The sequence below is a fragment of the Eublepharis macularius genome, chromosome 12, assembly GCF_028583425.1.
Source record: "Eublepharis macularius isolate TG4126 chromosome 12, MPM_Emac_v1.0, whole genome shotgun sequence".
Classification (NCBI taxonomy): Eukaryota; Metazoa; Chordata; class Lepidosauria; order Squamata; family Eublepharidae; genus Eublepharis; species Eublepharis macularius.
The window spans coordinates 10,970,289-11,254,556 of NC_072801.1; the positions used below are offsets into that span (position 1 = coordinate 10,970,289).

Genomic DNA, 284,268 nt, shown 5'->3' on the forward strand with positions numbered 1-284,268 from the left:
CCATTTTGGATATTGGAAAGGGGGGGGCATGAATTGGGATCGGAATTTTTTTTAATTAGAATTTTATTTGCAAAGAAAAATGCAGCAATAGAAAGTGCATAGAAACTTATACAAAATACTGAACACTACATTTAACTTTTACAAAATACCGAATACTAAATTTAAACTACAACATAAATGAATATTCAGGATATGCGGTAACACAGCTAACTTATAGATCCAGATGACTTAGAGAAGGTTTCTCTTCTCTCCCTCTCCTTATTTACTTCTACCTAAAATTTCATATCATCTTCAATCCGTCATTTAATTCATATTTTATGCTCAAAATTTTTAAGGTCTCTCTTTTCTAGTTAATCTGTTTTCATATGAACTGTTCTTAATTCTTCTTAACTTCAAGCTACCTAATCAGAGAAACCTTCCCCCTTTTTTTTTTCTGGGATCGGAAGTGTTGATGGGGGCGCGTGGCTTTTTCCCCTTTGGGCAAAGGGAGACGGGGCACCGCGGAACATAAAGAAGCGAGAGGGCACTCGTCCGCTCTAGCCCCACGAGCCATAGAGTTTTCGGAAGCGTCTTTCCCGTTAAGCCCTCCAGGCTCTCTGAAGCACGTGACCCTCTTTCCGGGCTGGAAGAGGCGAAGCGGCTGAGCGCCACGTGGTCTTCTGCGCGCATCATTCCTTAGGGGAAGGTCTCTTGTTTATGGATATTAGAATAACGTTCGGTGCATCTAATTGTTAGCATTTTCATAAATAACATATTAAAGCACTTTAAAGCATATATATGATTTACTGTATAAATAACAGCTATTAAAATATTATTATTGTCCTTGTTATTATTATATTAGCTTTTTAATCCGCTCTCCCGCAAGTGGGCGCAGAGCACAGCATAATGACATACAAAAGATAAAAACAAGGGTAGCAGTTACATTAAATTAAAACATGGTATTGGATCCCCCTGCTTTTTCTAAACTTCGGGCCCTGCAGGGCAGAGTGACTAATAGGGTTGCCAGCCCCCCCCCTCCCCGCCCCGTGGGAGATGGGAGGCCTGGCACCTACCTGGTGTTTGGGTCACCTGCATGCAAAGTGTTCCCAGCCCACGCGATGACATCACTTCTGCATGGGGCCAAATCGGCTCAATTCAAGTCTGATTCAGGTAAGATCGGGCCGATTTGGGCCAGTTTGGGCCGCTGCGGAGTGTGGGAGCACTCCCTCGTTCTGCAGTAGCCTGATTCAGGCTGATTTGGCTCAGAGAGGGTCACTGCAGATTGCGGGAGCACTCCTGCACTTCACAGCAGCCTGATCCAGGCCGATTCAGCTGCAATTCGGGCCTGGGAGCACACCGCACAGCCTGGAAGTGCGCCCTGGGACGAGCGTTCCCCTTGCTGGCCAGGTAAGCAGGGGCAAGGGGAGAGTGGGGGCAGGGAATCCCCTACCCCAGTGGGGGACTGGCAACCCTAGTGGCCAACCATCCATCTAATGACAACTGGGAGGGTCCATGTTCCCTCCCCAGTTGAAGAACTGCTTGCCTCAACCCCCATAAGCCTGGCGGAACATCTCCGTCTTACAAGTTCAGCGGAATGACAGCAGATCCTGCTGGGTCTGGGTCTCCGAGGACAGAGTTCCACCAGGTGGGTGTCAGGGCCAAAAAAGCCCTGGCCCTGGTTGCGGTAAAGTGAATCTCTTTGGGGCCAGGGATCACCAGTAGCGGTTTTTCTGCTGTTATTAGAATAAATACACTCTGAAGAAGATCGCTCTGACTCTTGAAAGCTTACATTCTGAAAATCTTGCTCTCTAAGGCGCCGCTGGACTCAAATCCTGCTGTTCTATTGCAGCGCGACACGGCTACCCACCTAGAATAAATGCATCTTACTTACACGTTTAAAAGCCTGCCTCTTTTTTCTTCTTGATTCTGCTGCATTTCTATGTATTTAAATGCATTTTTTCTCCCATGCTGAGAGTGAGTGAGTGACCAGCCCAAAGGCACCCAGAAAGCATCAAGGCAGAATGGGAGTTTGGACCTAGGTGTGCCAATCCCTAGTCCAAGCCCACTATGCCAAACTGGTTCTTTAGAACAGGTGACTGTAGCTTTACCTCTTGCAGATGCTCCACTGGCATAGCCAGAGAGGGATGGGGTCCCTCCTGTCTATTTATCAGAGAAGTTGACAGGATCAAACCTGCTACCATTGTACCCTTCCTTTTTAGCTTGATCTGTAGGCAGAACTGCAAAGTATGATTCTCCGCTTTCCCTTGTTTTTGTGCAGTGGAAAGCCACCCCTGTTTGATTTCTGTCATTGAAAGCACAGAACCTCTTTCAGGTAGAAAAGTGGCAAACCCTCTTCCTCCTTGATAACAATGTACACAGATTACTTACAGTGCACCTCAAAAAGCCACACAGTGATTGAATTCAACAGGGTATACTGCTGCCCCTTAGCATACAACTTGAGAAGATGAGGTAATGTTTTATACAGAAATTTTATTCCTCATTATCCATGTGCACAAACTCATACTGTATTTACCTGCAAGGAAGAATCTGAATGTAAGACAATCCCTTAAACAGTTCTGCGCAAAAGGTTTTTTTTTTTAATTGCTGTACAAAACTGTAATTGGTGTGTGAATTTAAGGCTCTTTTCCTTGATGGAACACATGAGAAATAGGTAAATGGGGGGGGGCTTTCCCCCCACCAGCTCTGAACCAACAGTGGCGCAGTCATAAATCTAGCCTGAGGTTACCCAGAGTCTTGCTGAGCTAAAGTTGGCCCCAAGCCTTCAATTGCAGCCCAGCAGACAAGTAGAGGGATCAATGAAATGCAGAAATCCATTGTGACTGACGGGATCAGGCATAGCACTTGACATCAAGGCCAAAATCAGCTGTGCGTTCCAAACCAGTGTTGTGTTGAAAGACGACTGCCAATCAGCCTGCTTGCATGATTTCCATACAGCTCCAAAATCTGATACAAGCCCAGTTAGTACAGCCTTTCTGTAGGCAATCCAAGTGCCTGCTTAGAGCTATACAGGAAGAGGACAGATGCTCTGCAGGGGCTTGGCTTGCTCCCAGCCATCAGTGGCCCAGTAGGAACCAACATCCTCTCTTGGGCTTGCATTGCCACCAGCTGGTCCAAGACATTTGCACCTTGCTTGGAATGACAAATTATCTCGAACAAGCTCTATCTTTTTTGTTTAGCTAAGTACTTTCAGTGGCAGGTGTGAATTGTGTGTAAGCTTACTTTTTGCTGGAAGGATAACACCTTTTTGTTATTGGCAGGAGCCAAACCATTATCGCTGTTAACAAAAAGCAACCCTGGAGTCACACAAGGATTAACCAGCAGCATGAACAGCTTAATTAACTAGCATAAACTGCATGCAGGCTTTTATAGCTGGAAGGACTGCATACCCAAGAAACCTCCAAGAGATAATAGGCTGGAGTCCTCCCTGGGTGCATGGAGAGAACCTCGTAAAGATATCAACAGCAATGCACCATTAATACATGCATTGGTGGGCCAGTGCAGTGTAGTGGTTAGTGAGTCAGATTAGGTTTGGGGAGATCCCCATTTGAATCCCTACTTTGCCATATAAGCTTACTGGCTGACCTTGAGCCAGTCATACCTGTTCTCAGCCTAAACTACCCCACAGAATTGTTGCAATAAAATGGGGAGGACAATGGTATAAGCTGCTTTGCGGTAACAGGCGGGGTGTAAATGAAGTTTACAACATTGCTGGGACTGGCCCTTCTGAAAATCAGACATTTTAGTGCCTAAGAATCCAAATTACACCTTCTCCTCTAGTTAAGATACAGCCCAAGGAGATCAAGATTCTTCCATCCTCCATTTAATGGTCAACAATGGTCAACCAGCCATGTGACCATTTTCAAGAGGTGCCGGAACTCCGTTCCACCGTGTTCCAGCTGAAAAAAAACCCTGTCTATAATTGTATTTTACCTAATTTTTATCTTATTTAATGGGGGTTTTGTAATTTTGTAACAGCCTATGGCTATACACAATAAACTCTGAACTGAACTGAACCCTGCTAAGCACAACTTTGTTCCCACTTTGCAGATAGGAAAATACAAGGATGCCAGAAAGCATCTGCTTGTACAGGTTTTTCCTGTTGTAAAAACTGCAAGGAGGATGAAGGTCACCAAGGGCCCTAGACAAAGATTCCTTGGGGTGGGAGGGGCTCACCTTTCCCAGACCAAAAATGAACACGAGTAAGCCAATAACTTGTCTGGCTTCCTGTTCTTCTCAGGAAAGTTTCACTGCAGGACTGACTTCTTAGGAAACACAAAGGAGCTTCAGGGAACCCCAAAGTTTGCAGATGCCCCTTATTTTGTAATCCCCCCCCCACACACACACATAGCCTTGCAATGTTTGGCCACCAGATGGGGCTGTGTAATAAGAGACGCTTTATGCATATTGACAGGACCAACTAGCGCAGGAAGCAAAAGACTCTATACAGAGGATGATTTACCCATCGTCTGAGATAATCCCCTACCACCCTCACTGGCTACTACTGCTTGACCCCTTCTCTAGGTCATTAAACATAAACCGGCCCCCTCTCAAGCTGGGTCACTGGGCAGGGCTTCCATCTGGTTGGTTGCTTCATTTTATCTCTTTTCTCACTGCCTGTCACTGCAGCTCAATTCAGTCTGGAGCCACAGACTGAACTGAGCCACAGACTGAATCTCACCCTCCAGTTTATAATCCAAAAGGACAAGACCTGCACACCGATTCTGATGCTTGGTCTGAGAAAATCAGTCTTGGCTTCTTGGACAGGCAGCAGCTCTCCCAAGATAAAGAGGGCTTTCATATTATGGTTGAGGTGACATGGAAGACCTCTGCCTGGGACCCTGGGGGAGCCACTGCAATCAGAGAATCTGACCTTGACAGACCATGTGTTCACATATGTTACATGTGTTCAGATGTTACAACACGAGGGAGACCACTGCAAACTGCAAGTGGGAGGAGGAGGAAGGCGAGGGAGTGTGTGAGCTCCAGGCTCATTCGCCTGACATCAAACAACTATTTGGGAGTATACTGGAACCCGCTCTTTCTGACACAAAGGCCACATTTTGGACCACACCAATATGATTGAAGAAGAGGTCCCAAAAAGAGTTCCGCATTTCCTCAGCAGCTACTTAGGAACTTCCAGAGGAACCCCCCAACCCCACCTTTGTGGACAACATCTGGCTGTAACACACTCTGTTTATCAAACATGATCATCCAACCAGAGGATAAAGAGGCAGAGTAAAATTTACTGTTTTTTTTTTTACCAGATCTTTTTTATTTCTGTCAGAACATGCTGCTCCAAAATGGGCAAAGAGTTTCTCAATTTCCTCAAATGAATTAACAGCTAACTAGCTGTTCATTTTTCAGAAAAACATTCAACCTGAATGCCTCATGCATCAAATATCAGGACTGATTTCCATGTTACAATGTCCCCATGTACTCTGCAAGTTTTCCCCAGATACATATCATCATCATCTATTAATTTTATTGTCTGCCTTTCTCACTGAGATCAAAGGCAGATTACATAATGCAAGTGAAAATACACTATAATCAACAGCTAGGCCATTCACTGAGCAAAGTACAATAATGAACAACAGTTAGGACATTCGGTGAAGAGATACAATATGGTATAGTAGCAGAAAATTTGAGAAACAAGCATAAAGCCAAGCACAGCGATGAAATCTTTCTGTAACAAAGCAAATTAATTTACGTGGCATGTTTAGCTATGTGGAAAGCTCCGTAGTTGGTGTCCTTCTATATCAGCAGACAGTACCCAACACAGTAGCTATTGTATAGTCCCTGTCCCCACCAATTCATCCCTCTGAGCTACTTCTTATGATCCAGCCCTATAATCTGGGTAGAAAGCCCTCCTGAATAAATCAGTTTTGCCTAGTTTGTGGGAATCTGGGAGGATGGTATGAAACAAAATACCAGGCATGCTTTTTGTGGATGATACCATAGCAAACTTCTGTGGGTGTCAAATATAAATTGTTTTCATTTGGTATTATAAACCCTCTCTTTCCACAGGGGTCTTGCGCTTTTAGCATGTGGCTCCCATTTTATTCCTTTCATTCCTTTTTTTTTTTTTAATTTTTATTGGAATTAGAAATATTTTGTCATTTATAACAATCAAATTACTTTAATATTCCAGTTCTAACCCCCTCCCTTTCCCCCCCCCGTTTGTTGACTTCCAACAGTTTTCCAACCCTTTGTCTATTCTTCCCCTACTCATTTCAACTTATTTTGTCAATTAAACATATACTTTCACACTCTTCTAAGCTAGTCTATTATAACACAGTGCTAAGTCAATTTCCCTTCACTTATCAACTAACTAATACATTCCTAGCATGTTATTCAATAGTAATAATACTGGTAATATTCTCAATATCCTGTACTCTAACTTATTCATTCTAATGTCATCAATATGGGACAAACAATTTATCCCGGAGTAAAATTTACTGTTGATGGAACGAACATCCATCAGGAGAATGGAGCCTGTGCTGGGAGATGCTCAGTGTAGATCATGGCCTGCAATGCAAGGGAGGAATTGGTGGAAAGTGCCCACCGCCCGCAATCTACACTCTAGCTTACTAGATTCTGTGGTGTTTGACCTAAGAGAAGAAACTATTTAACTACTTGCTACCTATAAAGATACCTCCGTAGAGTAGCTTTAAGAGCCGATGGGTAATTGCAGCAGGAAATCCTTATGTCCTGTGCCTGCTGTTCTTCTGCTCATTTTCACAAATCCCTTAATACTTTTTCTCCTTTTTTTGTAATAAAATCATCTCTGAGACACTACAGCGGAATACAATTGATTTCTCTCTTAAATAAAAACAACACCCCCCCATTATTTATTCTGCACAATTTGTACTTCATATGGAACAGATTTTAATGAGGCTGTCATCACCTAAGTATCTAATGAATATTAACAGTGGGGGTTCACATGTTTACTGAAATTGCCCAGCAGGGAGGCGGTTCTTCATACACGGTAATACAAAACTCAAGAATTCTAGGAAGCACCTCACCCCACGTAAAATAAAAGTATACCCTCCAGAAAGAAAACCCACACACACCCCATACATGCTGTTCTCTGTGTGAGTGTGACCAAACCATGGAAATAATAGGCTACGTGGGAGGGGGAAATAGATACAATGGAAAGAAACAGCACTGGTGTAATGGATGAGGACAAGTCTGATCAAGGTAATTATTTTGCAAATAGGCTTTTAACCAATATTTGGATGACTTTTGGCAGGAAGGCACTGGACTGGAGACACGAAAGGGGAAGCTGGCAGGACTGCAATGGATGTATACGCAGTCTTTGGCCTGAGCACTCCTAAAGTGCCAGGCATCCGTTTTCCTACTCGCAGACAGACTGCTGTCTGCATTACCCGTTTCTCTGGGTTTGATGCTCTCTCGCTCTCAAGCGGTTGTTTGAAGAGAGTGAATAAACGGAGTGAGTAAACAGAGAGTGAATAAACTGGGACATTTCAGTGCTCTTGAGAGGGTTTGGGCCACAACAAAGGAACCCCATGAGGACGAGTGGTTTCCTTCATAACCCCACTCAGAGCTAAGGGAGTCGCAATGTTAGCGGGGAAGTGGAGTTTTAAGACAGATCGGAAGGCTTTGTCAATTTCCCCTCTCTACAGAGCCAGCAAGGAGAGCTCCTCCAAGGGTTTATTCTTCGCTTCCCTAGGGCTCTGTCAGTTTCACTTCCAGTTCTAGGAGACAAAGAGGAAATGAACAAACCCTCTGAGGAGTGGTCTTTGCAGGCTCTGTAGAGAGGGGAAATTGACAAAGCCTTCTGATCTGTCTTTTAAAACTTAACTTCCCAGCTAACATTGCTACTCCCTTCATGTGAGCATCCTTGTGTAATTCGTGTAGTAGTTTAGCTCTCAGCCTCTGGACAAACCTAGCTCTCTTGGGCTTTTTGCCGGCATGAAGAGGGGCTAGGGGAGTGGGAGGGAATTATTACATGAAGCCCTATAGTTCCATAAAATGTGCAAAACAGAATTGTTCAGGGTTTTCTTGTGGAAGCAGCAAAGCTGTGGTGTGACTGTTCAGCAGAGGAGGTGACTTTTATTAGAGATAAAGTATTTCCTGCACTTGCTCTCCTGTTGCCTTAAACTGATATGTTTGCATGTGTTTGTTCTTTACTCCATTCTACAATCATAGCCCAGCTGCATTATTTTGTCTTACTAGGAAGCTTTACAGTTGGATTCAAATGTTGTATCTTGTAATCTGCTTACTGATGGACTGATTTTTTAAATCATATTTGTAATCCACCTTGAGGCCCAGCGAGAAAGGCAAACTATAAATGAAAATAAATAGGAAAGTGACAAAGGGAAGGAGACAATCAGCAGCAGGGCACAGGGAGCAGCCAGTCCGGTCTAAAGTCCTGCAGGTCACAGCCAGAGCAGAAAATCTGAAAAGCCCTGGATCTCACCAAAGTAGATGAGAACAGCAACCAGCTCCTGGACTGCACCATTTTGGATTTGCAGAGGGTTGGAAATCAGACAATCCTTAATCCAAAAAAAAAAACCAAAATCCCCTTCTGGTGGAAAAGTAGCACACCAAAAAAACCAAGCTAGAATCCTCCTAGAGCTTTCGCTGTCCTAATGTAGGGAGGATGCTCATTTTCTGTTGTTGTTTCCTCCCTGGTTTGGCTGTTTTATTGAGCCATTTTTCCTTAAACCCCTGCAAAAATCAAAATGCTGCAAATATTTACATCTTTGTGCTATTTTCAATCTACGATGAAGTGGAATTATTTACATTTTTTTTACTGTAGTTGGATTGAATGTTTTCACGTTAGTGTTGCAGATCGATGGATTAATCGATCAGAACAGTTGACTGTGACAGCTTCATCCTTGAGACACTATTGATTGGATCTTGGGAAACTGATTCTGCTAACAACAGTGCATTGCTCTGGTACAAAGAGACTTCTACTGACCTAAGCGCTAGGAGTATTCTGCGTTTCTTTTTACTTTGCCTGCACCCAATAGGACTCGCAGAAGTGGGAAACACACTCTGATCCTTCCTCCACAAGCTGGGGGTGGGCACAAGCATAAGGGGGTGGCCTGCTTAAGAGGGGGTTCTACCTGCCCAAGGCCCTCCAGAACCTGAAGCCAACCTTTCACTTAAAATAGTTGTCTCCCATAGGGCCCTGAAATGGTTACAGTTAATCTTTGCCCAGCGAGGCTTTTTAGATCTATGGCAGTTCTTTGCACACTGCTTGATTAATGTCAGTCCCTGGCAGTTAGATCCTCAAGTTCTCCACAGTTAATACACAGGTGTTCCAGTTGAAAAAGCTTTATTAGAAATCCATTCAGTACAAGGTGCTCAGACAGTGCAATTGGCAGAAGTGACATATATGGGGCCAACAATGTTAGTTATAGGGAACATTCCCGCCTTTGGGGAAAGGACCGTTAACAAGGAGGGGGGTTGGGGTTGGGGTGAGACATTGTTTTAGACTGGACAGTGAGAAAGATGAACTTATCTTTAGTTCTCAAGAAGGATACATCTCGAGCCAGCTTCAGCTGGCATTCAAGGACACTGGCTCAGTGGAGCGAGAAAGAGAAAGTAAACATTTGCGAGAACCTACTGGCATTACAGCAATAAAGAACTTCCCATACCCTCAGAGACCAGAGTCAGAGGCAACATACATTCATGGCAGATATGCAGGAAGTATATATGACAATTATGCCCCTTTCTGCTGTTTTATTGTTATTGTGTTTCAGTGTGTTATATTTTATTTTTTTTTAACTGATATGATTCCTGTGTTTATTCAGATGTTAAAGCATCTCCTTGAGTGCCCCCCCCCCCCCAAATAGACACATTTTCAGCACAGTGACCTTGGGGGAAAATTACCCCCGTGTTTGCATTTCCTCCCACCCTGCTGTTCATTTTTCCTGTTCCCAAATGAAATGGTTAATCTGCACATCCCCGCTCCCCTAGAAATTATGAAGGGGGGGGGATACATTATTTGAGGACATCTAGTTTCATGCTTTAGTTTAAGGGTTAAAAGAGTGATTGTTGTCAGGTTCCGACAGGTGACCCTTCAGATACCTCACTGCATCAGACCAGGCTTTATGAGTTAAAGCTGCTTTTTATTGAATCATAAGTTCATGACTTGAACAAGGCATTGACAGGAATACCGGTACAAAGCGAAGCATCAATGGTTACATTCCCCTCTTCTCCCCTTCGCCTAGCCAGGGCTGTTAGTTTTGGAAAATACAAAAAACACACTTGGGGAAATGATCCTAATGGTACCTAATAATGCCTAATAAGCAATCAATAATTTCACAATCAGTTTTATAAGAAGTGCTCAGTAAATTACAAAATTCAAATATATACATATATACAATTCAAGAATCCATCATACTGAATCAATACAGGAAACAACATAAAACTCTTTCAAAAGACCATAGCCTCCAAACACACTCTCAACATTAAATATAGTCTCTTGTTAATAATATAGAAATGTCCACAATCTCCAAATAAATCAAATGTTGAGGAGCCCACGTCGCCGTCTATTCAAGGGAAAGGGGGTATCTTGCAAGGTGGGAGAAGTCCATAAAAGGTAGCAACAGCTTATGACTCATTTTCTCTCTCTGTCTCTCTCAGTAAGTGGAAAAAGGTGGATGAAAGGGGGAACTCCACGGAGTCCCCCAAGCGGCCTTACAAGTGGCCAGGCAAAGTTATTCTGCTTGTTTCATTCCACAAGAACTTCTTCAGGAGCCAACAGGGAATCCACCACTCAATATTCAATTACCATAACAGAGAATCTCACGTGCGGTTCATTCTGTGCACAATGAGGTCGGTCGAGAAGACTTCCTCAAGGCCAACCCTTCTTGGACGGCATGTGTAAACAAAACAGCAGGAGACAGATAAGGTGGTAGGAGTTAGGGGGAGGTTCACGCCATCTTCCCCTCCCCCTCATCTAAGTAGTACACAGGGACCCAGGCAGGTAGCTGAGGCATGGTAGACATCTAATAAGCATGTCTGACATTTTTTTACTACCAGGCTGTTCTGGCCTGCAGGTTCCCAGTACTGGGGTGGGGAGGTAGACTGGGCTCCGATGCACAGTCCAAAGCTGGGACTCCAGGGTCTAGGCAAGGCGTGGTAGTTCAGCCCAAGGTCAGGGTTCCTTAATTAAACAACAAGGGCACCGTGGAGACCACAATTAAGTACAGCGAAATGAAACCGCAGAAATAGTAACGTCCTTAAAGTGCACCCCACAAAATTATATTCCAGCACTTTTAATCTTTCATCTAAGTGACCAGAGTTCATTATAAACGCAATACTCACTTCTAAAGTGCACATTGCAATTGGTAGCACGGTGCACTTTAAGGATGTTACTGTTTCCACGGTTTCAAGGTCAGGGTTCCAGCAATTAGGTTAGGCAGAGTCAGGCAGTCCAAGAGCAGAGTTCCAGCAGGCAGGCAGGCTAGGAAGGGTCAGGCAGTCTGAGGTCAGGCTTTCAGGAAACCGGCAAGGCAAGAGAGTGAATGGCTTCACAGCCATTGTGCACATTGCATCCACACCCAGCGGGTTTTATAGCCCCAGGGCTAAGGGCCATGTGTGCAGCCCATTGCTTGGGCAAGGATCCTGCACCTACTCCTTCTCATCATCAGAGAGCAGCTGGCACCAGCTCAGGAGGCGTGCGCTTCGCCTCCTTGCCTGCAGTTCCCTTCTCAGTTTCCGTCTACGGCGCTCTAAGGGTGGAGGTGAAGCTGGAGGGCTGGGGCCAGCTAACTGGGTTTCACCTGCTGGATCAGAGCTACAGAGTGTAGGCTCTGCCCCAGCTGCTGGTTGTGCCTGCTAATCAGCTGGTATCCCCTGCTGGTCAGCTTCTGTTGGCTCCCCTTCTCCTGAGGAGTCCTTAGCTTCTGGCAGTTCAAGGCTGGCTGCACGGAGCTCCTCTTCCCCTGAGGAGTCCTCACTATCACTCAGCCCTGGCTGACTCGTGACGCAAGCCTTTCTGACAAACACCCACCATCAAGTCAATTTTCTCTTATTTCTGCCTGTTTTCAGATCCAGGCATTCAAATACAACAGACAGAGTAGATTTATATGGCACTACCTGAACTGGATCAAGAGAAAAAAACATACACTTGCTACTTCTGGGGAAGCTTCTCTCATTTAACCTTTTTGCTTTGTGCAATGAGTCACACGGTGAAAATAGCCTTACTTGTTCAATAATGTTCGAACTTTAGAGGAGGACGAGCTGCTGACTCATGGCCATTTTCAGATACTTTTCGCAAAGTATCTGCCTGCCAGCAGTCAGCCAAGAGGGTATCCGAAGGTGTGGGGTGTTGTGATTCGGCAGAAATGACTACAGTGCAAAAGGTAATACTGGACATGATATTTCAGTGTGTGAGAATCTTAACTTACTTTTTCTTTCTTTTAAAGAGCAAGTTTCTGGCCCTTATGGATTCATAGATATAAATCTGGGGTCAAGGCATTTAAATTCATTCAAGTTAATGGGGCTAGAAGGATGCAACTCTGTTTGGGTTTACACTAGTCAACCATGCTTTTGGAACCTCTGGATTATAATACTGCTGTGGTATTGACCGGACAAGGGGCTTATGTATCCCCCCAGAAGTGGTCTACAGATCTTGAAGTGCAATTCAGGAGGGTGGCTAATGAAGGGTCCTGTAGCTTTGGGCAGTCTCTTCTCAGTTGCAGTAGTTTCCACCAGCCAGTAGAAAATACTTGTTTAATTTGTCTGGCTGGTTCGGCAGTCTTTTGGGTGCCGTGGCTGGGTTGCCCTCTTTATCTAGGAGTTTGTTTCTGACATTGGCTGAATTTTATCATGATGCTTTTTAGAGCTCTGTATAATTGTAGACTTCCTTGGAATCTCAGCTGTCAAGTGAAACAAAAATGTTGCCAAGCAGTCTGTCCAATTTGTGCAACTACCATGAGAGACGGGATGCGGGACAAGGTGGTACTATTGGTCTGCTTCAGCAGAGTTCATCTCCCGTAATGCTGTCGCTGGAGGTTAACAAGGAAGGATCCTGAAGAGGTGGACACAACTGGGAGCTGAGCACGTGCAGCCTTATGGTGCCAAGTCAGTGCTGAGAATGAGATTCACGACGGGGGGTGCAAGTGGGGACAGCTGCAGACAGTATGAGATGTAACTGGCGGGGGGGGGACCACTATTAATGCAGTTATTTCATTTTTCTTTCCAGACTACGGAGAAAGCCATTTTTGGATCTATTGACAGAGCAGCAGCAGAACAAGGAACTGTTAAATCCAACCCAACTGATCTTTATGGTTTTATTTTTCATAATGCCTGGTTAAAGTGACTACAACTAATGAGATCTGATTGGCAGCCCTATTTTAAGCACAGTCACAACGTTTCATTTTTTAATTCTCATATGATTATAGCAGAGTTACCAACCCACGACTGTAGTAACGACACGAGACAGGATCTGGATGCAAAGTCTGACCCCCCAAAGATGGAGGCGAGAGTTTTATTAGCTCGTATTCAGGAAGTCCCGGATGCCCAAATATGGTTATAGCAACAGTTACAAGTTACACATTCCATTCTCAGCCAACTAAGCAAAATATGCTGTGATCAGACTTTTGTCTTATCTAGGAAGCATAACGGAAAGAAAGGTACATCATGAGCTTCTGAGCATAGAAGAATATTACTTAGAGTGTATGGGAATGTTGTGCTCTGTGAATGATGAGAGAACAAGATGAAACTACTCCCTGATTCCTGTTGTGGTGTGCCAACTGACCAGAAATCAGGGATGTAAAGAGTTGCCAAGGCAAACTGGGTGGTGTGCCAACTCCAGCTAACCTCTACACACGATCGTCCCACATCCATGATCCCTCTTCTGTTTGGGGGGTGCATTTTAAGAAAAAGCACGGTTATCTGAGCAACCAAGGTTCCACTCCCCTATCTTCCACGAAGCTTGTTGGGTGGCACTTGGGACAGTCGCACTCACCCAGGCTTATGAAACTGCAGGAGACCAACATTTATATGCTGAAACAGTCAAAGGGCAGCAAATAAAATGGACTGGCTTATTAAAATCTAACCTTGGTAAAAGGCCCCGTGATAACAAAAGGGCAGGAAGGATGCAATTTATGCACCAAGGCCTGGCCGCTCAGGTAGTGGACAAAAGACTCCCAAGTTGTTTATCCTGCTCTCTTGATTCACATAAAAGATTTCAAGGCAGATATGCATACATTTCTTGGGAGTTCGCTTTTATTATTTTCTCCCCCTAATCTGGTGGCTTGGCCAGAGATAAAAGGCTCCTCTGGAATAATCACAATGTGTTTCAAAACAAGCGACAGGTGGGTGACTCTGCCCTCCTTTAAAACGGCACCCCAGACAACCCTGTTTTCCTGCACAAGCTGCATCTCTCTCCACCTCCCACCTCCTCCCTGTGACAGATGTTGTCACCAGCCAGACAGGCCAGGATCAAAGGAGTTCAAAAAGAGGCTTTCATAATAAAGAGGGGCGAGTGGGTTGCTTGGAATCCCAAGTGACAGATTCTTCTCTGGGGAGCTCAAAAACAGCAGAGCTCACCTCTGTGGTCAATGCCACAATCGATTTAAGCTAGAAAGCTTTCTGTTAACCTCAAAGAGACTTAAATACAGGCAGGGCTTTTTTCAGCAGGAATGCAGTGGAACAGAGTTCCAGAACCTCTTGAAAATGGTCACATGGCCGGTGGCCCCGCCCCCCTGATCTCCAGACAGAGGGGTATTTAGATTGCCCTCCGCGCCGCTCGGCGGTGCGGAGGGCAATCTCAACTCCCCTCTGTCTGGTGATCAGGGGGGCGGGGCCACCGGCCATGTGACCATTTTCTCTGAGGACAACCCACTGAGTTCCGTCACCTCTTTTCCTGGAAAAAAAGCCCTGAATATTTGTGTTCAGGGTTGGCCATGTCACTACTATTCAGTGGAAAATCCGTGAGCGCATTTCCTGGAGGTGGAACATCCACAAGCCGTCACTTGCTACTGGAAACCTCACCAATGTTGGCCTCTGGGTGGAAATAAAAAAGGTGACAAACAGCAGCTTAGACTAAATACTTTTTTCTTCTGTGACCCAGCCTCTCCCTAGACGTAGTTCAATCCCATAGAATCAGAGTTGGAAGGGGACTTACAGATCATCTAGTCCAACCTCCTGCACAATGCAGGAACAGCCTAAAAGCATCCCTTACAAGTATTTATCCAGTTGTTCCTTGAAGACTACCAATGAGGGGGGACCCACCACATCCGCTATTTCACTGCTGGATTACTCTTAATGTGAAGAAGTTCTTCCTAACGTCCAGCTGGTACCTTCCCTCCTGTAGTTTAAACTCATTGTTTCAAGTCCTATCCTCCGTTGCCAACAAGAACAGCTCCCTCCCCTCCCCTCCCCTAAGTGACAGCCTTCTAAATACTTATCATGTCTCCCCTTAGCCTCCCCTTCTCCAAACTGAACATTCCCAGGTCCCTCAGTCTTTCCTTGTAGGGCTTGGCCTCCAGGCCCCTGATCATCTTGGTTGCTCTTCTCTGCGCCCGTTCCAATTTGTCCACATCCTTTTGGAAGTGAAGCCTCCAGAACTGCATACAATACTCCAGGTGGGGCCTGATTAACACAATGACATCCTGTAAGAGCTAATGCTTTTTGCAGCGGTAACAAAACCGACACCCTTTGAGTCATTTATTTACTTCTGTCACTCACCAGCAATGTTATCGCTTTTGCTTTCTAACTAGAGAAGTGTCCCCTCCAAAAATCTGATGGTTCTTGAGAAAATATGAAGGCATTAAATGGGGAAATGAAATGCTGTGATCTGCACCCCTACCCCAAAGTACTTTACTTCCAGCCAGTTCACACCACCTCTCTCTCCCCTCTGCTGCCTCTTCTGTGAATTCAAAGCTTCCTCCCACCAACTTTCTATCTGAAGAGTTGCAGAGAGAGACCCAGCCATCAAGTAGTCCATCTCCCCTCTTCCACTGATCATGGACTTCTAACAAGCCACTATTTTAACAAAAGGATGGTGTCCCTTTGTCAGTATTATTATCCCCTGCTAATGGATTGGATGGGGGACACTTGCAGGGGGAATCACGTGGCAGCAGCAGCTTTCTTACCCTTCCTGCTAACCTTGTTCTCTCCTGCAAATGCCGCTCCTGGTCATGCCCACCCCTACACTCCTTGCGAGATGCTAGTAATTGGGAGGAGGAGACATTTAACTCAGTTCAAGTTTTCAGCCCTACTGATGGCAAGGCATGCTTTAAAGCAGTGGCTCTCAACCAATAATATGCATACCAGCAATAGAAAGCATAGTTTTCATAACAATTACTAAGAACTCAGTCTCCCTCACTCCCCATGTCCACCTGCAAGTGTGACATGCCATGTTCTGCCAATAAATTATCTATCTGTGTCCTTTTGGCACACTAATAGTAACTTTGGTGTTTCTCCTTATGCCTCCATTTCCTCCTTTCCACCTGGCAAGTGTCTGAGGCTCAGCTTCCTGCCAACCCAGGTGGTAGAGAGTGCCCTCAAGTCAGAGTTGTCTTATGGTGACCCCTGGTGGGGTTTTCAAGGCAAGAGGCTAACAGGGATAGTTTCCCATTGCTGGCCTCTGCGACCCTGGTCTTCTTGAAGGTTTCCCATCCAATTACCAACCAAGGCCGACCCTGCTTAGCTTCTGAGATCTGATGAGATCAGGCTCACCTGGGCTATCCAGGTCAGGGCGCTGCCAACCCTACCTGCCAGATATTATCCATAGCGCTCTGGCAACTTTTTTTGGTGGAAGAGAGAGCCACTGCTTTAATGTACTTAAAGGGATTATTAAAGAAAAGAAACAAGTAAAGTGAACATGAGCAGAGCTGGCTTTACAGAGTGGGAGTGTTGGAGGGAGAAGGTTGAGGGGAAAAACCATCGTGAAACGGTTAACGCTTCAGTGTAGAAGATGACCCATGGTCACACAATTTGAGCTGGAACGCGTAAGCAATTTGAAGGAAAAGATCTCAAGCCCATTCTCCTTCAGCTGTATGGAGGAAGGGAGCAGACAAGCTGCATCAGGATACACTGAACGATGCACAGTGAAATTCCACCCCAGTAAGATTGTCAGAATCTCAGATCCCTCCCCCTTCTTGTGGAGAAGTAAAGGGATTTTCTAGCAGCGAGGCGTGCCTGTTGCGACAAATCATTCTGTCTCATTGTTCTGGCGGCAGTATGTGCAAGGAGAACCCACACAAAGATGAAGTCCAAAGCAGCCCAGGAGTTAAAGAAACACGGGTTATCATCTGCATTTTTGCTTGCTTGCATTTCAGCATCCACAAGCCAAGGAAATTGCTTGTCTGCTGGTCAACTGTGAGCCTATGATTCTCTCCAGGACAACACTGGCATCTTGCTGGTGAACACGCTATTGGGCATGGAAAGGAACTTCAAGTAGAAAGGTAGGAAGGTCCGGGAATGCTCGACCCTGAGCCCACACAGCAATTAACAGGTGCGCTTAAAGCACAACAAAGGACAAGGTAGAATGCAATTTGAGCTTATAGAGGATGTTGATATGTGTGTGTGTGTGTGGGGGGGGGTGCCTCTGGAAAAGCATAGTAATGTACAGCCACAAGATGGTTAATTCCAACCAAGACACCACCTTCTCCCTCTCCCTGCTTGCCGGAACGAGATATGTGTATGAGAAATGTGAAAGCTACTATTGGACTTTTATTCTAGTCTGCTTTGTGATAACCTCTTAAGTTCAGCCCCCATCAGTGATTTTTATTTTCTAATTGGCAAAAACTTTGAACAGGTGTAGAGTCAGTGGTTGATGCTGAGCATTTAAGCCAGTAAGAATATTTGTATGTGAAGAGCCTTCAGAAGGAGACAACGTATTTCTGCATCGTGGACAAGAACGTTCCTTACAAGGATTCCTTTTGGGCCAAGCAAGCCTCAGCCTGTTGATCCAGGACAAGGTGCAAGCATAATGGAATCGGGGCATGGTACCACTCTGCCTTGCCATCTGAACTCCACCACGAGCCACCCCAATGACACGGCTGAGGACCTCAGCACTACCGGCAGCCCCCTGGTTACTTCCCTGTTAGGGGGCATATTGGCCATTATGTGCCTCATTGGGACGGCAGGAAACATCTACACACTGGTGGTTGTCAACCTCTCCATGAGACTGACTGGCTCCATGTCTGTGTACATCATCCACCTAGCCTTGGCAGACCTTCTGTATCTCTCCACCATCCCTTTCATAGTCTCCACCTACATGCTGAAGGACTGGTACTTTGGAGATGTGGGATGCCGGATCCTGTTCAGCCTGGATCTCCTCACTATGCACGCCAGCATCTTCATCCTCCTGGCCATGACCACTGAGAGGTACCTGGCAGTTGTCAAGCCTTTGGATACCATAAGGAGGCCGAGGGGTTACAGAAGGATGGTCACCAGCTTCGTGTGGCTGGTATCCTTCCTCCTGACCTTGCCAACCATGGTCCTCATCGACGTACGGACCAGTATCCAAGATGGGGTGATCAAACGCATGTGCTACCCTACATGGCAGATGGAGGCCTACAAGGTGTACCTCACAGTTCTTTTCAACACTTGCATCTTGGCCCCGGGAGTAATAATTTGCTATTTGTACATCCGACTTGCCAGGACTTATTGGAGATCTCAGACAGCCATCTTCAGCACCAAGGAAATGAAGAGATGCCCCAGACAGAAAGTCTTGTACATGATATTTAGCATTATTCTCACCTACTGGACTTGCTTTATCCCGTTCTGGCTCTGGCAGTTGCTTGGCGTCTATCACCACCAGACCAATGACGTCACAGGCAACACGGTGGTCAATTTCCTTGTGACCTGCTTGGCTTACAGCAACAGCTGCATAAACCCTTTCCTGTACACATTGCTGTCCAAGAATTATAAAGAGTACATTAGGAGCCGGCAGAAGAATGGCATCAGCCTGTCCAAAATCAAGCTAAAGAGGGGCTCTTCAAGGAGGTCGATGTTATCTGGAAGCCACAAATACACAGAGACTGTGGCCATTGCTCAGATCAAAGGCATCAACAGCGAGAATGTTATTCCCTTGTGAGTAGAAGAGGGCAGGACAAGGGGTGTAAAGAAGATCAAATGCCATCTCTTCTGCAGGTCCTGTAAAGGTTGCTATCTCATTGTATGGAGCTCACCAGTCCTTCCAGATTGACAACCATTGCGCTGACTCAACCTTCTCTGCCATTTGCAGGATTCCTTATACTAGCTGCTTAGTCGGATGCTGTATGTATAATTTGATTTCCAGAAGTATAGCATGAAAATATATGCAGATCTTTTTAAGGTGTGTAATTTACCATGCTGGCCACAATTGACAAGTGGGAAGGCATTGCATCTTTTTTCACATTTTCAGATCTTTACAGTACCAAAAATAGAAATCATCTTCATAGGTCTTGTGCAGACAGATGGGTTAGCTAACAAATGTGGGCTTTAGTGGGCTTCTTTGCAGGACTGTCCTGAAAATGGCTTGTCTGGTTTGAAATTTGACTTCTTCGATTCATCCTTCCTTCCTCTTGCTGAGCAATGGTTGGAACCAATTGATCCTGCAGGATTTCATTTTCCTGCCTTTGTACTGGTATCTCCTCCAGCACTGCTGTCCACTCAGTGGGAGGCTTCTGAGGACTGAGCATTTGCAGTCTGCTGTGTCTACTTGCTCCTCAAAAATGACATTAGTCCTTGTTGCCCAAGTAAGATTGTATTGCCAGAATACTACAGGAGAGTTTTTCCTTCAAATTTTTGTGGTCAAAACAATGAGCAAATGTTCCCACCCCCCTCTATTGTACATTGTGTGGAAGCAACACTGCCTCTGTTTCCACTAACAGTTGTAATCCAATGTGGTATTTGTTTCAGAATTCCTGCAGAAAATACTGTACCTCAAGCATGCGTTACGTGTGAGTCTGACCCAAGTGGTATGTAATGGGGGCTTTTGCAGGTGGTCTCTCAGCCATCCAATGGACTGCACAGATCTGTTCAGCTGCAGCTATAGACCACCAAGCACTTTGAGACCTTTCTCTGACAGCCAGTTTGGTGTAGTGGTTAAAAGCGCGGGACTCTAATCTGGAGAGCTGGGTTTGATTCCCCACTCCTCCATTTGAAGCCAGCTGGGTGACCCTGGATCAGTCACAGCTCTCTCAGAGTTCTCTCAGCCCCACCCACCTCACAGGGTGTTTTGTTGTGGGGATAATAACAACATACTTTGTAAACCGCTCTGAGTGGGTGTTAAGTCATCCTGAAGGGTGGTATATAAATCTAGTGTTGTTGTTGTTGCTATTATTATTATCTAATTAGATCTCAAAGCCTAAATTGCCTGTGTTTCAATGCATCACAGATTTGCATGGCAAAACTTTAATTCTGCCATCAAATGCAGGTTTGTCACCCAGAGGTCCTTGTAGAGCTCTCCTCATACACTGGCTCCTTAAGGACAGTATCATGCTGCCCAGGGCTTTTTTTCAGCGGGAATGCGGTTGAACAGAGTTCCGGCACCTCTTGAAAATGGTCACATGGCCGGTGGCCCCGCCCCCTGATCTCCAGAAAGAGAGGAGTTTAGATTGCCCTCCGTGCCGCTGGAGTGGCGTGGAGGGCAATCTAAACTCCCCTCTGTCTGGAGATCAGGGGGTGGGGCCACCGGCCATGTGACCATTTTCTCTGAGGACAACCCACTGAGTTCCACCACCTCTTTTCCCAGAAAAAATCCCTGCTGCTGCCCTTTTCCTGGTTGCTTTTTGTTTCAGAAAAATGGGTATCAAAAATTGACTTCTTTGGGGGAATGGGGTGTGTATGGGGGAGGGGTCCACTCTCCCCATTCAGTAGCAGACAGATTTGCCAGCAAGTGTGCACAAGGACTAGCCACTACCTAACCTTGGTGTAAGCTAGTTACTGGCCACACTGCTGCAGCCACCACCACCTCCTCCTCCACAACCAACATTTTTGTTGGTTTGAGATGTGACATGCGTCATGTCAGGTAACAGCTCATGTGGGGGGAGCACCGTGCTTTCCATGCAGAAGGTCCCAGGTTCCCTCTCTGCCATTTACAGTTATAAGAAGCTGAGGCTGCAGCAGTTACTGGGGAAAATCTTTCTCTGCCCGAGGTTCTTGGGAGCTACTGCCAGTCAGAGGATAGGATATTGAACTAGATGAACCAACGGCCAGACTAAATACAAGGCATCCAAGACATATAGCAGAATATCTCTTGTAAAAAATTAACCCCACCCATGGATTTGTAAGAGTGCTTACAATAAAATTATTTGTAGGGGGGGAAATTATTGTACTGTTTGTTCTATCTCAGCTACCTTTTAACCAATGTGTGTGAGGAAAGATTAAATGAATAACCAATCTGATGAACGTTGCATCCCTACTTGGAGTGCCTACGGAGGGTTCCTCAATTAGAAGATCAGTAATGTCTCTAACTGGGCCAGACCCTGGCTGATCTTCTCCTGCAATGTATAACAAGAGGAGACCGGGTGGGTCCAGGGAGCTCTCAGTTTCGTGCAGGGTGAAGATAGAATCCTGGCAATACCATGAACAAGCATTCTCAAACTACTTTCTCAGCTCTCTGCAACATACCAGGGCCCTGGGAACAAGAAGGAGCATCCTTGCTGGGGGTGGGGGTGGGAATCAATCATTCCTGTAGGCAGAAAGTTTGACAAACTGCTGTTTTAAGGGAAAACACAAATGTAGTGTTTTGATAGGGAATCGACCTGAAGTGTTTCAGTTCACTCTAGAAAACATGCACATAGGAGAGTGTGGGGTGGTGGCAGCGGCAGAGAATGGCTGGGAACGAACACCTCAGCCTGACCTCTTTGTCCATACTGGGTTGACGGCACGTGCCTCTGCATTCAGCGGGTGCCATTTGCCAGCTGATGCAAGGGCACTTTTATTCCAGCCAAGGAAGGAAGGAGGAAGGCAGCCTTGCTTGCCAAAAAATAAACGTTTAGGCCTTTTGTTCCTTGAAGCCCAAAGGGGCGCGGGGAGCGGCGCCAGTGCAAAGGCATCAATGGACTCTGCCGTTTCACGTGGTGCATAATAGATGTTCATCCTGTCCCTGCAGAGAAGGCCTTGCATTGCCTTTGGCTCAGCAGCATTTCGATTACTGAATAATTTCACACTCCCCCTTTTCCCTCACAAGAGCAGCAGTTCAGGACAGCCGTGAAATGGTGTTTTCCTTTGGCGAAGAGAGTATTTGAGCTGTGTGGTACCTTTGTGAAAATCTGATACTTTGAACAGGGATTGGGGGCAGAGAAGCAGGCAGGCAGGCACTGCTGATCCCAAAGCAATACCACCAGTGCCAGGGAGAACTAGAAACTGTGGCTTCCGAGAAATCTCCCTGAAACTCTACCCAGTGTCACAATGCTACAATGGAATCTCTCCCATGTTATTCTTTCTATTTGGGGCAAGCTACTGGTGCATGCGCTTAAGCTGCAAGTTTTTACCTATTAATCCATACAACAAATCAGCATTGCAATAGCTGGTTTCAAAAATCCAAAGCTAAACAAAAACATGTCTGGACTCTGCTTTTCACAGTCTGTTCACTATTCTTGAACAAGAGTCATATTCAAGGGCTCACACAATGAAAATGGCAAGTTTTTTAAAATGCAAGGGGCACAAAGAAAGAGGGCTGGTTGAATAGCCAGAATGCAAGATCATGGGAAACTCTTGTTCAAACACTTGCTGTTAGCACTAAGGGGCATCATGTTGGGATTTATTTTCTGGTTATTTCAGATTTAAAATCCTCTGGGGAAAGGGCATGAATCAGGACAGGTATTCAGTGTTGGCAGCACAAACTAGGAACAGCAGGAACAAAACATGGGCTGGGGGAGGCATTCTTCACCGTTCATGAATCAACAGGGGCTTGAATGGAAGTTTTGCCAGCCGCTCTCCTGTGCAGCCAGGACTTGGCTGCATTCCTAGCTTGGAGACTCATGTCTCTGCCTCCTCTGCACCCCACTAGTAAGCTGCCTGGAGCTGCAAATTCCAGTTGGAATTAAGCCCTCTGTCAGAAACAAGGAGATCAAATCTGAAGCCTTTTACACTTGGCTTCCTGGCGGATCTTGAAATTTTTCCTAACTGTCCTCCTGAGTGCTTGATTGCCCCCCCCCCCCATCTTGGGCCCCAGTTATCTTGCAACGTAGCCTGAGGCAAACTGGTTGCTCTTCTGTGACTGTCGTTCCCATTGCTGTGCCATTTCAGCTCTATTAATCTGTACCTTGCCCAGTGGCAGATACATCAATGCTGCAGGCATTCTGTGATTCTGCTCAAGCCCAGACCATTGCACATAGAAAACACAGCTTCTTGAGAACTGCAGCTTCCTTTTAAATTAAATAGAAGCCTAACCCTCATGGTGGTCTAGATTGTTTGGAAAGCACATGGACTCGAGCAGTTGTAAGTTGTTGGAGAAAAACTGTGGGAAGGAAAAACAACCTGTCCAAATCCTTGAGTTTACTGAATTCTGGAGAGGAAGATGGGACAATTGGGTTTCTAAACTGTTTCTCCCTCCACAATTCCTCACACCCCTCCCCATCGTTCTAATATATACATGAGCCTACTTTAACCTACCTTAGCCATAAGATCTTCAGCAAGGGCTCCAATTTCATGCCCCCCAATTTCATGGAGAATTGAGTAGCCGCAAATGACAGGATATTTCTCATCATAGCACACAATCCTCTCAGTTGCACTGATGTGGAAGTTCATACAATTAAATGCTCTTCAAAAAAGAACAAAACTGCAAGCATGCTACCTTTCTTAGGAACTGCCTGCTCTTTTGTGCTTCTGTGATTTATCACTTGACCTACAAAAGGTAAAGGGCACTGCTCTTTAAAATGTTAGGTGATTTAACACTCTGGGAAGTTCCAGCACCATACTGAAACACATACACTAGAGCAGTAAAGCTAAAGCATCGGGAGTTTGGGTTGTGGAAGACCCAGTTCAAATTTTACTTCTGAAAAAAAAGCTCATAGCGTGCCCTTGGTCAATCAACTGTCCTTAGCATTTTGTAGGATGCTGGAGGAAAATCTGAGAAAGTCAAGTTAGCTAGAATTAAATTTTAGCAAGAATTTTGTTTCTAGAGAGAAAGAATCAGCCGCTACCCCATGTTGCCTATCCCTCCATTTTTATCCTAGGGAGCTCGAGGCAGTACAGACTGATTTTCCCCTTCCAGATTTATTCTAGCAACCCTGTGAGACGAGTTTGACTGAAAGCAAGTGGCCTAACATCACCCGGTGAGCTTCATGGCAGAACAGGGATTTGAACTCGTGTCTCCCAGTCCTAGGCTGACACAACTACACTACATTACTTCCCCAGTTGACTTGCTACTGCCACTGAGTCTTTAATTTGATGTTTCTTTTCATTGCCTTTAGTATGCTCATAAATGTTATCACCCTTTATGGCACTGACATTCTTATTCATACCTTCCAAATGTTTTTTAAAAAGAACAGATTTGTTGTATAATTAGTAAATTCATAGTTTTTCTTCCAGACACACCAAAGCCTAGTTTTGTAGCTTACATATTGGCAAAGTAAATGAAGTGGCATAACACATCATACCAAAAGCAAAAAAATGTAGCTGACCCCCCATTACCCCTAATTACCCTTCTTAACCTTGTAGAATCAGATTGCTACAACCTAGTGACAGGCCAAGGGTTTTGTGGAGAACAAAAGGATTCCTCAAAAGTTTACAACGGTTACAGCAGGTAAGTGCCCCAAAAGGCAGCTTGCCTCACCTTCTCAACCAACCCATTTCATGCATCTTTTTGAAGGGCACTCTTAGTGAGGCACAATAAACATGGGCCAGTTCTTCACAAGGTGCCCGCACAGCGAAGAACGTGTCTCGGAACCTTCTGCAACGCCCAGGAATTCTGTGACAGATGCATGCTTCAAGGCAGGGGGGGAATAAGGGGTTGACCAAGACTTTAAAAAAAAACCCCTATAAACGATCATGTAAATTTCATTCTCTTACACTAGATGGTGATTTGGTTTTGGATCCCAGCGATTTGTCAGTATCATTCTGTACTAATACAGTTAATCTTCTCAAAGTAATTGGATGTGTCATTTGAGGAAATACTTTGAGCTAGTCAAAACACCCAATCCTGAGAAGCATGTGTGCTTGCATTCTTGTACCATTTATACTTCAAATCCTGAGCAAGGATTATTCTTTACCTCTTGACTACCTTAACTGGTACTTGCAGTTTCAGGCTTGGTTTGTAATACCATCTACTGCAATATTTTCACATTTAAAATGATATTTTTAAAATGTATTTTCCTCAGAACAGCATCAATACCAGCTGGTCTATATACAGGCGGATTCAACGTTACCCAATTCATACAATGAACTGGACTGGATATACCATTTTGCCCCTGAAGGTTTCCTGTTCCCACGACCCACATAGCAGTGATGAATCTTACAAACAATTTCTGAGCAAACCACTGTGGAGTCAATGTCCCACCTCTTCTTTCCAAAGATGTCTATTAGGGACCCTACTATTAGATTCCTGCATGTCACGTTCAGAATATTCATATTCTGAAACTTGCCAGCTGGAAATAGGGACTTCTCTTAAAAGCATATTCTGATGTGTAATATTAAGTGTTCTTGGATCGTATGAGTTAATATGGGGAGCACATAAGTAATCTGAGATTTTGTTTTAGCAAAGTAAAATAAGTAGTTAAAATTACCACAGACAAGGCTGCTTGGCAAATATACCCACAGAAACTAGCCCTCAAATATTATTAGCTTCCCACCATCACTGCCACCATATTTACATGTGTGGAATACGGACAAATTCTCTCCCAGTTTTCAAGAGGGTCCTTGTCAACTTACCTGCAAGACCACAGGTGAGCAAAGTTATTTCTAAGCCTACTTTACAACCAAACTGAAGTAAGGTTTTATGTGGCGTCTGCCATGATGATGTGTGAATGATCCCACGGAAGGGTACTGATCTTTCGTAGTCACTTCAGAACATTTCAACCCTGGTGTGAACACAACACTAGTGCTGCAAAAATGGTAGAATGTCTGAATTTAAAGTTGTGAGTTTATTGCATATGTAACAAAAAATGAACATGACCTCCTGGGCCCAGCCTACTATACAATCACTGTTTATTCCAGCTGGCTCCATTACCACATTAAATAGAACTAGTATTTCTTTAAATACTTTGATTTAAGACATAAAATGGAAAAAATTAGTGTACAACTTCTCCACAAAATAAAATCTGCAATTAAAAATGGTGAGAAGAATAACAAGGGTAGCAGCAATACTTAAAAAAACAAGACATTACAAAACAATAAGTTAAAAAATACATTATAAAGTGGTTGATGAAAAAAATTAACAGCAAAAAAACACACAAGCACACAAATACATATTGCGTTTCCAAAAAGAAAAAGAAAAACCCTTTCTGTGCTCTACAGTATCAGTTCTTGGTTCTGGCTAAGGGGGGTGGGGGTAGTCAGGGAGAGGGTGGGGCATTTTAATTAGTGGAGATTTTTAACAGCCACACAGCTTTAGCAGGGCACACTCCCTACAAAGAGCAAGCAAAAGCTGGTTCAATATGTTGTTCAGGTTTGTTATACACATTCATGCCTTCCCAGTGAATTAAAAAACACACACACACACACACACACATATAAGAGTGGTGATTTCCTACATCCCTGAGAGCACAAATGCAAGATGATGATGCATTTCAGGGGAAGTAAACGAAGAATTGTCTCACCGAACTAGATCCTAGCTTTGTACTTGATACAGGTGTGAAAGACAGGAAGTGCAAGTGCCTCGGTGCTTCTTCTTGTGTGTCCGCACTGAATTAGATTGGGGGGGGATGCAAAAATTGTAGTTGGGGTGACACCGATGGCATCAATATACGCAGCATAAGCCACTCGTGTTTCTGGCCCCCTCCTCTTTATCAACAATCTTGCTACCTGTGGGCCTGTTCCGGGTGGCAGCAGCGATCAAGAGGCTGCAGAGGCAAATACATAAGCCATCCTCTTCTACTTCAGCTCCATATTTTGTCTGGATGGTTTTAACTGGGGGGGGGGAGGAAGGGGGGGTGTTCGGCGAAGGGCAGATTAGACCTTCACAGCAAGAGAATCCTATTTTTCGACCTGTTTTTCAGGGCTGCATTGATGTGCAAGCAGATGTGGGATTTTGAGCTTGAGGAGAAGCAGGGGCTTCCTATGGCACTGCTGCCAGCCAGCACCTTAGAAGAAGAAAAAAAGCCACTAAATGTCCAAAAGAGTTTTGCCTTGTACTTCTTTCCGAAAATCCCAGTTCATCCTGACTCAAAGCCTAAAGTGTCCAGAAAGACAGCAAACGGGTTCATTTAGGCTCTTGGGTGCTTAAAAAGCAGCGGCACAAAAGCTTCAAGACACAAAACCCAGGGACAGGAAGTCATTTTAGAGAAACTGAGGGGCCATTCCTCCCATCTCCCTCACTACTCTAATTAGAAACCCATCTATGCTGCACAGCCTGAACCGCACATCTCCTTGTGCTACCTTTGGTATATAACTTCCACATAGCACGGTGTTTCCCCATTCTATAGGTCCTCTCTTTTGAACATCACCAATACGGTATATGCTCCAGCTACACAGAAGTCGCTTTATTACAACTGTAGTAGAAGAACTGGCCGGAAGGCATACCAATAACCAGTGGTAGCTCTGCTAATCTTATGAGGCTTGCCCATTTTTCTCTGTACTATACATAAAGTCAACTGCTGTGTGTAAGAATGTCTCACCCTCCTCCCTGTAGAGAATAATCTGGACAGCCTCTTTTTGTAGTGCTTGCATCATTCTACAGTATCTTGCAGGTTCCAGTTCCACTGCCTGGGCTTAATCAAATCCAAGGGACAGCATCTCACCTCCACAGGCATGTGGAAAGCCAGAGTCACCACAATTCTATTATCCAGAGGATTGCAAATTAAGCTTGACCAACTATTTGAATGCTAAACCCAGAAACATCCCCCTATTCCCCCACCCCATAATGCAGTTAACTGGTCCCATAAGTGCAACTGGGTCCCAAAGGCCCTCACCCCCCATTATGTCTTGAATCCGTCAATGAAACCCAGCTCTTCAGTCACATGGTGCAAATTTCACAAAACAATACAATTTCCTCTCTCAATGTAAATCCTCATATTCCCAAAACACCAAATCACAAAAGTTACAGTCAACTGAACAAACAGGAAAAAATTCAGCATTCGGACAAGTATCTAACTTTAGTTTGCCCTATCACAGTTTAAAGCTATTATCAAATTTAAAAAAAAAGATGACCATAGAAATATTTTTATAGATCAGAGAACAAATCTGACCCACAGCTGAAATCCAACACACTACTTGTTCAATACACCATCTGTTAACATGGATCTTTGTGTTTCTTTTTTTAATTAAAAAAAGTATTTTGAAATCAAGTCTAAGACACATTTGATGATTACTGGGCCTTTCTGCAAAGAAATGGTTAAGAATACTGCAATGCCATGCAAACTTTTTTTGTTTTAAGTTTGATACTGTTAACCAGGTTACTTTGGTTCTCCTACTCTGGGAAGTCACATGGAGTAACTTAATATCAGTCTTGAGCGTTTAACTTCAGAAATATGAATATTAAAAAATAAAACCAAGAGACTAAAAGCAGCACCCTGGTTGCTCAGTCTCTGTAGGCTAAAACCATGATGAATCTTTCCAGTAGATTTACATTATGTTAAGACTTTTATTGTCTGAACAGACTCCCTCAACACCACAGCATTAGTCTCCAAACTACACAGAACTTGGTTTCATTTGTTTTTAGCTACTTCCTCTCAAGAGACTTCCACAATTGCAAGTGAAAGAAAGCATCTGAGAAAACCGTAACAGAAGAAAACTTTCCAGGCTGTTGGACCATGTTGCCCAGGCCTTTTCTCTCTGCATTCTGTAATGTATGCTAGGGAAGCAAAAACACAGAACCAAGCCAGTGCTGTGTTCAAAGCATCCAAAATGGAAAGGGCGGGGGGGTGGGGGGAAGCTTACCACTCCATTCAAGGAAGGCTTGGACTCATCAGTCTATTCTTAAGAAGCCAAGCCACTGCACTTGCCCAGAGAGTATTCTGTCAGGGAACAGCCCTAAGTTACATGTGCCTACAGAACTGCATTCTGTTAACCATTCTGATATGGGACTCTGAAATGCGCATTTTGAAATTTCACTGCCAGTCTTCTGGACTCTACAAGGGACTTGGGACTGCCTTAAGACAAAACTTCCAGGTACATATACCAGTGGAAACTCCTCAGCAAACCAATCTCAAGATACTCAACTACAAGTTTGATACTCCTATAAAAAAGAAAGACCACAGGTCACTGACCTTATCACAATATGTGTTACAAGTCTAGCAGAATATCTTGGGTAACCAAAACCAGAATCCTGATCCCTGGCTGTCTTTTGTTTTGTGGGAGTGAGAAGAGGAGAAAGGAATTATTGTAACAAAGGAGAGGAAAGTATGGTTGGGAACCACCAACAAAAGCCCCAACATCACTGCAGCGGGGAAGATGGCCTCATCTCCCCCCCCCAAGTTCTTCTAGCGTCCCAATGCTTTGGACAACAGAAGTTCACAGCAAGCTTCTTCTTACAGCTTTTGGTTTGGTGGTCCATGAGCTAGCATCTGTTTCCTTTGGTTGCCCATTCACTCCACTGCAAACCCACATGTCTCTTCCACAGCAGTCAGTAACTTTTCATAAAGCTTCTCGTAGGACTCATAAGGCGGAATGTCAATTCGGTTAAAGCTAGGGAAGGCAGAAATCTCAGTGTTAGTATGCTGCTGTCGCTCTAAGACTGTATATCACATAGGTATAAAAGATGTTTAAAAAAATAGGAATTATCATGTGTTTAAAAGGTCTGGAAAAACACAGTTAGCCCCCAGCCCAGGAGCCTTGATCACATAGCCAAACACTAAGATAACTTAAAAATTATCATCAACAATGCCATTAGGCAGGTTAGGCTTCTAAAAGCATGTGACTGGCCCAAGGTCACCCAGCAAACTTTCACGGCAGAGTGGGAATCTGAACCTGGGTCTCCCAGATCCTAGTTTGACACTCTAACCTCTATACCATGCTGGCTCTCAAAATATTACACCACTAAATGCAACTGCAGGCACATCACAACAAGAGTTGTCCTAAAGCAGCAGTGTTCACTAGGAAATTGCAGAGGGAAACAGATGAAAACACACACTACTAAAGCAGATGTCAGTTTTTAAAAGCAGCTTCTTTTAAGAAAATTGAGACGGCTTTCTTACAGATGTGGAAGTGTTGGTTAAAACATGAACATTGGTTAGACTAAATGAATGGGCTCTTTACTCATACACTTTACAATATGAATTAATTTTTCCTACTGTGCCATCTAACTGTGGAATTGTTTTTTTTTAATATTTGTAATCTACAGGTAGCCTAGCACTGCAGCCAGTTTGCTTTCTGTAAAGGTTTGCTGTTCCAAGGAAAGATTTTCACTTTATCCAAATATACTTACTGTAAGCGAACACATTCAAAAGGAAGCACATATGAACACTGAAATAGCCTTACCAAGTATGAGCTTTTGGAAGGTTGTCTGTATTTGCATCTATCAAGTGGATAGTGAAGAGTCTGGGTCCTGCAGCGCCTGTAGAACCTTGCAAAGAGACATTCTAGTTAAGGCCCTTCACAAACACAGCTAACAACCGTTGTTCACAGCCATCTGGGCTCTGAGAAGGAGAAGGAAAGGGACCTGCAGCTAGAAGAGTACTCTTGGAATATACTTGGAAGGTGATGATGTCGACAGAAGGCCCCTTTCCAGTCACCTGCATGGAGCGTGCCATGTTTGTTTTCCTCCTGGAAGAGAAGTCGGACTTCACTTGTCAGAAGTGTAAGCAGGTCAGGCTTTTGGAGGAGATAATTCAGAGCCTAGAGGAGAGGATCACCACCCTTCAGGAAATCAAGGAAGGGGAGGATTTCATTGAGAAGAGCCTGGGGACTCTGCCCAAGCATGAAGAACTAAGTCCAAAAGAAGAAGGAAGAGTTGATCTCCCTTCTGAGCCTCCTCTCAGTTCTACAGCACAAACCGGAAGACGTGAGCTAAGGTGACGCTCTGGTCCACTGGAGCTCAGAAATCATTTTGGGGTGCTTGAGATGGTGACGGAGATGAGAGAGGAAGGAGAACCAAAAAAACCTGGAGGAGGGTGCGAAGAGGGCATGAGGCCACACGGAAGTGGAAGAAAACAGAAGGTGGTGGTCATCGGAGACTCTCTGCTCACAGGTATGGAACATCATGTGCCCAGTCCAGATCCCCTACTCCGAGAGATGTGTTGCTTTCCGGGAGCCAGAATTTAGGATATTACAGATTGGCTGCCAAAACTGATCAGACTGACTGATCAGTACCCGTTTGTGCTGGTTCATGTGGGAACTAATGACCGAAGTATGGGTAATAAGAAGGAAGAGCTTGAGCTTCTCTTGCAAACAGAGGGCTACGATATAGTAGGAATTACTGAGACTTGGGGGGATGATTCCCATGAATGGAATGTGGTAGTGGATGGATACAAGTTGTTCAAGAAAAAACGGAAGGGTAGAAGTGGAAGCGGAGTGGCATTGTATGTGAGGAGAGGGCTTGATTGTCAGCAAGTTCTGGAGAATGTGGTTGACAGCCAAGTGGAAAGTATACGGGTAGAAATAAGGGAAGGACAAAGGGTATTGTTGTTGGAGTCTGCTACAGACCCCCTGACCAGGGAGAGGAAATGGACGCTGCCCTCCTTGAACAGATTGGTAGATTATCCAGACATCAGAACCTTATAATTATGGGTGACTTCAACTTCCCCGATGTGTGCTGGGAGACGAGCTCAGCAAAGCGACAAGAATCATGCAACTTCCTGACCTGCCTGGCTGATAACTTTCTTTTTCAAATGGTGGAGGAAGCTACAAGGGGCTCGGCCATACTAGACTTAATATTAACCAACAGGGAAGAATTGGTAGATGGGGTAAAGGTGGTGGGGACCTTAGAGGGAAGGAATTCAAGTCCTTCTTGAATTCTAGTTGCTGTGGGGGGCCAAGAAAGTTTGTAGCCAGACTCATAGGTTAGATTTTCGTAGGGCCAACTTTGATGAACTCAGAGGCTTGATGAGAGTCATTCCATGGGGGAGTGTGCTGGAAGGGAAAGGAGTGAGTGATGGGTGGGCTCTTCTCAAACATGAGCTTTTGCAAGCTCAAGCCCTCACTGTTCCAGCAAGACGGAAACATGGTAAGGGCTCCAAGAAATTGATGTGGATGAACAGAGAGCTCCAGAATAAGCTAAGGGAGAAAAAGGAAATGTTCAGGAAATGGAGAGAAGGACAGACCTCCAAAGAGGAATATATGAGGGTTACTAGGTACTGCAGATCAGCCATCAGAGAGGCCAAAGCTCAGTACGAGCTAGGGCTGGCCAGGGGGGGCTCGCTACAATAAGAAAAACTTCTACAGATATGTGAGAAGCAAATGCAAGGTAAAAGAGGCAATTGGACCGCTGTTGGGTGTGGAAGGAGAAACTCTGATGAAGGACAGAGAAAAAGCAGACAGGCTTAAAGACTTTTTTGCCTCTGTTTTCTCCCTGAAGAACTTGAGCCCATCTAGAGATGGTAGTAGACATGACAGGACACCTGGGGGGCTAGTTGACATTGACAGAGAGGTTGTGGAGAGGCACCTGGCTGCGCTGGACGAATACAAATCCCCTGGGCCGGATGGTGTGCACCCAAGAGTGCTCAAAGAACTTGCTAGAGAACTTGCAGAGCCTCTGTCCATCATCTTCAAGGCCTCCTGGAAGACTGGGGATGTGCCACAAGATTGGAGAAGAGCAAATGTTATCCCAATCTTTAAGAAAGGGAAGAAGGATGACCCGGGACACTACAGGCCAGTCAGTCTGACTTCTGTTGCTGGGAAGATATTAGAGCAGATTTTAAAGGGATCGATCTATAAGCATCTGAAGGACCACTTAGTGATCCAGGGAAGTCAACATGGTTTTGTTCCCAACAGATCTTATCAGACCAACCTGGTTTCCTTCTTTGATTAAGTGACGAGCTTACTGGATCGTGGGAACTCTGTCCATGTGATTTACGTGGATTTTAGTAAAGCTTTTGATAAGGTTCCCCATGACATTCTAATGGGTAAACTGGAAAACTGCGGACTGGACTATAGGACAGTTCGGTGGATAGGGAACTGGTTAGAGGATCGCACCCAAAGAGTGGTGGTCAATGGCATTTCATCAGATTGGAGGGAGGTGTCCAGTGGAGTGCCACAGGGCTTGGTTTTGGTCCTGGTACTTTTCAATATTTTTATCAATGATCTGGATGAAGGAGTGGAAGGGCTGCTCATTAAATTTGCTGATGATACCAAATTGGGAGCGGTACCAAACACCCAAGAAGATAGAATTAAAATTCAACAAGACCTGAATACTCTGGAGAAGTGGGCAGCTGTAAATAGGATGCAATTCAACAAAGACAAGTGCACAGTATTACATCTGGGCCACAAAAATGAGAAGCACAAATACTGGATGGGGGATACACTTCTGAGCAGTAGTATATGTGAAAGGGATCTTGGGGTAAGAGTGGACTGTAAACTGAATATGAGCAGTCAGTGTGATGCGGTGACAAAAAGGGCAAACTCAGTCTTGGGTTGTATCAAAAGGGCCATTGCATCGAAATTGCAGGAGGTCACTCATAGCCCCTCTCTATACTGCCTTGATCAGGCCGCACCTGGAGTACTGTGTGCAGTTCTGGAGGCCTCACTTCAAAAAAGGATGTGGACAAAATTGAGAGGGTGCAGAGGAGAGCGATGAGGATGATCAGGGGTCTGGAGACTGAGCTCTACGAGGAAAGGCTGAGGGCCTTGGGAATGTTTAGTTTGGAGAAGAGGAGGTTGAGGGGGGACATGATTGCTCTCTTTAAATATTTGAAAGGCTGTCATTTGGAGGAGGGCAAGGAGCTGTTCCGGTTGGCAGCAGAGGATAGGACTCGAAGCAATGGGCTTAAATTACACGCAGAAAGGTACGGGCTGGATGTTAGGAAAAACTTTTTCACAGTCAGAGTAGTTCAAAGGTGGAATCAACTGCCTAGGGAGGTGGTGAGCTCCCCTTCACTGGCAGTTTTCAAGAGGAGGCTGGATGAATATTTGTCAGGGATGCTTTAGCTCATCTTGCATTGGGCAGGGGGTTGGATTAGAAGGTCTGTATGGCCCCTTCCAACTCTGTGATTCTGTGATTTATTAGCCCCTCCTCTCTGGCACACCCTGACATCATCAGGGAGTGGGTGGAAAATACCATTATTGTAAAGGGGGAAAACCAAGAGTAAGCACTAGGCTACCCAACTGCCTGGGCCCAGTGAGGAATTCCCTGCCGTCAATATCCAACCCTCAAGAAATTGAGGAACAGGAGGGGGAAATGACCTTTATTGTGCTACACTAGGAATTTCCCCTAGTCTTTATGATATATACTATATAGATTATGGGAAATTTCTAGAGTATCACCTGGAAGTGACATCACATCCTCCCTAAACTCCACCCACCCCAGGCACTTTCCCCCAAATTTCCAGGCATGTGCAAAAGCAGACTTGGGAAATGCAGCAAGTACACTTTAATTTATCACAACAGGGCCCTAAACTCAGTGGCACAGCACATACTTTGTAGGAGGAAGGTCTCAGTCTCAAACCCTGTTATCTTCTGTTAAAAGGATCTCAGGCAGCAGTAATGGTACAGTCCACTGCTTGAGATCCAGAAGAGCTGCAGCTGCTGCAAAGCCAGAGAGCACACAATACTGGGCTAGATGGACCAATGCTCTGAATTGGGATACGGCATCTCCATACATTATGTGAGCTATGCATCTTTCTAACAGTTACAAAATGGAAAACTGTCATGGCTAACTGTAGTGAGGAGCTTCCATCCGACTGTGAAGTCTCCGAACTCCCTCACCAATTAACTAACTCAGCCCCCCTAGCAGTCACCTTGCAAAGCTTTGAAGCCCTGAAGCGGAACCCGCGTGGAACCCGTCACAAACTGCAGCAGCCTTGCCCTTCTCTCTTCGTCGAAGGCTTCCACTGCTTGCCAGAACCACTTGACAATACTGCTGTCTGCCATACAGTGCTTTAGGCGTGTGTTGGACTTCCAGTCATTCAAATCAATCTTATCCAGGCCTCCTATTATGAGCTATCAAAGGACACGTATTTCAGTTTGTAATCACCAGACTAATGAGATGGCATTCACCCCTGTGGCATCTGAAACCCCTTCCAGCTATGATTAGTTGGGCATAAATGTGGTTCTCCTTACCCACCATAAACCAGATTTCCACATCTAGGCTTCATTAAAACCCAATGCTTTGCTTATTGTGAGAACACACATCTTAAGGACTGAGGTTCACATAATCACTCCCCTTCCCTGGCCCTCGCACGCAGCTCAGGCACTGAAGACTTCCTTGTCTCCAAGGAATGAGATCTCTAAAATCAAGAGAAACACTAAGCTACAGTTTGTACTCTTGCTCACAAGTCTGAATTGCGAACCACATCTTAATCCTGGGTTGTATGCAGGAGAACAAACAACAGTTTGTCACTTCGCCCTATCTGGATGTAACAACTGCTGTTTCTCAGGAGCCAAGAGGTCTTCATTATCATGAGGGAGGAAGAATGTGAGCCCCAGAACAAACCATGATCTGTTTGTACAGTTGAACAGAGCCCTAGATTACTTTCATGGTCTAATTACTGAATTGAAGGGACAGTGCACACCTTTTGGCTAATTACATGCTTACTCTTGGGTACACGATACCCTTAGTCATATTCAAGAAATAAAATAAATACAAGGATTCAGATGGTTCACACACACGTTGCGCTTTGGTAGCTGCATGAGGTGGTAATGGTGGAGTTTTCTTATATTTAGCAGAAGATTTAATTCCTCTGGTATTAAAGCTATTTCAAGTCACCAACTCCAGAAATGGGGAACAGAATGCAGCCACCATCCCACTCCATGTGTAAATAGCTGGCATTTATCTTAAAGTCAATGACTCTCTCCATCTTCACCCCCACCCTGAAGAAGCACGCTGAAGAACTGAGACAATATTAATGAAACTCAGATACAGTATATAGAAATACAGGTTGTTTTGCAGCAGGTCTCACTTACTTAAGAGGAAAAGAAAGGCAGACTATAAATAACATAAATAAGTATAAAAATTAAGAGGTACATAATAAGCCAATGGCAAACCTGCTGGGAAAGGCAGACATATCCTTGAACGGTTCACAACTGAATACTACAGAGAGAAAAAGGAACTGAAGGACACAGGATATGGATCTTTCTGTGCAGAGGGGAAGAGTAAAGCTAGCTTAAACACTTTCAAGCAGAAAGGTGAAACTGGTATTTTTTAACTGATTGAGCCCTCTTTCTCTGTTTGCTCACTCACTCTAAAAATATTTGCTCACCAATTCCAAGCCTATGTTCAGTTTGATAGCCATCTACTCAAACTGTTGTTTAAGATCCACTTTCCTTCCTCAGCAGTAAAGAGTCCAGTAGCACCTTTAAGACTAACCAACTTTATTGTAGCATAAGCTTTTGAGAACCACAGCTCTCTTTGTCAGATGCATTGTCAGCTTTCAAGAACCATCTGCCCCGAGCCTGATGATGCGGGGAGGACGGAATATAAATAGAATAAAATAAAAAATCAATCAATCAATAGCTCTCTTTGTCAGGTGCATCTGACAAACACAGCTAACTCCTCTGGCTCTATTCCCTTCCTATTCTAGGGGAGGACCTGTTTGCTCAAAGCAAAGCACTGGTACAAACTGTATTATAGGATCTTGCATTAGCTCACTAAACCGACTCCTCCCACCAAAGTGAACACATCTTTAAACAAAAGCAACATCTCCTTTTGCAAAGGAACACCAAGTTGTGATCAGCTGCACCATTTAGGAAGCAAGGAAGGGACAAGACAGACACCTATTAAATAACTTGACTAACATGTTCCTGTAAGAGGACAGCCCACTAGATGTTGAGATCACTGATCCCTCAACTCCTGCAGAGAGGCATGATGGCCTTTATGCCTATCCATTTCCACTTATAGCCTCTCCATGGCAACTTGGTTTTACACTGCAATCCACACTTTCAAACCGCTACCTGGAGCCATCCTTCAAGTAGATCAACAGATCTTAATCACATGTCACCATGGGCATCTCCTATGTTAAAAATTGAATTACAAAACTCTTTGGGTGTTATCACAACAACTGGGTGGAACCCATTTTTTTCTTGAATGACAGTACTCTAGAGCAAATCTAGGAAGCTAGCTTGACATAAATGGCTTTTGGTGACATGCAATCAAGACTGAAACAAAAGAAAGCCCAGGTTCTATGTTTTCCCCCTATTTTTCTCTCACCCTCCTCTCCTTTTAAGCAGCCATAAAAGACCATCTCTAGAAGTTGCTTTAAGAGAAGATTTCTATGGGCAATAACTGACATTGTCATTCCAACTTTATAGTCAAGCTTACTCCAGATAAAAGGGTCTTTTCAGTGGCAGCACAGATGATGGAATTCGGCCCCACCCCTACCCTGAAGCTCACATCCTGTTCGGTGGCTTACAGGAAACCTGTGAAAAACACTTCTCTTCCATAAAGCATTATGCTGGTTTCAAGACAAGCCTGTTAGATGTCTGAATTTTAATTTTTTTAATCTGTTGGCTGTTATTGGGACTTGCTTCTCACTGTTTTATACTTATACTTTATACTTATACTTTGTATTGATGTTTTATTTATTGTACGTCATCTTTGAGGTTGTCTGTGCTGAAAGACTGGTTAGAGTGTTAACTAAAAATCTGAAAATTAAAAAAGAAAGAAAAACTGTCCCAGCCTTCAGTCCTTAGTAAAAAAAACCCGAAGTATTGTCTCTAAAATAAGACCATGTGCAATAGGAAGGGCAATACTGTGTGGTAACCAGAATACACACAAAAAAGGAACCAACCCACAGTAAGAAGGTCTATAGACCCATACAATAATTATACAGTCACATAAATGTTTGGCTTATTTTGTTACATTTGTGTGACTGTATAATTATTGTTTGGGTCTGTAGAGCTTATTACTGTGGGTTGGTTCCTTTTGTGTGTCTAAAATAAGACCAGCATCTTTAATTGCCCCAATACAGCATATCGACAAGTTTTGTACAAAACTGTACCTCTGCTACCATGTTCAACATGAAAAAGGAAAAGGAAATTTACATGCCAATTTCCACTTCATAGGGTCACACCCTGATCAGAAGAAAAGGGATACATGTGAGTGAGGACATACTGCAGTACCTCAAGCTCTTTCTGGTCAAAAGGCTTCAGTAGGTGCTGAGGAATAAGCTCGTTAAAACCTTTCTGGAGAGCCAGGAACTGTGCTTCAATTCCTCTCATGAACCGCCAATTAACATACAGCCTGGAGGTGGGAGGGGAAAAAAACAAACCAAAATTGAGGACAAGGCACAAAATTGAGAACTGCACACTCTGAAGACATCATAAGCTGCAAGTGAAATGAAACCCACAGACTGGCTTCAAACCATGAAAGGTTTTGTGATGAGTTCCGAATTCTGAAAACAGTGAATCACGATATACCTACGGCAGTGGAGGGAGCAGAGAGAGGTTTAACTAAGGAAGGGAAATGGAACAAAGGGCCACAGGACGAAACAGTCAACAGCATCCAACTGAGTCCCTCAAAACGACTGTGGGAATGATTCAAACCACCTCTGGATTCCCATGAAGCATTAGAAACTTGTGTGGTATATGCTCATGTCTCTCTGGGGCTGCCATAGCCACTGTTACAACCAGAAAATTGTTTATCTATTATAAATTCACGGAGAAACAGTATCATGTGGGAGCTGAAGTGTCAGACTGAGACAGGGGAGGCCTCGGTTCAAATCCCCACTGAGGGCAGTCACCTGCTCTAAGACTAACTCATCCTCACAAGGTTGCTGAGAGCATAAGAATGGGAGAGACAAATGCGTGACAAAACAAAAGATAATTTTTCAGGATTTTTAAAGCTTTGCACAATCCGAGAGTACAATGCCAGAGCCAAGCTGATAGCTGAATTTTTGTCACCGGTTATCTATGTTTTGGTATAGACATATGTGGGATACCTGGACACCATCCAAGTTGCCCATTTGATTATCCATAGTGCATGTCCCACCTTCTCCCACACATGGAGTATGTAACAACACTCTTTTAAAGCGGTTCTGTTCACGGCCTGTTCATCCATAAGGAAATGCCACATACTTAGAGTGCCACTCGCTGCCATGTAAGTGAACAAAACTGATCACTGTAATCCCCACAAACTGTGATCCAGATTCTGGATGTTCCCAACACACATCCAGGTGCCAAAGCCAACAGGAAAGAGCAACAGCCCACTTGAATGTCGAAGAGAGAAAAGAGCTTTTCCAGGGCTACCTGACATATTCCTTCTTGTTCTCCTCTGTGACGGGAATGTTTCTGCCATTTGGTTTAAGCTCGTGCTGTAGGATCCTGCCAAAAGCATTGTGCTCCACGCAGAAAGTGTGGTCCAGAACTGGAGTGATATCGTTTTCTCTGTCAACAAGCCAAAGAAGACACAGTGACTTCTTCGTCTCCCAGTAAGTTCACACGCTTCCTAGTTACATATTTTGACAGTGTGAACCTGAGGAGCCGCCTAACAGTAGCAGGTCTATTATCTGCTTTGGTGGAATTCTGTGTGCAGCATCATTTAAAAGGGTCTTAGGAAGCTTGACCTGTTGTCATTGTTAGTTTTAATGTTATATGATGTTTATAGCTTTATTTGTGTATCTAATAAAACGTTTTGAGTGCTTATCAGAAAAGCAGTATATAATTATTTTAAATAATTAAATAAACTCTAACCCCCCCTCCCTCCCAAATATGCCTGCTTGATTGTTTGCCTGCTGGATTTCCGAAAAGCCTGATGTCTCAGCAATCTTCCCTTTTCATACTAAGAAAAGATTAATTCTGCTGTACCTGCAAAAGGAACAACCTGGCTGCTCTACAAGATCAGATTAATTTAGTATTAGAATAAAACCATACAGTTTTTAATTACAACAGGGGTACTAATTAGAGCACTGCATCCCTGAGCCAAGAAATATCTAGTAATCGCAAACCTGATTTTTTCACCCCAAACAGCTAAAAGTACTTGCCTGATAGCTCTAAGAAGGTCTTATGGGTTAACTTTTGACACGTCAGAGAAACCCACTGAACATATCCGCCCCGCCCCCCTTATCACAGCCCAAAGGTACTTTCTGATTGGCGGGCTTCAGCTTGTGTGGCACTTACAAAATCCAAACAAGGCTCTTGTGTAGTTCTGGATCAACAGATTCCAGGTCAGATAACTGGATGGGTTTGCCCAGCAGCTGTTTGTAGAAAGGAACTGTGAAGCCCCCGTTGATGTAGTGCCCATGGAACACAGCCAGACCCATTATCCGACCAACAAAGTGGAAGTAAGACAGATGATCCTGCAGGAGACACCGACAAGCAAGAATGGTCTCAGGGCAAAGCGGCCCAGTGCTGACACCTTGTGGCGCAATTTATGCTTTAAGCTATTCTTCAGTGCAAAAGACCTTTAATTTAATTAAGTGCCTGAAGTCATCTGGATGAGAAATTCATGATCAACCTTGTACAGAATTCATAACAGATACACAACAGAGCTGGTTACAGTTTGGAAAGGGCTGCAGTGACCTTATACAGCTGACACTCAAACCTGCTGCAGGGTACCTGCAGCCTCCCTGACTAGCAGGTAAGGTCATTTGACGTTGAATTCAGCTGGACCTATTCTTCAAACCCAACTGAAGCATTTCCCAGCAGATCCTTGAGCTCCCCAGCGTACTATAACCTCTCAGCTTACTGCCATTAGGGAGTTTAGCCAGACAGACAGCGGCTTGCTTTAAAACTTGAACTACCCAGGAAGCCGGTGCAGCTAAGATCTCCCTAGCAGCAGGTCAGGAGAAACAAATCCTTAAGGTGAGATAATACTTTATACCAGGATGCTGCACTTCTACAGATGCTTAAGGCATTCCAAACCCACAATCTGCTCTTCTCTAAGACAAACAAGGGATAAAATTGTCATGTATTTCTGCCAAGGCTTACTTGGGCAACGACCCTGACAAAGCTGAACCGTCATTTAGGCTCTGGAACACTGTTATAACAGTCAGATGTATAGAGAATTTTAAAAAAAATAAAGTTGTTAACATGCAGTGGATGTTCTGAGGGGTGAATGTACAGGCAGCTATCTACACCATGATTGTTTAGTGTGAAGTTAAAAAAAGGTAGTTAACAGGAAATAGCTTTAATTATTCCTTAACTGGGAAAGATGAGGGTCTACAAATTAGTCCATTACATGGCTGAAACTGTAACTTCCTTAGCCCAACTTACCTTTGCTGGTATTTTTGGTGTCAACTAGAAAAGTAATAGAAATAGACAGCCTTTCTGTGTGCTGTTGCCAGTCTAAAAAGGGAAGTCTCACATTTATCCAAAGCAATAACCCTTTGCAGACATTTCAACATGGTGCCCAGCAAGAGGGACTGGAATAACACTAGCTCACCTCCATGCCACCCTGGCCGTGCCTTTCATTGGTACATTTTACCTTGGGCGTGTAGGACTCCCTCCCCCAGCCCTTGTGACCGATGTGCCTAGGCCTTATTCTGCTCTATTTGAAAAGTTTATGCCCAGAAAAGCTTTTTGGGACTACACGTTAGATATTTCTGAATGCAGTCAAATGTGTAAATAGCAGATGAAGAAGAGACCCCACCAAACAGTACCTTGTTTTCTGTCCAGGGCTTACAGCTGGGATCCCACAGTCTGCACACTGAAGTGTGATCTTATTTATTTGTGAAACCGCTTCCACAGCCTTGGGCAAAAACTTAAACTACAACTGAAACTCTCCCCCCTCACCAACTCTCACACACACTCTACCCTCAAGGACCATTTCACAAGGCTGCTATTTGAGAAACAAATCTACAAGGAGACTGTGCTCACAAAACCAGGGATGTACTCACTGAAGCCTGGCCTATATTCATCAGCCTGGCCTATATCATCAGCCTTATTTCTCAGAAGATCCTCTTCTGAAAATGCTCCTTCAAGCCACACACAATAAGGCTCTGCATTAGGCTTTACTTACGGGATTGATAGAAGAGTCTGGATTTATTTGCAGCATGTAGATGTTATCAGTGGAGTACTGGAAGAGACCATAATAGGGGTTCAACATTTCATGGCACAGCAGGTACAGCCACTCCCTGCAGGACAAAATTTTTTTTTTTAAAAAAAGGAAGCTTCAGAAGAAGCTTTTACAATGACAGAGCAGGCAGGGGAAGACAGGCCATTCCTAACCCTCTCTCCGAGAAAGCCTGCCCCCATCAGGTAACACATGAATCTTAGTCACTGCACAATTGTGCTGCCTTCAGCAAAAAAAGAAAAAGGGGTGGGGTGGTGGGGAATCCAGACAGTGCAACATTTGGAGACAAAGAAAATATTTTTTTTACTGAATCAGCATCTACCATGAAAAGAAGAGAGCAAGCATGCTGGTTTCACAGAACCTTCTCTTTGGCTTCCACCCAATGTAACAACAGCACAGAGAATCAGGTCACTGCCCATTACAGGCCGTCTAAGACATCAGATACACACAATATACTTTTTTTGTTTAAAGAGCTAATAATTTGGGGCTGTCATTTAAGGCTAAAAATATCCCAGAAGATTTGCAGGACTTGGAAGAGAAGTTTAAAGAGCAAGCAACAACAACAACAAAAAAAAAGCGTCTTGAGCTCTGAGCTGATTCATACTCCTATTATTGGGCATCAGCTTCTTTGGGATTTTCTTGAATTTACTGAGAAGGATGAGCAAGGATCTGGGATAGAGAAGGCATTATAAATTTATTTTTAACACTGTGTTTTCATATCACTCCAACAGGACTGAGCTTCTAAAAAGAGACCGCAAGCTCTGCATGATGGAAACCTTGACTAATTAATGCGTCTCTAAAGTTTTCCATACTATGAACCTGTTCTGAGTAATTATCTACTTCTGCTTATCCATCTCTTTTGTTACTCTAATTCCTACTGTAAAAATCAACAGTCTCCAGACAGTGTCAGGATGACTGGCAAAGAGGAAGTTGCTAAACAAGCTGAATAACAAATACATTTCAGAGGTTACTAGTCATCAAAGGCAGCTCCAGCAACTGGCTGGCTTTCAGGTGCAGACAACTTGTGGAGGATAGGAAGTGATGCAGTGTGAACTACTGCTTGGGATAAGTGACTGGCTTAATTGCACAACACAGAATCCCCCCTGAAGCTGAACAGGCACTTGGATAAGCTATGCTGGAGCACTCAGCAATTGTCTAGACAGATTTAAAGCACAGACAAGATAAAAATTCTTGCAACATGTCAGTAATGACAAGAGAGACGGTCAAAAGGGAAGCACTCTCAGTCAAGAATTTTGTCTACAGAATTTAAGATCAGAGAACATATCGGCCAATTTAAGGCAAAAGAAGTCTTGCTTGGGTAGGTATTAGACACCTAAATGCTCAGCCCTTGGAAGAAGTGCCCAAAGTGATAATTCAGAGGTGAACCAGCAATCAGCATTAAAAATAGGATCCCAGGATGAAAGACAGACTTGTCACTGAGAGGGGTGTGACACAGAACAGAAACCAATCCACAAGAAATGGAACAAGAGAATGTCAAACATCCTCCTGCACTGTTGTAACCAGTTCTAAAGCTCATATAAAAAACCCTTAAACAATCCAAATGGGCAGCTGTGGTTTATTTGTAGCAACATACACAACTGAGCATCCTGCAGCATCATAAAGACCAACACTTATCGTGGAGTAAGGAAACCACTGTGTGACAAAGTGACCTTTGGCCTGTGAAAAGCTTACAGTACAATACATGCATTAGTCTTTGAGGTGCCACAAGACTGGTTATTTTCCAACATTATCTCCTCCTTTCTGCAAGATTTTTAAAGAAAAATTGCACTGAATAAGAGCCAGGGTGTGCGTGTGCGTGTGTAACCCTGCTCCCTATAAAGCACTGAATTCTATTTGCTGAAAGCTTCAGAAACCCTACATGATGTGTCATCATGCTACAAGCCAATGGGCATTTGGTCAAATGCATCAAAGAATTAAAAGGGAGTATACCAAATGAGAAAATTAAATCAGCAAGTATTTAATTCTGTGTCAGAATGAGGAAAGTCTTCCCAAAAGACTTTGGGAGAAAGGAAGCAGTGTAGGGAGGAAAATATTACAGTTCTACAAATCTAACATAGGGTTAGAACAGGTTATTTCCCAAGTACATACAGCATCCATTCTGCCCAATATTTTGTGAAAACGCAAAGGCTCCCTCCCACCCCAATCACTAAGATTAACTGGTTCAATAAAAATTTCACTCTGCACCTAAACGTGCTTAGAACTCTCCATCAAGGCCCCCAGTGTAGTTTCTACCTGGCCACTCCACCATAATCCAAGCCTTCTTCGCCTCGAAACTTCACCATCAGTCTCTTCTTCAGATCTTTTGGCCTCATCTTCATTATCTGACGGTATGACTCCTATTTAAAGAAACAAACAAGTACGGTTATTTTCAGGAGAAGATCATTAATTTTTCAACAGGAGTTAAGTTTCACACACATGTCCCTCTTGATCTTAGAAAAGAGGAGAGCTTTTGGACTCCTGATCATCTAATGGATGTTCCCCTTTAGGTCCTAATGCTTAGGATGGTACCCATTTCTAGGACTGCAAACTTTCCACACGTTTAAGTCATTAACGAAGGCACATCACCAGCCTAGTAAAACTTCTCAGACAGCATTTATCTTTTTTTTGTTTGTAGAAATCCACAGCCATTCCAGCAATGATGCCCTTGTGCTTTCTTCAATGGAAATCTACATACCTCAAATATTTCTTCCCTTGATACTTCAATGCGGCAATGACCAGCTTGGGGCTGCTGAAGGGAGAGCTCATGCCGAAGAATCTTAAGTTTCTGCACCAAGTCTCGCTCATATCTCTGCGCAGGCAACTCCTCGCTGTCTTCCAATGAGCCCTCATTCTGCACTGTCAAAGACTGATTGGGTTCTTTCAGTTGGCACTGGTGGCTTTGGGAATGAGAGAGAAGGAAAACAGGTCAACTCTAAGGAATGGGAGAGCAAAAATGAAGGGCAGCATTGGTTGCCACTTAGTCTCTACAACAACGTTTGAGGGAACATCATGAGACAGGCTTGTCATATCTGTAAAGAATGACTCCTAGAAGTTATAATGGTCAACAGTGAGATCGGGAAGTCGGAATGCCTGGTATTTCAGCAACTGATGAGATCCTCAAAACTCCTCTTGCACATTGTCCCTTTTCTAGCACTTGTACCTGCTGACTGGCCTCCTAATGAAACTGGTTTCTCTGAGAGCAAATTGGAAGTAATGGGAATAGATCTTCTAAGAAGAGATTTTCCCTATCCAGTCAAAAAGGAGGTAACTCTGGAGAGTGAAGAGATCCCTGGTGGTTGGAAACAGCCTGTGGAGACCTTCAGATTCAGTGAGGAGAAGGGGATTTGGGTACTAGAAAGTGGATACCAGCATTCCTAAGTCCAGAAGAGAAAGAAAATACTAAAAGAAAGTATACTAGAGTGCTTGGGGAAAAACAAATGAGCCAAACCCTCAAAATATGAGCCTTTAAGTATCTCTGAAGAGTGTAAGTATTAAAGTCTGTGCATGTTCTGATTTTACCTCAGAGATTAATATGTTGAATTACCTGATTTCACCTGATCTTTCCCCTCTAAAATAAACAACTGAGCTATTTTTGAATTTTAAAAACACCTGTGGTGCCATTTCTGCTATTTAAGGGCGAGGGAATTAACCTTCTACAGACAGTGCATAATCTTGACATGAGACCAGATTCAAGAGAGTTCCTTCTTGTGGAAGCAAAAGGCACTTTGGCTCACACAAAGTATGCCAGTTGACCTTCTCAGCCTTTCACCACCCTATCACCCACCTTAAACTTTCCTTCACAGGTTTGGAGCTTCTCAGGCAGGCAAAGGCTGGGAGTCCACCACACACCCCCTGCCTAGCCTCTGCTACAGCAGGCAGGCAGCCCTGGCCCAACTCCTCACAGGGTCCCCTTTCTCCTCTTCCCAAGGCAGCCCCTTCCCTGCATGTACCTCCCCTCACCCAGCTACAGCCCAGGACTATTGGGGGAAAGAGAGGTTACCTTCCCTCTATATATGCTGCCACCATTTCAACTAGCCCCCATTTAATGTGACCGGAGTGTCTGAGGCCTGCGTGGGGGATGTTTTCCCTCAGCCAACCATTTAAAGTCTGCCAGCGTTGAACAAAACAAAAACAAAACTTTATTTACAAGAGGGAAGAGAGGAGTGAACAGAATTTAAACGAATAAATTAGAATTCAACAGAGAATGGTTCAGTGTAACAGAAGGGGTCTGGAATCAGCCAGCAACATCTCTGCTGCCTCCCCTCAGCAGAGTCCAACCCTTTCCCCTCAGCTGCTCCCCAAAGCCCTCTTTCCCTCCAACCGACACTAGCTCTCACTGGCCCAGCAGTCCTCCCGCTCCCATTGGCTGTCTCTCAGGAGAGGTGGAACTGGAGCCAGTCCTGTCCATCACACAAATTCTGACATGACAGGAGCTGTTTGGTTGGCGATGCTGAATAATGGAAGGAGGCAGGAAGATCTGTCCCTTAAGCACAGCGCCTACTTGCAGCCCACAAGATACAGTCCTTACAGTCACATATTTTGCAGTGATGTAATCTATCTATGTATTCTGAAGTAGTTCAATCCCTACATTTTGTGTAAAATAGTGAAAAAGAATAATGAGAAAAACTTTGAACTATCTTCTGTGTTGATCAACTTCCATTTCTTTCTAAAGATTATAAAGCAGAAAAACGCACGGTGGCGGACAGTGGCTTTCCGTCCTCCCTGCAGGGTTGGCGTCCGCTTTGTGGAATCTCCCGACTGGGGCTGGTCATTGGAATGTGTTTATCATTTGACCACCGTGATTAAGTTAAAGGAGTGACTCTAGAGACAATTTTGGGACGTCCTTCCCATAGGGGAGTGTGGACTTTTTGTTTCTGCAATCCTTGTGTTCATTTTGTATTAGAAAGCAACAGGCTAGTGGCCTTTGTGATTAATATTGTTCATAAAAGTGGTTAGTAATTTTAACCATAAGTGTGTGCTGTACTTTGTGTTAAGTTGCTTGTCCTGACTGTTGTGGGTCCTTTGATTCATTATCTGTGTTACCACACAGTGTTCCCCTCTGTATTTTTTTTTGTCCAAATAAGTGAAACAATGGCTCCTATCAAGTCAACGTTCAACAGGCTGCAAGGAAGCTTTGGATTACATAGACCTCAAGTACACATGTTCAAAGCATAAATCAAATGACACTCGTGCCAAAATATTCTAAAATGTCCATCCCACTACTGCTTCATACTTCAAAATTAGTTTACTAAGTAACACCGAGGTCTGTGGCTTGGCTCAAGAAACTCAACCCCAAAGGCCTCTTGAATATACTTGTACAGTTTTTCAGATCCTACTGTATAATAACTGGATTGTCAACTCTCCCCAAATACATATAAACAATGTTACAACAAAAAGTTGATCACAAGTTCCAGATAGAGCTTTACTTTATTCATTTTTCATTTTATAGGGCCAAATTGGCCACTAAGGTTATGGAACCTCACACGCAAATAATTCTGCATTGGTTTCTTACTTCATAATGTGATGCAATCTTGGGTCCGTGAACTGAGTGGTTCTGTTATTGTGATCTACAAAATATATTCTTCCAGACACTGTACTTCTAACTTCCCAACCTGGCGGCAGAGGTCCAAGTTCATCACAATTCACACTGTTAAGGTCTCTACAAAGAGCAGAACAGTTAATGTGTATTTGTTAATTTAAACCCATGTTACTCCAAATAAGTTATCCCGAGCAAGTTGGAATTGATAAAGAAATGCCAGAGATGGTAACTCTTGGTAGTATTTAAAAAATAAACCCTCCCCTCCACCAACCATGAGGCGTATTACAAGGAACTATTTGGAGGGAGGCATCTTTCAAAATTCACATGCACTTAAAAGTTTAAATACTAGCCAAACCCCAGACAAATTCACATTAACATACATACCTTGGTATCCTGGGGTCATGCCACGTGCTAACACCAGTTTGAGTATGCAAAAAATAAACTTGTCCCTGTACAGTTGTTCTTTGTTCTATAAAAAAGTGAAAGTGGAGAAGAAAAGAATTTACAGGGAGTATTTTAAATTCCAGTAAACTACAACACATCCGGTAAACTCAGCTGGGACTTAAAGAAGCCACATTTGTTTTCTCAGTTGTATGCACTTAAAAAGCATGCTCTATTGATGTCTGAAAAGAATAGCAAGACCAAGAAGAATTTCATCAGGTAATACTATGAAGCTTGTACATTTTTGTGAATAGCATACCTGTTTTTTAAAAAAAAAACTGTCAAATTTAAATATTGGCAATGTTACAGATGCAGAGATTTAATCTGCTCAGTATTCTAGCTTACTTCAACTTGTATTGGTCCCAGTTAGTCCAAAACAGACTTCTCTGCTCTCTGGTTGAATTCCTGCCCCCCTCCCCTTTGGCTGAACCATTATGGTTAAAAACATAATGATGCAGCTTCTTGTACATTGCTTTATTTATAGGTGGCTCTCAGGGAATTATCACTTGTCTTGTGCTACCATTTGCTTTCATGGTGAGGTGCTGAAGAGCTTTGGACTGGATACACTCAGGGAGCTCTTGCTGAGTTATTCAAAGGTGGGGGGAAGCATGTCCTAGTGCCCTTAAAAGGGAAACATACAACTGGCAAATTAGGCCAGGAGTAATCACAGCTAAAAATTCGATGGAAAAGCAACAGCTGGTATTAAAACCCAAAGGAGGTCTAGCAGCTGGAAAAGCAGGTCACACATCAAGTCCAAAGTCTGGGACAGTGCCTTTCCACAGGACACTGTTGCCAATTATTAGCAGCTACTTCCCATACTTCTGCCACCCACCCTGGTATGGTTTTGTCTTCTAGCCAACTAAGAAACAGACAGCAAAACAGGGCAGGGCACAGAGGCAGGAGCATTTTCTAGTCAAGTTCATGGGCTTTCCTGCTCCTGCCTGGGAGCAGGAAATGGCCACTGGAACTTGTGCACCCATGTGACAAATGGGCCAACCATGTTATGAACTGAGAAAGACACACTGTTCACAACATGGCTGGCTGAATTGCTCCTTTATAAGCAAGTCAGAGGCAGCAAAGCACGGTAGAAATAGAGATCTTTTTTTAAAAAGCTATTTATTCTTGTGTCAATAAGACGTATGTCCCAGTAATTAAAAAATCTATGGACTAGTGCAGAATTAAAGGGAACAATCTTGCATTCCACTTCCTCTAGTAAGATGCACATGCAAGTGTGGTATTAAACTACATTCTATCAATGCCCAATTGCAACTCTTTTGCCCTCTGAAATTGCTTATGTAGGCACACTCTGCTCTGTTCAAGAAAGCAGGACGTCATGCACTGGGAAAATGAATTACACAGATTAACAATAATAACAACGGAGCTTATATACTACTCTTCTAGGAAGACTAGTGCCCCACTCAGAGCAGTGAACAAAGTCAGTGTTGTAATTACGGCCTCAACAGAGCTGAGGTTGAAAGGAGAGGCTTACCCAAGGCCACCTATTGAACTCATGGCAGTAGTGGGATTCGAACCAGCCGAGTGCTGATTTGCAGCTCAACCACTTAACTACATTGGCACTTAACTTAAGCATATTGGCAAGTTTTATTCTACACCTGAATAATCTGAACCAGGGACCCGGATCACAGCACATTCTCAGCCATGAGGCAACACCAGCTTGTGTGCTCAATAATTGCACGATGAAATATGCCTTAAGGCCCTGACTATGTTGTAACAAAGATATGCTCTCACCATAGCCTTCAGGCAGGTCAGGGGATGGTGACTGATGACCGTGCGGCCTGTTCTGGGGTGTCTGTACATGGCCTCTCACATCAGGAGCCCGCAACCGCTGTGCCTGCAATGTCTGGTCCTGACTGGGGGACTCCACGAATCGACAGTTCCCTCCACCAGCAGCCCCAGTACTATCCGTGTACGGTGCTGGCTCCTCCATGTAGCAGCTCAGCGGCCTTCCAGGTCCCGAGTCTTCATAAACCGTTCTGAAAGTGGGGAAAAATCATACAAAAAAAATCATGGCAAACAAGGGCAGGAGAACTCAGAATGAAAAAACTGGATAGAAAAGCAACAAGATGATATTAAAACGCAGAGGGTGGCAAGCAGCTGGAAAAGTGGGTCACACATCAAGTCCAAAATCTGTGGCAGCACCTCTCCACAGGTCACTGTTGCTCATATTAGGCGTATTACCTCCCATACCCCTCTTGCCATCCACCTTTACGTGGTATTGCTTTCTAGCTGACTGAGCTAAGAAGCAGGCAGCAAAACAGGACAGGGCACATAGGCAGAGCATACCATCACACAAACCTAAGGAAATATTAGCAGAAGGAGATGGCCTTTAACAGAATGTTTGACGTTCTGAAACATGCACATCATCTCTTTCACAGGAAACAGTCTTGATAAAAATGAAGAATTGCTTGGCAACAAGAGATTCTTTCTGGAACCTGTTCACATCAGCATCTGAGGATCAGTTGGGGAGGAGCGTTTGCTATGCTTTAAAAACAATCCAACCGTTTTCCTCTGTAGAATGAACTGGACTTAGCATACAGATATACCAAATCTAATTTGTCTGTTGTGCTGTAACAGGAAGACATTCAACAGATCTCTACTTTTAAGTGGAGACAGCCCACTGCCTAGACATCACCAAGCAGGGAGGAGCTACAACAACTTCTGTCGGGACATGGAGATGCAGGGGACTGACCAAACCACTAGTGTAAAGCTAATTTCTCCTACAACACAATGGCTAGGCTGAGATCCAAGTTTGTCATCATGGAGAAGATGAAGGAAAGGAGGCTATGATCTTTGAGGGTGACTTGATACTATCCATAAGCAGGTTCCTGAATTTCAGGTCTATGCTGGAATTGCAGGTAGAGGCAGCAGTGCTCAATCAAGCCTCACTGTGAAAGCTGGCAAAGAGCAAACAACACATGAGTGAAGTACTTTTTAAGGCAAGGTTTTAATCATTCAAGATGTGTGGGTCACCATAACCGACAGCATTAAAGAATAATTCTTCTTTATACCATAGACATATACACTGTATTTTCAAGCACAGTGTTTAAGCATGACTACGTTTGCCCACATTTATTCTCAAGAGGTTCACAACGTTACCATAAAATGCGCTACCTACCCTTCATTCTCCAGCAGCCCCCTGCAATCTACAACAGATCCTCCTGTGCCTATCCTGTCCCGCGTCTGTAAGCTGACTGGGAATACAAAGGAAGGAAAGCCAAAATTAAATTTTGAAGAAGGATGGACCTATATTAGACAAAACTAAGGTAAGATGTAAGTAACTAGTTGAAGAAGCTGAACTCAACACAGCAGGAAGTTTTTTAAAGTATTGTCATCATTGCGCATATGTGCAGTTAAGTCTTTCCTTTATGAGAGCAGAAATGGTTGGGGAATTCAGGAAGGGAACACTGTTGATAGTCTTAAATATATACAATTCTATGTTTGTAAATACTCTAATAATTTAATATCCTTTAAAAGCAAATGTGAGTCCACGTAAGGTCAGCAGCTTCAGTTTACACTTGTGCTTAAAAATGAGTTAAAATGTGAATTCACAAATACAAAGAGCAGATAAGATCAGATTTCTTGTTTATCACAGTTATGCAAATTTTATTTAAAAATGTGATGCAGTAGACCATTTAAAATGATTGCTAATCTTTCAAAGCCATTCTGGAAGCCAAACATTTACCACTAGATGGCTCTACATACAATGGACATGAACACTTTTGCCTGCTGCGCATGTCTTACTACAGAGAAAGCGTTCTCACTTCTCCGCTGCTTTCTAAACACATTTCCAAGAAAGCCAGATAAAGCAACACTTTGCTGAAGATTGAATATGCTGGTCCACTTAAGTAGTCACAATTCAGCAGTTTAGTTAACAAGAAAAGCCTTGTAAACACCATATGCACTCTGGATAAAACAAATCTCACCTACTAGCTGGAGCAGTGAAGACTGCCAATCAGCCCTACACTAAATTTTTATCTGCCAGTGTCTGTGAGTGGTAGAACCTTACAAGCTACAGCAGCTGGAAATAACTGCCCGTTAGTTCAGGTAAATGGCTAACAACAAGGCTTCCAAAAGTTATGCCCTATTAAAAGCCATTTCTTTAATAATGCAGTTCTTCGTCCAAAAAAGGCCACAGTCTGAAGATAACACTCTCATTAGCTTGCTACTATTAATGTCCCAAGGTTATCTGGAAGCTGGAAGTTTTTGCTTGCTCTCTAAAACTGCCACAGAATTAGCCCCTTGCTTCTATAGGAGTGAGTTCCAGAATGGTGTTCTCTTCCTCTTTAGAGAAAGCATCCACAGAAGATGCTCTCTGTGATAACATGGATGATCCCAAGCTATCTGGGACCAGTATAACACCAATAATAATAACAACAACATTCAATTTATATACCACCCTTCAGGACAACTTAATGCCCACTCAGAGAGGTTTACAAAGTGTTATTATTACCCCACAACAGTCACCCTGTGAGGTGGGCGGGGCTGAGAGAGCTCTAGAGAACTGTGACTAGCCCAAGGTCACCCAGCTGGCTTCAAGTGGAGGAGTGGGGAATCAAACCCAGCTCTCCAAATTAGTCCCGCGCTCTTAACCACTACACCAAACTGGCTCTTCGTGACTTCTGCTCAGAAACTAACAGATAAACCAGTGACACAGACACTGCATACTCCGAGCACTTGCCTCAATTAGTAAAGGGTAGCCACACTTTGAACCTCTTGAAGATTCCAAATAGCCCTCACTATTGTAATGTAACATTAGTCACCCGATTTGATGCATATACTTCAACTTCTTTCAAAAAAGGCATTCCCACAGCAACTTCAGCTCCTGTCCCCCATCCCCCCTTACCTACTATCTGGCCTCGAACAGCATCAGTATCTGTGGGGTTTAGTTTGCATAGATCCAAACGCTGGTCTGAAAGTGAACAATTAAAAAACAGATTAACTGAAGGATGACCGATCAAACAAATTAGAATTCAACACAGTAAGAAAAAAATCCCTTAATTAACACATGCTTACATCCAGTATCTTTCAGCCTGCTGATAGCATTGGAAAGGAGACGGACACACCCCAGGAAGCCAGCTCCCTGTTTCTTGTGTATTTTCTTGTGGTTCCAGACACTGATGGTGATCGAATCTGACTTCCCAACGTATCTATAAAGAACAATTTGAGAAAGATGTTTAATTGGGGGCTTATCGTTTACTAAGATACAATGTTTACACTCACAGGGGCTGAACTTTCATTTAATAATGCTTTGGTCATGCTACTGCTTTACCAAATACAGGAATGTGTCATTAAATGGGTAGGATCACTGTAATTTCACACAGCGTGTTAAACTGATAACGCAGCAACACTGGTTAATTAATTGCCAACAACCTTGTTACAAATTGTGTAGCACTGAGCTTGTTAGGGCACATGAGACTGCACCTCCCTCCTTGAGCGTTGAATTATTCCATTGACACAGCACTTCAGCCTTAATGGGCAGCACTAATGAGGCTGGCAGCCCACAGACAAGCTCCAAAAGAATGGCACAACTAGTTCTTCATATCCAATGAGGATCTGGGCTTATGCTTTTAAGTAGCAGACCCCATGCCATGTCACAAACCAAGGAGTCTTGGAAAAGTAAACGGTAACATGGTATGGGATTTGCTCTCCAAATTAAGCATTCTCACCCATGCCCTTGGGTGGATCTGAAGTAGTTCTCAGGATCCTGGCCAAAATATTTAGGCTGTAAAGCACAATAGATGCTTTAGATTCACAAACAAAGAAGTGAAGAGTTGCATGGTTACAACTCCCCTACTATAATGGCTAATTGTCATGTATGGGAAATTATTTTCTAGCTGGACTTCCTACAATAATATGGATCCCCTGTTTGTGAATTACCCTTTACAGAACTGTTAACTCACAAGTCATAATGCTGGTTCCATTTGGGATCTAATGTGTTCTTCACAGTGTCGGTTGAGTGACACTGACCAGATCCATCCACTACCACCTTTGCAAATGGGTCAGGAAGCCCTGCAGAGAAGCAATGGAATAGTTAGGGTGAACAGCCATTTGTGAAGAACAGTGTTACTTAAAGTCTGGCCTATTCCCAATCCCACGGGCAGAAGCCAGTAACACCACAAACTACACTGAGACCGTTAAAATTATATAAGCACACAGACTGCCCCTGCCCCACCAACTCTGAAAAAGCAAAAGGAGAACTATACCTTAGATCATCCATTCATGATTTAAAGACATAGGAAATGAAAAGGAACAAAAATTAATGGTTTGCCCGCACCTGTCAAAGTCAGGTTAGGATTTTAAGTATTCAACTGTGTACGGGCAGGAGCCCCGTGCTACAGTCTGCACAGGAGAAATTTCAGTTCATTATGTTAGTGATTGCCAAGAAACTATCCTTAAACAACCCAACAGAAACATGCAAGAAAAAAGCCAGCATCATCAGTATGAAAAAAGCTTAAGTATGCACATGGGGAGGGGAGCAGAGACTTCTGCCAGCTACTTACTGAAGAAATCTTTTTTTGCAAGATTCTTGGCACAAAGTACTACAAAGAGAGAGGGAAAAAAAAGGTTATCAAACTCCAGCCATATTTGGTTACAAACAAATCCAGCAGGGGGCAAGAGAACCAATATATATCCTAAATTAAAAACACTTAAGGGGGAAAAGATGCAAATAGGATTAGCAGCTACAGTGCCATGTATAGGTTCTCCTGCACAGACTCAAGCAAGTACAAAGACGTCACTGCTTCCCCCCTCAAACCTAGGTTCTTATCACCTCAACACTAATTGACTACTAGGAGAAAGTGCACATATACTTCATACTTTTCTAGTTGGCCGCTTCTTCGACCTGAGGGGCAGCAGTTGAGGATTTGGCCAGTTCCCCACTACCAGGTTTTGGTGGCTTATGTAGAAACACACCACTGACATTGCTTCACATTCCTGTTTATTTCTATACTTCATGACAAAGCTGTCATGGAACTGTGTCACTTAAAAACTTAAGTGTGCAGGTCTAGGGCAGGTAAACAAGACAGATTTCAACTGATGCTGCCTTTGTAATGATTTAGACACTAGCCAAGCATCTTTCTGAGAAACAACTTTACTGCTGAGATGCAACCACCAAAAAGGCTATCATTAGGAGACATTTGCCTGCCTTCTGAAGGCAGGGAACCTGGAGAAGGACCTCTGATAATTATCTTATCTAAAAGACACACTTGTAAAGAAGAAGTCAGTCCTTCAGGTACCTTTAAAAACTTAACTGGTCTGGAGTTGGAGTAAGAACCAGCACTTTGAATTGTGTCCAGAAAAGAAAAAACCTGAAAGTCAGCAAAAGCCTTTGAATACCACTCAGCTGTCCTTGAACAACAACAAAAATCCCTGTTCATATAAAACAAATATCAGGACTCAGGAGAATGCTTTTTACCTAGTTTCCGTGGAAAAGATTTTTTGACATTTCACCATACAGCCCTCCACTTGCAGTTGGTCCCATCTCAGGAAAATGAAACCATGTGCTTTTCTTAGAAGGCTGACAGGTTCTTAGGCTAACATAGTGGTTTCTCTTTATGGAACAGAGTTCATACACATTTTGAATGTGTGCAAAGTGCCCCCAAAGCGGCTTTCACCCAGCAGCCTTTGTTCTGAAAACACTCTCCTTTATTTGCTTTCTATAGCCTAAAATAGAAATAAATTCATGGCTCTGTCATTTCTGCTTGACTGGTTTAATTAGATTCTCACACCTTCAACAGAAGTGTTGCTGGAAAGGGAGCCTCCATACTGACTTGTTGAAGACTCAAAAGTAACATAGTCCGCTATGCAACATTAATGCAAGAATCTACAGTGACAACTTTATCATGCAGACAGAGTTAACACAGCGTAAGTAATAGGAGTGTTCAACAGGTGCAGCAGCAATGAGCAACAGAATAGCAATCCTTGGCTTCATCCGCACTAGTGCTTTTTGCTGTATTTTATCTTGTCTGTCACCCTGTCCTTATGCGTTCACCTTTGCACACACCCCAAAGACATGTATTTTGGGATTGTGGGTGTTGATGTTTCTCTCTAACTAAAACAAGGCTTTGTGAAATGGCACTTCAACCATCTTAAATCAGCAGACACATACCCAACAACTGTGATGTGCACTTGTGTCAAATCAGCTTAAACATTCTTTTCCAGCAGGGGGCAGGATGTGAAGCTTGGGGTTGCTATTCACTCCATTTCTATCTTCTCTTCCTTATTCTATCACACTACTCAAGGCAGCTCACAGAAGATTCCCATGAGGCTGCCCCTCCAGATGCTGACCAGACTCAGGAAAACTTCAGCAGGGTGGTCCTATTATCTGCCTTATACCCTGAGATGGAATCAAGTAGGCAGATGTGTAAGATCAGGAATGTCATCCCAAAAGTAATCTTCTATATAGGCAAAACATGCCATCTTATGGGGTGGGTGGGTATGTGTAAACAGCACACATGCACTACTGATTATTGTGCATATTCAACAGATGTGGTGGTGAACACACAGCATGAATAGGGAACTCACATACTGCTCAAATTATATTAATTAATATTAATTAATGACTTCCAAGATTGGTTGAGTTTTGACTGAACAAAAATAAAAGAGCTAAAGACAGTGAAAGAGGTGTCTAGGAGCCAGGGCTGAACCGCCAATAATAGGGTAGAAAGTCACACAAAGAAAAACCAGAATGTGGGGGGGGGGGGCGCTTGAAGTTGTCCCTGACCCAGTAGAAGTTCCGGCACACTACAGAGTCTACTTTTAACCAGCTACTGGGGAGCTTGCCTGCCCAAAGTATGCCAAGGCTCCTGTTACCAGTTCAGAAGACAAATGTGATCAGAAATAATATGGTCACAGCACACAGTGAACCATCGCTGCAAAACAAAAAAACCCCACCTGATTTAGACTAGTTCTTGCTGGTCGCAGCAATCAACAGGTAAGTCCCAGTTCTTTCCTTTTGATAGTCTGAACATTCCTCTCACTATCACATTTTAATCCTGCCTTTCTTCCACAATGCTCAGGGAAGAGTAAATGGTCCTCCCCACTCCTTCATTTCATCCTCACAACTCCCTGCAAGATAGCTTAGGCTGAGAGAATAGCAGTAGCCCATGGCTACCTGCAGAGCTTTATTAATGAGGATCTGGACTTAGTCCTCTCCAGTCCTAGTTTAACACTAGGCTGTCTTTGTGTATCCTTACAATTCAATTCAAAAGATCAAACAATATCTATGGCAACATCAAAACAGGACTTAAAATGCATCTATTAAACCCAAATTTACTTTTCTCTGAAAGAAGATGGAATGGAAGAAGTTAAGTTGGCACTTACAGAGCAGTTTTAGTGTTTGGGGATGTTCATGGACCCAACCTTGCTGTTTGAAAAACAGGTTGATGTAGTAGCCAATAGTGGCCCTGTATCATCTGCATCTGTCTCTTCAGCTCTCACTCTTCGAAGACTCAACTGATCCATGCTCCTGTAGCCTCTTGGTTGGACTACATGAAAAGCTCTATGCTAGACTGCCCTTGAAGACAATCCGGAAAATTCAGCTAGTCAGAATGCAGACACCCAGTTATCATCAGGGACTAGCCAGTGAGAATGTATCTTGCCTATTTTAGAATGGCTATACTAGCTGCCAGTTTGTTTCCAAGTCCAATTCAAGTTTCTGGTTGTGATCTTTAACGACCTTCATGACCTATGACCCACGCATCTAAAGGACCATCTCCCCCCATATATTACCATGTGGCAACTGCAGTCCTCAGGATGCCACCTACAGGCAGTTTCCCCACTAGAGGAAGCTTGCCTTACATCAACCAAAGCCTGTGCCTTTCTTCACTGCCACTTCAATTCTGTGGAGCAGATTCCCTGAGAAGATGAGGGGGCACTATCTTCGGAAGCTTTGTAGTATGCACTGCAAGGCTGATTTATTTGCCAGGGATTTTAATCGAATATAAACTTCAGGTGTCTCTTGGAGAAGTTATCTGGGCGGTTTAGTCTGTTTTTAAATTTTAAGGTTATTTAATTATGATCTATGAATCACCCTGAGCCATTAGGAAAGGCAGGATATAAATACTTTAAATGAACAGGTTAATGTAGAAAAAAATCAATTTCAACCCTTCAGGGCATAAGTTGACATATTGCAAATTTAGGGGACTGAACATTTTAACAGAAGAAACATAAAGGATAATGTGTTTTTTTTCCTGCCAGTTATTCAATCCCAACCCAATTGCACTGTGTTGTTTTAATAGGAATCTTTGCTAGATTCAAATGTTATCATATTTTAATCTGCTTGCTGACTAACTAAATAGGTCTATCATACTTGTAATCTACCTTGAGGCCTGGTGAAAAATGGATTATAAACGACAATAAAATAAGTAAGTCATCATCATCTTATAATGATCCCTATGTTAGAGGGAACGGAAGAGGCTCCATGGAAGACAGCTGGTAGACAAAGGAGGAAAATGTCTGTGTCAATACTCTTGGATGAAGTCAACAAACCATAGTATGGTTTCCACTACTTGCCCCTGTGCCCAAAATCGGAAAGCTTAAAGGAGATGCAAAGCTGTGAGAGGAATCTCCCAAGTTGCAAATGGAGCCCTATGCTTCTAATTAATCGTTTATATCATTGTGCATTTCTGAGTGTTTCTCCTACAGCTGCTTTACTGGTAAACACGCATCTTTGCAATGATGGTCTAGGCTACTAAGCTATTAGAGTGTCTAATCAATATATTCCCCCTGTGCTAATAGCACCAATACATTATAATTATCCAAATATCACTTGTCAAATATCCCATTTTAGACTTAAATATATATGCTTTGTCTACTCTGCAGAGAAACAAAATCTCAGAACAGTTATCCCAGGGAGTATCTTCATTATGGCTTACCAAAAAAACAAATAGGAAAAAGGAAATAGCTACTTACTTGGAGAAGATTATGTCACAGGAAAAAATTAAAAAAAAAACAAGAACAACAGCTTTCCACCTGCCTGAGAAAATAATTGTTTTCACCAAACACCTACAATCCTGAAATCATTCTGAAACCAAGAACTGAACAAATACAGCATCTATTTAATAAAAAAAAGAACATCCATTTCAGAATGGGGAATACAAAATCTGTCTCAGTTGAAATAAACTGAAATGTGCTGTTTGAAAAGCATGGTATAAGTTGAAGCCAGGTATAGTTTCATGTAGTGGTTAAGAGTGGTGGACTCTAATCTGGAGAACCAGGTTTGATTCCCCACTCCTCCACTTGAAGCCATCTGGGTGACCTTGGCTCAGTCACAGCTCTTCCAGAGCTCTCTCAGCCCCATCCACCTCAGGACGTTTGTTGTGGAGATAACAATAAACCGCTCTGAGTGGGTGTTGTCCTGAAGGGCAGTATATCAATCAAATGTTATTATATTATTTGTATTCAGACAAATGGACTAGGGTTCAAAGAGACTGCCCATGCCCAGATGGATTTTTACATTTCCCACCACTGAACAGCAGATTCTGATGCAACTTTAGACAGACGCCTCAGTTTCACAAGTGCTTTGCTTTTGATGGAATGGAAGTTTTAGTTTTAAACATTATTAAATTATGCCAAGAAACAAATGCTAAAACCTCCAAAAGTTCGCCCTCTTCTTGCATCCAAAAGGGGGGCTTCACTCGAAGATATTCCAGTATTGTCTCTGGATAATCTTTGTACTTGCATCTGGTACCATAAACTGCTTTAACATGTGGCATTTCCTCACTGCATTCCAAGAACTGTTTACGTTTAGTTTTCCATATGATTCTCTCTCTAACCTCATTTGAAGCTATCTTGGAGCATCAAGACTTCCTTGAATAACTTTCAAATCTGCCTAACATGCAATTCTTCAAAATCAGAGATCAGATTATTTAGGAGGGTAGATCATCTCTGACTTTAAGAGCAAGACTCTATATTCCCAAAGCTATTTCTGTGTTTCAGGTTAAAAAGCTATTTCTCGAATTAGTACTCTTGTACATTTTGAAAAGGTTTTTGAAAATAAATGTGATTGTTCCTACTTAAACAGAAAGAACAATATACAAAAAAGAGAAACTTCCTTGAAATAGTTAAACATTTTTTAAAAACCTAGAGGTAGAAGCAGTCTGGCATGTGTTTCAGTAAATCCCACAGCATATTATCCTGAAATTAAGCCTTTGCAGAAATCTAATAAACAATTGCTTTGCAACCAAAATAAACTTCGGGTCTTCTATGTGGTATATACTAAATGCTTCAGTACCTGTAGGACAGCAACCTTCTCTAGCACCAATGTCTGTTGTGTTCACCTGCATAAAAGATTCATTACTCAGCAGCAAAGAAAGTTTTAAAAGTTTCCTTCTTTCCTCCAAGGAAAATAGAGCAGAAAAAAGCTCACAACTAGAACAATCTCACTCCACACAGAGCATTTTCAGTTTTCAAGCTTATTCATACAGCAGCACACAACTATTACCACAAAATCCAGCTTGTATAACAGGTCAAGGCATCTTCCCTCAGTCTGTCACGCCACTTCTCCCCGTATAACTTTGTGAAGATCTAGTCCCTTCTCTATCCCCTCAACTAAAGATCTGGTTATCTCCCATTGTGGCACAGTTAAACCTGTTACTTTACAATTAGTTAATATTTACACTTCATCTAATAAGTTCTGGGTCTTTTCTAGCATGGCTAATTGACTTTGCTATAAGAAAGTTATCAAGCAAAGAAATGTATTAGAAACCTCAACTGAACCTCAAAGTTGTATACTTCCTAGGCTTCTTCAGAGGTTTAATGAGACAATAGAGACAAATCCCAATGTAATCTCTCTCATTCATTTACACAAATACACACATGCATGTGTGCGTTAATTATTCACTTATTTCAGTTGGCTGTGAGCAACCCTATATTATTCAATAAACCATGCCAGAGTCTGAGGAAAATATCCATGGTAGAATTTTAAAAATCAAGCTGTTTTAAATGCTCACATAATCTTTTTAAACAACTTGAATTATAAGAATTGTGTTTTCCTCCCACCAGCACACATGGTTCAGATTCCAAGCTGTATTTCACCTGCCAAAAATATTTTGCATGTTTAACACTTCCAAATAACTGAAAGCCGTAATTCAGTGCACTGCAGTACAAACATCCGCACAGAGTGATGAAGCTAAAGACAGGTATGCATTGCCCAAGGCCACAGACAGAATCTAGGCCCAAACCTTAATGCCGTGACTCTTTACTGCACCTCTAATTCCGGAGGAGAACAGTTGGGAATCAACGCCACTTTTACTAGCAATCTATACTACGCACCTTTGGATTTTACCCCTAAGACTCAAAAAGCAAGCAGGTTCCAAGAAATGCATAGGGGGTGCTATTGGTGGTGGTAGTGAGGCTGGGCCAGGCAAGGCTTGGGCAGGGGAGAAACAGAGAAGACAAGGAAGAGTTTTTATGGGGCAGAAGTCTCTGAACCCACCTGTGCTAAGTGACCTTGCCTCCCCTTCCTCCTCCTCCTCTCCACATGTATACTAAGAGGAAGGCACTTTTGCTGTCTGTGCACATGCACTAATAGCAGGTCCTTCAAATAAGCAGCAAAAAAGGGCCATCTCCACAGGGCATCACAACCCAACAGACAAGCCTCCACCACAACTAATCTGATGGTCCTCTTGGCCCATTAGTTGAGACCACTGCCATAAAACAGTAAGCAGTTGAAAAACTGGACTGTTGTTCCACAAAGATATATAGCACAACTGGAAAATTTATTTCTGGAAATGCTGGAGAAGGTTTATTCTTCCAGCCAGGGAAAGATGCAAAGTCAAAGTGTGTAAGACAAGTTACTCAAAGTGAAGAGAAAGTTGATGAGTGACTGCCAAGCATCTCAAGTCAGTGGGTGGCCAATGGTCCTATTTACATTTCTAGTGGCACAGACGTTCAATATGGCAAAACAGGGTTAGCCTGTCACTTCTTAAGGGGTGCCACTGAATTCTGTCTCAGAACTGGCAATTAACACCCCCACCCACAAATCCCTGCTTCCTTACTTATTTTATCTATACAAGAGACATTTCTTTAAAAAAAAAAACCCTGAATCTTAGATAAAAGCAATATTGTAGAATATAAGGTAGCCCAGTTAACAGCCTGTGCCATTATGAAAGAGAGTGTTTTTCTTTCCTTTCCTTTAATGGTGCAGCTTTATTGGACATAGCCTCAAGCCTAACTATACTGATTGGGGGGGGGGGGGCTAAAAGGCCTGGTCTAAAAGAGGTCTTTTTAAAATTCAAAGTCAAGCTGTATCAGCCTATGTGTTGCTCTTTTGTTCTTTAAATATGACAGCATTCACTTCAACAATCCAGTGAATGAATTCGAACTTGAATCAATACTTACTGTTGACACAGACCAACAATGACCGTCACCAGGGCTAACTGATAATACTAACTTAATACCAAAAAAATCTGTCACCAGAAAACAAAAAATCATAGAAGAAATACTAAGTACATACAGATTACAAAAAGCAGGCCAAAGTGTCAAACTAACTGTGTTCAGAATAGTCATGAATGCAAACATCTTTTATTATTACCCCTTTAATTGGCAACTAGGATCACTCAATGCTTGCTTTCTTGCTAGTTTTGACCTCCACATCAACAACATTTGTGCATATTCTTCTGGCTCATAGCTATACTGGGCTAGGGCATTTACACATAACCAAGCAGCATCAATGCAAGTCCAAACTTTATCTTGTATTACCCAGAAACATTAATATTTAAATACATGCTCTGAGTTCATACACTGTGAGACATGACAATTTCCTGCTGTGGAATGCTAACGTAACTTGCAAGCTGTCATTCTTCTCACTGAGACGACTATAAGAGGCCATTTAAGGCTGTAAACTATATCCTGGAATGAAACCTGGAAAGGCTACAGAATCCTCTTAACAGTAGACAGAGATGTGCCATTATCTGAATTTTGTTAACATGTGCTATAAACAACACAAAAGCAGCTCTAGATTACAATACTAGTTTTTAAAGTTTTGCTATAGCTAAATGAAAGAAACCTTGTCATTTTCTCCTGTTTTTGTTGAAACACAGTTCATTCAAATCAATTCCCTATATGAGGCCATATCTCTACATTGATGTTGTGACACATTTGTCTGCCTAGAATATAAACAACTTAAAAAAAATTAATATATTATAATTCAGATACTACAATGCAACATCTGAAGCATTTAAAAATTATGGCTGTTATAATTTTTCTTTATTTAAACCACAAACAGCAACACAAAAACTGCAGACAACAAACATAGAGGACTAAAAAGTTTCTAAAAAGAAAACACACCAGCAACACACAGACAAGTGAAAAAAGAGAAAAAAGGAAACCCTTAAACTAAACTACAGATTGAGTTCCGATTTTCTCCGCCACAAATATAGATCATTTTCAGAATCTCACTTATTCTAAGTTAAACATAAAAGCCCTCTTTTTTCTATTGTTCACGGTTCTTAATCCATAAATCCAGATGTCATCAAGTTCTTACGATCCATTTCATGTAAAAAGTCTATAAACTGTTTCCATTCAGTCAAAAATGTAACTAATGTCTTTTCCCACATTAGTGAAGTAAGTTTTGCCATTCACGTGAACTCCAATACTTTTATCCACCATTTCTCCACTGTAGGCAATGTTGTAGTTTTCCACTTTTGAGAGCAGGGTATTGTTGCCGCCGTAATCAAATATAAAAACAATGTTCCAAAGCTTCTTTCCAACAGGCTGTCCATTATTCCCAACAAAAAAAACTCTAGTTTCAACTGGATTCTAATCTTCAAAATCTTCTGAATCGATGATTGTATCTACAACCAGAAACTCTTTGCTTTCTTACATGTCTACCACATATGAAAAAATGTCCCTTACTGTTTAGCACATTTCCAGGTAGAATCCCCAAGTTCTCCACAGCAAACACACAAGTGTATTGGTTGAAATAACTTTATTAGAGATTCAGCAAGTTCAAGGTGCTCAGACAAGTGCATGGGCAGAAGTGACATAATGGGGGCTGGTGATGTTAGTTACAGGGAACATTCCTGCCATCAGGATAAGGGGCAGTTAAAGTTTTGGGGCGCGAAAGAGCCGGGGGGGGGGGGTCAGGGAGAAGCAAGGTTTAGGCTAGACAGAACAAAGAATGAAATCATCTCAGTTCTAGGGGTGTGCGCTTTGGGTATCCGATTTGGATAAAATACCTGAATCAGGCCCGATTCAGAAAGTTTCATTATTTCTGAATCGGGGCCGATTCGGAAATTCCAAAGCAAAGCTTCCTGAAGCATTCATAATGCTTCAGGAAGCTTCAGGGGTCCCGGGAGTTAAGTTTAAAGGGCCCTTTCACAAGTGGCAGGGCCCTTTAAACTTTACCAATTCCCATCCTTTCCTCCCCATCCCCACTTACCCTGCATCGGCTGGAGGAGGTGGCCCTCCTGCCTCCCTGCTGGCCTCAGGTGGTGACGGCCCTCTCTGCTGGCCAGCTGCACTGGAACGGCGGCAGCAGCAGGGAAGGTCCTGTCTGCCGGCCAGTTGTGCCGGCCATGGAGGCAACAGGGAAGGCCCTGTATGCTGGACAGCCATGGCGGTGTGGCACCGGCAGCAGGGAAGGCTCTGTCTGCGGGACAGCCGCGCCAGCCGTGGCGGCGGCAGGGAAGGCCCTCTCTGCCAGACAGCTGCGGTGGCAGTGGCAGGGAAGGCCAGCTGGAACCTGACCAGATAAGTGGGGTGGGGTGGGGTGATGGGGTTAAAGGGTGGGGGTGGGAGTTTAAGGGTGGGGGTGGCCTCCCCCTCCCCCATCACTTCAGTATGCGCCGAATCTTTACGGAGCATACCAAAGTGACTCAGAAACCCGAATCCAAAGTGGCATGCCGCTTCAGATTTCAGGGTTTATTCCGAAGCGGGAAACCCGAGTATTTTTCGGGTGCACACCCCTACTCAGTTCCCAAGAAAGATACATTTCAAGCTGGCCGCAGCCAGCCTTCAAGGACACTTCTGGAAGCAGAGAGGAAAGAGAAAGTAAATACTTTGGAGATAACCTACTGCCTTAACATCAATAAGAAACTTCTCATGCCCTCAGAGGACCAGTACATAACACAGAATACATTCATGGCAGATATGCAGACAGGCATATGTGACACATAGATTTGAAGCACCCTTATAGATTCTAGCCAATTTTTCAGGAGTCATATACCAACAATACATCATCTTATAAAAATTTTCTTTGATACTAGAGCTTAATGTAAATTTCAACCCCCTTGTCCACATATTTTCCCATTGCTCCATTAATATGTCATGTCCACAATTTTTTGCCTATTTAATCATACAGAGGAAACTAGAAATCCTATTAGTAGTTTTACCCACAGAGCCAGTTCATCAATGAGTCATTGTTGATTTAGTTTAAGAAAGGAAGCAGTAGCAAAAGCAGTATCAATACAGGGAAAATACACCAGTACACTCACCTATCTTCTTTTCCTGCCTAGTTGCTTAATTATGGATCTTGGTTATTTGGGGGGGGGGGAGTTGTATATCACTAGTACACTTGATTGCCCAAAAGACTAACAGAGCATATGTCCAATTCAGCTGAGGGGGGGGGGGAGATCACAAACTGTAACTAATTTTAATATTGCTTCTGTTCCTATGTAAACAAGGAACTAATTGATTATACACACAGAGCTGGCTGTAACAACTCAGTGATCAAAAGTCATACAAATGCTTCAAACAGACTTTCTTAGCCAAAGCTGATCTACCTAGTACTGCTGTATATCTTATTAATCCTAAAACTATTCCCCTCATGCTGCCATCTAAGCACTTCCAAATTAATTCTCATCCATCTACTCTATTTTCCTGTACATTTTATGATGCTTAGCAATGCAAGATGATAAAAGCCAAATTATTTACTTTCTTGGCAACTCCTTTTAATCCATCTTCCTTTTAATCCATCTCCCTTCTACAACCCCAGCCATCTGGGAACAGTTTTCAAATCTGCTCTGGTTCAGTTTGGAAGCAAATCGCTCAGACTTGATCAGAATTCTGTACAGGAAATGCTTGGAATTGCAGACTATTTGGAACATTTTGGTTTCCCTAGCGAGCCTGTATAAATTCAGTTGATGGGCAATTGTGTAGATTTCAGTTTCCAAAGAATACAAAATGAGATGGCTTGACTAGAGAAATCAGAGCAGGAATTTTTCAATGGCTGCCAAAACTCACTAAGTCAGACCAAACCATAGGCTTTAAATTTTATTAAATAAAACAATCAGAGTAAGTTATACAGAAAAGTGGCCAATTGCTGCAGGAAACTATTGAGAAGAAACATTTCTTAACTAAGTGGTCAAGTTTTACAGAAAGTTAATTTCTCAAATGAGCATCTCTCATCAATAGGACACAAGGCACAAACTATATGCAGGCCTTAGAAGCTATGCCGAGTCAAGGTGCAAGACTTAATAGAGCACAGATAGCATTGCCAGTGGGAAAGGAGGTTTTGTGGGGACCCAGACCCCAGACCCCAGACCCAGCCACCTCAGCTCAGAGGCACAGTGAAGCAGGACTGTACTACTAGCCAGCAGGGAAAGAAGTGCCAACAGACACAACAGCAAGGCAAGCAGAGAAAAAGCAGCATGACACTTGGGGGGGTTTCCACACGTTTTTTCCCTCTTGTGCTCCAATTTATCTCCTGATTTCCACATACTTTTTTGTTTTTAGTTTTCAAGTTTTTTGGCTTTCCCCTAGTTTTTTTTCCAGTTCTTTTGAGACCACTTTCACCCCACCCCTATCTGTTTCTGGAAGCCAATTTTGACTCAATGTTTTCCTCATGTTAAATGTTTCTTTCAGTTTTATTTGTCCCACCCACTCCCAATCCATTTTTCAATGACTGGACATCATCATCATCAAACCACTTATCCCTCACACTTCCCCCCTCCTGATTTTTCCTATCTTTTTTATAATCATCATGTTCATAGTGTTACATCAACCTACCATTGTAACAAGACATGCAGTAGATTCTCTGAATGCCCAGTTTTCATTTTTTAAAAGTAAGTATCTAGCCCATTCCATTATGGAGATATGCCTTTTTCCTTATACCTCTTGCAAGGGAAGGGGCTAGAGACTTTAAAAAAAAATAAAAGCTGGAAATTCAGAGAATCTGCTGCATGTATTGCTATGAGAATGATGATTTTTTTTAAAAAAATTACCAAAGCCCTGGGGACCCAGGGTAGGGGAGTGGCCACTTCTGGCACCAGAAAAAGCAGTTCAGTTTGAAAAGCATATAGCCACTGCTGCTCCAGGCTCCATAACAACAAAAGTTGGATTGCTCCACCAGTGCCAGCCTCCCTAGCTCTGGTTCAGCTTGGGAAGGGCTCTCTGGTTTGGACCATGGGGGAGGGGCACACTAAGGTACAAAAGATAAAAAGGAGGTGCAGTGATGTCACCAATGAAGCTACCAATGGCAGCACCTACATTTGAAAATCCTGATTATTTAAAGCACATGCAGAACAAAATAAACCTATTCCACAATTGTAAAAATGCAAACAGAGGGCAGACATGTGGAAGAACTATGTCCAAACCAATTCCAATGCTTGGAGATTGACTGCTAAGAAAATCAAAACTAAGTTGTGTGCGTGGAAAAGCCCTTAGACAGGTACGGTCAGTGAAGCTGCTAGGTTTGAAGGGAAGTAAATTTAACAGGCTCACTATTCACATAACAGACCAGGCATGAAGCCACTTTTACTAGCTATTGGGAAACCCAGACAGAAGAATTCATCTCAATTACATTGCCACAGATGTGTGTCCAAAATTTTGATAACTTTTATCATAAGTCACAGCTGGTCTGTACACCTCTGCAGCTGTATCTCTTCAGCTCCTATTTTGATATAGCAACAAACAGGCTGAAGCTTAAATAATAAACAAAGGTGTCAATGCAATATATTTTCCCACTGTCATATACTTAAATCAGTATTTATCAATGAAATTCATTTCAAATTATTCTGAATCATGAAAATTACACCTCCCTGCCCCATACTTTTTTGTTGACATTATCAAACATTTCATTAGAAACTGGGCTGTGGCTTACAGTTAAACTCACAGATTGTACTGTATACCATCTTTGCAGGAACAGATTGTGATTAACATATGGTTAAAGGTCTTCCTTTATTTTGTAAACTAATACAATGCCAGCATTCAGAAATGCTAATATACATTCTCTAAAAAGTTAGTTCCTAAGAGACTAAAGCAGCTTAAAAATTAAATTAATTCAAGGGCAACCACATTTTGTTCTGTTTTTTGTCTTCCCCAGGACCCACGAGTTCTGGCCAGCAGTAGCAAGACTGAAAAAATTACTGGTGTTTGTGCTTTTAAAGCAAGAGTGACAAAGAATCAATGACTACAGTATGCTTTGTCAGTCTACACTTTTTCAGCCAGGTTCAGAACAAATCCAGTTTGTCTGCAAGAAGTGTTCTGAATTACAATCTTAAGACCATAACATACCGCAAACGAACTCCATGGTAGTCAAAATTGAATTCATTGTTTTGCAATTTTAGTTGGTTTTAATACAGATATTACAATGAAGTTCCCATTTGGATTTTTCCCAACAGAACCAGAACATATGAAGAGTATCATGTACTACACTAATTGATTCTCTCTGCATAAATGCTAACCAAGATATTTACTGCAGTAATTTCCATTTCTGCATATAAAAATAAGCGACTCCCCTATGTAGTTTATATATTACTCCTATATGCACAGAATTCTAATGGAATAACCAGGTAACATTAACATAAGCTCCAACACACTTGCAATTAAAACAGAACTGTTCTATGATAAAATAACTTTAGGCAAGTTGGCACATTCCAAATTGCATTTTGTAGCGAATTTGGAAGGAGGAATACTATCAATTTACGAAGTCACACAAGCTTTACTAAAGTATTAAGCTTTACTAAAACAAAATCCCCACTTGAACGGCCATCACACAAAAGCCAGCAAAAGTTATTTCTTATTCATGACACAAGATGATACAAAGCATGGTTTACCCAGTGAGAATTTCATCTAGCAGCAGAGGTGAACACAGCTGGAAGTATGCACTACCATGCCCTTTGTGTATTATTTCAGTTTCTTGAACAATAATAGATTGTTCTGCTCACAAACAGATGTACGGACATATCAAATATGTATTCCTCTGTATTTGTGAACATGCAGTGACACTGATTTCAATAGATCAGAATAAGTACAAATGATTGCACTGTTATCGACTTAACACCAAAGTGCTTTAAAGTTTGTTAAGGGCTTGCCCAGAGGGAGTTTTTCCTGTTTTAGCAAAAGATCCCTGTGCCATTACCATAAACAGTTTTTTGCAAATTCCCTACCTTCCCAAAACTTTTTGCTACCTGTGGCTGCTGTCCGAGAAGCACAAACCAAGCCCCCTTAAGCAAATGCAACTTGCTGTCTAACTAACTGGGATTCTCAGCCAGTATCTTTCAAACACCAAGAAACTTTAGTGAACCTGGATGAGATATGCATTAGATGGCTTGTGGGATGTGAGTGAGCTGCCCTTCCACTACCCCTAATATAAACCAGTCTGAATGCTCCCCATTACCTTAGTAAAAGCTGCTGAACATACACATCAGCAAATGATTCTACTTCATAATCTAAGAGAGGATCTGCCTCAAAATATATTATAATCCATCCATTTAAACCAGATTTGGGAGCTTAAAAATTTAATTTCTCAATCCCATTCTCTTGTTCTATTATGATCACACAAGCAACATCAGGTTATTTAAACATTTCCTCATTTGTTTTACACAAGGAAATTACTGTTATTTTTCTACCATCCACTACCAAATGCTTTCTTATTCCAAAACTGAGGGTGTCAGACTATTGTGACAAGTCTTTCGAAACCAAGCCATGCATCAGATTAACAGTTCCCACAATTGAAATGTGAAAAACCAAAGCAGCAAACTGACATATTTTACTATCCCCAGAAAGCAAAGTTTAGGAACAGGCAACTGCTTACTCAGGAGACCCTTCTACATAAAGTGAAATACCTAATTTATAATCCTAGTAAAGATGTTAATAATATAAACTAGAATTGGAAAACAAACAGCAGTAAGAAAATTAAAAGCATTAAATATATACTTTCCTCATTCCTTCAGTCCCCTAGAGGAATTTGTCTTTGTGCAATCCGGTAGGAGTATTATTCCCACTTTATGGATGGAATACAGAAATGGAACGACTTGAACAAGCAAGAGTCTGATTGTATGTTCAGAAATTTGTTTTCAACTGTAGCAGACAATAAAGCCATGTATCTGTAGCTATCACAAGAAGGCAAGAAGCAAACGTATTATGCAAAAAACATTTCTGACAAGATAAAGAGCCCCTGTAGTTGCTATTTACAATTTTTTTTAAAAAAAAATGACTTACAAAATTGTCTGGGTAGATCTATATCAGCACCATTGATTTTCTGCAAAGCTAACTGGATGGTCAATCAATGCCACATTCATCACACAAATTAAGCAAGAATGGCAGACCGGAAGTCCTATCTTAAATAAATTTTTATGGCAATTTAAGCGACCAAGGATAGCATTTCATACAATCATAAAGAGGAGAAATCAAGGCAGCTTTAATTACTCAGACATAGAATTATATAATGCAGCCCGCCGACTTTCAAATATTATTCACATCATACAAGATAAAGGCCAATCGGATTGGATCAATATCCTTTCCCCATTACATTACCCAAGGACTATACAGGATATAAGTTGGTCCAGCCAAACCTCACGTCCTCCAACAATCAAGAATAATATCTTTCTCATTGCCATACTTAAAATTTGGGATAAATATAAAAGTAAATTAATGCCAAAGATCTCCCACTTTTCGACATTAACTTCACATCAAGGGTTATCTAGAACTCATACTCCACTTTCTCTTTGGAGCAGAGAATATCAAAAATCTGTAAGACTAATTGATTTTGCTACCAAAGATGGTTTACTAGAGAAATCTGAATTGGAAACTAAACTTTCTTTAGACATTCCTTGTTTTTTTTATTTCCAACTTAAATATTTCCGAAATAACTTAAAAATAAAGGAAATAATGACCAAACCTAAAACAGACCTAGAACAACTCCTCGACTCATCTGACTTTTTCCATAAGGGCCTTATTTCTAAAAATGTTAATATCCTCACACAAATTAAGAAACCACAGAACTTAATAATACAATCAAAGTGGCAACAAGACTGTGAAACAGTTGTAACAGATAAAGAATGAGACCAGATACAGCGATCAAAATTAGTTAACTCTTCAGTCATTAATACTAGGCTTCAAACATATAAAATCATTCACCACTGGTGTCTCACACCAAAACTGGCAATCATCTCTTCAAAGGAATCACCACTATGATGGAAAAACTGTGGTAAGATAGGCAGTGGCATGTTTTCTCGCTGTTGGTGGAAATGTAAACGTATAACAGATTTCTGGGGAAAACATCTACACCAAATCTTTCTTATCACATCATATTCCATACCTCTAAAACCGAAACTAATTTTTTTTGGACTGTTGGAAAATCACTTTACCACAAATCAGGCGTGACTTAATTACAACTTTATTAGTAGCAGCAAAAACTGCAATAGCATCAAGATGGAACTCACAGACGCCCCTCATCTCTCAATCTATGGTATTCAAAGATTTGGGAGCAACTAATAATGGAAAAGATAACAGAAAGCATATCTATGTCTGCAAATCCCTCACTAACATCTGATTTGTTTGTGAAATGGAGCCCTTTCCTAGAATTTCTTTCTAAAAATGAATTACTATTAACAAAATTGCCTTTCCAAACAATTATCAATCTCAAAATATAACATCAATAATTTTAAAAGAACTAAATAGAATACATGATTCTCAATAGGTAGCTGTTAACCAGTAACTTGTATTGTTTTTAATGAATCTACTCTTTGTAATATAATATTCAATGTTACACTATGTCCTACTATTGGAATTTTTATGTATATTTGAATACAGTTTATTGTTATTTGTATATAGTTTAATAATATAATTAAAAAATTAAGCAAGAAATGCCAGTATATTGGTCAAAACCTTGTCTTTGAAGTATCTTTTTCACAGTAGCCTGTTAAGGCACCTTTTTAAACACACAAGAGATATTTTACTTTGAAGATAAATCCAGCTAGTTCCTATAGGATTCCAATTTACTTAGATGAGACGGAATTCTTAGTTTAACTAGCACATATGCATTAAATACCTTACGTACTATAACATTTCTTAACATTTTCCTTAATACTAGATTTTGATGTACTCTAGTTCTGCAGCTAGTAAAGTCCAGTGTCCAACAGGATATTTTAAAAACTTGATCTCATCTTTGAGGATTGTTTAGTTTCTTCATGGCTGGTCCAAAAATCTGTCAACTTTTGTTAAACTAGATCTTCAATATGTGCACCCCAAGTCTTCCAAATTCTCATTAGACATAATTTATTTATTCCAAATTTCTATAAAAGAAAAAATGCAATGCTAACCATCTTGGCAAGACTAACTTGCATGTCATACATCTCTGACTCTGGGCCACAATACGAACACACATTCTGAGGAGCGTATGCGTGTGTAAAGTGCCATAAAGTTCTTTCTGGCCAACTTATGATAACCCCTTAGGGTTTTCAAGGCAAGTAACTAAAAGAGATGGTCTGCCATTGCTTCTCTCTGCATAGCAACACTGGACTTCCTTAGCAGTCTCCTATCTAAGTACTAATCAGGGTCAACCCTGCCTAGCTTCCTAGACTGGACTAGCCTGGGCCATCCAAGTCATGGCATGTTCAGATGTAGAGCCCTTCAAACACAACAAAGTAAGACTGTCAGGATCTGCACTTAGATGCTCACTCTTCCATAAAGCTAATTTATGCAAGCTAAACAATTTCACAGACACAGATGGAGTTCCTCAGCTAAATGAAAGCACCAGTTGACAAGAGCAATCCCATAGCAAAAGAGTTCTGAACCCACTTTGGTACAGACGAATTTATTTTAGCTCTTTTCCTAAAACAAGACTAAACGAGTGAATTAAAGTGTGGTTACAATCCCATCCCAAATTATGCCTGTGTGCATAATTTTTTTTTATTCTCATTCTGTGCCTCTACTCAGTTTTGATCATAAGCTTCTTGAGCCCAGTAGCACCTTTAAGACTAACCAATTTTATTATAGTTTTGATCAGGCATCTGACGAAGAGAACTTGATTCTCGAAAGCTTATGCTATAATAAAATTGGTTAGTCTTAAAGGTGCTACTGGACTCTTTTTGATTTTGCTACTACAGACTAACACGGCTAACTCCTCTGAAGCTTCTTGAGGTAAGACATCTCACTTGTTTTATATAACTCTGGCAAATGCCACAAGGAAAAGGAATGATAAAAAATAAAATTTACCATTACTTCTCTCTAGAGGGATATTCTCAGCTTCACACTTAGTGTATAAGTTTTACATAATCAAGATTCCTATCTGATTTTTGTCTTACTCCACACTGCACACAACGCATCTGTAAAAACAGACTGCTGAGATGTAAATTTTATTTTCTGAAACAGAATTAACACTTTCTGCAATACACGCCTTCCAAAGTTTTGTGCATGCATGCAGCTATAATCAATAATTCATACACCATTGTCATTGTTAGTAAGAAAGAGAAGCAGCAGATCTTCTCACATATACAAGAAAACAATGAAAAATAAATTTCACTAAAATTAATGGAATCCCTTCTATGTACCTCAATTTACAAGCAAGCCAGATTATAACAACACATTAGGACACAAATAAGTGATTATTAGTCTGGTGATATTTTGGCCAGCAACAAACTCATAGTTAATCCTGGACAGTCAATATGCATTGAGACGAAACCCCACACATGCAATATGAAGCTAATACTGACCTACTTTACAGGGCTGCTATAATGCTTACTAGGATGACTACATGAAGCTCTTTAACGCGCTATATTAATGCTAACCAATTATAATTTTGTACTAACTACAGCATGGATCATGGATAAGATGAGAATATGCTTGGCTTTACATAAACTACATGGTCTTCTGAATATAAATAATTAAAAAATGCAATACAACTGTAAAAACTACTAGTGGAAAGCAGCAGAATTTACAGCTTCCATCAATTTTGAAAGTTTTTCTTTCCCTTCTGAGCAGACACTGACATTTGGAACGTGTTTTCAGTTCTGAATATCTGCTTAAAGATTAATTTTTTAAAGACAAAGAAGATAGGAAGACACAAAGAAAGCCCCCACAGCATCAGCAACATGACAGGAAAGAACAAGGAGGCATTCAACGTACTACCATGGCCAGTATCTCCACCATAAGGAATTTTAAAGCTTGCTTGCAATTTACTGAAAGAAAGCAAGTCAAACAAAAAAGAGAGGAATCATCACCAGATATTGAACACTTCTCTTTAGCATGTACACTGGTAAATGAAAACACTAGATTTCTCACTGAACTTAATTTGCTGCTAAATAGCACATATGAGAGCCATGAAGGGATAGGCTAATTTTTGTACTGCTTTTGGCAAAAGTCACAGGGATGCAAGATAGTGTTTTGGACTTAGAGACAGACATTTTCCCACAGGAACAATCTATCAAGGCCTTTGCCAGGCATCTTTTAATGGGATCACTAGACATCCCCCTGGGGGCTTGCAAGTTCCATTCAGAAACAGGAGAGGAACAGGAAGTTAAACATTGTCTGGATTCCAATGGCCTTTTCACACAGTGAATTTCACGTATGAATCACTTCACTGTGCTCTGCAACACATATCATACACAATCTGCCATGCAAAATAAAAATTATACAGTGTGCTGACGTTTAAAGAACTTCACATACCCAACAACTTTACAAGACAGGCCAGTCTTCATGCTACATGTTTTTTGGGAGAGGAAAAATGCTGTTACATAGTAGTTTGCCTAAGACCTTTGTTAACAAATTCAAGTTGAAGAAATATTTTAGCCAGGAATTTACAGGCTCACAGTTTGCATTCTTAGCTATTCCAACAGCTCTCAAAATAGGCACATATGACAAAGCTCCAATTAAGAGGCAATCCCCATGTGGTGAAGAAGACATGCCTGTGATCAAACAGTTGACTGTACATGCAGTTTCGTAGGTAGCAACAGTTTTGTAGGAAAGACCACCATGGGTGAAACCAGACAGGCAGACCATGTTTGAGAAACACAAAAGAAAAATCAATGTTGTACAGTACACTGAAATGACAAAAATACGTGAAGAAGAATTAAAACTGAGAAGATACAAGAGAAGGAGCTTCCAGTTTTCAGCACACTCTAATCAACTTCATTGAATTTCTGTGCATTTTTAATAATTAAGGCTGCTTCCACCCATTACAGTTCTAGTGAGCACATGTTAAGAACCTACAATAAGAGGGAAAATGCACATTTTAGAAGACCTGCATGCGTGCACCTGGGAAGCTGTAATTGGCAGAGGTTTCCCCACCACATACATACCAATTCCAAACCACACATTTGTCTTCTGTAACATGTGAAACAGCCCTCTGTGGCTATTTCTCATGTTACCCACAGCTGGAATCCCTTGCAATTTATAAAGCCACATTAAGAATCACCTCAAAGTAGTCAACCCGCAATCCCCAAACAGCTCATCCCAACTGGTCTGGACTGTAACTCTGTAATCCAACTTCCCTTCAGGCCCCAAAAAGTCTGGCTGGTCAGACCAGATTGCCACACTTCAGGGTCTGCTGGAATGGCTGGATATGGATTTATTTATTAAGAAGACACAATGAAACACTGGACTCCAGTGACATTCCACACTGCTACAATATTATGGAATACAGGCTGTTGTTTAAAGACAAGGAGGGGAATCTGAAAGTCTTTCAGTTTTATTTGAGCATTAGGGAAACAACAACATTCTTAACCAGCAACAGAAAGAAGTCTACACTTCCAGGGGAGGGTGGGGGGCAAGGAACACAGACTCCTGCCTTCTCTTTAACATCCACTGCCTAATGTTCTGGAAGAAAATGAAAGAATGGGACAAAACACACACGCCGCCTTCATATAAAAACGGGATAGGAAGTAGAATGGAGGGAGAGGCTGAACAGCCCCTCCGTATAGACATGCTACTCCTTTCCTGCAAGAGGAAATCACTGGACTGAGGAGGGAGGAGGCCGAAGAGGAAGGGGGAAGCAACATATAAACTACTGCAACAGAGAAAAGGGGTATTTGCAACCCCTTTTCCCGCAAAAAAGCCCCTTAACAGTAAACGGGAAGAGGGAAATGGAGCAGTTGCACCCCTGACCGCTTTCCCCCCCCCAAATAAGGAGGGGGAAGGGTCAAATTCTCCCCCGCCCCAGTAAAACGATGAAGAAAAATACAAAGTGGGGGGAGGCTGCAGCCCTTGACCCTGCTAGGGTTGCCAGCTCCAGGTTGGGAAATTCCTGGAGATTTTGGAGGTGTAGCTTGGAGAGGTCAGAGTCTGGGGGAGAGGCAGACCTCAGCAGGGTATAATGGTCATCCTTCAAAGCAGCCATTTTCTCCAGGGAACTGACCTCTATGGCCTAGAGATCAGTTGTGATTCCGGGAGATCTCCAGCCACCACCTGGAGGCTGGCAACCCAATGACCTGCCCGGAGGCGTGAAAGGCCCCTCGCAGACAGAGGGGCCGAGAGGAGCCCGGCGGCCTACCCGCCTGGGCTGCACGCGAGAGGGGCAGCGAGGCAAGCGAGGGTGAAGGCGACGGGGGCAGGGCAGGGCTGCCCGAAATCTCTCTCCTCCAGGCCGCCCGAGCTCCGGCTTGCCCGCAGCGGGGCGGGGTGGTTCGGCGCCCGCTGTCTCCCTCCCTCCCTCGCCGCCGCCGCCGCCGCCGCCGCCGCCCGCTCCTTCCCCTCCTCTCACCTGTGAGGCGGACTTTGATACTGGAGCCGCTTCTGCGCGTCCCCGCGTTCGACATCGCTTCCCCCCTCAGAGGCACCCCCCGGGACGGAGAGCAGGAGAGGCGGGATCAGCCGCCGGCGACGCGGACCGCCATCCGGGAGTATCACGGCCCCTCTTTCGTCGCCGCCGCTCGGTCGGCCTTCCTCCCCCCCCCCCTCCCCTCAGAGGGCGCCGGTGGCGGGCGGGCGAGGCGGCGCCGCCTCACGAAGCAAGACGCCCGCCCCGCCGGACGCGAACGAGGACTGCGCGCTCGCGCCGCCTCAGCCGCCGCCGGCGCCGCCACCCGCTCCCCCCCTCCCTCGCTGGCACCTCCTTTCCCGTCGTGCCTCAGGAGGAGGACGCCGCGCCGTTACGTATCGGCGTCGCTCGAGCGGCCATGTTGGTGAGGTCGCTTCTTCAGAGCGCTGGGGACACGCCCCGTTTACTGACATGCTTCGTACTGAAGTGGACGAGGGAGACGGGCCAGGAAGCCCCGGAAAGTTCAGGCCTCTGTTCAAAGACCGTTGCCTGCCCCAGGTTGGGAAATTCCTGGAGAATTGGCGGGAGGGCGGGGGGGGACTTCCAAAGGGTATAATTTTATTTATTTATGTCATTTATAGTCCTCTTTTGAGACTCAAGCAAGCAAGCCTTTATTGGCATATATAAAATTTTAAATACAGAAACTCCATACAAAATGAGATTAAAATACAGATAGGAGCAGGGCAACAGTGCAGCAAAACCAGTACAGAATATTACTTGTCAGGGTGTATAGCCCTGGCACTGCAGAGAAACTTGGCTACTATGTCAGTTATTTCCCCATCTGGGTTGTTAAGCAGGAACTGAACTTTAAAATCATCAGAAAAGTGAAAGTTGGGCTAATATAGGATGTAGAAGATCCCGGCGTGGCGCCAGATAAAAAGAGCACTGGAGAAGAACATGGGAGACAGTTTCAACACAGTCCATCAAACAAGGACAACACCTGCTATAATAAGGAATCCCATGAAATAGATAAAATGGCTGAAGGAAGAACATTAAGAGTGCAATCCTATGGAGAGTTACTCCAGTCTAAGCCCACATTGACTTCAATTGACTTAGATTAGAGTAACTCTGCATAGGATTGCACTGTAAATCTGGCCAGAGAAAAGGCTCTACGTAAATTGCGAGCCAGGAGTTGGTAAAGGTATGCTGCTGGGAGACACATTGGGGACAGTCCCCAAGTTTAGGGGAGAACAAGTTCTACTAACAGAACTATAGAGAGTTTGTAACTCTAATCCCAAAAGACTGGATTTTATTTTTGAGAAGGCCTCAGACTCAGATAGCAGGGTTAAAGATTCTATAGATAAGTTCAAGGAACTTGTTTTAGCTTCAATACAGGCCAACCAACTAGAGTTGGCAAATTCAGATGATAAATGATATGTATAACGGGGGGGGGGGGGGATCAGAATTAAAATGGAGTCTCAACCAATATTTGATAGTGTGAAGCCATGCCTTGGTGGCCAACAGATTTTGACCGCACTCTAAGCATAAGAGCATATGGAACACACATAGGAACCCCCATGAGACTCAAGGCTTTTGAGACTCAAGGTGGATTACACAGTGTGAGATTAGATGCAGAGGAGTTAGCCGTGTTAGTCTGTGGTAGCAAAATCAAAAAGAGTCCAGTAGCACCTTTAAGACTAACCAATTTTATTGTAGCATAAGCTTTCGAGAATCAAGTTCTCTTCGTCAGATACATGATACAGAGACTGTCTCTGTACCATGCATCTGACAAAGAGAACTTGATTCTCGAAAGCTTATGCTACAATAAAATTGGTTAGTCTTAAAGGTGCTACTGGACTCTTTTTGACAGTGTGAGATTAAAGCAGTCAGTATTAAGGACATTTCCATAAATAATGCCATAGGTAAATAAACACAAGTTTACAAAGACATGGCATTAGCAAGAATCCAATGGAGTTAAGCAATTCTAGGGCTGACATTAGCCAACATGAAGCACAGGTAGCTCGTAGGGGCACATATTTAAAGCAACATGGTGCGAAGCATCTGAGACCCCCCCCCCCCCTCTACAGACTCTGCCTTCCAAAGCAGCTATTATCTCCAAGCAAACTGATCTCTGTGGCCTGGAGATCAGTTGTAGGAGATCTCCAGCCACCACCTGGAGATTGGCAAACTGTCCACAAGTCAGCTGGACTTGACAGCACTTTGCACACAAGACAAAGAGAGGAGGGCGCCCCTAGTGGGAGGAAGGGCCAGTGCAGTGCTCAGTCTTGCCAACGGTGACCAGTGCAGCTCCTCAAGGCTGCCTGCCTCCAGGGGGGCCTAGAGATCTCCCAGAATCACAACTGAGCTCCAGCTCTCAGCGAGGTCATTGTGCAAGGGTGTTGTGAAGAATTAAAAAATGAGGTCCTCTGCCTCGAGCTCCTTGTCAAAAGGGCAGGACCCCAACAATAGTACATATTGATGCGGAAGGGAAGAATCCTTAATAAAGAGAGCTGAGCGTGTAAGCCACTACCCTGCCATTCACTCCTATGAGACAGAAGGCTAGCTAAGGCTACGCCAATCCAGAGAGCGCTAGTAAGCAGCAGTGTGGGGCACACGGCATTTCAATTTTTCTACAGGCAAAGAACTGACCTAGTTCGCCAATCCCGTTGATTTATTGAACTGGAAGCTGGAATCAAGGTGACGTTTAGCTGGATTATTATTCATTGCTCTAGAAACTACTTCAGTTCAAATCATCAACTGCTGAGCAGAGGTTAAAGCAAGGGAGGGAGAATGACTTCTTGAGACAGACTGTAAACAGGGTCATCGTCCCCCCCCCCGTCCCCCCCCCCCAGTATTCGCTTTCAGGCAAAACTATATCCATGCTTTAAAAAAAATCACAGCCAATGAGGCAGTTATGGCTCCGCGCCTGAGCATCTGTCATGTCCTTTCCCTGCAAAAAAGATTCAAGGAGCGATTCCTGGTATTTGCATTTTGCGATAGCAACTTGTCATTTGTTTATTTATTTCAGTGCGCCCTCTCCAGAGAGTGGCTCGTGGTTGTTCACAAAACAAAATTAAACCATAAAAAATGAGCAGTTTAAAATTTATCAGTAATCAACAACCCATTAAAAATAAGCAAGAACCATAAAAACACCCCCCCCAAAAAACACCACTCATCATCCTGAAAAGATATTCATATCAAGCTAGAAGCTTGGCATAAAAACAGTGGCAAAAAACTATGGAGCCCCTCCTCGCTGTTGTGACAATGTACTTATGTTGTCTCTCACCAGAGTCAGATTGCCAGCAATTAAGAGGACATGGAGAGTCTAGCACCCTCTTGAACATGTGATCATTTGCAGTTCGGCGAAACACTGGTTAGTTTCTGGTCTGCTTTAAATTACAGGACAACACCAGAAAGAAGAAAAGGACTGTTTTTTTCCTTCCAGCTGTTCCCATAGGTTTTTCAACAATACCGCACAGGCTAAATACCTACTTTGTAGTTCTGCTACAATTATATAAGGTCTTTCCTTTACTATAACAAGTCCTTAATATCTCATTTTAGTGACCTCCCAGGATTGCAGGTTAATGGGCAGAGTTGCTGTCTCTTCCTGTCCACTTTATACCGCCAGGGCCCTCAGCTTAACCTGGAAGAGGCAGGAGAGGCACACAAAACTCTTTCCCTGGCTCCTCCAACTTTGTGTGACTGAGAGCCAAGCTACGAGTGACGCCTGACACAGGTTGGACACTTGTCAGCTTCCCTCAAGTTTTGATGGGAAATGTAGGCGTCCTGGTTTTACAGCTTGGCTCTCCATTACAGCTGAAAGACCAGGATCTTGTCTGTGGAAGACAAGATCCAGGACAAAATAGGATCATTGGCTTGATCCAGAAAGGCTCTTCTTAGGGCCTTGCCTTGTCTATTGTTAACAGCTGAGAAAGCCTCTTCTGTATATCAAAGCTAATGATTTTGGGAGCTCTTCCTTCCATAACTCTATCCAGTCCCTCCTAAGCAAGTGGCCACCGACAGTCCCTCATGCCAGCCAGTTCCTTGGGTCAATTCCACATCATATGAAGATGCTGAAAAGCAAACCAGTTCCACTCTATATCACCTGACTTTTAAATGCAGCTATTTTTCTGAGGCTAGGAATCTTAATTTTGCCTTTGCTCTGTAATATAAATCATATGGAGGCCTTACCTCTTATTAGAAGATAATAGTAGACCCATCACTCTTTTCAGTTGCAAAATTTTATGTCCAATTGATTTTCACAACTGCTTAAATGTGGTCTAGCTTTTATATTTTAGTAGTGTGTTTAAAACTATGTAAGTTAAGAAGCAGTATCAGGCAGAGAGAGAGTTCTAACCTTCTGCTACCCACAAATCATATCAATCTAGCACTGGTAGGGAAGGGGTTGCCCATCTGAAAATATTTACATTGCAATGTGACCTGTACTTGTTCAGGAATAGGTTCCGTTGACTAAAATGCCTATCTGTGTTTAGGCTTCTGGGTCATATCAGGGCATTTTGAAAGAATGCCACTTGAATGCTGGGATATCAGATTGCATTGATGTTCTCCTGGGCTGGGACCAAAACTTAAGAGAAACTTCAGCCAGGCCCAGAATATAAGAGCTGAGTGACAGTCTGTCATATTGATCTCACCTTATTTCCCAGCACCATATTTTTCCTCCCAGCGTGTTTTCATCTTCCATATTGTCAGTCTGATCGGCAGGAGCTGCCAACATCTGTTAGCTGAGGAAGGGCTGGGGATGGCTTCAATAAATATAAGATCAGCTGCAGTTCTATCAAAGTCAATTCCGTCAGGGGGAGACAGGGAAACTTTAATAAGTACCGGGGAGACTACAGATTGGAATGCAAAAGGGAGTGGAGAAGGGAATTATACATGCTTGGTTAGCAGACTATAAATAAGGTGGATGGAAATATGTGCAGGTGGAGATCTAATGAATGCAGGAAAGCACCCATTTCAAGACAAATACTGATGATTCCAAACATTTTAAATCAGTCTTCAAATGGAGAAACTGAGGTTCACCACACCAGGAATGCCACCGCATGCTGGAATTTACATTGGAAGGTCGTGGACTGACCACGAAACAACTCTCGACCTCAGATCCCCCTTGGCCAAACAGGACTACCTACATCCCTGCAAAGTAAAAAATTGTAATACACTTTAAAACAGTATAATATTATAATATGCTTTATTAACAGTGTTATAAAATTATAATTTATTGAAGAGACAGGACAAGCTTTTGAGTGCAACAGAGCTCTTCAGACAGAACAAGAAAGCAGCAAACAACGCGCTTACATACAATCCAAGTGTGGCAGCTTCTCTCAAACCACACATGCTTCTATAACAAGACTGAATTTGCTTCTAAGAAAGGTGGAAATCAAAGTTAAACAAACAAAATGACACTGACTATATAATCCCTTTTTGAAAAAGTTTCAGTGCGCATCTTTTCAAATGTTGATTTCTAAAAGGGAGAGGAAAGAGCTGCTGTTACACTGGAAGCGTAGCTCTGTTCCAAGGAGGATTCCCTACATTAGACCGTGATGAATGAAGAAGGCCCCATGCTTTTCAATGCTGACAATCTACAACCAGTAGAGGTGGCACTTCCATTCTTAACCTTACATCCAGTGTAGTGATTACCATCCTGATCAACTGGCATTCCACTTCAAACACCCATCGGCAAGACTAACCCTTTGCCTTCGAGAAGGTGGATCTGGATAGACCCAACATGCTCATAGAAGAACACAGCATCGCAGATGGAACTGGGGTGGTGATGGTGCGAATCAGCTTGGATAATTACAATTGCTAACGAATGGCTGTACAGACACTAAGTCACCACCACGCCCAACACAGCAGGAAAATCCGAAAGGTTCCTTGAAGCTTGTCTTGCCAGAGAAGAGAAACCGATGTGTAGGTTTAGGTTTGGACACAATAAATAAAGGCAAGCAGTGAATATGTCTGGCTCTTGTCTAGGGTTTTCATGTGTATGTGCTTCCTAGTTTTGGTCATTTAGAATGGTGGTTTTCAAACTGTGCTGGGGAAGTTTATTGGGGTTCTTCAAGGAGACAATCTACTTCACATATCCAGTTGCATCTTCCCGTGTAATGTGTAACTAGAAGATGGCACTGGTGGTGTCAGAGAACACACTTCCTGAAAGGCAAAAGCTAGTGTAGTGGTTACAGCATCAGATGAATACACAAGGAACTCCAGGCTTGAATCCCCACTCTGCCATGGAAGCTTGCTGGGTGAACCTCTCTCCCTCTCACACATACACACTCTCACACACACTCTCACACTTTCAGCCTAACCTGTCTCATAACAACAACAATACCTGCACTTATATATCACTCTTCTAGACAGATTAGTGTCCAGTGAACAAAGTCAGTGTTATCATCCCCACAACACAGCTGGAACTGAGAGGCGTGTCTTACCCAAGGCCATCTACCGAGTTTATGGCTGTAGTAAGATTTGACCAACAGCAGGGCTTTTTTTCAGCTGGAACACGGTGGAACGGAGTTCCGGCACCTCTTGAAAATGGTCACATGGCTGGTGGCCCCGCCCCCTGATCTCCAGACAGAAGAGAATTTAGATCGCCCGGCGATCTAAACTCCCCTCTGTCTGGAGATCAGGGGCGGGGCCACCAGCCATGTGACCATTTTCTCTGAGAGTGATTTAAATTTTTAAAAACTCCTCCCCTTGTTCCACCTGACCCAAAATGATGTCATTGCGTAGTCCAGGAAGCGTGCGTGCACTTTGAGCGTGCGCATGTGGTACCAGGGGCACTACCTCCCACCAGGAGTTGCCCCCTGTGCTGGCAACCCACCGAGTTCCACCACCTCTTTTCCCAGAAAAAAACCCCTGACCAACAGAGTGCTGATTTTCTACCCAGCCACTATGCTACAGCAGCTCATAGGGCCTTTGTGTGAGTAAAAACAGAGGAGGGAGACTGATGTGAGGTTTTTTGCACTCTTATAAATTTCTCACAATACCTGAACTAATTCTGCAATCCAGACCTTTTTTTAAAAACCTCCAGTACAGGTAATATGGAGTATCTAAGAACTCTGAAGTTCTCATAGCTTGCTTATCCTGTCATGTGTTCCAAAAGGGGTATATTGAAATCCTTATAATGTAGTTTGGGGGGGGGGGACAAAATTACAGGTCAGGTGACCCCGATTTCCTAGAATCACAGCTTCAAGTTGACCCTGTGCACCTGGCGGCTGATGGCTCAGCACTGGCAACCCATTTCCTTCAAGAGACACAGCCACAGAGGGAAGGAGGTAGAACCAAGAGGTATTTTCTTCCCAAGAGAGATTTCCTTCCTTTGCGCTGCCGCCACAAACCCTTCCAAACAAGTTGAACTGACTAATGCTAAGAATTCTTCAGAAGTCTTGCCTTAGGAAAGATTTCCTGTCTTTCCAAAAGCTCACGCCAGCAGGCTTCAGTGTCTCGTTTTGTTTTTCCCCTTTTCAGGTCTCTTCCTTCCCCCACTCCCTTCGGAGATGGCTTTTATGCTGGAGCCAGCTGACTTGATGCAATTCTGTCGTCATATTGAAGCATCAAGAGCAGCTTGACAGAAGCACCACATTACTGCCTCAAACCCCACATTCCACAGAAAGAGATCGAAGAGGAGACAGTCAAGGCTGCCCTGGAAAGGGGAAGAAATCCAGAGCTCAGAGCATGTCTCTGCCACAGGTCGTCACATACTTAGTCCAGAGATAAGACAGCTGCTCCCGTCAATGAGGCACTGGAACAAATCCCTGCAGCTAAACCACCTCAGAGAACAGAACAACCACTCATTTCCTCATGGAGACAAATATTTAACTACCAGCATCCATTAAAGAAACATCTTGAGCCCATGGCGAAAGAATCCCTTTTTAAAGTGTTAAAATCTCTTTAGTTGACACAATCTAGTTTATATAGGGAGCTGAAGCAATGTTGCTTCTCCTCAGTGTAGAAAAAGAGTCCAGCCTCACAGGAGGGAGAGAGATCGACACTGAAGGCACTAAAGCTTTGGACTTGCTCCTTTTAGACCCAATGACACCGTTGGTGCACAAGGAAGAATGAGAGCGTCTTGCTCCATCCCCTCCAACATAACCAGTTAGGGTGGGAGAAGGAAACAACGGTGGAGAAATCCATGGACACTGTGTGCTCCAGTGTCCATCAGCCCTCACAGCTGGTCACTGCAAGGAAGATGCTTCTAAAAGAGCCCCAGTGCCCTTAAAAATGACTTCTGCCTACAGCTGGCACACTGGTTTATGTGAAAACAGTAGTTCTCTGAGCCTTTTGACTTGGCGAAACAGAGTTCCACGTAAGTAAATGGATATCCTCCAATAACCCAGCTCCTACATGACTATATTGCTGAGCTGAAGAGTTACCTTCTGCAGACACTACCAGCAGTCTTGCTATAATGGCTCTATACTATGCATTCAAGCAAAATGCCCTCCTCCAAAAGAAACTGAGGTGCACAGCAGGGTAGCCAACCAGGGGTCCTTCTATAATTCAGAAGCTCTGGCATTTTAATACTAAAGCTCACCTGAAGGATACCTGTATCTCTTGCATGCTATTAAAAGTCACATTACACCTGGCCAGACAGTATATGCACAGGGTGTCTGCTGCAATAAATATGGCAGTTTGCACAGGGAAGATAAGATAGAATTGATGCTATGCAAAAGCAGTTCTCTTCCTCACACACACAGTTGTTCCCCAATGGAGTAAGGCCTACACATACAGCAAAATGAAGCAGTAAAGTTCTGAGAGAGCTGTACCATTTCAGACTTCAGGTTTTCCACATTCTCTCCTCTACAAGGCTCTAACCAGACGAAGGCCAGCTTAACTGTAACATGTGGTCTCCAAACCATACCCAGAAGTCTCTACCATACACATTTTCTAACAGTATACCCTAGCTCCAAGATCAGAGAAGTAGTCTCTCTGCTAGACAGGCTGTTAGATGGATCTTACATTAGTTTTATATCAGCATTAACTGTTGTGTCATAGCTAGTGTAGCTGTTGGAATGCTGGACAAGGAGCTGGGAGACCCGTGTTCAAATCTCGGCTCTGCCGAAAGCGCACTGGCTAACCTGGGGTCAGTTATTCTCTCTCACAACACAACCTAACTCACAGGGTTGAGAGAATAAAAAATAGAGGAAGGGAGAATGTTAGAGGCAGCTTTGCATCTCCACTGAGGAGAAAAAAAATAGGGATCCCCCAAGGAATGCTGGGTAGAAACGGGGGTACCCTGAGCATTCTTTTGTAGACAGCCAATCTTGCCTGCCAATCTCTCTTCACTAAAGCATCAGGCAGAACTTTTAGCTAAAGCTAAACAGCCACAGTTAACAAAGTGGTTAAGTGGTTGGGTTGTGAATCATCACTTTATTGGTTTGAATCCTGTTACTGCCATGAGCTCAGCAGGTGGCCTGGGGTAAGCCACTCCTCTCAGCCCAGCTCCCCAGCTGTATTGTGGGAATAATAATAACACTGGCTTTGTTCACGCCTCTGAGTGGAGCACTAATCTGTCTAGAAGAGTGGTACACAAGCACAGTTATTAAATCAATAAGGTCATACTGCAGATTTTTCTCTTAGCCCGGTACCTGCAGCCCTGAATGTTTAAAGCAAGCCTGCCAGAACCATAGTATCCTGATGTGCCTTTCAGCAGACACACCAGGCAACAGAGGCCTGTAACATTGACTAGAACCAGAGGTATGCATGAGTTTGACAGCTGAGATCAGAGCTTGTGCTGCCTGCCCATTGATTTTTAGATAAGCACAAGCCCAGCCCCCACCCCCCACAGCAGCTTCTCATCATGAGTCTGCTGCTCAGCTCCCATGAAACCTTGCAGATTAGCAGCAAAGCATGAAGCCCCTATTGACAGTTAGCACCTTCCAATGGCTCTTGGGGCCAAGCTACAAGTGACAAATGACACTTGAATGGCAAGTGAACAGACTCACGTAGTGATCGAATGGAGTGCAAGTAGAGGGCAAGTGAACAGGGAGGGATACACGTGAATCAATCTTGCACTGGCAGCGTGAATTGCTTCGCTCCTTGTGTGAAGCATTCAGTTAAGCAGGAGTATTGGGGTGTGTGCGTGCTCCCTTTTCTTCTTCTCAGGTCTAATGCTTTCTTTCCCAGCCATTCTAATCAAGCCCTTTCCCCCCTGGGTAATAAAAGCACAGGGTGGAGCACTCATTCCTTCCACATCGGGTGCATTTATACTAGCAGCTACCACTCCTAGAACACTTTCATAGCAGCCTTGCAGAGAACTGGTGGTGGTGGATGGGGGGGGGGGGTTACTGCTACCCCCCTCCCAGCCCCCTAGTGTTTCTCTATGCTGGTCCTGCCTGCCCTCTCTGAAAAAACATGGAAAGCCGCAAGAAGACCTGCTTTTACCAGCCCCATCAAAGCAACAGTATGACCAAGCTTGCCTGAAGGAAACAGGAAAAGCAGGCAAGAAAGTCTCTCTACATGAGACTTCTTACACGAGAATGCTTGAGTGAAGGGTGATGCAATGTTACTTGGGAATCATAAGGGAGGTGAAATAAACAAACCCTCTGAGGAGCGATCCCTGCTGCCTCTAAGAAGTGAAACTGACAGAGCCTTTGGCTCTTTCTTGTAAAACTACGACTCCCAGGTAACACTGCATCTCCCTTCACTTGAGCATTCTTGTGTAGAGAGACTCAGAGCCAAGCTACAAGTGACGCCTGACACAGGTTGGACACTTGTCAGCTTCCCTCAAGTTTTGATGGGAAATGTAGGTGTCCTGGTTTTACAGCTGGGCTCTCCATTACAGCTGCAAGACCAGGATGCCTACCTTTCCCATCAAAACTTGAGGGAAGCTGACAAGTGTCCAACCTGTGTCAGGCGTCACTTGTAGCTTGGCTCTCAAAGCCAGAGGCCTTTCTTGTGAACTGGGATTTTCTAGCCTGTTCTCCATTAGGATAGTAGAAGCTGCTCTGTTGGCTGTTTTACTCTTCAGACTGGGGAGATCTGTATCCAGGCCTTGTCCTTTAGACAGGCCTTGCCCCTTGTCTCACTGGAAGAAGGGAACTCTACACAATGGACAATACAAATGCAAAACTTGTGATTTATTAATAAGAATTACAAATAAGATCCTTCCCATCATCATCTCCCCTTTTTTAGTGCTTGAATAGTCACCTTAGGTATGCTTTCCTGCACCTAGCGAAGCTGTAACAGGACAAAACTAGGTCCACCCTTTCAGAAGTCGTAGTGATCCTGCTGCTCCGCTGAGAAAGTGAACGTTTTGCTTTCTTCATTTACTGCAGGATTTAGGTTCCCGTCTTCCTATCATTCAAGGCACGGTAGGAAAAAGACAGTTGAGGAATTGATCTCAAACATGTTATTCATATTCTGTAAAGAAAGCTGGCCAACTGTAGCTCAACTAAGTCATCTTTCAGAGATCCCGAGCCTCCCTTATAGAACTACAATTCCCAGCATCCCCAGGGGAAGGAAATGACAAACTAAACTGATAAGGCCAGGCTGTCCATACTTTGCAAAAAAACAAGCTACCTCCGCAAAAGGGCACCGAGTCAACATGCCAGCAGCTACCTACCTCACCAGAAAAATACTTTTCTATGAGATGTAAAGCAGATTGGTAGATAGCATTGTTGTCATGAGTCTGGAGCGCTTCAATCTTCTCCAGGCCACCAAATTGTTCTACAAGGAGGCACAGTTTTTCCGTCTCTCCAAGTTTCTCAGCCGACTGATTTTGAGAGAAAGAACCAAGCTCAGCAATTCAGGCTCGTACTCCCACAATGCCGAACAGCCACTTCGCCCACTGTCATATAGCCCAAAGGTTATTTCTCCTTCAGGCCCCACTTCAGTGGAGAGCAGGTGCTCGGAAGTCAATCCGTCAGGACATTTAGGTGCCCGTCAAGTTTCTAGAGCGATCAAAGTTTTAGCATCATTCCTCGTGGCCTATCCTTTGTGAAGATGGAACAAAGACTAAGCATGCAAGAAATTGCTCTTGAAGAAGACCAAGCGTGTGGGCACCACTTAAAGCACAACATCCCATTACAACTTGTCTACATCAGTAACTGCATGAAGCTGTCTTATACTGAACCGTTGGCCTATCAAGATCAGTCTAGTCCAGGGCTTTTTTTCAGTTGGAACACGGTGGAATGGAGTTCCAGCACCTCTTGAAAATGGTCATATGGCTGGTGGCCCCGCCCCCTGATCTCCAGACAGAGGGCAATCTAAACTCCCCTCTGTCTGGAGATCAGGGGGCGGGGCCACCAGCCATGCAACCATTTTCACCGAGGGCGATTTAAACTTTTAAAAACTCCCCCTGTGTTCCAACTGACCCAAAGTGACGTCATTGTGTGGTCCTGAGCTCCACCACTGAGTTCCACCACCTCTTTTCCCAGAAAAAAAGCCCTGTTCTAGTCTATTCAAGAAAGAGCCTGTCACCTGGTCCTTTTATAACAGGAGGCAGGAGGGCTTGAACCTGGGTCTTCCTCCATACAAAGCAGATGCTTTAACACTGAGCCACGGACACTGATTAAAAGTGAGAGCTATGCCTGGAAAAGCCCTGACTACACCCAAAAAGTTCAGCAGAGAGTCAAATGCATTCATTCCACAGTGCCCGTACATAAGCGAATCAGCCTGTAGCAGTTTGAATGTCCCTTCTTCACAAGGTGGCAAAACTGGCGCCACATGTTCCTCCGAAAGGGTGCTTGAAACACCCTGGAATTCTGATTAGGGAGCTAGAGCAAGAGGCAGGGCAAATCACTATAAACGGGAGAACAACACTCTTACCAAGAATATGTTGGAGAGGCTATCGAGAATCACTTGGATGGTTTTTCCGTCTTTGACCGTCAGCAAGTTGAGCAGCGGCAAGAGAGTCCCAGCCTGGATCAGATCGACTACCTGCTCCACAGTGCCTCCGGTGGTAAAGTTGGCCACAGCCCAAACAGCCTCTTTCTGGGCTTTGAAGTCTCCCTGCAAATGGCAGTGAAAAGCCAGCAAAGAAGGGCAGAAAGGAACAGTGTCATTCCCTTCTAGTGACATATCACACCGCTAAATAACTACTTAATCAAGTATATACACCTTTCTTTAGGAATTGATTGTCATTTTGGTACTTATGGGGCAGTTCTAGGAACTACAGAGGGTGCTGAAGCCTCATGGGGAGAGGGGCTCTGTTTGCCACCTCACTGATGTGGTTTCAAGAGCATGCCACACCTTTCTTGCAATGCTCCTGACTGTGGCCGCACCAAGCAGTTTTGTCACCTCGAGCAAGGGCTACCCGTCCCCTCCTGGGCCTGCTTTACCGCCAGCCGTACAGTCAATCTCCCATGCTGCTGACTGATGGGAGTAAGCCAAGTTCCTACACTGCATTGGCCCCCATATAGTGCCACCCCAAGCAGCTGCTTGCCCAGATAATCAAGTACTCCAGCAAACAGCCTTTCAATACATATCACAAGCCCTTGACATGTTACCTTATCCAAAAGCTCCACCAGGGGATGCAGGAGCCCGCAGGTGATGAGCTGTTGGATCTGTGAGCAAGGCCCTGCGGCGATATTGCTAAGAGCCCACGCTGCTTCCTTCTGGATGGAGGACTTCGGGTGCCGCAGGAGTCGGGGCAGGACAGACAATAAGCCCGCATCAATGGCCAGCTGGGTCTGCTCGTCTGTCCCAGAGACGATGTTGCCAACAGCACGCAGAGCAGGCGTCTACAACAAAGAGGCATTCAGAAGGCTGCCTGCTGGAGGACATGATCACATTCCTAATGACAACCTAAGGTAGCACAATGTTATGTATTGGGCTAGCTTCGAGGAAAATAGGGCTCCTCAGATAGCCAATCCTATTGGGAATTAGGGTTATCAACAACCAATTGTTTCCCCTGGATATGAGCCAATTGTGGTCATGTAAACAAGTTACCTTTTGTTTAGTGCATGCAAATGAAGGATCCTAGTGCCTATGTTCTTATTGGGGAGTTACTGAAATGGAGTGGAGTTGGAGGTGTATATATCTGGCTCCCGCGGGAGCCACGTTGTTCCTTTTCTGCAATAAAGTTACTATCATGAGCTGAAGTCATTGTCTGGCTGACATCACTTGAGCACTAGGCTCAATATTTAATACTGGCAACGAGGATGGGATTTAAGGCGGGCATGCAGCCCCACAAACAGAGTGCTAAGAGCGAAATCACTACGTGTGGGTAAGCAGACCCACGCCACAGAGCTGAAGCACACACTGGCGAGGAATTGTTGCCTTGGCCGGGTCAGCACTCACTCCTCCACCCAGAACACGTGCGCTATGGCCACCGCGGGCCACTTCACACCATTCAACCCAGCCTCCGAGGACTGAGAGTCCTACATTGCGAGGTTCGAGTTCTACCTCGAGGCAAACAAGCTAGAGGATGCGGAGCTGCAGAGAGCTATGTTCTTCAGCGTCTGTGGGAGTTCCACGTTTGATATCGCCCGAGCACTGGTGGTGCCCGCACAGCTCCAGGCAATGGCATTCAGCGAGATCAAAGACAAGCTCTGAGACCATTTCTCGCCACAACCGTCTGAAATCGCAAGTCGGCATACCATCTACGAGAGAGACCAGGCCCAAGGCGAATCAGCGAACAACTTTGTCACAGCCCTTCAGCAAGCGGCGAGGAAATACAACTTCACAGACCTCAAGACAGCACTCTGAGACTAACTGGTATGTGGTCTGTGAGATGAGAAGCTGCAGCGGCGACTGTTTGCGAAGAAGCAACTCACGTTTAAGGAGGCTCTCGAGGAGGCGCTAGTGGTGGAAGTAGCAGAGCAGCCCACCAAGGAAGTGCGACAAGCGTAAAGCCCGACCCTGCCCCAAAAGGCAGAACAAGTACACTACGAGAGCCTCAAGAGCAACAGCAAGGAAGAGAATGAAGTGCACCGAATGCAAGCCACCTGGTCCAGACGCTTCGAGCAGCAATGATATAGGGGTCCCCCATGTGCTAGTTGTGGGGGAACCCACGAGAGACGGTATTGCACGTTCCGTGATGCCGACTGCCGGGCATGCAAGAAAAAGGGCCACATCGCTCGCGCCTGTAGAGTGTCAAAGAAGGAAAGCACTCCACCACAGTTTCCGTACCTCCCGTCATGCTCCCGGCAGCTGGCGTAGAAGGGCTCACACTGAGCCAACGAGTTAAACACCATGAACGAGTGTTCCAGCAGGACCCTCGTCCTGAGCACCAGAGCGGCAGTCCAGCAAAAGATCCGCATAACAGTGCACATCAAGGGGACGCCATGCGAGATGGAAGTGGACTCCAGGTCAGCGCTCTCCATCATCTCCATGGACACCTTCAACCGAGTGTGCCACAGTGGGAGAAGCCAGCAGCTAGAGCCATGCAACCTCATCCTGACGGACTTCCAGGGACAGAGGGTTCCAGTGGCTGGGGTCGGCAGAGTCGTGGTCAGCTATAAACTGTTTCATGGGCCCCTCTGCTTGGTTGTAGTCAAAGGACGCCTCACTAGTTTACTGGGACTCTATTGGTTTGAGGCGTTGGGCATCCAAGTCACCGGGGTCCAACAAGTCAACCAACCAGACATAAATGCAGTCGGCAAGGAGTTTCCTGCAGTGTTCGATGGGTCCTTAGGCTGTTACATCGAATGTGATGCCGCCCATCACATTCGACCTCAATCCAACAGTATCGCCAATCTGCCTTAAAGCACACCAGATCCCCTTCGCTCTCAAGTCGCGCATAGACGATGGGTTGGAGCGCCTGATCGCCCAAGGAGTCCTCGAGCCCGTGTCGCATGCCCACTGGGAGACGCTGATCATCACGCCCATCAAGGCCAATGGGGATGTGCAAATTTGTGCAGACTACAAGTTCCTGATCAACAAGGAGCTGCAGCAACATGCATATCCAGTGCCAGTCATCGGCCACCTCCTGGCATCCTTAGCGGGAGGGCGCACATGTGCGAAAATCGACCTAGCGCAAGCATACCAGCAGCTCCCCGTGGACAATGCTACTGTGGAAGCTCAAACCATCGTGACACACCCCGGGGCGTTCAAAGTCAACAGGCTCCAGTTTGGGGTTAGTGTGGCCCCAGGCATCTTCCAGGGGCTCATGGAAGGGTTGCTGTGGGGAATCCCGGGCATCATTCCATATTTTGATGATGTCCTGATTGCAGGATCCACCCCCACCAAGCTTGCCGACCACCTCCGGGAAGTGCTGCAATGCCTCCAGGACGCTGGACTCAAGGTGAAGAAGGAGAAGTGCCAGTTTGGTGTTCCGCGAGTGGAGTTCCTCGGGTTCCTCATCGATGCGGAGGGCATCCATCCGACGGACAGCAAGGTGCGAGCTATTTCTAACGCCCCGCCACCTCGATCCAAGAAGGAGTTACAAGCATTTTTGGGGCTCCTGAACTTTTATCATGCTTTCCTACCGCACAAGGCATCGCTTGTGGAGCCCTTACATCACCTCCTAGAGAAGAATGCCAAATGGACACGGGATCAGAAGCACGCCCATGCCTTCACGGCGGTCAAAGAGCTACTGTCATCCGACGCCACGTTAACGCATTTCAATGAAAGCAAGCTGCTCATCCTCGCCAGCGACGCTTCACTGTATGGAATCGGCGCAGTACTGAGCCACCGGTTGCCAGACGGGCAGGAAGCCCCTTTCACTTACTTTTCATGATCCCTGTTGCGAGCTGAGAGGAACTACATGCAGATCGACAAGGAGGCTCTGGCACTAGTCGCAGGAGTCAAGAAATTCCATGACTATGTCTACGGGCGCCCGTTCGAGATCGCTACAGACCACAAACCTCTCTCTTCGGCCTCTTCGCGGCAGACCAACAGACGCCGCAGGTTATATCGCCACAAATGCTGCACTGGTCGGTGGTCCTGTCAGCCTATGTCAGCTGTCCTACAGGCCGGGGAAGGCTATTGGCCATGCTGATGCCCTCAGCCACCTGCCATTGCTGGAGTCCGCTGCCGATCCCTCCCCCACGCACGGGGTCATGCAGATAGAAGACCTGCCACGGCCGCCCCTCCTGGCGTCGGAAATAGCGGCGCTCTCTGCCAAGGACCCCACCATTTCCCGGGTCCTCAACTGGGTGTGGAGGGGATGGCCAGCCGGCAGAGCAGAATCAGAGTTCCGGCTGTACAGCTCCCGCCAACATGAGCTGTCGGTGCACAAAGGGTACTTATCTTGGGGAAGCAGAGACGTTGTTCCCCCGATGCTGCGCCAGTTTGTACTCGAGGCGCTGCATGTTGGGCACCCAGGAATTGTGAAGATGAAGGCCCTGGCTCACAGCTATGTGTGGTGGCCAGGGATGGATGCTGAGGTGGAAAGATGGGTCCGGACTTGCCAGCCTTGCCAGGAAGCCCATTCCCCGACATGCCACAGGCACCGATACAAGCCTGGGAGACAACGCAAATACCATGGTCACGACTCCACATAGACTTTGCCAGTCCCTTCCAAGGCCACACATTCCTGGTTGTTGTGGACTCATACTCCAAGTGGCTGGAAGTAGTCCCCGTGTCGGCCATGACATCGACTGTCATCCGAGCCCTTCAGTGCTTAATCGCCACACATGAACTACCGGACACAATTGTGTTGGACAACGCTGCCCAGTTCACTTCGTGAGAGTTCCAGACATTCCTGGAGAACAACGCCATCCGGCATATCACATCAGCGCCTTTCCACCCCTCCACTAATGGGCAAGTGGAACGCATGGTGAGATCTGCGAAGGACTTGCTGCGCAAGCTCGGGCGCGGGGACTTCAGCCAGCGGCTGACGGAGCTCCTTCTGCACCAACATATCACTCCGCAGGCCGTGACAGCCCAGAGCCCGGCAGAACTGCTCATGGGGTGAAGGCTGACCACCCTCTTGGATCGACTTCACCCGGACTTCGCACCCTCTTGGATCGACTTCACCCAGTAAGACTTACCGCCAGCACATTGACCAACTGTGGCAATGATGGCCGCTGCGGGAGCAAGAACACGACAGGGACATGCCCCCTTGCACTAAGGATGCGAGATCGGAACCAGCTACAGCAGCCGAGATCCACAGGGACTGGCCACCCGAGGACCACAGAAGCCTGCTGGCAGCATCAAACAGCACAGGTGCTGCTGAGACAGACCCATCCACCCCCACAGCAGAGCCGGCAATGTACAGTGGGGCTCCGGTCGCGGGGACCCCAAGCACAGAAGGTTTGCACAGATCCCAGCAGGTTCGCCAGCCACCGGCTTTTCTTGGGGACTGTGTGTGGAGCAGGGTGCCCCAATCTCAGGGGGGAGGGGTGTTATGTATTGGGCTAGCTTTGAGGAAAATAGGGCTCCTCAGGAGCCAATCCTATTGGGAATTAGGGTTATCAACAACCAATTGTTTCCCCTGGATATGAGCCAATTGTGGTCATGTAAACAAGTTGCCTTTTGTTTAGTGCATGCAAATGAAGGATCCTAGTGCCTATGTTCTTATTGGGGAGTTACTGAAATGGAGTGGAGTTGGAGGTGTGTATATCTGGCTCCCGCAGGAGCGTTCCTTTTCTGCAATAAAGTTACTATCATGAGCTGAAGTCATTGTCTGGCTGACATCACTTGAGCACTAGGCTCAGTAATTAATACACAGCATTTTATGTACGTAGCAAGCCAGCAAGGGCAATTCACGGGGTAAAGGTTCCAGAAGCTGGTATAGCGCTTCAAAATACACTCTGTGCTGTGTATGTGAAGCATTGTCAAGTCACAACCATCAACTTATGGTGACCTCATAGGGTTTTCAAGGCAAGAATCAATCAGAGGTGGTTTGCCATTGCCTGCCTCTGCGTAATGGCCTTGGACTTCCTTGTTAGTTTCCAAGTTTGGGTTCGCTTAGACCATCCAGATCAGGGATAAAGGTTCACTGCACTGCTTTTTAGGCCACAGAACTATATAGGTTTAGATTTGTGTTTGGTTTTTTAAATTAATGGCCTGCTTTCTTCACTGGGAAGGACTACCACAGCCATTTCGTAACAGACAGTACTAGTGTCTAGTGCAGTGTTCATTGTGTGTACCACCTTCCCTGCACTCTGTTGTATTCTACCTTCACAGCCCACTCTCTGCATTATGGCATCTCATGCCTAGGCAGTTTTCTCCATCTTTGTATTATTGTTGTTTGCAATGCCTTCCGGTTCTGTAATCTTAGCCCTACTGCATTGTTTATTAAAGGTCCTTGCTGTCTGGGAGCCAGTTTGGTGTAGTAGTTAAGAGCAGCAGGGCTCTAATCTGGAGAACCAGATTTAATTCCCCACTCCTCCGCTTGAAGCCAGCTGGGTGACCTTGGGTCAGTCACAGTTCTCTCAGAGCTCTCTCAGCTCTACCCACCTCACAGGGGGATTGTTGTGGGGAATAACACACTTTACAAACCGCTCTGAGTGTGGCATTAAGCTATCAGGAAGGGCAGTATATAAATTGAATGTTATTTTAGTCTGATTGAACCATTTTTTATTCATTTTGAGCCACTTTTAGTCACTGAGTAAGGCAAGCTCTAAAGGAATAAAAAAGGCAAGTAAGGTCCACTAAACAGAAGTTAATGCAAAACTACCACCAAGCTCAAGCAAATACATTTTTGCATCTACAAGTTTCCCATGTCAGAAAGCTGCATGTTCGATAAGAATGGCATGTTTTTAAATAGCATTTTACCTTTTTAAATACTAAGGGTGCTAGGACCAAGAGAACCATACAGAAATCTTTTGACAGGGGAGCTATCACTTGAGTATAAAAGGTCTTTGATCTCTTAAAAACACTGTGATCCAGGGAGAAGCTTGGGTGGAATGTTTGCTGCCATTGATCTTTTAGAGCTAGAAGTCCTTCCTGGCCTAAGCTCAAGCTCTAGATATTTAACCAAAAGTTATCAGATCGAATTTTAAAAGCATTTATAAGGAATAGATGGGATAGTGCTTCTATTGCCCCACATTAGCTATAGTCCTAAATATCAGATTTCAGAGTTCAAGTTCGGACAGCTGAAAAAAGAATGCATTACCTGGTGCCCTTCCGAATGTGGCAGCAGCACTGCTATCTAGCATTAGCAGTTAGGGGCCAAACAATCTCTCCTCCTGCCTCCAATTTTAGACAGTAGTGAAGAAGCCACTTTAAGTTGGAGGAAAGCTTCATTGAGCCGAGTAGAACAGTAGCACACTGTCTTAACAGGAGGAAGAACCTAGTCCCTCTATTGTTTAGACTGTAGCTAGACCTTACTGCAGATGCCCAGGCCTTTTGGAATCTTGGGAAATGTAGTTCCTTTCTGCTAAGCAGCACACCAGACTGCAGTCTGAATGGCAGTGATAAGGCTCTCCCTGAAGAGTCATCAGGCAAGATTCAGTCTCCTTCACACTGTTTAGACTGCAGCCCTTGCTGGGTCTCAGGATGACCCTTGGCCCCAAATGAACTACATCCCCCATGATGCAGAGGTTCAGGTATGTTTTGTGAGCCTGAAGCCCCATCCTATCAACCTACTGTGTTTTTGCTTGGGTGATGTGGAATAAGGGTGCGATATCTAATTTATGCAATTTATTTTTATTGCATTTATTACTGCCTGTGATCTGCTCAGAACTCGCTTGCGGGGAGAGTGTTATATACATTGAATAAAATAAATAAATACTCAGAGAGGCTGAGAGCCAAGCTACAAGTGATGCCTGACACAGGTTGAACACTTGTCAGCTTCCCTCAAGTTTTGATGGGAAATGTAGGCATCCTGGTCTTGCAGCTGTAATGGCAAGCCAAGCTGTAAAACCAGGACGCCTACATTTCCCATCGAAACTTGAGGTGAGCTGACAAGTGTCCAACCTGTGTAAGGTGTCACTTGTAGCTTGGCTCTAAGAGGTCTTCCATGGCAAGGTGAAGCCAGCATTACTCTCCCTAATCCCTCCTTCACCTACCAAAATGGTCAGTTCCAGGCAGGACAGGAGCTGCACCAGCCTTGGAAGTATCCCTGTCTCCAGCACAACATGAATACGATCGTTGGTTCCATCGGTCAGGTAGGAGATAGCCCAGCAGGTGTCAGAGACGATATCCTTGTCCTCATGTTGCAAGAGAGAGATCAGCGTGGGAAGAATCTGCCTCACAGCATCTAGAGGCGGCCATGGGTTTTTGTTCCTGCAGAGGTTGGACAGCGTCCATGTGATGTTCCTCAGGAACCCGACCTGAAATCAGAATGTGGCAGGACTCTTCAGAGAAATTTCATCCCATTAGTTGGGAAGCCAGGTGGTGTGCCCTTTAATTATTCAATGCTAGGGGTTTAACCTGGGTTAAATGAACTCTTTCCTCAAGATTCAGGGGAAAGAAAACATTAGCAGTGCTCAGGGTCCCATTTCCAGATGTCAGTTGAAAGGCTTGAAGGCTCTCAAGTTGTTTTAGTTCTTAGACTAGAGCCAAGTTTGCATTGCTTCCCCTGTTGGCTTAGTGCGGCCTACAATTTAGAACAGGGGAAAATAAAATACAGTTCAGAGGAGATTCATAATTAAGACAAGACTTCTGCTCTGCAAAAGGAGAGCATACCGGGCTAACAAGCACGCTTCTTCCAAGCAAGAAGTCTTTAGAGGCTGGTTCATGCAGACCAGGGGAACGTCATCTTGTCCGGCCTATTTGTGTTTTGTTTACTTATAACGTAGGAGTGTACACTTCAAATCTCTCAACTAACCTGTGTTTGTGACCTTCAGTTTGGAATCTGGATCCAAACACAGCCCTCCTAGTCTGGGATTCTTCTCAGTAACCCTAAGAGTCAGCTAAGACTAGGCAATTGACTAAAAGGTGACCACTTGTGGACCATGACCTCTTGCCCAGCGATGACCACCACTGGTATGGCAGGTTATGGAGACCAGCAACACCATGTGCCTTTGTACGCCTGGCAGGTTTGGAAGGCAAGAGGTGTTCTAGCAGTAGGCAATCTACTGGATTCAACTTTGGAGAACGGGACAAATGGAGCCAGTGACAGAGGCTGCTGTAGCCTAGGGGAAAAAGAAGTTGCTGTAGCCTAGTGGAAAGAAGTTGCAATAGTACGATACACAACCAATGGTTTATTTTGTACTCAGCTCAAAGGCTTGTGTACCCCTCATCTGGTGCTGGGCTATCCCATTTATACATTCACAAGTGATAGTGTTGGGGGAGGAAATGGAGATCACAGTTCAAGATGTAAACATTGTTCTATTCTCCTTACAAGACCAAAAGGATGCTTACTGGAGTAGGTGGCTCCACCAGAGCCAGAAGAGGTGGGATCACTTGCAGCTGTATCAGAGAATCTCTGTACATGGGGCCATCACCTACAGACAATAGAACGGTTTTGATCAGCAGTCGAATCGAATACCATTATTGGCATAACAGGACATACTTATGCACAGTCAGCAAAGAGACAAAAAAAATCCCTTGCCCCATCACTTAAACCATTCTTCTCCTCTTCGATGCACAACAAAGAAATTTAGCCACAGACTCAATGATCCCAGGGTTATGTGTGGATAGTAAAAGGCGTGTCTTACTGTCATCTGATTCCACCCTGAAGTGGGTGGAAACTGAATTGAGTTAGGAAGCTTCAACTTGTACAGATTTTTCATCATTTCCTCCCCAACGTCTTTGAAAATTCTCCATGAGCCCTTTGGGTAAATCTATCCCTGCACTAGATACTAGAGGATCAAGCTCCACCTGTACTTTATATAGACCTCCTGCAGCTTGAACCCTGTTGAACACTCTCTGCCATCCCATTGCTGGAACACAAGATGTGCCTGTTCCCAGCTGGAGCTCGTGAACCCATTTACTGGCCCAATTCTTACACCATACTGATTATAGCCAAGTGCTTGAGTACAACTCCGCTACCCACCAAGCAAGTCATCCATGTCTAGTTTGTATGAGACCCCCTTACCACACCGTTGCTCCATCTCGCCCACTATTCTGAACCTTGAAAATCAGCTCTGCAAGGTCCCAGGTAGGTGCCCTTCCCCACTGCCACCTAAGATCCATTATGCAAAAGGATGAAACTATGGTTTCTCCCTAGCTCTCTTGTAAATGCAACTGGGGGTGCCTCTGCTAAGCTTTCTGTGACCTTGGCAGACAAGCAGACATTTCTACATAAAGCTGGGCAGCTATGCCAGAAAACTGTGGGACAGTTACTCTGCATGGGGAGCCAGCCATTTTAAGACCACCGCCACAACAATCTGCTTTCAACTTAAGTACTTCTTGAATTGTGCAACTCTGTCTAGCGCATTGTTTTTATTTGCAGCATATACATTTCCTGAACAAATAAACCTGCTTCTATGGCTCCATCTGCTAAGAGCTCTATACAGTGGAACCAAAGATCTTGCTGCTCAGTAGGTCTTTTAGAAAACCGACAATGTCTCTGCTTACCTGCTATGTTACCAAGTGCCCACACGGATTGCTCACAAATGTGCATATGTGGAGATGCCAAGAGGGCTATGAAAGCTGGTATGGCATTTGCCTCCACAACTGCTCTGGTTTGGTCCGACGTCCCAGAAGCAATGTTAGTGAGTGCCCAGGCTGCCTCGAATTGCAAGTTTGGGGCATCATGGTGAAGCAAGAAGGACACCAATTTAGGAACAATCCCAGCTTTGATGACTTCATTGATGGGTGGATTCTTCTGCCTGGAAAGCAGTTTCCTGAAGGGAGAGAGGGACAGCATAACCTCGACAAGATGCCCAAGCCATATGCAACACAAACTAAACTAGACCTCGGTTTCTTACCAAGAATAACTGAAGAGTTTCCTAATCCCTCTATGCCATCAACCTGATGCAATCAATTCATCTTGGTACTCCCTGCCAGCAACATGTCCAGTAGCTCCAGTAACCCATATTCAACAAGGCTCTCTTAGTGACCTCCTGCTTGGGTTTTCCAGCATGCTTTACAGGAGGCTGTCTCTGAACGGTGTTTGTTTCCTTTAAAAAGGGTTCTGAATACAGCATCCAGTTATAGGAATCGGGTCTCAGTGTACAAAGTCCAGTAGCACCTTTAAGACTAACCAACTTTATTGAGGCATAAGCCTTCGAGAACCACAGCTCTCTTTGTCAGATGACTACTGGACTTTTTACTATTTTGCAACTACAGACTAACACAGCTAACTCCTCTGGGTCTCATTGTGATATTTTAGCCAATGTGTTTCAATAACTTAATTGGCCTCAAGCTGTTTCTGGGGATGTGTGAAGGGCACGTGTGGACCTACAAGATTCTACACTCTGAGTATCCTAGAAATCTATACGAACCTGGTCATTTAGCAATCAGAGGTCCTGCTCAGGACATACCAGTCTTTGGAGTTTAGGTGGGTATCTACCCAAGTCAGGACCTTTTCTGTGATTGCACCCAGTTTGAATGATCCCTGGCAACACTAACTTGGCACCCACTCTGATCAGCACCATGTTAAAGGCTTCATTTATACAAATGAGTAAGCTAGAAGGTGCTTTGATTTTTCTACTATTTAATTCACTGTTAATTTACTGTTTTTGCTTAGTTTTAGAAATATTTTAATTGTTACGTTCTATTTAAGGTGTGATGTTGACTGCCTTGAAGACTGTTCTTTAAAAGGGTTAGGGTAAATACACCTGGAATGCATAATATGCTAATGCTACAAAGTTCCATCTATTCCATATGTACCCTTAACTCAGCTCCATCCCCCAGTAATCAACTAAACCTGTAGCTTGAACAGTCCACAAATTGAAGCTTGAACCCCAAATGGTGCATTTTCCAGAACTGTGTGCCCCTTTGTAGCCCACCCATGGATGTCCGCAGTCTTCTTCTACCCTCCTACTCTTGCTTCATCTGTTTAAGAGACAATCCCAAGTTTTCTAACAGCGGCTTCTGAGCTCATACCAAGCCAAGGTCCTTTGGCTTCACATACCTGGCTGACTGAGCTGCTGTCAAATGCAGGTGAAAGTCTTCTGAGTTTACAGCCTTGACTATTTCTTCTAAAGAAAGATCAGCAGTCTGAATTGGGGGAGAAAAGGGATCAAGAGTTAGGCACTAAAGGGGGAAACTCAGTATATAGATGCCCACCTCTCCACTTACCAGCTACGACTGCTATCTTGGAATGGATCTAGAAAGTTCAGGCAAGCTATGTCAAGTATTTCCCACAACTAGCAAGACAGACCAGTCATGGCCATTGCTGTCAGTTCTGCCTGGCTGTTGCAGCTAGCCTCATTCTTGTAAGCTTTTAAGATCTCTTTAAGATTCAAATGTGAAATTAACACTTAAGTGGCAAATCTTCACATAGCAAAGTTGACCCGAAGGGTGGCATCATGCAGGCCATGGATCACAGCACATACACATGTGAAGCTGCCTTATACAGACCATCAGTCCATCAAGGTCCGTATTGTCTCTTCAGGACAGCAGTAGCTTTTCAGGGTCTCACATGGAGGCCTTCCACATCAGCTACTTTTTACAGGAGATGCCTGGAATTGAACCTGGGGCCTTCTGCATGCAAACCAGAAGGTCTACCACTGAGCCACAGCCCCTTTTGGCTCAGCCTGGTGAAGATTGCTTGGTTCAACCATTGGCATCTCCGGTTAAGAACATTTTGGGTGGAAAGCTCTTTTCTGCCCAAGACCACAGAGAGTCATTGCCAATTAAAGTAGACAATACTGTAATAGTGTTCCTGACTGGAACTGATCAGCTTTCCAGAGCTATAGAAATGGTACAAGTCTCTTTTCAAGTTCAAGAGTGAAGTGTTTTTTTCCCAGTTTAATCTAGAAGGCAAGAAAAGATGTGCTCCCATAATCAAGAGTCTGATAAAATACATGGGTTTAAGTGCTTGGGAGATGCATTTCTCTCTGCCACATCCATACCGGGCTCTTGTCTTCTTTCTCTGGAGACAGGGTGTCTTCCCTGGCAAAAGAGATGTTCCTTCGCTTCAAGATCTGTTCATCTTTCTTAGCCTTACGAAGTTCAACTGCAGCTTCTATTCTTTGCTTCCTCATTGCCTGCAGATTAGTGGGTGTAGAGAATAATGAAGCACAATGCAGTCTTGCCAGTAGCCCACAACCCCACACAATAAAACCCTTATTTCCTACCAAAGGCGCAGAGCCAACAGCTCCAATTTATTATGCTAGATTTCACAGGCACGCAATTTTGCAATGCCAAAGAAGGTACCAAGTCAGGGGACTAAATTGTCCAGCAAGAACAAGTTTTACAGTGAGAAAAGCCAAGCGTGGAGTTAACCATGAAGTATGAACAGATCACAGACATTGAAGCCAGGACTGAGTCTACTCAGGCCACAGCGCAGAATTTGGTACTGGACACCTGTGGAGAAACAGCTACAAATCCTGCACTGAAAGTTTATCAGTACACATATATTCCAAAGATCTTACTTGCATACTGTAAATTTTTAACCATCCCCAAATACAGGATACTTTTTCCTAAGGCCAGATTAAATGTTTTGCCAGTAGGGGAGTTAGCAGGCAGGTTTTTAGGGATTCCCTTTTCTGACCGACTTTGTGATTGTAAATCAGGGAATCTAGATACTATTTGGCACCTTTTTTACTGACGGTTAAGAAGCATATACTCGTCAGAGAGAAACGGATCTCAGTACACATCCAGAAGTGGGGATTTGTTTCAAAACAAGAATAAGTTACAAAGCTTTTAGCTGATACTGACCCGAGTGTAACTCTTGCTATGGCAAAAATTGTATCTATGGTTTTTAATGATTTTTTTTTCTCCTACTGACATATTTTATACTTTGTATTTAGCATTTTTGGTTATTTGGTTAACCATTATTATTGAATTGTATCATTCTGTACTTTGAATTACTGAACCTGTCTGCTTATGACCTATTGGTCTGTGAGCATGAAATAAAGGACTCGACTGGACTACATGTATAATTCGCTAGCTTTATTTAATACTAGCTTGATATCTATGCTTTGCTACGGTATTTAACTACTTTAAATCCAGTTATAATACTTATGGATATGTAATATTTTTTGGGGTGTGTGTGTGTGTTTTTAGTTGGCAACCCTAGTGAACTTTTAGGGGAAGACTGGGGCATGCATTTTACCTCAGGACACATTCAATGACTCCCAATAGCAATTGCATACTGTTTAGAAGGTGGGGGGTGAGGACCAATCAGGCTGCATATGCAAATAACTTCTGTGTTCCAACTGTCTCTGGGGGGGGGATGAGGTGTGGAATGTTGAGAGCCCCAATCAGCAAATGACCTTGAAAGGCTAGCTCAATCAGGGATGAGTGGCCAAGCTGGCAGTTGATAAGGGCGCAAGCAGGCAGCAGCCTGCCAGCCACACAGGGAAGCTGAATCCCTTTGGGAAAATATATTTTACCCCTTTTTACCCCCTTAGGGGACGAATTTCTTAAAATCCCTTCTTAGTGAGTGTTTACATCATGAAAGGAATGTTCTCCCCAATTTTCATGTTTCTAGGTCCAGGGGTTTGGGCTGGGTGTTGATGAGCCAGTCAGGACACTTGCCTTTATATATATAGATATAAGAGGAAAGAAATTGTTCCATATAAGAGAGGTAATGTTCAATATTAAGACATTGTGATGTTATGAGGTAAATGCAAGGTGATCTCTTCTGCAGCAAAAGTAAAGCTAACAAAGTGCATAGGCCTCTGCCCAGCCTGCCAAGCAGTAGAGCTGTTCCCTAGCAACTGTTGCCAAGGGAGTAGGCTCCTCTGACCTTTCCAAAAGTGCATCTTTCACATTGGACCAAAGTGGTGAAATGCATTCGTTCTGATGGGTCTGTTCGTGAGTTGACGGTTGAACTACGTTCCTTGGCCGTTATCTCAGAACCAGCGAGGGTTTGAGATTGAGACATAGTGAGCTTTAATCAGCTGAGATCTCTAGCTTCACACATGCATGAGCGCCTTCAAGATGCAGAAGCAGTCACTGAAGAGCCAGCCTGAAGGAGAACTTCAGAGCAACACCTCCAGGGCCAGCTTAGGTCAGTGGACATAAAGAGGGAAGCTGGCCATTTCCATTTGTTAAGGAAGAAAACGGACTGCTTCCTCTCTTAGTGCAATAGCACTAAATGAGACTATCAGAAGGCATATCTGAATGGCAAGTAGCCAGTGAGATATTTCCAGGGCTTTTTTTCAGCCGGAACACGGTGGAATGGAGTTCCGGAACCTCTTGAAAATGGTCACATGGCTGGTGGCCCCGCCCCCTGATCTCCAGACAGAGGGGAGTTTAGATTGCCCTACGTGCTGCTTGGCGGTGTGGAGGGCAATCTCAACTCCCCTCTGCCTGGAGATCAGGGGGCGGGGCCACCAGCCATGTGACCATTTTCTCTGAGAGCAACCCACTGAGTTCCACCACCTCTTTTCCCAGAAAAAAAGCCCTGGATATTTCTATTGTCTTTTAAATACTCCGTTCTTTTACAAGCAATTCCATACCTTGCTGTTGTTCTACTCAGGCCTCAGTGTCTGACTGTCTGCTCCTACTAGTGGCAATCATATATCATAAATATACTCTAAAATAAAATACTTTTTGCTTTATGGGTAAGGCAATGGGAAATACACAAAATATCCGGCTCCTTTAGTGGGTGTGGCAGAGAATGGGGTGAGAAAGTCAACAACCCCCACAGCTCCTATTTCTCATCACAACACCAAACAAGTACACCCAGCATCCATACACACAACATATATGGGTGTTTCCCCACCCTCTTTTTAGATTTGTGTTTGTAGAGTCATTTGGATTTTTATGCTTCCCAATACTTTTAGATTGCAAACCTGGGGCAGAATGGAGAGGAGGAACAGGGCTGGTCTAAACTACTCTGAGCCTGTGGGATACAGCAGGAGAACAATCAAAACCTTCAGCATTCATGGTTGTGGATGTTTCAGTGTTGTCCCTTTAAAAGGGATTTAACCCCAACCACAGTGGGCTATAGTAAACCATCTCCTCACACTTGTTGTGTACTAATCCTTGCTCGCTATTGGTATAATCTTAAACTTAATTGTATTTTCTCCATCGTTTCCCAGCACCTGGCATTCAGAGGTATACTTCCTCTATACATGGAGGCTCCCAATCATGAACAAGAAGTTCCATGCTTTTGTGGTACTTGTGAGGTTGCAAAACAGAGCTCTACCAACAGGGAATCCAAAGACTCCACTCCCCTCCATACTTACATCTGCATCTTTGCCTTTGTTTTTAAACTTCTTCATCCGTTCACTTTGCTCATTTGTGGTGGGCATTGTAGAGCTAGCAAGGGAACACACAGCTGTGAAGGCAGGGCGTTTCCACATACTTAAGCAATTAAAATAATTTTTAGTTGGGAATCCAGTTTCTTTTCAGTTATCCACTCAAACTAAACATGGTTGACTCCTAAGGGCAATACTGCAGCTCAAAAAGCACCAGCTTGTTAAAACATGTTATTTGATTTTCTGTCTTTTTTAAAAAATGCTGGTTTACAGCCCCAGACAGCTGCTTTCAAGATTATGGAAGAGTCACTAGAAAGAAGATATTTAACCCTTTTGGGTGTCAGAAGCAATGCCTCCCCCACCAGAGCTGACTGCAGCTTTAGAAAGGACTTTTAAACTGAAGGACAGCATTCCCATGTCTGTGCAAGTGGGTCCCAAACTTGTGCTATTTTATTGATTTGTGCTGTTTGTTTGGAAGTGAGTCAGCATACCAAGTAAATAGGGACTCTGGAGTCCCTCTATGACAAAGGATGGGAGCCACTGTTGTAAAGGAGGCCCAGAAAGAAATGCCTCCCCAACCGAAGTTACCAGTTATGGCCTACCAGATTGAGTAGCCCCTGAATAAGGAGTCAGTCACACTTTCCAGTTACACATGAAATTGCCATATACTGAGTCAAACAGCTTATTGTAGACAAGTAATCTTCTAACTATCAAGTAACTTCTCTTGCCTACTCCAACTGACAATAACTCTCTACAGTCTTTTCATATCACTTACAATAAGAGTCCCCAACAAAAACATCCCCCAACACTGTTCCTAGTGCCCACCAATAATAATAATAATAATAATAATAATAATAATAATAATAAATTTATATACCGCCCTTCAGGATGTCTTAACACCCACTTAGAGCGGTTTACAAAGTATGCCATTATTATCCCCACAACAAAACACCTTGTGAGGTGGGAGGGCTGAGAGAGCTAAGAAGCTGTGACTGACCCAAGGTCACCCAGCTGGCTTCAAGTGGAGGAGTGAGGAATCAAACACGGCTCTCCAGGTTAGAGTCCTGCACTCTTAACCACAACACCAAACTGGCACCAAATGATTTGGGAGGGGCACACGACTGGGCAGCCCAACAGGGCTTCTGAGTGGCCACTGGAGATCTCATTGGCTGTGCAGATTCCCCCCCCCCCAACATTGCTTTGCCACCACAACACAAGACCCTGAAGGTGAACTGTGTGGATGCAAAAAGATATTTTAAACAATATGTTCATTGTAAAAGGTATCCTGTTAAACAGATCTTCTACCTGAAATGTTGAAGAGTCACTATTAAATTTATGCATAACCTCATTCCCTGACATTCTGAGGTTGGCTCTGCCTCCTCTGGCAGCCATTTTGGGGTTGTACCCAGGGCTTTTTTTCAGCTGGAACCTGGGCCGATTCCAGACGGCCCCCTGCCTCGCGAAACGTCGCGCGTCATCGCGCGTCGTTGCGCAGAAAACACGAAATATCGCATTTTCTCGCGCGAGTTTTGCACGACATCGCACAAAACTCGCGTGAGAAAACGCGATATTTCGCGTTTTCTGCGCAATGATGCATGACGACGCGCGACGTTTCGCGAGGCAGGGGGCCGTCTGGAATCGGCCCTGGTGGAACGGAGTTCCGGCACCTCTTGAAAATGACCACATGGCCGGTGGCCCTGCCCCCTGATCTCCAGACAGAGGGGAGTTTAGATTGCCCTCGTGGAGGGCAATCTCAACTCCCCTCTGTCTGGAGATCAGGGGGTGGGGCCACCGGCCATGTGACCATTTTTGCCGAGGGCGATTTAAACTTTAAAAAACTCCCCCTCTTGTTCCAGCTGACCCAAAGTGATGTCATTGTGCAGTCCTGAGTTCCACCACCTCTTTTCCCAGAAAAAAAGCCCTGGTTGTACCCTTCAACCTGTATCAGAATTCCAAAGGTGCCTGCAGACTTTAAAAGTTGGCAGCCCTTAGCCTGCCATGTGACTTCTTTTAAGACTGGTGATGCCAGGGATTGAACCTAAGACATTCTCTATGCAAAGCAGAAGTCTGGCGACACCAGGCTGTGGCTTCCACCTCTCACTTGCATCAAACTATGAATTATCAAATACAAAACAAAAACACTTTCTTCACCCCACCCTTAATCACCTTTTGTCTTTCATGACCAATTAATAATTGAATGGCAGTTAGAAGCTGCCTCAAAAGTAGATATAGTTGTCTTTATTGATCAGTTACCAGGTTATTAGTTGTTAAAAACCACAGCAACAGTAGATATAATAAACAGCATAGATATAACAAGAGCATGGCTCTTTAGTGACCAATTAATAGTTGAATGGCAGTTAGAAGCTGCCTCAGAAGTAGATATAGTTGTCTTTATTGACCAGTTACCAGATTATTGGCTGTTATATATACCAATAGTAGATATAATAAGCAGCCTGGATATAAGAGCATGGATCTTTAAATTAGAGGGGAGGGGAATTGTCTCTCCAAGGCTTGCAGCCTAGCTTGACTTTCAGCTCCCACGCTTTACGACGCCATGGAGCCTTAGATATAAAGTAAGGAAAACCACCACAGTCCATAGACAGCAGATAGGAAGAAAATCACACCCAACAAAGGAAAAGGGCAGATAAAATGGGCTTTTTCTGTTGCCCTAGCTTGGAGAACAAGAGAAAGTCTTTCTTCTTTCTCCATACAGCAGCTATTAATTGTTTTTCAAAATAAAATTTAAAAGAACAGAAAATAGTAACGCTCCTTTTCCCCAGGGCGCCTACCGCTTTGCTATTCCCTTCTTGCAATCCGCTTCTCATCAAGCAAGCCCAGGAGCGCGTGGCACTTAAATCTCCCGGCAAAGTGGGTCCCCGCCCCTCTTCGCCCTCCATTGGCTTGGCCTCCAGGCGGCCCCGCCCCTTTAATGACGAAAGGTCCGATTCGCTTTCCTTGGTGGGAGAAGCGTCCCGGCTGAGTGTAGGCAAAGGCGTCTGCGCGGGGCGAAGCGTGATTCTGCGGGCGTGTATAGAAGGTTCGGTAGAAAAGAATCTTTCCCATTATTTGTCTTGAAGCGTTACCTGTTTGGGTTTTGCTCGTTACCATTGCATACCAAATATTCTTGGATCTTCTCTTTACAACTGGAATCATAGGGTTGGAAGGGATCTCCAGGGTCATTTAGTCCAGCCCCTTGCTCAGTGCAGGAAATTCACAGCCACACATGGAAAATACGTCTAATAAAATGATCAATGTGGAACACACTCCAGTCAGCTGACAAAAAAATAATCATATAAAAACAGAAGTATTTTCAAAAAGAGTCCAGTAGCACCTTTAAGACTAACCAATTTTATTGTAGCATAAGCTTTCGAGAATCACGTTCTCTTCGTCAGATGAACGTGATTCTCGAAAGCTTATTAAAGGTGCTACTGGACTCTTTTTGATTTTGCTACTACAGACTAACACGGCTAACTCCTCTGGATCTAGAAGTATTTTCGTATTTACTTGGGGAATAACAGTGCAGTCCTAAACAGAGTTACACTGCTCTAAGCCCATTGGCTTCAGCGGATTTTTAAAGGGTGTAGCACATCTAGAAACCCCTCTGATTTCAGTGAGGCTTACTGCCAAGCAGAGTACGTAGAACTACAGATGCCTTAGATAATAAAATGTACAGAGCAATCCTAGGCAGGTCTACTTGGAAGTAAGTCCTGTTTTATACAATGGGGCTTACTCCCACATAAGCGTTCTTAGGATTGCAGCCCTCGACACTATTAAGATCCAACCCGTACTATGGTTCTCTCTGTGTGCATTCTCTGTGTAGTGGTTAAAGTGTAGGGCTAGGATCTCCTACAAGGAAGCTTGCTGGGTGAACTTGGGCCAGCCACACACTCTAAGCCTAAGCTATCTTACAGGGTTGTTGTGAGGATAAAATAGAGGAGAAGGCGTATGCTGTAAGCCCTTTTGGGTCCCCACTGGGGAGAAAGGCAGATTAGGTAGGTCGGTAGGAAGGTGGATGGATGGATATCAGCAGGGCTTTTTTTCCTGGGAAAAGAGGTGGTGGAACTCAGTGGGTTGCCCTCAGAGAAAATGGTCACATGGGTGGTGGCCCCACCCCCTGATCTCCAGACAGAGGGGAGTTGAGCGGAGGGCAATCTCAGCTCCCCTCTGTCTGGAGAGCAGGGGGCGGGGCCACCACCCATGTGACCATTTTCAAGAGGTTCCGGAACTCCGTTCCCCCGCGTTCCCCGTGAAAAAAAGCCCTGGATATCAGCATCTTTTCCACTTCACAATGAACTTGAATCTATCAGGTCTAGGTCCCACCCTGTGCATAACACAATCACATGTACGTTGAAGGTTTCTTCTCAATTCCCCCGTGTAGTGCCCAACTGGAATTGGAATGGAGTGCATGTGGAGAAAGGGCTTCGTCCTTGTGCCCTGTGCCATTTTTCCAACCTGAAACATTCACTAGGGGTGTTATTTGATGCCCCATTTCTATGTGCACCTCATTCCTGATCCTAGGAAATAAGGAGACCCCATCACTCGCATAAGATTGTACTCCATCTAACACCGAATGTTCTCAGTAACATGTGATGTATGTAGCACAATTGCTACATGCATGAGAGCTCATGCATGCACACCAGTGTTTAGAAAGGTACGATTTATGTTCACTTATGAACAGAATACTAAAAAGTACCCCCCAGCACAACCCACCTGATAGATCCCTCCTATTTTTTGATACTGCAAAAGATCCACATAATTTCTGCTTCTTAGAAACTGAGAAGGGGGAGGTGATATGTTTGCTGAATTGGAAAAGGGGGACAGAGAAAGACAGTTTGTCCCTCAGCTGAATAAGAAAGGCATCAAGATTAATGGAGTTTTGAAAAGATTCATGCCTTAAATCTGGATGACAAGTGTCCCTTTCATTCAGTCACATATATTCTTTTGAAAAAACTCAGCTTTGACAGCCGCAGAAAAGCTGCAGTTGTGGATTAGGGTTTTTTTTGCTCTCGTCGTTCAGAACAAGAAAGTTCTGGTAATATGGAATAACAAATACAGATGTTTCTAGAAATTCTGATCACTGAGGTATACATTTGTATAAGTTAAGACTGAGGTTGAACTTCACTTACACCACCCCGAATTTAGAGCATGGAAATGTCAGAAGCACTTTTCTTCAGAGAACAACACCTTGAGAATGAAAGGAGGCATACTTTGAGCAATGGATCGTACAGAGACACAACAGTCAGATTCCTTGGAAGCAGACCATTCTACTGCCCTTCTGCATCAGGAATGGCTGAAGGATCCAATCACATTAGATACAGAAATGCAGCTGAAATATCCACTCGAAGCTGATTGGATGGAGGCAAGGCCAAAACACTGGATCATACAGAGTTGTAGCGGACAGCCTTTTTTTTTTTTTGAGAACCTTTAATGATTTGTTCAGTTTGTTTCTCATGGACTGGTAGTACACAGTCCGGGAATCGCCAATCTTATTAAGCCCATTGAGGAGTGTTGTAAAAATAATATTTTGCATCAAAAAGGCATGGGACCCTAGCTCTTCTTCTCTGGGTGAGAAAGCAGAAAACTCTGCTTGAAAACCAGTGGAAAAATATGTGGGTAAAGGGGCTCAAATTTACTTTGAGTTCCACACTTAAAGAAAATTTTTACAAAATGATGTACCAGTGGTATAGGTCTCCTGATAAATTAACAAAAATGAGTAAAGGTATAAGTCAAATAAATGTTGGAAATGTGAGCAACATGAAGGAACATTCTACCATCTTTGGTGGACTTGTCCCAAAGCAAAAAAAATTTGGTCACCAATTCGTATGATAATACAGAACATTTTGAAGATCAATATACAATTTAAATCAGAAGCCTTTTTGTTGGGACTAATGGACAAACAGTTGGAAAATAAACATGGTATCCTATTTCTATACATGGCAATGGCAGCTAGGCTTTTATATGCGCAAAAATGGAAAAGTACTGTATTGCCTTCAATGGATGACTATATTGTGAAAATGGAGGTAGCAGAGATGGCTAAACTTACAGCTTTGATCAGAGACAAAACATTATCTACTTTTATGGTTAAGTGGAAACCCCTTATTGATTTTCTGTGCGAGATAAAAAAACAAACTGATGATCTGTGGATTTGATTTCTAAGAAGTTAATCTTGAAAAAAATAAATAGAAGGGGGGCAATAACGAAAAGGTAAATTCTGGAGGTAACTATATTGTTTGTGAAGATAGATGTTGCGGAAAAGGAAAATGGAAAATGAAGTATGTATTATTTTTCTTTGGTTTTTTATTTTCATTCATTTCTTCTTTCTCCCTGCCCTTTTATTGGGCTTTTATTCTTATTAAAACAATAAAGCACTACTAAAAAAAAAGGAAAGCTGACGACTCTGCCAAGGAGGAGGCTGAGGTCCTGGACTATCCCAGGAGGCGGCATCTTCCAGGGCACCTCTGGCCTTTCTCCTTCCACTGAAGGCACATGCATGTGTGCAAAACAGAAAGGCAGTTTGCAACATGCTTGTACTGTGCTTCGGATATGCAAGAGAGAAAGTTGTCGTGTCCAGGAGAAGATTGCATGCAAGAGGCAGAAGTGGGTTACCAGTTTGTGCCAGGCCTCCAGAAATTATGCTTGGGGCCTGGGCCCACGTAGGTGTCCTGGGCAGGAGTGACGTGACTAGGAGTCTTTTCTTCCTAGTATTCCCAATCCCACCTTTCTCTCCAATACAGAAGCATTTTCTGTAAATAGAATACGGGAAGAATACTCTCTCCTTCTTTGGGCCAATACCAGACTGCTACGGAGACTAAGACACCATTGGGAATACACCAGTCCTTCCCAGGATCAGACGGTGTGCGACAGCTGGGAATGAGTGCTGAACCAGGAAACTGATGCATCAGCATTTCTATATATTTTTTTGGTAGCGGTTAATAAAAGCCCATGAAGGAGGGGTTAAAAAAAGAAAAGAAAAAGGCAATCCTCTCTTCTTGAGTCCAGAGCTTAATATAACTGTGACACACACAAAACTCCTTGCCAGGTTTCCTCGCTTTATTCTTTCTGGAAAGCGAGGAGAGCCTTTTGCTGTCAATTCTGTTGCTAATTAGCTGCCACTTCTCCACCAGACTAAATAGCTGTGTCAGAGAGCTTTGGAAGCGAGTGATAGAGACAGCTGCTGCCCCGCAACATGAGGCTAGCAGCACAAATCAAATTATCTAAAGGGTCCTCCGGGCCAGCAGAATCGATGTCAAAGTGATTTCCTGAGCTGTATGACTCTCTTCACGTGTATATTAGATGTTCCTTCAGAGAGGAAAAAATCCTACTTGATTAGACAAGAAGAGCATAACACAAGAAAGACTATCTTAAAATCTACTTACTGACAAGCTAATTTTCTATGAGCGAGGAGGGTTAAAAAACTACGAGGAGGAGGATTCAAACGCACAACCCCCTTCCCCACAACCTGAAGTGGCATAGTCTGAGTAAGAATTATTGACATTTGGGGACTATGAACCAAAGTGTTCCATTAGTGGGTGCAGAGAGGGAAGCTGTTATAGGAACACCAGAGCAGAATCAGAACTTGCCTTGAGGTAAAAGTGAAAGCCTGCATTGGGTGTGGAAATGAGGAGTTTCAGCCCTGGTTGCACATAGCTTCCAACTGGCTGCTTTCCAGACTCTCCGCTTCTCTGGGTTTTGGTTGAAGAGAGGTGGTAGCACTGGGCTGGGTTGCATGGAAGGTACTACCAGTTGCCTGTCTGTACAGCTGCGGGCATCCTGCAATAAGCTTTTCAGTGGCTACCAACCTGTCTGATTCCACCCTGACTCTAGCACCAATTGCTCCTGTTGGCAAACCCCTTTGCTATCACCTGCTGTTAACTGAGCCTCGCTCAAAATGGCTCCTTTAGAAGAGAAATCTGCAAGGCGGAGATTCTATTTTGGCCTCCTTTGGTCCCTTGAGCCATGTGGCTGAATTTATGAGATGCCCTATAAGGCCAAGAAAAGGGAAAAGAAATCCCCAAGAAACTGGGCAAGACTCAGTCTCTCCTGAGGGATATGGTCTTAGGCCAATCAGCTTCCCTTCCACAAAGACCATGGAGGTTGTGACATACATGTTTCCTTCCCCCACCCACAAGGCAAGTGATATCTCAGACACACTGAACAGGTATAAAAGACTTGAGCCAGTGCCTTATAAACAAGAGGTGTCTTCCGGTCTTGTCTCTCTGGTAGGTACTCCATGTTTCTCAGTACCTTGTTGGAGGAGATTTTAGGGGGTATGCTGTGTTCAGTGGGCAAAAATTAAAGCAGTGGTTGGGGAGGGAAGCAGTGGGTGGTAATAACAATGGGTGGCCTCACAAAGAAATGCAACACTCTCTTGTTTACCTTGCCTCCGTCGTCCACTTTCTCTCCTTCTCTCAGCAGCAGCTTTGAGCGTAACGCTGTAGCCAACTCCTTTCTGGTTCTGCCCTGTGCCTAAACTAAAACCAACATGCCTGGTGGATACAAAGGAGAGTGTGGGGACGATGTGGACCCTATGCCATTCCTGGCTCCCTCCGAGAAAGAAAAGATTGAGGCCATGAGCAAGCCGTATGATATCAAGAAGTCATGTTGGGTCAAGGACGACAAAGAAGGTTTCGTTGCTGGAGAGATCCAGTCTGAAGCTGATAACCAAGTTACCGTGAAGACTGTGACGAACCAGGTGACTTGGTGTGGAATATCGAGGGGGAAATGCTGTGTCTTGATTGATTTTCTTTACTACAAAAGAGGGGTTTTCAAACTGGGGAGGGGGTCTGCAACAGGGAAGGGTGGTATAACCAAGATGGCACACCTTTGTTGGGAATACAGGTGCCATAAACAGACAGTGCCCTGGGATTCCCAAAGCTAAACCACAGTACAAGTGGGATTGTTGAAATGAAAGTGGGGGGAAACAAATATGATATAATGACAAAAATTTCAACAACATGTGTCATGTTAGTTATGTGCTTTCAGTGTAATCTCCATTGAGTTCTGCTTTGCCTGTGAAATGGTTCTCCCAGCTCTACTGTAGTGTCCTACAGTGTCCTGTCCTGTAGTGTCCTACAGACAAGCATAAGCTACTATTAAGAACAGTCCAATGTATTGTTTAGAAGTGGGAAGCTCCGAACCATGCAGATGATGCTGATGCTATAGCTAGGCTGTCACTAAATGATAATTTAACCACACAGACCGTCACCATGAAGAAAGATGATGTCCAGCAGATGAACCCACCCAAGTTCTACCAGGTCAATGACATGGCCAACATGACCTTCCTGAACGAAGCCAGTGTCTTAGACAACCTGCGGCAACGTTACATCCTCATGAGGATCTATGTGAGTTGAGTGAGAACACCATATGATGTATCTGACTCGTACGAAGGACACAAGGGTGTTCCAGAGATAATGGACAGCTCTCCTTCCTAGAGTCTGAGCGGCTTTGGGAAGAATTATAGGGCCTGTTTGTTTCGGCTGTGCTTTAGAGCTCGGCATTATGTAGGGAAGGGATGGGGAGAATGAACACATCCCAGTTAGAGCGGATTAAAACAGTGGGGTCATTGATCCACTACCACCCACTCAGTACGCAGCATTATTATTTGATACTCTCCAAGACACAAATGAAAAATCAAGACAGGAAAACAGCACTTCTGACAAGGCAGCTTTATTGATGTAGATATATTTTATGATTTATGCATATGATATACAGGCAGAATCTCAGGCATGGGGTCGATCAGCCATATGCTAAATGATAGGTTTCATTGCTGGTTTTGGTGTGCCACTTTTTAAGGGTCTGGGGGAGACATATGGGATTATATCCTCAGGGTGCGGTGAGCACAATAAAACAACTCTCCTCCTTTGGCTGCCTGAAACCAAATAAAGTGAGGAGATGGCTGCTTAAAATCCCAAATGCCCCCCTTCTCCCCTCCCTCCAGGCTTGTAGATTGATCCCTAGGGAGGGTGTGTTTTGGCATCTTTTAAAAATAAATCTTTTAGTAATACACATCCTTGGCTTCTAGTTTGATTTGGGAAATTCAGAGATCCCTGCCTGATTTGCTCGCTGGGCAGGGCCAACCCACAATGTGATGGCTACAAAGCTCCATGCAAAGGTTGTCTGAATAAGCAATGGTTATATATTTCACATCCAGTGCCTTGTCTTTCCCAATGATAAAACTTGGTCACAGCACTTACCTGCAGGTGTTGTGAGAATAAATCTGTACAGCTGAGATGCTTTGAGCGGATGACATATTGCAGAAGGGTCAAGAAATACTGTGAGTTTTTAGATAGAGCCAACTAAACATTGGAGGGAGAGAAGCAAAAATAAAAGACGCCCCATCAGTTCCACCCTTTATAAGAGATAGGAAGTGGGCATTGATTTTTTTTTTGCATTAGTAATGGATTGCTGGAGTCCTTTTTTTGTATATTTGAGAAGAATCAAGTGAATAGAAAAACCAAATTTTTAAAAAAGACCACAGCATCTTGACATGTTCTGTTCTTTGTATTTTCCAAAAAAGGGCAAACTACTCAAAGGTCCCTAATTGGCTGACAGCAGACTCCTTACAGTAGAGTTAATATTAGTAGACAACTTCAGCCTCAAGTCTGTGCTACCTAAAACCCAGAGTGCCTTCCATCCCCCGCCCCATTTTGAATGCCCTTTAAAACTGGTAGATCACCCTGTGCGGGGGTACATATGGCCAGGGCTTTTTTTCTGGGAAAAGAGGTGGTGGAACTCAGTAGGTTGACCTCGGAGAAAATGGTCACATGGCTGGTGGCCCCGCCCCCTGATCTCCAGGGCACGGCGCAGAGGGCAATCTCAACTCCCCTCTGTCTGGAGATCAGGGGGCGGGGCCACCAGCCATGTGACCATTTTCAAGAGGTTCCAGAACTCCGTTCCCCCACGTTCCCGCTGAAAAAAGCCCTGGAAATGGCTCTGTTAAGAATATGTAGATCACCCTGGTGGGGGAGCATGTGGCTGCTGTTAAGAAGCACTACTGCTTCTTGGCCCACAGGCTGAGCAAGTGTCAACAGGATCCAAGCTTCCACAGGTGTCCCTGACAGAGCAAAGGCCTGAGCGTATGTCTCTCAGCTCTAATGTTGAATCCCTAAGTCCTGATGAGACATCTTATACTGGTTCCTTTCTACTCCCTCCAGACCTACTCCGGCCTGTTCTGTGTTACCATCAACCCATACAAGTGGCTGCCCATCTATGGCGCTCGTGTGGCCCAGTTGTACAAAGGCAGGAAGCGCACAGAAGTGCCTCCTCATCTCTTCTCCATCTCTGACAACGCCTACCACGACATGCTCATGGGTGAGAGCTATAAAGGACTGAACTTGTGATTTTCATTTCCCCAGTTTCAATGGCCAGGGAGATTATAGAGGTCAGAGGCAGAGGAGACTGCAGTAGCAGAGACAGGTGTTAGGTTCTGTCTTGGGCATCACCCTGTGAGGTGCCAGCCCACCTGACCTTGACACAGGGATGCCATCAGAGAATATGCAGGTTCCCACTCTGTGGATGGAGGTCTACATCACCATCGCTCCTTCTCATTCCCCTCACAGTCCTGCTCCACCTGACAGAGTCCTGGCTGCCTCCCCTTGCCCCTTGCCCCTTGCCCCTTGCCCCTTGCCCCTTGCCCTCACCTTCTGCAGCCCCCAGACTCCTGTCCCTTCCTCTCCTTCACCTTCCATCCTCATCTCAGCTTCTCTTTCCCTCAACTCCACCATCCTCCTACACAACCCACCATACCCTGTGGGTGGATTCTCCTTATATCCTTTCCTGCACTCTAGCCACAGCCTTCGATGTCTCAGGCAGCCACACCTGGGGTTTCTCTGCTGGCTGCCTTGATCAGCCACAGCTGTGCTTTCCTGGCTGGCTGCCAAGCTTTCTCTGCTGAGTGCCTCAAGTCGCCACACCTGGGATGGCTTTGCTCCCAGCTTTTCCTGGTCCTGGCTAATCCCCTCTAGCTTGCCTGGAGGCTGGGGTGTGGTCCTGAGCTGTCTTTGCTGCTGCTTTTCCTCCCCTGCCAGTAAGGTAGCTGGCTGGCTTGCTGGCTGACTGCCCTTGTTTTCTGAGCCTTCTCCCTTGGGGCTGTTCCATCCCTGGTGGTCCTCACTCTCCTGGCCTGTCCCTTGGGCCTTCCAACTGGAGGGTGGGGCTAGCTGGCTTCCACCTGTCCCGCCTGACTCTCTGGAGCTTGGGTGCTGCTCTGCCCTCCTGAGACTGGGGCGTCTCTCTCCCTCCTTCTGTTGTCAGCCTGGTCTGGTCCTGGGCATCCATTGGTGTGTCTGGGCAGTTGTCCCCCAGCTGCCTCCCATCCCCTGCTTCTGGCAAGTCCAGGGGCTTGGCCCTAGACTCCAGAAAACAGGAAGCCAGAAAGTCAGTGCCTTGGTTCTTAGTGTTACGGGGCCTAGCCACACTCAGTAGGGCAGTGGACATGCCTGAAAGATTAGGAGCAGGGCTGCCAGTCCCCTGGTGGGGGCAGGGGTGGCAGGCATGCTCCCACCCTTCACCGGGGCCAAAATTTGTCCCTGTGAGGGGTGGGAGCATGCCCGCCGGCAGGCACAATGATACCACTTCCAGAAGTGATGTTACCACACTTGTTGTTGGCATGCATGCATGCGTAGATTGCGCTAGGAAGTGCCAGGTCCGTCCCCCCCCCCCCCCAGTAAAGAAGTTAAGAGGACCTGGCAACCCTCAAGGAGGCTGGTTGGAAAGGCTACAACTGGCAAGAAGCTTGGTGTGGTCTTATCTTCAGGGACAACCTAGCGGAAACAGGTTGCCTAGGCTGAGGGAAAGCGTTAGGCCTTGGGCCTTCAAAGTAGACAGTGTCTTTTGATTGGCTCTTCTGGATCACCTGACTTCCAAGACCAGGGGATTTTCTGGCCTGTGGCAGTAGGGTTGCCAAGTCCCTCTACCCTCCCGGTGGGAAGGGGGGACCTGGCACTTATCTTGTGCTGGAAGTATGTTTCTTTGAGTGCACTAAGTGTGTGTGCGTACTCTCGGCGCATGTGCAGTGACGTCATTTCCAGGGTGTGACGTTATCGCACCATCTCCCAGCAGAAACTGAGAATGTATCCTAAAATCCTCTGCTGCAGGATCTGTCTGTGCTGCAGGATCCGTCTCACTTCATGTAGGATGCCAGCTGTGCCAAAGTCTTTGCTTGTGCAGTGTTTCTGCCCCAGCTGGCATACCACATGAAGCAAGGGATCCTCCATATTATTCCAAGAGGTGTTGGAGAGTGTTTGTCCCATCCCAGATGCCTAGGGTGGCAAAAAAGCTTTATTTCTGCATTGCTGTGCCTCCCTCCACTTCCTTGCCACCTTCCAAAAATCTGTGTTTTTAGGTCTGCAGCCAGACAAAGAAAAGAATCTCCAGTTGGGATGGGAAAGGGGAGATTAGGGTGAGCTGCTGCAGAGTTGTAAATTAGCTCAGCAGGAAGATGAAGACCCCTTATTAACACCTGCTGTTTGTTGTCTTCTTGTGCTCCACACAGAACGCGAAAACCAGTCTATGCTGATCACGTAAGTATAAATTTGCAATCTTCTTTGCTCAGCCACTGCAGACAGGTACTGTTTAGCTAAGAGAGATAAAATTGTAAGAAAACAATGTGAACGGCAGAGAAGCAAGATTTCAGCTTTGAACGTTGTCTGTGTCTAAGGGTGCTCTTCTGGTCTGCTTTCAGACACTTGCACTCAAGATTCAGTGGGGTTGCCATCTCTGATCTTAGAAACTAAACATCTGTCGTATCTGATATTTGAACCCTCTTTTTGTGGGTGGGGTGGATAGCTTTTGATAGCTGTTCAACTTTATGGTCCTGTCTGTCTGTCTGTCTTTTATCCTGCCCTCCCTCCCTACAAGGAGATCAGTGGTGTACATATTATCTCCTCCTTTCCATTTTATCCTCACTACAGCCCTGCTAGGTAGGCTTGGCTGAAAGTGATTGGCTCAAGGTCACCCAGTGGGCATCTGAACCTAGACCTGCCTAGTTCTGGTCTGACATTTCTAGACAACGCCATATATCTGCCGATTATCTCCATCTCCTCTTTCATCCATAGCGGAGAATCCGGAGCTGGCAAGACTGAGAACACAAAGAAAGTCATCCAGTATTTTGCCAACATTGGCGGCACAGGCAAAGCCTCTGCTGATGGGAAGGTAGGATGAACCGGAAATTGTTGTCCTGTGGCAACTACAGTTGTCCCCCTTTGGAGGTCCTAGATGAAAATGTTTATCTTTTGCCGTTGAGAAATGTCCCTGATTAATGAAGTATCATATTTATAAGCATCTGCTCACGTGTCTTACACAGGGGTCCTTGGAAGATCAAATCATCCAAGCTAACCCAGTCCTAGAAGCCTTTGGAAATGCCAAAACTACCAGGAACAACAATTCCTCTCGCTTTGTACGTACTTGAATGCTTGTACTCCGCCATTCCATATATCTGCTGAGTTCCGTATTTAAATTTAACTCCCAGGCATACAGGATCTTGATTTGACCTGGGATCATGGGGTGAGGGGACTTAAGCTTTCACCCCTATGCTGTTTTCCTGACCTGAAATGGCCGCAGGGAGTCACTATATGTGCTGCTGGGGAAACTGCTATTACTTAGTGCAATAAGTTCCAGTCGCATGATTTCTGTTGGCAGAATTTACCTCTCATTATTGCAGATACTGGATTTACATCACAGAATAGTTTCCGAGAGCAAATTTTGTTCATAAATGTAGACAAGTCTGCTGTTTTAGTTCCCAGTTGACATTTTCCCCCCTGAAGATACATCCCTGTCCCATGTGGTGTTTTCAGATCTTCTGCCTATTTACTCCTCTCTGTGTGACCATATTTTTCTCTTGCTCCTATTCTTATTGCCTAGGGTAAGTTCATCCGAATTCACTTTGGCAGCACAGGCAAACTGGCTGGGGCTGACATTGAGAGTTGTAAGTATCCGAGTCAGTTCAATCTCTGCAATAACAGAACCCCAAATCTTAGATCTGTTTTAGAAGGATGTCAACAGTAACATTATGGAAAATAGTTATGTGCAACACTATCCTGCCTCTCTGTCTATCTACATGCCTATGGGGAGGTGGCATAGAAATGTTTTCACTAAATTAATAGTACACCCAGCTCTTGAAAAGCAGAAAAGCTGCCTTCGTAAATACAATTTTAGCTCTAGATTGTGTCTGCGTTTTCACCGTGAGCCTGGGTTTCTTTCCTGTTCCAGATCTCTTAGAGAAATCGCGTGTCATCTCCCAGCAACCTGCTGAACGAGGCTATCACATCTTCTACCAGATTCTTTCAAAAAAGAAACCTGAACTTATTGGTATGGCACTATGAGTGTGTGTGCTTTAAATATGTGTGTGTGGGTGTGAGAGAGAGATCTCTCAACGATGTCGGGATGAGGGGGGAAATGCAGACCTCTATGCATTCTTGTGCATGCTGAAAACACCTTTCTCTCTCTCTCTCTTTGTACATATCAGGAAATGTTGTTAATGTGGGGCAGAATGTAGAAGAGACTTTTCAATCCAACAGGCATCCCCAGACACAGGCAATTAATAAACCATTTTTAGCATTTTAGGGAGAAAATGCCTTGCTAGTATTTTCTCATAATATATCAGCTGATAATTTTTAACAATTTTTTCTGATTTTTTTGTATAATAATAACATAACAATAACAATAATACAATGGTAACAAGATTCCAGACATTTTAAACTAGGTTCATAAGTAAAGTAAAGAACATTTTTACAGGTGTTAACAATCAATAAAGACAAATGTCTACGTATTTCTTAGGTACAGCATAATCTTTGATCGGATGCTACATGATATAGTTTAAGAAAGGAAGCCATCTTTCCATAAAGAATGAATGGTAATTAGAATTCTCAGAAGAAGCTATTTGGTCTGTTATTTTATCAGAAATTAAAAGATCCCAGACCTTTGATATCCATTGATATCACTTTTCCATTTTTGAGCTATACTCATCTTAGCTGCTGTTAGCATTGAGATGAGATCTTTCCTATAGACAGGTACCGGGTTAGTTTTGCGCCATAAGTTCAGTAGTATAGCTTCTGGTTTGCAATGTATTATATAGCCTATAATTTTTTCAATGATGTTAATAACTGAATCCCAATACATTTGAATATTTGGGCACGTCCACCAGCAGTGTAAAAATGTGCCAGTTTGCCCATATAGTTTCCAGCATCTGAGATCTTTATTAATTCTACAGTAAAAAAAGCGTTAATGGAGTTAGGTTCCATTTTGTTTAGATCTTAAAGGTTTGAAGTTTAATGTTTGCAGATTTGGAAGTGAATACTTGGGATGACCAGATTTGTTTCCATTGTTTTCTTTTATATTGCCTTCACAGTCTTTTTGCCATGCGTTTTGAGAGACTATTATGATTGCCCACCAGCGGATAATTTTAACAGCCTGATCAGAGCTGGTTTGGACAAGGAGAGCTGCTCTGTGAAATAAAGGCACACTAAGAAATTTAATCTCCATAGAGAACCCTCAAGAAGCCTGACTCTGGCTGGCACTTTTACCATCAGATTGGATGCAAATGTCATTCAAATGGCCAGAGCCTCTAAACAGGGTTTGCTCCACAGAGGTGCTCCTGCAACATCACAGTCCTGCTACTCAAATGTGGTTCCAAAGTGACCAAGTGCCAGAGTTCAGGTGTTTTTTATATTTATGTGAAACATTTTTTCACTACTTTTCCAAGCATAAAAAACATGAATCACGTTTTCCCAGAAAAACAACACGAGTATAGAATAAAACCTATGCCTGATCAGTATAAATGGGACACAGTCTCAAGTTGTCAAGCAAAATCAGGCCAATGCAGGCCAAAACTTTAACAAGACTTTAAAACTTTTATGAAAAGTAGGCAGATATTTTCCAGCTGATTATTCTGAAGGTCAAGGTTGACTCAGCCTTCCATCCTTCTAAGGTCGGTAAAATGAGTACCCAGTTTCCTGGGGGTAAAGTGTAGATGACTGGGGAAGGCAATGGCAAACCACCCCGAAAAAAGTCTGCCAAGAAAACGTCATGATGCGACGTCCCCCCATGGGTCAGTAATGACTTGGTGCTTGCACCCTATTCTGAAGCCACTGCTGATCTCTTGACCTTCAAAGCAGCACTTTATCATAGGCCTGAGAGCTGCTTTAAAGTTCACCTGCCCCATCATTGCTCAGGCTCTAAGGGTGCCAGTTTTCTCAAAAGCCTAGTCCCCGCAACTGTGAGAGGTAGCACCTCCTGGAAAGATGAAGTGTTGCTTTGGGAGAAATCTGCTGCGAGAGGAAAGAGAAAATGAGAGAAAATTCTCGGCCAGAAATGGGAGGTTGACCCATTTCCCTTGCTGTGGCTGGGGGTGGGGGGAACTTGGATGCAGGAAACTTGGCATTTCCTCAGAGCATGATAGTCAGACTGGGATGCTATCATGGAGGGGACGGGCCAGTATGCAAAGAGTGTGTTTTTACGTAAAGCAAATGAAATTGCTCGTTGCTTGGACCGGTAGCACAGCTTGGTCATGTGGCTGAAAGGCCATGCTCCCCCCCATTCAGACATCCCTTTTCTCTCACAGAAACCTTGCTTCTTGTGTCTGACCCCAAGGAATATCATTGGATAAGCCAGGGAGTCACGGTGGTTGACAACATGGACGATGGAGAAGAGCTGCTTCTCACTGATGTAAGCCTACTAATACGGATGCACTTTAGCGGGGGGGGGGGGGGGCGGCCCTCTGGCTCATTGGAAGCGCATCTGCTTTGCATGCCGAAGGCCCCAGGTTCAGTCTCCAGCATTTCCAGCTGCAAAGGCTCAGATGATGCGAATGACCTCCACCTGAGAACCCCGAGAGCTGCTGCCAGTAGATGGTTCGGATCAACCAAGGATCTGACTTAGTCTAAGGCAGCTTCATGTGTCTCCATCCATGGGTGCTGTGACATTCCAGAGTCCTTGGAATGCTTTGCCTTCCAAGGAACATTCCTAGCTGTAGGCCTGGTGATTCACTACAGCACACACATTTGTACATTTCTGGTTCCAGCCCCAGCTGCTAGGGGTGCAAAGGAAGCAAACTACGTTGGGGGCTCATAGGGCTGACGCTTCCACCCCTTATTGGTTGATATTGTCTAAAGGGTGGTGCCTGTCTGACCTTTGACCTCACAAGACAGTGGCTTGCGGAATCACTTGGAAGCCAATCTGTTGAATCAGCATTCATGGTTATTAATTAATTTCATTATGAAATACCACATAGTAAACTGTAGAATGGGATGGACAGTAGCATAGTATAGCCTGATCTCATCAGATCTTAGAAGCTAAGCAGGGTCAGTCCTTGGATGGGGGATCACCAGGGTTGGCTCTGCAGAGAAAGGCACTGGCAAACCACCTCTGCTTCTCTCTTGCCAGCCCTTTGCTGGGTTCACTTTAAGTCAGTTGCAACTTGACACTACAGGCGTTTGTATGTAAACTATAGAATACATCCATTTCTGATGACAGATCAAGATGGATAGCCGTGTTAGTCTGTCTGTAGCAGTGGAAAAGAGCAAGAGTCCGGTGGCACCTATAAGACTAACAAAATTTGTGATAGGGTATGAGCTTTCATGAGCCACAGCTCACTTCTTCAGATAGCTCATGCCCTACCACAAATGTTGTTAGTCTTATAGGTGCCACCGGACTCTTGCATTTATGATGACCAGGGCTTTTTTTCAGCGGGAACGCGGTGGAATGGAGTTCCAGAACCTCTTGAAAATGGTCACATGACTGGTGGCCCTGCCCCCTGATCTCCAGGCAGAGGGGAGTTTAGGTTGCCCTCCGCGCCGCCGAGCAGCGCGGAGGGCAATCTCAACTCCCCTCTGCCTGGAGATCAGGGGGCAGGGCCACCAGCCATGTGACCATTTTCTCCGAGGGCAATCCACTGAGTTCCACCACCTCTTTTCCCAGAAAAAAAGCCCTGATGAGGCATTTATGATGACAGTATTCCTACGTTTTGCCCCCAACCTCAGGTTCCTTCTCTGCAGCTCTACTAGCAGCTCCTGCTGGTGTGCTGAAACATTCAGTCTCTGGGCTGGTGACGGACATTTAGTCTGGTTCTTATTGCGTCGTTTCCCCCCACCCCCCACCCCCGCTATGACAGGTGGCCTTTGATGTCCTTGGCTTCACTCTAGAAGAGAAGATGGGTGTTTATAAGCTCACTGGTGGCATCATGCACTTTGGCAACATGAAGTTCAAGCAGAAGCCAAGAGAGGAGCAAGCAGAAGTGGACACCACAGAGGGTAACAAGTTGTTTTGGTGTTTTTTTTTTGTGGTGCCAAAGGGCTGAAGCAATGCAAGTGACCATCTCAATAACAAAATATTGTGATTCTTAGTTGGGCTGAACTAGTTCAAAATATGCAACAGAAGAATTCATCATCATTGCCTTTTCCCTAATGTTGGTAGCACATTATTTATGCCCTGACCTGGATAGCCCAGGTGAGCCTGATATTGTCAGATCTCAGAAGCTAAGCGGGGTCAGCCTTGGTTAGTAATTGGATGGGAGACCTCCAGCAAAGGGTTGCAGAGGCAGGCAATGGCAAACCACCTTTGTTAGTCCCTTACCATGAAAACCCCACCAGAGGTTGCCATAAGTCAGCTATGACTTGAGGGCACTCTCTGCCACATTATTTACTGGGCGTTTTCACATGCCCAAAGCCTCCAGAAGATCGCACGAAGTTCACGGCATGAAGCGTCTTCCTAGCGCAATTTCCCGGCACGATCCCATTTAATGGTGTGATTTCTGATGTCATCACACCATTAAAAGGGATCGTGCTGGGAAATCGTGCTGGAAAGACGCTTCATGCCGTGAGTTCCGCATGATCTTCCGGATGCTTACGGGTGGTGTGAAAACTGCAATCATCTACCTTTCTCATTGAACCTCAAGGAAGATTACATAGCATCAGTCAATATGATCAATGGCTAAGACAAACAATAAGCAATGCAATAGGGTAAGGATTGCAGGAATTTGAAAACAATACACAGCTGAAAAAATGATGCTGAAACAAAGCGTTATGGTTATTGAGGGCCTGATTATAGGTTATGTTTTCCTTGTATCCTCCCCAGGTTGGCTCCCAGTCCCTTTCTGATCACACGTTACCTGTGATTTCCATGTTGGGAACTCAGCTCTCAAGTGGGACCGTGGCATGTGGGGAGCTTCAGGGAAGGCTTAAGTGCCTTTCTTCCTGTGTACCTGGGCTCTGCTTTGAATTGCTTCCCCCATATGCCTGAGAATGGAGTTCCCAGCTGAGAACTCAGAAAGTACATTTGATCGAAAAGACCCTGGGGCCAAAAAGTAATGTCTAGTTAGGCCTTCTGAGTTTTACCATATGGCTTAGTTTAGGTACTTTATTTTTGTGGATTATTCCGCGCCCCCCTTCCTGTAAGCTGCCTTGCCTATCCTGGAGGCAGGAGGTATGTTTTTGTAAACAAAGCATAACATTATGAACATTTGTTAATGGTAACATTGATATTGAAGAAAGCGTGGCTGCCACCATACCAGTATTAATTATGTAAGCTCGTTAAACTGATGACAACAGAGCTTTGCATGAATGGTCATTAATTAATGTAATAATTTTAATTTATGTCTAGGAAGATAATTTACTTATTAGTCACTTTTCTTTTTCTTTTTTTTTTTTTTTTGAAAATTTTTTATTGGGTTAGAATCCATTATTTCCACATTTACATTCAATTTTCCCCAATTTTTTCATCTCTAACCCCCTCCCTTTCCCCCCCCTTTTTGTTGACTTCCAACAGCTTTCCAACCCTTTATCCCCTTTCCCTTACTTTTATTAGCTTCCTCTATCTAAAACAAATATATATTCTCCATTATTCTAAGCAGTACATCCTTAACTATTTTTAACATTATATGCCCAAACTGTAAGCCTTTGTTTCCATCTTAGATAAACAATTTATCCCAATTTTTCAATTTCAGGTATTTCTATATATCATAAACCATATAGATCATACATTCGTTTATATCAAACAATTTGACTTATTCTCTATATATATTACTCATTCTATCTTTTTATAATAGTTCTATATATCTCTCCTCACGTAGTCAATCAATTTGACCCATCTATATCTTCTTATTAGTCACTTTTCTAAGTGGTCGGAAGGACAAGACGGGCATGGGGTTTAGAAACAGAGGGGAGAAATGGGGGAATTGGGGATGAATAGCAAGGGGAGAGATGTGGGGAACCATACTCAAGTCAATACCAAAAGTCCCTGTGTGTATCCAGGCGTTATATTTTGTGATATTCATCAATATAATTCTATTGCCCATTCCCAATAGGAAAGAAGATGGTGGTGGGCTGGAGCGATATGTGTCCCCGAGACATTTAGAAATAGCTTTCAGTAAAGGTTATCCAGATGACATGGGAGACTTCTATTCTGTGATGAAGGAAGTTTGATCTCCCAAGCTTATACCCTGGAAAGCCTTGATGGTCTTGAAAGTGCTACAGGATTCAAATCTTAGTCTTCTACTGCAGACCAACATGGTCACCCACCTAAAACCATCTTCTATTCTCTCCCATTTTTTTTAAATGGTGAATTTGAAAGTAAAAATTCAAAAGCTGATCCATTAAGCGATTGGAGCAGACTGATGAGTCAATGGGCTGTAGGAGTTAGAACGTTGGACTAGGGCCAGGGAGACTGCTTCAAATTTGTTCTGTCTCACCAAGGGTTAAGTGCCAGATTAGTGGGATGTATCCCATTAAGTGTGTCCTTCACTGTTAATGTCAGCAAAGTTTCCAATACTGGGTTCATCTCTCCCATTGAACTTGATTCCTTCTTGTTTTCGGACAGTGGCTGACAAAGTTGCCCACCTCATGGGGCTCAACTCCGGGGATCTCCAAAAGGGCATCACCCGCCCCCGAGTGAAAGTGGGCAATGAATTTGTCCAGAAAGGTCAAAACATGGACCAGTGCCACAACTCAGTTGGCGCCCTGGGCAAAGCCGTCTATGACAAGATGTTCAAGTGGATGGTGGTCAGGATCAACAAGACCTTGGATACCAAGATGCAGAGGCAGTTCTTCATTGGGGTGCTGGATATCGCCGGCTTTGAGATCTTTGAGGTACTGGAGACCAAAAATGGCCTCTTGAATTTCCTGACTTTTATTTGTATTCTTCAAGTAGATCCAGAACCAGGAATTCTGAGGTGATAGCAGCCAAGATGGGGGAGTTAATGCCAGACAGCAAAACCCAAAACACACACAATGAAAATCTTTTCTTAAAAAGTAATTTTCATGATTTACCATTAGATTCCCCCTGCAATCAGCATGTAGTATTCAGACTTATATGCAGGGCTTTTTTTCAGCTGGAACGCAGTGGAACGGAGTTCCGGAACCTCTTGAAAATGGTCACATGGGTGGTGGCCCCGCCCCCTGATCTCCAGACAGAGGGGAGCTGAGATTGAGGGCCATCTCAACTCCCCTCTGTCTGGAGATCAGGGGGCGGGGCCACCACCCATGTGACCATTTTCTCTGAGGGCAATCCTGTGTAGAGTGAGTTACAGTAATCCAATCTGGAGGGGACCACTGCATGGATCACTGCATGGATCACTGCATGGATCACTGTCACTAGATTTCAGGTGGAGAGATAGGAGGCAAGTTACTGGACCTGATGGAGATAACAACTATAACAACAACAACAACAACATTCAATTTATATACCGCCCACTCAGAGCGGTTTACAAAGCATGTCATTATTATTATCCCCAAAACAAAACACCCTGTGAGGTGGGTGGGGCTGAGAGAGCTAGAAGAGCTATTTCTTCGTTCTAAGTGCCAAACTACATATTTCATATATAATTATTTCCTGAAGATTTTATTATTATTTTGAAGAAAAATGCACTGCAGTTGGGCAAAGTGAGGGGGAAGATTTTTAACTCTTTGACTGAAAACAAATTAGTACATTCAAAGTAAACCCAGGCCATTTTCACACTACTAACCTGCTTCCATAACGTTGTAAAACATCGCGCAAAACCCACGGAAGATAGCGTCTTCTTGCGCGAGTTTTGCGCGACATCGCGCAAAACTCTCGCGAGATGACGCTATCTTCCACGGGTTTTGCGCAATGTTTCGCAACGTTATGGAAGCAGGTTAGTAGTGTGAAAACGGCCCCAATGTCTATTTTCACAGCAGAAACTTGACCCACAACAAGGCTGCTGAATTCTATGGAACAAATCCGATCCAGAGATCAAAATGCAGCTCGACAGCTTCATGGAAGCCCTGCAGTGTTGGCGGGATTGTGTTTCTGAGGAAGGCAAGTCCAACATAATAACCCACCTTTTCTTCTCCCCTTCGGCAGTTTAACAGCTTTGAGCAGCTGTGCATCAACTTCACCAACGAGAAGCTGCAGCAGTTCTTCAACCACCACATGTTTGTGCTGGAACAGGAGGAATATAAGAGAGAGGGCATCGACTGGGTGTTCATCGACTTTGGCCTGGACCTGCAGGCTTGCATTGAACTCCTAGAAAAGGTGAGCCTTCCTTGGCGGCCTGCAGATAGAATGCCCTCTTGGAGGCAAAGGGATCCCGTTCCTTGGCCGATTCCAGACGGCCCTCCCCGTCCCGAAACGTCATGCGTCGTTGCGCGGAAAACGCGAAATATCATGTTTTCTCGCGTGAGAAAACGCGATATTTCACGTTTTACGCGTGACATTTCGGGATGGGGAGGGCCGTCTGGAATCGGCCCTTATCTGGGGCAGTGGAAGATGGGTGGTCCCAATTTCCCATTGCTCTGTCAACGTTGCAGGGAACCCCTGGGATGGTTATTGCAGACTGTTGTGCAAGAACATAAGAGCAATCCCTGTTGGTTCAAACCAAAGGTCCTTCTAGTCCAGGGCCTATTCCAGACGGCCCTCCCCATCCCGAAATGTTGCGCGTCGTCGTGCGGAAAACGGGAAATATCGTGTTTTCTTGCATGTTTTCCGCACAATGACGCGCGACGTTTCGGGATGGGGAGGGCCGTCTGGAATCGGCCCAGGGCTGTTTCCACACGGCTTACCTGAAGCCGGGCCTTGGCGCAATGTTGCGGATCATGCCGGGGAAAACGCGAGATGCGACATCACGTGAGAAAACATGATATTTCACGTTTTCCCCGGCGTGATCCACACCGTTGCGCCATGGCCCAGCTTCAGGTAAGCCGCGTGGAAACGGCCCAGCATCCCCTTTCCCACAGTAGCCAACCAAGAAGCTCACCAGGAAGTCCTCGTGGCCCCAACTGGGCAGACGTGGAATATAAAATAAATAATACCCAACCAGGGCCAGTGATTTGGCAGTACACACCCACTGGATGTTAAGGTGTGGTACAAGCCTTTTAAACCAAGGAACACATCTACAGAAACTAATTTCAGAGGGGTAGCCGTGTTACTTTGCTGCTCCCAACAATCTTGCGGCCAGAGACTAAACATACGTATTGGGGCGTAAGCTTTTGTGAACCAGGACCCAATTGGTCTTGTGGCCACTGTCTCATAAAAGATGTTTTTGTCCCTAAATTGGCAGTGGCTCTTTTTTGGCCTGCCCCCCCCCCTTCTTCCCTGTTTGACCTCATTTCAAATTTCAGGGGAGGACGCCAGCAAGGCCAACTTGGATATATTTGGATATAGTCAAGCTCAAATTGCACAAAAAGTTTGTATCAAGTACGTTTTTATCCTGCCCTTATGAGAGTGTAGGTTATCAGAATAGAGCCCTAATCCAGCTTTAGAGCACAGGAGCCAAAGTACATGAGACACCTGACTCATGTTCTTCTTGTGTTGGGTCCCGCAAGATACCCTGGGAGGGGTAGTCTTACAAAGAATAGCTGGTCTATGAGATTCTCCACTGGGGAATCTCTCTCTTTCAAAAAGCCACTTGCTTGGGTTTTCCTCTAGGATGTGGAGGGGGGGGGACGACATAACAGACAGCAGAAAAAAAGCCAAGGCTTTTTGCAAAAGAGAGAGAGAGAAAATCCCTCCGATTGTGATTCTCACTTCATTGTGATTGTCTGTCCAGCTGCTCTTTCTCTCCTCCTTTCCACTCCCCTCTTTCCTCTTTTTTTTTAATGTTAAGTCCATCTCAGGATCGATGAATGGCTGGTTTGAAAGCACCAAGGGGAAGTTCCCTTTTTATTCTTTTTGCAGAGAGCATCTGCAAGTGAAATTGACCAATGTTAGTCACTTTCACCTCTTAGCTAATAGGAGGCCAGTCAATTTAATCCTCTAGCTAGGAGGTGAAATTGATGAAGGTCGGTCAATTTCACTTGCACAAGGCTCTCTGCAAAAAGAATAAAAAGGGAACTTCCCCCTTGGTGCTTTCAAACCAGCCATTCGTTGAACTGCTGGTCTTTGTAAGACTACACTTCCCAGGAAACCTTGCAGGACCCAACATGCGCCTATGCATATCATGCAATTTCTTTCCAGGATGGAACGTATGGGTGGAAGGGGTCCTTTGAAAACATGCCATTAAAGGTTTTTTTATATTCTCCCATTTTACTGATTTAATCTATCAGTTACTGATTTTATAACTTGATTGTTTCCTTATAAGCTGCTTCAAGCATATTTTCTTGGAGGATGGGGTTAGTAAATAAATAAATGGAACATTTTTAATAAAATGTGCTACTGTATGAATGTCTTTCTCACCCGCTCTTCTGTTTCTGCTTCGCCAGCCCATGGGCATCTTTTCCATCCTTGAAGAGCAGTGCGTGTTTCCTAAGGCGACTGATGCTACCTTCAAGGCTGCCCTCTATGATAACCATCTGGGCAAATCCCCCAACTTCCAGAAGCCCAAGGGAGGAAAAGGCAAAGGGCCTGAAGCTCACTTTGAGCTGATCCATTACGCTGGCACAGTGAGTACAAACAAGGCTTGAGATACGTTTGGGGGGTTGTGCCGCTGCAGATGAATTCTTTTGGAATTTTGAAAACGGGGAATGGGCCCCATCACTAAAAGGTTGCCCAAGAAAAGTGGGGCCAGTCACAAAATGGCTGCCATTAGGGGTGGTTACAAAAGGTAGGGCGGTTCCAAGTCAAGCATCCTCCTATGATAGAGGCAACCGCTTCTGAATGGGTACTTCCTGCAGAGGCAAGGGTCTTTTGAAGTTCCTTCTGGGAGATGGAGGAAAGCCAAGATTGACTCTTGAGTTCTAGGCATCCCATCACGGGACACGTCGCGGGTGATTGCTGGTGTGTAGGATTGCTCTTCTGTGTGGCAGGTGTGGCTCTTGAAACTCTCTGTCCTTCTCCCTTTCTCACCTAGGTGGGCTACAATATCACCGGGTGGCTAGAGAAGAACAAGGACCCCCTGAATGAAACAGTCGTGGGCTTGTTTCAGAAGTCCAGCATGGCTTTGCTCTGTACTCTCTTCAAAGAAGAGGAAGGAGCAGGTCAGCAAAGATTTATCGATCCTGTTTGAGTCTGGCCCGTGCACCCAGTAGCTCAGGGCAACAGACATGGGGATGTCCCATTTCATACTCACAATGGCCCTGCAGGAAACGGCATGTGCAGGAAGACGTAAACTGTTCCTTGTCGCAGCCCTGATCCATATCAGCATCCCTCTCCCTGGCATCTTTTTTTTCTTCAGCCTCCTTATACACTGGGAGATCCAGTTGTGGGTTGCTAAGTCATTTGGCCCTTAGAGTGGGCAGCTTTTGCAGGCAATACAGACTTACCCATATTTCCCTGCAGCAAGCAAACAGTGTCTCTTTGGCGTTTCTTGTGCTGAGCCAGCAACCTATCTCGGGGCTACGAGGGGCCTTTTTGCCCACGATGAAGAGTCCAGACGTGTGCCCTTCAAAAGTCTCCTGTTTCCTGCTCGTTCAGTCTCTCAGTAATGCCAGGAGCAGTGGATGCCCCCTGATGCCCAACACTGGCCTTGTTTAAATAACAGCATTTTTAGATCACCATTCTGGGAAAGCCTTCGTCAGAGAGAAAAAATGGGCAGAGGATGCATCTAGTACAGCAGCTGGGCCAGAGAGAGAGAGAGACGAGAATTCCCTTGTGGCAGTGAGCAGATAAATGTCAGGCTTATGTCAACTAGAAAATGTTCCTTGCTTGCCTATACCTTATTGCCGAAGCCTCAGCAGATAGAGCGGGAGACAATTACAGAGGAACGGTGCTTTGGATTGCCAGAATTACCAAATCTTCTGGCGATTGCAACTTACATTGATTCCACTGCATGAAAATTGGTGGCCTGGCTTGCCCTTCCTAGTTCTTCAGTAGTGATATGAAGAAAAATAGCTATGATTGTTTAAAAACACGTGCATGTGTGTGTTGATACATTTATTTCCATATATCCTGTACTCATTCCAATATTGTCCTCAGCTTCAGGAACCAAGAAGCAGAAAAGAGGATCTTCCTTTATGACTGTCTCTAACTTCTATAGGGTAAGACCATTCACCTTGTGAAGCCACTTAAAGCTGTCTTAAACTAAGTCAGACCTTGAGTCTATCAGGGTCAGTTTGGTTTGCTTTGACTGGCCAGGGCTGTCCCCAGTGTCAGGTAAAGGTCTTCCACGTTACCTATGTCTTACATGATCCTTTTAAGTGGCGGTGATGGGGATTGAACCTGGGACTTGTGCATACAAGGCAGATGCTTGACTACTGTGTCATGGTCTCTGCATACCTTGATGTGCAGTAACTAAGGGCCACAACACAGGGCCTCCACCCACAGCCACTGAGGGCCACAAGAAAGAGCATCCATCTCCAGCCAATAAGCACTGAGTTAGGGAAAGCAGTGGTCTAATGTCGTATCATATATCCATAAAGTTTCTCTGTGGAGCAGTGTACATGTGCTGGGAAGTGGACATTGGCTGTGACTTCCCCGCACATGTGCACCTAATAAAGCATACTGTGCAGCTGTCACATAGGCAGATGTGCAAGCAGCTTGTATGTGATTTGTTGTATGGAAGTGCTTTGAGTCTAAGCAATGTGTAAGATGTCGGATCAACCTTAATAATAATAATATTGCAGACATCTGTATTATAAAAGTGAATGCCGCCGCCTCCTCAGGTGCCATTCAATTCCTCTTTTCCCATTTCAGGAGCAGCTGAACAAGCTGATGGCCACCTTGCACAGCACAGCCCCACATTTTGTGCGCTGCATCGTCCCCAATGAGTTCAAGCAGTCTGGTATGTACTTGAGAATAGGAAGAGAGTAATTCTACACACCTCTTTAAAAGGCAGCGTCACACTCAGATGTCAGCAGTGGCCAGTGCACCTTCCTCCAGTTTCTTTTGGCCCACCATATCCTGGTAGAAAATCCATGCCTTAATGATGTCTAGACTAGACTACTGTGGTACATACTATGTGGGGCTGCCCTTGAAGATAATTCAGAAACTTCAAAATGCCACATCCAAACTTATGTGGCTCAGCAAGAAATATCCCCCTGGTACTGAAGAATTGCACTGCTTACCTATACTTTTCTCCGAAAAATTCTACATGCTAGCTTTAGCCTATAAAACTCTAAACAATCTGAGTGCTAGGCACCTCAAGAGCATCTACTTGGACACAGATCTCCTCCAATTTAAGATCACCCAGAGAGGCAGCTGTGCTTCAGATCACAGCCTATGGGGATCCAAACTGGCCTCTGCATATAGCAGGGTCTTCTCATTGGCTGTACTAGAGTTCATGTAACCACTGGGTGGGAGCCCAACTCTGTAGAATATTTAGTTCCCAAGTGAACTGCTCATTCTGGTTCTGGTTACCCGTTCTACAAATTGATTAGATTAGATTAGAACAATACCCGCTGTCTTCACATAGAGGACAGCCAGTATAATATGACTTTCAGGAAAACATAAAAGACTGCAGTCCTAAGAATAATTTCCTGGGAATAAGTCCATGGAATAAAAGAACAAGAGTCCAGTAGCACCTATAAGACTAGTAACAACATTTGTGGTAGGGTAGGAGCTTTCGTGAGTTATAGCTCACCGAAGTGCTACTGGACTCTTGCTCTTTTCTACTGCTACAGACAGACTATCACGGCGACCCATCTTGCTGTATCTCCATGGAATAAGTCTGAGTAGCCGCTTAGGATTGTTCCAAAGAGACCCAATGCAGCAAGCAGCAGCATAATCTTCTTTGGTGGGGGAACAGCTCTTTTAAATTCCCTCATAGTAGAGGACACTCTTTGTCTGGGACCACGTAACTATAGTTTACATCGCATTCCGGTTAATCTAGCCCTAAATGGGTTATGTTGGATGAGTCCATTGCAGTCAAGAAAGAGTCCTAAAGATCCTTGGCTATTGCTGTCCCGATACGGAAATGCTGACAGGTGTCTTCTGGTTTTGTAGGCGTGGTTGATGCTCACCTGATCCTGCACCAGCTGGCCTGTAACGGCGTACTTGAAGGCATCCGTATTTGCAGGAAAGGCTTCCCCAACAGACTGCAGTACCCTGAGTTCAAGCAGAGGTGACGGTCGCTTAAAAAAGAATGCTTCCATTTCTTCCAGTATCCTAGATAGAAGTTGACAGGCAGGAGATTCAAGACAGATAAAAAGAAGTATCATGTCATACAACGCCCGGTGCAGTGAGTTGCAGAACTCACTGCCACTAGATATAGTGATGGACACTAATATAAGTAGCTTTAAAAGGCCAGGCATGTTCACAGAGGATGGGTTGATTAACGGCTTAAAGAATGAGTGTTCAGAACTGCAACTGGCCTGCATTTGTTCATTTGTACTGTTTGATTATATTAAAAATGGAAAATAAAGTTAAAAAAAAAGAACTGCAACTGGATGATATCCTCGAAGAAATGAGGGGGTGGAACAGCTGTGAGTTCTTTGCCACCAAAAAGATTTCTTGGGGGCACAGGTAGGGGGCGATAGCTAGCATCCCCCTCCCAGGAAGAAGGGCTGTGCTGGATGTCGCCACTTTCTGGGTCCTACTAACAATTGTCTCTTGGTTGCTGAAGTATCCCAATCCTTGTTTGTGTCTTCCTCGCATCAGGTACCAGGTCCTAAATCCCAATGTCATCCCTCAGGGATTTGTGGACAATAAGAAGGCCTCAGAACTTCTGCTGGCATCTGTTGATCTGGGAGAGAATGAGTACAAAATTGGACATACCAAGGTAATATAGGTTCCAACTCCTGGCTGTGCTCTCCCTGTACATACTGCTCCTTGTTTTAAGCCAGAATCATTCGGGGTACGAGTGGAGGAGAGAATGCAAGGAAAGTGTCACCCTCTACGAGCCTGGGGGCAAATGTTACTCCTCCTGTCATCTCCAGGTGCCCTCACAGAGAAGTTTCAACTGTGGCAGCCTTTGCCAGGAGGGGGGGTCACGACAGATATGTTCCCGGCTGGCCTCAACCAAAGCCAGGGCTTTTTCAGTCCTCCTGACCCCAACCTGGTGGAACTCTCCGTCAGAGGACACCCAGGCCCGCCAAGACCTCATATCTTTTCGGTGGGCCTGTAAGACAGAGATGTTCCACCAGCTATATGGTTGAGGCCAGTCTTTGATTGTTTTATGAGCCTCCCTACCGGTCTCCTGCCCCCCTACAATCTGCCCCCCTATTAACTGTGACCCCTACCCTCCTCTCTCGTTTACATTATGACAGGAGAAATTGGAGAGGGGCCACCATCTGAGGTGTTGTTCCATATGTATTTTGTGGTTTTGGGATTTTAAATGTATTTATGTTTTAATGTGTACTGAGCATCTTATTGTACCTCGCCCTGAGCCCATTCACTGGGAGGGCAGGCTAAAAATTGAATAAATAAATAAAGATAAATTGGTCTCCAGGAACTGTCAAGACACTGAGTGGTTAAGAAGGAATTTGCTTTTCCCCAACAAAGGTCCATGACTCCTCCTTACGGAGGTCCATTCTGGAAATCAGCGTGTGTGTGGTTTAGCCTGGGAGAGGAGATTATGAGGGCATTGCCCTGTTGCTGAGCTGACGGGTGTATGGATCCCTGCTTCTTTCCAAGGTGTTCTTCCGTGCTGGGGTCTTAGCCAAGCTGGAAGACCTGCGAGATGAACGGCTGGCAAAGATCATGACTATGTTGCAGTGCCGTGGGCGAGGCTTCCTGATGAGGATTGAATTCAAAAAGATGCTGGAGAGAAGGTAAGGATTCTCTGCCCTCTCCTCTGCCATATCCGGCCTTCGCATAAACACATGCGGCTGCCTTCTACTGAACTAGATCTCTGGCCCACCCAGGTCAGTACTGTCTACTCAGAATGGCAGCAGCTCTCCAGGGATTCATGCAGAGGTCTGACACATCACCTGCGATCTGATCCTTTGAGATGCCATAGATCCAGAGGAGTCAGCCGTGTTAGTCTGTAGTTGCAAAATAGTAAAGTGTCCAGTAGTACCTTTAAGACTAACCAACTTTATTGTAGCATAAACTTTTGAGAACCACAGCTCTCTTCATCAGATGCAACTTTATGGTAGCATAAAGTTGGTAGTCGTAGGTGCTACTGGACTCTTTACTATTTTGAGATGCCAGGGATTGAACCTGGGAACTTCTGCATGCCAAGCAGATGCTCTACCCCTTAGCTACCCACAGCCCTGTTCCCTTAAAGCCTTATAGCTTGTAGGACCATCGTAGTTTAGTAGGGTGGAAAGGGGTAAAGATAGACAGAGCTGTGAACATGAATATGTGCAGGTGTTTTTTCTGTTGAGTAAGCCATGAGCTCTTACGCTTTCTCTCCTATAAGGTTGCATGTATTTTTCGTTTCCATTATCTATAGTCCATTATCTATAGTCCACCTTTCTCCTGAGATTGATCCTGTGGATCAAATCCTGATCACCTCGTTGTAATTGACCTTTCTCCCCCATGGATCAGGCAGGCTGTCACCTTGTTTTGCTCCAGCACCTGGCACACTTCTCCAACCAAATGTTTCTTCTAAGCTTTTAAAAAGATTTTTGGAAGGCGTTAATACTGTTTACAAAATCTGTATGGAGAAAAAGTTGGCTTTGCCAACGTTATAGGTGTACTAGCAATGAAGCCCGTTTTTTAAAAAAAACAGGCTCTAGAAAACGGAGCGCCATCCGGAGGGATGGGCCACCTCGCCTGGCCTTCCCACCGCAGCAGCGCCCTCTGGAGGCGCACCAGGATAAAAAGTGAGTCACCAACAATACAGCTTGCCTTTTATATAATAGGATGCCAATCAGTCTTGTGTACAGCAGAAAGGGTGGGGGTGGTAGTGTTATGAGATCTGACTAGTCAGCACTGTAAAAATGCAATTTTGACTGAAAACCAGAACAGGTTTCCTAAGTTCTAACTGTGAGAAAAGGTTGAAAATTAAGGTTGAAATATCCTTAAGGATATTTGTTATTCCTTATGGCCCAAACACTTTCTTTTTCATTCCAGGTTAGGCCTGATGCTGATCCAGAGGAACGTTCGCAAGTTCTTGCAGATGCGGTACTGGGGTTGGTGGAAACTATACAATAAGGTGAGAAAAGTGGGGGAGAGCAGGAGGAATACAGTGGCTGAAGTCTGCAGCTTTGGAGGAAACAAAAGAGGAAAAAAGCCACCTTTGTTGTCCTTGTTTGGGTGGGCTCCTTGGCTTTTAAAGATAAGCGGAGGGGAAAACCAGAGTTCTTGACATTTGTTCTTTGATAAGTAAATCCCATTGTGAGATTCAGTTAATAATTGATGAAGCAAAAAGGAAGTGTGATTTCCAATGGAAACAAATTAGGTAAATGGAACAAGAAATACAAAGTTGGAGTACTGTTAAATGGGGGTGGGTGGGTTAAAACACGTCTGTTGCTAACAGGCAGCTCTTTCTAAAGGTATGTCCGTACCAAGGTTACCACCTCTCAGATGTAGTCCACTCCATTAGATCTCCTGCTAGTGCTAGAAGCCAGGAATCGGGCGCTTCTCCCATCCCTTCCCTCTTGGGCCCTGCTGCCTTGACTTCCCCCTTGGAATCCAGCTTGGCACAGCAGGCGCAACACAGCTAAGCAAATGTCTGAGAGAAGCTGCCAGAGCTTTGTCTCCACTTAAAAGGGCAATTTCTGCTGCGTGGAATCAGTGCTAGCTTTTTCTCTAGGAAAAACTGGTGCCATTGGAAGTGTAGTTGCAGGTGTAGTCTATGAGCCAAAGTTGACAAGACTCCTGACACGTGGAGGAAACGTGTCAGTTTCCTGCATGTTTCCACTTCGCACTGAACTCCCTCTGGCCATTGAGTGCATTTAGGGGAGCAAGAGGAGCGTGCTGGGAGTGGCGAGAGGGAGCCAAGCACACCAGCGGCAGTCAGAGGGAGCTGAGCATGTTGGCAGAGGTGAGAGGAAGCGCACTCCCCTTGCTTCCATAAATGCACTCAGCCTAGATGAGACACCTTCTCCCTGGCAGAGGTTCTTTCTCACTACACTTCCCGTGGATTGCGGGAAACCGACACGTGGCCTCCACGTGTCAGGCGTCTCGTCTGCTTCGGCTCTACGTGATTTGTGGCCTGGGGGAAAATGAGTTCTTTGTTAAAGAGGGATCCACTCACCTATGATTCTCAGACATCATGGGATCTGCTGGACTTGCTGGCACAGTGCTTCAGTCAGAATCTTGGAGGCAGAATCGGATCACTGGCTGCCCTTGGGCCAGTCACTCTTTTTATTTATCCACTTCATTTATACCTTTCTTTTTGACCTGAAGTGGCTTATGTCATTCTCCTCTCCCCCATTTTATCCTCCCAACGACTCTATGAGATAAGGTTAGGCTAAGAGTGTGTGACTGGCTCAGGGTCACCCAGCAAATCTTCCATGACAAAGTGGGGACTGGGACCTGGGTCTCCCAGATCCTAGTCTAGCACTCTAACCACTACACAACACTGGCTTTTCTAGAACCGAACCTACTTGACAGGGTTGGTATGAGGGTAAAATTGAGGGCAGGATGCCCATGTACACTGGTGCTGATAGGGTGGGATAAAATGTAATGGTCAGAGCTACTCGTTTATTTTTATTTATTTATGTCATTTATAGTCCGCCTTTCTCACTGAGACTCAAGGCAGATTACACAGTGTGAGATTATTACAGTCAATATCAAAGACATTTACATGAATAATGCCATAGAGTAATAAATGCAAGTTTACAGAGATATAACATTAGCAAAAATCTGATACAGTGTTGAAGAAATGCTGAAACAAAGCTTAAGCAATTCTAGAACTGACGTCAGACAATATAGAACTACCCAGTAGGATCATGCTTAAAGCAACAGGTAGTGGGTCCTTCAGGAAGGCAGGGCTTCAGCCTACTTCTTGAAATCAAGCCCTTCATAGCCAGCCAGTCTAAAATATATCCCTTCCTTGGGTGTAGACCCTGCATTAGACCCTGGAGAACTGCTGTCCATCAAAGTAGAGAGTACTGATTTAGGTGGGCTGCAAAGTTTGGATGCAATATAAGTCTCGTTCGTGTGTTGGATTCAGAATTTGAAAACAACCCTTTCCTTGAGAGCAGGGATAGCCAGCTCCTGCAAACCAGACCGTGTTGCTTGAGAAGCATCACAGAAGCAGGGCTTGAGAAGCAGGGCTGGTTCTCTACTCCCACCCCCAGACAACCAGCCCTCTGAGATGCTGCCAGTGCAGTTTGAGCTGGTGGTGTGGGAGAAGGCAACAGGTGGTGTGGGAGAAGGCAACAACGTGGTGTGGGAGAAGCTGGTGTGGGAGAAGGCAACAATGGCTTATGCAGGCCGTTGTCTCCTGGCACTGTGCAGCTGTCAACCATGTCCAAAATGAACCCACGAGGTTCTGGCAGCTTCATTGGGACACAGTCTGCCGGCACACCAGCATCTTCACAGATTTTTTTTTTTAGCTCTTGGGCCTCTGTTCCTAGAGGTGGCCCAACTACTGAGAATTCCTTACTGTGCATAGATGGTAATCTGAGGATAGTCCTCAGCAGGGCTTTTTTTCTGGGAAAAGAGGTGATGGAACTCAGTGGGTTGCCCTCTGAGAAAATGGTCACATGGCCGGTGGCCCCGCCCCCTGATCTCCAGACAGAGGGGAGTTGAGATTGCCCTCCGCGGCGCGGAGGGCAATCTCAACTCCCCTCTGTCTGGAGATCAGGGGGCGGGGCCACCGGCCATGTGACCATTTCCAAGAGGTTCCACCGCGTTCCTGCTGAAAAAAAGCCCTCATCCTCAGTAGATTCTAGAGACAGAACATGGAGGTGTAGATAGTTTCTCAGATATGTTTGGGGCTCAGGGCTTTCTGGCCTCGGATGGCTCTCTCTTTCACAAGCTCTTCCTGCAAACTCCTTGCCTGCCTCTGTGGGTGAAAAATAATTGAGCAGGGGAGAGAGCAGGTCTTGCTTAGCAGCATTTTTAACGATGATGAAACCTAGAAATATCCCTCCTGATCACCTGGAGTCCGGTTTCTCCACCTGTAGGTGAAGCCTCTGTTAAATGTGGCCCGTCAAGAGGAGGAGATGAAGGAGAAGGAGGAAGAGTTGAGGAATGCAATGTCGAAGACCCAGGAGCTGATGGATCGTGTCAAAGAACTGGAGGAGAAAAATGCCACCCTCAGCCAAGAGAAGAATGACTTGACCATCCAGTTGCAGGCTGTAAGTTACTGAGTACATTCTAGAGCTCTGTCCCTTTTTTCGCTTGACTCTTTTTCACGCATGCATGAATTTCAGTTCTGGGTATGCCATGAAACTATGGTGGACCACAGTCCCACAACATATGTTCACCACGCATAGATCCCTATGAATGGTAATCAGATGTGAATGTTGTTTCCAGAGGTAACCAAGATAGAGGATGTGGGGCTCCTTTCCTGGGGATGCAACCCACAGCAGTGGATAATGGTGGGGAAGAGATCACAGCGTATTTCAAGGCGATGCTGGGATGTTCTCTTGCTCAGAGGCTCAGCTTTCAGGAGGGGAGCCCATATTTGCATCTTTGCTGTCCTCCTTCTTCAGGATCAAGAGAACCTTGCTGATGCTGAGGAGCGTCTGACTCAGCTGATGAAGTCCAAGATTGACCTGGAGGGCCAGATTTCAGACATGAAGGAACGCTTGGAGGAGGAAGAGAGCTCTGCTGCATCTCTGAGCTCCAACAAGCGCAAGCTGGAGGGGGAGCTGAGTGACCTCAAGCGGGACCTGGAGGGGCTGGAAACCACCTTGGCCAAGACGGAGAAGGAGAAACAGGTACACTCTGATTTCAGTACAGCCACAGGTACATGCACGTTTCACACCAAAGCTGATCACAGCTCCTCCATGCTGTTGTGGGACACAAAAATGATGTGTGTGTGTGTGAGGGGGAGCTGAAGCTGTTTCTCCTCATGCTCCATGATCACAACCAGGGCTTTTTTTCAGCGGGAACACGGTGGAACGGTGTTCCGGAACCTCTTGAAAATGGTCACATGGCTGGTGGCCCCGCCCCCTGATCTCCAGACAGAGGGGAGTTTAGATTGCCCTCCGCGCCAATGGCGCGGAGGGCAATCTAAACCCCCCTCTGTCTGGAGATCAGGGGGCGGGGCCACCAGCCATGTGACCATTTTCTCCAAGGACAACCTACTGAGTTCCACCACCTCTTTTCCCAGAGAAAAAGCCCTGATCACATCCAGAATTTAGGCTTAGAACTCCCCTCCTCACACATCTGATTCAGCATTCTTGTAGTGATGAAGAGGGCATCATTTCATGTGCACGAGCCCACAGAATGAAGCCTCATGCTGAAATGTTCCGCATCCTAAGAAAATGACTCGATTGAACTTGTCCAGGATGGCATGGCTTAGACTGCACGAATCCCTCTTCCTCTTTTCAGGCTCTGGATCACAGAGTGCGGACCCTGACTAGCGACCTCTCGGCCCGGGACGATAGCCTTGCCAAACTCCAGAAGGAGAAACGGGCTCTAGAGGAGCTTCACCAGGTAAGAAAGAAGAGGTCCAGTTTTTAGTTGGTCCTTGCAACGCAAGGCTTAAGAAGGTGGGATAGGCCACATCTCTGCCATTGTGATTTCTTCATTAGAGAACACTTTGGATAACGGAGCAGTAGCCCCACTTCCAAAGGCATCTTCCTTTAGCAGGACACCTCTGTGTTGTCATTGTACCACCAGACCTTAGGAAATATCTGTAACTCACAGGCTGAACAGATGCAGATGCTCCAATCAAAAGATCTCAGGTTGCAGATGTTGGGAAAGACCTTTCTGTGCCTTTCTCTGAAATTCTGGGAGAGTCTCTGCCAGTCAGAGAAGGCTGTACCAGACTAGGCGGGCCACTGGTTTGTCTTGACATAGAGCTACTTCATGTGATCCTCCTTTCCTTGTTCAGACAAAAAAACCCTGCTCAACATTCTATAGTAGCATTGATTAATATTAAAACACTCTCTATTAAACCAAATTTTAAAGTAGGAAGTTCTATAATTTAGAAGCTTGTTTAACCCAAGGGAACCTCTCGGAGAGGAAGTCTTGCTGCAGGTTAGCTAGTATATATTTCCCCCCACTCTGATAAGGTGGGAAGAGCTTCTTCAGTTTCCTTTGGCTGTGACAAGTTTCTTTTCTTATGCATGACTGACTCTTTAGAAAACTCTGGATGACCTTCAAGCCGAGGAAGACAAAGTGAATCACCTCACCAAAAACAACAGCAAACTTAGCACCCAGATACACGAGGTCAGTATCAGCTGGTCGGAAACAGGTCTGGCACACGTGGGCTGGTGGGCATGGGCTGTGGGTCTCAAAGATGTGATGATTTTTAATGCACCAGGTCAGGGTTCTCCTGATGTGCAGACCCCCCTATGGGGAAAAATAATGACCCTGGGTCCATTTCAGGTCGGGGAAACGGCACAGGGTAAGGCTAATCCCCAAGTCGTGGTACTGGCCCATGTGGCATCTTAGAACTTAGTTCCCATCAGCTGCCACTTGTTGGAGTGGAACGAGAATAAATCCCAGCAGGACTCATTAAAAATCATCATGTTTTGTGTGAGTCTTAACTGCAACTAACGTTTGGGAGATTTTTCAGTGCTCAGTTGGATATACGGCTGGCAACCGGTGCTAGTAAAAACATGTGTCATTATTATTTTTATTTTATTTTATTATGATGGGTGGTTTGTGCTGTGAGGATGTGTGTGTGAAATGTGCTGTCTACACAAAGATATATGTGACAGCCTCATCAATGAGGACTGGGCTCACCCAGGAAAGCAGGTATGCCCCTCCTTTCATTACAACATTGTCTCTAAGCACAGCATTTTACCACCACCTCCTGTAATAGGTGGCAGCAGGGCTTTTTTTCAGCTGGAACGTGGTGGAATGGAGTTCCGGCACCTCTTGAAAATGGTCACATGGCTGGGGGCCCCGCCCCCTGATCTCCAGGCAGAGGGGGGGTGGGTTTAGATTGCCCTCCGCGCTGCAGCGCGGAGGGCAATCTAAACCCACCCCCCCTCTGCCTGGAGATCAGGGGGCGGGGCCCCCAGCCATGTGACCATTTTCATCAAGGGCAATTTAAACTTTAAAAAACTCCCCCCTTGTTCCAGCTGACCCAAAGTGACGTCATCATGCAGTCCTGAGTTCCACCACCTCTTTTCCCAGAAAAAAAGCCCTGGGTGGCAGCAATGACTTGATAGAAGGTAAAGGGTTAAATTATGGACAATGTTAGACTACACCAAGGAGGGGAGAATTTTTGCACTGGTGTTTAAGTGTTTTATTGCCTCTTGCTTTTTATGGCGTTTGGCCAGCAGCAAACTGAAACCTGGATTTTCTTTTTTTTTCTTTTAGTTTTTAGTTCCAGCTTATTCTGATAGCAGAGTTAATCAAAAATCTTACATTTTTTGGTTACATGATATATACCATGCATTTCATTTCGTCTCTACAAATTCCATGCTCCTACTAAATATAATGCCGGAGGAGATAAATAGGGAAAATAGATATTTGATAATCCATATAATAGCAGCAAGAATAGTATATGCCAGATATTGGAAAAATACAGATATACTAACAAAAGAAGAATTGAAAGAGAAAATCTTAGAGACGGCAGAAATGGACACACTGACAGAATTAATAAAAGAAAAAAACAAACATGATGGGAAACAAAAATGGACCCCGCTCTATAGAAGGGTTGAACGGAAGTATAACATAGGGACATAACTGCATGTTAGCAAAACACAATTAAATGAATGAGGAAAGAAAAAAAAGTACTAGAATTAAAAAAGTAGACTTACAGTGATAATAGCTTAGTGTCAGAAGTTACACCATATCCTGTCCTGAGAGGGTCACAATGATGTGAAAGGATCTGCTTTTCCTCTCTTTTTTATTTTGTAACCTCTGCACCTGATGGAAAATTCTGGGGAACTAAAATTCCTATACACTAGTATGTGTCATTGGATTGCTCCTAATAAAGGTATTAAATGGGTGGTATTTTGGCTTTTCCCTGCATTTTTATTTCCATCACTGCATTCTGGAGTCTGACAGAATCACAGTCCTCCCCCTCTGACACCAGTGCCCACATTCTCCTCTTCCTCCAACTGCCCCCCCCGCCACACCCCATTCTGGCTCCAACTAAGCCATTCACAATAATTAGAGACCAAACCCATAACTGAAGGCAGCACGCGCATGCGCACTCACATGTACTCACATAGATATTCACATGCAAGCTCAATTAGAACATCCTTTTGATTCTCATTGGTTACAGCATGGGCCAAGACCGCCTCTTCTGTTGTATATACCATGCCATGTCTCCCCCAAATGCCTGTTTTGTTACCCTCTTTGTTGTATTTTTTTGGGATGGAGTGGGAGACTGATGGTTTTTTTTGTTTCTCTTGGTCCTTCTGAACAGCTGGAGGACAACTGGGAGCAAGAGAAGAAGATCCGTGCTGAGGTGGAGAAAGCTCGTCGGAAGGCAGAGGGTGACCTGAAAATGACCATTGAGAATCTCAACGAAATGGAAAGGGCAAAGCTGGACCTGGAGGAAGTGGTGAAAAAGTGAGTGTGTGCCAAGACACACAGTAGAGTGAAGGAAAGACAGTTAGAAATGCAAAAAAGAAAGCACAGCCGTGAACTGGCCAGCAGTAAAACTGGTTGAACGTTGCTAGTGCCAAGGGTCGATTCCATGGGGGTTGTGTTGATACAGTGATAGTGGTGGTGCCCTCCAGTCATAGCTGATTTATGGCAACCTCTGGTGGGGTTTTTATGACAAGAGACTATCAGAGGTGGTTTGCCACCACCTGTCTCTGCAATGCTGGTCTTTGTTGGAGGTCTCCCATCCAATTACTAACCAAGGCCAACCCTGCTTAGCTTCTGAGATCTGACAAGATCAGACTCACCTGGACTATCCAGGTCAGGGCATGATGATACCGTACCCCGCATATAACTTTGAGTATCATTACAATATTTGAATGTATGCATTTGTACGATGAATTCTGAAAAAAACAATTCAACATTTCCTGAAAAAGATGCCTTTGGTCCAGTACAGGTTTTATTTTGACTTGTGGTTTTGTTTAGATTTCCTTGTGGTAACACTCAGAATTGTTGTAGCTTACCGTCTGTGTGGCAAACCTGTTGCATGTTTTTCTTGAAGGAGAGACATGGAAATCAATTCTGTCAACTCCAAAGTGGAGGATGAACAGTCACTGAACTCCACGCTGCAAAGGAAACTGAAGGAGCATCAGGTTGGTAGGAAAAGAGGGGTTGAGGACAATCTAAACGGCGTTCTTTGATTGTGCTTGCTTGAACGGACTGTTCTCCCTCTGCCACACACAATATGTTGTGTTGGCAACGTAAGGTCAGCCTCCTTCTTGTGGGATCTGGCTTTCCCTCATTACTGCTTGCCGTTGTGAGGCTGGGTCTGTCCCCTTACTGGTTAGCTAGGTGCCAGCTATCCCAGACCTCAATATTGTCAAACATTGCTTCAGATCTCACCGTCTTGTGTGTTTCTGACAGGCCCGGATTGAAGAACTGGAGGAGGAACTCGAAGCTGAACGTTCTATACGAGCAAAGGTAAACTGGTTCTCCAGTCAACAGGATTCCCCCAGATTTGCAGAACTGTACGTTGTAGCTGGGGATGGATCCTTTGATTTTTTTAAGGCTGCATGTGGGCCAGTTCTTGGCAACTATCTATAAGGATGGGTAATTTTACAACTGCTCGAAATCGACAGATGACTACCACTGCTGTAAGGAGGTTCCTGGTCTTGAATCTTCAAACTTTCCAGTCTCAGGAACCACCTTTCAGTGGCATGTGAGGAGGCGCCAGAGAATCTGGACAATGCCCATATGAAAAAGGAACTCTCCTCACCAGTGAGCGACCTCACATTGCGATCCGTCTGCTCCTCTTAGCATGTGTGCAAAAACAGACTGGAGGCACGGTGCCTTCACTATTTGTGCTTGGGCACTGGCAGCAAGTCCTTTCAAAAAGCAACAAAATGAAGGCTTTGGAGGAGCTCTTGACCCAGCAAGTATGGCTCTGTGACCCATGTGAGTGAACCGAGCTATGGGGTCGGACCACCTGTCTAGAAGACCCATTCTTCAGAACCATGTGCTCAGTGTCCCAGATGGGCAGATTCTCCCATCAGTCACTTCCAGCATCAGGATGGTATGGGAACACTCACACCCAAATTCCCTGCAGTTTTGCATTGTTCAGTCCCCAGGTTATCGCACAATGCCTCTTCCACTTTGTGACCCAACGTGTCTTTCTCAGTGTCTGTGTTTCTGGTGCTGTTTAAGAAGATGCTGTTGGAGAATTTAAACTAGGATGAAGCAATGCTAAGATTTTGCTCTCCTGGCTTTCTACAGATTGAGAAACAGCGCAGCGATCTCTCCCGGGAACTGGAAGAACTCAGTGACCGCTTAGAAGAGGCTGGAGGGGCGACCACTTCTCAGGTGAGCACTATCAAAGGAAGAGAGAGACTGAACACAGAACTCTCCTTTGCAGGTGGGAGAGAGGAGGACTGGAACTTGCATTATTAGGTACTCCACACCAAGCAGAAAAACAGTAGGGCTGGAGATGGAGAATTATTTTTTAAGAGAGCTGAAAAACTGGTTTGAGAGCGGCTTCAATTCCTGCTGTGTGAACACCTAATTCAGAGGCAGATGTGGGATATGTTTTAGACCATGAGATTCAACGCCTCTTTTGCATCAACTCTGATGCGCTGAAAAACTATTCTCAAAGGAAAAAGAGTTTGCAGGTGGCTGCGCTGAGCCAAAGCAAAAAAACCCAAATCAAAAGCTGTGTCGTACCTTTCATTAGGCCCACCCTGGTTCACCCAAAACAGCTCCCCAGTTCTTCAGAGCACATCAACAGGCTAGATCCAGCCTGATTGTGATCCCTGGAGAACTTGGAAGTTTGCATACCTTTTTTGGGTTGGTCCTAATAAATGACATTATATGGATTTTGTTTAGGAAAGAAAACTAAAGCGAAGACTCCATATGAATAAATGTAGTTACAGGTTGTTGGGCTTTGTTTACGGTCCACTCTTCCCATCCCCAGATTGAGCAAAACCGCAAACGGGAAGCAGAACTGCTGAAGCTGCGCCGCGAGTTGGAAGAGGCTGCCTTGCAGAGCGAGGCCACGGCTTCTACCCTGCGGAAGAAGCACACGGACGCCATGGCTGAAATGACCGAGCACCTGGAGAATCTGCAGAGGGTGAAGTCCAAGCTGGAGAAAGACAAGCAGGTCATGAAGGCGGAGATTGAAGACCTCAGCGCCAGCATGGAGACAGTCCAGAAATCCAAGGTATAAATAAAGGAAAGCCAAATAAAGTCTTCTAAGTCAGCAGGACAAAAATGACTCTTGGGGGTTGGTGAGGCTGTCAGCTTCCAGAAGAGTCGGGGCCAAGCTAGAAGTGACGAATGACACTTGAATGGCAAGTGCAAGTGAACAGGGAGGGATACACGTGAGTCTGTTCACTTCCCATTCAAGTGTCATTCGTCACTTCTAGCTTGGCCCTCAGTCTCTGTTCCTAGAGGCTTGCTCCTTGTTCCTTGCTTTGGCAATCCTATCCACACTACAGTTCTTGGGAAAGCAACAGATAAAACGGGCCTGTGTATGAGAACCTCTCTGCTGTGTTTTCCTTCCAGATGAATGCCGAGGCTCATGTCCGCAAACTGGAAGACAACCTGTCTGAAGCCAATTCCAGGCTGGCTGAGATGGAGAAGAACCAAGCTGAAATCAATGCAATTCGGACCCGGCTCCAAGGTAGGATGCCCATCTCTTTCTTGGTGCCAAAGGCATATAGCTTTCAGGTGTTTTCCCATCATGGAACCTTTTCCACAAGGACTTGACTTCCTGGGAAACCCTGCACATTTGCCACTGAATCCTTGTGCATTGCAGAGGATTCTGAGTTATGGTTCTTAAGAAGCATCCGCTGGGCCTGTTGAGCCTCACCATCACTGACATGCCTGGGCCGTTCCCACATGGCTTACCCGAACCCGGAACACTGCGCAGCATGCCGAAAAAACTGCGGAAGATCGCGTTTTCTCTCGTGAGTTTTGCGCGATGTTGCGCAACTCATGAGAGAAAACGCGATCTTCCGCTTTTTTTTCGGCATGCTGTGCAGCGTTCCGGGTTCAGGTAAGCTGTGTGGGAATGGCCCCAGTCTCCCCTGTGGAATGTAGGGAAAGACTGGCAGTTTAAGGCAAGCTTGTTCGCCATTACTGATATTCTCCCGGAGGGAACCCTAGTACCACTTCCAAGCAACCACAGGGGAGAGGCTGTGGCTCTGTGGCAGAGCATCTGCTTTAGATGCAGAAGGCCCTAGGTTCAGTTTTCAGCATCTCCATGCAGAAGGACCAGGTACTGTGAAAGAACTCGGGTGGGGAACTACTACCAGTTAGAAAAGACAGAACTGACCTTGATGGACCAGAGACCTGATTCAGTATAAGGCAGCATCATATATTCAAACATGGTAGAGCGTTGTAGAGGTCGCTTAGCTCAGCGGTGGCACACACAAAGGCTCCTGGGTACAATCCACTTAAAAAGAACAGGTGGGAGGTGATGGGAAAGGTTTCCATTTGAGAGCAACTAGCAGTGAGTGTAAACAAGACTGAACTTGATAGACGAATGGTCTGACTCGGTATAAGAGAGCTTCACATGTTTAAGGGTTCTCGTGCCCCTTTGAAAATCAGCGGCCTGTGGTTTCCTTGCTTGATAAGGTGGGTCCCTTTTTGATCCCTTCCCACCCCTTTTCTCATCATCGTCAAGTCTTTCAGTGCCCAGAAGGTAAAGGCTCAAAACTTCTGTTTCCCTTAAGAAGGAAGCAAGAAATCACATCCCCACAGTAGTCCTCCTTTCCTTAAATTCTTCCACCTCCCAATGGTGGTGGAGAGTGCCCTCAAGTCACAGTTGAATTATGGCGAGCCCTGGTGGGGTTTTCACGGCAAGAGACTAACAAGAGATGGTTTGCCATTGCCTGCCTCTGCAACCTTGGTCTTCGTTGGAGGTCTCCCATCCAATTGCTAACAAAGGCTAGCCCTGCTTAGCTTCTGAGATCTGACGAGATCAGGCTCACCTGGGCTATCCAGGTCAAGGCCCTCCCTCCATTAATGTTCCCCTCTAATGTCCCACAGCTGAGAACAGCGAGTTGAGCCGAGAGCATGAGGAAAGTCAGACTAGACTGAACCAGATTATCCGGGTCAAGACAACCCTCACTTCTCAGGTGGATGACTTCAAGAGGCAGCTGGACGAAGAGTCAAAGGTATGGAGGAATGGCAGCATTTAGGGGTACGAGCGAACTGATAACAAAACTTTCTCTGTTGTTTTCATACCGGGTGGCCCCTCCCTCCAAATATTGCTTCTATTCATGGTTAGCATGTATCCAGGGCTTTTTTTCTGAGAAAAGAGGTGGTGGAACTCAGTGGGTTGCCCTCGGAGAAAATGGTCACGTGGCTGGTGGCCCCGCCCCCTGATCTCCAGACAGAGGGGAGTTGAGATTGCCCTCCGCGCTGCTTGGCGGCGCGGAGGGCAATCTCAACTCCCCTCTGCCTGGAGATCAGGGGGCGGGGCCACCAGCCATGTGACCATTTTCAAGAGGTTCCGGAACTCCGTCCCACTGCGTTCCTGCTGAAAAAAAGCCCTGCGTGTATCTGTTTCCAGTTGTTTCTGGAGTTGCGTTTTTATGCTTTTTATTACTGGGACCAGTATTACAGTCTGGAGAGGGTTGCGTTGGGCCGAAGGGTGGTACTGAGGTTTGTAAATAAACAGGGAACCCCATTGGTGTCTCTAGGCCCGAAGCACAGCGGTTGTGAGCCTAGCTAACACCAAGCATGACTTGGACCTGATGAAAGAACAGCTGGAAGAGGAGCAGGAGGGCAAAGCCGAACTGCAGCGCCTGGTCTCCAAGCTCAACACTGAAGTCACAACGTGGAGGACCAAATATGAAACGGACGCCATTCAGAGGACGGAGGAGCTGGAAGAGACCAAGTGAGCAGGATTCTAGGAGGGACACTTCTGTGGAGGGGGCTCCCAATCCACCCAGGAGCTCTGCGTTGATTGGATGCAGGCCAGGGTCCCCCGAAGGGAAGTGGCTTGTTACCACAATGTCTGTCCCAAGGGTGCTACCATGCATCCCCACAGGAGGAGGTCTGCGTTCGGCAGCCTGCCTGGTGAACATTTGGTGGCCAAAAGTTTCAGTGGGGCCCTACCCAATGGTAGTTTTTGGCTTTGAGTAAGCCCTGAAAGTTGAAACTGGAGATCTCCTCCTACGTACATCTGTGTCTGAGGGCCTAACTACGTTCTACGTTGCTGCCAGGTCTGCCTCCAGGTCCTATCAAACCAGATATTCTGAACACAGGAGTCTCAGAACATGTATGAAATTTAATGTTCAGGCATGTAGGGACTATTCTGATATGTACATGGGGGCTTAAACCTCCCCCACTCGTGCCATTTTCCTGACAAAGCCCCAGGAGCTGTTGTTGAGGAAATGCTGTGAGGTAATTTCCACACACAAGTTTCCTCAGTGGAGGAATTAGCAGCTCCTCAGGGCAGTTTCTGGCTGGGAAACCAGCATAGAAGGAAAAACCCTCTCCCTGGGTGCCATGGTCTTGATCCGATTTAGGCCCCATCAGGGCTTTTTTTTCCAGCTAGAACGCAGTGGAATGGAGTTCCGGCACCTCTTGAAAATGGTCACATGGCTGGTGGCCCCGCCCCCTGATCTCCAGACAGAGGGGAGTTAAGATTGCCCTGCCAGCGCAGAGAGCAATCTAAACTCCCTTCTGTCTGGAGATCAGGGGGTGGGGCCACCGGCCATGTGACCATTTTCACCAGGGGCAATTTAAGCTTTAAAAAACTCCCCCCTTGATCCAGCTGAGCCAAAGTGATGTCATTGTGCAGTCCTGAGTTCCACCACTGAGTTCCACCACCTCTTTTCCCAGAAAAAAAGCCCTGGGCCCCATGCACTGGAAAATTAATCCCTTGTGCAAGGTTTGAGTCCAAAGTGATCTTCCCTGGTAACGTCTGCAGTCCCAACCCCATAACTACCCTCCTCTGCAAGGCTAACAGTATTGTCCTGCCTCCTCCTTACAGGAGAAAGTTGGCTGCTCGTCTCCAGGAGGCAGAGGAGACGGCTGAAGCGGCACAAGCCCGGGCTGCCAGCATGGAGAAAACTAAACAGCGGCTTCAGATGGAAGTGGAAGACCTCACTTTAGATCTTGAGAAGGTGAGGGGGGGGGGATCCGCTGTGGCATAACTCAACCAGTTATGGAGTATTTTATTGGCTGACCAGAGAGAGAGCTCAAACTTCCCCGGCCTGCCCCAAATCTAGTGATTTGAACACCCTCCTAATCTGAAGTTGTTGCCGTTACAAACTAATTAATAATGATTGTTTCAACAGCATTGTCAGGGTTCCTGTGTATGGCATAAACAAAAAAGATGGAGAGGGAGGTCTCTGGCCCAGAGAATTTACAAGATATTTCACAAGAGGCAAAGCCAAGGGATTAACATAATTTGTTAAGTCTTAACAAAGTTGCTCCCATGAGGCTTCGGACCCTTAGTACAAATGCTAGTTAGAATAACTGCTTAGGAAACATACTTCATCAGAATAAAATAAATTTCCCCCCTTTCAGAAGATCAGCTGTCCATGCGGAATCTTGAGGGAAAGGGAGATTTTTCCGCAAGGCGACAAGGGATTGTATTTTAACCCTCCATTTGTGGAAGAGCCGCGGGAAACCATGCTGGCCTTTTCTATGACAGCCAAGTGAGCTGCAAAGAACTGGCAGCATGCCGGGCAGAAGTGATCTGTAAGCAGCAGATGGGGTGCTGTGCAATGCACTACTGCTTGGGTCCCTTTCTCCAGGCCAATGCTGCCTGCGCAGCCCTCGACAAGAAGCAGAGGGCCTTCGACAAGATGCTCGCCGAGTGGCAGCAAAAATGTGAAGAAGTGCAAGTGGAGCTCGATAACTCCCAGAAGGAGTGCCGCATGTACATGACGGAGAACTTCAAGCTCAAGACGGCTTACGAGGAAGCCCTGGAGCACCTGGAATCTGTCAAGAAAGAGAACAAAACCCTCCAGGGCAAGTATATCCAGGAGGGAGGAGGTTGCAGATACTCTGTTCTTGAACAAAGTTCTCTACTGAAATAATTCTGTGCTGAAATAATTGAAGATTTTGCACATTAACATTATTGGACTTACTAAAGGGAAAGGAGTTATACCAGCACTGCAGCTCCACCTCCTGCCTGCTAGTAGTTTCGGGAACAGCATCCATGCATTTTTGTTCATAGATTCGCAGCCATGAGGTCTAGAAACCTGTTTATTTTAATGAAATATCAGCTGCTCAGAATGCTCAATTTTGCATCCAATACCAACAGGGCAGTCCTATGCAGAGTTGCACCCTTTTAAGTCTATTGAAATCAATGGGTATAAATCTACATAGGACTGCACTTTAGGTTCTGTACTTTTTCTGTGTTCCTGTGGAGTTCACCCATCCCGAAGTACTACTGAAGCACAGAGACCTTGCTGAGAACTTCACAGAAGTTTTCTGCTCTTTGTTTTCCTATTTCCTCAGGTTGTCACTGATTCTTAGGCCCATTAAGCCTACTCAAAGTCCACAGTGTTTACCAGGCAAGTTTGCCAGAGAAATCAGCCGAGGGTTTTCAATGATAAATCACTATTTCTCAGACCTATCTCAAATCCACTGAGGACAGAGCAGAGCAAGGGGGGACCTCAACAAGGCAGTCAATAGCCAGCAATGAGAGCATGATCTCCTGGTTGCTTAGACCACTGAGCAAGACTGGCCTTTTGTAGCAGTCTGGGAGAACCACCTGACCTGCTCCAGCCTATTGGTGAGAAGAGGCTTCCTTGAAACTCCTCCTTCAGGCCACATGTCAGTGGGAACGCACAAGCTTGAATCCCTTCCTAAATCTAGGCAGTCAAATCAACATTCCCTACAGACGGAAACCCTGCCTTACCAGAAGTTATCACATGGCGACTTTTCTTTCTCTAAAACCAGGGCTTTTTTTCAGCTGGAACGCGGGGGAATGGAGTTCTAGAACCTCTTGAAAATGGTCACATGGCTGGTGGCCCTGCCCCCTGATCTCCAGACAGAGGGGAGTTTAGATTGCCCTTTGCGCCGCTCAGCGGCGCGGAGGGCACTCTAAACTCCCCTCTGTCTGGAGATCAGGGGGCGGGGCCACCAGCCATGGGACCATTTTCACCGAGGGCAACCCACTGAGTTCCACCACCTCTTCTTCCATAAAAAAAGCCCTGCCTAAAACCATCAGTGCATTTTGGGCCTTCATATTCTCCAGATACAGGTTAAATTTTGGAGCAAGTCACATAAGCTTCCTGAGGGCATCCATGGGAAAAGCTGTAATGAATTCAGTTGGGCTGGGTCTGGAAGATATAGCTGTGCTCAGTCTGTTAGCTGCCGTCTTCGTCTTTTGCGACGGATTTTGTGCGGCTAGCACATGGCTCATTTGTATGGAATGGAGCGTGGGATATTTTCTGGTCGACATCCGGGAGAAGAAAGCGTGATGCAAAAGGGACTAGGGAAGCCGAGAAGCACATTCCTTTCCCTTCCGCATCCCAGCGTGCACACCACACTCAGGGTTCATTTGCAAAAGGTCTTTGGGAAACAAAAGCCCGGGGTTGATTGATAAGCAGTGGCTAAAACCTTCTTCCACAGTCACTTTTTGGAAGGTTGGCTGGAGCGCTGAGGCAAATGTTCCCCAATCTGGTATTTAACTGTCCAATTCAATATCTTTGTGTGTTCCTTTCTTCAGAGGAGATTAAAGATCTGATTGACCAACTGGGCGAGGGAGGGAGAAGTGTGCACGAGCTGCAGAAGATGAAAAGGAAACTGGAGGTTGAGAAGGATGAGCTGCAGGTGGCACTGGAGGAGGCCGAGTCTTCCCTGGAGGTAAGCTTTTTCTGTTTGATCAGAACTGATTTATTTAGTACTTCTGAATCTGCTAAGGATGTGGCCACCTGTCTGACAGAGAGGCCGTTTTCACACTGCTTACCAGCCATAAGCGTTCGAGAACTATAAGCATAAGCTTTCAAGAACCATAAAGTTGGTTAGTCTTAAAAGTGTTACTGGGTTCTTTATTTAAACTTGGGTTGCTTTTTATTCTGGAGCTCTAGCCTTCTGTTTCATTTGAGAATGGCTTCTGATTTTAGCTCGGTTGATAATCTGTTGGTTATTGCAAATTTTGGAGACTATAAAGCTTGGGCGGGGGAGGGTGGTGGTTCTGTATTTTACCTTAAGCCGTGCATTTAACTATTTTTGCATTTTATATCATTTTGTCTCAGAGCCTATGAGCTGTATAGATGTACCTGTTCATAAATAGAACAAAATGAAAATAAAAAACTGATTCTATCACATGAGCCCCCACTTGCTGTCTGAGGGCCAACTCACACATTGCAGAATACTGATAATCCCCCACATGTCTGTCTGGTAGGGTTGCCAACCTCCAGGTGGGGCCTGGAGATCTCCCAGAATTACAACTGAGCTCCAGATTACAGAGATCAGTTCCTCTGGAGAAAATGGGTGCTTTGGAGAGTGGACTGTGTGGCATTATACCCTGCTGAAGCCCTGCCCCTCTCCAAAACCCACTCTCTCTATATCCCACCCCCCAAATCCCCAGGAGTTGCCAAACCCGAAGTAAGCAAGCCTGCTACATGGGATTCTGTCCACCAGACTGCTCTGGGAGTTCCCCGCCTGGAACATAATTCCCATCTGTGCATGGGGCCCGATTTGGATAAGGACTGTGAGGAGAGGGGACATGCCTTCCTCCTTTAAGCCCCCCTCTCTCCGTGCACCATAGTCTTGGTTGGGGGTTGGACTAGATGACCCTGGAGGCACCCCTGGAGGTCCCGTCCAACCCTGTGATTCTGTGATTCATTGCCTCTCCTCTTGGGCATGCAGGAGGTTCCAAGCCCTCCGTTTTACGTGGCTCTCTCACCTTGGCACACTGCAAGCACCACGTAAACAGGATGCATGATCCCCTCCTTCAAAAGCCCGCCCCATCCAAACCTCTGCTTGCCCATTTGCCGACAGGTGGAAGAGAGCAAACTCATCCGCATCCAGCTGGAGCTGGCCCAAGTCAAAGCGGACATCGACAGGAGGATCCACGAGAAGGAAGAAGAGTTTGAAGCCACCCGGTAGGGAAGGCGGGAGGTGGAGCTTCGGGCTTGGGGAGACCCCCTTCCAGCAAAAGAAGCCAAGTTATACCAGGGAAAGCTTTTGTGTGTGCGTTTTAAAGGGAAACTTCAGGGCTACTCTGGATGCAAATCAGGTAGTTTTAGGGAAAAAACAGATCTAGAAAACAGCTGGGTTGATGGGGTTGAAGAAGGAAAGCATATGGACATAAGGGTTAATTAAGCACACCTCCTCCCCCCGCCTGCTGCTCCTCTGCAGCAAACTGCACCCTCACTTGGCCTCCCTGATAAATAAATCCTATGTTGGCCCCAGAAACCTAATTAAAGTATTACATAGTTCAAAAGTGGAATCAGCTGCCTAGGGAGGTGGTGAGCTCCCCTTCACTGGCAGTTTTCAAGAAGAGGCTGGATGAATATTTGTCAGCTGATCCTGCACTGGGCAGGGGGTTGGACTAGATGGTCTGTATGGCCCCTTCCAACTCTATGATTCTATTATTCATAGTTGGGCCGTTAGCAGAGTCTATCGTTTGCAGTGAAAGGAAATAAGAGTTCTTCATTGTAGGAACTCCATACTCAGATAGGAAAGGCAGAGAGATAGATCCTATCTACCTATCTAAGGATGGACATGGATGGCAGGGCAAGTCCTGCATCCATGGATGCAAGATGGAGAGAGGGGAGAAGGAGATAGTGGTTGTGATGCGGTTGTGACAAAGCCAGGAAGAGAAGGAGGTCATGAGGAGGAAGTCCTGAGAATAGTAATCTACACCTCAAAGGATAGTCAGAGCAGTAAACAGTAAAGAGATGCTCTGACCTCTCTATCTTTCTAACTCTTTGGTTTGTCCCCCTCTGAAACCTGAGGAAAGGGACAGCAGTCAGTGCTCCTTTTCTAACACTCCCAGCCTCATATCCGCTGCTCTGAGGTTCCACACCTTATGACCCAACCCTTGCAACTCAACGGCTTTTGCTATCCTCTGCAGGAAGAACCACCAGCGCGCCATCGAGTCCCTGCAGTCCAGCCTGGAGATGGAGGCGAAAGGACGGGCTGAGGCCCTCCGCCTGAAAAAGAAGATGGAGACGGACCTGAACGAAATGGAGATCCAGCTGGACCATGCCAACAAGAACAACAGTGAGCTGGTCAAGACGCTGAAGAAAATGCAGCAGCAGATCAAGGTGGGGTGAATCGGAGGGAAAGGGTGGGAGGCCACCAAAGAGAAATTGGCACCTGAAAGACACTCGTGCTGTCCGGGGTGAGGCAGGCAGATGGGACCCGGTGGTTGTTCTCCAACAGTCAGGGCGGACTTTGGAAGATGGCGAGGCCAGGCAAGGCTGGTTTGGGGGCCATTGTGCTTGTGGTGGCACAATGAGGGGGGCACTGATCATGCCTCACTGCCAGAGACAGTTGAGGGGATGGAGCCAGTCGGTGGCCTGACAAGTATCCGATGCCTCAATCTCCACTGGTCCAGGCCCCACCGTACGCCACTGTCACCCTTCATATCTGCAGGACCTTCAGACGCAGATGGACGAGGATGCCCGTCAGCATGAAGAGCTCCGCGAGCAGTACAACCTCCAGGAGCGCCGTCTCAGCCTTCTCCAGACTGAACTGGAGGAAGTTCGCACCGGTTTGGAGGGTAGCGAGCGCTCGCGCAAACTCATTGAGCAGGAACTGATCGATGTTACCGAGAGGCAAAACGAACTCAGCGTTCAGGTGATAATGGGTGGTCATCCTCCCCGGGGAGGTGGATCGATGAGATGGGTGTAGCATGTTGAACGCAGCACCAAAGCTAAATAAACCTCGGCTGCATCAGTATTGGGACCTTAGCTGACAAATTATGGTTTATGTGACCCATAAATCCCCCCACTGTGTCCATTCCCCGCAGGAACGTCTCTGCTGTATGTTTACTCTGAAGTTAAATCCCATTCTGTAGAAGTTCCTCCTCCCTCTGCAATTTTCCCTTTAACATTTTGCCCGTTTTGCAGAACCAAAGCCTGCTGGTGATCAAGCGCAAACTGGAGTCCGACCTTCAGCGCATCACCAATGAACACGAGGAGATCATCAGCGAGTTCCGAGCAGCCGACGAGAAAGCAAAGAAAGCCATGGCTGATGTGAGTTCTGTCCTGGGTTCAGCCTGGGCATCAGGATGTGCTGGAGACCCTTTCCAGGCAGAAGTGTATGTGGGGCGGGGGCATGGCTCAGTGGTAGAACATCTACTAGGCATGCAGTAACTCCCAGGTTCAATCCCCAGCATCTCCCATTAAAAGGACCTCTGACCTGTGACCATGGAAAGGCGCTGCCAGTCTGAGTAGACAATACTAACCTTGACAGATGAATGGTCTGACTTGGGAGAAGACATCTTTATGTGTTCCAAGTGATAATCTTCCAAACGAGCTGCCCCTTATAATAATAAATTGCTGATGTTACAGGAAATCCTTTCTCCCCAAAGGGATACAAACAGGTCAGAACCTTTTGTACCCCCCAATACTGTGAAATTAAAGGTTGAGGAATCTCCTCCTCAAATTCCACACATTACCATCAGGGTTGCGAATACTCCAGGTAAAACAAAACGAAACGGTGCTGACGTAACCCAGAGCCTGCAATGCCATCCACAAATCCTGTGGCTCACATGGGTTATGGACCCTCTCTTATTTTGCATCATGTTAACAAATGTTCAGAATTCATTTTGTATAATTTAGCAAAGGAGCTATAGAAGTCAGTAAAGACTCTCCCCTGATCATCAGCAATCTTGCTTTACTACCATTCTGGCTCTTGAGATTTTACCAGTTATTCTCTGTAGATTTTCAAGTCTACTGTTAGAGCCCTAGAGGCTAGAAACTCGTTTGTAAAATGAATGCTTAGATTCTTGGGAAGATGAGTGCTGTGCCCTGTACCCCATTTCTGCACTTTTCCTGTAGGCTACAAGTCCGCATGCTTTGAAACAAAGTCTTGACACTTCTTGTCAGGGCTTTTTTTCAGCGGGAACGTGGTGGAACGGAGTTCCGGAACCTCTTGAAAATGGTCACATGGCTGGTGGCCCCACCCCCTGATCTCCAGACAGAGGGGAGTTTAGAATGCCTGGCGCGGAGGGCAATCTCAACTCCCCTCTGTCTGGAGATCAGGGGGCGGGGCCACCAGCCATATGATCATTTTCTCCGAGGGCACTGAGTTCCACCACCTCTTTTCCCAGAAAAAAAGCCCTGCTTCTTGTGAATAATCTTGATGGTCTTGTTTCCCCCCCCCCTTCCCCCAATTTTAGGCATCACGTATGGCAGAAGAACTGCGTCAAGAACAGGATCACTCCATGCACCTGGAGAAGATTAAGAAGAACTACGAGGTCACCATTAAGGACTTGCAAGTGAAGATAGAGGAAGCTGAGCAACTGGCCCTGAAAGGAGGGAAACGCACCATCATGAAGCTGGAAACCAAAGTGAGAACATCTTTCCCTTATTCTTTTCTCCAGTAGATAGGTTGGGCACTTCCATCTCTTTGACTGGAGGTGGGTTGGAGATTTGTGACGAGGGAACCTGGTCTCAGGACAGGGTTTGTCTGTCAGATGGGCAGTTCTCCCTCTCTGCTGCCAAACCACCTGTGAGCTGTGCCCTGCGACCTGCCTCTTTGCTCACTCATCTGCCCAGGGTATTTGCCCAGAATATTTGTCCACATTGGGTGCGAGCTCCTGATAATGGGCTGTATCTAGCCAGCTTCTCTACCCCATCTTGACTGGTTTCCCATCTCATTATGGCTCCTAACTCACATGGTGTTTGTCTGTGGAGAGCCTCCCTTTTTAATCAAAAGAAATGCTGGTTGGATCCATCCCAAGTCCGTGCCTTAGTCCCATTTAACTCATTCATCAAACCAGGTATTAGCAGAAAGAAATCCCATATTATCAAGTAGGAAGTGTAGTCGTGGAAAGTGCTGTCAAATCATAGCTGACTTACAGTGACCCCTGGTGGGGGTTTTATGGCAAGAGACTATCAGAGGTGGTTTGCCATTACCTGCCTGTACAGCCCTGCTCTTCTTCGGAGGTCTCCCTTCCAATTACTAATCAAGGCCAACCCTGCTTAGCTTCTGAGATCTGATGTGATTGGGCTTGCCTGGGAAAGGGCAGTAGAAAGTATAGAACCAAGAATTCTTAGTAATAAAACAAGCCACAAAAACAAACTAGGAGCATTAAAAAAGCATTCAGCAGTCCATTAAACAGCCCCTAGGCTAGAAACAGACCATAAAAATACCTGTAAAAGCTAGAAACTCTCAGTCAAAAGCCTGAGTAAACAGAAATGTTTTGGCCTGGTATCCAAAGGCCAATAAAGCACCAGGCAAATCTCAAGGGGGAGGCCATTCCAAAGGTATGGGGCTACCACTAAAAATGCCCTGTCTCTGTTTATCACCCACCTCACCTCTGCAGGTAGGGGCAGAGAGTGCAGGACTTGGGAAGAGGATCTTAACTAGTGGGTTTGGAAAGTGTGGGAGGAACTGTTACAAGCACCCCAGCCCCAACCTGTTTAGGGCCTTAAACGTAATGGCTGTTTTCACGTCTTACCGGTTGTGCAAAATCACGCAAAACTCCCAGAATGACGGCGTCTTCCTGGCGAGATTTCCCGTCATGACTCCAGTTTGTGGCTCAATTTGCACCACAAACCGGAGTCATGACAGGAAATTGCACCAGGAAGATGCCGTCATTCCGGGAGTTTTGCGCGATTTTGCGTGATCAGTAAGATGTGTGAAAACAGCCAATGTACCTGGAAATGAGTTCTCTTTGTGCGGGGAAAAAAGGCAGCACAGCTTTTCATACTTGGGTATCCTTATCTTCATATCTTGCATGATGACGAGAGGGTTGAACACTTTCTTAAACTCTTTAGGAAATATTCCCATTTTTAAACCCTCCTTTCTTTCTGTCACATCGACCATCAATAATTAACTCCTTCTCCGCTCACCTCCTGTCTGTCTTACTTCCCAGTGCCTGGCCCTCTCAACCTCCATTTTTGCTTTCAGATTAAGGAATTGGAGTCAGAGCTGGACTCCGAACAGAAACGCCACGTGGAGACGGTGAAGGTCCTGCACAAAAACGAACGGCGCCTGAAGGAGCTGGTCTTCCAGACGGAGGAGGACCACAAGACCAACCAACGCATGCAGGAGCTGGTGGAGAAGCTGCAGAACAAACTGAAGACTTACAAGAGGCAAATCGAGGAGGCCGTGAGTGTTTTTGCCTTTCCTTTAGCGTCTCCTCCAAACAATCATACCTGGGTGAGCTGGCCGCTCTGGGTGAAAGACCAGCATGGACCGCCAGGCTTCTGTGTACTTCCCGTTCATTCTACTGGGGATTATGGAGGACATCTCAGTCCATTGTGCCCTTGGATTAGATCAGTCTCTGACCTGGGTCCACACCCGAGGCAGCTGCCTCACACTAAGGCTGCCTCTCCATGTTAGGTACCAGCAGCCACCCAATACACTGATTGAGAAAATGATCGGTAATCCATCCAGTCAATAACTACAGCCGAACTCCTGAAACTCTGTGATGTCCAAACCTGAGAACTGCTCCTGCTCAAGGCCTTCAAGAATCCATGAAGAGCCCATTGCTTCCAGCGCTGTGATATTTGACCTGTTGCCGTAGCATGAGACCGTTCATCTTTCTATCCATTCCAATGGTTTAAATTTATATTGGAGATGTACGGTTTTGCCTTAAATTAAGGAGGATCCTGCTTTCTTCCGCAGACGCCTGGAGTTATCTGTCTTCCTCCCTTTGCCTGCTGCCTTCCCCTCTGCGCCCTCAGAGCCAAGCCACAAGTGACACCTGACAAGTTTCCCTCAAGTTTTGATGGGAAATGTAGGCATCCTGGTCTTGCAGCTGTAATGGAGAGCCAAGCTGTAAAACCAGGACGCCTACATTTCCCATCAAAACTTGAGGGGAGCTGACAAGTGTCCAACCTGTGTCAGGCGTCACTTGTAGCTTGAGTCTTCCCCTCTACCCATAGCCCACCATTGAGCCTTTTTCAGTCAAGTGACGCTCTTCCTCTGTTCACTCTCTGCAGGAGGAGCAGGCTAACCAGAGCATGGCGAGGTACCGCAAAACTGTTCACGAACTGGATGACGCCGAGGAGAGGGCTGGGATGGCTGAGTCGGCGCTGAACAAAATGCGCACCAGGCACCGGGTGTCAGCCGGCAAAGCTTTCACTTCGGTGGAGATCATCCAAGTCTCCAAATCCTCCTCTTCCAAGTCGGCAGCTGAGGAATAGAGCCTGCCTCAGGATACGCTGCTGGTAGGTGTGATGTTGCTTTCCTTGCTTTTTGGGGAGAGAGACTCACTGCTACCAATAACTAATATGGTGCCCTTTATTTTAAAAAAAAAGAGCATTCCATGTGCTTCCCATCTGTTATCTCAGCAATCCTTACAACAACGCTGAGATGTAGGGCAATGTCATTTACCCACCCCAAAGATTGCATTTCTGTTCTGCCCAAAAGCCAACAAATTTGCTCCTAGAAAACGGGACCATAATGCAGGGGGGGTGGAGGGAACTGGCAGCAACAGCTTCTTCTGGAATAACCATCACGGTGACAGATTCAAGTGATGGTAACTGCGCTACATTTGATGGCAGGAAACCACCCTGAATTTTAGCCCAGAAACCTTCCACTTTTTGTTCTTTCTCGAGTGTTAGACTCTTTTAGGTTTCTCCTTCTTTTGTTTTCTTCTGTATATTCAACCTTTCCCCCATCTTCCTACCCCACCTCTGTCTTCTTGAACAGAGGACTTAGTGAAACCACCACAAATATACCTTCTTTTTTTTTACAAATATACCTTCTCACTGTTGCTGATTGCCACCTAACGTCCAGGGATTTTAATTTTGTGGCATTCCTTTTACAATCACAGTCTTAGCTACCCCCACCATTTTCGCTCTCGCTCTGCATTGATCCCTCCTTGAATTGGTACCCCTTTCAGCATCCTACACAGGCTCTGTGTCCTCTCTGCTTTTCCAGTTTGTCCAGTTTCACCGCTTACATCGCCATTTGCCCCACCACCTCTCCAGTTAAACCAGGGCTTTTTTTCTGGGAAAAGAGGTGGTGGAACTCAGTGGTGGAACTCAGGACTGCACAATGACATCACTTTGGGTCAGCTGGAACAACGGGAGAGTTTTTTTAAAGTTTAAATCGCCCTCTGCGAAAATGGTCACATGGCCGGTGGCCCCGCCCCCTGATCTCTGGACAGAGGGGACTTTAGGTTGCCCTCCGCGCCGCATGGCGCGGAGGGCAACCTAAACTCCCCTCTGTCCAGAGATCAGGGGGCGGGGCCACCGGCCATGTGACCATTTTTAAGAGGTGCCGGAACTCCGTTCCACCACGTTCCCACTGAAAGAAAGCCCTGACTTAAACCATTTGCTCTCCATTTACAGGGCGATAGGCAAAGCCTCTCCTGGCAGCAGCCTCTTTGCAAGATTGCTACCTTAGTGATGACTGGAGCAGCCCAAGCCCATCGACGAGACACCTGCATAGGAGACAGATGGAAGGTGGAAGTGGAAAGCATCTTGGCCTCTGGGGTGGGCAGGGAAGAGAAACGAGGGTGCGGTTCAAAGAATCTGCAATATACAAGCGCTCAAAACCTCCCACCGTCCCTCAGAGTGTATTTTGTTTACTGCTGATGGTTATAGAGACGCGTTTTCTCTGTTGGAAGTTGGCCTGTTTTTTTTTTTAAACGCAGTCAGTTTGCATTTTCATGTCAAGGACGGAAAATGCTACGAAAGGATTGACTTGAGCTGTCTCTTGTACATAACTCTCTCCTACAAATAGCTGTAACCCATAGTCTTAATAAAGCTTTTATCACACCTAAAAGGAACTTGGAGAAGTTTATTCTTTTGTTGCAGGGAGCCCTGAAGAAAAAAAGAATGCAGACATTGTGTTTCCCATAACATTTTTCATCACCTTCTCCTGCTGTCTGTTCTAGGGCAGGCATGTCAAAAGTCCCATTTACTACAGCTTAGGGGCAAAAGATGGTCAAAAGGGCTGGGGGGATAGCAGGGTGGGAGGCTTGGTAATTATAACCTCACTGCTTCCAAACTTTTGAAAGAATAAGCAGAAGTTATAGGTTAATAGTCAAGATCAGGGGTCATTTAGTAGAAAAAGAGCTGGAGGGACTCATTAGCATAACTCATTAGCATATGCCACGCCCCTTGACATCACCAGAAGTGTCTTTGGCATAACTGATTTGCATATGCCTCACCCCCTGACATCATCTATCCTGGCTGTTTTGGACCCAATCCTGGCCATTAAGGGCTGAAATTGGGCCCAAAATGGCAAAAAGTGGCTGAAAATGGCCGAAAAGGGGCCCAAAATGGTCAGGATCAGGCCACTGCTGAGTGGGAGAGTGATCTACCACCCGTCAGAGGCCCGATCCGGGCCATTTCGGCCCCAATCCAGGCTGAAACGGGCCCAAAAGGGCCGAGAGGTAGGCGGGGCCACCTGACATGTGACCTCTTTGGGGAACTGCCGGGACTGCGTTCCTGCGCATTCCCCCTTGAAATGACCCCTGGTCAAGACGAGAGTTTCACCACTACAAGGCTTCTACCCGGCTGTGGCCTTACTCTACAGCGTTACGTACCATCATAGCAAATTCAGCCAACGTTATTTCATCATGCAACCATTTATTTTTTACACTCATAATTACTCCATTCCAAAGAAAAAGGGTGGCAGGTGGAAGTTCAGAAAGAAGATAAATTATTTCTTGCAATCTAGGATGGAGTCCATTAAGAGTGCAATCCTGTGCAAAACTCCTCCTGTCTAAGCCCACTGAAATCAATGGTATTCAGCTGGAATAACTCTGTATAGGACTGCACTGTAAATTTCTAAATTCTTGTTGTGCATGGAGGGTAAATCTAGCTCTACAGCTTCCCCTCCCCTCTCCAAACAGGAAAAGACAGTTCTGAAAGATAAAACTGTTTTTTTTCTTCACATGATCGCATTCCAGTTGCACAATTTTCAGCTGATCTCATTGCAAAGTTTTTAATCTGCAAAAACTGACCTAAATAGGACAATGGCAGTCTTTCACCAGTGTCCTTTGGGTGCCCACCTGGAGAGATTTATCTTGGTAAATTGGATGGCAATCCTAAGTACACTTTTGTGGGAGTGAGTTCAATTTAATACAGTGGGACTTTCCTCTGAATAAACCCATGGAGGCACACAAATGATCTGGAGAAATTACCCCCACATTGGTCATTTCACTGAAGAGTAACAGCTGCATTTGCCATAGCTGCCAATTCTGTGGGAGGAAGTTGAAGGATCAGTTGCCCAAGATAGGGGTGGAGAAGTGGAGGAAGCAAATAGCTAAGATTTTATACCGCTTACTTAGTATAATGCTATGAACACTTTCCTGGGAGAAAATCCTGTTGAATAAAATAGGACTTACTTCTGAGTATTCCTGTTCTGGATTGCCCCATACAGTGCCATCCTTCTAATATAATTGACTTTAGTGGGTTTAAAAGGGTGTAACTCTGTGTAGGATTGCATTGATAATCTTGTAATCCTCCCCCCCACCCCCGCAAAAAGGTGCATAGCCCTGCAGCCCTTAGCCTTCCAGAGGCTGTCAAGCAGGTCTATCCACGCTTACCCAGGAGTGTAGTCCAGCAAAACTGATTTCCAAGTAAACATATTTAAGACAAAACAATGGTCCACAGACTGGAAACGCTCAGTCTACATTCCAATTCCAAAAAAAGGGAATGCTAAAGAGTGCAGTAACTATTGGATTATCACATTAATTTCCTATATAAGCAAAGTGATGCTCAAAGTTCTACAGCAAAGACTCTTACCATATATGGAATGAGAAATGTCAGATGTTCAAGCTGGATTCAGAAAAGGAACAGGCACCAGAGATCACATTGCAAATTTATGATGGCTAATGGAACATACCAGGGAATTTCAGAAGAAAATCAGCCTGTGTTTTATAGATTGCAGCAAAGCTTTTGACTGTGTGGATCATGAAAAGCTATGGATGGTGTTAAAAGAAATGGGGGTGGGATAACATCTGATTGTTTTGATGTGCAACCTGTACTCTGGACAAGAGGCTACTGTTAGGACAGAATATGGGGAGACAGGATGGTTTCTAATTGGCAAAGGTGTCAGACAAGGATGCATACTATCTCCCCACCTGTTCAACTTCTATGCAGAGCATATCATAAGGAAAGCTGGATTAGATCTAGAAGAAAGTGGAGTGAAAATTGGTGGAAGGAACATTAACACTTTGAGATATGCAGATGACACCACTTTACTGGCAGAAAAAAATGAAGACTTCAAACGACTACTGATGAAGACAAAAATAATGACTGCTGAGGAATTACAGAATTCTAAAGCTGACAATGAGGAAATTGAAATTGTTTAAGACAAACTAATTTGCACATTAAATAAATAGTAGATAAATAAAATAATTAAATATTATATTCCCTATTTCCAGTTACTATGTATGGGTGTGAAAGAGGAACAGTGAAGAAAGCTGACAGGAAGAAAATTAATTCATTTGAAATGTGGTGCTGGAGTTTTGTGGGTACCATGGACAGCTAAAAAGCCAAATAAGTGGGTTCTAGATCAAATCAATTTTTGAATTTTCCTTAGAAGCTAAAATAACAAGACTAAAGCTATCGTACTTCGGTCACATCATGAGAAAACGATTCTCTGGAAAAGTCAATAATGCTAGGAAGAGTGGAAGGCCCAAAATGGGATGGCTGGACTCAATAAAAGACGCCACTTCCTCCAGTTAGCAGGATCTGAGCAAGTCTGCTAACGATAGGACATTTTGGAGGTCTCTCATTCATAGGGTCGCCATGGATTGGAGGCGACTTGATGGCACATACACAGCTACATCAGTCTGCTTAGTTCTCCCCCCGGTACCACTTCGAAGGCCATAACTCAGTCCTGAAATACCTGGGAGTTTTCATTCCATGTCTATCTGATAAACCGCCAGAAACAATAGCATAATTGCATATTACAACACTTCATGTTTTGCAAAAACATGCACATTAGCAACGTGCAGGACCGGGCACATTTCCACTAATTTATTTTCTCCGGGTACGCAGTCAACACAATCCTTGGAAGTGACTCACACAGTCAGGACACCCCCCCCCCCATTTCCTTTCCTGCAGTTTGACAGAAAGCGGCACCTTAACCACACCTGTCCTGCCCGCGCAAGCGCACTGCATGAATCTCGTTGTATCCGCAATCGCGATGACAGGAACGTTGACGCCTTTCCCACGCCCGCACTTTGCGCAGGCGCAGTATGACAGAGTTTTCTGCGCTTCTACCAACGCGCGTAGGCGCCTGCCGAAGACCAGAATCTCTGGCAAAGGGGCGGGAACTAATTGACCGTTGGTACGCCTCCGCGCATGCGCGGTGAGGTCCCGAGCCTGCCCGGGGACGCCGCGCGCACGCGCAGTGGCTCCGAGTGACAGAACTGGGCCCTGGTTGACGGCCGCGCCTTCGTCCCTTTTCCTCAGAGCCCCGCTTGAGGCGGAGTCGCGTTGACTGACCAGAGTCCGCGATCCCCGCTTCCCTCAGCCCCTCAGGTGAGTGAACGGAAGGGCGCGACCCCCTCCTCGAGGTTGAGGGGAGTCTCTCCCCCGTCCTGGGGTCGGCGTGAGGGGAGGGGAGTGAACGGGAGGAGCCCCTCCCCCACAGCCGGGGCCCGAGGCCTCGTGGGAGCAGGACGCGGCCGGAAGCAGTGTGGGGTAGTGGTTAGAGGACCAGGCGCCGCGGTTGGGGACCCGAACTCGAATCCCCACTCAGCCACTGAAGCTCGCTGGGTGGTCTCGGGCCAGCCACACACCCTAACCTTGCAGGAGTGTTTGTTTGCTTTATTTATGTCCACCTTTCTTACTGAGGCCCAGTGTGAGAGTGGTGCAGTCACTATCAAGGACAGCTACTGAGAATAACAGGGAAACCATACCACTTAGGCCATTTAGGGGCACTTTTCTCAAATTAATCCAGGTTATGAGGATACAGTGGAGAAAGAGAGAGAAACCCTGTAAACTGCCCTAAGTTCTTTGCAAGAAAGATGGGATAGTGCATATCTATATTGTTTTGGGTTTTTAAAATTTATTTAATAAATATTTCATTAAATATATCATATTTAAATATAATATATTATGTGTGTTATGTGCTCTCAAGTCGTCTCCGACCCATGGCAACTCTATGAAGGAAAGACCTTCAAAACATCCTATCATTAACAGACTTGCTCAGATCCTGCAAACTGGAGGATGTGGCATCTTTTATTGAGTCCAGCCATCTCGTTTTAGGTCTTCCTCTTTTCCTTCTGCCTTCCACTTTTCTTAGCATTATTGACTTTTCCAGAGAATCTTGTCTTCTCATGATGTGACAAAAGTCTCAGTTTTGTCATTTTAGTTTCCAGGGAGAATTCAAGCTTGATTTGATCTAGAATCCACTTCTTCATCTTTTTGGCCATTGATGGTATCCATAAAAGTCTCCTCTGACACCACATTTCAAACACATCAATTTTCTTCCTGTCAGCTTTCTTCACTGTCCAACTTTCGCATCCATACATATGGGAATAAGGAATATAATATTTAATTATTTATCTACTCTTTTTTTTGATGTGCAAATTTATTTCTCTTTGGGTGTGTACATTTGCACACGAATTAAATCTTTAAATTGTTTAAAAACAAAACCAAGCTCCCCCACAGTAAAATTGTTTTATCCTCTTCTAATTCTTAGTTATAACTGCATGTGTACAAAGCTGACTTATACAACATCAGAGCACCAGCCCATCTTGCTTGGTGTGGTCTACTCTAACTGGCAGAGTCATTCTTAAAAACTGGTTTATAACCTACCAACCCCACCCTGCCCTCTTACACATCTCACTTAAGTAGTTTCTGCTCTTAATGGCAGAGAACAACATCTTTAATTGCAAACACTAGGGAATGAACTTACATATAAAATACATTTAAATGTTTTTTTCCCTGGGTTCTCAACCATTGGTCTGTGTACCTGCATTTGTTCCCATTCACCTCTCTTTCTCTGATCTGTGTTCCCATTCATCTCTTTCTCTTTCCACTCTCTCTTCTTATATTGTAAAATAAGTGGAAGAACCTTGCTGTTTTTGCAAAAGTAATTGTGTAAGATGCCATAGCAGTCACCTGTATAGTCGCTCAGTACTTGATTTGCCAGAGGTAACGAGAATTTTAACCTAAAAAGAAAGCATGCAGTTGAGAGATTTACCACAAATCAAATTCAGGATGGATAATATAAATTAGGTTAATGATCAGAAACCTAATTGTCCTGAACACAGCTCTTTACAAGACAGTTGCCTGGGCAAGATCCCAGCCAGTGAGAAAAGCCCATCCAATTTTAAAGATAGAAAACAAGTTTTATTTCCACAGCCTCCCCAAGTGATGGTTAGCAGAACTGTGGATACCCCTGTTTAGATCTGTATAAAGCTTAGTGGCTGACAATAAGTTTGTTGCTCTCTGACAGCTTAGCTTATGTCTGCTGCCCTGAGCTCTGTGGAGGAAGTTTGAGATAAAAATGAGATAGGCATGTTGAATATTCTTAGTGAGAAAACAGGATTTGCACCTGTAACAGAACCTCCTACTGGCAAAGAGCCATAAATGTTCTAAGTGGGACAAAGGATTGTTTGTAAATTTTACAAACACTGAAAGAAGAGAATGGGTCCACTTCACATTAACTTTAAAGTATTTGATCTGGAACTAAAGTCTCAAAAAGGGAGAGAATTTTGATTATATGTCATTTTGTGCCTTGTAGCTGTTACGTATTTTTACAACAAGAGTTTCCAGACATATCCCCTAAATTAAAAAAAATCTAAGCTTTTCTAGCATTCCTTCCTCTCAAATATGCGCCAGAGAGTTTGCAATTCAGTTTCCCCAGAAAGTGGTGTGAAAAACCCTGATTCACATGGCTGGTGTTACAGAGAGGGAAACTGGAATAAATTAACCTACAGTTATGGTTAGGGTAAGATTGAGGAGCAGCAGTGAACCACAAAGACTAAAATTAAATGCCAGTGTCATCTGTAAGGTATTTCCATTTTATTTTGCTTTTTTCACATACTGATCTTTGGGAAAGCTGTGTTTCTTTGAGATTGTATGTATTTACTTTTGGCTAACACCCTTAATAAATAGAGTGAGTGTTCTTCACAGCTGCTGAGACATGTTTAACTTGTTGGTGTCCAGAACTGAGAAAGAAGTGACTTGTTCTTGGCTTCCTTTGGGTTTTCATTTTGATTTTAGTTTCACCTGGATCTTTATGTTGCTCCATACTCTCCCTCCCTCATATGACACAGACAGGCATAAGAACATCTCAAAATGTCATTGTTGAGTTGTTTTCCTTCAATACATACGATGGAGAAGCATTTTTGTAAGAGCACTTGACCCTGGTTATGTTTTTCAGCAGGAATGTGGGGAGAAGGGGGACACTAGGTTCAGGCTTAAATAATTATAATGTTTAAGCATTCCATTGTTACCTTACTCTCCTGACTCCTGGTTTCTGTGCACATTTCAGCACAGAACCGTCACTGACTTTACATATACACACACACAGACAATTTAACTCATTTACCTTTTTATGTGTGATTGTGCATCTGGCATTTGTTTGGCTAGGAAAGTAAACTTAATTATTTCCCATTATGCTGAAATTTAGATTGCGATCTTTGTGGGGCAAAGACTTGCTTAGGTTTCTGTGCATCAATATCACTAAATAAGTAATGCCAAAATAAATTTCCAAATTAAAAGCTTGTACATTGCATAAATGCATGATACTGAGAGTTCCCCCACCCTGGGCTATGATCCTAATCACACCAGCATAGATTTAAGTTCCAGATAATTCATCTGGATGCTGATGTACCCAAGGAAAAAGACTAGAGTTGCAGTTGATTTAGCCACTGTGTTTGAGAAGGTGGATTTAACAAAAATAGTTAAACTTGTTTTACCTGCCCTGAACCATCTGGAGTTTCATGTTCTGTTAAATACATGTTGCTGAATTTGTTATAATGGTATCAGATATGGTATTAAATATTTTTTCCTTGTTCAAAGCATAGCTTTCTTCCTTATTTCAGCTTCATCCCTCTAAAGATCGTACCTTGACCAGAAATGTCTCTTCACCAGTTCTTATTAGAGCCAATAACCTGCCATGCCTGGAACCGAGACCGAACTCGTGAGTGTCACTGCTGTTGCTATTCGCCTTGAGCTGTAAGACTTGAGCTGCCATCTCATCTACACAATGCATACAGTTGGGCAGCTCTTGAGTTATCATTCTGTTGAAGACTGGTATTTTCAACATTTTGTTCCAACATTTTTTTTTATTCACTCGGGCAGCTAGTATTAAAGGTCATCTACATGTTCTGCTGCCGTTTCAAGTAACACATCCAATGGCCACTTCATTGCAACAGAAGTGGCAGGTAGAACACCGCTGAATCCTTTTCCATGTGCTACTCCACAGTAGTTGCAGATTGTTAAATCTCCAGCACCACATCCCCATCCATTTTATGCCAGTCTCACAATGCGCAGTACAACAACAGAAAATTGCAGAGGTTTTCCCTTAAGTGCTTGAATCACATTGGCAAATTCCAGACTTAACAGTCACAGTCCAATTACGAAGTCAGTTCTGCAGTCTCCACTGTCAACCACTTCAACCTAGGTTTTGGATCTGGATTCTTCTCCAGACCGTTTAGCTGCTGCCTCTGTATACTACACCATTACTGCAAGTTTAAGCCCTGAGGAAACTAGATTGCCAGAGTCCCAGATGACGCAGCCTATCTATTCCCAACCAGGAATATTGCCTCATAAGTCCCAGAAGGATCTTAGGCTTTCAGGTTGCAGAGAGCCCAGATGTGCTTGCTGTCATACTTTCTGCCTGTATGAGCCAGTAATTTTTTTCATCACTTCCTCCTGCTCGACCATTTTATCTACTTTCTTTTGGCTCAGCCTAGTTCCTGATTCCTTAGTCCTGACAATTTCCTTTCTCCCAAGGTGACTACTATACCAAAGGAGGCCATTACTCTACACAGTACTGGCTGTCATTCCTTCTGTTTGCTTTTTGATTACTTTTGGAAACCAGCCTTGCCCTTCTGTCAGCTCTGCAGCTTGGCTGCCATCTGTCTTATGGCTGTACCCATGCTCCCCCCTTCTCCCCCAGATTTAGGGTGCCCTGGTGCGTGACACAGACCTATATTTCTGTCCCAAATACATGTATTGAACCCTGCTAGGCTGGGAAGTGGCTAGTGGGGAGAAGTTGCAGAGGGGAAATACTAGTTGGGGGGGTTAAGCACCCTTTCCATTATATGCCTGCATCTTGGCTGGAAATTGATAGTTGATGCTGTAGTTGAAAAACAAGCCGATAGCTGATGGGGTATATTGTAGTGCAGCTGTATGGAACGTAATATAACTGTCAAAATGAATTTCCTTTTCTCCTCTGTGTTTTCTGACCTGTGTTAAATCTTTGACTGGCAGGGTTTTGTGCTGCTGTTTTCCAACCTGTTTGTTGTGTGTTCCATTGTATTCCATTCAGTTCTGTGTTTAATCTCAGCATAAAAGTGTTATCTGTATATTGCTGATATTGATATTTATTTTTTTAGCTGGCAAGGCGACTCCTACATTGTATGCATAAAGGATGAGCATGTAGTTCTTAGACAGATTTTGAACTCTAAATGTTGTAGATTCTTACTTTTTAAAAAAAGACAGTGCTTTTAATGCTAGCTGATTTTGTCCTCTTGGCAGAGATTGCAATTAGCCCAAATAACCATGAAGTTCACATCTATAAGAAGAATGGTAACCAGTGGATAAAGGCCCATGAGCTGAAAGAGCACAACGGACATATCACAGGTAAAAGAATCAGCAGTGGCAGCAGATACTGGCTTGGGCAGCACAAGAAGGGGCAAGCTTTGGAAGTGACTGCATGACAGCTTTGAATTATGCTTGAACAAAACCCTTCCAGTGGAAGAGCTAAAACTGGTGTAGTGTGTTACTCCATCTCCTTTAGAATAAAACAGTCCAGTTGCAGCTTGGTCACTTGAGCTGTTGATGATGAGGTTATCAGTGACTTCCTATTAATCTTTAGATTCTTTTTTCCAGAGATGTGTGTGCCCATTCTAGTTAGGAAACTACCTCTGTAGTGTGTGTGTGTGTGTGTTTGGCACCTGTGTGCATACCAAAGCACAAGTGTGTGTACCTTTATCCTAATGTGCTGGACTGCTGTTATCCTGAAAACTGTGCTAACCATCTTGGAGCCATGACCTCTGCCCCTTTCTCTCCAAGAATCCCACTGTTTCAGCTGTAGCATGCATTGTTGATGGCCACCAGACCATCAGTGTTGCAAGTCAGCCTGAGAGTGACTGTCCTGAACTGTAGTCTCTGTTGGGAGAGGATCTCCTCTAGAGAGGATTGAGGTGAGACCCCTGGAATGAAAGCAGAGTGAAGAGACTTAGGGGAGCTTGGGGCTTGTCATTTCCATTGCAAAGACTCCATCCCATATTGCTCTGGGGTTTCTGGATGGTGGGCAGAGTAACCTAAAAAGGGGCAAAACAGAACCCTGCTTCATAGGGCTTCCTCATTGAGGTTGTATTGTTTTTAAGCAGAAGGAAGAGCCAGCGACTGTGCTGGGGGAGAACTCTCACCAGAATGGTGACAAGTTTCAGACAGTGCCATTTGTCTTGGTAGACCCTTTCCTGCTTTGTATATGCAGCCACAGGTAATTGTATGTCAGTGGTGGAGTGTGTGCTTTATATACTGAAGATCCCAGATTGAGTCCCTATCACTACCATTTAGAAGTGCCAGGAAAGATCTTTCCTGGCCTGAGATGCCAGAGAAGTGCTGCCAGTCAAAGTAGACTATACTAAGCTAGATAGCAGAGCGTCCTGAATCAGGCAGTATCAGGCAGTTTTGCAAGCTGATGGATAAGGCTAGTCACCAAGCGCTGATGTAGGAAGACTAGGGAGGTGACTTGGGCCAGAGCAGGAGCCGATCCAGTATTGTGATAAAACTTTCTAGTGCTTTAAGTGGAGTTGTGAAGCTGCACTGGGCTATAGCATCTTCCTGTGCTGTGGGAAGCCATTTTAGTAGCCAGAGAATCTGGCACTTACGCTGCCTTTTTTCCTGTACTGCTCCACTCAGGCAGAATGTATGCGCATAAGAAGCACGCACCGCAAGCAATAACAAAAGGTCCCATTGCCAGGAAAGCGCTTGCAGTTGTTAATAACTTGTCTTATTTCAGACTTTAAATTTGTGCATATTTTGCTTTGAAAAACTGGCTTTCATTCTGAAAAATAATATAATGCTATTAATATCCTACACTCTTTAGCACAGCTTTATTGTGCTACACAGCCCAGCAACGGGTGTAGAGAGAAAAAATGAGAAACCTGTGCAAGTCTGAAAGGCTCTGCCCAACATTATTGGTACAAATATTGGTACAAGAGTCATATTGATGAGGCAGCTGAATGTTGTAGAAACTTTACTATAGACAACAAGCTGGAGTTTTGGTGCTGTGGGCAGAAGGCAAGGTGGTGCTGTGTTACTTTGAACCCTAGGGAGGTGTGAGAGAGATCTACAGTTCTCACATCTGAGACATTGTTTTTAGGTCACTGGCTGTGTTCCAGTACCCAGGACATCTCTGATTAAGCTATGATTGGCTACTGTTTTGGAAGCTTCTCCCCCAGTCAATAATTAGGATCTCTCTTTTCTTTTTTTTAAATAGAGAGCTCGGGTTCTAAAACACAGTGATGGAGGTGAGGGAATCAGAGATGTTGGTCTTAAAATCTTTATCATCTTCCTTGCCGCACAAGCTTAAGGGAGCATAAAAATAGGGCTTCTAATTAAAAGAAACCATTGCTTAGAGGTTATTATTGCTCTGCTTTGGACAGCCTTCTCAGCTTTAGGATATGATCCTTCAGCCATTTCTTTGAGTTCTCTTGTTTAAGACCACACCAGTAGGTACATTTTTCTTGCTTGGTTATGTTGTAGGTCTTGTCAGGCTTTTGAGTGACATTTTTTTTTTGAAAAATTACCGTATACACAGAAGTACAAGAGAAAAAAATACACATACAATTCCAATTGATAGTAGAACTAAATGTTTACTGTTAATGCCTGTAACACTTAAAATCTGTATTAAGCATGAATAAGGATCTCTTGCCAGGCATTATGAGATGTGTTCATCTGATTTTAATAATGAAAGGAGAAAAAAATAAAATTAATAAAGGTACAATATGTGGCTTTCCTTGTGATTGTGGCCCACAACAGGAAAGCACTTAACTAGCTGTGAAGATGGCAAGTGAGGGTATTGCCAGAGAAGCTTTGTATGTAGTTTTAAGCTATACAACAGTCCTGCCTATTATAGGGACATAGATTAAGCTGTCTGGGAGGAAGTCAGATTGCTAGCCCATCTAGGTCAGTAATTATTTCCTGGCAGTGACTTCTCTGAAGAGGAAGACCATTGCTTGAGAGCTGTTCCCTGAGGCTCTTCAACCAGACATGCCAAGGAAATGCCCTCTCACCAAACTAATCTTAAAATGTGTGAAAAATTAACCATGTACCTAACTCTAGCCCTAAGTGGCTTGCTTGTAGACAGCTGGTTCCGTTTGAAAGGCTCTTCATGCTGTAACTGTATTTTCTGTCATAAGCTGATTAGCCAAAGGTGGCCTTTAAAAAAAAAAAAAGGTCCGAGCCATGCATTAAGTTCACACAGCACATGAGTAAGCCAGATATTGTTTCAGCTAAATAATCATACATGCTCGTCTTCTGAAGAGTCTGACAAGATAAATAATAATAATAGTAATAACATTTGATTTATATACCACCCTTCATGACAACTTAACTCCCACTCAGAGTGGTTTACAAAATGTGTTGTTGTTATCCTCGCAACAATTACCCTGTGAGGTAGGTGGGGTTGAGAGAGCTCAAAGAGAGCTGTGACCAACCAAGGTCACCCAGCTGGCTTCAAGTGGAGGAGTGGGGAATCAAACCTGGTTCTCCAGATTAGAGTCCTGCCACTCTTAACCACTATACCAAACTAAAGAGACTGTATAAAATGGAGGGAACTGAAGGTCCAAGTAATGTTCGGGAGGCAAGACAAGGAAGTGTGCTTTAACATGATGTGAAGTGGCAAATAAGTTGACAGCCAAAAAGGAAGACATCCTCTCAATTGCAGGGATTGATTGGGCCCCCAAGAGTGACCGCATCGTCACCTGTGGTGCTGACCGCAATGCTTATGTCTGGAGCCAGAAGGATGGTGTGTGGAAGCCGACTCTGGTGATTCTGCGAATTAACCGAGCAGCCACTTTTGTGAAGTGGTCCCCTCTGGAGAACAAGTTTGCTGTGGGAAGTGGAGCTCGTCTCATATCTGTCTGCTACTTTGAATCTGAAAATGACTGGTGAGCAGGTTGATGTTTGAACAGCTTCTCTTGGGTTTCCTCAAGTTTTGGCTGTGATCTGTGTGAAATGGTTGATGTTCAATGGGCTCTTAGTACTTCTAAAATTTGTCTCTTCTAAATTAACTTCATAAAAGAAGTGGAACTGCCGTGATGTCTACAGTTTGGTATGGTCTCAGTCAAGAGAATCATAGTTGTTTAACTTTCCAATGAGTGCCTGCCTGGGCATGGTACCAGTGTTATTACTTTCGATATTACAGAGATATATTGTTGAAGGCTTTCACGGCCGGAGAATGATAGTTGTTGTGGATTTTCCGGGCTGTATAGCTGTGGTCTTGGCAGGAAGGTCGGTTTGGGCTGAGTCATCCTAGCCCTGCAGAGAAGATTAGCATATCAAGCGCCAATCCATATGCAAAAGAACCTCCTCAGGATACAGTGAAGTCTCCCTCTATTAGCATTCCAGACCCTGGGAAACTCTTACAGGATGACTCAGCCCAAACCCACCTTCCTGAGTAGATATAAATTACCTGTCAACATCTTCTCCACACTGTGATACTGAGAGATCTCTGTCTTTTGGTGCTACACCTCTGAAGATGTCAGTCACAGCTGCTGGCGAAATGTCAGGAACTACAATGCCAAGACCATGGCTATACAGCCCGGAAAATCCACAACAACCATCGATATTACAGAGAATTTCAAATACTTTTCCTGACATCATTTTTGCAACGGCAAAACAGTCAGCAGTGAGGTGTCTCTCGCAAGTAATATTAATCTTCTCAAAAAACTAATTCTGTGACAGAACCAGAATGTTTGTGCTGCTTGTTACAGTAGTGCCGCATTACTTGATGATTTAAGAGCTGCTTTTTCCACATCTTATCCAGGTGGGTGAGCAAGCACATTAAGAAGCCAATTCGGTCCACTGTCCTTAGCCTTGACTGGCATCCCAATAATGTCTTGCTAGCAGCTGGATCCTGCGACTTCAAATGCAGGTGAGAAAAGCCCCTTTGGACATGGATTTGGTACATGTGGCCTGGTAGCACAAGCCTCGCAGCAGGTAGCAAGACCTCGGCAAGGGTTGGCTTCCAAAATAGTCATGTATTTTGGGGGCGGCCTTGGATGTTCAGTTTTCAGACACCTGGCCAAAAGTGTTATCAAATCAATTTTCTTTAGTAGTGTCTTTTTTAATGAAGCATTTTGCTTTTCTGTAACTATTAATGCAACCTCCTAGTAGAGAAAAAGATGATAAAGAAGGTGACAAGGAATATAGGATAGAGGATTCAGGGGAAGGAAATGGCAGCAAATAATAGAAACATAGAGCTGAAAGGGACTGCAAGGGTCATCTAGTCCAACACCCTGCACAATGCAGGAAATTCATAGCTACCTTGATTCCCCCCGCTCTCCCAGTAACCACTGCTGAATGCCCAGAGAAAGGCAAAAAAATGCCTATGAATGTCCAAAGGGATCTGCAAGGGCAGACAAAATGTTGAGAAACTTCCTTTCTCCTTAGCTTAATCACCATCTTTGCAATGTACATGGGGCTGAAGTCCAAACATGGGTTGGATCCAGACTAAATTTTCCAGTGGCAGAATGGAACTTTCCTGCCTCTCCCCTCCCACTGTAGCCCACTGATCTCCATGAAGTGCCAGCTCCTGGGGGTAGGGGACCCAGAGGAATGACATGGAGTGGGTCTGCAGCAGAAAGGGGAATTAGTGGAGATTGCCAATTTAGTCTGGATCCACCCCATTTGTTGGGTTATGTAATGATGCCATATGTTATTGACTGAGTTTATTACAACAACAACAACAACAATAATGTTTTTATTTATAGTCCACCTTTCTTACTGAGATGCAAGATGGATTACATGCTGCAAGTTAATACAATAAAATCAACAGGACATACACAGAGCAAAAATGATCAGGAGCTAGGACATTCAGTGAAAACTGATACAATAGTGTATGGTAGCCACAAATTTGAAAAGCCAGCAGAAAGCTGAACACATAGATGAAAACTTTCTGAACTGAAAGTGTAAATAATTAGTATGACATCTTTAGCAATGTCGGAACTACCCAGTAGGAATATATCTGCATCGGCAGACAGTACCCAGTAGCCTAGTCTATAGTCCCTGTCCTATTATTCAGTGTACCATGCAGGTGGGAGAACAGCTGTCCTTCAGTGGCTTCTGGCTGGCGTACTGAGCAGTTGCTATAATTGAGCATTTGTGACGTCAGCAGTGATTTCCATGGGAACAATCACATACACTATAGAACAATCATTTTCATGCTGCGTTCCAGACTCCAAAAAGCTTGTTTGGGTTTCTGCAGCGGTGAAGAACAGTAACAGCAGGCAAGCTTTACTTCTTCATTGTGCTTTGCGTCTGCTTAGAGTTAGGCTTTGGACATCAATTTTCCATTGCAGGAATTGTCTTGTGTGTATTCAGGGTCACAGTGTGGGTTCCTGTGGGTGAATAGGGAGGGCCAGCAGCCATAGAATGTGCCCCAGAATTCTTCACTATGCACTGGGTTTCCACAACAGATATACAGGGGTTCTTCAACACAGAGATGATTATGAAAGGGATTCCCTGCACACAGAAAGTGTGAAAACCTCTCCCACAGCTTGAACATGACTCAGATCAGATTCAGATGCTGAGAAAAGGTACATGAAAATCTTGGGGGAGTTATACCACCTCAGACAGGGTGGGAGAATCTCACATTTAAATGCTCCTCCATATCAAAATCAGTGTACATAACATTGCAAGGAAAAGAGTGCTTCTAGCCTAGCTCTCCATATTCAGAGGGTTTTTTAAAAAAAATACGCAAGGGAATATTCAATCCTGTGTCCTGCTCCTCCCTCTTTGAATTCTAAGGTGGTACAACCTGACTGAGGATTGTTCCCATGTGCGTCTTCTGATAGTTGGAATTGGCTTGTACATCATTTCAAGGTGGGGAAGGGTTGGTGAGCATCAGGCATGCCGAATCTGCCTGGCTGCTGTTCATAATTCAGTTGGCGGTTTTATCCATCCTTATGCTGATTGTTTCTAATACAGGACTTGTAGGTAGGACTTGTGACGGTAGAATCACACAGCAGAAAACCCTTGCCTGTCCCCTTCCTCCTGTAGTTTTCTGCTTAGAGCTGCAGTTTCTGGGAGAAGCAGCTGTCTGGCCTTATGTGCTTGGCAATCCTGTGTGAATACGCGTGCACAAATACACCTGTAGCTCTACAGAGACAAGTCATCTCTCTCTGCCTTTTGCCTCTTCCTTTGCAGAGTGTTTTCAGCCTACATTAAGGAGGTTGATGAGAAACCGGCAAGCACCCCCTGGGGCTCCAAAATGCCATTTGGGCAACTGATGGCAGAATTTGGTGGCGCCGGTAGCGGCGGATGGGTCCACAGCGTCAGTTTTTCTGCCAGCGGCAACCGCCTTGCCTGGGTCAGCCATGACAGTACTGTATCGGTTGCGGATGCTTCCAAAAACATGATGTAAGTCTTTGAATACAGACTTGGAGCTGGCGTACTTGAAATGACTTGTGATCATTATCCATCTTTACACTGCCAGCAAGGTTCCTTGACGCTTGATCCGTGCACGTGCTAGACGTTTAGCATTCTGTAGGTGGTTCTGCATCTTGGCTACAATATGTGTCTAGCACTGATTTGGGGTGAATGTACTGCCTAATGGCAGCAGCCATAGGCTTATTTGAAATATAATTTAAGAAAGGCGTACAGATTACCTTGCGTGATGAGCCGGGGCTCCAGTGAAAATGGGCAGTGCCAACTCCTGTCTTAATAAACTTTTGTCCCACACTGTTAAACAAAAGAGGCTTGAATAACGAGGTGATTTTTTTCCCCATGTGTTTTTAGGGTCTCCCAGTTGAAAACTGAGTTCCTTCCTCTCCTGAGCGTGTCGTTCGTTTCAGAGAACAGTGTGGTTGCTGCTGTAAGGATCTTATCTCTCTAACTCTTAGTGCTTTTCTGCCAGTACATAGAATTCACATCATCCTTTTGATGCTTCACTTGCTAGCACAATTCAAAAATCACAGGGCTTTGAATACGTTATGATTATTGTAAACTTCATAGTTGCCAACCTAGGCCCTCCTCAGCTCTTATGCTGTCCTTACACAAAAAGCATAACCTATAGAGTTATGATGTGCAATAGTAGCTGTATAATTAAGCTTATTCAGTATACATGTGCCAGGAAGCCTTCACCAATGCAACCACCTAGCATATGGGTACTCATTAGAATGCAGAATGTGGTGAGCCATAGCCACTGTTTTTCTCTCTCCACAAAAGTGCTTTCTGCTTAGGACAATTGTGGCATTTAGAAGAGCCTTTGTTTCAGGCCTTACTTTATAATAAAGTGGAGGTGGCAGAGTTTATCGCTGTTTGGGAGTCAGGTGCTTGGACTCAGAAAGCCCCGTCTCTTTAGTTAAGGTGTCAGCAGACTGGATGTGGTTACCTAGTGGTGAGTTGAATACTGTATGTTGACATACCTTTTACTTGAAACTTTTGGTAGCAAAATTTTGGACGCAAACTACTCCTGCCTCATGCGCCTGCTGTTCTGTAAAGTGCTACCGACATTGGTGGTTTTCTCTAATCGAAGGTGTATCTTGCAGAGGCATTTAAAAGTAGAATATTCTGGGAGAGAACTCCATGCTTATGGGTCAGCAGGTGAGGGTGGACAGTTTCTTGGAAGTCAGGACACAAATGTCGGCTGAATATGGGAGGAGTTGTACTCCTTTGTTGCTAGCTATCTGGCTGAAGCCAGCTTAAATTACAAATAGCCTTGTAGTGCATAAATCTGTGTACAGAACCCTGAGTTCTTAAGAGAACAGGTTTTTCCTTGTCCAGTGGATTGAAGTGAGGTTATTTTGTTGCAGGGCCACGATTGCTGCCCGATGCTCTTCAACTGTGATGACCGTGGCGCCCTCACCTTCGTCTCCAAACTAGACATTCCCAAGCAGAGCATCCAGCGCAATATTTCTGCCATGGAGCGCTTCCGCAACATGGACAAGAGAGCCACCACTGAGGACCGTAACACCACGCTGGAGACGTTGCACCAGAACAGCATCACGTAGGTGCCTTCGGGGCTCAGAGGACTGTGGTCTTTGGGGCCTGGAAGCTTGCAGGGCCCAGTGGTTGCTTTATCCTGGCCGTGTGAGAAGCACTGCTGTGCTATATTTTCCCAGGAGCTCAGACTATGACCCTGGCCCCAAATGCCAAGTCTGACCCTCTGATTTCATCACACAGGAAGCCCTGTGGGAAATTTGAATCTGAGGGTACCAACAGCAGAGCACGGGGGTGGCTATTGCTCCTCTTTCCAGGAAGAGCTCCTGGATTCTGAGCCAGCCTATGCGTAGCCAGTCAGTGGCTCCATCTGCCTAGCAGCCTCGCTGAGGCATTGCCTGTCAGTTGTAATGCTTTGCCTGCTGCCATGCTCAGGGGCATCGGGCCAAGGAGGCAACTGAAGCAATGCCTTGCTGGCTCAGATGAAAGGCCCATCTAGCATTCTGTCTCCAAAAGCAGCTGGCCAGAGTAGGGCATGAAGTGGATGGCCTTCCCCAGCATCTGGTATTTAGAAGTTTACTGCATCTTGAACATGGCAGGAAGGGCCGACACAGTGAGCGAGGCCCATTGCTCCATTAGAGCTACACCCAAGCCTAGTTCTGCAACCACATTCATTTCAAATCGTATTGCAATTACAGCTCAAGCAATAGGAAATAATTCATTGGGTTGCATGCATTTCTACCCGCTCCAGGGTGTCACTAATGCTGAAGAGAGACAGAGTGGCAAAGAAGTTGTTAGACAAGCACTGGAGAGACCCAGGTTTGAATTTCCACCAGGCCAGGAAACTCACAGGCTGATCTTGGACCAGTCACTGGCCATTTCCGCACGTTATTAAAAAAAGAGCAACACTCACTGAATGCTGGCGGCTTCTTTGCATGATTTCTGACATCACCTCTTTACAAAACTGATGGAGGCAGTTATGATTCTGTTTTTGTGCTGGAATCGTAACTGCCTGCATCCGTTTTGGAAACAGGTGACGTCAGAAATCGCGCAAAAAAGCCACCAGCATGTGGTGAGTGTCGTGCTATTTTTAGAACGTGAGGAAACAGCCTCCATCTCTTTGGCCTGCCTGCCTCACAAGATGGTTGTTGTGAGGATAAAATGGAAGAAGGGGGAACTGCACAGCTTCTGGAACTCCTTGGCATAGATCAAGTTCAATAGGTACATTTACAGTTGCAATCGTACTTCCCTATGTTCAGGAGAATAAAGAAGTGATTGGCGATTACCCTTCTTGCACAGCTAATAATACCTACCCCACATATTTCATGTGGAGTTATGTTAATTGTACTGAAGCTCCTGCTTTCATCCTTTCTGTCCCTCAAATCCTAAAGTAGTTCTGTTTGTAACTTTTATGCTTGCAGCCAGGTGTCTATTTATGAGGTGGATAAGCGTGACTGCCACAAGTTCTGCACCACCGGCATCGACGGAGCCATGACCATCTGGGACTTCAAGGTATGCTTGAGTCACGCGGCCTCTGCCACTCGAGCCCTGGCAGCCTATTTGCTTAATCTCTCGGGTGATGAGATCAGAATTGTGTACTTGGGGATAGAGCTGGCAGGCCAGAGGGACGGTCCTGAGCCTGCTGCCTTGGCAGATGGTTTTGCTCAAGATTGAATTGGTTAAGGGCACCACTAGTATCCCTTTTCGAGGGCCTTGCTAATTGCCCTCCCAGCTTTGCTTGGGTTTCAGCAATCACCCAATAGGGAATACGAATGCAGACCCAGAATCCCCACTGGGGTCCAGCCTGTCTCTTCTGAAGTGCCACTGAAGCTAACCAGCCCTACACTCAAGATTTTTTTTTAAAAAAAAGGTCAAAATACAATTTCATAGGATTGAAATCATCAAATAGAGTTTTTGATACGGAAAAATAAGTGAATTGTGTAAAGTGCTTTGCAGCACTGTAACAGAATTGTGTGTGCAGCAACCTTGTGTCTCTGCTCATGCTGGAATTGTGCATTATGGCCAGGAAAGCTGCCTGATCCTTCTGTTGCCTGGTATGCCCCCCGCCCCGCCCCAATCCAGTGTTCCTGGTCCATGTATCTGTCACAAGTGCACCCTTGGGACTCTAGCTGCTGGAGGTGGTGCTGAATTACAGGCAGTAACTGAATACACCAGTTGTGAGGTGGGTTGGCGCGGGGGGGGGTGGTCACTAAAGACACATGAGAATGGGAGCCCTCTTGGATTTCGAGGGAATGAAAGTTTTGGCTTAGGACTTGGCCTTCAGATCCCCACCCAACTCTGGGCCAGTTAGACTCTCTCAGCCTAACATGCCTTGCTAAGGCTGTTGTGAAAATAAAAGGGGGCAAAGGAGTGGGGAGAAATCAGTGTACCGTTTTCCTGAACTACTTAGAGGTATGGTGGGAGAAAAATGTAATTGAATATAGCTAATCTCTCAAGCTTCTGGTTAACCTAACAGAGCAGCCAGTCTGTGCAGGGAAAGAACATATAGAACCCAAGACAGTGTGTGTGTGGGGGGTCACTTTTACTTCTGGAGGGTTCCCTCTTTACACTAAAATCACTGAATTGGGGAGGAGGCTGCCCCGTACCTGGTTGGTCCTCCATCATCTCCGTGTTGTGCTCTTTGCTCCTTGGCATGGAGAGGCCACCAGGTGTCACTGTTGATCTTCTTTTCAGCTCTGCATGCCAAATGCTCATGTTTTCTGCCTTTTACCACAGCAGTCCTGAGGCTTCAACACTAAGCCAACTTAATGGCACGGTTACTCTTATTTCAGCTGGCACAGGCTGCAACTTTTGTTGCTCCACAGCACAGCTGTGTGCACTTTTATGCTTTAAGAAATTCAGCTGCAAGGAAAATAGATTCTGTTGCAGTTAGGCAAATGTGCGTTATTTTCCTCTCTTGCATAATTCTGAAACGTTGTGTTGGAGCTGGAGAGGGCACTGAAACCCCATTCCCAAATGCTGGACATATTTATTCAGCCACCCCTTGGGCTTCCGAAACACCAGCAGTTATCATCTATTTCAAGCGCATCTTTGTAACCCAAAGAACTAGACACTTGTGCATTCTCCTTTTCTCACCCCCCCCCCCACCCCCAAATCAAAGCTGAGTTTCTTGGTTGGGTTGTGTATCAAGCACTACATTCTGTGATGCCATGGAGTTGTAATCCGTCTTTAGTTAATGCTTTTTGTTTCTCATCCCCCCTCCATGCAGACATTAGAGTCCTCTATCCAAGGCCTGCGGATCATGTAAAGGAGCCTCTCTGTTCTCTACCACGACAACTCGCTGTGGCGCCTGCACAGACTTGAAAAACGAGGGTGAAGATGGGCTGCTTTGAAGCACTGAGAAATTGGTGGATTGGGGGGTGGGGGTGTTCCTCTATTTCATCGCTGCAATTTGAAATGTTTGGTTTGCAAATTAGCTGTGATTCTGGTATATATTTGGGTTTTTTATTGTTGTTAGTAGTGGTTTCATTCCGTTCTTTACCAAAGCTGCTCCTTAAAATAGTTTATTGCGGGAAGTGTGAATTACTAACTTAAAAGGGGAATTTTGTGTAAACTGTCTGCTAGAAAATTAAAAAAAAAAATAGTTCCTGACTGAAGATAAAAACTTATCTTGTTGACTGGGCAGCACTTTGCAGGGATGTCTTCAGTAGGGAAATGATTCCCTCCATCAGGAACTGTTCTCCACAAAGCCCAGAAGGCACACAAGTCTTGCAAACTCTGACTCTGCCCAGCATGTGATTTCCAACCACAGACAGCTTCGTGCCCCTGGGAAAGCTCTCAAGGCATGCTGGGAAAAGATTGCCTGCTCTTGATGTTCCCTTCTAACTGATCTCTCTGAATTGGGAAGTTTCCATTTTCAACTGTTAACAGGCCCATGAATTTTTATTTTTAAAAACTCCCAACATTTTCCAGTCATTCTCAGCTCTTACCATAAAAAAGCCTGAGAGCGGTGTTTGCCATATTACCAGCTAGCCACAGCTCAGGAAATCCGCAGCCTAAGTGGAGACTCTTTTCCACCATTGGAGAGCACAATGAATGGTGGACCTAATTCCACAAGAACATATGGAAGGCTGGTCTCCTGCCTGGCTTGCCCACCTTGATGTCTCTGCATACAAGATCAGAGGGTGGTAATGAACTCTTCAATAGAGCCACAGTGCTTGGCTTGCCAACATGGGCAAGGTAGATAAGCCCTTTCCTTTCGGAACAGGCTTTTATGCTCCCTGTGCTAAAGCAAAACACAGAGTCCTCAACCTTGGCAGTCTGAATTCTGGGACCTATTTAAAACAATACAACTTGAACACCTTTGCACAACTTTCTGTTGCATACTTGTGCAGCTTTTTAAAAACAGTTTTGTATAAATCATTCCCGTTTTGCTAAGTGGAGGCAGAAGTTGGGTGGGTGCAGGAGCATGCAAGGCCCTGCTCCCAACTGCTTGAAATAGCATTCTGCCCCTCCTCTTGGCTTCTGAGACCTCAAGCATTGCCTATTCAAACTGTACAATTGCAGCTATGGGAACTACAACTTCACTCTTTTTTTAAAAGTTATTAAAGTTGAGATTCCTAGGAAATTGAATTCTGTGCACAGTTATCACCCATGCGTCTGCAGAATCACAGAGGCGCTTAATCGTTTTTACAGTCTGGAAACTAATCCTGGAATGATATTAAATCACAGCATCATCTCAGGTTTATCAAACTCATCCGCAGGGTCCTGCAAACGATGTTTGAGCTGTGCATTTATGCATTGTGCTGCTGATCTTGCCAGCACATGCTGTCTGCTTGCCCTGTTATCTAGAATTCAAGCAAAAGACATTTGGATATCAGAGAGTATTATGCCAGATTCCTCTTCCAGTTGTTTCCTGGACTTTTTAATGGACCGACAGGCATGGGCAGCAGCATCTGTCCATAGACAGGTTTCCTGCGTGAACAGAAATTCCTGTGGCAGGCCTTAGACCAGCATCACCTGACTTGTGGATCTGGGATGAACTCTCCCTCTAGTGAACTTTTATCCCACCCTTTCTTCAAGGAGCTCAGTGCAGTTGACATTTTTCTCTTCCATTTTATCCTCACAACAACTGTAAAGTAGGCAAGACAGAGAATGCAACTGGCCCAAGGTCACCTAGCAAAATTCCACGGCAGAGCAGGGATTTAAACCTGGGTCTCTACACCAAGCTGACTGAAACTCCAAAACACCTATCTGAAGAGGGGAGGGGCAGGATTTCACCATTTGTGCTTTCCCAACTGCCCTTGGCTTGATCAGAGTGATGCCCCCCCCCCATACAAAACTGCTAGATTTTTAAACTGGCTCTGATACATGCACAAATATGGTATGTTATCGGTATAAGGGCTGGCAGGATGTGAAATTGCCTAACTTTTTAGAAGAGTTTTGTAATAGAAGGAGGGAACAAAATGAGCAGCCTGAGAGATCAGAGCCTGCAGTCAGCTTACTGCAAATCTCACCTCTGAAGCAACCTCACACCAAAAAACTACTTTGCAGTCAGTGTAAACACTAGTCTAATCTGCTTGCTTTGTGGGATTACAGAATAGGATAGTCTGCATTACTACTGAGTTGCATTAAACAAATCAGCTTTCTGTTGCATTCCTTTTTGGAACAATGCCTGGTAAGAAATCCCCCCCCCCCCCAGCTCTAAGGAATGGCTGTGAGTGTGCAGCCGGAAGCACCCAACTCTGTGTGACTACAGCCCTACAGAACCCCCCTCTAAATACTGCTCCGGTGCTTGGATACCTAAGACTTGCCAGGCAGAAACCAAGTAATGGTCCTTCCTCCCTCATAAATCCTACCCCAGCTTGGAGAAGGGAGTTGGCTTGCGTTTCTCCCTGCGGGTCACAAAACCAGGAAAGGGGGCTGGAAACAGGCAGGAGAACCCATAGAAACCTTGGACCCCCAGGTGTGGATGGGGAAGCTAAGCCAGGCTAGATCCAGTCAGTGCCTGGCCTGGAGACCATCTGGGGACCTTGTAGAAAAACTAGTTAATGGAAGGGAGACAGGAAGAGAGAGAAGTAATCAATAACTTGTTCCCCCACTTCAAAAGTTAGGGTGGGTAATCTTCCGACTGTGACTTGGCAACAGTTTGCTGCGGTGTCTGCCCTGTTTGTTGCTCAGGTGTTCAGATAACACATGAAAGCTGCATCAGCCCACTCCCCCCCCCCCGCCCCCCATTCAAGTGCAGGGTTTACTCTGACAGCCAGCAGCTCTCGGCTAGAGTTTCTTCCAGTCCTGTCACCTGAAGCCCTTTTCCTGGCGATGCTGGGGCTTCAGCCGGGGACCCCCTTTCGCGCCAAGCGTTTGCAGGACTCTGCATAACGTGGCCCGGAGCTATTTCCAGTCTACCTGGGGCAGCTTCTACTGGTTAAATCGCAACACTTTGGAGAGGCAGGAGGTGAAGAAGGCCCCGCCCGCCCCGCCCTGCCCTTCTGGCCGGGGAAACACGAGGAAGCGAGCAAACCAGGAAGTGGCTGGAAACAGCCTTTGAGCAGAAAAGAAATGGAGTTTGACTGGGGAGCCTGTTAATTTCCCAAGAGGTGAGTTCATTTGAGAACGGATTAGGGATGCTGTCCTCAGAAAGGGGAACAGTCGGGACAGCCAAGATCCTAAAGGGCAAATTCTGTATCCTGAGTCTCTGAGCTTTTTACATGTGGGGCTGGGGGGGGGGGGAGTCCCATTTAACTGGAAGGGGCTGGCCTGCCTGATAAGCATGTGTCGGCTTGTGGCCTTAAATAGATGGGAGATTTTGTGTGCTGAAGCATCACAACAAATTGTGAAGTTTTTTTCCCCACAGGGAGGTCACTTCCTCCTCTTTCAAGCTCCCTTCCTTTAGGGCTACAGCCTTTTAAAACTAATCCCTCTCAGCTGTCCCTTTAGTATTGGGTCGATCTGCATTAAACACTGCTAATTTCCAGGTGGTCAAGACATTTTTCTCCTGGTCAGTTGGCAACCCCTCCCTACTATGACTCCTGGACAAGTCCAGAGGGGCTAAGTCCTGCTGTCAGGTTAAGCAAGCCATCAGATAAGTGGGACACTTCGTGGAGCTTAGCTTTTAATTTTTTTTAAGATGGCATCACCCTCTGCTTGGGTACCTGTCTCACAACTGTGTATAACAAAGAAGAGAAGTGGAAGATACAAAATGCTAACTTTCTGTCCAGCTTGCCAATTTTATTGGCTGCTGCTCCTGTGCCAACAGCTTATTGGCCTGCTGACATCAGCATATGATAATGCCAATCTTTTTGACACCGAAAGCTTAACGTATAGGTTGTGTGGCCATTAAAACCACAGGAGCAGATCAGGCTCTGTTTTCTGATCAGTTGGCAACCTGCCTATTATCCCTCTCCTGGGATAGTTTATGGTGTGGTTGGCACTGGTGGTGCTAATGTGAATATTGATAGCCCCAGGGCTTTTTTTCTGGGAAAGAGGTGGTGGAACTCAGTGGGTTGCCAGCACAGCGGGCAACTCTTGGCGGGAGGTAGTACCCCTGGTACCACATGCATGTGTGCAAAGTGCACACATGCTCCCAGGACCGCACAATGACATCACTTTGGGTCAGCTGGAACAAGGGGGGAGGTTTTTGCCCTTGGTGAAAATGGTCACACGGTTGGTGGCCCCGCCCCCTGATCTCCAGACAGAGGGGAGGTTAGATTGCCCTCTGCACTGCTCCAGCGGCGCGGAGGGCAATCTAACCTCCCCTCTGTCTGGAGATCAGGGGGCGGGGCCACCAACCGTGTGACCATTTTCAAGTGGTTCCGGAACTCCGTTCCACTGCATTCCAGCTGAAAAAAAAGCCCTGGATAGCCCTAGAGGTGGAGGAAGAGTATTCTCTTACTGTCCTATTTCCCCTGTCCCACTCCTCCCACTTTAGAATTACAAGCCTGAATCAGAGCCGCAGAAAGGTCTTTGGCCTTCTGATGCCGCTGTCCCTTGTGACCCAAGCCTTGCTTCTCAGGGCCTGCAGGGTCCTGGGGCACAACTCTCATCACATGCTACTTCATGGTCACCCCAGGCTGCAACTGGATGGCTGGTGCACTCCAAACAGTTCAGGGAACCTGGGCAGGGCTGGCCTTACCACAAAATCGAAGGGAGCTGTTACTTCAGGCTACAGTTTCCAGGGCGAATGCTGTTTTTTGCTGCACTCTCTTCCTCTGAGCGCTGTTTAAAAGCAAAAATTAACTCCAGTGCAAGTCAGGGCAGAGGGGATGAGAGTAACTTTGATTTTAGATGTGAAAAAACTTGAAGCAGACTGAATTTGTGAATGCGTCATGCTTTCCTCGCTTGGTGTCAGACATTCTCGTATCCTGATTGCCTGGCAGGGAGTCCAGACAAACTTTGTGGGGCTTGCTCTTGATGTTGTCCTTCTTTGGTCATTTCCAACCCAGAAATCCAAAAATCTTTTTCAAAAGCATCTTGTAATTCCTTCCTTTTGGAGCCTTTCTTAGTTAAAGCTCTCCTTTTTCAAACACCGTACACATCGCTTGGGTTTTCCAGGCCAGGCGTGGGCAGCATATCCCACCGCACGGATGGCAACTCCAAACCTCCTGCCTCCCCCTCCCTAAGAACATCTTGGGGTCTGGAGGCAGTCCCTTTCTGCAAAGTGGAGCCAGAACCCGCTCTCAGGCAAACAGCTTCCCACAGCTGGGACTGAAAAGCTGCTTTTGGCCTGGAAAGAGGCAGGCCCCCAACACCCACGCAAGGAAGTGGTTGCATTTCGCAGAAGCAGAAGGGGAAGTCAGACGACCTCAGAGCAGTCGGTTTCTGCCTTGAGGGCTGTGCTGCCGCTGTTCATGTCGACTGTCCAGAGTCCATGAACTAGCCAGGCCTCTAGGTCCGGACGGCACAGTGAACAGCAAGCCTCCTCTCCCCTTCTTCTTCAAGGTAAGTGCTAGAGATGCTTGCCAACGGCTTCTGGTCTCCTAACAGATGTGCCCCCAGCTCCTCTTAAGGGCTGGCTCATGTCCAGGCCTCTCCCCCCTCTCTCCAACTCCAGAAGTTTCAGGGTGGCAAGCGCCGTGATGAATGGAAAGCAACTCCTCTGCCTTCCGTGTCTTTTTGGCTTCCTTGAGATACCGCCTGCAAAGCTTTCTACAAAAACTCTCTGAGGGGTTTGGAGGCTGGGGGCCGAGTCTTGCAGTGGAACTGTTTGTGGCCGCTTGGATTTTAAGAGGGATCTTCCAATCTCTTATTGAACTGGTTGGAAAAGTTTAGATTTGCATCAGTCTCGAGTTCTGCTTTCTTGAGAACCAGACTGAAAAAAAAATGGGAGCAGCTGGGAAATCTGGCAACATCCGCAGCATGAAATAACTTTCTAAAATGAATACTGAAAATGCAGTGAACCCTCCCCAGTTATAGTTCTTTAGACAGCTCAAATCATGCTGTTCATTTCCATTTCAGTTCCCCCTACAGTTTTTTTTTTCTGGGTGCTGCAATGTCGACTTCCCCTTGTGGCTCTACCGGTCTCACATGCTTATCTATTTTCCAGTAGTTTAAGGATCTTTTAATAAATAAAAATGGTGCATCAAAAATTAACATTCCAAAATTTAACTTTTTAAAAAAGAGTAAGAATAATCATCTCCTTGCCAGCATCTCCATGGTGTAGTGTTCTGAATGTGCTTGGCAGGAGCAACTTTTTTTTTTTGAAAATTATTTATTAAAATATTTATATCCTGCCTGCCCCACCTCATGCAGAGGCAAATCTGTGAATCAGAAACAACTGGATCATTTAATCATACCAGATGCAGAGACCCTGAAGGGATTACTTACCTCCAGTAGAAACAGATTGGAAGGGGGCAAATTCTGAGCAGTAAATCATGCAGGTGTACAACAGGCAACCTCCTCTGAGGCAGCGAGCTTTGTGCCGGGGTCTAATTATTTAATGTTTCTCTAGTGACATCCAAAGTCCCGCTTGAGAGCACAAAGGCGGTTCTGGCAGATCTTTTGTTTTGAAATGGCCTGGGGTGGGGAGGGAGCTGATGCAGAGACTCATGGGCTCTCAGCTGCCTGCTTTTTAGGTTTTCTAACATCCTTTATAACATTCGCTGAACACCATGGGGGGGGGGGAGATAGTTCAACTTACAAAATAGCTTTTCAGGTGCCTGTTTCTTTTGCGAGCAGACTGTAGGAATAAAAAATCCACTGTCCCAAAGATGAGCACGTTCTCGCTTTGCTCCTTAAAACAACACAAATCTAACTCTGCCGCAAAATTGTGACCAGCCACACCCTGCAAAAGTGGAACCAGCTTCCAAAACTAACAGATGAAACTTACTGCTTGGGCCAATCCCATCCTCTATAAGCCCAATACTTTTTATATATGGTGCAGGCCCAAATTTCTTCCTGAAGATTATTGAAAGAAGCAGACATCCGCTATACTTCTCGGTCTGTCTGAATTCTTATCCCACCCTTCTTCTGGGGAGCTCAGGGCAGTGTCTGTGGTTCTCCCTTCCCCGGTTTTGTCCTCATTACAATTCTGTGAGGTAGGTTAGGCTGAAAGTGTGCCAGGTTCAAGGTCACCCGGAAACTTCAGCTCAGGACGCCTACCTCCTAATCTGACACTGAAGCTTAGCGATTGGCTTTATGCATTGAGCCACAATATCCCGCCATATCTGCATTTTGTTCTTAAAATCCTTCTTGCTATATTGGCTGCCAAACAGGCACGATGATTTCACTGCATGGAAGGCATTTGTCATAATTCCCACTGGAGACTGGGGGCCAAGCTACATGTGAGTCTGTTCACTTGCCGTTCGAGTGTAATTCGTCACTTCCAGCTTGGCCCTGGCAGACCCCATATGTTCAAGGGTATGAGTGCCGATTATTCCTTTTTTGGGAAACTGTTGTGCTCTTGCAACTGATGTGTTGTTGTGGAGGAGATACAGATGTTTCCCTTCTGGACACACCTCAGCGTGCCAGACATTCTAATTTCCCCCATGGCACAGCGGCAGGGTGGATCCAGCGGGCAATGCCCATCCTCTTCTGTGCTGCAGATGGCTGGGAGTGAACTGAGCCACAGCAGGGCATCCATGCCCTCTTTTTTGTGCCCTCCCCCTAAGCAGGTACTTGGACTGTGTGAAGGAGAGTAAGATTACAAGCCCCTGTGGGAAAGGGCAGGGTTCCTGCATATTCAGCAGGGGAGGGAAATGATGGCCACAGACTTTCACAGACTGGTGGTGAAACATCTCCTTCTGTACCAGTTTTAAAGGGACAGGAGTATGTCCTCTGCTTTCTCTGGCCACCCCAGGTCTGATGCCAGCGAACAGACTGTGGGAAAGTTAGTGTCCTCAAAGAGTCCCCCTTTTGGCTTTGTTCTAGGTTTTAAAAGCTAGCTTCCTGTTTTGAAAGGTTATCAGGGCCTGCCTTGTTCCCTGTCAAAGGCTGCTCAGACCCAAAGGAACCGGGTTGAAGAGGGGCTGTATTCTCTTACGACAGAAAGCTGGGCTCTGTCCCATTGTGCTTTCCAGGGAATTTATCCGCCCTCTTGTTAAATGGGATAGCGCCAGGTTCATATGCTTGAGAAATTTTGAACGGAGGAAAAAAACAAACCCCTCCTTGCCAAAGCACAAAAACCTGAGGCGTGATTTAGCAGATTAAAATGGGTTAAACGCAATGCAAATGGCCTCTGGTTTTCAGTCAACAAACGTTCGATTTGGAACCTGTTTTCATAGGCCAAAGAAACCCCAATGAAAACACTTCTGTGCGTTTCCTTTCTCTGCTGGGCAATAAGAACACACTTCTTACCTACGTGCAGTTCGGTAGCTTCACAGACGGCCTACAGTGGCCCTTCATTTTTGATGCCTTAACAGTACTGGCATCCCAGGTTCTCCAGAAGGGTTAGATGGCCTTAGCAAAGGGGTAAATGGGAGACCTGAAAAAGAAACTTTTTCCCCTTCAAGGTTGAGAAGTCATGGCTTACCACAGCTTCCTGCTCGAGCCGATCAGCTGCCACGCCTGGAACAAGGACAGAACTCGTAAGTTGGGGGCCCTGGGCACCAGGTTGCCAGCTCTGGGTTGGGAAGTTGGGAGATTTGGTGGTGGAGCCTGGGGAAGGCAAGGACCTTAGTGGGGTATAATGCCATACAGTCCAACTTCCAAAGCATGCAGTTTCTCCGGGGGAACTGATCTCTGTAGTCTAGAGATTAGTTGTAATTCTGGAAAATCTCCAGAAGGTTGCCAGTTCTCTTGCCATAAAGTAAAAGGGGAAACACTTCAAGATTTCAATAGAGATGTATTTATTTACTTATTTATAAAACTTACAACCCTGCCCTTCTGCCCTCGAAGCCATCAGATACAGTGCAGAAAGACACGTGATATTCAACGCAGCACTGCTGCTAAAAAGGGCAACCCTAAGTCAAGTGCTCCCTGCCCTCTCCATAACCACTGAATCACATGAGCCATTCTCATTTCCTGGCGATCATCCAGCCTCCTCCAACAGTGACCAATAATCTTTAGTAGCGGTTGAAGAAATAAGGTGGGGAAATCTTAACAGTTTACAAGGAGAGAGGGGGGAGTGTTGCGTGCTGCTTCCATTTTTGATGGCAGCCCCATGTGAGGCACATCATCTAATTCCTCCTTCACTGCAAAGAGATCTGCTGCTTGCAGGCCCCATTTTGCAGAGAGGCTCAGGAGCCCAGGGAGGCGGAGGTCTGGGGCAGAGACAGAGAAGAACAGAACGATACTGTCCGTGGCATGAATAGATATCAGAGAGAGAGAGAGAATAAACCCATTGTTTGTGGGTCAGTGGGATGCCCTGGCCAATTGCAACCAACGAGACTTCCTCCACCCCAGCTGTAGCATTTGGAAGAACAGATGTGGTTGCCTCGTTGCCCCTGAGAATAAAAAGCACATTTTCTTGCTGCCTCTGGGAGACTGGCATTACAGACAAAGAGAGAAGAAATTAACTTTGCATATAGAAGAGGCTGGAGGACGCTCAAGGCAGCCTGTGGCTTTCTGCCTCCGTGAGGATCAGAGGGGTGGTTCAGGTAGCCTTAAGCACACAGTTGTATCATCAAGGCTGGATTACTGCCATGCGCTGTATGTGGGGCTGCCTTTGAAAACGTGTTTGGTAGCTTTAGCTGTTTCAGATAACTAATACAAGGCTGAGTGGCATCTAGTAATCTGGTGATTTTATGCCAGTTCTCAAAGATCGACAGGGACCACCAATAAGTTTCTGGGCACAAAATGACTCGGGACCAGGATGCTGGAAAACCACCTCAATGGAATCTTCCGTGATGAACATAACAGTTCTTTTCCGTGTTCTTGGCTCTTGTTCCTAGAACTGGCTATCTGCCCCAACAACCACGAAGTTCATATCTTCAAGAAAGATGGGACGAAATGGAGCAAGGTCCATGAGCTGAAGGAACACAATGGGCAGGTGACAGGTGAGGGGACGGAGACCATTGTCCAGGCATGAGTTCGAGAACTGGGGGGTGGATTCTGCCGTAGCAGCGTGCTTTATGCGGGAGGGCCTCGACTCGGATCTCGCCTGTCCTGTGAATTCTCCAGCTGGCGTTAGACAAACCATTTTCCTCACGGGCTTAGCTCCTCCCAGGGCCTCAGTTGTGGAGGAAGGGGGTACAAGCCTGCCTTGTAAAACTCTGCAGCAAACTCATGTGGGATAAAATGCTTTGAGTACTCCAAAACCTTCTGGAAACACTAAGTGTGATTATTAGGGTCCGTAGTGGTTTGGGGGGCTCTTCCTGCTTCTCATGAAAATATTCTGCCTGCTCAAGACAAAAGTCCACTAGTCTGGCTGTTGCCTGACTACATGTTTCTGGGACTCTCACCAGCAGGGTATGTAGTAAACCACAACTGTCCTTAACATCTAACATTCAGGGGTAGCAGACCTCTGAACATAGAAGTCCAGTTGAACTACCACAGCTATTGGTTGTTGTGGATTTTCCGGGCTGTATAGCCGTGGTCTTGGCGTTGTAGTTCCTGACGTTTCGCCAGCAGCTGCTGGCGAAACGTCAGGAACTACAACGCCAAGACCACGGCTATACAGCCTGGAAAATCCACAACAACCATTGTTCTCCGGCCGTGATAGCCTTCGACAATATACCACAGCTATTGTCGTTACTCTTTGCTCCCTGAATTTGTCTGACCCATTTTTCTAAGGCATCAAAACAGGACTTTCTGGGTGATCCTCTGTCGAACCTACCTCACAGAGACAACCATTTATACTAATCTGAGCTCCCTGGAGAAAGGGCTGAAAAAAATTTCTAACTGATCGATGGTACTCTGTGATGGGTCAAGCTGATCAGTCTGCCTCCTGCCATGAAGGGCTTGGAAATACCACCCCATGAGAAAGTTCTCTTGTCTCATAGTAAAACTGTGTCACATCGCCCCATTTGGAAAGAGAAACCCGGAAATATTGGCCATTTCCACACTACTTACCTTCATCCAGAACGCCACAGAACGTCGCGAAAAAAACCACGGAAGATAACATCTTCTCACACAAGTTTTGCACGACATCACGCAAAACTCACGCAAGAAGACGCTATCTTCCGCATTTTTTTCACACCGTTCTGCGGCGTTCCAGATAAAGGTAAGTAGTGTGGAAACGGCCGTTGCTGGCCATATCAGAAGAGAGACTTCAGGGCATGCCATGGATAAGGGTGCCCTCTGAAGGCTGCTTTGTGTAGTTTCATCTCCACCTTCTGAGGGCTGTTTTTTCTCCTTTGCTTCGCTGCCTTCTTTAAAACAGGCTTAGCCAAGAGGCCCAAACTTAGGTTTGGCTTTGTGGTGCTCTGAGAGATGGCTGAAGGAAACACTGAGTACTGCAAACATGGAAGTTCTGACATCAGATGCAGCAACTGGAGCAGCAGGGGGACCCAGGTTCAAATCCTTACTTTGATGATAGAGCTCTCTGGGAGACCTTGGAAGCTAGCTTGCTGCACAGGATAAAATGAGAGTGCCTGGGTAGAGGCATAGCCACTCCTTTTGTTGCCACCAGTGCTGCCTGGCCTTAACCCCAGTATGGAACTGGAGGACTGTGGCAGGCCTGGAGAGGGGTGTACCTGTCTGTACCCCACCCACCCCGGCTCCAAGGTCTTGCAGAAGGTGAAAGGCAGTGACTGGCCCAGGTTGGGTTGCCAACTCCAGGTTAAGAAATTCTTGGAGATTTAGGCATGAAGCCTGAAGAAGGCAGGGTTTGGGGAGGGGAGAGACCTCAGTGGCCCATAAAGCCATAGAGTCCACCCTCTAAAGTGGCCTTTTTCTTCAGGGGAACTGATCTCTGTGGCCTGGAGATCAGTTGTAATTCTGGTAGATCTCCAGCCACCACCACCTGGAGGTTAGCAACTGTAGGCCCAGCCACTCCAGGAGGTTTAATGGCTGAATGAGGTTTCATAACCAGGTCTCCCACATCCTAGCATGACATCCCTGCACCACGCTAACTCATGAGCTTATCAAAAAGAGTCCAGTAGCACCTTTAAGACTAACCAACTTTATTGTAGCATAAGCTTTCAAGAATCACAGCTCTCTTCCTGTGATTCTCGAGAATCCTGTGATTCTCGGAAGCTTATGCTACAATAAAGTTGGTTAGTCTTAAAGGTGCTACTGGACTCTTTTTGATTTTGCTACTACAGACTAACACAGCTAACTCCTTTGCATCTATGATCATGAGCTTATGGATCTAATGCAAACAGCACTCACTAGCCCTCCGCTCAAAGGTCCCACCTTGGAGTCTGTCTCGGTCTAAAGCTGACAGCACTCACTTGCAACCCCCCCCCTCCCCTAACAAGCTGGTCCCAGCTTGGAGAAATGTCTCAGTCACAGGTCATTCTCTGTCTCCTCTACAGGCATTGATTGGGCTCCGGAGAGCAACCGCCTTGTGACCTGTGGCACAGACCGCAACGCCTATGTCTGGACCCTGAAGGGCAATGTCTGGAAGCCAACCCTGGTCATCCTGCGGATCAACCGTGCCGCGCGCTGTGTGAAGTGGTCCCCAAAGGAGAACAAGTTTGCGGTGGGCAGTGGCTCCAGACTCATCTCCATCTGCTACTTTGAGCAAGAAAATGACTGGTGAGGATTAGTGACTTGCATCAAAAAACTCCCTGCAAGCAGAAAACTAGCTTGTCAGGTTGATGGGGGAGGCTAGACTGCTTCTACCTGAAATGCACTCTTTCCACATGCCTTTTGAGATGGGTAGAGAGTTCTGTCCCACACCAGCTATTGTGAGCATTATGCCTGGGTGGGATGCTAGTGTTAATTTGCCTAATTTTCTCCAAAATATGGGTAGAGCTTTCTTGTTATACAAGCATAGAGTCTCTCTTCCACACCAATAGTCAACCCTCTCTCCTAGGTGGGTTTGTAAGCATATAAAGAAGCCCATTAGATCAACCGTTCTCAGCCTGGACTGGCATCCCAACAACGTCCTGCTGGCGGCCGGATCCTGCGATTTCAAATGCAGGTAAATTACAATTTTTGATGGTGCTTGCAACAGTTCAAAGGAGTTGAGATGCGTGATCTTGCTGAAATCCTTAACAGCAGCCCTATAAGGCAGGCCAATGTAAAATTCAGATACTGCAGATGGATAGGAGGGGCAGTGCTGTGGCTGAGAGCAGACTGCTTGCTTGAATCCACTTGGCCAGTTCATGGTAGAGACTGGATTCAGCCCTTGGGGCCTTCCTGACTCTCTCATTCATTACCCTACACCAGCTCTCTGGGTCATTTTTGCTCTTAACCCAAAAGCTACAACCACAGCCACAACAACAACTAAGCTTATCTACTGCTCTTCTAGACAGATTAGTGCCCCACTCAGAGCGGTGAACAAAGCCAGTGTTGTTGTTATCCTTGCAATACAGCTGGGAAGCTGAGCTGAGAGGAGCAGCTTACCCAAGGCCATCTGCTGAGCTCATGGCAGTAGTGGGATTCAAACTAGCAGAATGCCAATTCGCACTCCAGCCACGTAACCACTATGCGACAACCCCATAAAGGCTTTTCCTTAACCATTGAGTCACTTGGCTCAAAGCACGTCATTTCTTTGGCCTACATTCACCTCTTGCAAACCATATATCTGCTTCCTTTGTAACATACTCCACTGCAGATACTGAGATGGTGTTGGGGGGTGGAAATCTGCCCTTTTCTTTTTTACCTTCGGTACTGTCTAATGCACCTGCCGGGCCACAGGCCTTGTTGTTTCTGCAATCTCTGAAGAGACCATTCAGCCACATACAATACAGTGTGCATGTTCAGTGCTCTCTTGTATAAGCAGTAAGGAAAGCTTATGCTACAATAAAGTTGGTTAGTCTTAAAGGGACTACTGGACTCTTTACTATTTTGCAACTACAGACTAACACAGCTAACTCCTCTGGATCTCTTGTATATGAACACTCAGTTTCATTAAGTGTACAACAGCATTTCTGCATTCAGGGTACGATCTTGGACATTGCAAAGATAGCTCCTGCTATCCATGGGATCTGTCCAGATTCTCCCATCACCTCCCTTTGGTTTCTCTCCTAGGATCTTCTCTGCCTACATCAAAGAGGTCGAGGAGCGCCCATTACCCACTCCCTGGGGCTCCAAGATGCCCTTTGGGGAGCTCATGTTTGAGTCCAGCAGCAGCTGTGGCTGGGTCCACAATGTCTGCTTCTCCGACAGTGGCAACCACGTAGCATGGGTGGGACACGACAGCACCGTCTTCCTCGCTGATGCCAACAAGAAAATGGCGTAAGTGGGACGTTTGGGGGAATGGCTTCTAATAAACTCCTGAATTCCAGTTGGAGGCAGGAACTTAACCTGCCTTCTTTCTACATCTCAGTCCTGTTAAGGAAAGAGACTGAAAGCTTTCGTTTACTCATTATGGATTTTAAAAAGCATAGCAGGGAATCGGACAAGCTGCTAGTTCATTTTTACATGGGTTTTGTCCACAAGGGATGGAACTGCTAGCTGCTAATCCTGGCTAACTTCTCACTATGTTTTCCTCAACAGTGTAGCTTCACTTTCCATTGAGATGCTCCCCCTCCTGGCCATCACCTTCATCACTGAGAACAGCCTGGTGGCTGCGGTAAGTCGCCCGTCAGTTCTTCCCAAGTCCCTGTTTGCACAATGCAGATTCTGAGCACCCAGAATAGTCCTCCTAGGACCGTGCCACTTCAAACTGCAGGGGGAGAGTGTCGCACACTTTTTCTGCCTTGTTTCCAAATTCTCACCTCCTACCTTGAGTAGCTGGGCTAAAACTAAATGTTGTAGGGGTGGCTGTGTGACCTGCTAAATATTTTTTTAAAAAAACTTTAACTTACTCCAGTAACAAGTAGATGCTTTAATCAGCCACAAGTTTGGCATTTGGGTGAATTACTTATGCTACAATAAAATTGGTTAGTCTTAAAGGTGCTACTGGACTCCTTTTGATTTTGCTACTACAGACAAACACGGCTAACTCTTCTGGGTGAATTACTACTAGTGAGGTGTGCTTCAAGTTCCAGATCCGGGTTTTTAACCCAGATCAGTCCCGATTTGGGATGTTTTGGTATTCCTGAATCAGCCTCAGCATTGCTGAAGTGATTCGGGAACGATGAAGCAAAGTTTACCGAAGCGCTTCAAAACACTTTGTTAAGCTTTGGGTAGTGCAAAAGCAATCTTTCCCTTGCCGTTTCTAAGGAATTCCAAGAGGAAACAGTGCTTCTGCTGCTAGTGGGGCTTTCTAGGGGGTTGTGGCATGTTGCAAGAAAAATGCACCAAATTTGTAGGGGACCTACTTCTACCTGTCCTCTCAAGATGCCCAAAGTTTCATGGAGACTGGATTTTGGAGGTCATATTATCACCCCCAAAGAAGGTGCCTCTATCCACCGCTGATCTCTGTTGTTCCCTGTGAGAACCAGCCTTCACACCAGAGAATCACATTAAGAAAAATTTAAGGGCATCTTCTTTGGGGGACCATAACATGGCCCCCTGAAGCTCAATCTCCCTGAAACCTGGAGGGTCTTGAGAGGACAGGTAGGAGTAGTCCCCCTGTAAATTTGGTGCATTTTGCTTGCAAAATATCACCCCCCAGCCACTTAGGACCCACCTATTTTCCCCATAGGGAACAATGGAGATTGGCAGTGGATAGGGGCACCTTTTGAGAGGGCCATAACATGGTCTCCTGAAGTCCAATCTCCCTGAAACTTGGAGGGTCATTAGAGGAGGGTTAGGAGAGGGTCCCCTGAAAATTGGGGATTACTAGGGAAGAAAATGCCTCCCCAGGCCCCCGGATAGCCAGGAGCGGTGTTTCCAATTGGAAACAATGGCCGAATCTTCCCTAATAATCCTGAAGCGATTTAAATACCCAAACCTGAAGCTGCTTCCCACTTCAGGATTCAGGGTTTCCTGAGTTTTTTTCCTGCTTTGGGTAAACCCAAAGCAGGAAACCCAAATCTGTTTGAGCTGCACACCCCTAATCACTACAGCAAATTAAGAGCAAGATTCGGGACTAGAAGCAACTTAAAGACCAACTAGATTTCTGGGGTATGAGCTTTTGAGAGGCAAGAAACTGTCATTGTGAAAAAATATGGTTAGCCTTCTTTTAAAGCTTTTACTATACTAGTAACAAAGCCCGTTGTGGGAAAAAATACAACGGGCTCTAGAAAAGGGAGGGCAGGCAAGCAGGCATTACCTCATGTTCCGCTCCTAATCCCAGCCGGTGAAGGGGGAGGCGGGTGTTGCCTCCTGCTCCATGCCTGATTCCAGCAGGGGGGAGGCGGGGAATGGGCACTGCTGCTTGCTCCGCTCCTGATCCTGCTGGGTGAAGTGGGGTTGGACATTGAATCCTGCTCTGCACCTGATCCCGGCTGGGTGAAGGAGGGGGTGGGGGGGCATTGCCACGTGCTCTGCGCTCCTGATCCCGGCCAGGTGAAGGGGAATGGGCGTTGCCACTTGCTTCACTCCTGCTCCAGGCTGGGTGAAGTGGGGAGCAGGTATCGCCTCCTGCTTTGCACCTGATCCTGGCCAGGTGAAGGCGAGGGGTGGACATTGCCAATTGCTCTGTTCCTGATCACAGCTAGGTGAAGTCGGGGCAGGCATTGCCACCTGCTCTGCGCTTGATCCCAGCTGGGTGAGGCAGGGGGTGGGCAATGCCATCTTCTCCACTCCTGATCCCAGCTGGGTGAAGGGGGGGCAGGCATTGCTACCTGCTTTGTGCCTGATCCCAGCTGGGTGAAGGGGGGGGAGACAGACATTGCCTCCTGCTCCAAGCCTGATTCTGACTGAGTGAAGGGGGCAGGCACTGCCACCTGCTCCACATCTGATCCTGGCTGGGTAAATGGGGGGGGGGATTGCCACCTGCTCCACACCTGATTCCAGTAGGTTGAAGGGGGGCGAACTTTGCTCCCTGCTCCACTCCTGATCCCACCTGGGTGAAGCCAGGGGGGGCGGGCATTTCCCCCTGCTCCGTGCCTAATCCCAGGTGGATGAAGGTGGTGGGCTGGCATTGCCACCTGCTCCGCTTCTGATCCCAACTGGTTGAAGGCAGACGGCGGGCATTGCCACCTGCTCTGCTCTTGATCCCAGCTGCATGAAGGGGGGGGGGAGGTGGCATTGCAGTCTGCTGTTCACCTGATCCCAGCATGGGCTTCCCACCATGGTGTGCTCTCTGGAGGGACAGGCTGCGTTACCTGGTCTTCCCTCCACCTGGTGGCGCACCAGTGTAGGAAAGTGAGTTGTCTGGAACACACTTAGCCTTTTATATAGTAGGATTTCAAACACCTTCAGGACAGACTTCTACCAACGCGAGCAATTCTGGTGGGCTTTCTCCTACCACTCTGCTCTGCCAATCACAAAAGAAGGTCTTTCTCCTTATTCTGGAGAAAGGCTCCCCATTTACCTGAATCTGAGGGGAGTGATAGGGTAGAAGCCACAGAACTGTTCACTCACAATACCAGAGTCAACCTACAGTTTTGGGAAACATTTTTAGATGAAATTAAAACAGAAGTAAGGCTACTATCCACACAGTGGCATGTTTAGCTTTAAGGAATATTTGACTGCAGTCCACATTCTAGCCTTCGTGACTAACTGTTCCAGGAGCCTTTAATTCAGCCTCATTTTGCTAGCAGTATTTCTCTTAATTTTATTTATTTGTGCAAAACAAACAAAAAAGAACCCCCCCCCCAATGCTGGCAAATCTATACGTTTCTATAAAAGTTCTCAAATATATAAAAGTAAGTGCATGTGCATTGGCCGTATATGCTATATGTTCAAATGTTGATAAGTATATAAGATCCTCAATCCCATTCGTTACAGGAAGCGGGCGTTTGCCTTTCCAGTGTTTTAGCGACTGTAAGGGCACTGAGGGTCCATTTCTGTTGAGTATCGGTTAAGTTCCAAGAGAAAGGCAAATTGTTTAAGAGTACATTAACACTCAAAAATAAATGCGTATTCTAATACAAAATTATGAGCAATGACTTCCTTCCCAAAGGACTGAATAACTGGACATGTCCAAAGCATATGCTTAAGAGATGCAAGTGAGAACCACCAACAACTGGACACTGTACTTAATCCTTTACTAAAAAGGCACTGTGTTGTCCAATATGCCACAAACAATTTTTTACTGAATAAGTTGCTGCTTAAGATCTGTAAAAGCAACAGGTATAAGGCTTAAAGCCACATCCCATTGCTTTGGCAGAACTGGACAATCTCACTATTCCATTCATCTCTGAAACTCTGCATATTGTTATTTATTGACTGACATCAAATATTTATAAACAAATAATGTAGGTTTTGTTTTCTGCATTGATTCAATAAGGGTTTCCAAAAGTGGGGGAGATTCTGAAGCACACAAAGCTGTAGAGTCATATTTGAACACTAACAGATGCTGCAATTGTAAATATTGCCATTCAGCAGAAGTTGGAAAATCGTATCTAGACCTCAGCTGAGAAAATGGCAAAAACTCATCATCATAGCCTATCAATTGATCTAAAATAAAAATCCCTTTGTCCAAGCCTTCCATTAAAAAGTTTTCCTCCTAATTTTTAAATCTGGATTGGACCATAATGTTAGTTTAGCATGTGAGAATGGGTGGAATTTATATTGACATGATATTATGTACCGTACTTCTCTAACTGCACCTCTGGCCCCCTTAGGAATACCAAGCCAATGTCCACGAAGCATTTTATTCACTTGAACTGTGCTTTGTCACTCAAAGGCTGTAGGCTCTTCTAAGCAGAGCTCCTTTGCTTGTCTTTCCCAGGGCCATGACTGCTGCCCCCTGCTGTTCACTTACGATGGACAGCAAGGCACCTTGAGCTTTGGAGGGAAGCTGGATATCCCCAAGCAGAGCTCCCAGCGTGGACTGACAGCTCGTGAGCGTTTCCAGAACCTGGATAAGAAGGCCAGCTCCGACACCAATGGCAGCACCCTGGACACTGTGCACAAAAACAGCATCAGGCAAGCTCCTTGGCCCGTTGAGAAGGGATGCAGGAAGCTGCCCAAGTGGGACTTATGCCGCTGGGCCATACTGCTCTGAAAGGCAGAGGCCCTGCAGCATCTCTCTCATGGCCTGCTTCATCTGTCTTTTTGGCAGATGCCTTCTTACCTTTGCAAGGCTTACGATGGTCAGTGAGCAATAAATACTAATAAAAATTGAAATGACAACATCCAAGCAATAGAATAGTAGAATCACCTTAAATCATGGCAGCAGCATCCAACAGAAAACTATTAACTGCTCGGAATATTTGACAGTGCACTAGCTAGGGACCACTGGAGTAGGCTCTGCTGCATCTTTGAGGAAATGAAGGCCCTAACACCACCAAGGCCCTGTTCTGTGTGGCAGCCAACCTGGCACCTCAAATGGCTGCCTCTTGGTACAATGCCCAGACCTGAATACACGAAGCTGCTGTCCCGAGCCAGACAAAGAGTCTATTGAAGTCTGTCTTACCTCCTCAGAATGGCAGCAGCTCTTCAGGTCTCAAGCAGAGGTTTCATTTCTCATCACGTATTACCTGATCTTTTTCAGCTAGAGATGCCGTGGCCTGAACCCGAGACCTTCTGCATGCCAAGTAGAGGCTCAACCCATGAGCCATGGCCTCACCCCCAACTAACTCTTAAGCAAGCTAATGCTAACCAACCTTGAGCACAGCCTGACACGCTCCTCTCTGTATCTCGTATCTTTATTTTTAGCCAGATATCTGTGATCTCTGGTGGGAAAGGCAATTGCTCCAAATTCTGCACTACTGGGATGGATGGGGGAATGAGCATCTGGGACGTCAAGGTAAGCAACGGCAGGGCAGAAGGGGGCCTGGAAGGCACATGGATGGAAATCAGTCTTTGAACAGCATCTTCCCATTGTAGCTTGTTCTACTAAAGCGTGAAGGCAGTTTCCTACCTCTTGTGATTCCACAGCGGAGGCGATGCAGGGCCAGTGAATCAATCTCCATTTCTGGCCCAGCTTCAGATTTCTGTTGATTATCAACCCCTCCACCCCCCAAGACTGTGCCAAAATTCCATTAAAAAAAACTCAAGGCAGGGCTAATAACGTGCAAGAGATGGTCAATGAAAAAATTCATGATTCTTCCACCCTGGCCAGAAATCGTTAACCGTTACACCTGCCATCCATCACAAGTTAAAAAACTGATGGTGAGGGGTACTAATGCACTAATAGAACTTTGTCAAAGGCAAATGACACACTTCCCATTTCCAAAAGCCTGAGGGGTGGAAAAAGCTTGGAAAACTTTATGGGATTTTTTTTTACAGCTTATTGCAGTAAACGTCTTTTGTTGTGGTTAGTCATTCTGAAATGCAAGTGTGATATAGTTGAAACAACTGAGGAGGATGCAGGCCAGACCCGCTCGAGGAATCACCAAGGAGAGCTGCCCACTCACCTCCATACCCCTCACCCTTTCTTCCTCCCCTCCCTCATATTTTTGTTTCAGAGTCTGGAGTCCGCCATGAAGGGCCTGCGCATCAAGTGAAAACTGCTTTGGAAAGGGCTGCTCTACCCAAGCTTCTTGCCTGCCGGCTGTTTGCTTCCTTCTTCCGCTTCCTTCCCGGCATTCAGCGAATTACCTGCCAAGGCAAATCATGGCAGCAACAAGCTTTCCTTGCTACTCCTCGGCTGATTCTGTGCGAGAGGATCATATTAGCCAAGCTCAATAAAAAAGAAATGCTGGTCATAAATTACCAAATGGATGTTGATTCCTCTCATGTCAACAGGCAGGGATGACTGTATTCTTCTATCTGAGCTGCTCATTCCAATTGTTCCTTCTGTATTACAATTTGGTGTTCCATAGTGTTGCAGACTGTGGCTGCAGGATACTTCTTGTAAAGAAATGCAGCTTTGCCTGCCCCCAAGACTGTAGAGAGCCAGACACACAGCTGTCTAGGAAGCCATTGCTCCTATCGGCTAAGACGCTTACCTTTCTTCCCTTGGTAGTGGATTCAGAATCAGGTGCCCTCAAATGGTAGCACAACAGAACAGTGATTCAGAGAGGCAGAATGTGAGCTCCTTGGAGGGAAGGCAATTCTTACATTCTAAAAAAAAAATAGGCCTTTCCAGGTGACAAGTGAAGTTGTACCTCCAGTTTTAATTTAGAAACAGCATCTTGGCTCTCAGAAGTGCAGAAAACATGCTTTAACTTGTGTGTGTTTTAATATGCCAGCCATTGAGTGGCAGAGAAACAGATCTTACTCTGGAAGCGTCCAGGAGACAGACTACACAACAGGTGCAGTACAGAGGCAAAAAAATGAGTATACAAATTAGAAGCAGCAGCAAAGGGTAAAGGTGCCTTCCGAATAACCGTCCCTGTTTGAGAGAGGGCAGGTTCATCGTCTGAGCAGGTCAGAAGGCCTGTCTGGCCTCCCGTCACAGGGATCTGCAGGAGATTTACTCATGAGCCACAATTTGGGTGGCTAGCAAGCTTTGACCAAAACAAAAAAGTCAGGACCAAGTCATTTATGATAATTTAAACTTTATTCAGCCAAATATACAAGTTTTGTTTCCAATTTGCATCTTGTCCAACTTGTTGCACTATCAAGAAGGGTTTTTTTGTTTGCAGTTAAAAAGTCACCATCCCGTTTTTGAAGAAGGGGGGAAAAAAGACTATAGAAGGCCTTTTAAAAGATAAGGTAGAGGTGGGGTGTAAAATGCGAATGAAAAACAAAGGAGCAGCACAGGGTCAGCTCTGAATGGCTGCTTGCTGCTCCACAGCTTAAATCCTATGGGCTGGTTATGAAATGCTCCCTCCCCCCTACCAATTCCCCGCCCCATCTGCAGGCTTACTGAAGCATTTCTGTCCCCGGCCACCCCCATCCTTTTCCCACCCTGTTCCTGGATATGTGATCTGAACTCTTAACACAGCAAAAAAAAAAGGAGAAAGAAAACCGTTTTTGTTTTAATCCCTCAAAACGGTTCTCGGGAGAACTGCTGCTCCTCACAATTAATAGCTGTCCCACCCCAGCCCACCCTCTTCCCCACCCCCCCACCCCCTTCCCCCCAAAGGAAATTCTGTGCCCATTTGAAGACAAACATGTTGCTGTCAGTGTCTCTTGGAGGTGAAGACGATGCTGGTGCTGCAGCCATCTCCACCCAGCCTCGCGCAGACATGACGCGGCAGAGTTCCCGACAGGCACCAGCCAGGCAGGGCTCCTGGGAATTCCCTCCTTTTGGATGGCCCGTGCTTACTTGTTGAGGGACAGCGACTGCAATCGTTTGCCTGCTGTAGAGGCTTCATCTTTAGCTTATGGAGTTAAAAAAAGAGGGAGGCGTAAAGGTCTGAAAGCAGCAGGCTGCAGGGGCTGATGCTAAACCAAAAGGCAAAGGACGCAAGCAGGTAGCGAATGTGATTTTTTTTTTTTTTTGCTATCTGGCCACAACAACCACAACTGTGCAAAGGACACAACTTCCTTCCATGATGGCATGAAAGCTTCAGCTGCCCCAGAGAACAGTTGATGGAGGTGTGTGCACTGTAAGCTTGACCACATGGCAAAGGCATGAACTTTATGGACCCTCCCAAGAAAGCAGTGGGCAGGACAGGCGGGAAGAAAGAAGTTCTGCACGCCATTCCACCATCAGCTAATTAAGCCTGCTGCCACTGGAGGCCAAAAGCCCAACAGGCAACCAGCCAGAAATCTCAATGCAAAATGACAGCTGAGCTCAAGACTGCCCTGTCTGACTGTCAATAACAACATAATAGTAACATACGATATACTTCCCTTCAAAATAACACTCATTCCGAGTGATTTACAAAGCGTATTGTTATTCTCATGACAATCACCTGTGAGGTGGGTGGGGCTGAGAGAGCTCTGAGAGAGCTGTGGCTGACCCAAGGGCACCCAGGTGGCTTCAACTGGAGGACGGGGGAATCCAACCTGGCCCTCCAGATTAGAGTCCTGGCACTCCTAACCACCATACTAAACTGGTTCTCTGTTTGGACGGAAGTCAGTGGGCCAGATCCCGTGCCACTCTTGTGCTAACTGTGGTGCCTTCCCTGGCACAAAGAGACTTGCCCTGCTCTTCCACCAGGGGGAAGGTCCACCATTCGTGGAGTGGATCAGCAGACTCTGACTCGTTACCTAAGCCGGAATCACAAGCTTGTTCGTGACCCACCTCTGCTGGGTCTAACCATTCCCTTAAAGGTTGGAATGAAGGAAACCACCCCCCATGCCTAAGAAGTTCTCCCTAACATTTAACCTTCCTTGCAACCTTCCCTCGTCCCCCTTGCTCTTTCTTCAGAGCGTGAGCTACTCCACAGGAAAGCTGAAGAAGTAGGTAAGAGGGTGTGCCAGCTGAGAATGTCTGGTAGCTGTTTCATCTCGGCTACAGCCGGGCTCACAGGGGGGGCTTTATGGCTGTGGCTCAGTGGCAGGGCATCTGCTTTCCTGGCAGAAAGTCCCAGGTTATTCCCCAACATCTCCAGTCTGAGGCATCTCTGGCCAAGACCCCGTAGAGAGCGAACTGTTTCCAGTAGCCAGCGAAGTAGCTTTACACGCCCACACTCAGCATTTTTTGAGAAAGGACATTTTTGTACATTTTCTCAGCAAGGTTAAGGGGCTAAGAAATTGCCTGTAATACCCACACAGATCTTAACATGGCCCGATTTTAAGGCACTCTGTGGTTTTCAAAATATGGCAGAGTAGCCTTACCTTTTCTTTCCTCCTCCTTTTTTTTGGCTGCTTCTTCCCTCTGTTTCCGGATGATTGCTAGCCGAGCGAGATCTGCCTTGGCCTGTTCTGTCTTTCCGGCGAGGTGCATTTTCATGTATCGTTCTTTCGCTTTCTGTTTTTCAATTTCTTCTCTGTCAGAGTACGTAAAGGTCAGTTTTTAAAAAATAAAACAGGACTTCTCAGGTATGAACACAGATTTGGTCCAGTGAACTCCCTTTTCACTGGGACAAAGGTACCTCTGAGAGGCAGAAAGCATAGAAAACTGTTAGCAAATTCTTCCCAAAGCAACCAAGGTGCTTGGGAAGGTGCTGTGCACAACATCCCCCTGAGTTTCTATGCAAAGTCACATTATGCTTGGAGAAGTGATAACTTGCAGTGATCTGAGTGCTCTTGAAGCACCAATAGCAAGCTCTTCCCAAACTCTCAGCATGGCTCAGTGGCAAAACTGCTTTGCGTGCAGGACGCAGTTCAATCCCCAGCACCTCCACTTAAAAATCCCTCAATTTTCAGGGCTGGAAGAATCCTCCTGTGCCTGAGAACAGCTGCCATCAGCAGAGAAGCTCCAGCTAGAGAAGCCAAGGGCCCGACTGAAGAAAAAGCAGCTCCATGTGCCGGCTGAATGCACTGACCCAGGGAAACAAGACCAGCTGCTTTCACAGGGCTATGGAGGCCTTTCCTCAGGGAACGATTCAAACATTTCCACGTCAGAAAAGTCTGCAAACAGAGACTTAATCACCCGTCTTCCCCACCTGGAGGCTTCTGTCCATGAAGGGCGCCACATGTAGGTTCAGCAACTCAGAAAGGGGGTGGATCAAGCCACTGGAGCAGCCCTTCTTAAACGTGGTCTCCTCGCACACATCTGCTCTAGTGTGCACTTTTGTTAAAAATCAGCCTTTATCCCACCAGGCCCCATCTACACTCCCTGAAGCAGCAGCAGTGGCGGCTCAGGTAGCCTCACCTATGCCTTGCATCACCAATATACCTGCCAGCCAAGAGGCCACTGCCAAGGATGGATCTCTTCGGTGCCAGGCCTGAGGACAAGAGGGAGCCGAGGCAGAATCCTCTCCCTCTGCTCTACATAAAGGCCTCTGCTGTTCTTTCCAGTAGTTTCACTGTGGTCCTGCAGACACCGCCCCCCCCCCCCTGCTCCACAGAAACACGGTTTGAGAGTCATGGCATTTCAAGGGAAGGAGACCTTACCGTTCTCTCCGTGATAATTCCCTGGGGCCCTCCAGGTCTATCTGAGTGACTTTTTTGGCAGTCTGTGCAACACGATTGGGATTCTCAATGTCTATCATGCCTTCCACTCCTTTGTGCTTTGGCTGCAATTGAATAACAGGACAGGCATTCATGCACCCCAGCTCCTTGTGACTGGGAAGGGGTGCGCAGGGATAGTCACCCCGGTCCTCTTAATTCCGGCCGCTGATCACAGCCGTTCCACCAATCAGGCAGGTACGGCGCATACCCTTTTGTGTATGAGACTGAAAGCTCTGCCTTTCCCAAAGGCTTTGGCTTTCAGATCTCTGGGCTTGTTCTGGGGTGTACCCAGCCATGAATATCGGACACAGCTTAAGTAAAATTATATTTGTTAGATTTAAGGAGTGTTTGCAGAAGCACAAAGCACTCTTATACAGGCATAAAACAAAGACACCTTACTGCTGCTACATAAAATTCTGCTTATCTAAAACTTAAGAACTTGCTACCTAGCATCTCTGGTTGGCATCCATTTGTTGCTCATCTTACCCATCTGGTAGAATGTGTGCCCCTTCCATGCCTAGTTGGTCTGGCATAGGGATATGCTGAAGTGGAAGAGCAGGGAAGGGAACTGGGTGAGCAGAGAAGCCATCTTTTCTAGGATTCAGCAACCACCCAGCAACTCTAGAGCCAAACAGGGCCAAGCTGTTAATTAGCATTTCAGCTGTGTGAAAATCCAGGGACTGCAGACAAAGCCTCTGTGAGAACAACCTCCCAAGGTCAAATTAGGGGGGAACTCAGAGACTGCTCTGCAGGTGTTACTCATCAGCCCATCCAGCACATCTCTGAGCCAGGCCAGAATCCCAACAGCACTCACAGCTCGTTTTCACCAAAATCTGGGTTTCTTCCTTACAGGGTGTAGAACACATCACACGTGATGCCTGGGGCCTCACTCTGCCCAAATGATCACCAAGGCTCAGCACTGCAGGACTCCATGTCTTAAAACAAGGAGCAGACAACGCCTTCCATCTGCGGGCTGGGTTTTCCCAGCCCAGAGGGTTGAGACAGGGGAACACAAGAGGCCGCTGCATCCCAAAGCATCCTGGCTGGAGGGCAGCCGCTGACTCCAAACTGAGGAGCCCGGCAGGAGCTCCTTTGGGGGGAAACCCTCCAGAGAAATGAACACCTGCCATGGGAGAAGTGCTCTCTTATTCTCTGGATCTGCTCTGGGGAGCAGGTCAGAAAACACAAGCCAGGGGCCAAAGACAGTCACCGGTTGGCCATTGCTGGCCGATGATCTGCACAGCACCTGGTCCTATGTGCAATCGAGCCCTTACACAGGAGATAGAGGGCTGCGTCACATGTCACAGTAAAAGTATATACGTTACAGGCCAAAAACAAAACAAAACACACGGTCCTTTGATTGCATATAGATGCTCCAGTGCATACACTTCCTCCCGTGTAACCTCACAAAAAGCCTCACACAGTACAGGGCAGAGCAAAGATACATGCAGTACAAAGAGAACTTTCCTGCTAAATTTATCATGTGTAAAGCAGACCAGAAGAATATATACACCCCCCCACACTCCATGCCTCTGTAGACAGAAGAGCACCTTCACCCCTGTACGAAAGGGCTGTGGAGTCATGATATGCATGCACTGCTTGTGACACAGCCCACATAAAAAAATCCCTCCCTCCCTCTCCTTCTCTCCTGTTCTTGACACTGTTCTGGACACAATAAATTCCCTAGAGGTGGTTCAACAGCAGATGGTAAACAGCTTTGAGGTGCAGAAACCTTTGCAAGAGCTTTAGCACTGGGCCAAAGGACAGGTGAGAGTTAGGTGCAACATGTGCTTGTCTTCTAGGTATCATCCCTACCTGGTAATCTTCATCCTCCTCCTCCTCGCTGTCATCAGAATCTAGTGATTTCTTGTCCTTTTTGGGCTCTGCTGATGCCCCGTCACCTCCCTCCTCCTGCTCTGCTGCCTCCTCCTCCTCCTGCAGAAGTTAAGTACATTACCATGGTTCAAAGGATCACTGGGATATTGCTGACAGACTGTCAAGGGCTGGAGACAGTCAAATGCCAACAGCTGAAGAAGAAATAAGCCATGGGCTCAAAAGAGGGCCCACCAGAGACAGATCAGTTCCTTCCGAGACAGTCCGGGTTCACTGGAAATGCCTAGAGATATATAAAGCTAAAACACAAAGAATTATGATTTTCCAGATGGGAACCTGAGCAGTTCTAAAAGCAACCTTGCAAGCCCATGGCAGAGGAGGCATTTTTATTGGGCACCAGACATGCCTCCTTATTTAAAACTCCTAATAGTTTTGCTTTTTGACTGGAAGGGTCCCACAAAGCGGCTTGTAGCCACAGGTTAAAGAGAACCAAACATCATACAAGAAGAGACCAATGAGGAGATTGAGGGGGGACATGATTGCTCTCTTTAAGTATTTGAAAGGCTGTCATTTGGAGGAGGGCAGGGAGCTGTTCCAGTTGGCGGCAGAGGGTAGGACCCGAAACAATGGGTTTAAATTACATGCACAAAGGTACTGGCTGGATATTAGGAAGAACTTTTTCATGGTCAGAGTAGTTCAAAAGTGGAATCAGCTGCCTAGGGAGGTGGTGAGCTCCCCCTCACTGGCAGTTTTCAAGAAGAGGCTGGATGAATATTTGTCAGAGTTGCTTTAGGCTGATCCTGCATTGGGCAGGGGGTTGGACTAGATGGTTTGTAGGGCCCCTTCCAACTCTATGATTCTAGAACAATGGATAGTAGGATTGTGTGGGTCTGTCCTGTTCACATTTCTATTTTCCCAGCATAAAGGAAAACAAACTGAAAAAACTAAAAAGACTAGTCCCCGCTTGACTTAATTCATTCGTCCCCCAAAGCCTCTGGACAAGACTGGCTGGACCTGGCTCCTCAAGGCCAACTCTCTCCAGGGAAGGAACTCCCCAGTTTTGGAGCTGCCACCCTGTGAGCAACTTCTTGCAGTGGCACTTCCACAGACAAGCTAAGCTTACAGGAAGGCTCACTGGGCAGAAGACAAGGAAGTCCTCTGCATCCCTCTCTACTAGCTCAAGGAATGTACGAAATCTAGGAGGGCTTACCTTGGCCTTCTGTTTTTCTGCTTGGAGCTGGGCGTCGATCTCCTCAGGGCTCGTGTACTGCCTTGCGCGGCCCTTGTGGCCTCCTTTTCTCCCTGCAAGTAAAGAGCAGTCTAGCAAAGGATTCCATTTGGGAGTTACTGTCCCTGCCTCACCCACGGCCATCCAATAAGCACTGAGCTCTGCCACGGTCTTCAGTTCAGCGGAAGCCATGGATGGCCAAAAAGACAAATCACATCAGGGTGGATTTGATTTAAATCAAACTGATTTAAATCACGATTTAAATCACTAGTCATTAAGGCTTGATTTAAATCATAGTTTTCTACATAAAGACTAATTCTTGCTGGTATAACTTTAATATGCAAGTAGATGCCTGCCTTACCGATAGGTAAAGGAACTTCATTAAAGTATTCCCAAACTGGGTCTCTTTTACGGCCTGCTGCCATTATAGGTTTCTTCCTCCAAGGAAAGAATGTGATAAACCTCAGGTCATACACACAAAAGATCCAAAGACTTGTGCAGTATTGTGCTCAAAAAGTTTCACTTTCATTTTGTACTGCTTGCCCCTCCCTCCTCACACTTAGTTTCTTCTTGTGCAGATCTATTCCACTCCAAACAATCAGAAAAATATTGTTTCTATTCACTGAACTTCTTGAAACTTAGCACTGGAGGGGTTGATTCTGTCTTCATAGGTTTGTAGAACAATAGGATTAAGGTCTTTTTCTCAACTCTGTTCATGTTATAACATTTTTGCTGTGAAGAAGAGGCATGTGATCTCTGCTGAGCTGACACAAATTCACTTTTGAGAACTGCAAAACCAAGCATCTGTGATAACATCTTGTAGGCAGAGAAACTGCCCAATAATCTTACAAAAACCTCTGGAAGAGCATGACATTGTGAATGGATTAATGGAATTTATTTACCAAAAAAATTAAACATATACAGCCTTATTCTACATAATTAAAAACTAATCTTTATTTCATGACGGAATAACCTTTGGATGGTAATATATTTTCCTCAAAAAGCATTTTATTTAAAAAAATCCGATTTAAATTTAAAAAATCCGATTTAAATTAAAAAATCCGATTTTTTTGATTTTTTTAAAAAAATCATTGATTTTTATCCACCCTGAATCACATCAAGCCTGAAATTTCCCTAGAAGCTAAAATGACAAAACTGAGGCTATTGTATTTTAGTCACATCATGAGAAGACAACTCTCAGGAAAAGTCAATAATGCTAGGAGAAGTGAAAGGCAGTAGGAAAAGAGGAAGACCTAAAACGAGATGGCTGGACTCAATAAGAGAAGCCACGTCCTCCAGTCTGCAAGATCTGAGCAAGTCTGTTAATGGTAGAATGTTCTGGAAGTCTTTCCTTCGTAGGGTTGCCATAGGTTGGAGGCAACTTGATGGCATATAACACACAAGGTAGGCGGCAGAAGTAGTTTTCAAACTATAAAATACATGTTAAACTGTCACACAGTCCTAAACGTGAGAGGCTACGGAGCCAGAAAAGGGTACCCACCAAGTAATTGCTAGGGTGGCCCTCGACTGGAGTCCAGGTAAGTGCCCCTCATTAGGGCTTCACCACCCACAGGAAAGCACTGCAGGGTAGAAAAGCTCAGACTCCATGAGAAAGACACAAGACCTTAGGTTAAATTCACAAGCTCTGCCACTTGGGGGACCTGGCTGGTTCTCCTAACCCTCACCCAGTCGAGTCTGGAGGGAAGTCTAAGGTGCAGCGGTCGACAGAGCCACACGTTCAGAGCCTTACTCTGCACCAGTCAGCGAATGAGTCAGTCTGTGAACCTCCCGCCCCCCACCCCGCCCCCGCATGCTGCTGCCTGACTCACGCTCTGGGCTGGAGCCCAACTGCAAACTCTGCAGCTGCTCCCTACACTCAGCCGCCCATGCAGGGCATCACAGAAACACACTATGAAGGCATCACAGAAGCGCGTGAGCCATGGGTGGGGACTGAGGTCTACCCTTATCCTGGCTCTACCGGCCCGTATCAAGGAAATACACCCTCTGCAACATTCATCTAGGATTCAGTGTGGTGGAAAACTTGTGTCTGCACCCTAGCACTTCAAAATGCAAGTGGTCATTCATGTAATAAAGGGCACCCCCATACCAAAAATAAAAAGTTCCACGCACATAAAAAACTAGCGTGTCAAGGAGTAAGCCAGAACAACCACAGTGAAAAGGACCCCATTAAAAAGCTACTGACTAGTAAAAAAAACACAACAGCAATACCCACATGTAAATGATCATAAAAATACATACAAGACAGTGTAATGTACACTGATCAATACATACAAAGAACAATTGATATGACCATGAGAGCGCAGTAAGTATATTGTAGAACAAGCGAACACATACTGAACAATGGATGTAACTACACTGAATGACATTTACTGCTGAGGAGGACAGAAATACATGTGGGTCTGTATAATCTACGTTCATTTACATTCACTGTATTTATTTACTTCATTTATAGTCTGCCTTACCTCCCAATGGGGACCCAAAGTGGCTCTCCTCGCCTCCATTTTATCCATTTATTTACACTTTGATGTTACTGATTCTTTATGGCAATCAATTACCTTTACTGGGGCCCCTTCCTCTGTGAGTTGTTCGGTTTTCCAGAGAGCCCCCCCCCCCCATTTTCATGTATTGTTATTTTTCTGAAAATAGGACAGATCTACCCACACCACAAACAAGCCATTCTGCCTACAGTATAGGGATAGGGGAAGACGGCAAAAGAGAATGTGATTAATTAAGCTTCGGAGCAGAGACCGGGAACTTTCTGAGCAAAATGTGTTCAGTTTGTATTCATCTGTCCCCATTTCCACATCCATGCTTTTAATCCAGGGGAGCAGCGGACAGTCCACACATGGACCAGGAAGCTAATTCGGAAGAGTCTTGGATGCTGGCTACCATCCTCCAGAATCTCAGCTTTCATTTGAGGCCGCTAAATTTGTCTCTCTCCTAGCGAAGGAGGACAGGCAGATCGCTGCATCTTCTGGCACAAATGTAAGCTACACTGTGTTGTGCTCTCTGATGCTACTGGATTGTGCAGAAGACAATAACTATGAGCAGTGAATGGAGCTCCTTAACAGAGACTTTTACATGCAGCACAGGAACATTTAAGTTTGGATTTAATCCAGCTCTGCCAAGCCTGTGGGGTTTTGTGGTGCTGAACAAGCAGTTTACATTTCTTTCAAAGGATTTCCCATCCCTCATGGACGTATACAATCCCAGCTCTCTTCCTGTCAAACATCTAGTGTTGCAGGAGGGACGTGTGCTCCACACAGAGAAATACAGGTTCTGGCACAGCATGCCTTAGAGAAAGGTGTGCTGGCAGCATCCCTTGGGAAGAGTCCAATGTGGGTGCGGCAGCCTGACTCGCTAGTTCATTCATCACTGTTACCCATGCTGCAGTGAGGGGAGCTCCTCACTAAAGCGGGACAAGCCCAGTCATGTCTCCATCAGTACCCAACAAGGTCAGCTTCAAACCAAAGCTATCTTTCCCACACTGCTTTTCTTTCCCCCGGCTTCAGGGTTACCAGTTCGAACCCCCTCAGCCACACAGCCCTCTGAGGCACAAACCCAGGCTTACTTTTGACTACTTGTTCAATTAAGGCAACCCAGACTCAAATGACAAACAATGGATCCAGTTTAAATATACATAACTGCAATGACACCAGCTTGAACAGAGTCACACACCAATAGTTTAAAGATGGGAAAAAAAACTACTTATCTGATGGACAGATTGTTGCAGTGGTTAAAAAGTTGGACTAAGATCTGGGAAACCCAGGTTCAAATCCCCCCTCTGACATGGAAGCTGGTGAGGTGATCTTGGGCCAGTCACACACACTGTCAGCCTAACCTACCTCACAGGGTAGTTGTGAGGACAAATGAAGGAAAGAATGTACAACATTGCCAATTGTGGAGAGAACAGGGGAATAAATGACGTGAATAAAAGCAATCACTAAGAGCCATTACATGGCCTAAGAGCAAAGGATACACACTGATAGCCCACCATATGATCTCCAAAACTGGCACATGTTCACTGGCTGCATTAGTTAATGTGTCCTCTTGATCCTCCATCTGCTTGTACTGCAAGAAAAGCTACTGGCATATGGAATAAATCTTTGTAAGAACAAAGACTAAACCCTTCCAAGAGCTTCTCTACAATGCTGTAGTAATCTACTATGCTAATCTTGCAGGGACCTATTCTCAACCTGGGTTTTTGAATCTTCCCAAGAATTATCCAGCTTTCCCCCATAAAGTCTTGTCAACATACATTCAGACTAGATCTCTGGGGAGCCAACCCATTTCAAATAGTGAGAAAGGTTTAAGTTACATTGCTTTTCCTTGGCAAGCTGAAGATGGGTTGTTTCTGTTTAGTTTCTGGAAACTCATTACTTTCCCAACTCTCATCAATACCTCTTTTGAAGAACACTGTTGTTTCATTCCCTTGGGGCTCCACCCTCAGATCCATGAACTCATTTGACTGAAGTGTACCACTGACTGAAGTGTATCATACAATCATGTCAAGAAAACCTCTTCTGGCTGTATTTTATTTATTTACTTCATTAGCCTTTCTCCCCAAGAGGGACCCAAAGCAGCTTACAGTGTTCTGCTCTCCTCCTCCAATTTACCTTCACAACAACCCTGTGAGGTGGACAAGGCTGAGTATGGCCCAGGGTCACCCAGTGAGCTTCCTTGACAGAGCAGGGATTCAAATCTGGGTCTTCCAGATCTTAGTCTAACACTGTAACCACTACACCAAGGTCGCTTTCATTATACATGATGAAACTCTTTGTTCCAACATCACCTTATATAAAGAAGCCAATACATTTAAAAAAAAACACCAGTTTTCCATGATTCAAATACTTTCCGTATACGTGGAACGAGGCACTTGCAAGAACACACTAGTTTCCTGCACATTTTGACCCGTGATAATCACTCCACCTCACCCATGTGCTTCAGTATAGGCAGAGAAGCTCTTCCTATACATTTTGAGGCTGTCAGGGACAAAATAATAAAACCCTGTAGGATCAAAACAAGGGTCCATCCAAGAAGAGCTAGCCAGACACCCACCAGCACAACTTTCCGCCCCTAAAATTCTTGTCTCAACCCAACCAAGTATGCAGAACCTCGTCTGCAGAACCCCTCCGTAGAAGCTCCTTTCAAAAGCCAGAAGCAAAATGTCGCCTACGGAACTCCCCGCCACAATACAATGCCGAGAAGCAACGCCCCCAGCCGAGCGCGTTTGGGATACTTGATTGACAGAGAAGGGAAGAAAGATTGTGCAACTCAGTCTCGGTATTCCAGAGACAGCAAGAAACGGGCGCACGCTTTCGCCCTCCCCAGGGAGACCCCAAAGCCGGTGCCCCCCGCCTGTCCCAGCAGGCAACGAGGCCTCAACCGGCTGCTCTTCGCACCGGCCCTTCCTCACCTTTGGGCATAACGAAGACGAGCACAGCGGCAGCGCTCCCACCGGCCAGCGAATCTCCCCTCACACCACCTGCCTCGCTTCCACACCAGCCGAGGGCCGACCCGGAACCGGAAACGACCATCCGCCGCCGCTATGCACAGTCTTTCTCCCTTCCCGCCCGCTAAACCCAAGTACGCACGCGCGCTAAATCGCGGGGCCCCAGGAAAGGGGGGCGGCCCGATATTGCCTGATTAAAAATAAGAAGAAGAAACAGCTCGATTCTACATCAATTCTTCTCCTCTACAGGAGAGTTACTTCTCTGTACGAGAAGAATATTTTTAGCCTTTAATTTGGCAAAGAGGCAAAGGGTCTTTTTAAAAATAATAATCCGGCAACGTGGAAGACATGCTCGAGAAGGCCCTGAGAGACGTCACTGGGCGGCGACAGAACGCTGCGAAGAGACGGAAGAGAGCCGAGAGAACGGGCGTCTTAAAGGCGTAGGAGCCCCCCCCCCCTCGCTCTCGTTCTCTCTCGGCTCTTCGTCGGGACGGGGCGGGGCCGAGCGGAGCTTCCGTGAGGCGGAGAGTCCCCAGGAGCCGGAGCAGAGGTCTGTTGCTTTTCCTGTTAATTGTCACTTCGGCTTTGCTTCCGCCAGGGACGCGGCAGTAGGAATCCGACCCGTGGTCCTGTTCTCCATCGCAGGCCTCATTTGCGGCGCTCCTGCTGATCTTCCAGTCCGTGCCGAACGTAAAAATAGGGCTGGGTAACCTCAGTTTTGGCCTGGTAGTTAAAACCGGGAGAAAGATGCTTGGGCAAGGCCTTGAAAGCAAAGGTTTTTGGAAATACTGCTTCTCTGTGGGGTTAGGCCAGCTTGCTTTATTTCATTTGTGGATAAGGGGTAGCGTTGGTTTGGTGCTGTCTTGTCTTGAGGATAATAACACACATTGTAAACTGCTCTGAGTGGGCCTTGTCCAGAAAGGTGGTGTGTAAAATTATTATTATTGTTGTTGTTGTTGTTGTTATTGAAAGGGGGAGAAACTTGGATTTAGTTCCTTCTAAGAGCTGATAGCTTCCCAGATCTAACTAGATTAAGACTTACTGGTAGAGCATCCACTTCCAATGCAAAAAGTCCCATTTTTTCCACTGGCATCTGCAGTTAAAGGGATCCAGTAGAAGTTGTTGTGAAGGACTGAAACCCTGGAGAGCCACACTGCCTGTTAAAGTAAGTAATCCTGACCTCACAGGACAACGGGCTGATTCAGTGGAAAGCAACTTAATGTGTTCTTGTTCACAAGAAGAAAAAGATGACATGTGATAGACAGGTTTTTTCACTTCTGTCTGATAAGCTGGTCCACCTTCCTTTGCATTGCTTCATCCTGGGCAAATCTCTTTGATTCCCATCCTGTTATCCCATTTCCTTAGTTCTAGGACACTGAATACTGCGCACAGGTAATCTAGAGGCACCTTTCTTTAGTACCAATACAAACTTGACAACTATTTTTCTTGCTTGTGCAGTTCCTTTTTCCTCCTGAGATGCCCAAGGTGAAAAGGAGCAGAAAACCTCCTCCAGATGGATGGGAGTTGATTGAACCAACCTTAGATGAGCTGGATCAGAAAATGAGAGAAGGTGAGGACTTTGTTGGTGATGAGAATTAATGTTGCCTAATAAAGTAGTGGGCAGTTCAGGTTTGCACCCTGGCCTCTTGGGGAGCAAAGCAAGCAAGTTGCATTTCACTGGCAGCCACTGCAGTGGGAGGTATTCATAATTCAGTGACAGGGTAAATGTTTTGCATATGTCAAGAATCCCAGGTTGAATTCTTGGCATTTCTAATGAAAAGGATTTTGTATTTCCCATTCCCTTCTGCCTTTGGTTCCACATTGACTTTTAACCCCCAAATTTTCCCAGTTGCCTTTTTCCTCCCTTATCTCTTACTGGTTCTCCTCCCCCAGTCTCCTGCTTCTGGCCTGCCTCGCTTCCAAGTAAATCACATCTTAAGAGTGCCAAGATATTACCATAATTTTGGATTGCCTAGACAATGTTGCTTGAGGCAGTCCCTGTGGTAGCTGAGATCTTGACACTGTTTTGTTATCCCTCCCCTTTCTGCAAATTTGGGCGTCCCTTGGGTTTGTTCAAACATGTACTACTAGTAACAAAGCCCATTGTGGGAAAAAATACAATGGGCTCTAGAAAGGGGAGGGCGGGCAAGCAGGTATTACCTCATGTTCTGCTCCTAATCCCAGCCGGTGGAGGCGGGTGTTGCCTCCTGCTCCGTGCCTGATTCCAGCAGGGTGAAGGGAGGGTGGGCATTGCCTCCTGCTCCGTGTCTGATTGCAGCAGGGGGGAGACGGGGGATGGGCACTGCTGCTTGCTCCGCTCCTGATCCCGCAGGGTGAAGTGGGGTTGGACATTGAATCCTGCTCTGCGCCTGATCTTGGCCGGGTGAAGGCAGGGGGGGCATTGCCACCTGCTCTGCTCCTGATCCCTGCTGGTTGAAGGTAGGGGGCTGGAATTGCCACCTGGTCCACACCTGATCCCAGTCGTCTGAGGGGTAGCGGGTATTGCAACCTGCTCTGTTCCTGATCCTGGCCATGTGAAGGGGAATGGGTGTTGCCACTTGCTTCACTCCTGCTCCAGGCTGGGTGAAGTGGGGAGCAGGTATCACCTGCTTTGCACCTGATCCTGGCCAGGTGAAGGCGAGGGGTGGACATTGCCAATTGCTCTGTTCCTGATCCCAGCTAGATGAAGTCGGGGCAGGCATTGCCACCTGCTCTATGCTTGATCCCAGCTGGATGAGGCAGGGGGTGGGCAATGCCACCTCCTCCACTGCTGATCCCACCCACCATGGTGTGCTCTCTGGAGGGACAGGCTGCGTTACCTGGTCTTCCCTCCACCGCAGCGCCTTCTGGTGGTGCACCGGTGTAGGCAGTGAGTTGTCTGGAACACACTTAGCCTTTTATATAGTAGGATAAACCTTGGAGGAGGTTCTATGACTCAGTGGTAGAGTATCTGCTTAGCAAGCAGAAGGTTACATGTGCAGTCTCTGCCACTTCCAGTTAAATGATCTGGTAGTAGATGATACAGAAGACCTCTGCCCGAGACTCTGGAGAGCTGCTGCCAGTAGGAGTCTACTGGCCTTGATGGATCATGTTTCATTTACTATAAGGCAGCTTCATGTGTGTTCTTGTGACCTGAGTGGTCTACCCTTGTATACCCACCTCTAAGCTGGGTGCCATACTTGCCTATTAGACAGATGATGTGGAATAGCAGGCATGCAATGGAGATGGCTTTGGGAAAAATATAATCTTTCCTACCCTGTTTCTCTCCCCATGGAAAGCTGAGACTGAACCACATGAAGGGAAGAGGAAAGTGGAATCCTTGTGGCCCATTTTCAGAATTCATCACCAGAAAACACGTTACATTTTTGATCTCTTTTATAAGAGAAAAGCCATCAGTAGAGGTAAGCCAACCATCTTGGGTTTTCCTTGTCAAAAACATTGTTTTGGAATTGGGAATCAGCGCATGTCTTGGTGAAGGAAAATTAAATGAGCACTTCTCTTCCTAATTCTGGTTGCCAGCTTGCCTGCCATTCCTGTGAATGTATTTCTACTGGGGGGATGGGTAGTGGGGTAGCTTTCCTCCTTCACTGTATCTTAGCTATGCTTTGCTTGGGCTGAGTGGTGTTATCAGTGCAGCTGGAGTGGCATGTCCGGGAACAGACCTTGGGAGTTTCAGCTCTGCATCTCTTTCAGGACTTTCGCGCCAACTTCAACTGACTCGTTTGGACTGGGGGGGAGGGGACTGGAAATATGACCTCTCGGGGAAGACTTGGCTTTGGCAATCCAGGCAATTACTTTGTACTCGTACACTACTAGGGAGCATTTTCTAATAAAGACCTTTAACTCATACAACCATGTTTGATGAAGTGGAGAGTGAGAGAATCCCCTAGCCAGGCCTGACATACCTTTAGATGTCACCTTTCAGTCCAATACATCTCCAAGGTAGCTCACAAGAAGAGAAAAATTATGATACAATGAACGTAAGAGCTTGCTTTAAAGACTGATGTAGGTTCTTCCTGCTCTTTCATTGCTACTGCCCTTTAAAGCTCTTCAAACGGAAATAGACTCCTTTCCTTGTATGCTACATGGCAGTCAAGGCAGCTCGGTGTTTTCAGCCCTAGATGATGCTCTTCTTCATCCAGGCATCTAGGGAGTCTGCTGCTCATGGTGGAAGGGATTTGTGGTCATATAAAATTCCTGCCATCAATAATCGCTACGGTCTTTATCTCCTCTCTCCACTTTGCAGAATTATATGAGTACTGCATCAGAGAAGGATATGCTGACAAAAACCTGATTGCGAAGTGGAAGAAGCAGGGCTACGAAAACCTCTGTTGCTTGCGCTGCATCCAGACACGGGACACCAACTTTGGCACTAACTGCATCTGTCGGGTTCCAAAAAGCAAGCTGGAAGTGGTAAGGCTGTTAAGTAAACCCTCTCCTAGAAGTGCTGCAGCAATTCTTTCAGCCCTTCCTCTTCTGCCAAGTAATTTGTGCAAAATAGGGGCAACACCTAGCCTCCAAAATCCAGACTGCATAAAAGATCATATGGAGCAGCTAATTTATTTATTTAGAATTTTTTGTGCTTCTCCAGGAATCTTCCTGAGGCATCATACAAAATTAAAAAAAACAAAAAAACAAATAGATTAATTCAATTCAGCATTGAATATATTAATTCAAATGCAGCATTAAAAAAGCCCCGTCCCAGAAAGTTTCCAGGGTAAAAGAGTTTTTTTTAAAAAAAAACCTTAATTAAAGTCTGGGTGAACAGAAACATTTGGACCTGGCACCTTAAAGATAGCAATGTAAGTGCCAGGCAAGCCTCAAGGGGAAGGGCATTCCACAAGTACGGTGCCACTACTGAAAAAGCCTTGCTTCTGGTTGCCACACACACACCCCCCCACAACCTCTGAAGGCCTGGGCACAGGCAGCAAGGCTTGAGAGGCCGATCTTAGATGCTGACCGGACGGTGTGGGAGGAGGCAGTCCTTTAAGTACCGTAACTGAGTTTTTCCACAGTAAGCATTTTTGGTTGCTGCAGTTCCGTAGCAGCAGAGATGTTTCTGCAAACGTCAGCAGAAAACTAGACTTCTGTAAATACATTTCAGTTCCCATCGAGGCCTGGTTTTCTGACCCAGCAAGTCTGCCTGGCAATTAGTTCTTGTGCACTTCTGACCTGGAGTCATTTAACACACTGGTTTTATTCCACAGGGCAGAATCATTGAGTGCACTCACTGTGGATGCAGAGGCTGCTCCGGATGAGGCCTTTTTACAGCAACATCCCCCCCCCCCCCCGCTCCCCATCTGATGGATTACTGACTCTGCATCAGTGACTGTTCTTAAGAGCTATAATTTGCCTTTCATAAAACTTGGCGGTGAGTAGGCCTCCTGTAGCAGATGGACCACGCAGCAGTCTGCACTCTACAAGCAACAACATGTTGGTTCATTCTCTGTAAGCATTTTATTTTGAAATAAAGCCTTGCCTACCTGACACCAGGTGTTCGGCTGCTCTAGAACCCTGCTTGTGTGGTGATGTCTGCATTTGTGAGGTTAATCAAGCAAAACAAGAAGCCTGGACAGAAACATGCTTTTAAAATCAGCAGGACCAAGTTGCTCACCTTTCATATCAAGCAAAGAGAACTGAAAATGTGAGGACATAAGAAGGAATATGCTGAGATTACCAACCCCTGGGGAGAAAGTAAAAATCGAGATTAGCCCACTGATTTCAGTAGACGTATAAACTCTACTTAGGACTCCACTGTAAATTCCACACTTCCCTGAAATACACAGAATCCTTTTAAAAAACAAACCCTCCACCTCGCTGCTGCTACTGCTGCAGCTATAGAACAAAACCAGTCCAGAAAGGAGGATGAATTAGCATATCATATGCATCACTAGCCTGTACAGAAATTCAACGTTTTCACTTTTAGGGTTTAAAAAAAAATTAAAGTAAAATAGGGGTCTTGTTTTTCTGCTCAGTGTTTTATTTACATGCTTTAAAAATACCAACTTTACAATTCTGATGATGTGAAAAATGCCTCTGGAAGAGGAAGGAAACAGCACAGAGCACTCCACGGTGTTGGTTTGGCCATTCAGGCAAGCCGGCCGCTTCTTTTTTCCTTTCTCACTGGCCCACTTGGCGGCAGTTTTGTTTACTCATCTCCTGCACTAGCTGTGTTTTGGGACTGCTTAGCTGTTCTGTATTTTGCCCATGGGTGTGGCTGTTCCTCTGCTGCCATCCACTTCAGCCAGCGGAAGTAGTATGCTCGAAAGCCGTCAATTTTTTCCAGATACCTGTCTTTTTTCTTGTACTATAGAGGGAAAAGCAAAAGGGTGATAAAGTCTTCACGGAAGGACAGTTTATTCAAAGATGCAATAAAGAAGCAGGGAATACTCCTTCCTGGAATTGTCAGGGATCCTGTGACTTTTTAAAACACTGTAGTTTATGGAGAAAAAATGGCTGAATTCTCTGGTGTAAGTTCCTAATGAGGGAAGGCCCAGTCTAGCCCTTTGCTGCCTGCCGCTGTCATCAATAAGATAAAGGCACTTTGAACTGAAATCCACCGGCTAACTTCTGTGGGCATAGAGTCAAGCACACAAGAAGGTTGGGGCGGGGGGAGCCACAGTGAATACAGGATATATGAATAAAACCTTTATCAGATTGGTAAAGGGGGAAAAAGTGGTTGGGTGGATCTTTTTGCCCAAGATACCATTTGCTTAGTGTGCTGTAAGCAGCATTTTAGTACTTAAATAATCAACAGAGAGAAGTTCTTTTTGAAAAAATTCTTTTAAAACGCTGAGCTAAAATCAGTGGGTTTGATTCAGTGATCCATTCATGGAAGGACTATGAATCTTTCCAGCCCCGTCCACCCCACCCCCCGGCCGCCTTGCCTGAAATATGCAGAACGTCTGTTCCAGGAGTCGCGGGATCCAACTGGACTTCTGAGCAGAAGGGTGGGCAGCTGCAAGGACACGCTTTGCTGATGCAGACAGCGAGGGGGCAATTTCTCCCCCATTTCTCTTTCAATTCAGCCTGCTGACCCTTGTGGCCGTTAGTCTCTGTGGGTTCTGCCACCTCAAGGAACAGCTTTCCTACAGTTGGAAGGGATTGCTGAGAAGGAGCAAGTTTAGGAAAGGACCACGGCCAGGGCTTTTTTTCTGGTAAAAGTGGTGGTGGAACTCAGTGGGTTGCCCTTGGAGAAAATGGTCACATGGCTGGTGGCCCCGCCCCCTGATCTCCAGACAGAGGGGAGTTGAGATTGCCCTCTGTATGGAGATCAGGGGGCGGGGCCACCAGCCATGTGACCATTTTCAAGAGGTTCCGGAACTCCATTCCCCCGCGTTCCCCCTGAAAAAAAGCCCTGACCACGGCCCTCCATATGCTTCCACTGAAGGATTGCTAGACCCAGCCCAATGGTTTTGCATTGAGGAAAGAAAAAACTCCATTCTGGTCTCTTACTCTGTCAAAGTCGGGAGGATACTGAGCTGCAAATTCCAGTCCCTGCAAGACAAATTCGTTGGGGGCCGTCTGCGTGTTCCTCATGTCTTTCAGGATTTCTATGAGGTATGTGTAGTCTAGCTTCTTCACAGCAGCATTGATAAGGGCTCCATAGATGTGGATGTTGGGATTTACCCCGGATCGCTGAAAGTCAGAGACCAAAACAATAAAGCAAAAGGAACTCTAAAGAACTGACAAACTCATCTGTGTACCAACCCAAGTGAGAGACTAGGAGGAGACAAAAAGCCACCTCCAAGTGCCAAGGTTACTGCTCTGAAATTTGGCACACTAAATGACTCAAAATGTTGGCTTGTGCAGAACGGGTTACTCCTTGATTACATTACATGTGGTTTACTGAAACTCTGCAATCTAAATTTTGTAATCGTCAGTTATAAGTGGAAATTGCCTATATACTTCAATATTACATTTTTCTGAAATTGTTATTAAACCTGAAAAACCTTCAGTGTTTCAAAAAGCCATAAAGACGCTCATTCAAATGAAGTTAAACCTGGTTTCTGAATTTTAGTATAGTGCTGGCTTATTTTTCCACACCTTGATAACTGAATGGGTTTGCTGTTTGTTTAAAAAAAGCATAAGCTGAGAGTCTATGAAGCAAACAGCTGTGGTCAGAACAGTTTAAGCTAAGTGTTACCCCCCTCATTTTTTTTAATCCAAATTAAATTTTGGACTGACCAAATAAAAAGAGGAAAATAATCACAGCCTGCACAACTGATCAGTGGAAAGGACTGCAACAGTCACTTAACTGAAGTTAGGGATGAGTCTGTCCTTAATATAAAGTTCTTCAGAACTCAGGGGTGCCAGCTTATTATACCTTCATGTCTGAGAGTAACTGTAGCCCATCCTTTTGTTTGTAGCAGGCAATTGCCAAGTTGCAAAAGGTGTGCAGGTTCGGAGATAGTCCTTTCTTTACCAGTACGGGAAGCAGGCTCTGAAATACCCAGAAAGACAGATAAATAAGGACGTACAGATTCTGTATTAAAAATGTCAAGGATGTTGCAACTTCTGCAACTGAACCAAATTCAACAAATAAGCTTTCTCTTCTGCTGCAGAACTTAGCTCCATACTTTTTCTGTTTTGCACTATCTATTTTCCAACTTGGGGAGGGGGGGGGCCTATGCACAGCCCTGATGCTGTACCCCAAGCAAAGGAAATCTTGTTCAGCTATGTTTCTGAGATTTCTGCAGAAGAATTCACATTCTAGTATATCTTGGTGGTCATAAGGGCTAGAAGCTTAGTTTGTTATTTTGAAAACACAGAGTTTTGCAGATTCTTTGGTGCCCTTGCAAAACTGTGGCATGGCACAGCGGCATCTTTACCTTTGCTCCATCCAGATCCGCTTGTTTGCTCTTCTTCCTTATTAAGGTATTAAAAAAGGTGATATCCGGTTTCACCTTGTGTTCTTCCATCACTCTCAATAAGGAAGATTCAGAGGGGCTGTTTGGTTCCACTACCTCGGCCAGCAGTGTGAACGTTTTAATATTAGCTGCCACATCGTCATCCTTCATTTTCTTTAAGAAGCCCTCCAGGTTCCCCATCAGAGCCAGCCTGTCGGAGGGGGTTGCCACTGTCCCAAAGGAAACCAGACTGCTCTTCGGGGTCTGCAAGTCCAGCAAGTTGGGAGAACAGCCAGTGGCCGTGGAGAAACCCGTATCTACTGCTGTGGAATTTGCATCTAGTTGGTTTTTAGTCGGCACCAGCAAGTTCTCAGATGCCCTGGAATCCAGAGAAGCAGAAACGTCAGTGCGCTCTTCTGCTACACAATTCTTGCCTGAGCTGCTGTTTTCGTGGCTGAGGAAAGGCGCGGCTGGTTTTCTGGAATTCTCTGGAAACATACTTCTTTCCAGGACTTCTACATCCAACGGCAGTCCAGCTCTACCGTCCGATTCCTTCCCCCTCTGACCCTTCACCTTCACCTTCACCTTCTGTCTACCAGACCTCAGCCTCGGCACAGCTGGGCTCTCCTCTGGCGCTCTCAGTAACAACTCTGAAGCCAGGAGCGGGTCACCGAGGCCACAGCCTCTGGCAGCAGCGAGCATCAAGTTATAGGTGTAACTGTCAGGTCTGATGTTGAGTTGAGCCATCTGCTGCCACACCTGTTGGAAGAAAATGGAAATTTTCGGTGGACTTATGTGAAACACAACAAACCAGGCAGAGGGGCTTGCAGGTGTGACACAAGCAGGGGCCAGAGGCTAACAGCAAGTCAATCCCACTGTGTTTAATATGGCTTGCAGACTAGGATGATAACCTAAGAGACAGGATCCCCCTCCCAACCAGCTGGTAAATCCACTGTCAATCAGAACAGCCCTCTATTTCCCTGTCTGCTTCTGGGACTATACTCAGTTCATGCAGCTCTCAGTCTAATTCCACCTCCCAGGTGATTTCATTTTCCAACTACTGATAACAGTTTGAGGTGGGGGGATGTGTAAGAGCCGCTGCTCCACCATCAAGGGCACCTCGCACCAAGTGACTCTGGGGCCAGCCCAGCCACTAGCAAGGGAAGATGGGGAAATCTGAAATCACCAAGAATGTGGTATGTTCCTGGAGGAAGACGTTTGACTATATCTCTGTTGTACAACAGCACTCAACGTAACATTGAGTGCCTTAAATATTAAGATACATAAAAGGAGAATACATCCCCTTTGGATTAAAGAAAAGCAGATGGCCAGAACATCCTCATAGCCCTGGTCAGGGCTTTTTTTCTGGGAAAAGAGGTGGTGGAACTCAGTGGGTTGCCCTCGGAGAAAATGGTCACATGGCTGGTGGCCCCGCCCCTGATCTCCGGACAGAGGGGAGTTTAGATTGCCCTCCGTGCTGAGGGCAATCTAAACTCACCTCTGTCTGGAGATCAGGGGGCGGGGCCACCAGCCATGTGACCATTTTCAACAGGTTCTGGAACTCCGTTCCACCGAGTTCTTGCTGAAAAAAAGCCCTGGCCCTGGTACAATGTTCCGGGACAGAGAGGAGCTTGTTCCGGGACAGAGAGGAGCTTGTGATAGGTGCCCCCGCAATTCACCCCCCCCCATATCCAGCCTGTCAGAGCTTTTAGTCTGACCTTGAGCTGCTCTACCATGTGGTGGGAGCATCGGCTCACGAGTCTGCAGCTTTGGATAGTGGGCCGACGCTCCCAAAACACAGCATCCCTCACAAAGTGGACAGAGATCCAGCCGTGATTCTTGGGCTGAAAGGTTTGCTCCCCCTATTTCGAGAAGCACGTAGCTCTTGAGTTCTGGCACACAAACGAAGACTGAAAGATCACAAAGAGAGGGAGCGGCAACACACGCTGGAAGGTCAGATGTTCTCACCACTGTAAAGAAGAAAGGTAACAAACAAACCTGCAAGGCGTATCGGAAACCGTTCTCTGTGTCTTTTATGCACCCCATGAGCAAGAAGTTGAAAGTCTCAGCGGTGAGGGTGTGGCCTTTCTGGATAATTTCCTAGAAAGGGGGAAAGGAGAAATTTTGTTCCCTAACCGTTCTATAGTACAGCTTTTAACAAAAGTAGAAATACTTCTGTAATCCAAACTAATCATCTAAAAAAAATCTCTAGCAAGATGCCAAGAATTGCATGAATGAAATTTCTGCAATTAATTAGTGAAGGGAAAGCATCCATCCGCACTGCATAGTGATTGTGCTGGGAAGCACTCACGTAAGCAGACTCCGAAATACTTGGACTGAGGTCCCCTCTGGGAGGGCTGCAGACATCTTTGCACCCCCAAGGCAGAATGCTGTGCACCCAGGAAATATTAGAAAAGGGTGCTCTCCCTCTGTGTCTAGTTCGATGGTGGGCAGATGGAGTCTTAGCTCCTTCTCCCATTCAAACTTTTCAGGGACAAAGTTTGGCAGAAGGCCGATTTCCATTTACAAGAAAAGAGTGCACCAACAACTTCTGTGGCTCTTTAGCATGGGCAGTATGGACTGCTAGTGCGGAACACACACATGAAGCTGCCTTATACTGAATCAGGCCCTTGGTCCATCAAGGTCAGTCTTTTCTACTCAAACTAGCAGAGGCTCTGCAGGGAATCAGGTAGAGTTTCTTTCACATCACCTCCCACCTGATTCTTTTAGCTGGAGATGCCGGAGATTGAACCTGGGACCTTCTGCATGTCAAGCAGATGCTCTAGCACTGAGCCACGGGCCCTCGCCAAGAAGGGGAAGAATTAGAGTTTAATTACACTATCATGATCCAAATACAAAGATATACACAATTTCATACAATGTTACAATATTACAAAGACTCATTCCATAAATACAATCACATATTATACATTTCCAAGGTGCTGTAATAGACAGGAGCCAATTCTGTTACACAGTTAAATCCTTTCCTATGCCAATGGCTTGAAAGGAAACAAATCTCTATAGTCAAAAGAGGTGTGAATTCCAAATAGCTGCAGATACAGTTAAATCCTTTCCTATGCCAATGGCTTGAAAGGAAACAAATCTCTATAGTCAAAAGAGGTGTGAATTCCAAATAGCTGCAGATTTCATAGTAGAAAATCTAGATGGCAAATTCCGGAGTACACCATCCGGGTCCCTCCCCGGTTCTCCTGGTAGTTGGCAACGAGCCCGCCAGCTAAAACTGCTCGTTTCGGATTCCCTTCTTCTCAGCCTCCTTTATATACATAACTTCCGAAGTCACAGTCTCCAAATTAATGTGCTCACAGCAAGGCTTTCTCCGGAAGGAGAAAGCCTTGCTGTGAGCACATTAATTTGGAGACTGTGACTTCGGAAGTTATGTATATAAAGGAGGCTGAGAAGAAGGGAATCCGAAACGAGCAGTTTTAGCTGGCGGGCTCGTTGCCAACTACCAGGAGAACCGGGGAGGGACCCGGATGGTGTACTCCGGAATTTGCCATCTAGATTTTCTACTATGAAATCTGCAGCTATTTGGAATTCACACCTCTTTTGACTATAGAGATTTGTTTCCTTTCAAGCCATTGGCATAGGAAAGGATTTAACTGTATCTGCAGCTATTTGGAATTCACACCTCTTTTGACTATAGAGATTTGTTTCCTTTCAAGCCATTGGCATAGGAAAGGATTTAACTGTGTAACAGAATTGGCTCCTGTCTATTACAGCACCTTGGAAATGTATAATATGTGATTGTATTTATGGAATGAGTCTTTGTAATATTGTAACATTGTATGAAATTGTGTATATCTTTGTATTTGGATCATGATAGTGTAATTAAATTTTGATATATATAGTATACAGTTGAGGGGTTCCTGGGAGTTTTCCCTCTGTATCTTGGTATTTTGGAATCCATCCCATTTAGTATTGAAGAATTAGAGTTGTCTAATGTAGCTAGTGCTCGGATTCAGTACTTATGTTAAAATCACTGTAGGTTATCAGAAAGCATTTTGAAGGCCTAGGGGGTTGGGTAGAAACAGCAGCTCTACCCTAAGCCCCATTCTTATATTTTCACTCACAATTCTTTCTGGGGAAAAAACTCTTCCCACCATGTTGTATTTATTTATTTATTAACTGGACTACTATCCTGCCCTCCCCGCAAGTAGGCTCAGGGCGGGTTACAGGGAGAGTGGGGAAGGAATGAAAAAAAAAAGGAATTCCTGTTGACACCGCCCTCCCCCCCCTCCAACAGCAGCCTTGCAACCACCACCTGCCAGTAAAACACAAAGGGGTGGGTAAAAAGACGGGGAACAGGCCTTTTCAATAGGGGGGGGGGCAGATGATCAAACTGTAACTCATATGGGGGGTGGGGAGATGATCATATGGTCTCCCCTGCTAGGAGGCTTTCTGGATGACTGCTGATCTGGCCTCAACCATATGCCTGGTGGAACATCTCAGTCTTGCAGGCCCGCCAGAACGGTAAGAGATCCTGGTGGGCCCGCTTATCCTCTGATAAGAGAGTTCCACCAGGTCGGAGCCAGGACTGAAAAGGTCCTGGCTCTGGTCGCGGCCAGTCTCGCCTCCTTGGGGCCCGGGACCACCAGTAGATGTTTAATGGCTGATCTCAGCACTCTCCGGGGCGCATACGGTGAAAGGTGGTCCTGTAGGTATGCCAGTCCCTGTCTGCTAAGGGTTTTAACGGTCAAAACCAACACCTTGAATTTTATCCGGAACTCCATGGGGAACCAGTGCAGCCGCTGCAAGATGGGAGTAATATGCGTCCTATACGGAACACCAGTAATGACGCACGCAGAAGCGTTCTGGACCTGTTGTAACTTCCGGTTTCTGCAGCATAGCTGTATCAGACAAGAAACTTCTCTGTACCTTAAAGACATCGAAGCACATCCGGAGATCTGAGCTGAAGGCACAGACTTTCAGCAGAGCGCGATAGCTGATCACATTCAGTTCCAGGTTGCCGTTCTGCAGATCCTGCCGCAACTTGAGGGCGCTCTGCAGGCCTGAACCTTTCCAGGGCGACTCTGCACAGGCGTTGAAGAGGGCCGTGTAAGTGGCATCCGTGGGGATCAGCCCTCGCTTTTTCATCTACCTCCAAAGGAAAAAAAAGAAACTTGCATTAAAAGAAACAAACAAATGCCATTCCCACAAGGGTGCCAATACTTGAGAAGTATTTGAGACAGCTGGTGTCGTGCAGAGCTTAGAGTTCTGGACTAGGATCCGTGAGCTCCAAGTTCAAAATCCCCATATGGCATGGAAGTTCTCTGGCTAACCTTGGCCTGTTCCATACACACTCAGCCTAACTGACTTCACAGGGGACCAGGAGAACCACGCAGACCGCTCTGAGCTCCTTGGAACGTGATTAATTTATTTACTTGATTTATGGCCCATTTTTCTTCCCAATTAGGAACCAAAGCGGCTTCTCCTCTATTTAATCCTTGCAATCATCTCGGAGGTAGGGTAGGCAGAGAGCGTGTGGCTGGCCCAAGGTCACCCAGCACGCATCCACAGCGACTGCAGATCTGAACCTGCGTTTCCCAGAGCCTGGCCTGACATTCCCATCACCACATCATGCTATGTTTGATAAACAGATATTAGTTAGACTGGAAAAGGATCAATAAAACAAATTCCAGTTAGACACAGAGGATATCGATACCGAGCGCAAAACAAAAAAAATATGTCAGAGTATGGAAATGATCACACATTTCTAGTGGGAAGTGCCCACAGCTGCAGCACCAAGCATGAGGTGCCCCAGTGCCATGAGGGGAGAGGCCTGGGCCAGCAGCTGCCTCTGGGCCATCCCTCCAGCAGAGGTGGATTTCTTTCCCCTCCACCCTCATTATTCCATTCAGATCTCATCATAAAAAGCCCAACACAGCCACCCCACAGTGCCAGTCTTTTCCTTACATAGGCCGTTTAATCTACTAAAATACCCGGATCCCACAAGGTTACATAAGCCCTGCAGCCAGAATTGTGGAGGAAGTGCCATACACAAATGATATATTCTGGGTGGATCCGCTGGGATTCCTTATTGGAGTTTCAAAACTTGGAAACAGCCAGAGATGCTTTAGGCTGATCCTGCACTGGGCAGGGGGGTCTGTATGGCCCCTTCCAACTCTATGATTCTAGCCAGGCTGCTTGCTGGTGAGGAATCCAAGGGGAAAAAAGTAGAAATACGGCGCTCTCACATTAACCGCTTTTGGTATTCCCCATGCCATACCCCCAGTGAGCCATTGGGGTGGGGCAGCCATAGCCATGTCAGAAGCAGCGCAAAGAGTTTCGTGGGTCAATTCTGAACATGAAAAGACACCTTCCAACCGGTGCCTCTTCTGTGGTGCTCAGACTTGCCCTAGTTTGGCACCATAAATGGCCTTTGCCAACACCAACTCTTCCCTGTTGAAAAAAACATCGGGCTTGGAGTACGTACGTCATTGTAGAGCCGGAATGCCTTCTTCACGTAGCCCACCCGGCCGCAGCCTCCGATCAGCAACGTGTAGTTCCTCTCCTCAGGCTGGAGGCGCTCTTCCTTCAGCATCTGCACTTCAAAGAGGTCCAGAGCCTCGGCCAACTGCAAACAAGACAGGACATGGCTGAGAAAGCAATAGCAAAGGCTACAGGTGTCTCATTTCAATGTCCACGTAGACGGTCCCATGTAGATGGTCAATAGGTATTTGCTAAAATGCCCCAGGAGCGAGTGCTGAGGCTGCCTGGAGGAAATAAACAACTTCCTCCCTATCCGTTGGGCAATCTGGAAAGAGAGAGAGGTAACTGTTAAGGAATGTTTTTAAGGACCTCTCAATAATGCCCTGTGTGTGAGCACAATTGAAACTGAACATGCCCACAAGAGGCAAATTTGCCTCAGTGGCAGATTCTTTCTTCCTGGCTTCTGGAATTAAAACTACAGGTCAGCTCAATCTTGCAGTGAGGAGAGACAGTTCCTTTTAACTATAAACATTTTCTCTTGTTTTCACTTTCCATCTAAGATTTTAACCTTGACTGTGTTATTTCCCAGAAGAATTTTGAACCCATGACAAAATTATGACTCCAGCATTGAAATGTTTATATTACGTTAAGATCTGATTCTCCTGTCAATCAGACCCATTGGGTGCCGTGAATCCTGGGGAATATTTTATTTGTTCTAACAATTGTTCTTTTACTCTGTAAAACAAATAACCATTATTCTGTAAACAATCAGTGTTAAGGGTATTTAAAGCCCTCCAATGCTACTGATCTTTACACGTCTCCTAGAAAGGTGTCTAGGGTTATTCCACGTAAGAAATAAACCCATTTTTCCTCTGTAATCACTGTGTTTGGTGTCTTGAAATATATATGGCTTAGTGGTAGTAGGATAATTATAGTAGGGGAATTATAAATTGGAAGCAGAGTGCTATGACAAAAATTCCCCTAACAGTAACACATTCGGTCTTTTATGTGATACTCCTCAGTACAGCCCCTGACACTTTCTTTGCTGCCATCCATATATTTCTTTAGGAACACACATCATATGGAAAGTGCACAAATTTATTTGGCCACTTCCATTTGTAACATTTCAGGCCTTTTCTTAAATGGAACTTGCAAGGACTGTTTGTTTAAATCTAACTTGCAAGGAACGTTTGTTATACATGCCATGTCTATTTCTGGACATGGCATGTATAACAAGAAACTGCAATCAGGCCTCTGCTACACAGAATTCAATTGGCACTCTTGTTCACAGGACAGACGGTCCATGCTATAAGCACTGGACAGGTCAGCCAATGCTCTTTGGTCCCATTGCAAGAAAGAGAGTCGAGCAACTGACCTTATCTTCTTTGATCAATGCTTTGCAGCGTAAGAAATACCAATAGGGAGTGTTTCGACGACTTCGTCTTAGTTTTGGCTCCTCCTCCTCCTCCACCACCTGTGTTTGGAGCCGTACGTTTTGAAACTCAGGTGTTGATTTATGATACAAGCGTCGGGAAGAAAACTTTCCAGACAACGTCCCAAAGCCTTCCTCGTCGTCCTCCTCCTCTTCCTTGACTGTTTCAGAGGTGTAGACAGGGCGGCCGTCTTCCACGTCTCGGCCACTGCCAACTGCTTGGGATAAGCTGAACGGCCTCGAGCCCAGAAGGCTGAGCCAGTGTCGTGGGTTTTGAGGCCATGCCACCTGTTTCTGTGGAAGTGACCACAACCAGCAAGCAGGACACCCTGAAGGACAGAAAGAACCTTTCAGGGCGTAAAGTCCTGCTGGGAGGTAACGGGATATCAGCTGTAATGCCATCAGAAAACTCTTGACTTCTTATGCAGCCAGCCCCTAAAATCAAAATTGCAAACAAGGGTTGTTATCCCAGGAACATCTGCAGCTGCCCTCTGTGTCACACCCGTGCTCTGTAACGGTCAGCCCTGTCCACTGTGACTGGCAACCACTCTCCACAGTCACAGGAGGAGGTCTTTCATGTTTTCTACTCCCTGATCCTTTTTAGGATGCTGGAGTCTAAATCAGGGAAGCTTTGCATGCACATCAGCTGCCCTGCTGTCACTGAGGCACTGCACCTGTCCACTCACCTTTTCCCTGGTCCTGGCACTTCAAGATGCTTTCTATGCAGCCCCAAGCAAGCACATGCACACAGTGGCTGCAAACTGTCACACAGATGTGTGGCACTGCCTTCTATAGAGCCAGTCTCTCAAGATCAATGTGGCCCGTTCCTTCCATCAGTTTCTTTCATATCACCTACTGGCCCTGATGCTTTCAAGGAGAGCTATCTGTCAAGAGTAGATAGGCAAGAAGTGTGTGTGTGTGTGTGGGGGGGGTCCTATGGGGCACAACCATGCTTGCCATCCTCCAGGCGGGAACAACAGGTAAACCCCAACAAACTAACTGCAGGACTACTCATTAAGATATAAACTTAATACCAAATAACAAACATTCTTATATTAAAACATTAATCGGACATTTATTTATGTGTTAACGAGTTGCGTCCTTAGTTTGTCAGGGTTAACCTGTTGTTCCAAGTCCATCCCGTGATTCTTTGCTTTGTAGCCTCGGGAGGGGGGGGGCTGGGATCTCCCGGAATTACAACTGAATTCCAGACGACAGAGATCAGTTTCCCCGGAGGAAAGGGCTGCTTTGCAGGGTGGGCTCTATGACTCTGTGCCCTGCCGAGGTCCCTCCCCTCCTCAAACCACGCCCCCGACCCTGCCCTCCCAAAGCTCCAGGAATTTCCCGACCTGGAGCTAGCAACCTTAGGCAGAGCCCACCCGGTCAGCTGCGAGTAGCTCCCCACCCTCTCAGGAGGCGTGGCCTCAAGGGAGTCCCGCCCTCCGCGAGCGGAACGTTCAACTCCTCACCGGTCTGCCTGCGCCAGCCGACACCGTCCCCGCATGTCTGACGCGCGAGGCAACTCACCCCGTGACTCCGCCCACACGGGGCGGGGCTTCTTTCGCGCCCTCCTGTTTCTCCTGTTTCCCGCCTCCTCGCCTCTCCTCAAGCGCGCCGATTGGTTCTTCCCTCAACATCTCCGCCTATAAATAGGCGTGGCCACGGTCCATTGGTGAACGAGGAGGGGCAACAGCCGTCACCACCCCTTCCATTACGCCCCTCCGCTAAGGAAGCGCCGCTTTCTGATTGGCTGGGACGGGGAGCCCGTCTCTCTTCGCCGGGGTCAGAGGTGAGATTTCCCAGCGTCCTTCGCGGGAGCGGTTCGGTTCGGAGCGGCTGTCGTCCCCCGGGTCATTTCTGCCCTCAGGTTCTCGCCGGAGCCGCCGCCGCCATGCAGGAGCTCATCGCCAACGTGGACCACATCAAGTTCGAGCTGGAGATCGCGGTGGAGCAGCAGCTCGGGGCGCAGCCGCTGCCCTTCCCGGGCATGGACAGTACGTGGGGCGGCGCGAGCGGGGGGCGCGTCCCCAGGCTTCTCCCGTTGCCTGGGAAGGCGCCAGGGGCATGGCTTGAGAAGTGAACGGCACGAGGGTACCTCCAGAGGCATCAGCAAGGGTTGCCCCCCCACCCCACATCAGCCGGGGTTGTTTAGGCGAGCTGGGTGAAAGAGAAAACGTTGGGGGGAACCTCCTTTGGTTTCTCCTCCTTGTGCCCCTGATAAAATGGACCGGTGCTCATTATTGTCCCTAACAGTACACGTTATTACTGGGAGCCTAATATGTGGGCTTTTAAAAAAACTTTGATTTTGAAAGCTGTGCTCACCTGAAGCCTCCATGTGAGGATTTCAGTGCTGAATGAAGAATTGTAGACCCGAATGCACCCCTCTATGTAACTGCTAAACTCAAACCCAACAGGCAGTGGAATGGCAGGTGGTTCATTGTGCATCTCTTTCTCTCCACAGAATCCGGGGCTGCTGTCTGTGAATTTTTTTTAAAGTCTGCCTGTGGAAAAGGTAGGCTTCAGTTACAAAGGCTAGGAAAAGGCAGGCAGGAAGCGCTTAACTAGCACACAACCCTTTCCCTGTAAGTTGTGAACTCCTATGCCATAGTACCTCCCTGCTCTTGGTTTCCTGCACTCTAGGAGGAATGTGTCCCTTCCGGCACATCAGTGGTGAAAAGACAGTGGTTTGCAAGCACTGGCTACGGGGGCTGTGCAAGAAGGGTGACCAGTGTGAATTCTTGCACGAATATGACATGACCAAGATGCCAGAGTGCTACTTCTATTCAAAATTCGGTAAGAGGAACCGTGGTATCCATCTGGTTCTTATCGTGGTTTGAGTCAGGAAGAAGGACTTGGGGCTATGATTGTGTGCAAATGCATGAATATAAGCCCTGTTGGACAAGATGGTATTTACTTCTGAGTGAACATGTTAAGATTGTACCATGGGACTTCTTTGCCCTCAATAATACCTTGAGCTGTAGTATTCAAAACATTTTGCAGCAACCTTATTAACGTCATTTATAGTTCATCTTTCTTACTGGGATTCAAGGGAGAATTCACAGAGCAAATCAATACAATTGATGGGATATTCAATGAACAAAGCAATTGGATGTGTTTTGTAGAAATCTAGACTAAACTAGAAAAATGAAAGTAGAACTGAAGTGAAAACCTAAGTATTAACAGGATGTGTTAAACGATGCAAAAATGAAACAGTAGGGCCCTACTTGCAACACGTGTAGCGTGTTATTTGTTGCTTTGTAAGTGGAGAACAAAGGCAGCAAATCTTCCTGTGATAAAGGAAATGAATCCAAGTTTAACACTATTTAGCTTTCTTGGGATATGGGGAATTTGTTCCTGATGCACAGAACATTCTCCGCCCCCCCCCGCCCCCCCACGCACACACTTTGGTCTGTGAAATGTAAGCTTGTCTATTGCAGGGGAATGCAGCAACAAAGAATGCCCATTCTTGCATATTGACCCTGAGTCCAAGATCAAAGACTGTCCTTGGTATGATCGAGGCTTTTGTAAGCATGGTATGTATGTATTTCCCTTACCTGTGCTAGTAACTTACTTTTGTCTGGTAATAACATTACAGGTGCAACCTCTTGCAGTGTAGGAGAGGCCATACAGCCAGAGGTCTGGCATAGTAAGACTTGTCTGTTGGAAAACTTGCCTTAATTTCTAAAAAGTTGCTTGCATTCATGGTTGTGACCAGTCTGAAAATATGTGGCCTGGGTCTGCTTGAAGGTTGAATAGCTAAAGGAGGCCTTGCAGTTGTGGGTGGGCATGCATTTGTGTCAGAAACATGACCATGCTATTCTGTGTTGCAGGCCCCCTCTGCCGGCACAGGCACACTCGGCGTGTTATTTGTGTGAATTATCTGGTGGGGTTCTGTCCAGAGGGGCCTGCTTGCAAATTCATGCAGTGAGTATATTCCAGAATCAGCTCCCTGGTCTTCAGTTTTACCCTTGAATCTTATATGGGTCAGTTGCTGTGCTGCATAGTACTTCTTGTTAGATGGGAAGGAATTTTCAGATTGATAGCAACCCCAAATTTGATGTTCCTCTGCAGGGTGTTCCATGCTGTCTCACATGAATAACCTTGAACTATGTCCCCTGCAAGCATCTCTTGTTCTGGGCATGCATGTCTGTAAGACTAAGATGAATTCTGTGCAGTGGCAGAGAGAGCTTTTGGATGCCTTACAATGAATGGATTCCAGCCAGTCCCTCAAGGGTCGGCTTTGTCTTTACATATACCCTTACATACTTTTTCTTTTTTAAAATCAGCCCTAGATTTGAACTCCCCATGGGAACCACAGAGCAGCCCCCACTGCCTCAGCCAACACAACCACAGCAGAAGGTATGTAACTTTTTGCTCACATCTTTCCAGTGAGAAATGAAGATGCTTCTGGGAATCCTCTGTGGTGATTGGATGGGATGATGCCACAGCCTGTGAATGAGGGAGAGAGAAATGATGCACAGGCCCCGTTTTCCTTAAGCACCATGTAGTGATGCACTTATTTGACATGGTATTGGAACTTTAGAATAGAGGGTACGTGAACTTAAACCAAACAGCATTTATATGGCTGTTTTGGCATCCTAGGCCAGAGTTATGGATAACAAGATGTATAGGAAGGTCTGGGTTTTGCACAGGCTTTTACTGATGAGCACATAATACTTACGCGAGAAAGAGGTGCACTTTGGAGATGGCTCATTCAGCGTGCGGGCTGTTCTTTTTTCCTGTCCTTAGCAAAACAACAACCCGCCACTGCAGAGGTCGTCATCCCTGATCCAGCTAACGAGTCAGAACTCTTCTCCCAACCAACAAAGGACCCCACAAGTCATTGGAGTGATGCAGTCTCAAAACAACAGTATCGGCAACAGAGGTCCCAGGCCACTGGAGCAGGTCACGTGTTACAAGGTAAGCTAAAAGCAGCATGATGAAAGTGTGTGTGTGTGTGTGTGTGTTGAGTTTGGAAAACCATGCAAGTGGAATAATGTCATCCACAGTTGTATGTACATTTCATACTTATATTCAGTTGTGTGGAACTGGGGATCCAGCTGGTCTTGAATGGGACATTGAACTTCGGGGCGAGTGTAGAAACTGGCAAGGCAGATGGGATGTTAGAAGCTTGTATTGAAAGGAGTAATCCTGCCCTTACTTCTGGCAAAGAGACTGTGGAATTTCTCATGTATTCAGTTTCTCACCCATGTGAAGGACAATCCATTCTTCAGCAGGATTTCATAAAAAACTCCTGCTTCTGAGGTGGCTACCATTTCCACACAGGCTTTTTGTTATCTTGCTTACTGAAATAGCTTCACATCTTTTTTTTATCTCCTTCCCCCAGTGTGGTGAAAAGGGACACTATGCCAATCGATGCACAAAGGGACATTTGGCCTTTCTTAGTGGACAGTGAGCCAACAGCCAATGCAGGAGACTATACAACGTGTAAAAAAAACTATGGCAGCAGAGCAATGCCTAGCACCAGTTGGAACTGTTGATCTACTTTTTTAAAGTGCCTGTACCAGAAGAGTAGCACTGCTGTGGACTACTGATTTGCAACACTTTCATAACTTGATTGTCTTAACCTTTTAAAATTCAAACTTTACTGAGAAACAAACCAGCAAGGAAGTGGGACAGAAGGGTCAAAAATATAGAAACCTTAAAGTGCATTTGGAATTGGTACTTTTGTGTGTGTTCGAAGTCCTCAGTTGTTCACGCAGTCTTTTGGTACAAAGATGTGAAGTGCTAAAGTATGAAGGAACGATCTGTGTTCTCCGCCAACTACAATGAAGCATCACATGTCTGTTCTCTGCAGGGCATTTGGTATGTCACATGTACCAGGGGTGCAAGGGTTTGCACAGCAATTTGCAGTATTCTTTTTGGAGCTGATTACAGTGCAGGGGTGGCTGCTGCAATGAACTTGCATCCATGTTCTCAGTTGGAGCCATAAATGTATACAGCTTGCCACTAAACAACCCTAAGATGAAAAGTGGAGTCTGAAAATTCCAACTGCGAGTGGACAGCCACTGGAAACATTTGTATAAAGAAACGGAGATGTTACTTCAATCCCCTGCCTTCAGTGGGCCTTGATTAAATATTGGTTAACTTACAGCCTATCTCCCCCCCCCCCAACACTCCCAGTGCTGTATGACATATCTAAGCAATCACAGCGACGTGGGACAGTGACTTAACTACCTTGAACAATTTATTTCATTTTTTAATGCGCATACCATTTGAAAAAGTTGAGCAGTATTTTGATTTCTCCAAAAACGACTGAAGGGGGGGATTAACGTGCCTAGGAATAATACAACTGGAGCCCTATGTTGTATGACGTACCCTGGCTTCCTAGTTCATTAAAATTTTCTTTTTAAGTGATGTTGTATTCTTGTAAAGAAAGTAGCAGCTCTTCAACAAGAGACCACTATAATCAATAATAGTTTTTCTATTGAAAATAAACAGCAGCTGACTGAAAGGATGGTATGCTGGTTTCACTTGCCAAGAGTGACTAGTTATTGGAACTAATGTAGAACTAGTATCAAGCCTTGCACTTAACTGGCAGATTCTGAAAAGTATAGGCTGCTAATTATGTAATGCACTCCCAAGTATAGTATCACTTGCGTGGAAAGGGGACAAAATGGGGCTTTTAACTATTTTTTGAAGACAGCTACACTACTGTTAGACTTCAGAAACCATTGCCAGTAGGAGCGCCATGCAACCAGAGTCTATGAATCTAGACCCTTGTCAAGCAAGCAAATTAATGGCTAGAAGACCTACAGAGGAAGACCAGCCTACTATACTTTACATAATGCAGGACTTATTTTAAACCAGACTTGGAAGTTTCCTTGTAGCCTCAGGAAACTATTGTTTTTGGACCAGGTGGGGTTAATGTGATACTTGGGATGCCATCAAGAGCAGTACTTGACTTCCTTTCAAATACTACTGTGCTTGCATTTGTCAGATTTAGAAAAAAATGCGCTGTAGTCTTGCAATACACAATTCTAAGTTTCACATACAAGCAGTGTTTTATTATTGGTCACAGACTACTAATGACAGAAGAGAATCTTCAGTTGACGGGATCTCCTTTTCCCACTGGTAGTCACACATGGGTTGTCTGTATTCTTCTGGTCAATTCAGCCTCAGTGATATTTCCTCCAACGGTCATGCTCTGAATTATTAAAACAAGTCAGTTTGCGTCAGGTTTTTTTCATTTTTATATGTTCAGGTTAATAAATTTCCACAGAAAAAACCTTTTACCTCAGACCCGTACAAGAGCCTAGCTCTCTGGAGCAGCAGATACTGCCAACTCAGTCAAGAACTAGGAAGCTTGCAAGTAACTGAAGACTCAAAAAACTCAACAGCAGGGCTGGTGCATTAGTTCAAAGGCTAATTTAGGCCAGCAGCCCCATCAGACACTAATAGGAAACTAGTAACCTTAGGCCACAGGCACAGCAGGCACACAGATTTACAGAGTTGCCCTGGAGCCCCGTCTTATTTCCCAACAACAGGTATATTACCCACTCTCTACCTACCCAACCAGGACTAACTAGAATGCTCTTGCTCTGCCTCAAAGAAGTAAATAAATAAATTGCTGTGCCTCTTCCAACTATTTTAGGAAACCATTAAAGGCACCACTTAGTCCTTTATAAGGTTGTTGATTCAGACCTGATTTAGCCACACTCGTGCACTCTTCTACTGAGATGTGAAAGATTCTCCTTCACCTCAGATTACTTTTAAAAAGCAAACTTTCAGGCATATAAGGTAAGAGTTTACTCACTAATATGGTCGTAGCTCCAGATATAGCTGATTACCACATAACCAGTCAGCATCATAGCAATACCCCCAATGCCGCATTTCTTCACATTAATGTACTTGTTATAAAATCGGTTGTAACCTAAACAAGGGGAAGGAGAACTCTTGTTTCAAAAAGTTAACAGCCTACAGCTACTGATGGTGCTACCTTAACAGTGTATGTGTGTGTGTGTGCAGAATCACTTAGAAGTAACCTAGTTCTGCAGCAGAAGGACATGGGCTGGCTTTCTCACACTTCTTCCCATGACCTTGGAGAGACAATTCCAGTCAGTTCACAATCAGGGACTATGTGTACCAATGGCAAATTCACATGCTATAGAAACAGTATACAAGATAACTGATCCTTGAGCAGTTTCTGCCTCTCAGTAGTCATAATCTGACAAAGTGAGCTCTGACCCACAAAAATTTTATATCCTAGGAAATATTCTAAGTATTTAAAGGTGCTACTTGACTCAAATTTTGTTCTGTCAATAATCAAAAACAGAACCCATTCATGGCTGCAATCCTACATGCCTGATTATGTGCAAGTTATACCCAAGTACGTGGCCACAGGATCACACGGCATTGCCATGCCAAGGAGGAGACGACTATTACTACTCGTGGAGAGTGCCCTCAAGTCATAGCTGACTTATGGCTACCCCTGCCAAGGCTTTCATGGCAAGAGACTAACAGAGGTGGTTTGCCATTGCCTGCCTCTGCAACTTTGGTCTTCGTTGGAGGTCTCCCATCCAATTACTAACCAAGGCCGACCTTACATAGCTTCTGAGATCTGACAAGATCAGGCTCACCTGGGCTATCCAGGTCAGGGCTCTTCTATTTCTACTACTACTACTACTACTACTACTAATAAAAGAACTAGTAGGTTAGGTTCTGCAATCCTTCAGGGGATTTCAAATATTGTGCTACCGCTTTCCCAAAGCAGACTTCCTTCCCAAACTCACCGCTCCGGCAACCGCTAATGACCCCAGTAGGGCTGTAATTCCGCGTCGCCAACCATGACGGGAGCTGACCCAATTTCACGTCCAGAAGCGGCATGTCTTTAACGGGGACTAGAGGGAAGAATACAGGCAGAGAGGCCGGATGGCCACATGCATCCGTTCAAAGGCCTGCACCGACACGAGCAAAGGGGGTGGGGGGTTTGACGGGCCTGATGGATTCCTGCCTGTCACGCACCCCGCAAGGCGGAAGAATCACCGATGCTGCACCAGCTCGTAGTAAAAGTTACCAAGATAGCAGATATACGCATGCGCGTACGGGGGGGGGCACAAAAGGCATTCTCCGAAGCCCCCCACCCGGACTTCTCCGGGAACCAAGGCACAGCAAAGCCTGGGGCCGGGGTGGGTGGGGGCAGGAGTGGATTCCCTTCCCAGAACCGGAGCCCCAAAGGGCGCCGCGGGGCCGGGTCACCTTGAAGCCTGCCTTCAGCCCTCAGCCACTTACCGGGCCTGTCCGCCATCTTGCCGCTGCTACGAGGTCGTCGGCTTTGCCCGCAAGGGACTCTGGGAAAGGAGGCGGCTGCGCCTAGAGGCTCACGGGAAGGAGGGCAGCCTGGCCTTGGAAGACATGATGGGCGGGTCTACAAGGCTATGGGCGGGGCTAACTGGAGTAATTAAAATATTAGCAAGCGCGTCGGGAGCATTTTAAAGGCTAACACTATTATTCATGCTGAAGCTTGCGTGAGTGGCGGCGATTTCTTCGGATGCAATGCAGGCATTTTATATGTTTTGCATGTCTGCAAGCCCGTCCCTTATAAAATGTCTGCATGGTGAAGACTGACTCATTGCAAGCGGGCTCCAGGCCATGGAAGCTCATGTTGGAAAAAGACGTCGGCCTTTAGGGTAGTAAAGAGCCCAGTAGCACCTTTAAGATTAACCAACTGTATTGTAGCGTGAGCTTTCTAGAACCGCAGCTCTCTTCGTCAAATACACAGATGCATCTGACGAAGAGAGCTGTGGCTCTCGAAAGTTTATGCAACGATAAAGTTTTATCTGACGAAGAGAGCTGTGGCTCTCGAAAGCTTATGCTACAGTAAAGTTGGTTAGTCTTAAAGGTGCTACTGGACTCTACTATTTTGCAACTACAGACAAACACAGCTAACTCGTCCATTAAGGTGCAGCTGAAGTCCAAGAAACTGGGGATGGGGTAAAAGCCGGAACGGGCACTAAAGAAATGCCAGTACCACAAAAAAACAGTGAGATGTGTTAAAGACACACCAGAACAAGATTTTAGAAATGAAAACTCTGAACTGGCACACTTTTATTAACCCTTTCCATGCCAAAATACTCCCGGAACAGCACAAAACAGCCCGGAACAGGCATTAAAGAAATGCCAGTACCACACAAAACAGCGGGACGTGTTAAGGACTCTCTAGAGCAAGAGGTTAGAAATGAAAACTCTGAATTGGCACACATTTATTAACAGCAGACAACAGGGTTTTCTGCAGACTTGGGACTGAAAGCGCACCCAGCCTGTGTCCTTGGAGCCAGCTGCACCCAGCCTAAACGGTATCTTCTCTGGGAATGGGAACGATTTCATGCTCACTCTGTCACTGTAGTCTAAACTGTGGTACTTTCTGTCTCTGGGTTTCTAGCCAGAATTTCAATGGGACTCTACCCTGAGGGTGGGACATTAGCCTATATCTAACCATCCTTTCCCTTACCACAACACTTCTGCCAATTCCACTGTCTACGTACCTTGAACCCGATGCATCTCTAATAAAAGTTACTTCAACCAAATCACCTGTGTGTTTGCTGTGGAGAACTTGCGGATCTACTTGCCAAGGACTGACAATTAGGCTGGTTGGTGTGCCTTAGAGACTGGTGTTGTTTTTTCTTGAAAACCTCAGTATGAAAAAAAGTTAATAAAACTGAAATAGGGAAAGAGTTAATAAAAACATGATACTACAGTGTTTTCATTCCTAAAATATTGAGCTCCAGTTTCCTTAAGGGTTACCACTATTTTGCTTGTTTGTCTGTTTAATTGTTTGGAACAAGCATTCATGCAAAACTCATTACGGCCTGTTTTATGCTGCTCCAGGAGCATTTTGGCAGGGAAAGAGTTAATAAAAGCATGCCACTAACAGTGATTTCAGGTCTAAAAACTTGTTCAGCAGCCGCTGTATTGATTCCCACTGTTTTTTGTGGTACTGGCACTTCATGCTTGTTCCAGCTTGCTTTGTGCTGTTCCAGGAGCATTTTGGCAGGGAAATGGTTAATATAAACATGCCAGTTCAGTGTTTTCATGTCTACAATATTGTTCTAGAGTGGCATGTGGTAGTGGCATTTCTTTAGTGCCCGTTCCAGCTTGTTCCAGCTTGTTCCAGCTTTTACCCTGTCCCAAGAAACTGGATGCAAGAACAACATTTTAACACATCCCACTGTTTTTTGTGGTAGTGGCATTTCTTTGGTGCCTGTTCTGGTCTGTTTTATGCTGCTCCATGAGCATTTTGGCAGGGAATGTGTTAACAAAAGCATGCCAGTTCAGAGTTTTCATTTCTAAAATCTTGTTCTGGAGTGTCTTTAACACATCCCACTGTTTTGTGTGGTAGTGGCATTTCTTTAATGCCCGTTCCAGCTTGTTCCAGCTTTTACCCTGTCCCAAGAAACTGGATGCAAGAACAACATTTTGTACGCAACTGGAAAATCCATTTGATAATGAGTGCTTTGGGGCAGAAAGACCAGAGCTCTGCTTTAGGACAGTCACGCACTTCCTCGCAGGGCTGTTGTAAGGGTAAAGTGGATGAGGGAGATCCCTGGAGGAGATGTTCCGAATAAAGACTGCCTCCCCCTTTCCACCCAATTTTCTGTTGCTTCCTTCCGAGTACATTTTCTTTTTCATTAAAGCTGCATGACTCCTGTTAACTTTACCATCACCAGCATCACCACTGATAACAACAATAAGGAAACGGTTCACTGCAGCTCCTCGTGCCTGGGGCTGATCAGTATTAGTCAGGGCTCATTTTGAGGGGGAATGCACAGGAATGCAGTCCCGGCAGTTCCCCAAAGGGGTCACCTGCCTCTCTGCCATTTTGGGCCCATTTCATCCTGGATTGGGGCCAAAACGGCCCGATCGAGCCTCTGACGGGTTCAGCAGTGGTCCAATCCTGTCCATTTTGGGCCCCTATTCGGCCATTTTCAGCCCCCTTTTTGCCATTTTGGGCCCAATTTTGGCCCTGAATGGCCAGGATTGGGTCCAAAGCAGCCAGGATAGGTGATGCCAGGGGGTGTGGCATATGCAAATCAGTTATGCCAATAACACGTTTCTGGTGATGTCAAGGGGCGTGGCATATGCTAATGCGTTATGCTAATATGTTATGCTAATGAGTTCCTCCAGCTCTTTTTCTGCGAAATGAACCATGGTATTAGTGATCATACGGATATGTCTTTAGCACCAGCCTGCCCAATGGGAGCCTTTCCCTCAGGGCTGCAGCTAGAGAGACTCTCCTTTCCTGTGCCCGCTTTCCGATGAGAGAGAAGGATCCCTTTGGGGGTCTGGATGGGGCAACCCCGGGGCTGGTTTTATTATCTTTGATGATCCACGCTGAGGGTCCGGTTTCTGCGGCTGCACATCTGCTTAGCACTCCGAAGGCCCTCTCCAGCAAGAATCCATGGAATGAAATCAGAAATCCCACCACTAGCTGAGACTGCCCAGCAGATGTCAGCGTTGGCCTGCGAATGGGACTCTTCAGCAGTTATTCCTAAATCGATCAAAATGGGTAGCCCTGTTTGTCTGTCTGTAGTAGTAGAAAAGAGCAAGAGTCCAGTAGCACCTCTAAGGCTAACAAAATTGGTGGTAAGGTATGAGTTTTTGTGAGCCACAGCTCACTTCTTCAGATATAGTGACTCATGAAAGCTCATACCCTTACGCCAATTTTGTTAGACTCATAGGTGCTACTGGACTCGCTCCTTTTTATTCCTAAATTGCTCCCGTCTGAACACTGGTCTTAGCACTGCCAACCTCCAGGTGGTGCCTGGAGATCTCCTGGAATTACAAATTATCTTCCGGTGATAGACATCGGATCCCATGGAGAAAATGGCTACTTTAAAGGGTGGCTTCTATGGCATTCTACACCGCTCAGCTCCTCCTCCTCTTTCCCAAAGCCCACCCACCCTAGGTTCCACCCCCCAAATCTCCAGGAATGTCCCAACCCAGAGCTGGCAACTCCCTCCCCCCTCCCCCAGGCTAAAAAAGTCTTTGTGCAACCCCCTTCCAGGCATACTCTGGACCAAGCAAAGACGGCTGAGGCGGCAGCCCTTGCTTGGATACTACAACTGCACAACACCACAGGCCTGGGTTCTTTGAGGCGCCACCCCTCACACCCAGCACTGCCATCCGCCTCAAGGAGACTGTCAGTGGAGTACAAGACCCAGAACCAGGGTGGCTAGGAGGCTTCCAGTCAGCCATAAGAAAATGGAGGGGAAATCCTTTTCTCCTCAGGTCTTCACAGCTCACGGGTTTTGAACTGGGTTCACGCTTCTTGACATCTCAGTACTCTCTCAGGGCATCTCAGACCTCTTGAACCTGAGCGGGCACCCTGTTTTCCTGTGCCCCTCAATACCAACTAAAAAGGCTGCCACCAGGAATGCTCTAAGTCCTCTCCCATTTTCTGGGAAACTCTTTCTGGTGAAGAACTGCTCTGGGTGATCCAGTATGGATAAAATAAAATGAATGAAAACAGACTATTTTCAGGATCGCAGAGAGTTCAGAATATTCAGTCACTTCTCTGGAAGTGGATACACACAAGCACACACACAAATCAAAGGAAAATTAACAACCATAACCCATAGCTCTTCCTAATCTTATATCAGTAATATCTTCCCTAACTATCTCCCTTTGCAAATCCTTATCTATTTAGCTGAGGCCTTCCTCTGACAATCGTCTTTGCCCAAACCCTAAGCCTGCATCCCCATTTCTCCTCAGTCTCTCCCGTCTCTCTCTTACTACTCTCAGAGCCAAGCTACAAGTGATGCCTGACACAGGTTGGACACTAGTCAGCTTCCCTCAAGTTTTGATGGGAAATGTAGGCATCCTGGCCTTGCAGCTTGGCTCTCTGTCTGCTGTCCGATGGACTTTTCAACTGTCACTTGTCCAACATTCCGCCAAGCTGCCTACATTTCCCATCAAAACTTGAGGGAAGCTGGCAAGTGTCCGACCTGTGTCAGGCGTCACTTGTAGCTTGACTCTCAGTCACATCCTCTGCTCCAGTTAGAAACTCAGTTTCTCGGGGCAAGGCACAGCTCTGAACCTGGCGCACGCCCATTCTCAGGGCTTTTTTCTGGGAAAAGAGGTGATGGAACTCAGTGGGTTGCCCTTGGAGAAAATGGTCACATGGTTGGTGGCCCTGCCCCCTCATCTCCAGACAGAGGGGAGTTTAGATTGCTCCTCTAAACTCCCCTCTGTCTGGAGATCAGGGGGCGGATCCGGAACTCCGTTCCACTGTGTTCCAGCTGAACAAAAGCCCTGCCCATTCTTATTTCTATCTATCTATCTGCCGTAAACCCAGTGGAGCTGACACTGGAATTTTCACCAGTGGTATTAGCAGCACAAACTTCAGCATTCAGCACATTTTTTTTGGTTTTTTATTACAAATCTTCCCACCGTGTCCCATCCATGACTGATTGTCTAGAGGCACAAATCTCTCTACATACCTCAGCCACACTCCCAATCACCTGCTCATTCAACGATATGTGGATGCTGCCTCATTTGTTTTATAGCTTGCCTTAACATCCTCATACATGAACTTTGAAAAGAGGCCTCACAGTGAATTTCAACCCTAGAACTTGATCCTATTCAGTTGGGACTTAATTGGAACTCAGGATTCATTTTATTGCAGCACATTTTGCAACCTTTGGGACCCTCATTGTATGCAAAAGCTTTTCTCTGTTGTTAACATGAGGGCTTTTTTTCAGCGGGAACGCAGTGGAACGGAGTTCTGGCACCTCTTGTGTCCAGTGGCCCTCTTCCCTCTTGAGAGTTCCACCACCTCTTTTCCCAGAAAAAAGCCCTGGTTAACACTTAAGCTAGCATTGCGTGGTGGCTCAGCAGTAGAACATTTGCTTTTTGGCAGAAGGTCCCAGGTTCAATCTCTGGCATCTCCTCCTGAAAGGATTGGGTGGAAGGAGTTGTGAAAGACCTCGTTCTGAGATCCTGCCATTAGGCAATGCTGACTATGAGAGAGCAGTAGCCTGACTCAGTATAAGGCAGCTTCATGAGTTTAAAAATGGAGTTGGGAGTGAGGGGGTTGACCTCTATGTCCTGTGGCCCTTGAAGACACCTGGTTGGGCCACTGTTAGATGTTTTGAATGATAACCTGGGTTCCAGATTATCCTACTATATAAAAGGCGTCTGTTCCAGACGACTCACTTCCTACCCTGGTGCGCCACCAGAGGGTGCTGTGGTGGAGGGAAGATCAGGCGACCAGCCTGTCCCACCAGAGAGCACACCATGGCGGGAAGCCCAGGCTGGGTTCAGGCACAGAGCAGGCTGCAGTGCCTGCCCCCCGCCTTCACGCAGCTGGGATCAGGAATGGAGCAAGTGGCAATGTCCACCCCTTGCAGGAAGCAATGCCTGCTCTGCACTTCACCTAGCCTGGATCAGGCATAGAGCAGGTGGCAATGCCTGCCCCCTCTTCACACGACTGGGATCATGTGTGGAACAGGTGGCAATTCCAGCCCCTCCCTCCCCCGTGCCGTCACTCAGCAGGGATCAGGAGCAGAGCAGGTGGCAATGCCCACCCACCCCACCTTCACCTGACTGGGATCAGGTGTGGAGCAGGATTCAATGTCCAACATCACTTCACCTGCTGGAATCAGGCATGGAGCAGGAGGCAGTGCCCATCCCCTGCCTCCCCCCTGCTGGAATCAGGCATGGAGCAGGAGGCAATGCCCTCTCCCCCTGGATTAGGAACAGAGCATGAGGTATTGCCTCCTTGCCCACCCTCCCCTTTCTGGACCCTGTTGTATTTTTTCCCACAACGGGCTTTGTTACTAGTATAACAATAAAACCATGACTTGTTCAAATGGTAACTCTGCATGTAAAGTGGTCTGCAGATTATTAGCGAGTCTTCTAGTGGGCCTTCCCTCCCTCCCCTCCTCTCGAAAGTGCGTCCTGCAGATGTACACAACCAGTAACAAGGGAGACCTTTTATAATCTGTGGTATTTGTAATCACATCCTAGCATCCAAGTCATCTTAACTTGCTCACTTGGTGCCACTTCTGTTCTGCGGTTGGCGTGTGTGTTTTGGTGCATGTTAACAAGCCCTATCATGTGATTTTATTTTTCAGACATGATTAGAGCATCAACAGGGGGAGATCAAAAGTTCTCGGTTATGTATTTGGAACTACCGGCCCCTCGGGGGTTTGGGTCAAAGGAGAACAGTAACCAGGGGATTGCTGGCTTCTGGCGTGGCGCTTAGAGACAGTGACATTTCCTGCTAGGGCAAATGAATGTCTCTGTATCTAATTGTTTTACCTCTTCTGAAACCTCCTGCCTATCTTTGGTGTTTGTGTGCAAGGTAAACATCTAATAAATGGCAAGAGGGCACTGGAATTATGTTTAATTATGACTGCACTTAATCAGATCAGATCTGGGGACCCATTCAGCTAATTGCCTCTCTCTCCCTTTCCTATTTAACATGGACAATCAGCCCTCTTGATTTTGGCTGAAAGAAGACATACTAATGCTCACTTGGTTTTGTTTCTTTCCTTGCAGTAACACGAATGAACATTGTGCTGTGCTCAGTGAGAGTTTATTCGAATGCTACTTCCCCCTTCTGTGCTTTGTTAAGGCACAAAAAAGTAAGGTTCACACGTTACTTTTGTTGTTACTTAGAAATATCGATTTAGGCTTGGCAAGTAAGGTGTGTGATGTGCCCTGATGTTGTGAGAGCTGGAATATGTTAATTCCAATACCAAACAAACACAAGAAATCTCTGTGTACTTTTGGAGGAATTTTTTTTACTCGTTTCGACGATGCTGCACCAGGGGGACGTGTTATATAATAGTTTATTTTTCTTATTGTTATGGTTATGCAAATACCTTGTTATATATTGTTATATATTGTTGTAAGTTAAAGATATTCAGTAAAATCGTTTATTTTTTAAAAAGCATTATCATTTTAAACTTATTGTCACTATGCATTTTTTCATTCAATGGGTATGAATAGAACAACTACTGTCATCTGGGTGGGGGTCCACAAAACTTTCTGATGTTAAAAAAGGGTCCTCAGACTCCAAAAGGCTGGAACCCACTGCAGTAGACATTAAAGTAATAGTGGCGAAATTTCTTGTGGAAGTTTCCAAACTTTAAGGTAATTCTATATAGTAGTTGTACAGAATTGCATACCTGAAAGTTTTTATACACTATAGATTGGATACCTTACCAACTTTGTGACTATTGCTATGCCAATAAAGGTAGATGATGATGATAATGATATTAAAATAATACAGACTTCAGCCTACTGTTCAGCCATACTGGAACATGATCAGAAGTATCTAAACTGCACAGGAGAGGTCTCGGAATACTGGTCTGGATCCAGTGGAAGATTTGTTGGAAGAGGAGGATTCAGCGCTGTCCCTTTCCTCAAATTTCAGAGGGGGACAAACCAAAGAGATGGAAAGATAGAGAGGTCAGGGCACTCTGTTTACTGCTCTGACTGTCCTTTGATATGTAGATTGCTATTCTCAGGATTTCCTCCTTCTGACTTCCTCCCTCTCGCCTCTTCTCTTCCTGGCATTGTTCCAGGCAACATCTCTCTCCTTCTCCTCCCTCCATCTTGGCAGCGTGGATGCAGGCCTTGTCCAGCCATCCATGCCCGTCTTTAGGATAGGTATTTGGGATCTGTCTCTCCTCCTTTCCTATCAGAATATGGAGTTCCTACAATAAAGAACTCTCATTTCTTTTCCAAATATAAAGCAAGTGTATGAATTTATTTTCATTCCTGCCCACACACCAGCCAGCAGAAACAGCTCACAACTACCTATAATCATGCTTCCTATGCCAAACAATAGACTGCTAATGGTCCAAACATGGAATCCTTTAATTAGATTTCTGGGGCCTACATAACAATTTATTTATCAAGATTTCCATGCAGGGTGTGTGTGTGTGTGTGTGTGGATTTGTTTGCTGATTCCTTCTTCTTGTGGCCAACTCCTCCTTCTTGCTGTTTGGGGGGGGGGGAGAAATCCTCTGTCCCCCGGCAGCAGCATTTGGGGGGCATTTGGAGCTTCATTGGGATGGGAAAGGGAAGGAAGTCATGCTCTATGTACGGGAACCCACTCAGTGAGTGAAAATGATGGGTGGCTCCAAGCCTAACTTATGTCTGAATAAATGAAAAAGTAACAATGTGTGCTCTGATTTTCTTAACTGTGTTTTCCACCCTGGTTATGGTTTGATGGAGAATTCAATGTTAAGGGTGTCAGAGCCTGTTTAACCTGAGTAATGCCATGTTTAACTTTGTAGTGTTTAGTCTTCTTTCCCTTTGGGCCCCAGCACCTGCAAGGAGTCAAGTCCATGGGAAAGGAAATCCTCTTATCTGTCTGCTCGACCTTGGCCAGCTCTACGTTCCTCTGAGAAGCTTGGCTATGCGAACTCGGGGGGGGGGGGGAGGCTGGGCTTGGGAGTGTGAAATGTAACCACTTTCTTTTCATGAGTTATTCTTGACAATACTTTGGTTGGCCAGGATCTCTATCCTGGAATATGTACGTGTGGAAATGAATGCTGTTTCTTCACAATACACCTTTTTGAAATCAAAGGACCTTGTCTTCTTGCAGAAAGGGAGTGAAGCAGACTATCAATTCTGGAATGACATAGTCTGACATTTTGTCAAGAATCACCCTTTGAAGTCTACAACCCCCTCACCCAGGGCAGATGGATACCGAGGACTCCTTGATTGATCTACCGGTCCCTGGCCAGGAGGAGGATGACTCAATACCACTGGTACCAGCAAGTGGGTCGGGGGAGACCCCAGGTCCTACCGAAGTACTATCGAGGCGCCCTGCGATGTCCCCGGAGAAGGAGTTCCTGAGGAAGGAGCGGGGACGGTGCCTGTCGGAGGAGTGGAGCAACCTGATCCGAATGTTGCCGGCGCCCGGCTGAAGGTGCAAGAGGCTAACGGACAGAGTCAGCTAATTTCACTACTGACACCGAGGCAGTGGGGCTCCCGACCTAGAGAAGCAAGGGAGAGGAGAGCGGGGACCATGTTTTCCCGTTCAATGATTGATGTTCGGTGCACCGTCGGGTCGACGGAGCAGGAAGGCCCTAGCATCGTATGGGATCTAAGGAGGGCCACCCGCACGCCGGAAGAAATGCGGGCCAGCAACCAGCGCTGGTATAAGTGGAATGTAGCGGCGGGCTGCCTGGAAGAGTGGGATCCCCGAGGCTCAGACAGCCTCCAGGATTGGGAAACCACCAGAAATGAACTTATGAGCTGGGATTACTCGGATGTGAACTCAGCTAGAGCATGGGAGCGTCAATGCACTCAACAGTTGGAATATCGGACCCAAGCAGTGAATACTGGGATTTCAGCAATTACCGGACTAGCGAAGGGAATCTTAGCTGGTATGACTGAAGAAGATCAATTCTGGAATGACATAGTCTGACAAAGGGAGGTGTCCCATCATCCTTCTTCTGAATGTTCAATTCTTAACTCCTATGCAAATAGATTTCAAAGCTAAAACACTTCAAGCACTTGACCTTGAAGTTACTACAAAAGGGCCACAGTTAACCCAAAGAGAGAGTCTTGTCCATGATTGATGAAGACAGAGTCATTGTGTCTAATTATAAATAAGGCCTGTAATGATGAGAGAAAGGTAAAGGCAGTCCCCTGTGCAAGCACCGAGTCATTACTGACCCATGGGGGGATGTCGCATCACAACTTCTTCTTGGCAGACTTTTTATGGGATGGTTTGCCATTGTCTTCCCCAGTCATCTACACTTTACCCCCAGGAAACTGGGTACTCATTTTACCGACCTTGGAAGGATGGAAGGCTGAGTCAACCTTGAGCCGGCTACTTGAACCCGGTTTCCGCCAGGATCAAACTCAGGTCATGATTGAGCAGAGCTTCGCAGAGTGGTAAGCTGCAGTCCTGCAGTCAAAGCTAAAGGTCTGCTAATAGGGATTTTTTTTCTTTAAAAAAATTCTCATTCCCACGAATCAGAAAGGAATCCGTCTAGGACAGCTAGGTGCAGACATTACCAAAATCCATAATGTTTTTGCTCTGTCGACTACATGTTCACCCAAGAACTTTCCACGCCATGTTTTAAAACCCTCTGGTGCCAGACCATTTCAAATTTCATCAACCCTGCCAACACTTCAGTACATGCCGATGTTTGCAACAAAAACAACAACAGCAACAACAACAAAATTCTTGGAAACACTACAATGCTCGTACCTGCTGTATTTACAAAAAGCATGAATAAATCTAATTTTCTCTATGCTCTTGAAAACTGCTAAGCGTGAGCTATTCAGTATGAAAGGGTCGCGGGATACTGGCCTCTGTGCACTGCAGAGGTAGAACATGGAAGTGTGAGAGAAATCTCCTCTTCCCCAACAACCATCTGCCCTGTGCTGGATTCTGTTAAGCCTGTACACGCGTTGTACCACGTTTATAATTTGCTGGGAGGTGGGATTTCATTCCTTTGCCTTGTTTTCTTGCATTACATTTGCAAGAAAAGGTGGAGGGAAGTGAGGAACTTCAGGGCACTGGAGTTCATTTAGGAGAAAGCATAACAGAAGATTGGTGCCTGTAGAAAGTTTTAAATGGGAAAATCAATTTTTTTCAGTGTCTTCAGGGGTCAAGATAAGCCCCTTTTCCTTGGGAGGGGGGTCTATGGAAAATCAGTGCAAGCAATCTGCAAGCATCTTCTGTTCTTTACTCCTCTGTATCTCAGGGGAAATTACATGGTATCACCAGCTTCCGTTACTCAAACCTGCCAAGGAAGTTGGGCTAACAACAAAGAAGAAAAAAGGGGGTGTGGGGAAGGTCCCCCACAAACCTATATATAGTTATTTATTATAGATGTGCACAAGTGTAGATTAAAAACAAGTTTAAAACATAAGGCCGGAATGGCAGGCTACATGTATATGCTAAAACTTGAGTTCTAAACTTGTTTTTAATCTACACTTGTGCACATCTATAATAAATAACTTCTATATATCTATTTTAGGTTGTTACTTGACCCCTCTATTCTGTTCCCAAGGAAGTTGGGCTAACCTGATGGGATGGCTTATCCAACTGAAGTTTGGGACAAGTGGGAAATTTCTACTAAGCGCTCTATCCCCAGCTGCGCCATGGCTGCACATGCCAAGCTGTGTGTATAAGCATGCCATGCTGTGTGTATAAAAAGGACCCCATATTTTCTTTTTCCAGCAGGGGTGGGGGCAGCACAGAGCGGTGGCGGCATCTCCATCAAAACCCAGCAATTTTTTTTCACAGCTAGCTGGGGGAAGACTTTGCCCTGGACAACCAGAAGCACAGCTGAGTTCATCTGTTTCGCTCATCAATTTTCCTCCACAGCACAAGGATTACCCTTCCCAGGACAAAATTCCCCTCTAAACGTTTGTGTTTTATGTTCTAGAAGAGGAATTACTGCTGTTTTTAGAGCAGGTTAAGATACAGAGCAGCATCGTGCATTCCTGAAGAAGCTGCGAGTTTAGAACAATAGATGATTCTGTGGGCCAGGCCACTGACATGTATGTTCAATTTCTACTGCACAATTAATATAAGCCAATTAGGTTGTGATTTACTGAACCGTGCCCTGATGTCATTATGGGTATAAATCTTTCTGCCCTAAAAAGACAGGCAGAGGGAAACAATTGTTTGCACATCTAAGGCCCATCCTACAGTCCCTCCATTGGCTACCTATCAGTTACTGTGCTCAATTCAAGGTATTGGTTACTACATACAAAGCTCTTCACAGCCTTGGCCCAGCATACCTACGGGACCGCCTCCCTCCCTATGTCCCCCCACAGCAGCTTCGCTCATCTCAACAGGGTCTCCTGCAGGTGCCAGCCTGCACATGGATGAAATTAACAGCAGACCGTAGATGGGCTTTCTCTGTGGTGGCCCCTGCCCTGTGGAACAGCCTGCCTGAGGAGGTCAGGAGAGCCCCCACTCTCCTGACTTCCTGCAAATGATGCAAAACTGAATTATTCAAAAAGTCTTTTTACTCAAATGGGAGGGCCGTATTGTAGGGATGGGGTCTCAGATGCTTCGCTAATGAGTTAGGGACTGTAGACTTTACCACTATGTTGCCTTACATATTATCTGTTGCTTTAAATATGCCCTCCTAATGTACTACCTGTGCTTTCTGTTGTCTAGAATCGATTTGTTCTGTTTCAGTATTTCTTCTGCTTTGTCTTGGATTCATGCCAATGCTGCCTTTTGAAACTTGTATCTGTTTAACCTATGGCACTGTTTATGGAAATGTCCTTTGATACTGTGTGGAAATGTACTGGATACTGATTGTTTTAATCTCATATTGTGTAATCCCCCTTGAGTCTCAGAGAAAGGCGGACAATGACATAAATAAAATAAATAAATTCTCTCCAGGTGTTGCAACAATGAAATAAATCAAACCCTCTTCCAAGGCTTTTTTTCTGGGAAAAGAGTGGTGGAACTCAGTGGGTTGCTCTTGGAGAAAATGGTCACATGGCCGGTGGCCCCGCCCCCTGATCTCCAGACAGAGGGGAGTTGAGATTGCCCTCCGTGCCGCTGAGCAGCACGGAGGGCAATCTAAACTCCCCTCTGTCTGGAGATCAGGGGGCGGGGCCACCGGCCATGTGACCATTTTCACAAGGTTCCGGAACTCCGTTCCACCACGTTCTAGCTGAAAAAAAGCCCTGCCCTCTTCTACTCCTGGCCTCCAGTGTCTTAATGGGTGGGGCACTGGAGGATACAGCCTTTTGCAGGCATAACACTTGCCAAAAATAATCACGCTCTGGTCTCCCTGTTGGGATTGTTATTGTTCGATCCAGGGATTTTAGAAACAAAGGTGTATATTCCACACTGAATGGTTTTTGTTAAAAAAAACCCTCAAATGAAATGTAAAATTAAAATTGGAAAAAAACTGATAACATGATTTGTATTTTGGAAGTTGGTCGTGTTTAAAGTTTAGTGACATTTCACGTTTCCTTGATGCTCAGGGCGGGTTCTCTGAAGGAGTAAGAAGTTCCGCAGAGCAAGAGAGTAACAGGCAAGCAAGAAAGTTATACAGTCATGTTACATTATACAACTGTTTTGCAAATGCTGCAAGGATAAAAGGAGGAGGGGAGAATCACAAACACTCTGGCATGCAATTGGCCTGTTTCTGGCAGGTGTTCTCCCACCTGCGTCTGCCCAGAGAGGAGGCTGTTGGAGCGAAGACAGGAGACGAGCTGCACAGATCAGAGGCTGTTTTTCTGCCTGCCGTCTTCTGGTGAAACAACAAGACCAAAAAAAGCACGCCCCAGACGGAAAAAATTGTAATGAAGAGTGTAAATACAATATTTCATCAAAGTTATACGTTACTGTACAAAAATCTTAATACAACATCCTGAGGACATACAAATTCAAAGCAGTATACATATATATCAACAGAGTCCAAAGGAAGCCAAGGCAGTATTACTGAGAAGATAGTCCATCCAATTATAATCAGTAGACTTCCCAAGTACGCACGATAAGATGAAGTACACTGTGCATCCAGGGGTAAATACCCTTAAAACTGCTGCAAGATATAGCTTGAGCTGCTGCGAGAGGAAGGCAACGAGCATCAGCCGGCCAAAAAATTCCTTTTTCTCGTTTCAGACCTGAGGGTCCTTCTTCAGGCCACCATATCTAAAAATTAATATCAAACGAGGTTATCCCCGCTATGCACATTTAGGGAGCCCCAACAATTCCATTAATACTTACATTACAAAATCAAATGGACAATTCATTTTCCAACAAGTCAAATCCGTGTGTGTCAGGGTGGGGAGGGTGTGTCACACAACATAATTTATATCTAATTGGAAAGAACAATCAATTTAAAGGTACAAGTACATAATTAAAGCCGATCATATTAAAGGTACAGACACGTAATCATATACCAATGCCGATCACGAAACAAATACAAATAAATGCATGTACGCAATTACAATTAATCGATTCAATAAGTTAAATATATAGTCTAGTCCCATTAAGGAAGTGAGAAGAGAAAAGCCAAAAAGGGGACCAAGAGCACCAAATCGCAAAAAGACGAAGACCAGCTAAAGAAAAGGGGAGAATTCTATGTGATGATTAAGGCCCGCTGGCATCAGGGACCCGAGTCTGAGAATCCACCTGGTCTCAGACTGTAAAAGAAACCGGTTCCTAGAGCCGGACTTCAAAACAACTTCTAGGACCGAAAAACGAAAGGGTCTATCACATGGATGCTGTGCCCTAAGGTGTTCATAGAGAGGAAGATCCACTGTCTGAGCTCTGCATCTGGAGATATGTTCCTGGATACGGACTCGCAGGGGGCGTGAGGTGCAGCCAACATAAATTCGGTTGCAGTCACACGCCAAAAGGTAGACGACATTGGTTGTACTACAAGTAGAAAAAAATCTGGAGTACAATTGTCTCCCGGTCAGAGGGTGAGTGATCATAGACAATTCTACGCTCAAAGAGCATACGCTGCAATGACCGCAGGGGAAGTGGCCCTGTGGTAAATTAGAGATAGTCTTCTTGCTGCTGAAATCTGAATGGACTAAAAGATCCTTTAAACTCTTTGTGCGCCGGTAGCCAATCTGTGGCAGATCACTGCAGCCAGGCAAGTCTGACACGATATGCCAATTTCTCCTGATCACATTTGAAATGGCGCCCGATAAAGGTGAGTAATCCAGGGCCCAGGAGATTTTACTCGAAGAAGTATCCCGGCTACGATACTCCAAAAGTTGGGACCGGGGAGTGGTGTCTGCTTTTTGTCTCGCCCTGGCAATAACCCAAGGAGGGTAACCTCGCGAGGCAAACGCTAAGCTCATGCGGGCTGCCTCCTGGCAGTAATCTCGCCAAAATGTCGCATTTCTCTTAGCGCGTAAGAACTGACCCACCGGGATGTTTTTCTTTAAGACAGGTCGGTGATGAGATGTGTATTCAAGGTAAGCCGACCTGTCTGTCGGCTTCCGATAGGGTTTAACCCCTAATTCACCAGTGGGCTGTTTAAAAATAATGACATCGAGAAAAGGAATATTATCCAAGCTGCTCTGATGTGTGAACTGAATATTAGAATCCAGACCATTCACCCACTTCATAAAGTCCATAATTATATCAGAGGAGCGCAGCATACAAAAGATGTCATCTATGTATCGCCGATAACAAATCATATCTGAATGAAAAGGATTGGCTGCCGAGTCATAAATAAATTGTTCTTCTAAGTGAGCCATATACAGTATTGCAATACTGGGGGCCGCAGGGCACCCCATAGCGACCCCCTTGATTTGGTAAAAGAACTGTGAGTCAAATCTAAAATAGTTCTTCTCCATAATAATGTCTAATAAATCAAGTAGGAAACTAGTGGGAGGAAAATGGTGAGTGCGTTGGTCCAAAACCCCTTTTATAACAGTTCTGGCATCAGAGTGGGGAATAGAAGTATACAGGGCTTGGACATCCATGGTAAGTAATACCGCTCCCTGTGGGACGTCCATGTCCTCAACCAGTTGTATAAGATCGGTGGTATCCTTAATGAACGATTTAACGTTAGCCACAAAGGGTTGTAACAAATGATCTAAATAAAGCGCTAGAGGTTCGAGGAGAGAATTACAAGCCGAAATAATCGGAATTCTCCCCTTTTCTTTAGCTGGTCTTCGTCTTTTTGCGATTTGGTGCTCTTGGTCCCCTTTTTGGCTTTTCTCTTCTCACTTCCTTAATGGGACTAGACTATATATTTAACTTATTGAATCGATTAATTGTAATTGCGTACATGCATTTATTTGTATTTGTTTCGTGATCGGCATTGGTATATGATTACGTGTCTGTACCTTTAATATGATCGGCTTTAATTATGTACTTGTACCTTTAAATTGATTGTTCTTTCCAATTAGATATAAATTATGTTGTGTGACACACCCTCCCCACCCTGACACACACGGATTTGACTTGTTGGAAAATGAATTGTCCATTTGATTTTGTAATGTAAGTATTAATGGAATTGTTGGGGCTCCCTAAATGTGCATAGCGGGGATAACCTCGTTTGATATTAATTTTTAGATATGGTGGCCTGAAGAAGGACCCTCAGGTCTGAAACGAGAAAAAGGAATTTTTTGGCCGGCTGATGCTCGTTGCCTTCCTCTCGCAGCAGCTCAAGCTATATCTTGCAGCAGTTTTAAGGGTATTTACCCCTGGATGCACAGTGTACTTCATCTTATCGTGCGTACTTGGGAAGTCTACTGATTATAATTGGATGGACTATCTTCTCAGTAATACTGCCTTGGCTTCCTTTGGACTCTGTTGATATATATGTATACTGCTTTGAATTTGTATGTCCTCAGGATGTTGTATTAAGATTTTTGTACAGTAACGTATAACTTTGATGAAATATTGTATTTACACTCTTCATTACAATTTTTTCCGTCTGGGGCGTGCTTTTTTTGGTCTTGTTGTTGTACTTGTTTGAAGCTTGTTACCCCCTTCTGTGTTGGTGTAGTCTTCTGGTGAAAGGCACGATGGTTGGTGGTCGGGCAACCTCCCACCTCATCAAAGCCAGAAGACTGGGAGAGGCCAGCAGCTCCTTCCTCTAGGGGTCCAAACTCACTAGGAGGTCCAACAGCGCTGGCCATGAGAGAGGACCTACAGTCCATTCATTCAAAACTCCCAATTGGAAAGAGAGGTCAAAGGCCAAGGAGAACAAGCCCTGTAGGTCACGCAGGAGGAACTCAGACTGCTCGGTGTCAACAACAGAGGTATATTTCATATATACATTTTTAATAGTATTCAATAAAAGCAACAATACAACTTTGTATAATATACATTTACATATCATAGATACAATTAAAGTAATATATATTAGATAAAATATAAAATATAATACATAAATATAATATATCGTACCTACAATAGCCAAGTGGCCTTGATTTCTGGATGCTTAAATCCACAGATTGGCCCACTTGACTGCAAACCAAATGGTTTTGAAAATTTGGGGGACCCCCCAGGTTTGCAGAAAAATCTGAAAAGTTGAAAAAACGATGAGGAGCTTCATATCCCCCCAAAGAAATTTCCACTGCCTGCACTTGCACAGCCACGAACATCTCTGCCTGGTCTCGGGGAGGAGGCAGAACTGGACCGGGACTGCAGGAGAGGACGAGGAAGGAGGAGGGAACACAGCAGCAGCAGCAGCAGGGCTAGGGGGTGGGTTTGGGAATCTTAAAGGGGTTGAAATTACAGCTGCCTCTGCCACCATCACTGCAAAGCACCCTTCCTGGGGTGAGTCAAAACAATCAATTCATTATTTTTATAGTGGTAAAGTGCAAAAAGTGCTCAACAACAATGAATAAGGCAACAACCAATCAATTATCTATCCATTCAATAAATACCTCAATAAATATTATAATTTATTTATTAAAATAAATTATCTATCCATTCAATAAATACCTCAATAAATATTATATATTTATTATATATAATATAAATATATAATATAAATAGTTCAATAAATAATTATATACACACACACACAATATAAATAGTTCAATATTCTTCAGGAGGGATCCGAAGAACTTTTTTTGCATGACCTGGTGACCATTGATGCAAGAGACATTTGTTCTTCCCCTCCTAGTACCACGGGTGAGTGCTTGTGTGCAAATTTAACCATGTTCCAACTGATCTTGAAATGACTGTCCCCTACACGTCTGCGTGTTTTTGGGTTGACTTTCATTTATTACTGTCTAACTTTCAGGTGTGTCAGGGGGGAAAGAGGATGATTCAGACGAGACAACCATTGATGTACCTGGGGAAGCAGGTGGGAGCAAATGCACAGAATGTCTGCTACGATAAGAGCTATTTTTTGTCATCTTATTCGGCGGAGCGTGAGTTCATTGTGTTGAGAGGCCCCCTGTCCACTTTACAACAGTCCCAGTTTATTGAGTCATAACCTTTCAAGAACCACGGTTCTCTTTGTCAGATGCATGGAAGGGCTGAGCAGTCGGACAACCCTCCGTGCATCTAATGAAGAGTTCTGTGATTCTAGGAAGCTTATGGCCCCCTAACAGTTGGCTAGTCTTACCAATGCCATGTGACGTTTTGGATGCCAGAAACACAAAAAACCCTTAGGGATACATCAAGATCTCTGTATTGAGAACGTGCTGGCTGTTTGTGCGCCCTTCCTTGGAACTTCTTTTTGTGTAAAAAAAAAAAGGGTCTTCCTCACATCACGGCACTGGAAGGTTATTCAGCGGTTACCCACTCCCACCCCACCACCCAAACTGTGCATTATGTTAACCTAACAACACACCCCACCCCAAACAAAAAAACCACAGACGGTGTCCTGGACTGCATGTCCTGAGAACTGTTGCGCTCCACGGGTGTGCAGAGCTAAACGAACAAGTTGAAAGTGCGCCCAAGACCATGAAACAAGCCGTGCTGCTCCCATGTGCATGCCGCCACGGAAGCAGAGAACGGGAACACTCATTTCTAGAAGGAAAAGCAATGTAGCGCTTGTGGATGATGGACAAAAAAAGACGTAAAAATCCAAATATGTTCCAGTTCCAGGAGACAGCTCAGGAGTGAGCACAGCAGACAAGGGGACACCTGAAAGAGAAAATCTACCACCTTCCCCTCCAAGGGAACGCCAGGGTGAGATATTGCATCACTGCTTTTTGAATATTTGTCTGAAATTTGCACATTAGTATTAGAGATTCAGGAAATTAGGTGCCCAAAAAAGGGTCTCGAGTGATATGAACCCAAATCCATGAATGTGTTTCATCTATCTGGACATCCACATCAGTGACATCACGTTGTACTTATTTCTTTCACTGTGTCTGATACAGGAGACTTCTACGCCTTTGATGTAGGGTGACCTGGTGCCCGTACAATTCAATGCACACCCTCTACCTTTCAAATATTTTTATACAGGAATCCTGCAAGAGGACTGGATTGCTATAATCGGCATTGAAAGGCTAGGCCGTTCCCACATGGCTCCCCGCTGCTCATAACAACCCGGGAGATCACGCAAAAAACGTGGAAGATCGCATTTTCTCGCACGAGATTTGCGCAACGTCATGTGACGTCGTGCAAATCTCGTGCGAGAAAACGCGATCTTCCGCGTTTTTTGCGCGATCTTCCGGGTTGTTACGAGCAGTGGGGAGCCGTGTGGAAACGGCCACTGTGCTGTTACATTTAGATTTGCATGTGTGTTTTTTCCTTCTCTGATTTCCTGTCTAATGGAATGAATACTTCTTTTGAGAAGAGCCTATGTGAGCGTTGAGGGGCCTGTGGTAAGCGGATTGGAAAACATGTTTCTCAATTATTTCTTTTCCCCACATTTTCAGTGTAGGGACACCTGAAAAGACCGCAGCAGAACTTTCACCAGGAACCCATCTCAACAATGCAAAGATTAGAAAGAGGAGGGTTGCCGGTCTATACAATGTTGTCGATAAGATGATGGCTCAGTCATCAGTGGAGCATGATGCGGAAATGGAAATGAGAAAAAAACAGCAGGTGGAGGTCAGGGAACGGCATCGGGAGGTCGTTCAGGAAGAAAACTGCAGGCACAACGAGCTTCTCGTGAGACAATTGAAAGACTGTTCTTCCAGGAAGCATGGCAGCAAAACTTGGAGCTCATGCGCAACACAATTGACACACTGGTGCTACTTATGCTGCAGCAGCCGCAGGCACCCATCAGCGACAGGGAAGCAGGTGGCGGTAGGGGCACCACTGTTCCAGGTGAAAAAGAGTGCCCGCCCAAACGGTCCTGTGTTGGACGTCCCAGGGCAAGACTCACCCTGAAGAACACTGCACCATCCCCCTGACCCCTAGGGAGATGCCATCACAGATAATACAGATTTAGATGTTGCATTGCAGATATTTAAGGTTTCCACACTGTTGTTATGAAACGAGTTTAAATTTTAATTTGAACAGTTATTAATAGAAACATTAAAAAATATTCAGTATTTTCATATTGTCTCATTACACATGTGGGTGCAGGAAGCCATGGGTCCAGAACTGGACGGGTGGCTTGTGCTCTGTCCTTCTCTTTTCTCTCCAGGGTCCTCACGAGACAGAGGACAACTTGGCCTCAATTCTGGTGAGTCTGGTCTGGAACCTTGCCACTGTGGAGGGAAAGGGTGATTTGTACCTGATATGCCCCCCCAAAAAGTATGGGGCCGAGGGAGGGGTTAACATAGTTGAGGTCATGATGTTGTGCTCCATCCACTCCATCCCACTGAAGAGGTCCTCAAATGAACGGGTGGGCTGCTGTGGAGCATCTCTGCTTGTGGAAGGGGTGGGCTCCTGCCCTCCGGATGGCTCTGTCAGGTCAGAGGCAGGACCAGTCCCTCCTCCGCCTCCGGCCTCCAAAACTCCTGAGCAAAACAGGACTGAACAGTTATGGTCAGTGTCCTGATTTGATGAGGAAGAATATTTGACACCTTCTAACTTGCACCAGGTATTCTTCAACCTCAATTGGAGTATCAAATTACTGGAGTCTCTGTCATGCCTTAACGCTTTCTGTTTCTTGTTCAGAAACGCAGGGAACAGAAGTGTAAACATTTGGTATGCCCATGCTTCTGTGTGCTGCTACTATTGACACCCCTGAGGTGTTCAAAGATCTGCTTAAACACCATCACAGCACTTTCAGTTTGTGGGGAATGTGCTCCACTGCCATGCAGCAACAGTAACTGCTGTAATGGGAAGAAAAACTCTCTTCAGAGGTGCTGGCGGGGGAGTTTTGGGGACACGAGTGTCCTGTGTTTGAACACCCATCTGCGGGAACCTCATGGGAAAACGCTGAGTATCAAGGGTGGAATGGGTGTTTAACAGGTGTTTACCAGATGCCTCCATCACTGTGTCTCCTTGAGGCTCACTTCCTCCCTCCTCAGCGGCTTCATGCTCCCTTCCCTCACCACCACCAATCTGCTGCTCAGACCACTCTTCACTCACTCGCTCACGCAGCACAGCTGTGAACAGAAAGGTGTTAGGTGGGACATTTTTTTCTTTTGGGTGGGGGTGGGTTCCACATTGGAGACTGATGCCTCTTAGAGCACGGAAGGGACACTGCTCTCCAGATACTGACCATGCATGACTACGAGCCACCATCACATATGTGGTCTCGTGTTTAGTTCGGGGTAGATTTGGCCCAAAAAATCAACTTTGCCCAAAGACCTTTTGGATGGTTGGAGGCATTCCCTCCATTACATGGTCATCTCACGGTCTGAAAAGCACTCAGGGCTGCTATGATTGTCTTGGTTCACCCATCTGCGCTGGAGATTCTGAAATGCCAAACACACCACCGACAGGGACATTCATGGAGATTTGAGCAGTGGGAGACGGGAGTGGTGGGTGCCCAACTGAGTCCACTGGCGGGTGAACTGCTCTCCTACCAGCCATATTATTTGGGGAAACTTCTGCCCGTGGCATAGAGATCATTGTCTGCTGCAGAATACAAACGTCTACTACCACCCTTCCAACTGCACAATGCTCTGCTTCCAAAGTACATACATAATTTGCAGCATCCCTAGGTAGGCAGCATCAAAGGAATCTGTGTGAGAACATGCTAATGGGAAGGTTGGGGACAAAACACATAAGGATGCAGCTGTGCAGCAAGTGCTAACAACGACCATGGCGGGAACAGTCATCCATCTTTTATTTTCTAGCAAAATATTGCTATATCATTGTTAACTTACAGGTGTGTCTGCAGTCATGCCAACTGGGCTTCCCGGCTTTCTCCCAAAGCCACATGGTGGCTGCAAAATAAGGCGGCTTCCTGCTCTGCCTGGGGATTCCCTGCCAGGCCTCAAGGGCGTTGAAGAAGGCCGCTTTCACGCACTTGAATCTGGACCGGCACTGTGCAGGGGTTCGCACATACCCCATGCCAGTCAGCCTTCTAGCCGCAGTCACAAAAATGGCTCTGGTCAGGAGGTGTACTGGCCAAGCAGCAGCCTCTCCACTTCTTTGTCCTTCCAGAACACGCCTTGCCAACCAGGTGTCATTTTTGTTAGGAATGGTATAGCGAAAAATTGTTCAAGTGCTGTTGTGAATACGCCAAGGAACATGTGAGATTCCCCCCATCCGTGCAGTAACACAGTTCAGCTTTAAGGTTGTTTGTGTAGATGAGGGGGTATCAGTGATAGTCGGCAGTAGTTAGACAGAAAATAGCCCTGTGGTACCCTCAGGACCAATCAACTTAATTGTGGCATCAGCATTTGGAAACCACAGTTCTCCTCATCAGATGCGTGCTCGAAGATAGCTTCCATCTGACGATGATAGCTTTGATTCTGGAAAGCTTATGCCAATGTGCCATGGGTCTGTGTTGATTGTGCTACTGTGGTCTTTACCAAAAGATTATTGGTGTAACCCAACTCAGCCCTCGTGTCCTGCAATTCAGCCCCTCATCAGCATATCATGAATGTTCATTGTTTGAACCTGAATGCCAGAATCCAAAGTAATGACAAACACAGTTCAACGCCAACAAACAACTCAACCCAACCAACGCAACAGTTATCAACAAAGAAATTCAAGTGCAAAAAACTTTGAATGGTCCTAGTCAAGCATTAATTTTTTTTTAAAGTCTGTGTCTGTACTTGAAGTTCGTCAGAACCTCTCTGACCACCTTTCCCTCATTCTGATTGTCAGTGGCACTCAGGTCTCAATGGTCCTCACATACTGAAATTGGGGTGATGGTGTCTGGCAAATCTCCGAGAATAACGTGCCCACGTTCCTTGCATATGTTGTGTAATATCACACAGGCCCTCACAACAGCATCCACATTCTCCTCATGCACCATGAGACGTGTGGCCCAAGATCTCCGTCTGCTTTTCAAATGTCCAAAAGCACGTTCCACTATACATCTAGTGTGGCAAAAGACATGTTCAAAGTGCTGATGTCCGTTGGAGTTGGCAGTCCATCCATACAGTTTCATCAACCATCTCTGCATAGGATAGGCACCATCAGCAACCATTACTGCAGGCACCTGGACTCCCTCCAAAGTCAGAGTGGGGTTTTCCACGATGAAGGTGCTGGAGTCCATTGTGGCACTGATGGTGGCGTTTGAAAAAATGAAGGCATCGTGATTTTTGCCGCTCCATCCCACCTCGACATCGATAAAGCAGCCGGTGTGATCTACCATTCCATGCAGAAGAATGGAGGAGTAGTGCTTGCAGTTGGCATACGGTTCAGGACGTCCACCTGGAGAACAGATGGGGATATGGGTTCCGTCAATTGCCCCTATGCAGTGTGGCGTTCCAAGTGCTCCAAATCCATCCATGATCTATTTTGGGGTAGAAAAAAGACATGTGAATCAATACAACTAGTCTGAGGAACACTGACAGACAAGAGGAGTTAGCCATGTTAGTCTATAGTATCAAAATAGCAAAGATGGTTGTTGTGGATTTTCCGGGCTGTATTGCCGTGGTCTTGGCATTGTAGTTCCTGACGTTTCGCCAGCAGCTGTGACTGGCATCTTCAGAGGTGTAGCACCAAAAGACAGAGATCTCTCAGTGTCACAGTGTCACAAAGCAAAAGCTCCTCTCAGTCCTTGGGTGTCTTTACAGTGTCAGCCTGGGTGTGTTTACACATTTCAGAGAGAAATATAACCTGTGTGGAAATCTGAACTCTGTGTGTCTGAGAGTAACCCATTCATTCTATCTAAAGCAGGAAAACTGTGAGTGCGCCTGAGACGGACTCTGCTTCAAATGCTGGGATTGCCGGACAGTAAAGTGGGGAGGATGATGGACATCCCCCCCCTTTGTGACTTGGGGATCTAGCTGCCAAGGACTGACACCTCTTGAACCTGTTTTCCTGTGCCCCTCAATACCAACTAAAAAGGCTGCCACCAGGAACGCTCTAAGTCCTCTCCTCTCCCATTTTCTGGGAAACTCTTTCTGGTGAAGAACTGCTCTGGATGACCCAATATGGATAAAATAAAATGAATGAAAACAAACATTATTTTCAGGATCACAGAGAGTTCAGAATATTCAGTCACTTCTATCAGTTGGCAGCCTAATGCTGGAGGGGGGGGGATACACACAAGCACACATACACACACAAATCAGTCAAAGGAAAATTAACAACCATAAACCATAGCTCTTCCTAATCTTATATCAGTAATATCTTCCTTCCCTATCTCCCTTTGCAAATCCTTATCTATTTAGCCGAGCCCTTCCTCTGATGATCGTCTTTGCCCAAACCCTAAGCCTGCATCCCCATTTCTCCTCAGTCTCTCCCGTCTCTCTCTTACTACTCTCAGTCACATCCTCTGCTCCACTTAGAAACTCAGTTTCTTGGGGCAAGGCACAGCTCTGAACCTGGCGCACGTCCATTATCAGAGCTTTTTTTCTGGGAAAAGAGGTGGTGGAACTCAGTGGGTTGCCCTCGGAGAAAATGGTCACGTGGCCGGTGGCCCCGCCCCCTGATCTTCAGACAGAGAGGAGTTTAGATTGCCCTCTGTGCCGCTAAGCGGCATGGGGCCACCGGCCATGTGGCCATTTTCAAGAGGTTCCGGAACTCTGTTCCACTGCATTCCAGCTGAAAAAAAGCTGGAATGTGGTAGGAAAAAAGCTTATTTCTATCTATCCATCTGCCATAAACTCAGTGGAGCTGACACTGTGGTATTAGCAGCACAGTGGTATTAGCAGCACAGTGGTATTAGCAGCACAAACTTCAGCATTCAGCACATTTTTTTTGGCTTTTTATTACAGATCTTCCCACCATGTCCCATCCATGACAGATTGTCTAGAGGCACAAGTCTCTCTACATACCTCAGCCACACTCCCAATCACCTGCTCATTCAACGATATGTGGATGCTGCCTCATTCATTTTGCAGCTCACCTTAACATCTTCATATATGAACTTTGAAAAGAGGCCTCACCATGACATTTCAGCCCTAGAACTTATTAGAAATTTTGATCCCATTCCGCTGGGACTTAATTGGGACTCAGGATTCATATTATTGCAGCGTCTTGCATTGAGCAACCTTTGGGACCCGCATTGTATGCACAAGTTTTTCTCTGTTGTTAACACTTAAGCTAGCATCGTGTTGTGGCTCAGTAGTAGAATGTTTGCTTTTTGCGTGGAAAGTCCCAGGTTCAATCCCTGGCATCTCTTGCTGAAAGGATTAGGTGGAAGGGGTTGCGAAAGACCTCGTTCTGAGATCCTGTCATTAGGCAATGCTGACTGAAAGTGCGTCCTGCAGATGTACACAACCAGTAACAAGGGAGACCTTTTATAATCTGTGGTATTTGTAATCACATCCTAGCATCCAAGTCATCTTAACTTGCTCACTTGGTGCCACTTCTGTTCTGCGGTTGGCGTGTGTGTTTTGGTGCATGTTAACAAGCCCTATCATGTGATTTTATTTTTCAGACATGATTAGAGCATCAACGGGGGGAGATCAAAAGTTCTCCGTTATGTATTTGGAACTACCGGCCCCTCGGGGGTTTGGGTCAAAGGAGAACAGTAACCAGGGGATTGCTGGCTTCTGGCGTGGCGCTTAGAGACAGTGACATTTCCTGCTAGGGCAAATGAATGTCTCTGTATCTAGTTGTTTTACCTCTTCTGAAACCTCCTGCCTATCTTTGGTGTTTGTGTGCAAGGTAAACATCTAATAAATGGCAAGAGGGCACTGGAATTATGTTTAATTATGATTGCACTTAATCAGATCAGATCTGGGGACCCATTCAGCTAATTGCCTCTCTCTCCCTTTCCTATTTAACATGGACAATCAGCCCTCTTGATTTTGGCTGAAAGAAGACATACTAATGCTCACTTGGTTTTGTTTCTTTCCTTGCAGTAACACGAATGAACATTGTGCTGTGCTCAGTGAGAGTTTATTCGAATGCTACTTCCCCCTTCTGTGCTTTGTTAAGGCACGTTTCACACGTTACTTTTGTTGTTACTTAAAGGTAAAGGTAGTCCCCTGTGCAAGCACCGAGTCATTACTGACCCATGGGGGGACGTCGCATCATGACGTTTTCTTGGCAGACTTTTTACAGGGTGGTTTGCCATTGCCTTCCCCAGTCATCTACACTTTACCCCCAGGAAACTGGGTACTCATTTTACCAACCTTGGAAGGATGGAAGGCTGAGTCAACCTTGAGCCGGCTATCTGAACCTAGCATCCGCCAGGATCAAACTGAGGTCTCGTGAGCAGAGCTTGTACTGCACTACTGCAGCTTATCACTCTGCGCCACGGGGTTCCTTAACTTTAATGTAGCATAAGCTTTCAAGAACCACAGCTCTTTGTTAGGCATCTGATGAAGAGAACTGTGGTTCTTGAAAGCTTATGCTACAATAAAGTTGGTTAGTCTTAAAGGTGCTACTGGACTCTTAACGATTATGTGGTACAGGGAACAGCTAAGAGCATTTAAGAATTTAAAAAGCATTTATTAAAGAAAAGAGAAAAAGTGTTCACACACTTTTAAGCACAGCTTCAAAGCAAGCAAGGGAACTTAAAGAGAAATGGGTGAAAATGCAGTTCCTCTTTCCCTCCCCTGGTACAGGCCTAGCTTAGATCTTCTGTTTAGGCAGGCTCTCTCTTAGGAAGTTCCAGTTTATTGAGATATCCTTACCCTTCGTGGTTCAGGCCTCCAGCCTCCATGTGGTCAATAACCACCACCCCGCACAGCGCCAGCTTCCAGATCCTTCAGCTCCCGGCTCAGGCCAGCCAAAGAGACCCTCCTCTCTGCGCCAAGAGGTTTTATTCTCTCCCTTTGCGCAACCCCAGGGCAGGTCAGAGAGGCTTTTCCTGCAGGTTCCAGGAAGAAACCTTTCTGGCATTTTAGTCCTCCAAGTCACACATCTAGAAGGCTAAGCAGCTAGCAGAAAGCCTTTTGTCTTAGGATTGCCAAGTCCAGGTTGGGAAATTCCTGCAGATTTTAGTGGTGTAGGCTGGAGAGGGTGCAGTCTGGGGAGAAGCCTCAGTGGGGTATAATGCCATAGATTTCACTCTTCAGAGTAGCTACTTTCCCCAGGGGCACTGGTCTCTGTTGCCTGGAGAACAGTTGTAATTCCAGGAGATCTCCAGCCACCACCTGGAAGATGGCAACCCTATCTGGTCACATCTTCATAACTAAGGCTCAAGGCTGGGTGCAGCATGAAAAAATCTGGCTTTCCCTTCCTACCTCTTCTCAGTTAAAAGACACTTTTAAAATTGGATGGGGGTGTCAGGTTCAGAATGCTGTCTTGTATGCTTTTGCTTAACCGACTCCATATTTAATCCTTTCAGTGTTTAAGTGCTCTCTCCCCAGGTGCAGAGGTTCCCAGGCAGCTATCTCACAGAAGAGGATTGTTTTGGCTACCGACGTTCCGCCAAGAATCGGCCTTGGGAACTTTCGCTATCCTGACTTCAAAGGGGTTGTTTTGAGAACTATGGGGGGAGGTTGGGCCTTCTGTGATCTGTTACTTTGTACCTCATGCTTTGCTAGTCATTGGTAACAATGCATATGTACCAACCTGAATATTGCATTCAGGCCAGTGGACTATAATGATCTTTTTCTTCATTAAATGCTTTTTGGAAACAATGGACTATTGTCTAATTGCAGAAGGCAGACTGGAGTAAGGATACTATCTAGCCACGGTTCTGACATTTTGTTACCAATCACCTTTTCCAATGCCTAAGCCGGATCAGACGGACTCCAAAGCTGTCCCAGTCAGGGATCCTTTGTTTGACCCGTATGCCTCTCCCGGCTCTCAAGGTTTGGAATCCATTGAACCTGCACCGAGGGGAGATAGCTTCTCGGTTACAACGATTTATACCCTCGCTCCTAGCAACGCAGATACGCGGCCTAGAGCTACAGCCGCGCCACTCTTCAGCTTGGCCACCCCGACGCAGTGGGGTGCAAGGCCAAGGGAAACGAGAGAGCGGAGGGCCAGCACAATGTTTACACAGCTACAGTTGGATAGCCGGGGCAGCTTGGAATCCATACCCGAGCAAACAGGTGGCCGACCGTGGCTGTTTTGGAACAGGACGACCAAGCAAACGGAGTGGGAAACGTCCCGCCGAGGCGCCCTGAGTTGGGATTATGCGGAAGTCACCCCGTGGTCGGGGCAACAGGATGTAAGCGAGCACCAATGGGTGCAGCTCCAGAGCCGGACGATTGCCATTGACTCAGGGATTTCGGCAATCACTGGTCTGACGAAAGGAGTGTTAGCGGCAAGATCGCAAGAGGAACAAGGGTTAGAAACACCCTTGCCGTGGCAGCAGACGTTAACCACGGGGCCGCCGCCCGAAACTCTACCGACTTCACAAACGATGGGAGAAGTGGGGTCTACTGAATTACAGGAGGAGGAACCTACGGATAGAGTACAGCTGTTGGAGAGCAGACTGTTAAGTATGGAAGAAAGTTTGGCGAATGCCGTCCACCTGCTGTCGGTACTAGTGGCGGGAGACAGGGATCGTGCTCCGCCAACTGGTCTACCTGGCATCAGTCAAAGTTTGGCTAACTTGCAAAATCAATTGTGGCTGCAACAGCCTCCAGAGACGGGAGACGAGGACTCGGTCACCGGGGAAGGGCCCTGCCCAGATGATCCTGGCCCCGATCAACCGATTGTACCAGGAGATGGAGAGCCATGCCCAGAAGACCCTCGTCCCGATCACCCTGTAATTCCAACGGGAAATGGGAATGGAGGAGGTGGAGATGCCCCAAGACAACCGCTGGAGCCAGCTTCTCTGGTAGTCCCGCCACCCACAACGCAAGCGAACCAGCCCCCAAGCCTTCCGAGAGTAACCACACCACCAGTCATCCCAGGAGCGGACAGGCCTTTTCCGACACCGGGGCCGCGAGGGGATACGGTTCCTCTTCAACCCATCTCTCCTCACCCACCTCCGCTACGGCCAGCCCCCACTCCCCTTCAACCAGCACCTGGGGCCCCACCGAGAGAGCGTCCGACACCTCTTCGGCCAACGCCAGTACATCCGGCTCCAAGAGGACCCCAGCCGATCCCCCAGCCGATTCCGGGGGCACCGGGGATTCCGCAGCCGATTCCGGGAGCGCCCTTACCGCACCAACCTCCACCTCAACCTTACCCACAATATCCTCCACAGTTACCATCAACGCCGCGGCAGCCTCCCTTACAACTCGCTCCGCTTGACGCCTACCCAATACCGGCACCAGCTCCTAGACAAGATCTTCCCATGGGATGGGTTAAACTGGACGCTACGTTTGATGGAGACCCTTCTAAATTGGGATTTTTCCTTGTACAAGTGGTGCAATTCTTCAACCGGTGGGGGCATCTTTTCGGGAGTGAGGCCAGCCAAATAGAACACCTGGGATCACGCCTGCAAGGTAAAGCTGCCGATTGGTATGCGGGACTGTATAACGTGGGGGCCCCCGAATTAGATACGCTCCAAGGGTTAGTGGATGCGATCCGCGCCCAGTATGAAGATCCCTTAGAAGAAACCAGGGCCAGAACGGAATTGCAAGCAATTAGACAAGGCAGCATGTCGGCTAGAGACTATGCTACAAAGTTCCGACAGCTTGCTGCCAAATGCCCGAGATGTGAGGAGTCTACCAAGATTATTTTGTTCAAGCAAGGGCTGAATCCCAAATTGCTAGACCGAGCTCTCATGCAAGATAACCCTCCTACGCTATTAGGGTGGATACAATTAACCTGCGAAGTTGAAAATCGTCTATTAGAAGTTCGTTTAGTAGAACAACACCAACAACCTCCAGGCCAAAGACGTTCCTCCACTCCCCTCAGGGGAAGCCGGGGGGCGGGATATGCCACGCGTGGAGCAAGAGATGCTAGATGGCAACAGGGGCTTTGTTTGCAGTGTGGCCAAAGCGGTCATTTTGCGGCACAATGCCCATATCGGCCTGTGCAAAGACCTCTGCTCCAACTACGACGCCCAGCCCCCGCAGCCTACCCGGCGCCATCGCGCCCAACTCCAGCCCCAAGAGCCGCTCCAAGAGGTAGGGGGGCGTCGAGGAGAAGCCTTCCCGAGAGAGGACTGGAATTGGAGGAAGTCATGGAGGAGGATCCGACTGCCCTAACGGGGGGAGAGAATCCTGAAAGCCCCGCATCGGGAAACGAAATGGATCTGTCGTAAAGGGACCCAAACGGCAGATCAAACCTTCGGGGGTTCCGGTTCCAAACCGACCCCATGGGTCCATACTATTCATACCAGTAACGTTGGTGAATCCAAACAAGAAAATGCATATCCGCGTACAAGCTCTAATCGATTCGGGCTGTTCCAGAGATATTATCGCGCCAGCTTTAGTTAATGGACTAGTGCTTCCGATAAAAGATTTGGAGATACCGGTAATATTTGAGCAAATGGATGGTTCCAACATGAATCCAGTCACTACTGAAACCACTCCAATCCTAACCGGTATGGGACAACATTGGGAAGTAAGATCATTCGTCATTAGTGCCACAGCGAAATACCTCTTAATCCTGGGAAGCCGGTGGTTATGCGATCATAACCCTTATATCAACTGGGCAGAGGGAAGTATCACGTTTACCCATGAATCCTGTAGGAATCACCGTTGGGATCAAAACTGGGGCAAGGACCCAACAATAAATGAATCTGCCCTCCTCACCCAGGAAGAAATCAACCAAATACCAGAACAATACAGAGCATACACCCGAGCCTTCACCGAAGAAGAGGCTAATGTTTTACCTCCTCACAGGAGGACGGACTGTGCCGTTGAAATAATACCGGGAGCCTCACTGCCCAAGGGCCGTCTTTATCCCATGAGTCCCAACGAAAGGGAAGAGCTCCGCAAGTTCATCGATCTCAATCTCCAAAGGGGATTTATTCGCCCTGCTAACAGTCCCCATGCCGCGCCAGTGCTTTTCGTCAAAAAGAAGGACGGGGGCTTAAGACTGTGCACAGACTTTCGGGGACTTAACGCCGTCTCCTCCAGCAACGCCTACCCCATCCCGCTCATCAGAGATCTACTCAACGTCGTGGCCCAAGGTAAGGTCTTTACAAAATTAGATTTAAAAGACGCTTACTTCCATGTTTGTATCTGAAAAGGGGATGAATGGAAAACCGCGTTCAATACGCCTCTCGGCCAATATGAATATTTAGTTATGCCTTTTGGCCTGGCCGGGGCCCCATCGGTTTTCATGTCTATGATCAATGAAGTACTGCATGAATTTTTATATAAAGGCGTTGTGGTGTACCTAGATGATGTGTTAATCTATTCAGAGACCGAAGAGGAACATGTGGACCTTGTAAAAAGGGTCTTAACCACTCTCATGAATAACAAACTGCCCATTAAGCTCTCTAAATGTGAGTTCCACAAAACAGAACTCACCTATTTAGGCTATTGTATTTCTCAAGAGGGCTTAAAAATGGATCCAAGCAAAATACAGGCAGTATTGAATTGGCAAACCCCCGCGACCCGCAAAGAACTGCAATCATTCCTAGGCTTTGCCAACTTCTATAGAGAATTCATTGCAAATTTCGCTCAAATCACACTCCCCCTAACTGAACTATTAAAAACCAAAGACAAGGGGGACCAGGCCAAAAAGCCGAGCGCAAAACTGTCGTGGACACCAGAATGCCAAACAGCGTTCGATCATCTTAAAAAGCAGTTTGTTTCAGAGCCCGTCCTGCAACACCCCGATGAAAACCGCCCCTTCATAGTACAGGTCGACGCCAGCGACATGGTGATGGGGGGCGTGCTGCTACAGCGGGGGGCGGACGGAAAGCTCAAACCCTGCGCCTTCCTTTCCAGAAAGTTTTCGGAGGCGGAAAGAAATTGGAATGTATGGGAAAAGGAGGCTTTTGCTGTAAAAGCAGCTCTCACTAACTGGAGACATTGGTTAGAAGGAGCCCGTCATCCGTTCGAAGTCTGGACGGATCATAAGAATCTAGAGGCCCTTCGCAGCCCTCGCAGGCTAAACGCCAAACAACTGAGATGGGCGGAATTTTTCTCCAAATTCAATTTCACATTAAACTTTCTTCCGGGCAAAACTAACTTTTTGGCTGACGCGCTATCACGCATGCCCCAACACAAAAGCAAAAGGGAGGAGACAATTGACACAGTCTTTTCACCTACGCAATTAGGGGGCGTGGTGACCACTCGCAGCCGCACAAACCCCTCCCGTCAACCCAACCAGGGATGGAGAGAAAAGCTGAAAGCTGAAGTGGAAAAGGAGGGGGGGAATGTGCCCAAGGACAAACTGCAACAATCCGCCCAAGGGGAATGGCTTTGGGGAGATCGATTCTATGTACCCAAAAGTTTGCGGAAAGATGTGTTACACCGTTGTCATGATGCCCCCACGGCGGGGCACTACGGGTACTTAAAGACGCTTCACTTAGTGCAACGCCAATTTTGGTGGCCGGGCATGCGCAAAGACATCTCCCAATATGTTGCGTCTTGCCCCATCTGCCTCAGCGCCAAATCCCGAAAGGGCAAACCCCCGGGACTCTTACAACCTTTAGAAACGCCTAATCGACCGTGGGAAATAATCTCTATGGACTTTATCACTGATTTACCCCCATCGAAGGGGCATAATTGTATTCTAGTTGTGGTTGATTTATTTTCCAAGCAAGCTCATTTCATACCATGCACCACGATTCCTTCCGCTAGAAAACTGGCTGACATTTTTATCAAAAACATAGTAAAAATACATTCTTTTCCATCCAAGGTGATCTTGGATCACGGCGGACAATTCGTTGCCAACTTCTGGCGGGAGCTTTTACAACTACTGGGCATTGAACAAGGTCTCAGTTCAAGCCATCACCCAGAAACAGATGGACAATCGGAAAAAACTAATCAGATACTAGAGCAATTTCTACGTTGTTATATTAATTTCCAGCAAGATAATTGGTTTGACTTGCTACCCTTAGCGGAATTCTCCTATAATAACAGCGTCCATGCCTCCACGGGAGAAACTCCCTTCAAAGTCGTCTATGGCTTCCACTTCAAACCATTTCCGTTTGAAGCGCTCCCCCCTCCTACTACAGCTTCCAAAGACGTCACCGAATGGTGGGGGGAAGCAGCTCAACAATGGACTCAAATCAAAAAACACCTCGACAAAGCCAAACAGGATTACAAAAAGTACGCCGACTGCCACCGTGCGGCAGAATGGGATTTACAACCAGGCGATCTTGTTTATCTTTCTACAAAGAATCTGAAAGTAACTCAAACCAGCCGCAAGCTAGCGTTAAAATTCTTAGGACCTTTTCCTGTTCGCAAAGTAATCAACAAAGTAACAGTTGCCTTAGATTTACCAAAAAATCTACGCCACGTGCATGATACTTTCCATGTTAGTCTATTGAAAAAAGCTCCCATTGATGAACAATGGCACATTCGGGCCCCTCCAATCCCCACTTTGATTGATGACCAGACCCACTATGAGGTGCAACAAATATTGGACTCTAAAATAAAAAGAAATCAGTTATTTTACCTCATCAGGTGGAAGGACTTTGACTCTGGGTTTGATGAATGGGTGAATTCTGTACATGTTCATGCTCCTAGACTTGTAAGAGACTTTCACTCTCGTTACCCACATAAACCTGGGGGAGGAGCATCTTAGAGGGGGCAGAATGTCAGGTTCAGAATGCTGTCTTGTATGCTTTTGCTTAACCGACTCCATATTTAATCCTTTCAGTGTTTAAGTGCTCTCTCCCCAGGTGCCTAGATTCCCAGGCAGCTATCTCACAGAAGAGGATTGTTTTGGCTACCGACGTTCCGCCAAGAATCGGCCTTGGGAACTTTCGCTATCCTGACTTCAAAGGGGTTGTTTTGAGAACTATGGGGGGAGGTTGGGCCTTCTGTGATCTGTTACTTTGTACCTCATGCTTTGCTAGTCATTGGTAACAATGCATATGTACCAACCTGAATATTGCATTCAGGCCAGTGGACTATAATGATCTTTTTCTTCATTAAATGCTTTTTGGAAACAATGGACTATTGTCTAATTGCAAAAGGCAGACTGGAGTAAGGATACTATCTAGCCACGGTTCTGACAGGGGGGAGGTTTTGGCACAGTCCAAAGCTCCAAATAAAACGTTTCTCCACAGCTTACAAAATAAAACATAATAAAAGCATAAAACATTACAAGTTGTTCTTGCTTGTACGCACAAAGGGGGGTTGTCTGTGCGTATGCACAATGTGCTTTGCCCCAGGGCAAAAATCTGAGTTGTGCCACTGCTCAGTGCTCTTTCAGCATAACATAGAAACATAGAGCTGGAAGGGATCCCAAGGGTCATCTAGTCCAATACCCTGCACAATACAGGAAATTCACAGCTACCTCCTCCCCTCCCCTAGTGACCTCTACTCTATGCCAGAGGAAAGCAAAAAAACCCCGCTCCCACCCTCCACCCTCGCTTACTTGACTGGCAGGGAGGCATGGGCCTCCCAGGGGTGCACTCCTGGGCAGCATGGTGTGCTCTTGGGCAGCGCGGCACACTCCCATGGGCCTGATCCAACCCGGATTAGGCCTGAATTGGGCCACTGCAGAGCGTGGGAGCACTTCCCTGCTCTGCAGTGGCCCAATCCAGGCTGATTCAGGTTGAATCAGGTCCGAATTGGCCTGAACCAGGCTGCTGTGGAGAGTGGGAATGCTCCCACACACTGCAGCAGCCTATTCCAGACCAATGTGGGCTGATTCGGGCCCAATCTGTGCTGATTTGTGCCCAATCCGTGCCGAGCACAGAAGCACTCCCGCACTCTGCAGTGGCCCAATTTGGGCCGTATCAGCCCAAATCCACCCTGATTTGTGCCCAATCTGGCCCAATTTCAGCCAAGTCAACCCCGATCCAGCCCCCGCAGAGCACGGTAATGCTCCTTGGGGCAGCGGCAGCCCGCATGAGGATATCACTTCTTGGACATCGCACAGGCCCAGGCGCATGCGTGCACTTTGAATGTGGGTGACAGACAATGAAGAAGATAAGTGCCAGGTACCCCGCCTCCTGCCGGAGGACAGGGGGACCTGGCAACCCTAGTGCCCTCTCTCTCCCATTCTATGTACATACAAACTGAGTCATAGAATCATCATTGCTGTCAGGTGGCCATCTAGCCTCTTCTTAAAATCCTCGGTAGGAGAGCCCACCACCTGTTCCACTGAAGGATTGCTCTTTCAGGAAGTTCTTCCTTCAGTAGCAAAGGCCTGCCCCACACCCAGGGCTTTTTTTGAGGGGGAACGCTCTGGAACGGCATTATGGCAGCTCTAGAATCTGCCCACGTGATTCCTTTGGCCCTGTGGGCTCTGCAGAGAAGGTTAAGCAGCTTTGAGTTCATTCTTCTTTCTTGAGTATGAGAGAGAGAGCGTGCAAGCAGATACTGCTTGGGCCTGGCTTGGGCTCTGCAGAGGAGGTTTAGCTGCTTTGAGTTCATTTTTTTCCCCATTCCTGTGAGTGAGTGAGTGAGTGAGAGAGAGAGAGAGAGAGTGTGTGTGCTGGGGCCCAGCACAGGCTCTGCAGAGGAGCTTAGCTATAAATCTAATGCAGCTAAAGTTAAGTATCTAATTTTGAATTGCTCCAGTAAAACAAAACCCTCCCTGAAAATTTTAAAATTCAATATTCATTAGATTAGTAATTTCAGGCTCTGTGGAGTTTTGAGAATTTTGGGGAAAAAATTTCTACGCTGGCAGAGGGAATGTTAGAATTTAGATTTCTGAGATGGGTTTTAGATTTTTAGAGGTCCCCTCCTTGCATATTTTAAAATATGATTCCAAAGAAATGAAATGTTTGGGAAAGGGAATGGAAGATTTCACTTTTTGTAGATGATACAGAAAGTAAACAAACCCTTTCTTGTCATAATGCATTGTGCTGGGTTCCGGGGAGGGACGCCACTTCTGGGAGTGACGTAACTTCCGGAAGTGACATCATCACGCATTTCCAGGAGCACACGCGCTTTGCGCGCACACATATAATAGAGAGTTCCACCACCTCTTTTCACAGAAAAAAGCCCTCCCACGATTGTACAGTCCTCTTGGGGACTGTACAAGCAGGGCATCAAAGGGAGGTCTACCAGTGTGGGGGAGTGGTTAGTGCTGGACTAGGATCTGCGAGACCCAGGTTCAAATCTCCACAGTGCCATGGAAGCTCGTTGGATGACTTTTGGCCAGCCATAATCTCTCAGCCTAACCTACCTCATAGGGTTGTTGTGAGGGTAAAATGGAGGCAAGGGGAACAGGGTAAGCTGCTTTGAGTACCCATTTGGGACTTACATGAAATAAATAAATAAATAGGAGCTGGTTACTTTCCCCTCTTGGTTGTTTCTTCCATAGAAGACTCAGGTACACTGCTTCTGATTGTGGAAGCTTCATTTAGTTAGCATGGGCCTCTCTGCCAAGAATGTCCTGATCCTTTTTGAAAGCTATCTAGGCAAGCTGTGATCACTGCCACACCTTGCAGTAGCGAATGCTGCCAGAAGCGGTTATTCTAATCTGCCCACACACTGCTGCGATATCATTTGCACTAAAGCATGAATGTTTTCTCCAAAGCACGTATAACATCTATCCTAATTCTGTTAAGAAATATGAAGAGCAGTAGTCTTGGCAGTGCAGTAATAGTGGTATTTATTTGCAAATATAAATTTGGCTCTATATTAGCCATGATTCTCCATTGGGTGTGTGGCAGGCAGTCAGCCCTGCTGGTTCTACTAACTCACTTGAGATGTGAGCATCTGGAATTACTGCAGCATAAAACTGGTTTCATGGGGACATAAAACTCTACAGGAACAAACTTGCAGTTAGCACAATCTTTTCTTGAGCCGTTTTTTCTGTTCCTCTTCAAGCTTTATAAAGAACAAATAAACACTCAAGAAGACCATTTTTATTTACATATTTGTAACTCCACTTTTTCCCCCAGTGAGGATGCAAAATGACATATGCCATCATTTCCCCCTTCTCAGTTTCTCATCAGCAGCCCTGTGAGGCTGAGAAGGTGCAACTGGCCTAAAGTCACCCTGTGAATTTCTATGGCACAGCAGGGATTTGGGTCTCATGAGCAGGTGGCCTGGAGAAGGTAATGAGATGGCTGAGGGCCAGTAATTGAAGTTCAATCCTGACAGAAGTACAGTTGACAACAAAAAAGAAAAGGGTGTGGGGGGAAGCCTCCACAGACTCAACCCAGACAAGGGCCGTTTCCACATGGCTTACTCTCTTCCAGAAGATTGCAGAAGACAGCGTCTTCACACGTGAAATCGCGCCAGGAAGACGCTGTTATTGTGCGAAATCGTGCAAGAAGACACTGTCTTCCGCAATAACAGCGTCTTCCTGATGCAAATTTGCACGTGAAGATGCTATCTTTCGCAATCTTCCGGAAGAAGGTAAGCCGTGTGGAAACGGCCAAGGCTGGGGGAAATATAGGGTCAAGTTACAAACTAAAATAAAAATATTCCAAATAAGTATTTATTATGAGTGTACGCAAAGTTGTAGTTAAAAACATAGGGCCTAAATTACAGGCTACATGCATATGTTAAAAGTAACTAAAGCATTCTCCATATAATGCTACAGTCCAATGACTGACATAATGGCTGTTTTCACGTCTTACCGGCCGCGCAAAATTGTCCAAAGCTCCCAGAACAACGTCTTCCTGGCGTGATGTCCCATCAGGACTCCGGTTTGTGGTGATTTGCACCACAAACTGGAGTCATGATGGGAAATCGCGCCAGGAAGACACCGTTGTTCCGGGAGTTTTGTGCGATTTTGCACAGCTGGTAAGATGAGTAAAAGGTAAAGGTGCAAGCACCGAGTCATTACTGACCCATGGGGGGATGTCGCATCACGACGTTTTCTTGGCAGACTTGGTAAGATGAGTGAAAACTGCCAAAGACAGACCAGATGTGTTTTGGCCCTCAGGCCTTTCTGAGTGGTCAACTGTACAATATTTATGTTAAACAAACACCACCCACACATTTAGAAACCAATATAAAAATGCTCCCGACGCTCTTGTCTCTTGTTTTGTGTGGTATAATTCAAATGGTTGGCCCCTTCACTAAAACTGCAGATTGATATAACACAACCAAAGATATTGAAAACCATGCCTCAGAATACTATATCAAGTGAAGATCATTGTGTGAGTGCAGTCTACAGCCTGCTGGAACCATTTGAATTGCACCAAAATATGTCTGGTCTGTGTTTGTGTCAGTCGTTGGACTGTAGCATCATCTGTATATGGAGAATGCTTTAGTTACTTTTAACATATGCATGTAGCCTGTAACTTAGGCCCTGTGTTTTTAACTATAACCTTGTGTACACTCACAATAAATACTTATTTGGAATATTTTTATTTTAGTTTGTAACCTGTGTTTTCCCCAGAAGTACACTATAAAACAAAAGGAAGCTCCCTTAGCAACAACCTGAGTAATCAAAGTGGAAACCACAACTAAGGGATACAGTCAGTCAGGTTCTGAAATTCTAGTGTATTAAAGTGGCGCAGTGCAATGAATAAATAACAATACTGTTATAAGCATATCAAATCACATAAACAAACAATATGCAATAAACAGCTCAAAATCGGCCAATACAGAAAAATCCAATGGTGCAATCAGGTTCATATCAGAGTTCAAAGCAGAGATGAAACATAGACAGCAAACCAGAGAAGCCGTGAGGACCCCTCGTTCCTGTTCAAGGTAAATTCTTAGATAGATGTACTCTTCTCATTTTCTTTCAACAGGTGGAACAAGGAGATGGAACACTCTGCAGGGTCTCTGTCACCCACCATCCGACCAGTACGTGAGGCGGAAGTCCGCACCTCCCCTCAAAGCATCAGGCCACTACTTGCCTGGGTGGTGCAAGCCTGTGTGAGCCTGTAAGGAAAGGGCCGTGCCCTGTAATTCAAGGTCAACACCCTCCGGGCGAATGACCAGTACGTGAGGCGGAAGTCCGCACCTCCCCTCAAAGCATCAGGCCACTACTTGCCTGGGCAGTGCAAGCCTGTGTGAGCCTGTAAGGAAAGGGCCGTGCCCTGTAATTCATGGTCAACACCCTCCAGGCGAATGACCAGTACGTGAGGC

General features: G+C 45.6%; 11 protein-coding genes across 16 annotated transcripts; 6 read left to right on the top strand and 5 right to left on the bottom strand.

The window, feature by feature from the left end:
* The first annotated feature begins 17,920 nt into the window (after positions 1–17,920).
* LOC129340578 (urotensin-2 receptor-like) lies at positions 17,921–19,030 on the top strand. The gene has a single exon (XM_054995448.1). It carries the CDS (start codon positions 17,921–17,923, stop codon positions 19,028–19,030), a length of 1,110 nt encoding a protein of 369 aa, XP_054851423.1.
* Positions 19,031–25,987: 6,957 nt separating this feature from the next.
* SMURF1 (SMAD specific E3 ubiquitin protein ligase 1) lies at positions 25,988–77,235 on the bottom strand. Of its 4 annotated transcripts, none has more exons than XM_054992808.1 (18): positions 76,981–77,235; positions 54,620–54,658; positions 54,020–54,128; positions 53,133–53,266; positions 52,963–53,028; positions 51,235–51,310; positions 49,848–50,092; positions 48,042–48,126; positions 47,631–47,777; positions 44,814–45,015; positions 44,372–44,475; positions 42,065–42,179; positions 40,225–40,403; positions 39,355–39,492; positions 38,230–38,350; positions 34,911–35,112; positions 30,499–30,574; positions 25,988–29,706 (listed from the first exon to the last, which is right to left on the bottom strand). In XM_054992808.1, exons 1-18 carry the CDS (start codon positions 77,033–77,035, stop codon positions 29,607–29,609), a joined length of 2,193 nt encoding a protein of 730 aa, XP_054848783.1. In that variant the 5' UTR covers positions 77,036–77,235; the 3' UTR covers positions 25,988–29,606. The 4 variants fall into 4 exon arrangements, with proteins under 4 accessions (XP_054848783.1, XP_054848782.1, XP_054848781.1 ...); XM_054992807.1 differs by having other exon boundaries at positions 30,499–30,583; XM_054992806.1 differs by having other exon boundaries at positions 52,963–53,058.
* A 10,887-nt stretch (positions 77,236–88,122) lies between these two features.
* On the bottom strand, positions 88,123–106,085 carry KPNA7 (karyopherin subunit alpha 7). Its single transcript, XM_054993313.1, has 10 exons — positions 106,020–106,085; positions 102,732–102,866; positions 101,789–101,874; positions 100,288–100,556; positions 99,130–99,212; positions 97,833–98,096; positions 90,441–90,674; positions 89,761–89,943; positions 88,556–88,705; positions 88,123–88,287 (listed from the first exon to the last, which is right to left on the bottom strand). Exons 1-10 carry the CDS (start codon positions 106,083–106,085, stop codon positions 88,201–88,203), a joined length of 1,557 nt encoding a protein of 518 aa, XP_054849288.1. The 3' UTR covers positions 88,123–88,200.
* Positions 106,086–114,147: 8,062 nt separating this feature from the next.
* On the top strand, positions 114,148–164,255 carry LOC129340672 (myosin-16). 2 transcript variants are annotated; one of them, XM_054995597.1, is made up of 44 exons: positions 114,148–114,250; positions 114,447–114,723; positions 115,229–115,372; positions 117,185–117,341; positions 119,524–119,551; positions 120,086–120,182; positions 120,334–120,426; positions 120,891–120,954; positions 121,239–121,337; positions 123,589–123,692; positions 125,137–125,275; positions 127,839–128,107; positions 129,342–129,512; positions 131,678–131,857; positions 132,265–132,391; positions 133,329–133,390; positions 134,046–134,133; positions 135,294–135,411; positions 135,948–136,068; positions 136,923–137,059; positions 138,309–138,390; positions 141,314–141,487; positions 141,845–142,072; positions 142,689–142,793; positions 143,445–143,531; positions 145,690–145,835; positions 146,431–146,521; positions 146,793–146,849; positions 147,642–147,728; positions 148,336–148,581; positions 148,926–149,043; positions 150,414–150,541; positions 151,070–151,266; positions 152,368–152,500; positions 153,137–153,353; positions 155,062–155,198; positions 156,339–156,442; positions 157,417–157,609; positions 157,941–158,144; positions 158,417–158,542; positions 159,691–159,861; positions 161,427–161,627; positions 162,464–162,691; positions 163,820–164,255. In XM_054995597.1, the coding sequence occupies exons 2-43, from the start codon at positions 114,514–114,516 to the stop codon at positions 162,665–162,667; spliced, it is 5,844 nt and encodes a 1,947-aa protein (XP_054851572.1). In that variant the 5' UTR covers positions 114,148–114,250; positions 114,447–114,513; the 3' UTR covers positions 162,668–162,691; positions 163,820–164,255. The 2 variants fall into 2 exon arrangements, with proteins under 2 accessions (XP_054851572.1, XP_054851573.1); XM_054995598.1 differs by having other exon boundaries at positions 114,174–114,250; positions 114,444–114,723.
* A 3,543-nt stretch (positions 164,256–167,798) lies between these two features.
* ARPC1A (actin related protein 2/3 complex subunit 1A) lies at positions 167,799–185,411 on the top strand. The gene is made up of 10 exons (XM_054995030.1): positions 167,799–167,971; positions 171,490–171,587; positions 173,150–173,254; positions 176,571–176,793; positions 177,672–177,779; positions 180,053–180,265; positions 180,644–180,719; positions 181,660–181,853; positions 183,208–183,298; positions 185,016–185,411. The coding sequence occupies exons 2-10, from the start codon at positions 171,524–171,526 to the stop codon at positions 185,052–185,054; spliced, it is 1,113 nt and encodes a 370-aa protein (XP_054851005.1). The 5' UTR covers positions 167,799–167,971; positions 171,490–171,523; the 3' UTR covers positions 185,055–185,411.
* Positions 185,412–188,249: 2,838 nt separating this feature from the next.
* Positions 188,250–205,891, top strand: ARPC1B (actin related protein 2/3 complex subunit 1B). Of its 2 annotated transcripts, none has more exons than XM_054993014.1 (10): positions 188,250–188,346; positions 193,696–193,770; positions 195,076–195,180; positions 197,602–197,824; positions 198,105–198,212; positions 199,265–199,471; positions 199,733–199,808; positions 203,964–204,160; positions 204,893–204,983; positions 205,645–205,891. In XM_054993014.1, the coding sequence occupies exons 2-10, from the start codon at positions 193,707–193,709 to the stop codon at positions 205,681–205,683; spliced, it is 1,110 nt and encodes a 369-aa protein (XP_054848989.1). In that variant the 5' UTR covers positions 188,250–188,346; positions 193,696–193,706; the 3' UTR covers positions 205,684–205,891. The 2 variants fall into 2 exon arrangements, with proteins under 2 accessions (XP_054848989.1, XP_054848988.1); XM_054993013.1 differs by lacking the exon at positions 188,250–188,346 and adding an exon at positions 190,524–190,687.
* Positions 205,892–206,662: 771 nt separating this feature from the next.
* Positions 206,663–218,778, bottom strand: PDAP1 (PDGFA associated protein 1). Its single transcript, XM_054993015.1, has 6 exons — positions 218,629–218,778; positions 213,174–213,265; positions 211,946–212,065; positions 210,074–210,195; positions 208,853–209,004; positions 206,663–207,447 (listed from the first exon to the last, which is right to left on the bottom strand). Exons 1-6 carry the CDS (start codon positions 218,747–218,749, stop codon positions 207,389–207,391), a joined length of 666 nt encoding a protein of 221 aa, XP_054848990.1. The 5' UTR covers positions 218,750–218,778; the 3' UTR covers positions 206,663–207,388.
* Positions 218,779–219,026: 248 nt separating this feature from the next.
* Positions 219,027–224,181, top strand: BUD31 (BUD31 homolog). Its single transcript, XM_054992342.1, has 5 exons — positions 219,027–219,214; positions 220,123–220,234; positions 221,943–222,065; positions 222,911–223,077; positions 223,872–224,181. The coding sequence occupies exons 2-5, from the start codon at positions 220,141–220,143 to the stop codon at positions 223,920–223,922; spliced, it is 435 nt and encodes a 144-aa protein (XP_054848317.1). The 5' UTR covers positions 219,027–219,214; positions 220,123–220,140; the 3' UTR covers positions 223,923–224,181.
* Positions 224,182–224,636: 455 nt separating this feature from the next.
* PTCD1 (pentatricopeptide repeat domain 1) lies at positions 224,637–236,936 on the bottom strand. Its single transcript, XM_054993138.1, has 9 exons — positions 236,865–236,936; positions 235,339–235,830; positions 233,968–234,108; positions 232,410–232,628; positions 229,512–229,613; positions 227,496–228,272; positions 226,991–227,107; positions 226,120–226,302; positions 224,637–224,971 (listed from the first exon to the last, which is right to left on the bottom strand). Exons 2-9 carry the CDS (start codon positions 235,795–235,797, stop codon positions 224,813–224,815), a joined length of 2,157 nt encoding a protein of 718 aa, XP_054849113.1. The 5' UTR covers positions 235,798–235,830; positions 236,865–236,936; the 3' UTR covers positions 224,637–224,812.
* A 272-nt stretch (positions 236,937–237,208) lies between these two features.
* CPSF4 (cleavage and polyadenylation specific factor 4) lies at positions 237,209–242,385 on the top strand. Its single transcript, XM_054993139.1, has 8 exons — positions 237,209–237,389; positions 237,857–237,907; positions 238,036–238,188; positions 238,833–238,928; positions 239,226–239,319; positions 239,682–239,754; positions 240,145–240,315; positions 240,743–242,385. Exons 1-8 carry the CDS (start codon positions 237,287–237,289, stop codon positions 240,809–240,811), a joined length of 810 nt encoding a protein of 269 aa, XP_054849114.1. The 5' UTR covers positions 237,209–237,286; the 3' UTR covers positions 240,812–242,385.
* Positions 242,386–242,394: 9 nt separating this feature from the next.
* ATP5MF (ATP synthase membrane subunit f) lies at positions 242,395–244,726 on the bottom strand. The gene is made up of 4 exons (XM_054993140.1): positions 244,648–244,726; positions 244,149–244,256; positions 243,173–243,289; positions 242,395–242,563 (listed from the first exon to the last, which is right to left on the bottom strand). The coding sequence occupies exons 1-4, from the start codon at positions 244,661–244,663 to the stop codon at positions 242,535–242,537; spliced, it is 270 nt and encodes an 89-aa protein (XP_054849115.1). The 5' UTR covers positions 244,664–244,726; the 3' UTR covers positions 242,395–242,534.
* Positions 244,727–284,268: the final 39,542 nt, after the last annotated feature.

What these genes read in the sequence shown, in the direction of transcription:
- PDAP1 (XM_054993015.1), bottom strand. Translation starts at nt 218,749, where the DNA reads ATGGTCGTTTCCGGTTCCGGGTCGGCCCTCGGCTGGTGTGGAAGCGAG. An exon ending in CGTCTTCGTTATGCCCAAAG is followed by an intron (nt 213,266 to 218,628) that starts GTGAGGAAGGGC and finishes CTTTACTTGCAG; the next exon opens with GGAGAAAAGGAGGCCACAAG. An exon ending in GAATTATCACGGAGAGAACG is followed by an intron (nt 209,005 to 210,073) that starts GTAAGGTCTCCT and finishes GTACTCTGACAG; the next exon opens with AGAAGAAATTGAAAAACAGA.
- KPNA7 (XM_054993313.1), bottom strand. Translation starts at nt 106,085, where the DNA reads ATGCCCACCACAAATGAGCAAAGTGAACGGATGAAGAAGTTTAAAAAC. An exon ending in AGAAAGAAGACAAGAGCCCG is followed by an intron (nt 101,875 to 102,731) that starts GTATGGATGTGG and finishes CCCCCAATTCAG; the next exon opens with ACTGCTGATCTTTCTTTAGA. An exon ending in AAAAGTATTTTTCTGGTGAG is followed by an intron (nt 88,288 to 88,555) that starts GTAGGTAGCTGC and finishes CTTGAATGATAG; the next exon opens with GAAGACGGGAACCTAAATCC.
- SMURF1 (XM_054992805.1), bottom strand. Translation starts at nt 77,035, where the DNA reads ATGTCGAACGCGGGGACGCGCAGAAGCGGCTCCAGTATCAAAGTCCGC. An exon ending in CAGGCTGAAAGATACTGGAT is followed by an intron (nt 53,059 to 53,132) that starts GTAAGCATGTGT and finishes GTCATCCTTCAG; the next exon opens with TTAATCTGTTTTTTAATTGT. An exon ending in GATTATGGTGGAGTGGCCAG is followed by an intron (nt 42,180 to 44,371) that starts GTAGAAACTACA and finishes TTTGTCCTGCAG; the next exon opens with GGAGTGGCTGTACCTGCTGT.
- ATP5MF (XM_054993140.1), bottom strand. An exon ending in CATTAGCGGTTGCCGGAGCG is followed by an intron (nt 243,290 to 244,148) that starts GTGAGTTTGGGA and finishes CCCCTTGTTTAG; the next exon opens with GTTACAACCGATTTTATAAC. An exon ending in CTGGAGCTACGACCATATTA is followed by an intron (nt 242,564 to 243,172) that starts GTGAGTAAACTC and finishes TTAATAATTCAG; the next exon opens with AGCATGACCGTTGGAGGAAA.
- LOC129340672 (XM_054995597.1), top strand. Translation starts at nt 114,514, where the DNA reads ATGCCTGGTGGATACAAAGGAGAGTGTGGGGACGATGTGGACCCTATG. An exon ending in AAAGAAACCTGAACTTATTG is followed by an intron (nt 121,338 to 123,588) that starts GTATGGCACTAT and finishes TTTCTCTCACAG; the next exon opens with AAACCTTGCTTCTTGTGTCT. An exon ending in AGAGGCAAATCGAGGAGGCC is followed by an intron (nt 161,628 to 162,463) that starts GTGAGTGTTTTT and finishes CACTCTCTGCAG; the next exon opens with GAGGAGCAGGCTAACCAGAG.
- CPSF4 (XM_054993139.1), top strand. Translation starts at nt 237,287, where the DNA reads ATGCAGGAGCTCATCGCCAACGTGGACCACATCAAGTTCGAGCTGGAG. An exon ending in CTACTTCTATTCAAAATTCG is followed by an intron (nt 238,189 to 238,832) that starts GTAAGAGGAACC and finishes TGTCTATTGCAG; the next exon opens with GGGAATGCAGCAACAAAGAA. An exon ending in TCGAGGCTTTTGTAAGCATG is followed by an intron (nt 238,929 to 239,225) that starts GTATGTATGTAT and finishes TCTGTGTTGCAG; the next exon opens with GCCCCCTCTGCCGGCACAGG.
- ARPC1A (XM_054995030.1), top strand. Translation starts at nt 171,524, where the DNA reads ATGTCTCTTCACCAGTTCTTATTAGAGCCAATAACCTGCCATGCCTGG. An exon ending in TCCTGCGACTTCAAATGCAG is followed by an intron (nt 177,780 to 180,052) that starts GTGAGAAAAGCC and finishes CTTCCTTTGCAG; the next exon opens with AGTGTTTTCAGCCTACATTA. An exon ending in AGAACAGTGTGGTTGCTGCT is followed by an intron (nt 180,720 to 181,659) that starts GTAAGGATCTTA and finishes ATTTTGTTGCAG; the next exon opens with GGCCACGATTGCTGCCCGAT.
- BUD31 (XM_054992342.1), top strand. Translation starts at nt 220,141, where the DNA reads ATGCCCAAGGTGAAAAGGAGCAGAAAACCTCCTCCAGATGGATGGGAG. An exon ending in GGATCAGAAAATGAGAGAAG is followed by an intron (nt 220,235 to 221,942) that starts GTGAGGACTTTG and finishes CCCCATGGAAAG; the next exon opens with CTGAGACTGAACCACATGAA. An exon ending in CAAAAAGCAAGCTGGAAGTG is followed by an intron (nt 223,078 to 223,871) that starts GTAAGGCTGTTA and finishes TTTATTCCACAG; the next exon opens with GGCAGAATCATTGAGTGCAC.
- LOC129340578 (XM_054995448.1), top strand. Translation starts at nt 17,921, where the DNA reads ATGGAATCGGGGCATGGTACCACTCTGCCTTGCCATCTGAACTCCACC.
- ARPC1B (XM_054993014.1), top strand. Translation starts at nt 193,707, where the DNA reads ATGGCTTACCACAGCTTCCTGCTCGAGCCGATCAGCTGCCACGCCTGG. An exon ending in CTGGAACAAGGACAGAACTC is followed by an intron (nt 193,771 to 195,075) that starts GTAAGTTGGGGG and finishes TCTTGTTCCTAG; the next exon opens with AACTGGCTATCTGCCCCAAC. An exon ending in GATGCCAACAAGAAAATGGC is followed by an intron (nt 199,472 to 199,732) that starts GTAAGTGGGACG and finishes TTTCCTCAACAG; the next exon opens with TGTAGCTTCACTTTCCATTG.
- PTCD1 (XM_054993138.1), bottom strand. Translation starts at nt 235,797, where the DNA reads ATGGCATTACAGCTGATATCCCGTTACCTCCCAGCAGGACTTTACGCC. An exon ending in TGTGCTTCGATGTCTTTAAG is followed by an intron (nt 229,614 to 232,409) that starts GTACAGAGAAGT and finishes CCCCCTTTCTAG; the next exon opens with GAAATTATCCAGAAAGGCCA. An exon ending in GTTTCCGATACGCCTTGCAG is followed by an intron (nt 228,273 to 229,511) that starts GTTTGTTTGTTA and finishes TTCTTCCAACAG; the next exon opens with GTGTGGCAGCAGATGGCTCA.